The sequence below is a fragment of the Leucoraja erinacea genome, chromosome 8, assembly GCF_028641065.1.
Source record: "Leucoraja erinacea ecotype New England chromosome 8, Leri_hhj_1, whole genome shotgun sequence".
Taxonomy (NCBI): domain Eukaryota; kingdom Metazoa; phylum Chordata; class Chondrichthyes; order Rajiformes; family Rajidae; genus Leucoraja; species Leucoraja erinaceus.
The window spans coordinates 3430550-3691314 of NC_073384.1; the positions used below are offsets into that span (position 1 = coordinate 3430550).

A 260765-nucleotide genomic window follows, 5' to 3' on the forward strand; every position below is an offset into this window, starting at 1 on the left:
TGAATTCACTTAACATTCAGCGCTGTCTACAAATTAGATATATTTGTGCTATTTACTGCTAAATGGTTCGTTATTACTCTGTGACCTGTTTTCTTTCCCCATAATGCACCCATTGCAAAGATGCCAAAGTTTGTAAAAGCCCTTAAACCAGGGAAGATTTGGTATGTAAATTAAGGAACTGCAGATGCTGGTTTACAAAAAAAGACACAAAGTAACTCAGATTTTTGGTTGGGAGCCTTCAGACTGATTTCTGGGTGTAGTTCTGTTTACTTCGTGAAGGCAGTGGCAAGAATGAATGTCTCCTGGATAGCTGTCCAATTGTGTTTTAATTGGGGCACTCTATGAAGACTGGTTTTCAGTTGATGACAATAGACAATAGACAATAGGTGCAGGAGTAGGCCATTCGGCCCTTCAAGCCAGCACCGCCATTCAATGTAATCATGGCTGATCATCCCCAATCAGTACCCCGTTCCTGCCTTCTCCCCATATCTCCTGACTCCGCTATCTTTAAGAGCCCCATCTAGCTCTCTCTTGAAAGTATCGAGAACCTCCTCCACCGTCCTCTGAGGCAGAGAATTCCACAGACTCACAGACTGTGAGAAAAAGTGTTTCCTCGTCTCTGTTCTAAATGGCTTACCCCTTATTCTTAAACTGTGGCCCCTGGTTCTGGACTCCCCCATCATCGGGAACATGTTTCCTGCCTCTAGCGTGTCCAAACCCTTAACAATCTTATATGTTTCAATAAGATCCCTTCTCATCCTTCTAAACTCCAGACTGTACGAGCCCAGCCGCTCCATTCTCTCAGCATTTGACAGTCCCGCCATCCCAGGAATTAACCTTGTAAACCTACGCTGCACTCCCTCAACAGCAAGAATGTCCTTCCTCAAATTAGGGGACCAAAACTGCACACAATACTCCAGGTGTGGTCTCACTAGGGCCCTGCAGAACTGCCTCTTTGCTCCTATACTCAAAGCCTTTTGCTATGAATGTTAACATACCAGTCGCTTTCTTCACTGCCTGCTACACCTGCATGCCTACTTTCAATGACTAGTGTACCATGACACCCAGGTGTCGTTGCATCTCCCCTTTTCCTAATCAGCCACCATTCAGATAACAGATAATTTTACTTCAACCCAAATCCACCAAACACCATTTGCAGTGCCTTTTTAGTGCAACCCAAACCCCCCAAACAACCATTTGCAGTGCCTTTTTATTTTCATTTTTAAACCACATTAAGGACACTCACAGTTGAGTAGACTTGTGTTCAGTGTTATTCAGAGCTCAGAGAGACGTGATCCTCTTGCTTCCTCCATCTTGCAGAGTGAGGCACACCACTTCCCGCTTTTATAGTCCCTCCCCCCTCCAACCAGTGGAGGCAGCAGAGAGAAAGGCAGTTTCACTGCACATCTCGTATGTGTATGTGACAAATAAACTTGACGTGACTTGACTTGACTTTAAAAAAAACCATTAATATTTCTCTGATTTTTCATCGACGGGAAAAATCTTCTGGTCCAGTTCGGTGGAGGGGGGCTCTGAGCGAGGTGGCCAAAAATGACGGCCGTAAGTGGCGGCATTCTCTTGGAAATCACATCGAAGTGAGTCAAAAGCGGTCAAGATCTTACTTTTAGTAATATAGGTAAGTATATAGGTGTGGGGGTGTATATATATGTATATACATTCAAATATGTGTGTGCATATATATATATACATATACACATATATATTGTGATGTATATATATATATATATACACACACACAGATTGAAAGAAAGAGGTTCTTAAACAAATTAGAAGAAATCAGAAGAAAGAAACTAGAGAAATCTATATATATATGTGTGTGTGTGTGCATATTCATCTATATCACACATTTTTTTACATGAATTGGTCATAAAAACTAAAACTAAAACTCCGCTCTATAATCTGCACTCCAGCATGGGGGAAGGGGCGGGACCTGATTTACGTGACGTCTGGCCGGGGAGGCGGGACCTGCTCCCATTGGCTGAGGCCGCTACCCGTCAGAGGGTATGAGGAAGCGGGACGCGGTTCCATTGGCTACTGCCGCTGCCTGTCAGTGAGGGGAGGGAAGGGGGCGGGACCATGTTGCCGGTCACGTGAAGCGGTGCGCGTCACATGGGCCGGTGTGGCGCCGCTCAGCGCCGGGAGCTCAGGTGGGAACAGCCGCCGCCGCCGCCGCTCGGCTTCGCGTCCATTCCCCAAAACGTCTCCACCCTTCGCGAGGGCGATCCTGCGGCCGGCGGCCTGAGGACCCGAATCGTGCGGGGAGGGGGAGATGGAAGGAAGGAGCTCTGGGCGTCTCTGGTCCAAAGATAGTCGAGGAACAAGATGGAGCAATGGACTGACGTGAGAACGCTTCGGAACGTCACGTCCGCCATTTTAGGAATCAGACCCCGATCCCCGTTGTGCCTCTAGAGGCGCTCGTGTCCTGGTTTAATCCACGTCAGTCCATTGAATGTTGCAGTTTATCTTGGTCTATTTAAGCCTTCTATGATAGACCATTATGATCTTTGTTTATAATAAAGACGGTGCTTCTTTTAAAAATAAATGTTTTAAAGGGGGTCTGCGTATAAAATGGGCGACAATGCGCAATGAAAGGTTTCTGCACCATATTCATTCTATGCTCTTTGGTTTAATCAGTGTTCCGGGGAACGGTATGTGTGTGTTTCCGTGTGTTAGTGGCAAGATAGAGTTAATATATTTCAAAGTTTCTCATGGATCAGAAGCAACACTGATTTAAACTGATTTAAAGCAACTCATGATGTTCATGAGCCATTCTCATGATGTAAATAAGCCATAAAGGCAATTATATTTTTTTGTCTATAAGATATAAGGAACATAAGCCATAAGTCAATATATTTGCCTATATTTATTTATTAAAAACACGTATATATAATATATATAATACGCACAAATATATGTGATATTGATGTATAATTATATAACACATAAATATTTCTCTCGTTTCTTATATATATATAAGCACATATGTTCATTATATATATATGATGCGTATATATGTGTGATATATATATATAAATATATAACACACATATGTATATTTCTCTAGTTTCTTTCTTGTGATCTCTAATTTTGTTGAACTTTTTTTCTTTCATTCAACCTCTCTCTGAAATCCTAATATTGTGAATAAAATATAAATGAACACCTGCCAAGATATTTTTTCATTCTATATTAGTGGTTGGAAATATAGTGTATACATACCTATATTGATGTAAAAGTGCGAGCTTTCGACATTGCTACCATAGTTTAGTTTTTAATTTAACAAAAACTTTAGGAAAATCTAACATATATTTGAGGGAAATGAGTTACCGTATTTCCCGGCAATGAAGACGCGCCAACATTTGAGTTGCTAAATTTTTAAAAAAGGATGGCGGGACAGGATCGAGGGTTTGGTTTAGTCCAGGGGTCTGCAGCCTTTTTTGCATAGGGGCCAGGACCCTCCAGGACTAGCTGCTATTCCCAGGTCACCTGTGAGCTCCGGGTCTAGCTGCGGTTCCGCTGTCCAGTCCTGGCAGCCGCTCACAGCCATCCGAGCTACTGAGTGAGTTTTTAAATGTGAATATCTCATAACTACACATTTGTGGATTAGCAGTTATAATCCACTCAATTTTAAATAATTCTCCATCAAAATTCATAAACAAGGATAACACTTTATATTTCTGTTATTTATGGTAAGATTTACATAATTTATTGTTTTATGTTTAAGATATACAGGGTGTTCAGAACAAAGACGGCAATTCTTTGACAAGTACGTAATTTGGTGTAGGAGATCTTGTCAACAAGTATTCTGGACCCACTGTCGACATCTGAGATTACAGTAAAATATATAGAATTAACATAAGTACAAATCTGATTATAACTACATAACTGCAGAATGGATGATATGCCACTTAAATGCAATTGTTTTCAGGGGTGGGGAGAGATATATATTGAAGCATTTTCCCTCTAATAGGTCAATTTATCTTTACTGTAGAAGTGCTTACAATACCATGCATGACTTACAACAAGAACAAAACCAAAAATGTACAGCAGTGTAAGAATTGAAACATTTATTATTGTTTAAGAAGGAACTGCAGACGCTGGAAAATTGAAGGTAGACAAAAATGCTGAAGAAATTCTCCAGCAATTTTATCTACCTTTATTATTGTGGTAAGTCCAGATCTATAAAAGAAGACTTTCTAGTAACTTGCTCATGTACCAAAAAATGTCTTGTATAGGGAGGTTGCACGGCAGTCGGGTCACGACCTGTGACCCATACGGTTGCTACGCTACGCCAACTGGAGTACACGAGATGAACCACAGGTAAACAGTGACCATTGTTTCCAGCGTAGCGGGCCTGTTAAAACCCGCCAAAATGGTTAATTTATGCGCTGTAGATAATTATGGAAATCGGGATAAGCGTGAGAGACATTTATGCTTCTTCATAATTCCAAAAGTGAGTCGCCACAGATGCTGCCTGTCCTGCTGAGTTACTCCAGCACTTTGTGTCTACTCCACAGATGCTGCCTGTCCCGCTGAGTTACTCCAGCACTTTGTGTCTACTCCACAGATGCTGCCTGTCCCGCTGAGTTACTCCAGCACTTTGTGTCTATCTTCTACACAGATGCTGGCTGACCCGCTGAGTTACTCCAGCACTTTGTGTCTACTACACAGATGCTGGCTGACCCGCTGAGTTACTCCAGCACTTTGTGTCTATCTTCTACACGGATGCTGCTTGTCCAACTGAATTACTCCAGCACTTTTCGTGTCTATCTTCTCCACAGATGCTGCCTGATGTGCTGAGTTACTCCAGCACTGTCACAGATCCATAGAGTGATACACTGTTGGAAAGAGGCCCTTCGGCCCAACTAATACCCACACTCCTAGATTGCTAGGGTCCACACATTCCACCAGCACCCTGCCATTCACAGTGAAGATCCTGCTCTGGTTTGACTTCCTAAACTGCAACACCCTCCCCACCCCCAAACAACGTGACCGCCTCCCTGTGGCTCCCTGCCCCTTACCCCTGCCGCCGCCTCCTGCTCCTTACCCCACTTTGCTCTCTTCCCCCCCTCCTCCCCACCCTCAAACAATGTGAATCCACCCCCATCTGGCTCCCTACCCCCTTCCTATAGGTATGTTACAATACTTACCTTCAGCGACGCTGCAATTCTGCCACTGGCCGTGTGCGCGATTTTGGCGCGTTTGGGGGGGGGGCGGGGTTAAAACGGGTTTTTTTTCCGACCTGGTCCTGGATTATATTTGTTGGAGTGCAAGATGTTGCTAAAAAATCGTTCCGACAGCCGTTCTGTATGTTTTTTAAAAAAATTTCGCCCGACAAGTTAATCGCTGGAGTGATTTTAAAACCAGCTTCCGAAGCCGTCAATTCCGATGACGGGGTCGGATTTTATGTAGGGGACAGGTAAAAGAAAGTAGTTTATTTTTATGTATAAAAGTGTTTCTTAAGATGCATTTAAGTCACATTTTAAGTTGCGAAACGGTGATTTTTTCCCCCGAAGAACCGGCAGTGTATTTGCTGCCGATATGGGGACTAAAAATCACTGCAACCTCAACGTTCCAAATGGTCGCGTTCCAGGAAATCCCACAGGCAAGTTGATTTAAATGGCCATTAATTTACAGGTATGAAACATTAAATTCCTTCAATTTGGCCTATAAACCCCATGACAATGAGATTTAAAAATTATGTTATATTCTGAATTCTTGTGTGAATGTTATTTGGACACTTGCCTATCCTTAGCCTCCTTAGCCCCACGTCCCCCTCCCTTTTCATCTGTGCATTAATTGCCTCATATTGTGTTTTGAATTGAATTCTGTCTTTACTTTGTGTACTAGTCATGTCTCTACTATTTATTTCACTCCCCTTACATGTTTTTCCTCTACCTGCTAAATTTTTGTAAGGTGTCCTTGAGACTCTTGAAAGGCGCCCAAAAAATATTTATTTATAATTATAATTATTATTATTTAAAAATGTTAATCTATTCTTAAGAAATGGATAGAAGTAATTGAATTTTGTAATTAGCTACAAGTAGGTAACTAACTAATTATATGCTTTAATTTCAGGTCATCGAAGTAAGATTGTTTCATATTTGTTATTTGGACCCTTTGAGGTCCAAACGAAATGCCGTTTCTGCAGCTATACATTACAAAGAAATAGACCCAAGACACAACATAATTTACATAAACATCCATCACATCGCTGTGATGGAAGGCCAAAAAAACTTATCTCTCCACTGCACTCCCCCCCCCTCCCCCCCCCGCTGTCAGAGTCAAAGTCAAAGCCCCTGGCTGGCGATGGCGATTGTCCCGCGGCCATTAAAGCCACGCCGGGTGGTGCGAGGTCGCACACCGGGTCTTGGTGTTAGAGCCCCCGGCGGGCGCTCGCAGAGTCCCGCGGCCATTCCAAGCCGCGCGGGGCGGTGATGTCAGGCCCCGCTCCAGGAGCTCTTCGACCCCGCAACTCGGGCGGGAGAAGTCGCCGTTGCAGGAGCCCTGAAAAGCGGTCTCCCTCCAGGGACCTGCGGGCTCCCGGTGCCGCCGTCCGCCACAACCCGCACAGTTGCAGCCTCTGACCATCTTCCGGAGGTCGGGAAAGCGCAGCAAATTGCAATTTACAGCACTCCACCACCCACCCCCTCCGGACTCGGCCATTTCCGCTATACGGTGACGGTGAGTCGTCGGCACCATGTTTTATTGTCTTCTTTGTTGGAGGCCGCTCCTCGTTGCAGCCCCAACGACAACGGAGACCCGACAGAAAGAGGTCAGGTCTCCCGTTGCAGGGAGAATTTAAAAGTTACCCCCTCCCTCCCACCCCAATTTCACCCCATCCACACCCCCAACAAAAATATATTTGTTACACAGAAACATAGACAAAAAATACAAAAAACGCGGACGGGCTGCAGAGGCCGCTGCTGACGAGAGTCGCGCCGCCTACAGGTTGTAATAATTATAATAACTGAAAATTTCTTTCAGTTCTTTTAATTTTTAAGAAAGTTATGGCCATTTCACTGTCCTCGATCACAGCTTTTGTGTTAAGTCAATGGAAAATCAATAGGTAACAAGTTGCTAATTTCCGAGTATGAAAATGGCCATAACTTATTTAATACTGAAGATATGAAAGTGAATTAGGTGTCAAATTAATCTTATTTTTGTGCTTTATCTGACGGGATAAATTACAGACTTGATTTTTAAAATCTCAAAATTTTGTAACATTGCTACTTCCTGGGCTCACTTGACCCCTTTCTCTGCCCGCCCCCCCCCCCATTCATCCCCCTCGGCACCAAACCCTTGAATCCCTCCCTCCCCCTCCGCTACTCACTTCACCCCCTTTCCACCTCCAGCCATTCACCCCGCTCCTCCCAGCCCCCTCCTTCCCTCCACTCTCTGTCTCTCGCGCTCCAACCCAAAATCCAGCAGCTGCTCCAGGAAGGGATTTCAGCGCCAATATGGGGTCAAGGAAAGAGTCTACACGTCGCGGCCACGAGCCGAACACCGGTGGTCCTCCGGGCCGGTCCTCCAGGCGGACGGACGGACGGGCGGGGTGAGCCGAGGCTGGGCCTGAGCACGAGGGGGCGGGGTTGACGGGGCGGCCACGTGCGAGCGAGTGACGTGCGGAGATAAGCAACCGCCAGCGGGTTGGAGCAAAGATTATAGATTAGGACCGAGATGCGAAAAACATTTTTCACACAGAGAGTGGTGTATCTGTAGAATTCTCTGCCACAGAGGGTAGTTGAGGCCAGTTCATTGGCTATATTTAAGAGGGAGTTAGATGTGGCCCTTGTGGCTAAAGGGGATCAGGGGGTATGGAGAGAAGGCAGGTACGGGATACTGAGTTGGATGATCAGCCATGATCATATTGAATGCAATTTATGCATTTTGAGCAAGAGCATCCATATGTCTACAACAGTCATTACATATTCGCTCCAATTTGGGTGGTGATCCGCTGCACTGCAGGCCCGTCTGATATGTGGACAACACTCCCACCATGTGGTGATCCGCTGCACTGCAGGCCCGTCTGATATGTGGACAACACTCCCACCATGTGGTGATCCGCTGCACTGCAGGCCCGTCTGATATGTGGACAACACTCCCACCATGTGGTGATCCGCTGCACTGCAGGCCAGTCTGATACGTGGACAAAGTACTGGTTTGACTTGGCAGCAACAACAATTCTTCGCAATAAATAAATCTTGTCTGCACCCTTTCCAAGGGTCCAAGCTCTTTAGGAATTTTAATTCTTTAGGAACTTACTCCAATTAACAGTAGACAAATTGTTCCCAGTCAATGGGTTCAAGGTAAGAATCTCCCCTCGGGTCCTTTCAGCCTAATATTCTACATTATCCCTGCATCTGTCCAGTCCAAAGCACAATGAATGACCACTCTACACATCACACACAGCTTCCTGTCACCTAAAAGTCCTTCATAAAAAATCATAACTTTAAATTCCTAACAATTTATAACAATTAGTCATAAACTGAAAACCAGTTTTCATAAAGTGCCCCAAGTAAAACACACTTGGACATCTATCCAGGAGACAAATTGATTCTTACCATTGCCTTCATGAAGTAAAATGGAACCACACCAAGTAATCAATCTGAAGGCTCACAACCCAACTCTCCTATCCATGTTCTGCTGCCTGACCTGCTGTTACTCCAGCACTCTGTGTAATATCACCTATCAATGTTTTCCAGGGAAACTGCCTGACACGCTGAGTTACTCCAGCACTTTACTTTTTTTTGGGGGTAAACCAGCATCTGCAGTTCCTCGATTTTCATACTAAATCTTCCCTGGTTTCAGGGATTTTACAAACTTTGGCATCTGGGCAATGGGTGCAATTACGGGGCAAGGAAACAGGTTACAGAGCAATGAAGAACCATTTTACATTAAAGAGCACAATTATATAAAATTTGTAGACAGCAACTCCCAATGTGCAATGAATTCATTTAACAGGTCGCTCCAATTTTAGTGATGATCAGCTGCACTGCAGGGCTGGCCAATTTGTGATCAACACTCCCACCATGTGGTGATGCATTGCACTGCAGGGCTGGCCAATTTGTGATCAACACTCCCACCATGTGGTGATGCATTGCACTGCAGGACTGGCCAATTTGTGATCAACACTCCCACCATGTGGTGATGCATTGCACTGCAGGGCTGGCCAATTTGTGATCAACACTCCCACCATGTGGTGATCCGCTGCACTGCAGGTCCTGTTATGTGGACAACACTCCCACCGTGTGATGATCTGCTGCACTGCAGGCCAGACTGATACGTGGACAAAGTACTTGGCAGCAACAACAATTCTTCGCAATATCCTCATAAATCTTGTCTGCACCCTTTCCAAGGGTCTCCAAACATTTGATTCAGATCGGATCAGTTCTTTGGGGAATTTTAATACATCCTTACTCCAATCCACAGAAGACAAATTGTTCCAAGTCAATGGGTTCAAGGTAAGAATCTCCCCTTGGATTCCCTTCAGCCTAATATTCTACATTATCCCTGCATCTGTTCCACCTCCTTGTACCACATTGTGCTTCAATCATTTACAGTTATCCTTGATCAGCATTGTACTGCAGATAGACAAAGTGCCAGAGTAACTCAGCGGGTCAGGCAGCATCTATGGATAGCATGGATAGGCGGCGTTTCACAGAGTGCTGGAGTAACTCAGCAGGTCAGGCAGCATCTCTGGAGGAAAAGGACGGGTGATATTTTGTGTAAGAACCGTTCTGTCCATCCAAAGATCTCTTGTTTCTCCAGAGATGCTGTCAGACCCACTGTACACTGGAGTTTATATGGATGAGAGGGGATTTCATTGAAACATATAAGATTGTTAAGGGCTTGGACATGCTAGAGGCAGGAAACATAGAAACATAGAAATTAGGTGCAGGAGTATGCCATTCGGCCCTTCGAGCCTGCACCGCCATTCAATATGATCATGGCTGATCATCCAATTCAGTATCCCGTACCTGCCTTCTCTCCATACCCTCTGATCCCCTTAGCCACAAGGGCCACATCTAACTCCCTCTTAAATATAGCCAATGAACTGGCCTTGACTACCCTCTGTGGCAGAGAATTCCAGAGATTCGCCACTCTGTGTGGGAAAAAAAAAAAAAAAAAAATGTTCCCGATGTTGGGGGAGTCCAGAACTAGGGGCCACAGTTTAAGAATAAGGAGTAAGCCATTTAGATCGGAGCCGAGGAAACACTTTTTCTCACAGAGAGTTATTTCTAATTTTGTGTGCATAATATACAGTATGGTGAGACCAGGCGCAGGCTCTCGAAAGGTTTAGAGGGATTGACTAAATGTAGGCAAATGGGACTAGCTTAGATGGGGCATCTTGACCGGCATGGATCAGTTATGCTAGAGTATGCTTCTGTGCTGTGTGACTATCTAATTCAGTAAAGTCTTATTATTCGTTAGCACAAACATACCCAAGTACAAGAGTGTAAGAATAGTCGATTATACTGAGGCTGTATACACGTCTCCACAATTTCAAAGCCAGGTTTAGTTTAGAGGTATAATGCGGAACATGCCCTTCGGTCCACCAAGTCCACGCCGACTAGCGATACCCGCACACTATGTCCTACTGTCCTACGCACACCAGGGATAATTTTTACATTTATACCAATCCAATTAACCTACAAACCCGTACGTCTTTGGAGTGTGTAAGAGTTAATCCTGGCTAAATCTAAGAGACTAGGCCTTAAAAATGGGGTACAAGCTTCAGGGCTGCTGGGAGATTTGGCCAATTTGAAAGCTGAGCTGGGACAAGCTGCGGAGTGGTGCCAGTGTGTCTAGAGCCTAGATACAATTTGCAAGAAAGACTAAGAACATCTGCAGACCCTGTCAAGTAGGTGCAAAATGCATAGAATGGATTGTATGACTGCAAACCAGGCATACACCTTGTAAATAATGTTGCAGAGTTCCACTTTGCCGATTTTTGATTGGATGAGGTATTGAGCCTTGTCTGGATTTCCTGCAGATCGGGGTAAATGTTTGTAAGTTGGCTTCCTTGAGAAGTCCTGTTTGAATACAATGTATTGAGCTGCTGTATTATTGGGTTAGGGAAATGTCTGTTATGTATGGGGTTAATAGATATCTGTAATTGGATTATTAAGAGACCAACCTATGTGGTTCGGCCCATTGAGGTGTTGGGAGATATACAAGTCCACTGCCACGAGGTCCAACATCGATCTTCTGGGAGAGCGCTAGGGACTGCGTGACCTTCTGCAGTGTCTCTGTCTGAGCGAGGCCTAGAGGGCTTGATCGAACACGCAGTGGGATAAGTACAGAAGTTGAACTGTAATTGCGCTTTTGTTAAAATAAAGATTAGTTGATCAAGTGTTTGATTTAGTGTTTTTACTGAACCTAGACTGGGGGGAAGTTTAGATACGAGCAATTCACAGGAGGAAACTGAAGATCTTGGAAAAAACCCATGCAGGTCACGGGGAGAACGTACAAACTCTGTACAGACAGCACCCATAGACAGTAGACAATAGACAATAAGTGTAAGAGTAAGCCATTTGGCCCTTCGAGCCAGCGCTGCCATTCACTGTGATCATGGTTGATCAACAACAAACAGTATCCCGTTCCTTCCTTCTCCCCATATTCCTTGACTCCGCTATATTTAAGAGCTCTATCTAACTATCTCTTGAAAGCATCCAGCGAATTGGCCTCCACTGCCTTCTGAGGCAGAGAATTCCATAGATTCACAACTCTCTGGGTGAAAACGTTTTTCCTCATCTCCGTTCAAAATGGCCAACCCCTTATTCTTAAACTGTGGCCCCTGGTTCTGGATTCCCCCAACATCGGGAACATGTTTCCTGCCTCTAGCCTGTCCAATCCCTTAATAATCTTATATGCTAATTTGGCCCTTCGAGCCAGCACCGCCATTCAATGTGATCATGGCTGATCATCCCCAATCAGTACCCCGTTCCTGCCGTCTCCCCATATCCCCTGACTCCGCTATCTTGGTTCTTGGTTTCTTGGTCCTCCAAAATATTCCAAATGGAATTTAAACTGGAGGTGGTGGAGGGAGGGCTTAAGCCAGAAAGGGTTATTGGGAAGAAAGAGCTACTTTAAATTTAGTTGCATCTGGTTGGCTAACTATAGTTGGGTGGAGATTATTCCATGCTTTAATTGTGCGGGGGAAGAACGAATTGCTGTACACATCTGTCTTTGTAGCTGGGATCACAAATTGGATCGAATGCCCTCGTCTGCTCCTAATTGGTTTGGGTTTGGTGTAGGTCTTGTAGTCTATGTCGAGCTGACCATTTAACATTTTGTAAAAACAGGTCAAACGGTGAGCTTCACGTCTGTCTTGGAGAGGGTTCCACCCCAGAGAATTCAGAAGTTTGGTGACACTCGCTTCTCTCTCATAGGTGTTAGTAACAAATCGAGCTGCCTGTCTTTGGACACGTTCGATGGAAGAAATGTTTTTATTTGTGTATGGGTCCCATGCTGCAACTGCGTAGTCCAAATGAGGTCTAACGAGGGTGAAGTATAGCTTCTCCTTGACAGAAGTTGAACAATGATGAAAGTTGCACCTCAGAAAGTTTAGGACACCTGTTGCTTTCACCTTTGCATGATGAGTCTGACCATTCCAACGCAGATCATTCTGCAATTTGATGCCAAGATACTTGGTTTGTTTGGATTCTTCAAGGGTGTTGCCTGGATTCCTCTTTCTGGTGACACGCATGGTTTCACATTTGGAAGGGTTGAACTGCATACCCCATTGTTGTAACCACTCAACCATAGTATCGAGATCCTTTTGGAGAGCATCGTCATCATCAGCTGACTTAATTGGACGATACAGCAAACAATCATCAGCGAAAAGTCTGGTCGTACTTGCGACTTTTTCATGGATGTCATTTATGGAAAGCAAAATTAGGTGTGGGCCAAGTACTATGCCCTGTGGTGTCCCACTCAACACTGGATGCCAATTGGAGCTCTTTCCGTTCACACACACACACACGCTGAATACGTTTTGTCAGGAAACTGGAGATTCATCGTTTCGTGTTGGAACGAATACCAAGGGGCTATCTTTAAGAGCCCTATCTAGCTCTTTCTTGAAAGAATCCAGAGAACCTGCTTCCACCGTCCTCTGAGGCAGAGAATTCCACAGACTCACCATTTTATTCTTGGCCCTCTTATCAAAAACCCCACCACATTTCACCCAATACGACCATGTCTTAACTTTTCACTCCAGCTTTAGAGTTTTAGAGTCATAGAGTGATGCAGTGTGGAAACAAGTCCTTTGGCCCAACTTGCCCACATCGGCCAACATGACCCAGCTACACTAGCCCCACCAGCCCATGTTGGGCCCATATCCCTCCAAACTGTCCTATCCATGTATGTACCTGTCCAATTTGTATATACATTTCAACCAAGCCGCTAATGCATTTACTCCGCATCTGGCAGGATGCCTCAAAGCTCTCTCTACTATCAATGAAATGGCTCTCCTGAATTGCAGCCACTGTTGTTTGCAGCAAACATGTACTTAGCAACCTCTCATCAATAGCAATTGCAGGTCTTTGTCAAATCAATAGGTATGAGGGGTAAGGTGATTGCTAAACAGGTTTGGAATAGGTGCCGCAGGGAACAAAATGAAACCTTGTCACAAAAAGAACTTAATCCTCTGTCTGATTGAATTCAATTCAGTCTGGATTAACACAGACATCTACCTTACACAGACTTTATTATTTATTGTTAACCACCAGTAAGCAACACATACCATTCCCAGGTATATTCCAGTCATGTTCCCAGGGGTTGGATATTGGTACATGTTCTGCATGTTGGAATGGCGCCGTGTTTAGATGTGAACAGGCGTGCGGAGGAACGTTTTTCAGGCACGAGTCAAATGTTCTACATCCATTTTGCACACTTTCAGTTTCTTGCTCAATAAACGGTGTTCACGGATGAGGGGGAAGAGCAGGTGACTGTCAATGAAAGAGAAAATGAATATGATTTATGGAATCAATGCTATTTCTCTTTCGCTCCATAAAAGAATAAAGAAACAATATCACCATAGATTAGAGCGTGGCGTTTTAGTTTATGGCGCAGCAGGTGGACATCACTGGCAAAGCAAGCATTCGATACCCATGCCTAATTGTCCCTGAGATAACAATGATGAGACCTCGCCTCAAGTCATTCCCAACTGAATGGATTGATAAGCTATTTACAGGCAGTAGAAAGGCAAGCACCTTGAGATGTGTGTGGAGCGAGAAACAGACTCCAACACAGACAGAATCACAAATGTACTTCTCTAAAGGGATAAAAGTAAACAAGATGTTTGTTTTAAAAAAAAGGACAACCCTGCAATTGCCTCGCCATCAACATTGCTGGAAGCTTTCAGAATTTAGTTTAGTTTAGTTTACAGCTACAGCATAGAAATAGGCCCTTCAGCCCTCCGAGATCACTTCCCAGGAGCCCAGGCGCTTGAAGGGCCTGTCCCACTTGCATGATTTTTTTCGGCGAGTTGCTGGCACCCGTCATAGTCGTGGCAGGTCGCCGAAAATTTTCAACATGGTGACCAGAAAAAGGTACGATTCTTTGGGCGACTACTCACGGCTATACAGGCGCCACCCAGCGATACATGTCGCACACACAGCCTGTATCGTCGTGAGTCGTCGCCCAAAGAGTCGTACCTTGTTCTGGTCGCCGCTGGATTTTCAACGTTGAAAATTTTAGGCGACCTGCTGCGATTATGACGGACGGCAAATCTCCGAAAAAATCACGTAAGTGGGACAGGCCCTTAAGTACATCTTAGAGGAGAGCAACAACATTTTGCTTTGATACTTATACATATATTCTTTTTTTCCGATTGACAGCTTCCAATAAAAATGTTTCAGTCACCACTTTGCAACTATAAATAATGCTGTGGTGGATGTTTGTGTTCAATTCTGTTGTGTACTGTGTGTTCTTTTTAAGTGTATCGCTGCTGGCAATTTCATTTCACTGCACCTTCGGGTGCATGTGAAGAATAAAATTGACTTTGACTGTATTTTTGACAGGGATGAACAATTTCTGGAGTTCATCCATGTGGTCTTAAAATCTTCACAATTGCATCTCCACCGTCAACCCTTAAGTATAATTTGCCATTCTATCATAGAAACATAGAAAATGGGTGCAGGAGAAGGCCCTTCGAGCCAGCACTGCCATTCATTGTGATCATGGCTGATTATCCCCTATCAATAACCGGTGCCTGCCTTCTCCCTATATCCATTGATTCCATTAGCCCCTAGAGCTCTATCTAACTCTCTCTTAAATTCATCCAGTGATTTGGCCTCCACTGCCCTCTGAGGCAGGGAATTCCACAAATTCACAACTCTCTGGGTGAAAAAGTTTTTCTCACCTCAGTCTTAAATGGTCTTCCCTTTATTCTAAGATTGTGGTCCCTGGTTCTGGACTCGCCCAAGATTGGGAACATTTTTCCTGCATCTAGCTTGTCCAGTCCTTTTATAATTTTATCTGTTTCTATAAGATTCCCCCTCATCCTTCCAAACTCCAGTGAATACAAGCTTAGTCTTTTCAATCTTTCTTCATATTACAGTCCCGCCATCCCAGGGATCAATCTCATGAACCTACGCTGCACTGCCTCAATCACAAGGATGTCCTTCCTCAAATTAGGAGACCAAAACTGTATGCAATACTCCAGATGTGGTCTCACCAGAGTCCTATACAACTGCAGAAGAACCTCTTTACTCCTATACTGAAATCCTCTTGTTATGAAGGCCAACATTCCTATCCTATCCTAGCCAATTCCCGTCTCATACCTTCAAAGTCTCCTTTATTCAAGTTCAGGACCCTAGGCTCCCAATTAACCGTGTCACTCTCTATCCTAATGCAGAATTAGGTTGATGGACTAATTTGAAGGGAGTCAAGGGGGGAGGAGGACGGGTTGCAGAAGTGAACCGCAAATGCTGGTTTAAACCGAAGGCAGCCACTAAATGCTGGAGTAACTCAGCGGGTCAGGCAGCATCTCTGGAGAAAAGGTATAGGTGACATTTTGGGTCGAGACCCTTCTTCAGACTGGGCTTGGGTCTCGACCCGAAACGTCACATTACCTTTTCTCCAGGGATGCTGCCTGACCCGCTGAGTTACTCCAGCAATTTGTGTCTATCTTTAGTTCGTTTATGGGTCGGTGGGCCAAAGGGCTTCTTTCCATGCTGTATGTTTAAACTAAAGTATTTTCAAGTGATCATAAGAGGATGTTGTCTTTTAAAATTCTGAGCTGCAGATTATTTAAGTGGAAAGATTCCTCTATATTCACAGGTGTGTTTGTGCGTGAGATGAGGCAATAGACAATAGACAATAGGTGCAGGAGTAGGCCATTGGGCCCTTCGAGCCAGCACCGCCATTCAATGTGATCATGGCTGATCATTCCCAATCAGTACCCCATTTCTGCCTTCTCCCCATATCCCCTGACTCCATTATCTTCAAGAGTCCTATCTAGCTCTCTCTTGAAAGTATCCAGAGATCCGGCCTCCACCGCTCTCTGAGGCAGAGAATTCCACAGACTCACAACTCTCTGTGAGAAAAAGTGTTTCCTCGTCTCCGTTCTAAATGACTTACCCCTTATTCTTAAACTGTGGCCCCTGGTTCTGGACTCCCCCAACATTGGGAACATGTTTCCCACCTCTAGCGTGTCCAAACCCTTAATAAAGTTATATGTTTCAATGAGTCTGACCATTCCAACTTCAAGTTCAAACAAAATTTGGTTTCTGCAGTCATTCAACATGAAAAGAACCAAGACACACACCAACACAATTTACACAAACATCCATCACAGTGAATCTTCTCCTCACTGTGATGGAAGGCAAAGACTTGTCTCTCCCCTGCTCTCCATTCTTCTCCCGCTGGGCGATGGTAAGCCCCGCGGCCATTAAGGGCGCGCTGGGCGATGCATGGCCGCGCTCCGGGTCGTGATGTTGGAACCCCCAGCGGGCGCTGGCAAGTCCCCGCTCCAGGTCATTTTCAACCCTGCAATTCAGGCGGGAGAAGTTGCCGTTGCGGGAGCTCCGAAAAGCGGTCTCTCACCAGGGACCCGCGAGCTCCCTATGTCACCGTCCACTGGACCTGCGGCAGGAGCCTCCAAAGCTCCGGAGTCGGGCCACAGCTCCCCACGCTCTGAAGCCGGCCAGCGCCGCGATGGCAGGTCCGCAGGCTCCGTGACTGGAGCCCCCAGGTCGTTCCAGTTGGAGGCCGCTCCACGGTGCTAGGCCCCAACGACAACGGAGACCCGACACGGAAAAGGTTGGGTCCCCCGTACAGGGAAGAGAGTTTCCCCCACCACCCCCCACACCCCACACATACACAGTTAAAAACAATAAAAAAAACACTACAAACTACACTCAACGGGACAAAAAAGACAGACGCCCACATAAACTCACATGTGATGCAAGTTTATTACGTGCACATTGCCAACATGTGTGATACAAATGTATATAAAATGATGAGAGGCATAGATAGGACAGACACCCAGTACCTTTTTCTAAGGATGGAAATATCAAACAGTAGAGGGCACAGCTTTAAGGGCCTGTACCACTTTGGTGATTTTTTTCGGCAACTGTTGTAGTCGTAGCAAGTTGCCGAAAAACCAGCGATTGGACCCACCTACAACACCGTCTACGACAACGTACCATCTAGTCGACGTCAAGCTCCGGCAAGCTACCGACAACCGGCGACCCATTAGGACGTCCACCTACGACAACCTACGTCCACCCGCGACAAGCTACGACAAGGTTAGACAATTCAGTCGCCGGTTGACGTGGGTCGTCGCCAATGGAATTCACCGAAGTCAGCTCTGGCGGCAACCTACGGCACGTGGCGACGACCTACGACAGCGCCTGCGTCTGGAGAAGTCAAGCTACGCTCATTGGCGTCAAGCCCACAGTCGCCAAAACATTTTGAGCATTTGAAAATCCAGCGGCGACCATAAAAACGCTACGACTCTTTGGGCGACTGAGCAGACGCTCACGATCATGTGGCAACAGCCTAGTCGCCTAAAGATTAGCCTAAGTGGGACAGGCCCTTTAAGGTGAGAGGGGCAAAGTTTAAACTTAGGAACATAGAAAATAGGTGCAGGAGGAGGCCATTCGGCCCTTCGAGCCAGCACCGCCATTCATTGTGATAATCTAGCCCCTAGAGCTCTATCTAACTCTCTCTTAAATCCATCCAGTGACTTGGCCTCCACTGTCCTCTGTGGCAGGGAATTCCACAAATTCACAACTCTCTGGGTGAAAAAGATTTTTCTCACCTCAGTCTTAAATGACCTCCCCTTTATTCTAAGACTGTGTGTGGCCCCTGGTTCCAGACTCGCCCAACATTGGGAACATTTTTCCTGCATCTAGCTTGTCCAGTCCTTTTATAATTTTATATGTTTCTATAAGATCCAGGAGGTGTACGGGGCAACATATTTTAAACAGAGGGCGGTGAGTGCCTGGAGCACGCTACCGAGTGTTTTGGATAGGAATGGAGGGATATGGACCATGTGCAGCTAGATAAGTGATGGTCTTGTCATACAAGATACAAGATACAATTTTAATTGTCATTTGGACCCCTTGAGGTCCAAACGAAATGCCGTTTCTGCAGCCATACATTACATTACAAACAAATAGACCCAAGACACAACATAATTTACATAAACATCCATCACATCGCTGTGATGGAAGGCCAAAAAAACTTATCTCTCCACTGCACTCTCCCCCCCCCCCCCCCCCGATGTCAGAGTCAAAGTCAAAGCCCCCGGCTGGCGATGGCAATTGTCCCGCGGCCATTAAAGCCACGCCAGGTGGTGCGAGGTCGCACACCGGGTCTTGGTGTTAGAGCCCCCGACGTGCGCTCGCAGAGTCCCGCGGCCATTCCAAGCTGTGCGGGGCGGTGATGTCAGGCCCCGCTCCAGGAGCTCTTCGACCCCGCAACTCGGGCGGGAGAAGTCGCCGTTGCAGGAGCCCTGAAAAGCGGTCTCCCTCCAGGGACCCGCGGGCTCCCGGTGCCGCCGTCCACCAGACCCGCAGTTGAAGCCTCCGAATCTCCGGAGGTCGGGCTGCAGCAGCAGCAGCGCTCCTCCACCGCTCCACCCGCTCCGGACTCGGCCAGCTCCGCGACGGTGACGGTGAGTCGTCGGCACCAGAGTCCCCGGTCTCTTCCTGTTGGAGGCCGCTCCTCGTTGCAGCCCCAACGATAACGGAGACCCGACAAGAAAAGGTCGGGTCTCCCGTGCAGGGAGAGATTTAAAAGTTTCCCCCTCCCCTCCCACACACACACCCCAACAAAAAATAACAAAAACTACATAGAAACATAGACAAAAAATAATAAAAACGCGGACGGGCTGCAGAGGCCGCTGCTGACGAGAGTCGCGCCGCCTACCGATCTGCATCCTGTTCGACATGGACATTGTGGGCTGACAAGCCTGTTATGGTACATGTTCTATGTCTCAACAATTAGCCTCAGGTTAAAGAAAAATTGTTTCAAATGAGATGAAAAATAATTAAGAATGAAACATAGTTTGCCCAATATTTTTAAATGAACCTCGAACTTCAACTTAACTGCCACTAGGTGGTGCTCAAATAGAGCATGTAAAATGCAGCTCATTAAATTTCAATGTCATTAGAAATTGTCAGAAAATATCATGGAAAAGATATGTTTTCCATAACATGAGAAGGTAAATTAAGGAAGCAAGTAGTCGACATATGAAACACTATACTTTTGCAACCTTAACCCAGTGTCCTGCCTAACGTTGGCAGGGAAGCAAGCTGATGACAACCAAATAAAAACTGCAAATGCAGGAAACACTGCACAGGTCGGGCGGGATGCAAAATAAAGGAATTTGAGGTGGTGACAAATTCAGAGGTCCCAGACATGTCTGGCGAGAGAGGGAAAAACAGAGCCTGCAGTGAACATTGCACTTTGACCTTCTTCTCCCCGCTCCCATCGGGCAACAGGGACAGAAGCTTGCAAGCTCGCATCACCAGACTCAGGAACAGCTTCTTCCCCTTGTGTTATCAGGCTTCTGAACGGTCCTTCCATAAGCACAGGTGTAACTGTCTGATTCACCTCTACCCCACAGCGGGCATTGGACTGTCTCTGGGACTGACTGGTGCGCTACAATGTTGAGAACTATTTTCTACATTCTGTATCTTCCCCTTTGCTCTATCTATCCATCGTACACAGCCAAATCACATTTGACTTACAGGAGTTCCGATTCAGGCCTCCTCGTTACATTGTTTAAGAAGGAACTGCAGATGCTGGAAAATCGAAGGTAGACAAAAATGCTGGAGAAACTCAGCGGGTGAGGCAGCATCTATGGAGCGTAGGAATAGGTGACGTTTCGGTTCTCGACCCAAAACGACACCTATCTCTTCGCTCCATAGATGCTGCCTCACCCGCTGAGTTTCTCCAGCATTTTTGTCTACCTCCTCGTTACATTCCTTTGTTTGTATTTTCCCCTCTTCTAACAAGCCTCATCTCATAGCTTTCATTGCATTGTTTTTCTCTCCAACTATCCCCAGTAACTCGATCTGTTTATTTATTTATTTATTTATTTATTATGTTTACATATTCTGTTGTGCAGCAGCAAGCAAGCAAGAATTTCATTGTGCTATCTGGGACACAGGACATTAGACTTTCTCGACTCTTGACTTGACTAAAGTGCCTGTCCCACTTGGGCGTCTTTTGCGCGTCATTTACGCGACATCATTTACGCGTCACGATGCATGACGTGCGCGTCGTGATGTGCGCATGGTGCACATTACACGTGCATGGTGCGTGGTGACATAGAATGTCACGCACGGTCGCGCTCAGCGCACCAGGATTTTGGATGTACAAAGCCTTCGCGCGCCATCTGCGTGGCGCACAAATGACGCCCAAGTGGGACAGGCCCCAAAGGGAAGGCAGATCATTATCTGAATGGTTAGGGGGTGTAGGAAAGAACTGCAGATGCTGGTTTGAATCAAAGGTAGACACAAAATGCTGGAGTAACTCAGCGGGTCAGGCAGCATCTCTGGAGTGAAGGAATGGGTGACGTTTCAGGTCGAGACCCTTCGTCAGACTGAATGGTGTCAAATTAGGAAACTGAATGGTGTCAGATTAGGAAAAGGGGAGGTGCAACAAGACATGGGTGTGCTTGTACATCAGTCACTGAAAGTAAGTATGCAGGTACAGTAGGCTGTGAAGAAAGCTAATGGCTTGTTGGCCTTCATTGCTAGAGGATTTGAGTTTAGGAGCAAGGAGGCCCTACTGCAGTTGTACAGGGCCCTGGTGAGACTGCACCTGGAGTATTGTGTGCAATTTTGGTCTCCTAATTTGAGGAAGGACATTATTGCTATTGAGGGAGTGCAGCGTAGGTTCACCAGGTTAATTCCAGGGATGGCGGGACTGACTTAAAGAATGGGTTGATAGGGCTTGTATTCACTGGAATTTACAAGGATGAGAGGATATCTTATTGAAACATATAAAATTCTTGCAAGATTAGATGTAGGAAAAATGTTCCCGATGTTGAGGGAGTCTAGTACCAGGGGTTACTGTTTAAGAATAAGGGGTAGGCCATTTAGGACTGAGTTAAGGAAAGGGGGGGGGGGGGAGGGGGGAGGGAGAGGGGGGGGGGAGGAGGGGGGGGGGGGGGAGGGGAGGGGGAGGGGGGGGAGAGAGTGGAGGGGGTTTGAGCCATTGGATGATCGCAAGGTGTTCATAGACCATAGAGCAGTACAGCCCATTAGACGACAATAACCATGCCCAACATAATGCCTGCACCTGATCTATATCCCTCCATTCAATGCATATCTATAGGCCTATCTAAAAGCCTCTTAAACACCTGTTAACGTGCTGGGACGTGCCTGTTTTCATCTCTGGGGTGACGGACCTGAAATAAACATCACGATGTGACTACATTGCTAGGACATCTTGTTTCGAAACTCAAGAATGTTGGCTGGTGGTTCCATTTCCAAAGTACGCAAGGCTCAAGATTGAAATTAGGGTTCTATTAAGTTTTGTCTGATTTTGAATATTTTACTGAAATCCTGCGAGTGGCCAATTACACGTTCCTTTCCTTCAGGGATTCCGTCAATCCTATTCAACATAAAGCCTGTAAATCAGAGCTACCGTACCAGCTGGACTTATAAAATCTGACAAAAATAAAAGGATACAAAGTGCTGAATAAGTCAGTGGGCCAGGCAGCATCACCAAGGCGTTCGAGTTGCCCAACCAGGCCGTGACGTAAGCTGTCAATATGCTCCCCCACCGTACACCAGGAGAAGTTCAAGAGAGAATTCATCGACTTACTGAATCTCCTGCTGGAAGATCCCAATACGTGGTCATCGCTGGTGGCCTGAGGCATGATCAAAGTTGGGTCTCACTGCACAAAGCAAGTGTGCAGATGGTGCTAATTGACCATTCCAATGCAGGTTCACAATTCACGAGTTCTTGGAGCAGAATTAGGCCATGCGGCCCACCGAGTCTACTCCGCCATTCAATCATGGCTGATCTCAGCCCCTTTCTCCTGCCTTCTTCTAATAACCCCTGACACCCGTACTAATTAAGAACCTGTCGATCTCCACCTTAAAAATATTCATTGACTTGGCCTCCACAGCCGTCTGTGGAATGAAAGCCTCATTTGGTTGGATGATGCTGGACCTGAGCCTGTGCTTCACAAGGTCCTCCCTCATAATCCTCATCATCCTTCAACCTTGGTACAGTTCAGTGTTGTCAGGAGGGTGTTTTCCCCTCTGCTTCCGTATGTCCTTGATGATCAGGCCTTAAGTAAAAACAGCTGAATAATTTAATAAATTAAAAGATATTGATTAAGAAGAACAAAATATATTTAATATTTTGAATGTGTTTTAAACCAGATCCAATTTTAAGTTAAATTAAACTATTACTAATAATTTAAAATAATAATCTTATTAAAATAAAATAATTTGGGTTTGGTCTTGGGTTGAGCCAGACGCGACAACTGTGATTGGCATAATGCTTGGGGGGGGGGGGGGGAGAAAGAGAGGGGGGAGAGGGGAGGGAGAGAGGAAGAGAGGGAGGGGTGGAAGAGAGAGAGAGAGAGAGGGGGAGAGTGAAGAGGGAGAGAGAGGGAGAGGGAGAGAGAGAGGGAGGGAGAGAGGGAGAGGGAGGGAGAGAGAGGGAGGGAGGGGGAGAGAGAGAGGGAGAGGGAGAGGGAGGGAGAGAACCCCAACTCAGTATATTACATTCACACAAACTGCTGGAGTAGCAGTCTGACGGTCTCGACCCCAAATGTCACCCATTCCTATCCAGAGAAGGGTTTCGACCCGAAATGTTGCCTATTTCCTTCGCTCCATAGATGCTGCCTCACCCACTGAATTTCTCCAGCATTTTCTGTCCACCGTCGATTTTCAGGCATCTGCAGTTCCTTCTTAAACATGCTGCCTGTCCTGCTGCGTTACTCCAGCATGTTGGGTCTTTCTTTGCTGTAAACCAGCAATCTGCAGTTCCTTCATACACATTCAATATATTACATAACAGCCACCCTGGTCACGCTCTTAGTTCAATCCGGCTGTCGGAAATAAGTTACAAGAATCTTAAAAAAGTGACCATCAGCTTCAAGAATAGCTTCTTCCCAGCTACCAGCGGGTTCTTGTACACCGCACAACACGATCCTCAACTATGACGTTTTATGGACTGTCATTGGTTGCCCTGAGGACAATGGGTTTTTGCATTAGTATTGTGGTTATTAATATTTTGACTTTGTATTTTATAGTATCTGCATGTGTTGCATTTACAGACCTGTGGTGCTGCTGCAAGTAAGAATATAATCACTCTGCTGTCGGCAGAAATGACAATTAAACACTCTGTCTTTGTCCAACACTGTAACATGTATCTTGACTTCGACTGTGTTCTACACTTTTATGCTGCAGTGCATAAGCACATTAGTTTGGAACAAGATTAAATGCACACAATACCTGGCTGCTGTCTCTTCACAGAACCGTTAGCGAGCTGTTGATGTAATCTGACTTGTCCAATTCCACAGTGCATTTGCACCATTGTCATCAACTGTTTTCATTCATGTGTGCAGACTGTCAGATGTTAGCGATGGATGGAGATTAGCAACCGTTGCAGATATTGGCAGACAGCAGTCTCCCATTCCTTGTCGTTAGGAAGTTGATCCTTTCCCCTCCTGCAGAGACACACACACACACTTGTGCATACAGACGCACACACACACGTGCATACACAGACACACACATGTGCATACAGACACACACACACGTGCATACACAGACACACACGTGCATTCAGACACACACACACACTTGTGCATACAGATGCACATACACACGTGCATACACAGACACACACGTGCATTCACAGACACACACACACATACATATGTGCATACAGACACGCACACGTGCATACAGACACACACACACGTGCATACACACACACACACACGTGCATACACATACACACACATGCATACACACACACACGTGCATACACATACACACACATGCATACACACACACACACACGTGCATACACATACACGTGCATACACACACACACATGCATAAACACACACACACACACACGTGCATACACACACACACACGTGCATACACACACACGTGCATACACACACACACACACACACAAACACACGTGCATACACACACACACACACGTGCATACACACACACAAATGAATTAAGCAAATAAAATATGCTTTAATTTTGCTTGGATATATTTTGTGTTGGTTAGAGATTGCCTCTACATGACATGGTACTGCGAAATTAACCACAGAGACATGAAATAAACTGATGACATTCAGGTAGCAAGGAAACTATCAGAAAATACTTTTTTTTCATCCATTTGTTATTCCTATACAAAAATGAATGCATTAATCATATTATGTATGATTCAAATATTTGATACAAGCATTGAAATAGATGTTTTATAACCAGTGAAAATAAAAATAAAAGTGAAACAAGTAAATTAAATCACAATGACAAAAACGTTCACTTTATAATCTTTCCGCTAGACTTCAGCCTTTGGCGTTATACGTTGCTTTAAGAAGTAAGGACTTTTAGCAGCAAGAAACTGAACAGACCTTCTCAGTTAAATCGAATTTGTTCTGCATTTTTTCTTTGATTGCACAGTTTGATGAGTAGGTCATTAGCATTAGTCACAGTAGAAGTCGATAGCCTGATGGAAAGTTAAAGTAAGAATGCATCAGATTCTAAAACCAATTACAGATGACACACTTAAACATTGTCATTAGAATACATCAATCGGTGATGAAGAAAAATGCAGGATCATTATGTAATGAAAAATCAATGCATTTTCTACATGATTCTAAATAGCTTTAACATATAAGTATGTTGCCAGGAAGATTTTTTTTTTAAAGACAGCACGAAAGGAATATTATCAGCAACGTTTACATTTATATTGAATAATTTAGAAATAGTTTTACATCTAATAAAGGCCAGGCATGTTAAATATTTTTCATAATATCTAGGAGCAGAATAAAGTCTCCTCCACAATTCAATCTAAGCAGATCTATCTTTCCCTCTCAACCCCATTCACCTGCCTTCTCCCCATAACCCCTGACTAATCAAGAATCTCCACCTTGTGGCGCCGCGATGGCAGCCTCGCCAACAGTCTGTCTGTCCTTTCGTCTTCTTTTTTTGTTGTTATTTTTAGCGTGTTTTAAAAGTTGGTGGTAATGTTCTCTGGTTTATTTTATGTGGGGGCTGGGGGAAACTTTTTGTTCAATCTCTTACCTTGCAGGAGATGCGATTGTTTTCCAGTTCGTATCTCCGGTCGCTCTGCGGCCTAACATCGTGGAGCTGGAGGCCTCGCTCAGGACTGACTTTGAACCCCACCGCGAGGTGGACTTACCATCGGAACCTGCGATCCCTTGCCTGGAGTTCGCAGTCTCGGGTAAGACCGAGTCGGGAGCTCCAAAGTCACAGAAGGTTTCGACTAGCCCTGACCCGGGGTCCGATCGCCCGGCGCGGGGGAGCTGACATCGCCCCGACGAGGAAGGCCCAATGCCGGTTACGGGAGCCAAGATCATTCCGTCAACAGAGGGCTTGAGGCCCCCGACCGCGAGAGAACAAAGATGGGAAGAGATTGAACTTTTTTTCACCTTCCATCACAGTGAAGAATGTGGAGGAGTCACTGTGGTGGATGTTTATGTTAAAATGTGTTTTGTGTGTTCTGTTGCTTTTTATTAGTATGACTATGGCAAATCAAATTCCTCGTATGTTGCAAAACATGCTTGGCTAATGAAGTATGATTATGATTAAAAATATCCATCGACTTGGCCCCCACAGCCATCTGTGGCAATTAATTCCACAGATTTACCACACTCTGACTAAAGAAATTTCTCCTCATCTCCGGTCTAAAGGTATGCCCTTTATTCTGAGGCTGTGGCCTCTGTTCCTAGACTCTCCCACTAGTGGAAACATCCTCTCCACATTTATTCTATCCAGGCCTTGGACGTTTGTGTAATTATGCAAGGTCCATTTCTGATTAATAGCCCGTCTGCTCCTGATCTTGAAGCAACTACTGAAAACACATTAAATTTCAAGCATAGAAAGCAAACCTGATTGTAAACACTCAAGAGAATTTAATTCAATGTAGTATATTTTAAAAATCAACAGAACTGAAGGAATCTGTCACATTTAAACTAAGAAACATTAATAATATTTATTGCTATTGTCATAGCGTTTTTTGTTAACTAATTTTAATTAAATTTCATTTACTGAAATAAATCTAATTTACAATCCTCTCGGGTATTTGCTCAGATACTTTCACAGGCAACAAATCCACGTACATTGCATGGAATATCATTCATTTATTTCATCACCTACCCAAAGGGGGAAAGAGTGCAGAGAGTTCCGGGTGTCATGCTGTACGCCATGTAGTGGAATTCTCTGCCTCAGAGGGCGGTGGAGGCCGGTTCTCTGGATACTTTCAAGAGAGAACTAGACAGGGCTCTTAAAAATAGCGGAGTCAGGGGATATGGGGAGAAGGCAGGAACGGGGTACTGATTGGGGATACACAAAAATGCTGGAGAAACTCAGCGGGTGCAACAGCATCTATGGAGCGAAGGAAATAGGCAACGTAACGTAAACGATGCTGCTGCACCCGCTGAGTTACTCCAGCATTTTTGTGTACCTTCGAATTTCCAGCATCTGCAGTTCCTTCTTAAATACTGATTGGGGATGATCAGCCATGATCACATTGAATGGCGGTGCTGGCTCAAAGGGCCGTATGGCCTACTCCTGCACCTATTGTCTATTTGTAGCTAGTTTTCACATTTAGTAACCAAGAGGTAATTGGTATGTTGATGTTTATTAAACAAGGGATTGAAGTACATGGCAAGGGAGTCATGCTACAATTGTATAGCACTTTGGTGGCACGACGTGTGGATCACCACATACAGTGTTGGGTTCCAAAATTAAGATAAGCTTGGAGGTGGCGTAGCTCAGATTCACTAACTTAACTAAAGAGCTGAGAGTGTACGAAAGAACTGCAGGTGGTGGTTTTAACCGGAGATAAATGCTGAGGGAAGTCAGCGGGACAGGCAGGGTGGCGTTTCAGGTCGAGACCCTTCTTCAGACTGAGGGTTGAGAGGGCTGAGAGGTTGTCCAATGAGGAGAAATTTAGTAATATTGGCCCAAACTCACCGGAACTAAGAGATGATCTCATTGAAACATTCTGAAGATTCTAAAAGTGATTGATAAGATGGACACAAATGGGTTGTTGTAGAATTGTCGTTAGGGCGGCACAGCGGCGCGGCGGTTAAAGCTGCTGCCTCACAGCGCCAGAGACTTGGTTTCCATTCTGAATATGGGCGCTGTCTGTGTCGAATTTATACGTTCTACCCTGTGACATTAGCTTGGTATAAATGTAAAATTGCCCCTAGTGTGTGTCGGATAGCGCTAATGCACGGGGATCGCTGGTCGGCGCAGACTCAGTGGGCTGAATGGCCTGTTTCCGCGCTGTATCTCTAAACTAAACTAAAATTATAGAATGAAGTACTCACGGTGGTGGGAAGTTCCATCGTTGTGTTCTGGAATACTTCCTGCTCTGTGACCATCGAGCTGGGGAAATAACCGATTATACCCATTTGTTCCACATACTGATGGTCACTGTAAATCTGCAATGGAGAAGCAAAAATCACAAGGAGGCACACGGAGAGTCCTTAAGTTATCACTGAATTGTTTGCTTGTAATCCCTCAGGAAGAGTAGATGTACTTACGCTACCAGACCAGAATTCTCCACCTTGGCCTTCAGGCACCAGCTTGGAGTATACATATATAAACTGGCCTTCCTTAAGGTTTAAGAACCTGCAGTCTGGTGCAATGTAATCATCCACCACCTGGCCGATTGAGATGACATCTGAAAGACAAATCACTTGCTTTATTTGAAGATAGACACAAAATGCTGGAGTAACTCAGCGGGTCAAGCGGCATCTCTGGATCGGAGGAATGGGTGGCGTTTCGGCTGGTGACACTTCTTCAGACTGAGTGTCGGAAGGTATGACATCGTGAAGCCGCGGTCTCCAGTAGGAAGCGTCTGATCGCGGAGTGCCCGTCCGTTCCGACGTCGGAGTTTCGATCATCCCGACGAGAGGGCCTGTACATCGGGCCGCCCGTAGCGGTGACTGCGGAGGGCTCATGGCCCCGACCACGGATGAACAAAGGAGCAGGACTGACTAGACGTTATTGCCTTCCATCACAGTGAAGAATGTTGATTCCACTGTGGTGGATGCTCATGTTATATTCTACTGTGTATTGTGCTCTTTTTGATTGTGTGGCCGCATTGTAAGTCAAATTCCACTGTATTTTAATCAGAGCATGTGGCAATAAATGAGAACTTGAACTTGAATAGAGAGTCAAGAGATATAGAAGGGTGAGGTGTGAAAATGACCAAACAAAGCATATGATGATAAAGAAAAGTACAATGGTTCATTCGGGTGAGGCAGCAACCACGGAGAGAAGGAATGGGTGATATTCCTATAAACAAGTGTACGGACACTGTATGGTGTTTGAGTCAGCTATGATCATCAGTCATAATGGCACAGTACAATACGTTAGTTCCACTCTACCACTCGTCCGACTACGTAATATAGGAAGTGTGTTAATATGAAGTGTTCAATAGGGTGGAGTTAGTGGTAGTATATTACTCTGATTGCTTCACATGCAATAACCAATCTCCCATTCCTTCTCTCCATAGATGCTGCCTCAACCTCTGAGTTACTCCACATTTTAGGCAATAGACAATAGGTGCAGGAGTAGGCCATTCGGCCCTTCGAACCAGCACCGCCATTCAATGTGATCATGGCTGATCATCCCCAATCAGTACCCCGTTCCTGCCTTCTCCCCATATCCCCTGACTCCGCTAACGTTAAGAGCTCTATCGAGCTCTCTCTTGAAAGTATCCAGAGAACCTGCCTCCACCTTCCTCTGAGGCAGAGAATTCCACAAACTCACAACTCTATTGCACAGACTCACAACTCTCAGGCTATTAAACACACCATCAAACAAACTCTGAACAATAACAGCCTATTGCACTTTATCTGTTTATTTATTGTGTATATATATGGTCTATGGTATATAGACACACTGAACTTTTATCTCCTGTTCTGTATTATGTTTACAAATTCTGTTGTCCTGCAGCAAGCAAGAATTTCATTGTCCTATCTGGGACACATGACAATAAAACTCTCTTGACTTGACTGTGAGAAAAATTGTTTCTTCGTCTCCATTCTAAATGGCTTACCCATTATTCTTAAACTGTGGCCCCTGGTTCTGGAAGATTTGTGTCCATAAGATTTGTGTCTGGAAGATTGTGTCTACCTTTGATTTCATCCAGTATCTGCAGTTCTTTCTCACACATTGAATGGTTCATTGTCAGCTATGGGGAAGGTGCTGATGCAGCATACAATCAGAAATATTTAATCAGAATAGTAGAACTAGTCGGAGAACTAGGACAGGGAAGGGATGGAGAGAGAGGGAAAGCAAGGGTTACTTGAAGGTAGATAAATCAATATTCCAGAAGATGAAAAGGATGTTCTGATACTTCAGTTTTGACTGCTACATAAAATGAAGGCAATGATTGCTTGTGAAGGTTACCTGCTCCCAAAAAATAATATGCTGTTTGTCAGCTGTGTCTCAGTCGCTAGAATTGTGAATTCAAGTCCTGCCGCAGGAACGCAAGGACAGAAGAAAAAAATCTAAGCTTACTTTCAAGGACAATACTAGAGAAATACTGAACAGTCAGTAGTGTAGTCGAAAGTAGAAAGATGTTTTTTTGTTTCTTGCACATCATGCATCATATAGGAGGGACTTTATGTGTACTCATCCAAAATTCAATTCCATTGGCTTGAATAGAATTGAGTGTCAAGCAATTGCCACGGATAGCACGGTGGCACAGCGGTAGAATTGTTGCCTCACAGCGCCAGAGACCCGGGTCTGATCATAACTCCGGGTGCCGTCTGTACGGAGTTTGTACGTTCTCCCCGTGACCTGCCCGGGTTTTCTCCGAGATCTTCGGTTTCCTCCCACACTCCAAAGACGTGCTGTTTTGCAGGTTAATTGGCTTGGTGTAAATGTAAATTGTCCCGAGTGTGTGCAGGATAGTGTTAGTGTGCGAGGATTGCTGGTTGGTGCGGACTTGATGGGCCAAAGGGCCTGTTTCCGCGCTGTATCTCTAAACTAAACTAAGATCAATAACAACTACTAGTGCATCTGGAAGCAACAAATGAGAGCAAATTTCTCCACCGGCAACTTTAAAATAAGACGTTAAAACGTCCCACCTGCTTGCTGACATGGACGTAAAAGGTCCCAAGGGCTAATTTTGGTAGGAGCTAGGGAAACTATTCCCAGTCTGTCAATTAATATTTGTTTCCCACTCAATATTACTGAAGCAATTTAGCATTTTCTTGTGAGAGCTTGGTATGCACAAATTGGCTGTGGCATTACATCCCCTTTAACAGTGACAACATTTCAAGAGTATTGAAAAGTGCTCTGGGGCATCCTGAAATGGTGACGGGCCGTATAAATGCACGTCTTTCTGTCCATTATTAATACTTCAGTGGCCAAGGGGGTCACCAAGAGTTGATATTTGAGAATCGGAATTTGGCCTGCTCTGCCCTTTTCTTTCAAAATGTCACTATGGCTTTGTCAAAAAGGAAAATTGCAGCAGGAGATCAGTGAAGCCTGACTTCTCAATTTTCAAAGAGTAGTCGTGAATTGTGGACAAGCCTCACATCTGCACAGTACAAGTCTGGTTGAGCTCAGGTTTCTCTTTAAAGGGCTGAACTGCCCCTTCTTGGGTGGCGGGGAATACTAAATTAGAAATAATTTTGCATTCACCATTCAAACTTCTGTCAGGAAACATTCGTCGGTCACCTCTGGCTGGGTGTCGATCACTCTGAAGTGAAACAAATATCTGAAGCAAACCCCATTTCATGGTTTGTCGAAAATAACATCGCGGAGTCACTTGATACAGAGCGACGATTAACCTAAATGTCAGGTTCACACTGAAATACTTTGAGACTTGCCCCATTGAGTGAGTTTTGATCCATCGTGTTAATAGCAGCGGGAAAGAAAAATTGGTATGACATTTATAAGTAAGTAGCCTTATTTTGCGAAAACCCAACGTCAACAATGACTGAGATTCCACAGATTATAAACTAGTGATGAGCATTTTATATTCCAGGTAAATAAGAGCTAAACTTAAATGTGGAAAAAAATGTATAAACACATTAAGGGTATGTGTGCGTCTTTTTCATAGCTGCTGAATATAGAATGTATGTATGTAATAACAAAAAGCATAACTAAACAGAGGTTTTTAGGTTCCCAATCTCAAAAATGAAGCGAATGTACTTACAACTGCAATCCTCTTCAGCACAGATTTTCTTTTCTGCGAGTTTTTCCATGTAATCTGCTTTTATTACTTGTGCCAATCCTATTAGCAAAAGTGAGAATAGGCAGCAGGCAGCTCGTTTTTTAGCCATTTTAATTTCGCAGTTTGCAACTTTTTTTTTGCTTTCCCTTAAAGTGCTTTTAAGATCGCTCAGACTGAATCGATCCTTGCCAACAAACTTTCAGCTTTCCCCTTGGAAGCTGAAGCCAAACATCTGGATAAACATTTGCCACCAATGTCATTTCCTCCAGCGGAACAATCAGACTTGTGTCAGCACTGGGGGGAGGAACGGGACGGGACGGACGGGTTGTGGAGAGGGGAGGATGCAGACCAGCGACACAGATGCCTGGCATTGCTAATCCAAATAGCCTTCCTACCGTGCAGTAAATATGGGTGGCAGCGCTAATCGCTTGGAAAAGCACAAATGTTTCAAGGCTACCCTTCTAAAGCAAACATGTAAAGTATTTTAGATGAAACCTATTTAGAAGATGTGATCAGAGGTTTCATGGACAGTTTTGAATACAATAGCCAAATGCAAGAGAACAAACAAGCTCGCCTTACACAAGTCTGGATGCTTCGTTCAAATGTTTACCATGTATATATGGACACCTTTCTAGCTCTGCTGGTTATAGGAATAGGAATACTTTATTGTCGCATGTGACTATGCACAGTGAGATTCTTTGCTTGCATAGAATTTTGAGAATGAAGGGACAGAAGTTTAGGGGTAACATGAGGGGGAACTTCTTTACTCAGAGAGTGGTAGCTGTGTGGAATGAGCTTCCAGTGGAAGTGGTGGAGGCAGGTTTGATTTTATCATTTAAAAATAAATTGGATAGGTATATGGACGGGAAAGGAATGGAGGGTTATGGTCTGAGCGCAGGTAGATGGGGCTAGGGGAGAATAAGTGTTTGGCACGGACTAGAAGGGGCGAGATGGCCTGTTTCCGTGCTGTAATTGTTATATGGTTATGTGGTTATACACAATGTATACAGATAGCTGCCACCTACGGTGCTGACAAAGGTACAAAGCACGCCGGCTCCCCCTTTCGTCCCCCACCACGCCCACCCCAGCGGTTCCCCCATGTCCGCCCGCCCTCCATTGTCCATTGTTCTCCCCCCCACCTCCCTCATGACGGTCCCCCCGCACGCCGGGTCCTCCATTGTTCTTCCCCTGCCTCCCTTATGGCGGTCCTCCACGCTCTCATCGACCGCGGGTCGACCCGCGAGGCATCGCCGACGGCGCGCGGCTTCACCACCGGCGAGGTTCCACCGCCACCAGGCTTCACCGCTGTTGCTGTTTCACTGCTGTCAACGACCCACTTCACACCTCCATGGAGCCGAGCCGGGCCTCAGCCGCTGGCTCCGTCGGCCACTCCATCGACCCACCGACCCGGGCTTCTATGCGGCGATCCGGGAGGCATCGAGACCGCGGCGCCTCGATAAAGGCCTCTGGCCACGTTACCAGTCCACAGTCGCGGCCCGTCGGGAAGCTACTCACCAATCGTCCTGTCACTGAAAGACAACAATTCCTTGGTGGGGAACAGCCCAGGAGTAGAACACCCATCTCACACTTTGTGTGTAGGATGGAATTATCTAATTCGAAGATAGCCAAAAAAAAAAAGCTGGAGTAACTCAGCGGGTCAGGCAGCATTTCTAGAGAAAAGGAATAGGTGATGTTATAGGCTGTGGGCCGAGGAGCTTTTTCGTTCAAGTTCGTGACACAACTCACGGAACTACCTGAATTTTTAACATATTGTGTAAAAATATTATATAAATCGTACCTGAAACTCGTCCGGACTAAAACCTGCACATTTTGTTTAAATATGAGGAAAACTTCCAATTTTCCGAGTAGTAATTGCCCAATCAATGCACGTTTGACATTGAGGTTGGACGCAAATTGACCAATCCCGAACTTTGTTTTATGGTCGCTAGGCAGCGAGGACCCTAGGATAATGGCTGCCTCCTCATTACATCAAAACAATAGCAAGGTTGCCAAGGAATAAAGGTAATGCTAACCTTGCTGTAGGTATGTTGCAAAACCTATGTGAAGCGTCGTTGAAAATCTGCCCCAGCCCGCGTGTGTGATTTTGGCGCTGTTTTGAGGGGGCGGGTTTAAAACGCGATTTTTACTAGGCTGTTGCAATCGAAAATGTTCAGCCTAGTAAATCATTAACGAAAAATCGCTGAAAGACCCCGTCGCAAAAGGTAATATTAGTTTTTATGGCCTTGTATAATAGTTATAGTAGTTTAAAAATCACTCTCTAAACCCGCGACCTCTCGCAGCCCCAGGGTTTTATAAAGCAAACAATTAAAGGTATGTAGCTTATTTTTACATTAAAAAGGGCTTCTTAAGAACCCTATATACAAAGTTTACTATAGCGAGTAGCTCATTTTGGGCCCATTATATCCCGCAGTATTTTTCTGGGCATTTGAGGGCACAAATCTACCGCAATGTGAACGTTCTAAACCAGCGCGTTCACAGGATCCCACTAGAAAGCTGATTTAAATGGACTTTAATTTGCAGCAATTGAACACAAAATTCCTTCCATTTGGCCTATAAATTAATGTAAATGAGATTTCAAAATCATGTTTTATTGTGAATTATTTATGAATATTATTTGGACACTTGGGCTATTTAAAAATGTTAATCATTTATTAAGAAATGGATAGATGTTTAGATCAAGTAATTGAAGTTTGAAATTTGCTACACTTGGGTAACTAACTAATTATATGTTTTAATTTCAGGTCATCCAAGTAAGATTATTTTATATTTGTTTCAGAATGCTTCAATCTACGATAACTGAAAATTTCATTCAGTTCTCTTAATTTTTAAGAAGGTTATGGCCTTTTGACAGTACACGATCACAGCTTTTTTGTTATGTCCATAGAAAATCAATAGGGAACAAGATGCTAATTTCCGAGTATGAAAATACTTTTTAAATACTTGAGATATGAAAGTGAATTAGGTGTCAAATTAAACTTCTTTTTATGCTTTATCTGATGGGATAAATTACAGACTTGATTTTTTAAATTTCAAAATTTTGTAACATTGCTACTTGCTGATAATTTTGTTTTTCAATTGATTTATCTTTATAAAGTAATGATGTGAACTGTTAAATAAAAATGATAAATAACAAATGTAGAGCTAGGGATAGGATTAGGATTAGGATTAGGGTTAGGGTCAGTCGGTCGGTCGGGCTGCCGGTAGACCGAAGGATGCTGTGGAGGTTCGGTCGGGCCATAGGTGGGTGGTGAGAGTGCCCGGGCCGCCGGTGGGTGCTGCGAGGGGTCGGTCGGGCTGTCGGACGGCTGGGTGTTGCAGCGAGTGAGCGGGCGGTTTGACGGAGCCGGCGCTATGGTGGTGCTGAAGGCGGCCCGGGTGGCGTGCAGGGCAGTGCTGCTCACTACCATCATCACTACGATGATCCAGAAGGGCATGCTGGCCGAGGTGGACCCGCTGAACGGCCACATGTACGGAGCCCGCAGCAGGTTCCAATGCGGCTCCAGCTCAAGCCATGGGCAGCTCTGGAAGGGGGGAGAGTTAAGGTTAGGGTTAAGGTCAGGTATTTTCCTGTCAGTAGAAGATGCCTTATCCTTCCCCCAGCCTGGCACTGCTCCAGTCCCACTATGGCCGTGACCTCCACTCTGCACACTGGCAGTCAGTGGGGTTCAGTAAACGGGGGAACACACAGGATCTGTACTGACCCATTAATAAGGCTGGTTCAGGAGCCGGACGTCTGAGGCAGTCTCATTCAAAATACCCACTCACAATTATATTTATATTTTTATATAATACAATTATACATAATTATACATGATTACAGTCATATTGACAAGTCATATATATATATATATATATATATTTATATATGGCATATATATATGGTATAATAATATATAGTTTAAATAGACTGCAACACGGAAAATAGGCTCCCCATGGTGTAATATGGGCATTGGACACTAGATGGCGATTACTTTTTCTATCTCATTTTCTAATTACTTCAATTAATTAATGTGCAACTTTTGGCACTGACGATTATGACCTCAATTATATTTTATTTAAATTTCATGTAGTTCCGAGACATGGGTCACAAAAGTTGGTTTCTAGACACATTTGTGATGCTCGGCCCACAGTCTATTACTGGTCGAGACCCTTCTTCAGAGTGAGAGTCAGGGAACTTTATTGTGGCTGTTGCTATATAAATGCCTTGAAAGTGTTGGTCAGATATTGCTTCATGGCCCAACTCTCCCCTCCCTAGACATCGAGCATTGGCTGCACCATTCAGGAGCAGGAAATAAAAGTAATCAGAGTAAGGCAGGAAGGTTTGTACTTTAGAGATGCAGCATGAATCAATACAGGCCCTTCAACCCACTGAGTCCATACAGGCCATAGAAACATAGACAATAGGTGCAGGAGTAGGCCATTCGGCCCTTCGAGCCTGCACCGCCATCCAATATGATCATGGCTGATCATCCAACTCAGTATCCTGTACCTGCCTTCTCTCCATACCCCCTGATCCCTTTAGCCACAAGGGCCGCATCTAACTCCCTCTTAAATATAGCCAATGAACTGGCCTCAACTAACTTCTGCGGCAGAGAATTCCAGAGATTTACCACTTTCTGTGTGAAAAAAGTTTTCCTCATCTCGGCCATCAATCACCTGTTCACACTAATTCATTATTATCCCACTTTCGTACAAGGAAATGAACAATAAGGTAACGGTAGACACAAAATGCTGGAGTAACTCAGCGGGTCAGGCAGGATCTCTGGAGAAAAGGAATAGTCGATGTTTCAGGTCTGGAGAAGGGTTTCCACCCAAAACGTCACCTACCCCTTCTATCCAGAGGTGCTGCCTGACCCACTGAGTTACTCCAGCATTTTGGATCTTCTGCATATCTTCAGTGTAATGCCCCTGTCCCACTTAGGAAATCTGAACGGAAACCTCTGGAGACTTTGCACCCCACCCAAGGTTTCCGTGCGGTTCCCGGAGGTTTTTGTCAGTCTCCCTACCTGCTTCCACTACCTGCAACCTCCGGCAACCACCTGCAACTTCCGGGAACCGCATGGAAAAATTGGGTGGGGCGCAAAGTCTCCAGAGGTTTCCGTTCAGGTTTCCTAAGTGGGACAGGGGCATAAGCCAGCATCTGAAGTACCTTCGGACACAATGAGGTAAGGGTGTTATTCAACTGATTTTATGAAGATCTGGTTCTTTTTCACACATATGACAAAGGAAGGATTTTGAGTCAAAAGAGGTCGCAGATGCTGAAAAACAGAACACTAATAATCTGCTGAAGGAACTTAGTGGGACGTGCAGCTTTGGGCGCAGAGCAAAGGTTGATATTTAAGGTGAAGACTTGGGCTTTTATTATTCAGTTACACAGTGGGTATTTCTGGAAACACTAATGTTTGTCACCTTTTCCAAACTGGCCTTGGACCAAATGACTCGCTTCACTATTTCAATTTGCAGTTAGAGTCAAAGCTGGGGATCATATTAGGAAGACCCTTTTCCTTCCAGTACCAATGCCATACCTGGGCAGCACAGTAGTTAGTTTAGTTTATTGTCATGTGTACCGAGGTACAGTGAAAAGATTTTGTTGTGTGCTAACCAGTCAGCAGAATGGCAGCTGTAGAGCTGTTGCCTCACAACACTGGAGACCCAGGTTTGATCTGACCTCAGGTGCTGTCTATATGGAGTTTGCACATTTTCTCTGTGACTGCTTAGAGTCATAGAGTGATACAGTGTGGAAACAGGCGTTTCGGCACAATTTTCCCACACCGGCCAACATGTCACAGCTATTCTAGTCCCACCTGCCCGCGTTTGGCACATACCACTCCAATCCTGTCCTATCCATGTACCTGTCTAACTGTTTCTTAAATGATGGGATAATCCCAGCCTCAACTACCTCCTCTGGCAGCTTGTTCCATACACCCACCACCCTTTGTGTGAAAAAGTTACCCCTCGGATTCCTATTAAATCTTTTCCCCTTCACCTTAAACCTATGTCCTCTGGTCCTCGATTCCCTACATCTTCGCGATGCTTAAGATTCCTCCGGGTGCTCTGGTTTCCCCCCACATCCCAAAGATGTGCAGGTCGGTAGATCAATTGTCCTCTGTACCTTAGTGTGTTGGTGAGTGATAAAACCTGGCGGGATTTGATAACAATATCGAGAGAATGAAAGAGAGAATAAAGTTGATTATTTAGTGTAGGATTAATGTAAATGGGTGATTGATGGACAGTATGGGCTCGATGGGTCAAAGGAATTGTTTCCATACTGAATCTCTCCGTAAATTCAGGAATTTTCTCATTAATTTTTACTATCATTTTTAAGGCACTCCTAAAATCCTGCCTTTTTAACCCAGCTCTTTCTTGGTGACCTTTTCCAGTATTTTTTATGTGTCAAATTTTCTTTGGCAATGCATCTCAATGCACATTGGGTGCTTTAGTGTGTTAAAGCTGCTACAGGGATGATGTTGCTCTGAGGGTGATCATTCTGTAATGTCCTTTGTGAAGGGACATTGCCAATTAAAGCATAAAGTAGTGATTCCAAAGAATATTGCTCTACTTAGATTAGTTGAGCTAATGCTCATCACATTTGTGGCATTCTGTCTGCAGTTATGATTTGCCTTGGGAACTGGGTTTTAAAGACAAGCTGACCTTCTGACAAGTGTTACGGTTCTGTTTCTACAGACGAGTGTGAGGATTCAGACAGGGAAGCAATAACATCAAGAGCAACAGTTTGTATTAACAAAGCACCTTTAACCTAGTAAAATGCCCCAAGGTACTCAACAGGAAGGTTAAATCCCACTTCAGAGATTTGAACTGAAAAACCTAGACTGATACTTCCTTACAGTGTTGAGAGAGTGCTACAATCCAGACATCCTGTGGATAAGGCACACAATTTATATCCTATCCATCCTCTCAATTAATGTAAAATATCCCAATACACTACTTTCAAGAATTGAGGAGAGGTTTTCCTTCAGATACTGGCCATTTTATATCCATGAGTCACCAGTGGTGTGACACATCATCTGATCATTATCGCATTCATGTTTACAGAAGCTTGCTCTGAGCAAACTGGCTGATGTGTTCCCTAAATATATGTATTCCATACATTACAATATTACTGGAGGCACAAGGAATCGCAGATGTTCAAATATTGTGGAGAACACAAAGTGCTGAAGTAACTCACCGGGTCAGGCAGCATCTGTGGAGAACATGGATAGGTGACGTTTCACAGAGTGCTGGAGTAGCTCAGCGGGTCAGGCAGCATCTGTGGAGAACATGGATAGGTGACGTTTCACAGAGTGCTGGAGTAGCTCAGCGGGTCAGGCAGCATCTGTGGAGAACATGGATAGGTGACGTTTCACAGAGTGCTGGAGTAACTCAGCGGGTCAGGTAGCTTCTTTGGAGAACATGGATAGGTGACGTTTCACAGAGTGCTGGAGTAACTCAGCGGGGTCAGTCAGCATCTCTGGAGAACATGGATAGACAATGTTTCGGGTTGGGACTTTTTCCAGAGGTACTGCCTGATCGTTGAATTACTTTGGCACATCGTATGTGTTTTTGTAATCCAGCATCTGCAGTTCCTCGTGTCTAGATCGCTGGAGGACATGGACAGGTCTGGACCCTTCTTCACACCGAAGAAGGGTCCCAATCCTCCAGAGATACTGCCTGACCCGCTGAGTTACTCCAGTACTTTGTGTTCATCCAATATTACCATGTTGTTAATGGGCCAAATGCCAAATTCCCAAAACAGACTTTCTGTTCTATGAACTGTCACAGAAAAAGATTACCAGGCAACTGAAAGAGAAAAAAAAATCAAGGATGTGCACAACACCTAGCTAGAAAAATTGCAATAAACCCTCAACTCTTCGGAATCCTTGACCCATATCAGCACCAAGTGAAGAAGGAGCATCAGCAATGATATTGAGAATATCGAGTCCGGGTTTCGATGGCGCACGGCAGTCCTGAGTGTATGACAGCAGCGTACCATTAACAAAGTACCCACCTGCCCGCCCTATTATGCACCTCCTGCACCGACTACGTTGCAGTCTGCAGGTTTCATAACAGCCAGATCCATCTCCGCAGAACCCAGGAAACCCAAACGGAAACAAATTGTCCTCATTCCCCCAGGAATATCTGAGGAGAAGATGAAAAGATAACAATGCCTACATGTCAAAAATAGTTAATTGGTTGTAAAATATTTTGAGACAACCTGAAGCCACGAAAGTCGTGATATAACACAGGCCTTACTTTCCTGCCTGCATCTGTATTACTTTCACATTGCTTTCTCTCGCATCAGATTGCCCTTGGTATTTACTGCTATGCCATTTGCAGAACTATCCTTTCCTCAGGATTATAATCCTAATTGCTATTGTTACTTTGATATCCATCTAACTTTTATATTTTTTAGTCTTGACTTCACCACATATCTCTGCGTGGTAACAACTCCTAAAAATGTTTCTATGGATGTACGGAAACTTAATTATTTATTCTATGTAAAGCACTTTGGATTCAACACGAGTTGGTTTAAACGTGCTATATAAATAAAATGTACTTACTTACGATTCATTTCCACAAGTAAGTATTCCTCCACTTACTAGCATTTTCAAAAAAGTCACAAATATAAATTCAGTTCAGATTATTGTCACATGTATCGAGGTACAAGCGAAAAGCTTTTTGTTGCCTGCTGACCAATCAGCAGAAAACAATACATGGTTACAATCGATCCATTTACAGTGTAAGGGGATAACATTTGGTGCAAGGTAAAGCCAGCAAAGTCCGAACAAGGATAGTCCGAGTGTTTAAGAAGGAACTGCAGATGCTGGAAAATCGAACGTAGACAAAAATGCTGGAAAACTCAGCGGGTGAGGCTGCATCTATGGAGCGAAGGAAGTAGGCGACGTTTCTGGTCGAGACCCTTCTTCAGACGAAGAAGGGTCTCGACCCGAAACGTCGCCTATTTCTTTCACTCCATAGATGCATCCACACCCGCTGAGCTTTTCAAGGATAGTCCGAGGGTCGTCAAAGTAGATAGTAGTTCAGCACTGCTCTCTGGTTGAGGTAGGATGATTCAGTTGCCTTGATAAAGCACAGAAGTCCTGCCATCCCTGTCTTCACATTTATTTTGTCTAGTTTTGTTAGTTCTTTCCTCGGCCTGCCTGGTATTCTCTTCCTGTGACAGAGGTCAGAACAGGGAGAGTGTTTTGTATGTCTGATATTGGGCATTTGAACAATACAGTGACATTGTGAAACATAAAATGCTGGGGTAATTCAGTGGGTCAGGCAACATCTGTGGAGGGAATGGACAGATGACATTTTGCGTCGGGACCCTTCATGACTGAAGTCTTGAGTCTGAAGAGGAGTCCTGACTCGAAAGGCTGTCTCTACAATCCCTCCTGATCTGCTGAGTTAATCCAGCACTTTGTATTTTACTCAGGATTTCAGCATCTTAGTTTAGTTTAGTTTATTATCACGTCACAATGAAAAGCATTTTGGTTGCATGCTATCCAGTTAGTGGAAAGATTATACATGATTACAATCAAGCTGACCACAGTGTACAGATACAGGATAAAGGGAATAATGTTTAGTGCAAGATAAAATCCAGTAAAGTCTGATTAAAGATAGTCCAAGGGTCTCCAATGAGGTAGATGGTTGATCAGGACAGCACTGATAAGATGGTTTAATTGCCTGAATGGAACCGAATTTGGCGATATGTGTTTTGTTTGATGACATTGTGTTGAAATGAATTGAATTGATTTTATTTATCTTTTTTTTTTAAATTTGAACAAAATCTCATCACCATAGTCATAACAATAAAAAACAAACAAAACACACAATCACATAGATTTAACATAAACATCCATCTCAGTGACTCTTCTCCAGATCTCCTTCCTTACTGTGATGGAAGGTAAAAAAAGTCTTATCTCTTCCTTGCTTCTTCTCCTGAAGTCAGGCAGTCAAACTGCTACTGAGAGAATGGAGCAGCTGGGCTTGTACACTCTGGAGTTTAGAAGGATGAGAGGGCATCTCATTGAAACATATAAGATTGTTAAGGGTTTGGACACACTAGAGGCAGGAAACATGTTCCCAATGTTGGGGGAGTCCAGAACCAGGGGTCGCAGTTTAAGAATAAGGAGTAAGCCATTTAGAACAGAGACGAGGAAACACTTTTTCTCACAGAGAGTGGTGAGTCAGTGAAATTCTCTGCCTCAGAGGGTGGTGGAGACAGGTTCTCTGGATGCTTTCAAGAGAGAGCTAGATAGGGCAAGATGCTGCCTGACCCGCTGAGTTACTCCAGCACTCTGACTTATACACTTGTGGTTGAGCATTGCAACATTATATGAACGTAGTGGCCAGTGCGATATCCGTTCGATATCCTTAATAACTCTTGCGGTTACCATGGGAACTCCTGCGAACGGTAGCTGGACAGAGGGGACAGAAGGTGAGTAAAAATTGTCTTCTGTGAGATTGAATTTAAAAAATAAAGATTTGCATCCGCATATGGACATCAACTTATTCATGAGTTATGTTAAGAAAATAACTATAATCTTTAAAAGGGACTTTACTGAAAGGTCCCGCATTTTTATGGTCCGTGAGAAATTTTTCACATGTACTTCTTTGAGAGATACAGCTCGGAGTCCTCGCCGACTAGCGATCGATGCCTTTCCGAAGCAGGGTCCGGAACGCTACCAATCAATGTTCTCCAGAGACCCGTGTAAGGAGTGAACTGCACATGCTGGTTTAAACCGAAGACAGACACAAAAAGCTGGAGTAACTCAGCGAGTCAAGCAGCATCTCTGGAGAAAAATAGGTGATGTTTCGGGACGAGACACATCTTCAGACTCAATTCCGATTAGGATGTCTGAAGAAGGGTTCCAATTCGAATCGCCACCTATTCTTTTTCTCCAGAGATGCTGCCTGACCCGCTGACTTACTCCAGCTTTTTATGTTTTTCTTCCCAGATCTGACTTAGGTAACTTAGGTAACTTACACTCTCTCTCTCTCCCCCATGGTCAGGATCGAACCCCGGTCTCTGGGGCTGTGAGGCAGCAACTCTACCACTGTGCCGCATGTAGTCAGATTTAATAAATTGCTGGTGTTGCTTCCAAAGACAGAGGCATTGATACTATTAGATCAGAATTGCATCTTTCCGCTAATAGAGTCAATTATTAGTCAATTAATAATAGAATCAATTATTGTTGGTAACATTTCACCTACGAATATCAGACTATTTTCGCAGAGGTAAGGGCCAATTAGGCATAGCAAAAGGTATGAACACTTTTAAACATTTTTTTTCGACTATTTTGTCAAATGCAAATACAGGGAGTATGATCAAAGTGCTCACATGGCTCACTCTGTTAGAAGCGTTCTGAGTTTAAATGTTCCGTGTATTCCTTCTTAAAGTATAAATTTTTGTGTGGCCACGGGTATGATTGAGAACAGCTGGGAAAGGGCGGAGGGGGCATCACGAATAACAGCGTCTCCCTGGCCATATTATGGCCCATTCCCCAACCGTAACATTAATCAAGCTCTGTCTAACTCCGCCTTCACACCATCCCCCTGTGACATGGGTTAGTGATCGCTGGGCGGGCTGTGGGCCGAAAAGCCTGCCAACGGAGGTCAGAGACTGACACTGAGATCCATTGTGCAGGAAGGAACTGCGGATGCTAGTTTTTACTGAAGATAGACACAAACGCCACCTGTTCATTTTCTCCAGATATGTTGCCTGACCCATTGAGTTACTCCAACATTTTGTGTCTGTGTTCACTGTGAACATTGAATTATTTGATTTTAGGTAACTTACACTCTCTCTCTCTCCCCCGCCCACCCCCACCTGCCCCCCCCCCCCCCCCCCCATGCAGTAAATGTTGGTTAACCAGGCCAAGGTTTGCAACGATGGTCCCCTCTTGGGATCACACTATCCCTAGCCAACAATTGGCCTATCAGGGAACCAAATATAGACATAAAGTGCTGGAGTGACTCAGTGGGTCAGGCAGCATCTCTGGAGGAAAGGGTTAGGCGACATTTCGGGTCGGGACCCCTCTTCAAAATACCTTGCTGAAGTCATCTGTTGTTGGCCCTGATTTGTCCCGGTCTTTTCTTGCTTCCAGTTCCCCCCTACAATCATCCCGAAGAAGGGTCCCGACCAAAAATGGAATCTATTCCTTTTCTCCAGAGATGCTGCTTGGCCCGCTGAGTTACTCCAGCATTTTGTGTCTAACTTGCTGATTCAGACAGTTTTTGATTATCAAGGATTCTGCGCTGACTCATTACAAGTACCACAGATCCCCACCTTTATAAGTTTCTATCTGGCAGTGTTTTCTGTCTCGGGAATTTCAGCCCTTTGTCTGTAGTTACTGTCATCAAATATAGACAAAGGGCTGAAATTTCTGAGACAGAAAACACTGCCAGATAGAAATTTATAAAGGTGGGGATCTGTGGCACTTCTGAAACACACGTTGGAAATTTAAACTTGGGCGCAACTAACATCGTCTAAGTAATGTGGCATCTTCCTGCGTTGTCTCTGTACTGTACACTGTAAATGACAATTAAAATTGAATCTGAATCTGAATCTGAATCTGAATAAAGTCACGGCATTAGTACAGGCATGTCTCCAAATGAGCCAATTCAACCAAGGGAGGATATTTATAGTGTGTGAAAAAAAAAGTGACATCATTTGTGCCACGTGACACTTTTCACAATGTTCATTCAAGATTTAACGGGAAAGCTCGGGAGATGGACAAGCCACTCGCACAAATAACAGAAATGACGAGTACCGTGGGAACTCTTTATTTACCGCCCGTTATATCGTGTGATATCGTGCTAGACCACGACCACTTCACTCTGGTTACATCTTGCGTCAAGTCGCCCCGTGAGAAAGCGCTTTAATGATAGTGCAATTGATATTGTACATGTGGAGTTTTAAATAATATTCCACAAAGAAAATGTGTTAATAAAATCAAATACATAGGATTATTTGAATTATAGAAATTATTGAGGTACAGAATGCAGTAAAGTATACAGTGGCACCCACTCTCCCCACAGGCAAAATTAGGATAGAGACACAAGAGACTGTAGATGCTGTAGTCTTGAGCTTGAGGAACTCAGCGGGTCAGGCAACATCTGTGGAGGGAATGGACAGATGATATTTTGGGTCTGGACCCTTCTTTAGAACTACTTATTGAAAAAGGTGTCCTGACCGAAAAGTTCACCAGTCCAAACCCATCACAGATGCTGCCAGACCCGCTGAGTTCCTCCAGCACTTTGCCTTTTGTTCAACATCAGGATAACTCTCCTTTAGGAGATACCTGGACTATAGCGCTGGTTTTAAGAGTTCGCCGCTGGCATGTACTGTAATTTGATAAAATAGAACAAATGGCAGAGTGACCTGGGGGTGTTCATATAGATCTTCTGAGGTAGCCAGACAAATGTAGAAGGCTTTAATTATGGTTATGCAAGATCTTTTTTTATAAATTAACCCCCAAACAATATCAATACTTCAAGGGAAATATAAAGTACTATTAAAAAAGTTCAAGGAACTAGAAGTAATTAATCAGCTCTACAAAGGAATCGGCACAGACAAAGGGCGGCACGGTGGCGCAGCGGTAGAGTTGCTGCCTTACAGCGGCAGGAATCCGGGTTCAACCCTCACTATGGATGCTGTCTGTACTGAGTTTGTATAATTTCCCTGTGACCACGTGGGTTTTCTCTGGGTGCTCTGGTTTCATCCCACTCTCCGAAGACGTACAGTTTGTAGGTTAATTGGCTTCTGTAAAATTGTAAACTGCAAATAGTGTGTAGGGGAGTGCTGGTGTACAGGGTGATCGCTGGTCGGCACGGACTCAGTGGGCTAAAGGGCCTGTTTCCACGATTGTATATGTATCTCTCAAGTAAATGTTGTCAATTAACTGGATGGATTAGTGGATGTCTGAGTGAGATAAAACAGGCATTTCTATGCTCTGTGCATTTGAGGTTGATGCTACTATTTATTTTAACAGGCCAAATAGTGGAATAGTAAAGATAACTGCAAGAAGACTGAGATCTGGGGATGGGGATGAACGCTTGCATTGTTATCCTTGAAAGTTGTGGGATAACTTAAGAAAGCTATTGATAAAGCATATTGCAAACCTTAGTCTTCAAAAAGTCAGCAACTTGATCACTAAGTGTTGTTCATTTCAGTGCTATGCAATTAAAATTGACATGTTTTTCTAGGTCATGTCAGAATTTGAACTAGCCAGAGGGTACAGAAGAGATTTGTTAAATTACAATCATGAACGGTTGGGAAAGTAAACAATGAAAATTTGTACCCAGTGGCAGCAGATTTAAGGTAAATACCAAAGGAATGAAAGGCAGTCACGGTGCCGCTGCGGCAGAGTTGCTGCCCTACAGCAAATTCATTTCACTTGCACTTTATGTGCAAGTGACGAATAAAACTGATTGATTGATTGATTGATTGAATGCAGCGCCGGAGACCTGGGTTCGATCCCGATTACGGCAGCTGTCTGTACGGAGTTTGTACGTTCTCCCCGTGTGTCTTGCGTGGGTTTTCTCCGAGATCTTCGTTTTCCTCACACATTCCAAAGACGTACAGGTTTGTAGGTTAATTGGCCTGGTAAATGTAAAAATTGTCCCTAGAAATAGACAATAGACAATAGGTGCAGGAGTAGGCCATTCGGCCCTTCGAGCCAGCACCACCATTTAATGTGATCATGGCTGATCATCCCCGTTCCTGCCATCTCTCCATATCCCCTAACTCCGCTATATTTAAGAGCCCTATCTAGTTCTCTCTTGAAAGCATCCAGAGAACCGGCCTCCAACGCCCTCTGAGGCAGAGAATTCCACAGACTCACAATTCTCTATGTGAAAAGGTGTTTCATCATCTCTGTTCTAAATGGCCTACCACTTATTCTTAAACGGTGGACCCTGGTTCTGGACTCCCCCAACATCGGGAACATGTTTCCTGTCTCTAGCGTGTCCAAACTCTTAATAATCTTATATGTATCAATAAGATTCCCTCTCATCCTTCTAAATTCCAGAGTATACAAGCCCAGCTCACTCCATTCTCTCAGCATATGACAGTCCCGCCTCCCCGGGAATTAACCTGGTAAACCTACACTGCACACCCTCAATAGCAAGAATGTCCTTCCTCAAATTAGAGGACCAAAACTGCACACAATACTCCAGGTGTGGTCTTACTAGAGGCCTGTACAACTGCAGAAGGACCATTTTGCTCCTATACTCAACTCCTCTTGTTATGAAGGCCAACATGCCGTTCGATTTCTTCACTGCCTGCTGTAGCTGCATGCTTACTTTCATTGACTGATGAACAAGGATCCCCGGATCCCATTGTACTTCCCCTTTTCCCATCTTGACACCATTTAGATAATAATCTGCCTTCCTGTTTTTGCTACCAAAGTGGATAACCTCACATTTATCCACATTAAACTGCATCTGCCATGCAACTGTCCACTCACCCAACCTGTCCAAGTCACCCTGCATTCTCATAGCATCTTCTCACAGTTCACACTGCCACCCAGCTTTGTGTCATCTGCAAATTTGCTAATGTTACTTATCCCTTCATCTAAATCATCGATGTATATTGTAAATAGCTGCGGTCCCAGCACCGAGCCTTGTGATACCCAACTAGTCACTGCCTGCCATTCTGAAAGGGACCCGTTAATCCCTACTCTTTGTTTCCTGTCTGCCACTGTAGTGGGTGTAGGATAGTGTTAGTGTGCAAGGATCGCTGATCGGCGCGGACCCGGTGGGCCGAAGGTCCTATTTACGTGCTGTATCTCTAAACTAAACTAAACTGAACTAAACTAAACTAAACTAAACAAAACTAAACAAAAAAGATTACAATAATACAATACAATTTTACTTGTCATTTAGAAAAACGCAAGTTTATCTGAAGTGTACTTATTATTAATTCACTGGTTGTGTAACAAGATCAATGCTTCATTTTTCAAAAAAGAAACTGGAGGGGGAAAGAAGTTGCCGAGATATGGATGGATTTAGTGATTGGGACTAATAAGATGGGCCCTTGAAAAAGGTGGCGTTGATTGTGAGCATGGAAATCATCTGCTCATAGGGATGGGATGTAGGTGATGGGTGCTGAGGTTTGTGGAATACAGTGGCCAGTGGAGATGTGTGTTCTGGTGGAAATTATCAGAAGATCACAGGTTTAGGAGCACATTGAAGTAAATTGACTGTATTCAGATGATTGGAAGATTGCTGGAGATATTGCTAGCGGGAAGATTTGATAGTTACGGGGGTGTATCAGCTAAACAGGGGGGGGGGGGGGGGAGTCAATATTTAAGCATGTTATGAGAAAAAGCCTCAAGAAACTACTTTTATGGAAAACTAACATAACCTGCAATGACATTTTCACTGATGGTCAATATGTAGACATTGCCAGCAATGAACAGTTGATCAAAATAAATGTATAATTAAATAAATTATTGTGGTACAAAAAAACCTTGTCATTCACTGGAGCCCTTCAAGGCAGAAAATCTGGAATTTTTACCTTGCCTAGCCAATATGTGATTCAATATCTTGTGGAATCTTAAACTGCTTTCTCACTTCATTTGAAATTGGGAAAATAAATGTTGGTCTTGCCTGTGGCCTCTCGAATAAAACAATAAGCATCCCATTAGCATAGAAAATGAAAGAGAAACACATGTGTACAATAAAGAAACTATACATGAATTAGAGCACTTAAATAATCCCAAATAGTTTCTTGTTTACTTGTATGCTCAAGGAAATGATGTTGAAATCTGTTCCATTGAGTAAAACCACTCATCCATTTCAAGTCAAATGCCAAAAGAGTCAATGGTGTTTAATTATCCTATGTACGGACAACAGAACAATCAAATTCTTACTTGCAGCAGCATACCAAATCTGTAAACACAATATGAAACATAGAAAATAGGTGCAGGAGGAGGCCATTCGGCCCTTCGAACCAGCACCGCCATTCATCGTGTTCATGGCTGATCGTCCCCAATCAATAACCCATGCCTGCCTTCTCCCCATATCCCTTCATTCCACTAGTTCCTAGAGCTCTATCTAACTCTCTCTTAAATCCGTCCAGTGATTTGGCTTCCACTGCCCTCTGTGTCAGGGAATTCTACAAATTCATAACTCTCTGGGTGAAAAGATTTTTTCTTACCTCAGTCTTAAATGGCCTCCCCTTTATTCTAAGACTGTGGCCCCTGGTTCTGGATTCGCCAAACATTGGGAACATTTTTCCTGCATCTAGCTTGTCCAGTCCTTTTATAATGTTATATGTTTCTACCTGTATAAGATTCCCCCTTATCCTTATAAACTCCAGTGAATACAAGCCTAGTCTTTTCAATCTTTCCTCATATGACAGTCCCGCCATCCCAGGGATCAATCTCGTGAACCTACGCTGCACTGCCTCAATCACAAGGATGTCCTTCCTCAAATTAGGAGACCAAAACTGTGCAGTTCACATAGAGAGTGGTGAATCTGTGGAATTCTCTGCCACAGAAGGTAGTTGAGGCCAGTTCACGGGCTATATTTAAGAGGGAGTTAGATGTGGCCCTTGTGGCTAAAGGGATCAGGGGGTATGGAGAGAAGGCTGGTACAGGATACTGAGTTGGATGATCAGCCACGATCATATTGAATGGCGGTGCAGGCACGAATGGCCTACTCCTGCACCTATTTTCTATGTTTCTATGTACACAATACTCCAGATGTGGTCTTACCAGAGCCCTATACAACTGCAGAAGAACCATTCTACTTCTATACTGAAATCCTCTTGTTATGAAGGCCAACATTCCATTAGCTTTCTTCACTGCCTGCTGTACCTGTAAGCCAACTTTCAGTGACCGGTGTACAAGGACACCCATGTATCGCTGTACCTCCCCCTTACCAAACTAACCCCATTGAGATAATATTCTGCCCCTTCTTTTTGCCTCCAAAGTGAATAACCTCACATTTATAGTGGACAACCTCACATTTTTGCATAGATAATAAACAAAAAATCAAAACATTAATAACCTTAATACCAATATAAAAAACAAGTCCTTTGTGCAACTAAAGACTTCATAATTGAGGTTCATGATCCTGCAAGTAATAAAAAAGGACGACCTTAAGAAAATGGAATATGCTATTATTTAAATAGATATGGGAAAATACTCTTTGGGTGGCACAGTGGTGCAGCGGTAGAGTTGCTGCCTCACAGTGCCAGAGACCCGGGTTCGATACTGACTACGGTTACTGTCTGTACGGAGTTTGTACGTTCTCCCTGTGACCGCATGGGTTTTATATAGGTGCCCTGCTTTCCACACGCACTCAGCCTTGTAGATTAATTGGCTTCGGTAGATGCTGTAAATTGCCCGTAGCGTATAGGATAGTGCAAATGTAAGGGGTGAGCACTGGTTGGCATGGGCTCAGTGGGCCAAAGGGCCTGATTCTACGCTGGATCTCTTTAAAGACTAGGGTCTAAAGTTTAAAGGATTTTAATAGTTTTATCCCGTAGATAATATGGTTTTATATAATTACATTGTTGTATATCTTTGTGGTAAATATTTGCTAATGCATTTATTTGCCGGTATTCAACAAAATTAGGCTGCTATGCTCGCCAAATTAAAACTGCGCAAGAGATATGTTCCTCTCAATGCCACATTTTATTGCTCAAAACAAATTTTGGCAGAATTACTTCACCACATTTGCATTCAGCATAATTAAGACTCTGTTACACTATGTAATACGTATTTACCAAAGCTGCCAAGTGCAAATGTAATAAACATGCAAGAAACCCTTCTTCAACAATAATTTCTATTCATTGCTGTCAACCTTAAATTATGTTTGTATGTGATTTTTAAACACAAATACAGAGTTTTGTTTTTATAAATTTAGATGTCTAAAAAATTTCTAATAGAAGTTTAAATTGCACCTCTTAAATTACAAACATAGGTCTATATTTTCTGGATAAATTCTGGCAGCCATAAATAACAGAAACATTTCCAAATAGGACTTCCCAAAAATTCATCATAAGATGTAGGAGCAGAATTAGGCCATTCGGCCCATCAAGTCTACTTCGTCATTTAATCATGGCTGATCATTCTTTCCCTCTCAACCCCATTCTCCTTCCTCCTCCCCATAAACCTTGACACCCTTACCAATCCTATCAATCATCACCTTAAAGATATCCATTGACTCGGCCTACATAGCCTTCTGTGGCATTAAATTCTGACTTAGACATTCCCCCACATCTTCCTAAAGGACCGTCCTTTTATTCTGAAGCTGTAACAGTAGACAATAGACAATAGACAATAGGTGCAGGAGTAGGCCATTCAGCCCTTCGAGCCAGCACCACCATTCAATGTAATCATGGCTGATCATCCACAATCAGTACCCCATTCCTGCCTTCTCCCCATATCCCATGACCATGCTATTTTTAAGAGCCCTATCTAGCTCTCTCTTGAAAGCATCCAGAGAACCAGCCTCCACCGCCCTCTGAGGCAGAGAATTCCACAGACTCCACTGTGGACTCTGATCCTGGACTCTGACACTAATGGAAACATCCTCCCCACATCCACGCTCTGCAGGCCTATCACTACTATGTAAGCAATGCAAAGAAGGACACAAAGTGCTGGACTATCTCAGCGGGTCAGTATTCTCATCTGTGGTTTGCACGCTTTGCTCCAAGGTTGATTTCCAAGCGTCAGGTCGCAGAGCACATAGTTCCTCATTCCCTAGTGAGTACATGGGGACATCTGCCTGGTAAACATACCCAACATCCTGACAAAGCACAACCTTTCAATTACTCCATTCATCCCAGAAGGAAGAGAGAGACAGCAAAGTGGCACATTATTTATTACTTGTTCATTTAAGAGCCTTGGAGAATTTATAAAACCTTCATAAATGTCAGGATTCACACCAATACACAAAACTACACTTTTTTTATTTTTTGGACCTGAAACTTTTTAGGTGTGTTTATTTTTTAATGATTAGTTTTTTCAATGTCAGAGACATAAAAATAGAGAATATCTGAAATTCGGAGCAAGTCAGACAATATTTAGACAATAAAACCAGACGATGTTGGCGCACAATTAGGCCATTCAGCCCATCGAGTCTACTCTACTGTTCAACCATAGCTAATCTATATCTCCCTCTCAACCCCATTCTCCTGCCTTCTCCTGTAACCTTTGAAGCTCTTCCTAATCAAGAACCCAACAATCTCTGCGTTAAAAATACCTAATATCTTGGTCTTCATAGCCACCTGTGACAATGAATTCCACAGATTCACCACCCACTGGCTAAAGGAATTCCTCCTCATCTCAATTTGAAATATATGTCCATTTGTGCCCTCTGGTTGTAGACTCTCCCATTACTGGAAACATCCTTTAAGCATCCACGCTATATAGGCCTTTCATTATCCGGTAGGTTTCAATGAGATCCCCCCTCAACCTTCTAAATTCCAGCAAGTCCTGGAACCTTCAAGCCAGATCCAGCAAGAACCAGAACCTTCAAACACTCCTCATATGTTAACCCAATCATCCCCAAGATCATTTTCGCAAACCTCCTTTGGACCCCCGCCAAAATCAGCACTTCCTTCCTCAGATATGGGGCCCAAAATTGCTCACCATAATCCAAATGTAGTTTCACCTTCTAAAATCTCAGCATTACATCCATGCTTTTATATTCTAGTTCCCTTGAAATGAATGCTAGTGTTGCATTTGCCTTCACAACTGCCGACTCAACCTAGAAATTAACCTGTTTAAGAAGGAACTGCAGATGCTGGAAAATCGAAGGTACTGAAGAAGGGTTTTGGCCCGAAATGTTGCCTATTTCCTTCACGCCATAGATGCACTTTTGCCTGGAAATTAACCTTTTGGGAATCCTGCTCCAGCACTCTCAAGTCTCTCTGCATCTCTGATTTCTGAATTCTCTCCCCATTTAGAAAGTAGTGTAGTAGCCATTTAGCTCAGTATGTTATAATTACAACCATTTACCTTTAAATTTTATCTGCCTGTAATTATGTGGGTGGGATTTATTACGTAGTTGGAGGCGTGTTTGTGGCTGGGATTTTTCACGCAGACAAGCGAGTTCGTTTTAGTTAGTTCGGAGGAGGCCTCGGGAAGGCACAGCTTTTGACCATGCACGAGTTTATTTTATTTTCTTATTTTATTTTATTATTTATTTTGAACATAATAAAAGAATAAAAAGCAAGTGTGAAACAGCATACAAAAAACAAAACAAAAATATTTATAAAGTGTCATAAACAATATCTATAAATAAATGAAATCATATGTGTCCGAAAAGGAGCAGGAAGAAGCCAAAGCTTATTAATTCCCACCCCTTATTCAACTGCTTGTAATTATCTTATACAAATTTAGCAGCTATATGTACACCATATGTACACCAGCCACTATATGAACACCAAATTATTTACATTTGAACACTAATCAAATATTTACAAAGCCATACAAAAAATAAAAAAATAAAAAGAAAAGGAAAAAAACCCGCATATACTATACAGTATCTTAGTCATATTTACAACTCATCACTCTATAATAACCCTTCCCAACACAATCAGTATAGCAAATATCACAATTACCTATCCTCATCCCAATATCCTTTTAAACAAGTGTTTTTGTACATCTTTTTAAACTGAATTATGCTAGTGCTAAGTTTTATCATGGAATTTGACTACGAGTAAGATTAAAATGTACTTAACCAAGAAGAAGTTTGGATGAATATCTCACTGTTTTTACTACGACAATAAAGAAACTATTAATCATGTGACTGTGTTTTGAAGATTTATTTTTCGACGGCATTGAATGTCTCGTGGAGAGCTCACATGCGTAACGAGGATATCTCCTTACCCATTGCCTTCAGTCATAGTGGCTAGCGGAAGAAATTCCTTGAATTTCCTTGAATGATATAATAATCTGCCACTACAAGTAGTCTACTTTCTTCTTTCTACCAAAGTGCATGACCAAACATTTCGCTACGCCATATTCAATTTTCCATTGTGTAGGAAGGAACTCACTAGAATTTAGAAGATTGAGGGGGGATCTTATAGAAACTTACAAAATTCTTAAAGGGTTGGACAGGCTAGATGCAGGAAGATTGTTCCCGATGTTGGGGAAGTCCAGGACAAGGGGTCACAGTTTAAGGATAAAGGGGAAATCCTTTTGGACCGAGATGAGAAAAACATTTTTCATACAGAGAGTGGTGAATCTCTGGAACTCTCTGCCACAGAAGATAGTTGAGGCCAGTTCATTGGCTATATTTAAGAGGGAGTTAGATGTGGTCCTTGTGGCTAAAGGGATCAGGGGTTATGGAGAGAAGGCAGGTACAGGATACTGAGTTGGATGATCAGCCATGATCATATTGAATGGTGGTGCAGGCTCGAAGGGCCGAATGGCCTACTCCTGCATCTATTTCTATGTTTCTAACTGCAGATGCTGGTTTAAACCATAGACACAAAAAGCTGGAGCAACTCAGCGGTGCAGGCAGCATCTCTGGAGAGAAGGAATGGGTGACATTTCAGGTCGAGACCCTTTTTCAAACTTTGAATTTGCCACTTCCTTGCTCACTCTACGAATTTGTCCAAGATCTTCTCCAGCATTCCCGCTTCTTCAACAACATCTGGCCCTCCATCTATCTTCATATCATCTGCAAACTTGGCCACAAAACCACAATTTCCATCATTCAGATCATTAAGTAACAGATCTAACACTGAACCCTGCAGGACGCCACTGGTCACCAGCAGCAAACTATAAAAGTCCCCCTTTATTCGCACTCGTTGCTTTCTGCAATATGAGATGCTGCTCCTCCAGTTTGTGTGTGGACTCAATGTGGCAATGGAGGAGGCCCAGGATAGTAAGATCAGTATGGGAATGGGAAGAGGAGTTCATTGGTTGGCAATCGGGAGATCGAGCAGACCTAGTCAGACTGTGTGCAAGTGTTTGGCAAAACGGTCGCCGAGTCCAGGCTTGGTCTCACTGATGTAAAGGAAGCCATTTTGGTACTCTTGATGTGGCCTCTTTTAAAAAGCACAATGCTACAGCAAAGTCATAGAAATCTCAAAGCATTTATTCCATCTATTACAAGATCTTTCAAGAAATGTCCTAGGACATTCAAAAGCCAGATACTCAACTGTAATTTATTTAGTTGTAGAAACTCTTCATACTATTTGGAGAAGCAGAACTTGTTCATTGGTTTCTTAACCCAACAGAAAATCAATTCATCTGTTGACCCAAAGATATAAACAGACTTCACACAGCTGTAATAGATTTTTTTTTACAAGGCAGCTGCTTGCTATTTGTAGAAGGTGCCAATTCCTGATTCGGTTTTGAAAGAAACAGTTAACATTATTGCCATCCTACAAAAAAGATAAATCTGCTTCAAATGCATACAAACTTTTAGGCCACCTTTTTAATAGTAGGTATTAAACACATCAGTTGATTGAATAAATTACCTTGTATCAACCACTGCAGGGCAGTAAAATACTGCAAATGCGAACTTAAAGTTTAGCTCAATAACTGCAAAAGGTCTAATTTGAAATTTATTAAGCGGGCTGCTTTTACTGGATCTGACTGCTTTGATCTATCACAGAAGGTTTTTTTTGTATATTAAGGCACAGGACGCCAGTCTGTCCATCTAATCCATGCTGCCTCCCAGCAGAGCAATCTCAACAGTCCCGTTCTCCTTTCATCCTGTGACATGTTCACCATCTCCTTTTTGCTTCTTTTGCAACTAACCTATTATGCTTAGAGATAATTTATAGTAGTGAACAACCTGTACATCTTTGGGATCTTGAGAAAAATCAAAATAGCCATTAGAAATCCTGACCTAGTGTGCACATGGAAAGGGTGTTTCCAGTAATAGGAGAGTCTAGAACCAGAGGGTACAGCCTCAAAATAAAAGGACATACCTTTAGAATGAAGATGAGAAGAAACGTATTTAGCCACAGGCTGGTGAATCTGTGCAATTCATTGCCACAGATTGCTGTGGAGGCCAAGACATTGAGTATTTTTAAAGCAGAGATTGATAGGTTATTGATTAGTAAAGGCATGAAAGATTATGGGAAGGTAGGAGAATGGGGTTGAGAGGGAAAACTAGATCAGCCATGATTGAAAGGCGGAGAAGATTTGATGGGCCGAATGGCTAATTCTGCTCCTATGTCTTATGGCCCAGGGAGAAGGTGTAAACATCAGGATTTCAAAAGTCATGATACTGAAATAAAATGTTTTTTTCTGGGAAAGTAAAACAGCTGGTAGAGCTTCTGCCTCACAGCGTCTGAGACCTGGAATCCTGACGTCACGTGATGTCTGTGGGGAGTTTGTATCTTCTCCCTGTGACCACGTGGAATGTCTCCGGGCGCTCCGGTTTCCTACCACACCCTTAAGACGTGAGGATTTGTAGGTTAATTGATCTCGATAAAATGGGAATTATAGGGAGTGAATCCAATCGTGAGGTAACATAGAACTAGTGTGAGCAGGTGATCAATGGTCAGCATGGACTTCGCAGAGTGAAGGGCTTGTTCTATACTAAAGCGAAAATAAATAAAACTGAGTACAGAGCTGTATTCTGATTTATTTTGGTTTTATATGCAAGGAAAATGTCGAAAGCTGATGGGTATCTTAATGGGCAAATAAGCTTCTACATAAACCAAAATGTGCACTCAATGCAGTCACCAAGGGTCCTTTTGCAGCAAAAGGGAGAAGCGGTGCAGTCATGCACATCTAGGGTTGCCACTTTCTCACTCCCAAATAAGGGACAGACGGTCAAAATAAGTGACAAATTCCCGACCGCAATTCGTTGACCGACTCGGCCGTGGCTGGGTGAATGATGAGTTGGCCCGGGTGCTGGACTGCACACAAAGCCCAGCAGGCGGGCCAGCTGAGGAGTTTTGGCCCAGGCCGCGCAACGTCGTGCGTAAACCGATGATCGGCCATGAGAAGGAGGGGTGGTGGTGGTGTCGGTGGTCAGCGAAGATCCGAAGGTCGGACAGCTGGCCGGGCTGCCGATCGACGGGTCCACAGGCGAGGCGCTGCTGCTGCACTCCATGGGCTGCACTACGTCGGGATGGGTGAGGCGGGGCCGGATGCGACCCGACCCGACAGTCCCCTCGACCCGAGTAGTAACAGTCAAATACAGGACAAGAGCGGTCCCGTATGGGACAAACCAATTTAGCCTAATATACGGGATGTACCGGCTAATACGGGACAGTTGGCAACCCTATGCGCATCTTCCGTCACAATGCAGCAGCAATGCATCAGTATCACTGCAGACAATCCGTGCATTACTGTGGGGGAGGGGCATATGTTCCTTGAAAATGGGCTGCATTGCAATTTTCAGCAGTATGAAGCACTGTCACCTGTGATTGCATGAAGAAATGTTGGTTGAAAAAAATGTGTCAATTTTGCTTTTCATTCACACAAGTTCTGTGAGATCTAATTTTATTCTGCATTGTAAATTTTAAGGGTAGCGATTTGTGAATTCTGCAAGAACTAATTTCAGTCACCCGAACGATCATAACGCAGGATTCGCCGCTTTGGTTTTGCAGATTCCGTGGTTTGTGTCACCTCCTAATCAGTTATGGAATTTGAGGATTGTGTTTCTGTTTTTCAATGGCCTCAGGTTCAACTATTGAACCTGGGGAAAACCCACACGGTCACAGGGCGAACGTACAGCAGCACCTGTAGATCGAACTGGTGTCTCTAAGGCAGCAACTCTACACATGCAGCAACTCTACAGTTGGATTGATATTGTGAAAATTACAATGGCTCTGGGAATTTCAGTGCAAACTCTGGGTCACAGCAGGTAGAATGACTTGATGCACTGTAACAGCTGCACTTGTGTATAACTGAACCCTGCAGCCTGTAAGGTCTCTGGGTCGGGTAAAGATAAGATAAGATAAATGCTGAGAATAAGCTAGCAAACAATGTAAAAACCTAAGATTTTCTGTAACTCCATAAAAAGATAATACCTAAAAATACTGTTTGGCTAAATTAGACATGCCACGTTCTGTCTTTTATGTAAATTATGATAGCACAAAGCCCAATACTGAACCCAGTGGCATCCCACTAGAACTAGTCTACTAACCTGAAAAAGTTTCATTAATTTTTATTTCTGTTTTTCAGTCCTTTAACAAAACCCTCTATTCCTATTCATGTAGACCCAAATGGACATGCAGCAACTATATTTTGATGAACAACAATCTTTTTCACAAACTCTGACACAGAGTTTTGAAAATATGTTTATAATAAGATGGAGAGCAAAGGCAGTTGACATTGTGATGGAAACAATGAGTAAAAAAGAATGACAGAATGTCAATGATAAAAACTTAGAACTGCAAAAAGTTTCATCTGTCATCACCTTTATCCTCTATTCCTATTCACAGATCTAAAAACAATCTTTTTACCTCCAGTTTGACATGTGATGGAGAGTAATAAACTTCAAGCAAAATTGCTAAACTTCACAACAAATCTATTGGACCCGATTCCATTCCTGGTTGAGAGGTGACAGCTCAGATAACGGATGAATTTGTGATAAGCTTGTAGTATCTCTCAGATATTAGATCATTCTTTATAGATTAGGTAGAAAATGCAACACCATTATTGAAAGGGAGATGAAAGAAGGAACAGTAGTTCCATTAATGTGACATGTGACATCAGTTGTTGGAAAAATGCAGCTCAGCTCTTCTTAAAACTCAAAGAAATATGGAAATCGTGTTATTTATAGGTTACAAATTAGAAAACACATCAGACAATCTGCTCTGGTTCCCAGTTAGGGCCGTTCTCCGGCGGGCCGGGGACTGTCGGCTGCACCTATCACCTTGTCCACTGGCTATCGGTCGCCCCCGCTCGGTGCCGAGCACCGGTCATCGGCGGGGATGCAAACGGGGTGGTGCGGTGGCTTGGCGGTTCAGGCAACATCTCTGGAGAAGGGTCTCGACCTGAAACGTCATCCATTCCTTTTCTCCTGGGATGCTGCCAGACCCGCTGAATTGCTGCAACGTTTTGTGTGTGTCCCCGGTGATGGCTGGTGCTTGGTTTTCGCCGGCGCCGGGTAGGGCGGGGGTGCGGCTGGCGGTCCCCGGCATGTTGGGGAGCGGATTCCTCGGGAGTTGGGTTGCAGTTGTCTCGGGAGTTGGGTTGCAATGCATTTCGTTGTCTCTGTACTGTACACTGACAATGACAATTAAAATTGAATCTGAATCTGAATCTGAATCTGAGTTGGCGCTTCCTCTCCGCGCTGGCTGTGGGCCTGTGGCCACCGCTGCTCCAGGCCGGTGTCCCGTCAGTCCGGGGTCGCACCATACGTCTCCGGGCGCTCCTTGGGCGGGGATGGGACGGTCCAGTACCAGTTTGGCAGCACTAGCGGCGCTGGAGACCTGGGCTCGATCCTGGCTGCGGGTCTGAGTGTCTGCCGAGAATGTCTCTCCGCCGGTCCAATCTCTCCCCCTGTCTCCCACTCGCATCTGCCCCCTCTCTCTCGCTGTTACACCCCGCTCTCCTGCTACCTGGCACCCCCGTTCGTCATATTAAATATATTTTTACACATAAATTCTGAATAAAGATAAGAATTTATACAGTTTATACAGACAGCGCCGTTCACTTTTTCTTTATCGCGAATGACCTTTGACAAATCGCATGATTCCTAGCATTTTTCGGAATACCGAACTCGCTTATTAGCAGGGTTGAAAGGGAGGGACCATTTAATATCTTACATGGGCATTGGGGCTGGTCGGTTCCTGTGCTGTATTGTTCTATGTTCTATATCTGTATTTTCTAAAGGCATTTGATGAGAGTTTTATATAAAAGACACCTTCCTTGTTTAATGTGTTATGTATTAACAGAAATAGATGGCAATAAAGGACAGACATTAAAGATTAGGGATTAATATGCATTTGTCACATTGACAGTCAGTTTCAACGTATTCAGTATTAGGCTACCACGTATTTGCATAACAGGCTGATAAATAGACAGAAAGTAATATGCCCAGTTTTGCTGTTGGCAGAAAACAAGCAGCAAGAATAAGCTGTGAGGATAATACTGAGAGTTTACAAAGGACACAGATAGGTTACATTTTGGGAAAAGAAGATGGTAGATGAAGTATCATATGGGGAAATATGCTGTGAGATTTGATAAGAATAGTAAACCAATGTTAGATAAAGGTTGGGGAACATCAAACATTTAGAGTTTAAGAAGGAACTGCAGATGCTGGAGAATCGAAGGTTACACAAAAAAGCTGGAGAAACTCAGCGGGTGCAGCAGCATCAGGTTACACAAAAAAGCTGGAGAAACTCAGCGGACAAAAAAGCTGGAGAAACTCAGCGGACAAAAAAGCTGGAGAAACTCAGCGGACAAAAAAAGCTGGAGAAACTCAGTGGACAATAAAGCTGGAGCTCACCTTTTTCCTTTCTTGTCCCCGCCCAAGAATCAGTCTGAAGAAGGGTTTCGGCCCGAAACGTTGCCTATTTCCTTCGCTCCATAGATGCTGCTGCACCCGCTGAGTTTCTCCAGCTTTTTTGTGTAACCATCAAACATTTAGAAATGGGAATTCAAAGCTGACATTGTTATATTTTGGATGAAGGGACATATCATCAGGTGGGAAATTAGATCAGGTAACAAATCACCCATGACAATGAATAAAGGAGCAGACTCAAGCCATATGCCCTACTTTAGTTTCTCCTATCCAGCCTTCAACTGTCAATTCCGAACAAAAGCTATTTGATTTAATTCGATCAGTCCTTTTTCGGTCTCCAGGGAGGAAGTGGCCGTTCAAGACACTCCAAGCAGCTGAAGAGTGTTCTCCCGATGCTGGAACTCCATCATCCGGCGAGAAGGGCTGTAACATCGGGCTGCCGTTGCGGCGACTGCGGAGGCCTCAAATAGGCTCCGACCTCGGGTGAACACAGAGGAAGAGGACTGAACTTTTTAGTGCCTTTCCTCACAGTGGATGTTCATGTTAAATTCTATAGTGTGTTGTGTAATTTTAATTTTTTTAAATTTTTTATGGATGTATGGAAACCTAATTTCTTCTATGTAAAGCACTTTGGTTTCAACGCAAGTTGATTTAAACGTGCTATATAAATAAAAATTACTTACTTACTTACTTTCGTACTTTATAGGTTTCGATTTTGTGTTCCTTTAGGAAATGAAGTAAATGGTAATGAATCAAGTAGATGAGAAGTAAAGGTGCATGGGACGCCATCATCGGTCAGGGCATTGAGTATAAGTGTCATGAAATTATGTTGTAGCCATGGAGGATTTTGGTTAGACCACATTTGGAATATTGTGTTCAGTTCTGGTCGTCCCATTGCAGGAAGGATATGCAGGCTTTGGGGAGAATATATAGGTTTACAGAATGCTGCCTGGATTACATGGTATTACTTATAAGGAGGTCTACTTATAAGGACAGGTTGAGCAAAAAGTGGATTGTGGTATATTTTCTGGTGAATCGGGGGGCTGAGGGGAGACCTGATGGAATGATATAAAATTATGAGGCACATGGTAGACAGTCAGAACCTTTGTCCAAAGATGGAAATGTTAAAGACTGGAGGATACAAACTTGGTATACAAACTTAAAGCACAAGGCATTGGGGGTTCAGTATTGATGTGGATAGAGAACTGGCTGGCAAACAGGAAGCAAAGAGTAGGAGTAAACGGGTCCTTTTCACAATGGCAGGCAGTGACTAGTGGGGTACCGCAAGGCTCAGTGCTGGGACCCCAGCTATTTACAATATATATTAATGATCTGGATGAGGGAATTGAAGGCAATATCTCCAAGTTTGCGGATGACACTAAGCTGGGGGGCAGTGTTAGCTGTGAGGAGGATGCTAGGAGACTGCAAGGTGACTTGGATAGGCTGGGTGAGTGGGCAAATGTTTGGCAGATGCAGTATAATGTGGATAAATGTGAGGTTATCCATTTTGGTGGCAAAAACGTGAAAGCAGACTATTATCTAAATGGTGGCCGATTGGGAAAGGGGGAGATGCAGCGAGACCTGGGTGTCATGGTACACCAGTCATTGAAGGTAGGCATGCAGGTGCAGCAGGCAGTAAAGAAAGCGGATGGTATGTTAGCTTTCATTGCAAAAGGATTTGAGTATAGGAGCAGGGAGGTTCTACTGCAGTTGTACAGGGTCTTGGTGAGATCACACCTGGAGTATTGCGTACAGTTTTGGTCTCCAAATCTGAGGAAGGACATTATTGCCATAGAGGGAGTGCAGAGACGGTTCACCAGACTGATTCCTGGGATGTCAGGACTGTCTTATGAAGAAAGACTGGATAGACTTGGTTTATACTCTCTAGAATTTAGGAGATTGAGAGGGGATCTTATAGAAACTTACAAAATTCTTAAGGGGTTGGACAGGCTAGATGCAAGGAAGATTGTTCCCGATGTTAGGGAAGTCCAGGACAAGGGGTCACAGCTTAAGGATAAGAGGGAAATCCTTTAAAACCGAGATGAGAAGAACTTTTTTCACGCAGAGAGTGGTGAATCTCTGGAGGTCTCTGCCACAGAGGGTAGTTGAGGCCAGTTCATTGGCTATATTTAAGAGGGAGTTAGATGTGGCCCTTGTGGCTAAGGGGATCAGGGGGTATGGAGAGAAGGCAGGTACGGGATACTGAGTTGGATGATCAGCCATGATCATATTGAATGGCGGTGCAGGCTCGAAGGGCCGAATGGCCTACTCCTGCACCTAATTTCTATGTCTATGTTTCTATGATACAGCTTTAAGGTGAGAGGAACAAAATTTAAAGGAGATCTGCGGGACAAGTTTTTTTAATACAGAAGGTGGCGAGTGCCTGGAACGTACTGCCAGGGGTGGTGGTGGAAGCAGATAGATAATGGAGTTTAAGAAACTTTTGGATAGGCATATGGATATATGAATATATAGAGCTACATTATACCAAAGATATAGTGTAGTTTCGTTTATTGTCACGTGTACCGAGGTACAGTGAAAAGCTTTTGTTGTGCGCTAACCAGTCAGCGGAAAGACAATATATGATTACAATCAAGCTATTGACAGTGTACGTACAGATACATGATAAAGGGAATAAAGTGAATAACATTAAGTGCTATATTTAAGAGGGAATTAGATGTGGCCCTTGTGGCTAAGGGGATCAGGGGGTATGGAGAGAAGGCAGGTACGGGATACTGAGTTGGATGATCAGCCATGATCATATTGAATGGCGGTGCAGGCTCGAAGGGCCGAATGGCCTACTCCTGCACCTAATTTCTATGTTTTCTATGTTTCTAAGTGAAAGATAAAGCCAGTAAGTAATAATAATAATAATAATATCTTTTATTGTCATTACACATAAGCGCAACGAAATTTGGTATGCAGCTTCCATCCGATGTCATAACATAAATAACTAATAAATTTAGATTTATATACCCCGAGAACATGGATTGTAAAAAGAACAGTCAAATAGTCAAAACAGTTCAAATAGACTAAAGTGCAAATGTGTCTATGCGACGTGACCATCCGAGGGAGACAGTCCAGGGGGGGGGTGGGGGGCACTCAGCAGGGTCGGTTCAGAGACGCTATAGCTCTGGAAATGAAGCTGTTCCTGAGTCTGGAGGTTCGGGCGTAGAAGGCTTTGTAACGTCTGCCGGAGGGACGTAGTTCGAACAGTCCATTACAAGGGTGTGAGGAGTCTTTATGGATGCTGACGGCCTTCCTGTCTGATCATAGATAGTCCAAGAGTCTCCAATGAGGCAGATAGTAGCTCAGGACTGCTCTCCGGTTGTGGTAGGATGATTCTGTTGCCTGATACCAGCTACATAGACACAAGATACTGGAGTAACTCAGCAGGGTCAGGTAGCATCTATGGAGAACATGGATAGGTGACGTTTCTGGTGGGTATCTTTCTTCAGACTGATTGTAGGGAGTGTAGGGGAAAAAATGGAAGGATGTGGATATGTACAGGTGGAAGAATTGGGTGACGTTTCCCATTCCTTCTCTCCGCCGTTCCTTCCTGCAGGATTTTGTTTGTTGATTTTAGCTCTGCATTCAACACCATTGTGCCAGAGCTACTACACTCCAAACTCTCCAAGTTCACTGTGCCTGAACCCCTCTGTCAGTGGATCACCAACTTCCTGACAGACAGGAAGCAGCATGTGAGGCTGGGAAAGCACATCTCGTACCCACAGATCCTCAGCATAGGAGCACCGCAAGGCTGCGTACTCTTTCCTCTCCTTTACTCTCTCTACACCAATGACTGCAGCTCCACAGACTCCTCTGTCAAGCTTTTCAAGTTTGTGGACATCACAACCTTGATTAGACTGATCCAGGATGGGGAGGAATCTACCTACAGACAAGAAGTGACACAGCTGGCGTCCTGGTGCCTTTGTTCCAACCTGGAGCTCAATGCTCTTAAGACAGTGGAATTGATAGTAGACTTTAGGAGAGCTCCCCCTCCCCCCCTCCGACTTACCATCAACAACATCAGTCACATCTGTGGAGTATTTTAAGTTCCTTGGAACCATCATCTCCAAGGACCTGAAATGGGAGGCCACTATCGACTCAACAGTCAAAAAGGCCCAACAGAGGATGTACTTCCTACGGCAGCTAGAGAAACACAATCTGCCATAGGCAATGATGGTCCAATTCTATACTGCCATCGTAGAGTCTGTCCTCACCTTCTCCATCATGGTCTGGTTTGGCTCAGCCACCAAGCACGACATCCGCAGGCTGCAGCAATCGTCCGATCAGCTGAGAAGGTTGTTGGCTGCAACTCGCCCCCCATTGACGAACTGTACACTGCAAGGGCCAGGAAGCGAGCGGACAAGATCATCTCTGATCCCTCTCACCCTGGCCACAAACGCTTTGAAGCACTTCCGTCTGGAAGGCGACTCCGGACTGTCATAGCCGCCACAGCCAGACATAAAAACAGCTTTTTTTCACCAGCAGTACTACTCAATAACCAAAAGTCTGTAGCCTCCTTTTCCTCTGGTATTTTATTTCATTCACATGTTTAAACTATAATGTTTTATTATTAATGTATAATTTTTTATGCGTCATTCTTATTTGTTTCTGTATGTCGTGTTGTTACTTGCGAGCGGAGCACCAAGGCAAATTCCTTGTATGAGTACATACTTGGCCAATAAACTTATTCATAAGAGTTGATCTTGGCATCATGATCGGCACAGACATTCATAAATTATAGGGGCAGAATCAGGCCCATCAAATCTACTTCATCATTCAATCACGGCTGATCTATCTTTTCCTCTCAACCCCATTCTCGTGCCTTTTCCCTATATCCCCTGACAACCGTATTAATCAAGAATCTAACTATCCCTGCCTCAAATATATCACAGAAACATAGAAAATAGGTACAGGAGGAGGCCATTCGGCCCTTCCAGCCAGCACCTCCATTCATTGCGATCATGGCTGATCAATTACCTGTGCCTGCCTTCTCCCCATATCCCTTGATTCCACTAGCCCCTAGAGCTCTATCTAACTCTCTCTTAAATCCATCCAGTGATTTGGCCTCCACTGCCCTCTGTGGCAGGGAATTCCACAACTCTCTGGGTGAAAAAGTTTTTTCTCACCTCAGTCTTAAATGGCCTCCCCTTTATTCTAAGACTGTGCCCCCTGGTTCTGGACTCGCCCAACATTGGGAACATTTTTCCTGCATCTAGCTTGTCCAGTCCTTTTATAATATTCCCTTGTCAATTCTTCCCTTCCCTCCCGTACCACCCCCTCCCCGGGCACTTTCCCTTGCAACCGCAACTTGTCCCTTTACCTCCCCCCTCGACTCCATTCAAAGACCCAAGCTGTCGTTCCAGGTGCGACAGAGGTTTACCTACATCTCCTCCAACCTCATCTATTGCATCCGCTGCTCGAGATGTCAGCAGATCTATATCGGTGAGACCAAGCGGAGGTTGGGCGATCGTTTCGCCGAACACCTCAGCTCGGTCCGCAATAACCAACCTGCCCTCCCGGTGGCTCAGCACTTCAACTCCCCCTCCCACTCCGTATCCGACCTCTCTGTCCTGGGTCTCCTCCATGGCCAGAGCGAGCAACACCGGAAATTGGAGGAACAGCGCCTCATATTCCGTCTGCTTGGGGAGTCTGCATCCTGGGGGCATTCACATTGAATTCTCCCAATTTTGTTAGTCCTTGCTGTCCCCTCCCCTTCCTCTGCCCTCCTGCTGTCTTCTCCCATCCCCAGGGCTCCTCTTCCTTTTTCCTTTCTTCTCCTCGCCCCCCCATCAGTCTGAAGAAGGGTTTTGGCCCGAAACGTTGCCTATTTCCTTCGCTCCATAGATGCTGCTGCACCCACTGTTTCTCCAGCTTTTTTGTGTACCTTTTATAATATCCACTGACTTGGCTTCCACAGCCGTCTGTGGCAAAGAATTTCACAGATTCACCACCATCTGACTAAAGAAAATTCTCATCATCTCCTTCCTAAAGACATTGCGGGCCGAAAAGCCTATTGCTGGTGCTGTACTGTTGTATGAATACCTGGCGTTCATGGAACGATTGAGTCATCATCCTGCGAGAGGAGTGTGTGAAGTTGCAGCAACGTCGCCTGGACAAGCCACACACCTGCGGCCGCCATGATACTCGCTGCTGTCCGACTGTGCGCAGCGACGTTTGCCTCAAGGGCAATCGCCATCGCCAGCCGGGGGCTTGACTTTGACTCTGACATTGGAGAGATAAGTTATTTGGCCTTCCATCACAGCGATGTGATGGATGTTTATGTAAATTGTGTTGTGTCTTGGGTCTCTGTGTTTGTAATGTATGGCTGCAGAAACGACATTTCGTTTGGACCTCAAGGGGTCCAAATGACAATTAAATGTATCTTGTATCTTGTATCTTGTAGCCGTCTGTGGCAAAGAATTTCACAGATTCACCACCATCTGACTAAAGAAAATTCTCATCATCGGCGTTGCCGGGATTGAGTCATCATCCTGCGAGAGGAGTGTGTGAAGTTGCAGCAACGTCGCCTGGACAAGCCACACACCTGCGGCCGCCATGACACTCGCTGCTGTCCGACTGTGCGCAGCGACGGCGTTGCCGGGGCAACGGGAGGGAGGGCGGGGACGGATGGCGGAATCCCACCGCCCCCCCGGGGCAGAACGTACGCCGTGAGTGGTGGGTTGTGCCGTCAATCACCGCCCCGGGCTGGACGGCCGTCGTGAATGGTGAGCCACGCCGTCAATCACAGCCGCGGTCGGCCAATGAGGGTTGGGGAGGAGAGTGGGCGGGACGTACCGCGGTGTTTTGGGCCTCGCGGGGCGCGGTTGGCGTTTACGGCTCGATCTGGACCGGGCGCCAGTTGGCGGCCGTTGGTAACGGCAGCGCGCGGGTGATGTTGATGATGGCGGCGCCGGATCCGAGTGGTGCAGAAAGTTTTAAACGCCCCGTGATCGCTGTCCACCGCACCCAACAGTTGTAAACAAACACTTTGAGAGGCGCCGGCGTTGGAAAGGTGGAAGTGATGAATCATGGCCTCGGTGAAGGTGGCGGTGCGGCTCAGACCGATGAACCTGAGGTAAAGGTCCGGCCCTGGGGAAGCAGCGCCGCCTCAAAACTTACCCCAACCAAGACAGAGATACATAGATAGATAGATAGATAGGTTCCTGATCAGCACTGGTGTCAGGGGTTACAGGGAGAAGGCGGGAGAATGGGGTTAGGAGGGACAGATAGAGTGGCGGGCGGTGTAGACTCGATGGGCCGAATGGCCAAATTCTGCTCCAATCACCTAAAAAAACAAAAACTGATAACTGAAAACAACTCGTCGATCCTACAGACAATTGCAGAGTGGATAGGGAGTGGCTGGGCAAGTTAGGACTTGGAAGTCCGGGTCTGAAGAAGGGTCTGAATACTAAGGAGTAAGCCATTTAGAACTGAGACGAGGAAACACTTTTTTTCTCACAGAGAGTGGTGAGTCTGTGGAATTCTCTGTCTCAGAGGGCGGTGGAGGCTGGTTCTCTGGATGCTTACAAGAGAGAGCTAGATAGGGCTCTTACAAATAGCGGAGTCGGGATATGGGGAGGAGGCAAGAACGGGCTACTGATTGTAGATGATCAGCTATGATCACATTGAATGGCGGTGCTGGCTTACTCCTGCATCTATTGTCTCGACCCGAAACGTCACCCATTCCATTTCTCCAGAGATGCTGCCTGTCTGTCCCTCTGAGTTACTCCAGCATTTTGTGTCTACCTACACTAGGCGAGGACTCTATTCCTTGGAGTGCAGGAGGTTGAGGGTGAATCTTACTGAGGTGTATAAAATCATGAGTTGAATGCACTGAGCCTTTTACCCAGAGTAGGGGAATCAAGAATCAGAGGACATAGGTTTAAGGTGGTGGGGTGGGAATTTAGCAGTAACTTTTTCTACACGGGATGGCGGTTATATGGAATGAGCTGCCAGAGGAAGTAGTTGAGGCAGGTACAATAATAATATTTGAAAGTCATTTGGTCAGGTACATGGATATGAAAGGTTTGGAGGGATATGGGCTAAATATGGGCAAATGGGACTAGCTTGGATGGGTCACCTTGATCGGATGAGTTGGGCCTGTTTCTATGTCACATGACTTAATAGTTACAGTTAATGAGTTGTTGGCTTGTTTTTTACTTTATTTTTTATTGCAGCTGTGATTTCTCCTGTTAAGGCATTGCTTGTTTATTGTCTGTCGTAATATCTCCTTGCAGAAGTAGAACAAATAGGTTGTTAGGAAACATAGGAGATACTCAGCAGCAACAACAGTGTTAATATTTCAGAAATATCACTTTTCATCAGAACTTTTTACGAGTTTGTGATTTTTTTTAAATCTACTAATTTTTCTACGAAGTAATGTACACCAGCACTTTGTGTCGTAATGTTTATACTTTGTTGCTATGTTTAAAATCATTGCCTGCTCGTGCTTGTTCATCTGCCCTTTTTAGGTGCTCCTTAAAATGACAGCATTTGAGTATCTTTTAATATCTTGTCAACCAGGCTTCTGTGACTGAGGTGTAATTTTTTGTATGAGACCGAGGCCTGTGTACTGCCCCCGATTGTTTATGAAAGATTCCCCAGGCTATGTCAAAGAAGAGCAGGAGAATTATCATCAATGTCCTGGCTAACATTTTTTAAAATAATGATTGTTTGAAGAAATATCCAGAATCGAAACGTTGAGTTACTACAGCACTTTGTTTTTCAGTGTCACTGAGTATTTGCCGTGTACAAATGTAACTGTGACTGAACTTTAAAAGTATTTCCCTGCATGTAATTTGCTTTCTAGCATACTTAAAGGCATGCACAATGATCTATATCTAAATTTAGCATTTTTTAAATAAATGTTATTGGAGGAGTATGATCAAATAAAATTTGACACCGAGCTTTTAATTTTATATACCTCAATTAAATTTACCTTCTTTCACTTTTGTTCCAAAAATAACATCTCCAGTCCTGGTTTAAAGGAGAGTAAAAGTAAATTTAGAAGGACACAGCTGGTCGAGCTACTACCTCACATTGCCAGAGACCTGGGTTCAATCCTGACCTTGGGTGTTGTCATGTGTGGAGTTTTCACGTTCTCCCTCTGACCGTGTTGGTTTCTTCTGAATGTTCTAGTTTCCTCCCACATCCCAAAGACGTGTGATTTAGCAGATTATCTGTCTTTTATCAATTGCCCCTAATGTTTAGAGAGTGGATGTGAAAGTGGGATTACATAGAACTGGGATGAATAGTTGGGTGATGGTCGGCAAGGACTTAGTGGGCCGAATAAGTTGTATCTTTGAATTCAGTTCAAAGGGGTTTTTGGAGAACGTGGCCATCATTGATAAAACTGTGGAAGATTTGAGAACCCCAAGAAGCAGGAGTTAAGGCGCACTAATGACTTTGAGGGTCATTGTGCTGCAAAGGATTAGAGATTTTGATCAAGGAGAGATTAGGAAACAATTAGAATCAAATGTATGTTTAAATCCAAACCAGTGTGGGTCAGCTAGTACTGGAGGTGGGTGGATGGGACTAGCAAGATGGATCCTAAGCAGCAATTAATGCGAGTTCACGTTTAGCCTAGTTTGGAGAGACAGTGGGGAAATGGGCCCTTCAGACCACGTCACCAGTGAGCATCCATACACTAGTTCTTTCATACACACAAGGGACAATTTACACAAGCCAATTAACCTGCAAACCTTCATGTCTTTGGAATGTGGAAGAAAACCGGAGCACCCGGAGAAAACCCACACAATCACAGGGAAAATATTCAAACTCCACACAGACAGCACCGGTACTCGGGCTCAAACCTGGTTCTCCAGTGCTGTAAGGCAGCCGTTCCACCGCTGTGCCACTGTACCACCCCAAATGGTTTATGGAAAATAGAATGAGAAAGTCCTCCAGAAATGCGTCGATGTAGTTAATTGTGCAGGTAAATAAAATGCAGCAGGGGGTTTCAGCAGCGATTGTACAAAGGCAGTGTTAAACAGTTTTACAGAGGTGGGAACAGGTGTCCCAAAGTTACACTTTTACAGAAGACTAGTTCCCAGAATGCAGGAACTCCTCACGATCATGAAGGCGACTCCCTGGTAACCACCCATGACCAAGTTTCCTGCAGTCGCCTAAGTGGGACTGGCCCATAACGGACACACGCTCCGTCCTGTGCTGAGCTTGCTGCGGGCCGGATAAAATCTCTTGGCGGGCCTGATGTGCCCCACGGGCCATAGTTCGGAGACCCCTGTCCTGGACGAAGAGCTTCCTGTTGCCGTGACCCAGCAGCTCGTGAAGGCCGACCTGGACTTCGAAGGAGGGGCCTTTCCACTTGATGTACAGGTCCTTGTCGTGATCTTCCAGCGAAGGTGAGCACGTCGAGGGAGGTGAAGTCGGGCCTTTTCAAAGGGCTGGGGCGAGGGTAGCTGTGGCAGCAGCCGCTCAGCAGAGGCCACCAGCTGGGTGAACTTGGCACTCATGTCCTTGTTCACCACCGCCACAAACCCTTCAAACTCTCCTTTGGAGCCATAGGGGTCACGGTAATGAAGCCGATGTATCTCCACGATGGGCTCCTCGTCCCGAATCCAGTGCTTGTAGCCCTCCTTTTGTGCGCAGAGCCGAGCGTGCGGGCCGAATGGGTCCCAGCGGGGCCGAGCGGGGTTCGAGTACTGGAGGGGGGGTGTGAGGGGGGGGTGAGATAGAGTGGGGGGGGGGGGGGGGGGGGGAGGGGAGGATAGAGATGGAGAGGACGAGGGATCCCAGCTGGGCCAAGTGGGTTGAATGCTGGAGTGCCCCTCTCGCCCGGAGCGTGTGAATGTATTGTGATGTCAGTCGGCATTTCTTTCTTCAATATTAGAAAGTTGAAAACTTTAATATTTTGAAGCTGTTTTTAAAAGGTTAATAACTTGAGAAATATAGGTTGAAATGCGACAGGAAGACATGTATCCGGGGGAGAAAATGTGAGTAGCATTTGTGCAAATGGGAAGGCTGTGGCCAAGCGTTTGGAAGATACAAATTAAGCAGGTTAAAAGAAAGCCAACAAAACCCTGGCTCACAGACATTTAAATTATTGAGAACAAAGGGAAGAGTTTTAGTATAATAGAGATAGAGCACTTAGCTCGTCAGTATTCTGATTCAAGGGAAAAGGATATTATAATGATCAAAGATCATAGAGCGGCCCAGCTGGTAGAGCTACTGCCTCACCGCTCTATGATTTTTGGTAATGATGAAGTTTGGATTGGGGATAGGAGATGATGGGATTTAGGAACCTATTGCTTGCCTCCAGACATATATTCGGACCAAAGATACTTTGATTCGGACTGTTTGGAGAAGGTGATATTTGCAGCTAAAATGTGATTATGTTTTGTAATTGGAAACCAAGCAAATAAACTCTTATTTGAAACTAAAGTGATTGAGGCGCAACTTTACTGAAGTGGAAGTAAAATCTTTCGAATCTTGCTTATAAAATGCAGCTTATTATCTAAAATGAAATATAAACTTAACATCTTTTGAAGTACTTTTAGGTTGTAGTATATTTGATTGTTCTGTGGTTTGGGACATCTGCATCCTTTTCTCTGCGCTTTTGGTGTTTGTGATTTGCAATAACTTGTCAAGTCAAATGCTAAATTTCATAACCCTGAGTGGACCATGAAATCTGGGACTGATTCTAGTTTCTATTTCATTTGTATCACTCTCATTCTGAGTAATACATATTTAGAATATATGCTTCCTTTTGGTTTTCCTTTTACTGATTCTTTTTGTCCTAAGTGTTCTGAAAAAGAACAGTTGAAACTTACCACATAGGCTTTCTTGTTACCAGTGACTAGTGGGGCACCGCAAAGCTCCATGCTGGGACCGCAGATATTTACAAAATACATTAATGATTTAGATACATTACAATTTTTTTTAAGCTTTGGTCTCCAAATTTGAGGAAGGACATTCTTGCTATTGGGCGACTGCAGCGTGGGTTCACGAGGTTATTTCCATGGATGGCGGGCCTGTCATATGTTGCTAGAATAAAGCAACTGGGCTTGCAGACACTGGAATTTAGGATGAGAGGGGATCTTATTGGAACATATAAGATTATTAAGGGATTAGACACGCTAGAGGTAGGAAACATTTTTCCCGATGTTGGGGGAGTCCAGAACCAGGAGCCACAGTTTAAAAATAAGTGGTAGGCCATTTAGAATGTAGATGAAGCAAAATGTTTTCACCCCGAGAGTTGTGAATCTGTGGAATTCTCTGCCTCATCTCTGGATGCTTTAAAGAAAGAGTTAAATAGTTCTTAAAGATATGGGGATATGGGCAGGAACGGGGTACTAATTGTGGATTATCAGCCATGATCACTGTGAATGGTGGTGCTGGCTCGAAGGACCGAATGGCCTACTCCTGCATCTATTGTCTTTGTCAGTTAGGTTATAGGAACTCTGGAGATTCAGCAGCTTTTGGATGTTCCTAACCCTCTCTAGGAAAATTACTTAGATGCTGGATGGAGTTTGCATAGAAATGGTACAGTTGCGCGGCTAGAGGCAACATAGAAACAGTATAGTACAGCAGAGGAACAGACCCTTCAGCCCACTATGCCTGCGCTGATCATGATGCCAAGTCAAACTAATCCCACTTGTCTTCACCTGGTCTGTATCTGTTATTTACTGCCTGTTTGTTTGTCTAAATGTCTCTTAAGCATTGCTACTATATCTGTAGTACATTTCCATTGTAGTACATTCTGTGTCAGGGCTCTCGCTTAACTTTTATTCCCTGTTGCCAGCCGGGCAACCTAGGCAGCTTTTTAGGTTGCCAAATGACAGTTTAGGTGGTAATTTAAGATGGCTTGCATGATGTGCGATAATGTGCTCGGACGAAGTGCGTAGTTACCAGTAAGAATTATGGTCAATGAAGCATTCACATATTATTTCTGCTTCAAATAAAGTCACAAACTAAACATATTCACCAATCAAGACATGATATATATACCACAATGACATGCATGCAGCAAAATTACAATACAGTATCTCATCTCCTTTTACACGTTGCAAAGAATGTAATTTCTATTATTTCTTTCCACTTCCAAACAAAATTCTGGTTGGATTATTCAGCGTATGATCAACCTCAGTGAGACTAAGGCTTGGCGATCGCTTCGCACAACACCTACACTCAGTTCGCAATAACAAACCTGATCTCCCGGCGGCTCAGCACTTCAGCTCCTCCCCCTATTCTGAATCTGACCTTTCTGTCCTGGGCCTCCTCCATGGCCAGAGTGAGTCCTGCCACAAATTGGAGGAACAGTACCTCATATTTTGCTTGGGTAGTTTACACCCCATCAGTATGAACATTGACTTCTCCAATTTCAGGTAGTCCTTGCTTTCTTCCTCCTTCCCCTCCCATTCCCAGCTCTCCCACAGCCTACTGTCTCCGCCTCTTCCTTTCTTTTTCCCGACCCCCCCCCCCCCCCCGACATCAGTCTGAAGAAGGGTCTCGACCAGAAACCTCGCCCATTCCTTCGCTCCATAGATACCGCCTCACCCGCTGATTTTCTCCAGCATTGTCACCACTGGTGTGTAAACTTTGGGCAGTTTACACCCCAGCGGTATGAAAATTGACCTCTAATTTCAGAAAGTCCCTGCTTTCTACTCCACTTCCCAACTCTCCCTCAACCTACTGTCTCCACCTCTTCCTTTCTTCTTCCCACCCCCTGCACCCTCACATCAGTTTCGACAGAGATGCTGCCTCACCCGATGAGTATTTTGCATCTACCTTACTCTGAATTTCTCTAACTCCACTGTTACTGCTCCCAAGATGAGGCTTTCCATTCTAAAACATCCAAGATGCCAGAGACAACGAAATGCATCCAAGATGCCCTCTTTCATTAGTAAATGTGGTTTCCCTTCCTAATGACACAGATGGATCCCATACCTGTGTCTCCTCTGTGTCTTGTAATTCTGCTCTCACTCCCCCTTCCCGCCCCCAGATGGAACAAGGACAGAGTTCCCTGGTGCTTTACTTTTCATCCCAAAAGCCTCCACTTCCAACACATTTTCTGGCATTTCTGCTACATTCAACATTATCCCACCACCAATCACATCTTCCCATCCCCACCAATTTTCAAGTTTCTGCAAGGACCGCTCCCTCTTCATCCCCTTGATTCATTAATCTTTTGGGTGCTGCCTGCATGTGGAAATTACACATTCTCCCTGGAGACAGTGGGTGTTCTAATTTGTTCCCACATCCCAAAGACGTACAAATATAGAAAATAGGTGCGGGAGTAGGCCATTCGGCCCTTCGAGCCTGCACCGCCATTCGATATGATCATGGCTGATCATCCAACTCAGTATCCCATCCCTGCCTTCTCTCCCTACCCCCTGATCCCCTTAGCCACAAGGGCCACATCTAACTCCCTCTTAAATATAGCCAATGAACTGGCCTCAACTACCTTCTGTGGCATAGAATTCCACAGATTCACCACTCATAGAAACATAGAAATTAGGTGGAGGAGTAGGCCATTCGGCCCTTCGAGCCTGCACCGCCATTCAATATGATCATGGCTGATCATCCAACTCGGTATCCCGTACCTGCCTTCTCTCCATACCCCCTGATCCCCTAAGCCACAAGGGCCACATCTAACTTAAATATAGCCAATGAACTGGCTAAAATAGTTCCAGAGATTCACCACTCTCTGTGTGAAAAAAGTTTTTCTCTCATCTCGGTTTTAAAGGATTTCCCCCTTCCTTAAGCTGTGACCCCTTGTCCTGGACTTCCCTAACATCGGGAACAATCTTCCTGCATCTAGCCTGTCCAACCCCTTAAGAATTTTGTAAGTTTCTATAATCTCCCCCCTCAATCTCTTAAATTCTAGCGTGTACAAGCCGAGTCTATCCACTCTCTGTGTAAAAGATGATTTTCTCCATCTCGGTCCTAAAAGACTCTTATCCTTAAACTGTGACCCCTAGTTCTGGACTTCCCCAACATCGGGAATAATCTTCCTACATCTAGCCTGTCCAACCCCTTAAGAATTTTGTAAGTTTCTATCAATCTTCCCCTCAATCCTCTAAATTCTAGCGTGTACAAGCCGAGTCTATCCAGTCTTTCTTCATATGAAAGTCCTGCCATCCCAGGAATAAGTCCGGTGAACCTTCTCTGTACTCCCTCTATGGTAAGAATGTCTTTCCTCAGATTAGGAGACCAAAACTGTACGCAATACTCCAGGTGTGGTCTCACCAAGGCCCTGTACAACTGCAGTAGAACCTCCCTGCTCTTATACAAATTCTTTTGCTATGAATGCTAACATACCATTTGCTTTCTTCCCTGCCTGCTGCACCTGCATTCCTACTTTCAATGACTGGTGTACCATGACACCCAGGTCTCGTTGCATCTTCCCTTTTCCTAATTGGCCACCATTCAGATAAAAGTCTACTTTCCTGTTTTTTTCCACCAAAGTGGATAACCTCACATTTATCCACATTATACGGCATCTGCCATGCATTTGCCCACTCGCCCAACCTATCCAAGTCACCTTGCAGCCTCCTAGCATCCTCCTCACAGCTAACACTGCCCCCCAGCTTCGTGTCATCCGCAAACTTGGAGATGTTTCAGTCAATTCCCTCATCCAGATCATTAATATATATTGTAAATAGTTGGGGTCCCAGCACTGAGCCTTGCGGTACCCCACTAGTCACTGCCTGCCATTGTGAAAAGGACCCGTTTATTCCTACTCTTTGCTTCCTGTCTGCCAGCCAGTTCTCTATCCACATCAATACTGAACCCCCAATGCTTTAAGTTTGCATACTAATCTCTTATGTGGAACCTTGTCAAAAGCCTTCTGAAAGTCCAGATATAACACATCCACTGGTTCTCCCTTATCCATTCTACTAGTTACATCCTCGAAAAATTCTATAAGATTCGTCAGACATGATTTACCTTTCATAAATCCATGCTGACTTTGTCCAATGAATTCACCACTTTCCAAATGTGCTGCTATCCCATCTTTAATAACTGACTCCAGAATTTTTCCCACCACCGATGTTAGACTAACTGGTCTGTAATTCCCCGTTTTCTCTCTCCCTCCATTTTTAAAAAGTGGGGTTACATTAGCTACCCTCCAGTCCTCAGGAACTACTCCAGAATCTAAAGAGTTTTGAAAAATTATCACTAATGCATCCACTATTTCTGCGGCTACTTCCTTAAGTACTCTGGGATGCAACTTATCTGTCCCATGCACGTTGGTAAGTTAATTGATCACTGTAAATTGCCCTTGATGTGTTGGTGATTTGTAGAATCTGGAGGGAATTGATGAAAATGTAGGAGAATAAAAAGAGTTTCATGTAGGATTACTGCAAATATGTAGTTTATGGTCAGCACAGACTTGCTGGGCAGAAGGGCTTGTTTTCATGCTGAGTCCCTCTGTGACTTGATTAAAGCCGAAGATTTCACCACAATGCTTTCATGTTATCTCGTGGAGAAATAACAGCTTTAAAGTAATTTATTTTATTTTTGGTCACCAGTTCAAATCACATGGTTTGTTTCTGAGTTTGTTCCACAGTGCATCAGTGATATGGAATAAGTTATTAGATGAAGCGGAGAACAAACATTTATTGGACAATGCAATGGAATGGATGGATGCTGATATAATCAGTTTCCATAGAAACCAAAAAGTAGAGAGAAGAAGGGGTGGTTGTTTGAAATCCTGTACCAATGAACTTCAATCAAGCATAGAAGCATAAACTTAAATTCATTCAGCAGTGATAACAGATAACACATATTAGAATGTAATGTGAGGAATCTGGAATACTGCACTAAATAAAATAATTCTTGGGTTCAATCAAAAATTTCAAAAGGCAGAATATTTTTGTATGGCATTGATATTGATCATTTTGGAACCAAGGCAAATGAATGTTGTTTAAAACACAGATCAGCCATGATTGAACTGAATGGCATAACAAGCTTGAGGTTTTTAAGGCCCTATTCATGTTTCTATCTTTTTGTCATTTTCCTGCATGAGATTTACGTTCCGTTTAATGGTCCATTATCCAAAAGCTTGGAAAGAGACAAGGGTCTTCATGTGAATTAATAAATGTTCAGTCCCCAGGTAATATGATAGACACTGTGGATTTAAAAAAAACTTTCGTTTGGCAGTTTCTCTGTAGAATAGTCTTTCATGCTCCACATGAAAGAACTATTTTGATTGAAGCCTAAAAAATACAATAGGAAGCCTGATTTGTGTGTTTTTTTAATCTCTATTATCTGAAGAGTCCTACAAATTTTGCTCATCTTTAACCAGCATAAATTAATGTAAAATTATCTAGAATATTTTTTTTTTAATGTATTCATTTTAGAGGGAACTGAGCCATGTCTAGCAATAGATTTTCAGAGATATTCTCTCTGGTGTTTTCAGTTCAAACTATACAAAAGTCGGGTATTTATTGCACATTCGTAATTGCCCTCAAGAAGGTGGTGTTGTGATCCTTCAGGTGAAGGTACAGTTTGCGAGGGAGTTCCAGAGTAGATCTCTTGTTAGACTTGATGAGACTAGCTTCTCATTTTCACCCTACAAACAGCTTACAATGGCCTGTTTCCTTTATCATTGTTACTTTTTTGCATATTTTCTGTTCATTGTTCTTTATCTCTCTACATCACTGTCTATATATCTCATTTCCCATATCCCTAACCAGTCTGAAGAAGGGTCTTGACCCAAAACATCACCCATTCCTTCTCTCCAGAGATGCTGTCTGCCCCGCTAAGTTACTCCAGTTTTTTGTGTCTATCTTCGGTTTAAACCAGCATCTGCAGTTCCTTCTTACACGCATAAGATGCATCAAACCTTCTTGTTTATTGTAGAGGCTTTTAAGGCTTATTCAAGCTATAAATTGCTGGGAATTTGATATTGCTCTTTAAAGATCCTCTGTATAGGGAATCAGTTTACACAACAGAGTGAATATTATTATGCTGTTTAAAACGTGTGTAGTTATATTTTGCCGTATTTTTTGCTTCCAACAGCATCTGCGCTGTCAATATGATAGTAAACATTTGTGATGTATTATAACATATCTTGTTGTGTTGGCTACTGCGCGGGGTGTGTATTGTGGTGTTTTGCAGCTGCGATTTTGCAAACATTATCAAGAATGAGAAAAGGTCTTTCAATTCCGTGAAATTCTGAATGTATACATTACTTGTCCTGGAATTTATTTTGCACATTTCCTTTGCTTTTTCTTGTACTGAGCTCACTCACATCTAACTCGATTTACCTCCATATAAACTTGAGATGCTGCAAAACACCGCCATCAATGCTCTTAACACAAAATACTGGAGTAACTCAGTAAGTAAGTTTTTTGCCACAGATGCCACATGACCTGCTGCGTTCGTCTAGCAGTTTGTGTTTGGGTGAAACATTGTTGTACTCCCTTTGGCTAGGATAGGAAGACCACACATCTTCATTTTTCCAGGTGTGATCTCAACAGGACTCTGTATAACTGTGGTAAAACATCTTTTTGTAGATTGTCAACTTTAGCAGAGCTCCCCCTCCCCTCGCCCCACTCACCATCAACAACACCACATCACATCTGTGGAGTCTTTTAAATGCCTGGGAACAATCATCTCCAAGGACCTTAAGTGGGGGGCTACCATCGACTCCACAGTCAAAAAGGCACAACAGAGGATGTACTTCCTGCGGCAGCTGAAGGAGCACAATCTGCCACAGGCAATGATGGTCCAATTCTTCACGGCCATCATAGAGTCTGTCCTCACCTTCTCCATCATGGTCTGGTTTGGCTCAGCCACCAAGCACGACACCTGGAGGCTGCAGCGAATCGTTCGATCAGCTGAGAAGGTTATTGGCTGCAACCTTCCCTCCATTGATGAACTGTACACTGCAAGGGCCAGGAAGCGAGCGGGTAAGATCATCTCTTGACCCCTCTCACCCTGCCCACAAACTCTTTGAATCACTTCCCTCTGGAAGGCGACTCCGGACTGTCAAAGCTGCCACAGCCAGACATAAAAACAGTTTTTATCCACAAGTAGTTGCTCGACTCAACAGGCAAAATTCTATAGCCTCCCTTTGATCTGGTATTTTGTTAGTTCACATGCTTGATCAATGGTGTTTTATCATTAATGTTTTATTATTATTAATGTTTAGTGTTCGCTGAGTCATTTGTAACTGTCACTGTATGTCATGTTGCTTGTGGGTGGAGCACCAAGGAAAATTCCTTGTATGTGAATACTTGGCCAATAAACTTAGTTACTTTTGCATGCAAATTATCTTGCAATAAAAGCCACTGGCCTATATGCCTTCCTAATTGATTGACTGCTGTATCTGTAGTGATTTGTGTACAAAGACACCCAAATTCCTTTGAATGCCAACACCTTTCAATTCCTTACCACTTAAATAATCTGTTTAAAAATTTGTTTTTTTAAATCAAAATGGATGATTGCACATGTTTTCCAGCTTGTATTACACTTCTCTGGGCTCATCAGTTTACATAAACTCCCTCGAGCACCTCTGCATCTTCCTCACAATCCACATTGGCAACAGAGTTAGTATTATCAACAAACCCACATTGCACTTGGTCCTCTCATCCACATCTTTGAAATGTCATGACTAGATGCGACTCGGCTCTGATCTCTATACCGCTCACTAGTCATAGACTCTCATTCAAAATGAACCCTTTGTTTCCTACTCTTTTCTGTCAACCAATTCTCAATTCATGTCTGTATATTGCCTCCAACTCCATGCATTCAGTTTTTTTAATAACCTCCTATGTGGCAAAATATTAAGGATCCAAATATACCATATCCACTGGTTCCCCTTTATTATAGCTACAACCTCAAAATAGTATTTAACAGGTTTGTCAAGCATAATTTATAAAAAGGGAAATCCCATGTTGACTGCCCTGAACTTTTTTTTTTAAATGGTATCCTGTTACCAGTTCTTTCATAATGGATTGCAGCACTTATGTCAGGCCAACCACTGTATACTTCCTTATTTTCTCTTCTTCTTTCTTAAATTAAACCAACTGCCAAAAAAAAGTTACATAACTTAAAAGTGTGGGTAGACAAAAAGCTGGTATGGCAGCATCTATGGAGCGAATGAAATAGGTAACGTTTCGGGCCGAAACCCTTCTTCAAAGTGTGGTACCAGTATCACCTAGGGAAATGTGGATTTCTTTCAAAAATAACTTCACCTAATAATTTCTAAATGTTGGAATTGTGCGACAATTGAAAGGCTAATCACTTGCGTGGGGGAACTTTCCAAAAAACGACATTACAAATCCCTGCTTCTATAAAGGGACCGACATTTAATGCTTTGGTTAAGAAAGAACTACAGATGCTGGTAAAATCGAAGCTAGACAAAAATGCTGGAGAAAATCAGCGGGTGAGGCAGCATCTATGGAGCGAAGGAAATGTGGGTCTGAAGGTCTGATGAAGGGTCCCGACCAGAAATGTCACCTATTCTTTCGCTCCATCGATGTTGCCTCACCTGCTGCGTTTCTCTAGCATTTATGTCTACCTTTAATGCTTTGGTAATTTGTTAGTTCTTCAGTGTTTTTTATACTGCGTCAAACATAATTCTATATTTTCCAAATTCTTAAGAATGCCAGGATTTTTATATTTTAGGTTCTCGTACAATTGATACTATCATGAGCTCTTGCTGACGAACAAGGGAAATTATCAAAGGCATCTATTTAAGCTACCGTTGGAGGGTAATCGAGCAGAACTCTCATATTAAATTAGCATTACACAGTGCATTATTATTTTCCTTCCATATGCACTTGGAGTTTAACCTAGCCTCAAGGGTTTGAGGGGATAATGTATGTATGTGTTGTGCTCTGTGCTGAGTCTGTTTGCCCAAGTATGCATAATGTAAAGGTTGCTGTGATTCAGACAAATGTATCCATTTGGAAATAATTACCCATTAAAAGCTTACCTGATTTGTTCATAAACCAGTTTGAATTGCATAAGTTGCACTCAAATCAATATAAAAGTAACTGTCGAGTGCAGGCGATATAAGCTCAACCGTGAATGTAATGCGAATTTTCATACAGTTTTTGTAACTTTCATAAGAGTAGAGATCAGCTGACTTTAGTAAATCTGAAAGAAGTCCTGTTTGTGTCAGTAGTGCGAGTAAACAGGTGGTCCCAGTGGTGTTGATGGACATCAAAGAACTGTGGCTGCGCGGTTGCGCAGCGGTAGAATTGTTGCCTTGCAGCGTTGGACACCCGGGTTCAATCCTGACTACGGGTGCTGTCTGTACGGAGTTTGTATGTTCTCCCCGTGACCGCGTCGGTTTTCTCTGAGATCTTCGGTTTCCTCCCACACTCCAAAGACGTACAGATATGTAGGTAAATTGGCTTAGTATAAGTGTAAATTGTCCCCAGTGCGGGGGTCGCTGGTCGGCGCGGACTCGGTGGGCCAAAGGGCCTGTTTCCACGCTGTATATCAAAACTAAACTAAACTGATCTGACTAAAGTGGCGGCGCTGTGAAACGGCTGTGGCTCGCCTGCAGTCTGTCTGTTTTTACTTTTTTTGTGTTTTTTTTTTGTCTAGTTCAGTTAAACTTTTGGTTATTAGGTGGTGTTATGTGTGTGGGGGGGGGCTGAAACAGGGCTTTCTGTCTCTCCCTTCGGGGGAATGCGACTTTTTTGTCGTATCCCCCTTCTCTTCCCCCGCCTGAGGTGAGGCCTAATGGCGGAGCTGGTGGCCTCCAACCTGCGACCGACCTCGAGGATCCGGAGGATCCTTGCGGCCTGGGTCCCGGCTGGAAGGCGCTCCCGTGTGGGAGGCCCGGCTCTCGGCTGGAAGGCGCTCCTGTGTGGGCAGCCCGGCTACCGGCTGGAAGGCGCTCTCCCGTGTGGGCGGCCCGGCTACCGGCTACCGGCTGGAAGGCGCTCCCGTGTGGGCGGCCCGGCTCTCGGCTGGAATGCGCTCCCGTGTGGGCGGCGCTGTGCGGGGCTGAGACGCTCTCGTGTGGGCGGCCCGGTGCGGGGCGGAGACGGTGCTCCCGTGGCTGAGGCGGTGTTACGGCGGCGGCGACCTGAATCCGGGGCTCGGCCGCGGGCCAGTGGACGACATCGTCGGGAGCTCGCAGGTCACAGGCTGGTGCCTGTTTCCCGGAGCTCCCGTGGCAACAGCTGCATCCGCTGGACTGGAGGGCGGCAGCTTCGACCACCCCCGGGCCATGGAGCTTGAACCGCGGGACTAACTTACCGTGGGGTATCGCCTCAGCGCAGAGGGAGAAGAGGAGGGAAGAGACAGTAACTCTAAGACTTTTGCCTCCATCACAGTGAGGAGGTGCTTGGTGAACACACTGTGGTGGATGTTAATTTGTGTTTATTGTGTGTTGTTATTATTACATGTATGGCTGCAGGCAACAACCTTTCGTTGAGACCGAAAGGTCTGAATGACAAATAAAGGATTCAATTCAATTCAATTCACTAGTATCCATTTTTCTCTTTGACCGAGGTAGCCATTCCACCAATTGAACTTGGGAGTATATGTGTATATTTGTAGTGCAGTAGAAATCCCAGTTCTGTGGCACAAGTTTTATGAGGAGATTGGTCTGCATTTATAACTGTCAAAATATAGAGGCAAATGTAGAAAATAATGTTGAAAAGTTATAGTTTTCCATGGGGAAGTTCATCTTTAATCAATCATGGAAGATTTTGATAATGAATATTGGTAAGAGACATTAAACTGAGTGCCCAGAATGCCTTTTCTAACGTAGATCATCATGAAAACCAACCTTCTGTTCATTGATGGTACACAAAAATGCTGGAGAAACTCAGCGGGTGCAGCAGCATCTACGGAGCGAAGGAAATGGGCGACGTTTCGGGCCGAAACCATTCTTCAGACTGATGGGGGGGGAGAAGGAAGGAAAAAGGGAGGAGTAGGAGCCCGAGGGCGGGGGGATGGGAGGAGACAGCTCGAGGGTTAAGGAAGGGGAGGAGACAGCAAGCGCTAGCAAAACTGGGAGAATTCAACGTTCATGCCATCCGGACGCAAGCAACCCAGGCGGAATATGAGGTGCTGTTCCTCCAATTTCCGGTGTTGCTCACTCTGGCAATGGAGGAGACCCAGGACAGAGAGGTCGGATTGGGAATGGGAGGGGGAGTTGAAGTGCTGAGCCACTGGGAGTTCAGGTAGGTTATTGCGGACTGAGCGGAGGTGTTCGGCGAAACGATCGCCCAACCTCCGCTTAGTGTCCCCGATGTAAATTGGGGAGACTAAGCTTCTGTTCATTGATTCCATCTACACTTCACGCTGCCTCGGCAAGGCCACCAGAATAATCAAGGACTAAGTCTCACATTGGTCACATTCTCTTCTCCTCTCTCCCATTAGTACATATTGTACTTCCGGTGGTGCTGGTGCCAGCAGCCTCCACCTACAGCCCGGTATCTTTTTGTTTTTTTGTTTATTTAGTTATGTAAAAGTGTGTGTTTTTTTGGTGTTTTTATGTGGGGGAAGAGGGCACGGTGCGGGGGATACCGTCCTTCAGCCGCTTCCTGGTGAGGACGCGACTATTATTCGAGTCGCGTCCTCCCCCCCCCCCACAGCGGCCTACCTACCTGGATTGGCGCGGCCTTTCCTGCCGGGATCGACCGGAGCTCCAGCAGCGGCGGGACAGTGCTGGAACATCGCGGGGCTGGTGATGCCTTACCGGGGGTCGCCGTTTGGAGCCCGGAGTGCTGGACCTGCTGCACCAACATCACGGAGCTGCGGTTTGCAGAGCTCCCAACGCGGGCGGCGCTGACTAATCAACGCGGGGTCCTGTGACTCTGCCCAGCTCGACCTGTGGACTCAGGAGCTGCAGACTCCGGCAGCAGGAGGCGGCTGATCAGGAGGTCCGGGCCGCTGAGGAGGAGGCTGCTCACCGTCGGGGTTCGGCGTCGGCGTTCCACCAGCCCGGCGTGAGGGCCTGAACATCGGGCCACCCGGGGCGGCGACTGCGGGTGCTTGGAAGGCCCCGTCCACGGATGAACACGGAGGGGAGGCTGGCTGGACTATGGTGCCGTCCTCACCTGGGTGCCATTTATGTTATGTTGTGTCGTGGACTTCTGTATTTGTGCTTTTTTTAAATTTTAATTCAATTTCAATTTTATTTTTAATATGTTTTATTATTTATTTATTATTTATTTTTATAATTTCTTTGTGATTTTTTTTTAATGATACTGCCTGTAAGGAAAATTCATTTCGTTGTCTCAAATTGAGACAATGACAATAAATTGAATACAATACAATACAATACAATTAGGCAAGAGATACAGAAGTGTGAAAATGTATACCTCAAGATTCGGAGCCAGTTTCTTCCCAATTGTTATCAGGCAACTGAACCATCCTATCACCAACCATAGTATGGTACTAACCTCCAATCGAGCTCATTAGAGATCTTTGATCTTTAATTGGACTTCATTGGACTTCATAGCAAAAGGATTTGAGTACAAGAGCAGGGAGGTTCTACTGCAGTTGTACAGGGTCTTGGTGAGACCGCATCTGGAGTATTGCGTACAGTTTTGGTCTCCTAATCTGAGGAAAGACATTCTTGCCATAGAGGGAGTACAGAGAAGGTTCACCAGACTGATTCCTGGGATGGCAGGAGTTTCATATGAAGAAAGATTGGATAGACTCGGCTTGTACGCGCTAGAATTTAGAAGATTGAGGGGGGATCTTACAGAAACTTACAAAATTCTTAAGGGGTTGGACAGGCTAGATGCAGGAAGATTATTCCCGATGTTGGGGAAGTCCAGAACTAGGGGGTCACAGTTTAAGGATAAGAGGGATGTCTTTTAGGACCGAGATGAGAAAATCATTTTTTACACAGAGAGTGGTGAATCTTTGGAATTCTCTGCCACAGAAGGTAGTTGAGGCTAGTTCATTGGATATATTTAAGAGGGAGATAGATGTGGCCCTTGTGGCTAAAGGGATCAGGGGGTATGGAGAGAAGGCAGGGATTGATCAGCCATGATCATATTGAATGGCGGTGCAGGCTTGAAGGGCCGAATGGCCTACTCCTGCACCTATTTTCTATGTTTCTATCTTGCACTCAATGCTGTAGCATTTATTGTGCATCTGTACATTGGATGGCTTGATTGGAATCATGTTGCGTCTTTTCTTTGACTGGATCGTGCGCAATAAAAGCTTTTCACTGCCTCAATACACGTGACCATCAACTAAACTAAACTCTAAGGTGGACATTAGAGACTCTATAGTAATGTTTCAGAAAAGAACAGGATTTTCCTGTTGACTGAGCAATATTTAATGCTAATTCATCCTTTAATTAACATTAAAGCAAATGACTTTGTTATTTTATGGCTATGCTGTGCACAGATTTGTTGCTATGTTTCCTAGAATGTGACATTAATTGTACTTTAAAAAAAAAGGTAAATTGTTTGGATTGATTTGGAAAGCTACGTAAAATAATTCCATTAAAAAAAAATCCATATTATGACATGCACATTAGGGCAATTGTAAATTGTAGTATAATGTTTACTCGGTAAAAACAAAGAACTGCAGATGCTGGCTCATACCAAAGATAGGAACAAAGTGCTAGAGTAACTCAGCATCTCAGGAGAAAAAGGATGGGGTGGTGTTTCGGGTCAGAGCCCTTCTTCAGACTAAAGTAAGGTTCCAACCAGAAACGTCACCCATCCTTTTTCTCCAGTGTGTGTTTACTTCTGGGATGTTGTATAGCAGTCAATCATGTGCCAGCAGATTTTAAATGGATCTAAAATAATAATTTCATTGCAAAAACATAAGTGAAATAAGGAGGTACACAAAGAAAACTGGAGAAACTCAGTGGGTGCAGCAGCATCTATGGAGTGAAGGAAATAGGCTATGTTTCGGGCCGAAACACTTCTTCAGACTTAAGTGAAATAAGGATATTCCACTATCGATTAATTGCTGACATTCTTCAGTCGTCATGATGGTCGGTCTGAAGAAGGGTCTCAACCAGAAACGCCACCTATTCCCTTTCTCCAGAGATGCTGCCTGATCCGTTGAGTTACTCCAGCCTTTTATGTTTGTCTTTGGTCTGATTGACAGTTGATGCCATTGTCCTTAGGGAGGGTGGTTTTGTTTTGTCTGATATCCTGCATTTTAATTGCTTGCGTGCCACTGATGTGCACTTAAATGACTAATGTTAAATAATTTAATTTTGAAATTGTCCCTGTTGCTTTTAAAATGGGATTGAAAGCCTTTGTTGCGCCCAAAAGTGCTGTTACTGGTATACTAATATCAATGTTAATGTCATTTAAAGGAGTTTTCTAACAAATTATACCCATCTGTCTGCATCAGCTGACATTTACATTTAAATGCAGCATGATTTCTATTAGGTGGATACTTCCTAACTGTTTTATTCTTGATGCATTATGTATGATAAGCATAGTAAAAACACAATTAGCTAAAGCTGTAGTATTGCTGCAGTTTTTTTTGCATATTTACTTGCTTCTCGCCTCAATTCACCTACATTTTAGGTTTGAGAACAGAATCTGAGATATCACAGTCAGGATGGTTTGAAAGACTGTTAATCTTTTTGTCAATAGTTATATTGTAGCCAAATAGTTGGAGAGTTGAGGAAAAGTGATTAATGAAGTTTTGAAATGAAATTGGGAATATTGACAATGAACAAAGTTGATGTGATTTGCTGAGGAATGGGTGAAGGAGGTGTTTCCCTAATGCATCTAAACCATGCAGTAATAGTCAACTCCTTTTTTAATCTTAAAATCATAAGCGATAGGAAAAGAATTAGGCCATTCGGTCCATCAAGTCGACTCCGCCATTCAATCATGGCTGATCTATCTCTGCCTCCCAATCCCATTCTCCTGCCTTCTCCCCATAACATCTGACACCTGTACTAATCAAAAATGTATCTACCTCTGCCTTAAATATATCTACTGACAGCCTTCTGTGGCAAATTCCACAGATTCACCGCCCTCTGACTAAAGAAATTCCCCATTTCCTTCCTAAAAGAACGTCCTTTAATTCTGGAGATTCTAGTTCTAGACTCTCCCTCCAACGGAAACATTCTCTCCATATCCACGCAATCCAAGCCTTTCTTTCTGCAGTAGGTTGATTTGTTGAAGATCCTTGCCAGAAAAGCCTTTCATCACTAGTTTTAGTTTATTGTCTCGTGTTCTGAGGTACAGTGAAAAGATTTTGTTCAATGCTATCCAGTCAGTGGAAAGACAACACGATCACAATCGAGCCATTCACAGTGTACAAATATATCATAAGGGCATGACGTTTAGTGCAAGGTAAAACCAGCAAAGTCCGAACAAGGATAGTCTAGGGTCACTAATTAGGTGGAAATAGTTCTGGATACCTTTTTAAAATGTGGAGGGGCAGAAAGAAAACAAACAAATAAATAAAATAGTTGAATACAAGGAAATATAAATGTTGGTTTACAAAAAATGGACACAGTGCTGTGTAAAATAGTCACCTGGTTGATGTAAAGTTGGCATGGGGCAGAACTTTCTTGCTGTTTTGTGTCACATTCTTATGTTTAATTTTTGTGCAGGGAAAAAGAACTGGAGGCCAAATGCATCATACACATGGAAGGAAACAAGACAACAATCACAAACTTGAAGGTATTACTGTAACAGTTTTTATTCTCTCTACAGTCCGCTCCCCTTCAAAGTGCTAGTTACCAATTTGATGACTGCCCAAGATGTAATCATCCAGAACTCCATTGTCCTTTCAGCTCAGGACCATTGAGACTATGTCATTTTATCCACCTATTCCTTCGCTCCATAGATGCTGCCTCACCCGCTGAGTTTCTCCACCATTTTTGTCTACCTTCGACTTTTCCAGCATCTGCAGTTACATCTTAAACATGTCATTTCATCATGTGGCTATGCAAAAAAATTCGAGTCCCTCTCAAAGAAGTCAAACAGTTATCCTCAGCTAAATTATACTGTGACATATCCTGGGAATGGTCAACCTTAACCATTTAATTTTTTAAAAATCTCTAAGCGTGTCAAGTGTCTTTTATTGTCTTATGTCCCAGATAGAACAATGAAGTTCTTACTTGCAGCAGCACAACAATGTTCAGGCTCCTGTACCTTCTTCCCGATGGCAGGGGAGAAATGAGTGTGTGGCCAGGGTGGCGTGAGTCACTGATGATGCTCAAGTTCAAGAGAGAGTTTATTGTCATTGTCCCTGATAGGATAATGAAATTCTTGCTTTGCTTTAGCACACCAGAACATAGTAGGCACAAAGTTGCCCTTTTGAGGTGCCAGCACAACAACCTGGCTCTCAATATCAGTAAAACTAAATAACTGATTGGGGACGTTGGAAGAGGAAGGTTGAAGACCCACAATCTTGCTTATATAAATGGAACTATGGTGGAGAGAGTCAAAAACTTCAAATTCCTGGGCGTGCATATTCCCAAAGATCTTTCCTGGAGCCAGCACACTGATGCGATTAGAAGGAAAGCACATCAGCACCTCTACTTCCTGAGAAGAATTTGGAGATTTGGTATGTCAAAGAGGATTCTCTTGAACTTCTACAGGTACACAGTAGAGAGCATATTGACTGGTTGCATCATTGCCTGGTTCGGCAACTTGAATGTCCAGGAGCGGAAAAGACTGCAAAAAGTTGTGACCACTGCCCAGTCCATCACCGGCTCTGACCTCCCCACCATCGAAGGGAGTTATCGGAGTAGCTGCCTCAAACTTAAGCAAAACCCTAACCATATATGATATCCTGCAATAAGCACTTGCCATTAATGTACCAGAAGTATTCCACTCAGGTTAACTTGCACCAAACCAGTTATCTCGGTCCTAACATCTAAATCAAATACTGATCTGCATTTGCTCAATTTATTTGGATGTATGATTGGCTCTTGCATTCGTATATATATGTACACTCTGGAGTTTAGAATGATGAGAGGGGATCACATTGAAACGTGTAAGGCTATTAATGGCTTGGGCACGCTAGAGGCAGGAAACATGTTCCCGATGTTGGGGGAGTCCAGAACCAGGGGCCACAGTTTAAGAATAAGGAGTAAGCTATTTAGAACAGAGATGAGGAAACACTTTTTCTCACAAAGAGTGGTGAGTCTGTGGAATTCTCTGCCTCAGAGGGCGGTGGAGGCAGGTTCTCTGGATGCTTTCAAGAGAGAGCTAGATAGGGCTCTTAAAAATAGCGGAGTCAGTGGATATGGGGAGAAGGCAAGAACGGGGTACTGATTGGGGCTGATCAGTTATGATCACATTGAATGGCCTGAAGGGCCAAATGGCCTACTCCTGCACCTATTGTCTATTGACATTAATTTCCATTTGAAGGTATTCAGCAAATAATTTAGTGCAAAATCTTTGTTTTCTGTCATTTTTATCTTTTCCCACAAATGTTGTCATTGGCCCTGCTCTTGTGCTGGAGTTAATCCGAATGTCTAGGGTTCCTGATGCTTGATTAAATAAAAAAATGGTCTCGGAACAACTGACCTAACTTACTTCAAAACTATTATGTTAGAGCACCCGAGATCAGGATCGAACTCCTGCCTCTGGTGCTGTAAGGCAGCAGCTCTACCAGCAGGGTGACTGCGCTAAGTTCTGTATTGATGCGAGAAAGTAATGGGTACCTAAACAAGAATCCCGGTTTTAAAATCCACATGTTGGTGTGAATATATTTCTCAAATGTGTAGCTAGTTTCCACTGTACCCTGCGATGGCCTTGTTGCAAGTAAATGCAGAAACATTTTTGAACTGTGTGTAAATGTTGGCGTTACTTATAGCGAGCCTTGAATGTAAGCTGAAATAGCATGAGCCTTACATCAATTGAAACTGAAGTTTTTGTTTTAAAATTCTATATGATCTCTAAATGTTGAAACAATCAAATGAGTTATGGTTTTAAAGATTTTGATTAGGTGCTTGCTTCTTTCCTCTACATAGATTACAGAAGGAAGTTCAGGTGATTTTGGGCGAGAGCGGATTAAAACATTTACTTACGACCATTCTTACTGTTCTGTTGATTGCAGAAGTCTCAAATTTGTGTCTCAGGAAAAGGTATGTTTGCACATGATAATCAAAGGCACATTATTTTCCATCTCACTGATATAAATTCATATTTTGCTTTATCTTAAGTTTTGAAAAATTCTAATATCTGAAAGAATACTGTTCAAATAATCCTGATAAATGCAGAAGCCAATGCATGAACCTTGGTATTCATTGTATAATGTAGCCAGTTGTATAATGTTACCAAATAACTATGCAGGAATTAAAGCACACAAAACTGTAAACGCTGAAATCCTGAGGAAAACACAGTGCTGGAGGAACGTAGTGGGCCAGGCAGCATCGTTGGATGGAATGGACAGGTGACTTTTCAGGTCAAGTTAAGGAGCTTGAAGAATGGCCTCTATCCAAAATCTTGCCTGTCCATTCACTCCACAGGTGCTGCCTGGCCCTCTTTTGAGTTCTTCCAACACTTTGTGTTTTGCTGTAGGATGTTGATGATGGGAGACTCTGATGATGGTAAAGCTTTGTATTTTAAAAAGAAGCACTGCAATTAAGTATGTTTCAACAACTCAATTTTTTAAACCACATAATGCATGCAGATATTCTAGTCTCTTATAAAACATTTATTTTGTAGATATTCAAGGAGCTTGGCACAGATGTCCTTAAAGCTGCTTTTGAAGGCTACAATGCTTGTATTTTTGCTTATGGCCAGACTGGATCTGGAAAATCATATACAATGATGGGAAACCCGGTAAGACGTTTGCACTAACCGTAGTTTCAAAGGGTAGGTTTTATGTAAGATCAATGGTGCAGGAACTAATTATGTGGCAAATCCAATCTTCTAACAGCTTGTACTCTCTCTCCATGTTTTGGTTATGCCTGCAGTTGTAGCATTTTTAAGCTTTGGAATTCCCTTCCCAAAACCGTTGAGTCTTCATTTGCTTCCTTTAAGGTGCTCTTTAAAATCTCTTTGGACAAGCTTTTGATAATTGTGATATCTCCATGGTGTTGCTCTGTCAAATTTAGCCTAATGACGGTTCTTAAAAACTATACGTTTCCTAAAACATGGAGTAGTTTTCCATGTTGGAAGCTAAACGAATGGAAATTGTATTTGCCTCCTTTCTTTTGTGTCCTTTATCCTTGAGATATCTTTGTGGTTCCCAGGTGCCTTCACTTATTCTCACTATTTTGGATTGGTTTATTCCTTGGCTATAAATTGTACCGGTCCCTCCAAGCCAAGCCTTTGGAAGATCCATTTTTTGCCTGCATACAAACCTTTTAAAGATTAGTTTCTTGTGTCCAACCTGCTTGTTAACAGCTCGCCCATAATTCTATTTGCCCTAATCAGCAAGGTGGTTGGAATGGTTTGACTTTGGCACAGTTCATTCCAACTTTAATGGTCCCTTTGGCTCGAAGCTTATTCAATGTCTAGAAATGAGACATTGTTTTCCCAAACAATCTTTCATTCTCAGATTGTGTACTATTTGCTTCATAAACAAAATAAACACTGAGCTGGTTAATTTGACCAACATTTCTTTTAAATGAGTGTTAATGAGAATTATAATGTTTCATTATTTGAAATGTTAGAAGGTACATTTAGGGCTGTATATTTCCTTTGTTCTCCATGCTAAAGACATTCATTGAATATTCTATTTTAGGAAGATGTAGGCTTGATACCACGAATTTGCCAAGGGCTATACGACAGAATTGCTGGGAAGTCTAATTGGAACGAAGCTTCATTTCGTACCGAAGTAAGGTAGGAAGCTGGATTACCTTTGTTATGTTCAATTTCCTCAGGCCTTTGGCTAACATGAAAAATCACAATCGAATCATTAACATCCTGAAGTGTCACAATGACAACTGGATGGTTCAGTGTCGTTTTGCAAGATAATTTATTAAAGGAACTCGTCAAAGATGGAGTGGAATGACCCGAAATATCATGCATTCCCTTGCTCCAGAGATGCTGCCCGTCCCGGTTACTCCAGGTTTTTGTATCTATGTTCGCCAGAGATGGAGATGTAATTGTCAAAAATCTTCCCTGAAGTAGGAATTGAGACCTGTCTTTTATTGCACAATGCTGAAGTTCGTAATACAAAGATTAGGGATAAGAACTGAGTTCATGAAAAAGAACTAGTTAACAAATTTACACAGTATTCCAATAATGTATTTTAAACATTTCATATTTGTTTGTACTTTGCTATATAATAAATACAAATTTAAAGGACTTTCAAACATTTTATAGTTGGGGGAGTAAAAGCACATATTGCAATAACAAATAGTATTCCATTCTAAGGTAACTGATTTTTCAAAACACTATTTAAAAGGGACAATCTATCTTTTAAAACATGTTAAAATGACCAGGTGAAAATGGGGAACAATGAAAGGTTAGCTCTTTATTTCCTATTAAAGAAATCTTTTACATCTCCATCTTTGGCGAAGACTTGCGCATGTCTTGTGGTCTTTATAACATACTACTAATTTTCCATTGGCACAGGTTCTTTATCTTTTGGTAGACACAAAATACTGGAGGAACTCAGCGGGACAGGCAGCATCTCTGGAGAGAAGGAATAGGCAATGTTTCGGGTCGAGACCCTTCTTCAGACTTCTCCCCAGAGATGCTGCCTGTCCCACTGAGTTACTCTAGCATTTTGTGTCTACCTTCGAGTTAAACCAGCAGTTCTTTCCTACACGTTCTTTATCTTTTTGTTGGCCTTCCTTGTAGCTTCCCCCATAAAAGTCTAAATCTCTTCTGCTTATATTCTGTCCTATGTTAAGTTTTCGATCATTCCAATCTGCAAACTCCACTTGATTTCTATTCCTCAAAATATTGAAGTTAAATTTGTAAACATTATCAATAAGTCTTAGATAGACAAAATGCTGGAGTAACTCAGTGGGACACGCAGCATCTCTGGAGACTGAAGAAGGGTCTCGACCCAAACGTCACCCATTCCTTCTCTCCAGAGATGCTTCCTGTACCACTGAGTTGCTCCAGCATTTTGTGTCAATCTTTGATTTAAACCAGCATCTGCCGTTCTTTCCGACACATCTACAGTGCCCTCCATAATGTTTGGGACAAAGACCCATCATTTATTTATTTGCCTCTGTATGCCACAATTTGAGATTTGTTTTAGCTTTGAAAAACTCATTTGTTGCTTTAGCAGTATGTTTGGGATCATTGTTTTGCTGTAGAATGAACCGCCGACAATGGGTTTTGAGGCATTTGTTTGAACTTGAGCAGATAGGATGTGTCTATACACTTCAGAATTCATTATGCTACTATCATCAGCAGTTGTATCATCAATGAAGATAAGTGAGCCAGTATCTTCAGCAGCCACAGATGAGGTGATATGCTTTGGATCTTGGGCAGTTCCTTCTCTCCTCCATACTTTGTTCTTGCCATCACTCTGATATAAGTTAATCTTCATCTCATTCTGCAGCACAACAGAATATGTAAACATAATATGGAACAGGAGATAAAAGTTCAGTATGTCTATATACCATAGACCAAATACATACACAATAAATAATAGATGGAGAGCAGTAGGCTGTTATTGTGCAGAGTTTATTTGATGGCGAGTTTAATAGCCTGATGGCTGTGGGGAAGAAGCTGTTCCTGAACCTGGATGTTCCAGATTTCAAGCTCCTGTACCTTCTTCCCGATGGCAACGGAAAGATGAGTGTGTGGCCAGGATGGTGTGGGTCTTTGATGATGTTGGGGAGGTCAGAGCCGATGATGGACTGGGCAGTGGTCACAACTTTCTGCAATCTTTTCCGCTCCTGGACGTTCAAGTTACCGGCCCAAGCCACGATGCAACCAGTCGGTAGGCTCTCTACTGTGCACCTGTAGAAGTTCGAGAGAGTTCTTTTTTTCATACCGACTCGGTAATCTCAGGTAGAGGCGCTGATTGCATCATTGTGCTGGGACCAGGAAATCTTCGGAAATATGCACGCCCAGGAATTTGAAGTTCTTGACCCTTTCCACCGTCATCCCATTGGTATAAACCGGATTGTGGGTCCCTATCCTACCACTTCCAAAGTTCACAATCGGTTCCTTGGTTTTGCTGGTGTTAAGAGCCAGGTTGTTGTGCTGGCACCATTTGGTCAATCGGTCGATCTCACTTCTATACTCTGACTCATCACCATCAGTGATTTGTCCCACAACAGTGGTGTCGTCAGCAAACTTGATGATGGAGTTCGCACTATGTCCGATACGCAGACATGAGTATATAGTGAGTACATAGGGGGCTGAGCACAGAGCCTTGAGGTGCTCCCGTGCTGATTGTTAATGAGGATGACGCATTTCCACCAATGTATTTCTGTTCATTAAGTCACCTGTGCACAGTGGTCATTGACAAATCCACACCTGACTCTGAAGACTATTTCTGATCTGTCGGACAGGTGTTTGGGGATTTTTCTTTATTATAGAGAGAATTCTACTGTCATCAGCTGTTGAGGTCTTTCTTGGCCTGCCAGTCCCTTTACGATTAATAAGCTCACCAGTGCTCTCTTCTTAATGATGTTCCAAACAGTTGATTTAGGTAAGCCGAAGGTTTGGCTGATGTCACAAACTGTTTTATTCTTGTTTCTCAGTCTATAATGGCATTTGACTTTCATTGGCACAACATTGGTCCTTTTGTTGATAAACAGCAATAAAAGTTTCCAAAGGTGATGGGAAGACTGGAGGAAAGACTAAGTGCTGAGAGCTCTCTTGTCCCTGCATTAAGGAGGCAATTAAACACACCTGAGCAATTACAAACGCCTGTGAAGCCATGTGTCCCAAACATTATGGTGCCCTGAAATGGGGGGAACTATGTATAAACACAGCTGTAATTTCTACATGGTGAAACCCAAATGTATAGAAATGGCCTTTAATAAAATCTGCCAATGTGCACTTTAACTGCATGTAATTTTTTTTCTATTACAAATCTCAAATTGTGGAGTACAGAGGCAAATAAATAAATGATGGGTCTTTGCCCCAAACATTATGGAGGGCACTGTAGAAGTCTTTCTGTGTCTTTATTCCACCATATCTCTACAAGCTCTTGCAACTAAATATTTGCAATAGATATTGTGTTTCTAGCAATAGAGTCCTCTTTATCCTTCCTTTGCTGTACTATTGGCATAGTCATACAGTTTGAAAAAAGACCCTTCAGCCCAGCTTGCCTACACTGACCAACATGTCAGTTCTACACTAGTCCCACCCGCCTGCATTTGGCCCATATATCTCTAAACCTATCCTATCCATGTACCTTTCTAAATTTTTTTTCTTAATTGTTGTGATAGTATCTCCCTCAATTACCTCCTCTGGCAGCTCGTTCCATACACATACCAACAAATAAAGTCACCCCTCTGGTTCCTATCGCATCCTTCCCCCCCCCCCCCCCCCCCCCCCCCCCCCCCCCCCCCCCCTTTGTCCTTTGTTTTTCTGGTTCTTGATTCCCCTTCTCTGGGCAACAGACTCTGTGCTTTACCCGATTGATAACTTAATGTTCTACTGTCTGCAGTTCTTTCACAAAATACTCTGCCCTCATATCTTTCTTTTCATCTTTCGTAGATAATCTTGGCTCGGTGGCATACTCTCACCTCCAAATCAGATGAGAATGGCTTCTATCCACTCTCTGAAGATTTGAGCATATAAAGTGGGTTAATGTTACTGTGCAATACTGAGAGTGTACTGCACTGGTTATTTTTCTGATGTGATCTTAACTAGGGTTCCACTCTGAAGAAGGGTCTAGACCAAAAACATTATCCATTCCCGCCACAGATGTTGCCTGACTCGCTGAATTACTCTAGCACTTTGTGTTTAATGCAGGATTTCAGCTTCTGTAGTTCCTTGTGACTGCAGGTTTTCACTTTTCTTTGGATGTGAGAACATCCAAGACATTGCTGGTTTTGTATTTGCTGAACACCCTTCCAATTGGCATTACATTTCAAAAGGTGTATCGTTGGCATTAGAATGTCCAGAGTTTGCAGAACACCAATTATTTCATCCTGAAAACCAATTTCACGATTTCCTCATTTATATGTCTCATTCTTACCTTTCACTATTCATAATTGCAGACCTTGGGACCTTTGAATTACGAGCATATTTTGGATTTGAAAGTATCGGCAGTTGGTCTTCGTGATTTGTGTGGTGCGGGACTACAAAGCTGTAATTTAATACATTTAATTTAATACCTCTCCTTTTCACAAAACAGCTATCTGGAGATTTACAATGAACGGGTCAGGGATCTGCTCAGGAGAAAGTCGACCAAAAACTACAATTTAAGAGTTAGAGAGCATCCAAAGGAAGGTCCATATGTGGAAGGTAAGAACATTTTTGCAATAAAAATGTCAAACCTAGGCTACATTTATACTGTTTTGAAATGATATGGAAATGTTTGGTCAATTTTTAGAAAAATGCTGATTGAAATTAAATGCATTTTCTTTGATGTCAGAACTGTTAAACAATATACTGCAGAGTGTATTTAGCACATCTAAAATGTGAACCCTACTTCAAGCAACAGATTAATTATTACAACAATACAAGGAAGACTAAACTCATACTTACCTTTTGTTTTCAGCAGAGTTACAAGGGTGATTGAGGAAAGTGTCTTTATGACCAGAACACTTAACTGATGACGAGTGTCATTTTGCATTTTTTAAAAATACATGACTAAAACCTCCAATATTACGCCTAATACTGGCGTCTGCCCAACCATGTAGAAAATTGACCAGGATTTTTTTTTTTTTTTTTTCATGCATTAAGTTATTACTTTATAAAATAAACTGCTGGATAGGATGTTAGAAGTAAACTCAATAATAACTTTCAGGTAGATGGCCAAAAGTTGTAAGACAATGGATAAAGAGCAGTAATGCATAGCTCCCTGAAGGTGGAGTCACATGGAGAACGGGTGGTCAAAAAGGCTTTTGGCACATTGACCATCATCAGCCAGGGTATTGAGTATAGAAGTTGGGAGGTCTTGTTGCTATTGTATAAGATGTTGGTGAGGCCACATTTAAAGTATTGTGCTCAGTTCTGGGCCACCGTGTTATAGGAAATATGTTGCAAGCTGCAAAGGGTACAGAAAAGATTTATGGGGATATTGCCAGGGCTAGAGGGTCTGAGCTATAGGCAGAGGTTGAGTAGGCTGGGACTTCCTTGGAGCGCAGAAGGATGAGGGGTGATCTTATAGAGGTGTATGAGATCCTGAGAGGAATAGATCAGGTAGATGCACAAAGTCTCTTGCCCAGAGTAGGGGAATCGAGGACCAGAGGACACACATTGCCCTCCATAATGTTTGGGGCCAAGACCCATAATTTATTTATTTGCCTCTGTACTCCACAATTTGAGATTTGTAATGGAAAAAAAATCACGTGGCTAAAGTGCACATTGTCAGATTTTATTAAAGGCCATTTTTATACATTTTGGTTTCACCAGGTAGAAATTACAGCTGTGTTTATACATAGTCTCCCCATTTCAGGGCACCTTAATGTTTTGTGACACATGGCTTCACAGGTGTTTGTAATTGCTCAGGTGTGTTTAATTGCCTCCTTAATGCGGGTATAAGAGAGCTCTCAGCACCTCGTCTTTCTTCCAGCCTTTCTATCACCTTTGGAAACTTTTATTGCTGTTTATCATCATGAGGCCCAAAGTTGTGCCAATGAAAGTCAAAGAACCCATTATGAGACAAAAAAACAAGAATAAAACTGTTAGAGACATCAGCCAAACCTTAGGCTTACTAAAATCAACTGTTTGGAACATCATTAAGAAGAAGGAGAGCACTGGTGAGCTTATTAATCACAAAGGGACTGGCAGGCCAAGGAAGACCTCCACGGGTGATGGCAGAAGAATTCTCTCTATAATAAAGAAAAATCCCCAAACACCTGTGCGACAGATCAGAAACACTCTTCAGGTGTGGATTTGTCTATCCGCAGAAGACTTCATGAACAGAAATACAGAGGCTACACTGCAAGATGCAAACCACTGGTTAGCCGCAAAAATAGGATGGCCAGGTTACAGTTTACCAAGAAGTACTTAAAAGTACAACCACAGTTCTGGAAAAAAAGGTCTTGTGGACAGATGAGATGAAGATTAACGGTGGTGGGGATGTTATGGCCTGGGCTGCTGAAGGTACTGGCTCACTTATCTTCATTGACGATAAAACTGTTGATGGTCGTAGCATAATGAATTCTGAAGTGTGTCACATCCAATCTGCTCGTTCAAACAAATGCCTCAAAACTCATTGACCGGTGGTTCATTCTACAGCAAGACAATGATCCCAAACATACTGCTAAAGCAACAAAGGAGTTTTTCAAAGCTAAGAAATGGTCAATTGCAGTGGCCAAATCAATCACCTGATCTGATCCCAATTGAGCATGCCTTTTTTTTGCTGAAGAGAAAACTGGAGGGGATTAGCCCCCAAAACAAGCATAAGCTAAAGATGGCTGCAATACAGGCCTGGCAGAGCATCACCAGAGAAGACACCCAGCAACTGGTGATGTCCGTGAATCGCAGACTTCAAATTGTGGTGTACAGAGGCAAATAAATAAATTATAGGCCTTTGTCCCAAACTTTATGAAGGGCACTGTAGGTTTTCTGTGAAGTGGAAAAGATTTAATAAGAATCTGAGGGGTAACTTTTTCCCACAAAGATGTGGATGTATGGAACAAGCTGCCAGAGGAGGTAGTTGAAGCAGGGCTTATCCAAACATTTAAGAAGCAGTTAGACAAGTACATGGATAGGACAGATTTGGAGGGATATGGACCAAATGCTGGCAGGTGGGACCAGTGTAGCTGGGACATGTTGGCCGGTGTGGGCAAGTTGGGCCGAAAGGCTTGTTTTCGCACTGTATCACTCTATGACTCTCAAGTGTAGGATGAATTGGATTTATTTTTAACCAGCCACCATTTCCTTTCATAATAATTTACATTTCCTTCTGTATCTCCTGAATTTTGCATGCACTTGACTTTTGCAGCAATTTTTCTGTGATATCTTAACATGTATATTTATCCTAATTTGTGAATCTCTTCGATAGGAAACAGGGACACTAGAGAGCCAGTTTTATTATTCATCCACCATTAAACCAAAAGGAGAAAATTCTTCAGTATCCTTATTTTCTATGCTTTCAGATCTATCAAAACATTTGGTACAGAATTACAGTGATGTGGAAGAACTTATGGAAGCTGGAAATGTCAATCGAACCACTGCTGCCACAGAGATGAATGATGTCAGCAGTCGATCCCATGCCATTTTCACCATCAACTTTACTCAAGTGAGAGTCCCGAAAACAGCGTTGTTAACATTGAAGTTTTGTCAGTGGGAACGAATATCTATCAGCTGTAACTCCTAAGAGATCAGGCTTTTCATTCATAAATTAGGAAGACATAAGAACATTGCGAGTGCTCTGCAGTAGTTGTACTGCACACGTGCATGGATACAGATTACTTTATACACAACGGGGTTCAATCAAATTCCTTGTTCAGATGAAGGCCACAGAGTAAATGGTGTATATACAATAATGACAAATACAACAATAAATATGACGACGCGTGCAAAAAAACCCAGAATTTTGCAAGAGTGTAGTGAAAAATCAGAGTAGTGCAAAATATAGAATAACTGAATAGCTGAATGTGGGTTGAGTTTAAGAGTAAGAGTATGTGGCAGTACCTCCGAGAATGGATGTGAAAGAGGTGATTGCTTCAGGTCATGGATACTGGGATCGTCCTAAGAGATAAAGTCTAATATGTGTGCATTTACCACATTTTAATGAAGGACAAATTCCGCATGTAGTTAAGCTATGAAGCTGCATTTCAAAATAGTCTTTGATCTATCAATTGTATTGCCTCAATCATAGGTCCTCTAGGGTTATTCAAAATTGCATTGGGTTAAGAATTTGCTAAATTGCCATCTAAGTGGTGTATTCTTCCCCATGTTGAGAATAAGCAGAGCCGCGTCTAAAAGCTGTTTTAGTTGAATTGATGTGCAGCATTGATCTCTTTCCAAAACAAATATTCTGCGATTGTTTGCATCAGATAGATAAATCAAATTTACGAGTTGCCATAGGACTTGTCTCGTGAGGAAGTACGATATAAATGTACGTTATTGAGATCCAATCAAAAAACTGCTGCTTTCTTGGCCTCTAGAATGTGATGTTCATACTAAAGGGGAATACGGAATTACTTTTCTCCTTAAAATCTCTTCACCAAAGGCTCGTGGGATGGTTAAATGATAAATAGTATTTAATAAAAACCCTCTGATTTTTTCATTTTTAAGTATTAGCTTGGGGGCGACAGAATAGTGCAGTGGTAGAGTTACTCCCTTACCGCGCCACGGACCCGAATTAGAAAATACTAGTATGTAGTAGGATTGTGCTAGTGTACAGGGTGATCGCTGTTTGGCGTGGGCCGAAGGGCCTGATTCCACACTGAAATCTGAAAGTAAATTATAAAAGTAGAACTAAATCAATTTTTTTTATGGATTAATATTCGCTCTCAATGTTTTTTATTTGTTTTCAAACAATTTCTTATACAAAGCAAAACCATTCGTATGTGTAAGAAAGAACTGCAGATGCTGGTTTAAATTGAAGGTAGACACAAAATGCTGGAGTAACTCAGGCAGCATCTCTGGAGAGAAGAGAAGGAATGGGTGACGTTTCAGGTCGAGGCCCTTCTTCAGACTGATGTCGGGAGAGGGCGGTACAGAGATAAAATGTAGTCGGAGACGGTAAGACTGATAGGAGAACTGGGAAGGGGGAGGGGATGGAGAGAGAGGGAAAGCAAGAGCCACTTGAAGTTGGAGAAATCAATAAATAGTTGCCGTTTTTATTACAATTAGCAATGTTACAAAATTTTGAGATTTTAAAAATCAAGTCTGTAATTTATCCCATCCGATAAAGCATAATAATAAGTTTAATTTGACACCTAATTCACTTTCATATCTTCAGTATTAAAAACGTTATGGCCATTTTCATACTCGGAAATCAGCATCTTGTTCCCTATTGCTTTTTCATTGACTTAACACAAAAGCTGTGATCGCGGACAGTCAAAAGCCCATAACTTTCTTAAAAATTAAGAAAACTGAAAGAAATTTTCAGTTATTATAGATTGAAGCATTCTGAAACAAATATGAAACAATCTTACTTGGATGACTTGAAATTAAAGGATATAATTAGTTAGTTACCTAATTGTAGCTAATTACAAAATTCAATTATTGGATCTAAACATCTATCCATTTCTTAAGAACATTTTTAAATAGCCCAAGTGTCCAAATAACATTCAAACAAGAATTCACAATATAACATAATTTTTAAATCTCATTGTCATGGGTTTATAGGCCAAATGGAAGGAATTTAATGTTTAATACCTGTAAATTAATGGCCATTTAAATCAGCTTGCGAGTGGGTTTTTCTGGCGTTGACGGCTTCAGAAGCTGATTTTAAAATCACTCCAGCGAATAACTTGTCGGGCAAATTTTTTCCCATATTAAACGGCCGTCTGAACTATTCCTCAGCCAAAACCTGCACTCCCAACAAAATATAATCCAGGACCAGGAGTGAGATAGCCGCGTTTTAAACCCCCCCCCCCCAAACGCGGCAAAATCGCGCACACGGCCAGTGGCAGAATTGCAGTGCCGCTGAAGGTAAGTATTGTAACATACCTAGTTATAGAACATCGAACAGTACAGCACAGGAACAGGTCCTTCGGCTCACAATGTCTGTGCAAAACATGCTGCCAAGGCAAGCCCTTATCTGCCTGCACATAATCCATATACTTCCATTCCCTGCATATCCATGTGCCTATATAGCAGTCTCTTAAATACCACTATCGTATCAGCTTCCACCACCATCCGTGGAAACGCTTTCCAGGCACTCTCTACCCCCTGTGTAAAAATAAAACTTGTCCTTTAAACTTTTGTCCCTCACACTTTTAAAGCTGTGCCATCCAGTATGTTCTCCTGACTCTCAAATAGAAGACCAATGAATATATGTGTAGGAAAGAACTGCATTCCTTCTCTCCAAAAATGTTACCCATCGTGCTGAGTTCAGCATTTTGTGACTACCAATGATTATATATGGGAGAAGAATTCATTCATCGGCTTACAAACACCTGACTTTTGTTCAGACTGTACAAACGATGTGGGTTTGAGAGACTAGCGGGATGGATTTGCTGGCTTCCGTGGGGCTGCAGGCATGGTCTGCCATTTGGGAACTCAGTTCATGCCCACATTTCCGACGTGAACTATTCAGGTTATGAACAGTTCTCGGGAATGGAACCTTTCCATAACCTGGGGATGACTTATGCCTGCACTTACTGTAAGACCAAATTTTTAAGAAGGAACTGCAGATGCTGGAACAATCGAAGATAGACAAAAATGCTGGAGAAGCTCAGCGGGTGAGGCTGCATCTATGGAGCGAAGGAATGGGTGACGTTTCGGGTCGAGACCCTTCTTCAGACTGATGAGGGGGTGGGGCCGGTGGGAAGAAGAAAGGAAGAGGCTGTGGGAGAGCTGGGAAGGGGAGAGGAAGGAGGGAGAAAGCAAGGACTACCTGAAATTGGAAAAGTCAATGTTCAGGCCGCTGGGGTGTAAACTACCCAAGCAAAATATGAGGTGCTGCAGTTGAAGTGCTGAGACACCGGGAGATCAGGTTGGTTATTACGTACTGTGCGGAGGTTTTGGGCGAAGCGATCGCCAAGCCTACGCTTGGTTTCACCGATGTAGAGCAGCTGACACCTAGAGCTGCGAATGCAATAGATGAGGTTGGAGGAGGTGCAGGTGAACCTCTGCCGCACCTAGTAAGACCAAATGTAGGTTTTGCTGGAGAGATGTGAAGCTACATCTGAAGTACTTGTATGCTGAAGAGATGAAAACATATTAAACCATTATGACAAGTTTGATCAAAATCATGAGATCTGGATGAAGAGGTGAAATTAGACACAGCTGAATGTAAGTTTCTTAATCTGTTTGTTAAATTTGGATCTCCAACCAGGTCCATTTTGGGCCATTATCCTCCCAATTAGTAATCCAAAATTATCTGGTCACATGAGTCAATTATCCTTTCCTGAATACCAATATTGTTAGTTATGCACAAACTAAAAAAACCAACAGAGGTGTTTTTTTGGCCTTTTTATTGAGTTTAGAATATACATCATACTTAATTTTTTTTTTCTTCTTATCTACTAAATCAGAGCTTCAAGAATCTGCTCCCTCAATTCTCTTTTGACATTCAATATATTTGTACCTTTCTGAATAAATTCAGTAAATCAAATCCATGTTCATATACAGTATTTCCTCTTTTGAGGGTGGACACAAAATGCTGAAGTAACTTGGGACAGGCAGCATCTCTGGAGAGAAGGAATCGGTGACATTTCAGGTCGTGACCCTTTCTTCAGACTCTTGAGGCTATCCTGCGCGCTATTTATTAACAATTCCGTTTTGACACTTTATCCAGGACTGTTACCTGACATTATTTAGCTATACATGATCTATATTAGTACCCAGAACAAATCCTCTGTGATGTCATTAACTGGTCACATTTGGTTTGACTTTTTGGTGATTCCACTATTGCACAATATGGACAAGAGTTTTTTTAATGTTTGATTTGCCTTCACTTTTGTCGTGGAATGGCCTGTAACACTTTATTGTAATGCAGAAAGGTTTTATCAGTTTCTTTAAATTTCTTAATGTAGAAGATTTGGCAGCAGTGGCACATCTGGTAGAGCCACTGCCTCACGACGTCAGAAACCTCAGTTCGATCCTGTCCTCGGGTACTGTCTGCGTGGAGTTTGCACGTTCTCGCCGTGACCACGTGGGTTTCTTCCAAGTGTTCCGGTTTTCACCCTCATCCCAATGACCACTGGGTTTGTGGAGAATGGAGTGGTTGGGCTTGTATACTCTAGAATTTAGAAGGATGAGAGGGGATCTTGTTGAAACATAAAAGATTATTAAGGGTTTGACAACGCTAGAGGCAGGAAACATGTTCCCGATGTTGGGGGAGTCCAGAACCAGGGACCACAGTTTAAGAATAAGGGGTAAGCCGTTTAGCACGCAGTTGTGGGTTCGTGGAATTCTCTGCCTCAGAGGGCGGTGGAGGTCGGTACTTTGGAAACTTTCAAGAGAGAGCTAGATAGGGCTCTTGAAGATAGAGGATATGGGGAGAAGGTCGAAACGGGGTACTGATTGTGGATGATGAGCCATGATCACATTGGATGGCAGTGCTGGCTTGAAGGGCCATATGGCCTGCTCCAGCACCTATTGTCTAATATTTTAAGTTAATTGGCTTCTATAAATTGGCCCTAATGTGTAGGGAGTGGATGAAAATGTGGGATAACCTAGAACTAATGTGAACAGGTAATTGATGGCTGGCATGGACTCAGTGGGCCAAAGTGTATCACTTTTTTTTTTAAATTGTTAATTTAAATGCTGCAGCTGCCATCGGGTTACTTTTTTTTTCATTGACTGAACACTGTTGAGTGACGCAAGTAATGATTTTTCATTTTACATCCCAGGCCAAATTTGATGCAGAAATGCCATGCGAAACAATTAGCAAGATTCACTTGGTTGATCTTGCAGGAAGTGAAAGAGCTGACGCCACAGGTGCCACTGGCGTCAGATTGAAAGAAGGAGGGAATATAAATAAGTCTTTGGTCACATTGGGAAATGTCATTTCTGCTTTGGGTAGGTTCTCACTTCAGTTTTCAATAAGCATTAACTGATTGAGTTTGCTTTGGATTTCATGGTGTTCTTGGAAAAAATGATGAACTGAAGTGCTCTTAATTTCACAGCTGACTTATCTCAAGATGGGACAAATTATCAAACAAAGAAGAAACAAGTGTTTGTGCCTTACAGAGACTCTGTTTTAACCTGGTTATTGAAAGACAGCCTTGGTGGAAACTCCAAAACAATTATGATTGCCAGTAAGCTTTTAGCTTTTAAGATGTGTATAAATTCAAGATCCAATGTATTCAATTTATTGAGTCTATTAACTACCTCAAACCCTGAATGATTGCTTGAGAAATAATCATTGGTATACATTTCTTTGAGAAGTAAGCGAGTGGCAAAAAAGGGACTTTTGATTTAATGTAACTTTACGTTTATTCCAATTCCAGGGAATAGGAAGGTCAAATTTCACCTTCAAAATCCCCATATCCCTTCAATTGTCCACCACCATTGAGGTAGAATATATACATATATACATATCTATCTTTGATGTACATATTTGTCATATGTACTGTGCCCTTGCAAAAGTGGACAGATTTAAATTGCTCCTTAGCCACCACTAATAACTTGTGTGTGGTCAAAACTCATTATTCACATCATCGTAAGATTCTCAGAGCCACAACCTGTCAAAGTATCTATGTGTAGGAAGGAACTACAGATGCTGGTTTAAATCGAAGATAGACACAAAATGCTGGAGTAACTAATCGGGACATGCAGCATCTCTGGAGTGAAGGAATGGGTGATGTTTCGGGTCAAGACCCTTCTTTAGACCCGAAGAAGGGTCTCGATCCGAAACATGACGCATCTCCAAAGATAATAACCTGACCCGCTGAGTTACTCCAGCATTTTGTGCCTATCCCCAAGTATCTCTGCTTCTCCATTTCTGGCATCATGTAGTTTCTGAATTTTAATTGCACTGCTTACAGGAAGTATAGTTTCATTTGTATAGGATGTTGGCTCTGAAATCTCCTGCTCTTATCTTTAATTTTTTTCCTGTTGCTCCCCAAAACCTACTGGTTTATTCAATCATTTGCTCCTCCTCTCAATGTCCCATCGGGCAGCTTGATTTATAAAGGTGCAAGTCAGCAAATTTGACAGAAGTATTACATTTCATTTCCCTTGTGTTTTTCCAAGTCCAAGATTCTCCTCATTAGAAACTAAACCCTTCTTTGCTCCAATACTTTGTATTTAATTGCTTTTAGGAACATCATAATTTGTTTCTGTGTCCAAGTAACCTCCAAGCCCTTTTACTGTTTCTTCTGAATTATGAATGTGTTCATAATTGCAAGAGCAAATCCTTAAGTGAATTCCTCTTAATGGGATTTGGGACGTAATAGAATTGATAAGTCTGTTATAGTGCAAAAGTAATTTGTGTCTTGATCTGTGGCCTATTTCATATTTGGTGAACTGAACACCTCCATTGTGATCAGCAATACATAAACAGAATTAAATTTGTGCATGACCCATGCACAGTAGTAATTAACTAGTTCAGTTCAGTTTACTTCATTGTCACATGCACCGACCGGGGTACAATGAAAAGCTCTGTTACGTGCTAACCAGCCAGCGGAAAAACATGACATGATTATCGCGCTCTTCACAGTGTACAGATACAGATAAGGGAATAATGTTTCGTGCAAGGTAAAGCCAGTAAAGCCCTATAGTAGTTCAGATTATTATTGGCCAAAAACCACCTCCACATTCTTTTCTAAAGTATCAATTAATTTAATTGGATCTGGGTGTCAATGGCAAGACATTGTGTTGTCCCTGTGTTGCCACTTGCAGGGATCTATGAACGTTGACCCCAAGGTCCTTCTGTATATCAATGCAGTTGAGGGGGGCTGCCATTAATGATGTACTTTCCCCAAACATTTGACCACCCAAAGTTCAACATCTCACACTTGTCCAGATTAAACTCCATCTGCTGTTTCTCCATATCTGTAACTGATCTATCTATGCCCACCCTGCTTCTTTTGAAGGAACTCGCCAATGTCTGCAACTCCACCCAGTTTTGTATCGTGGGGTGGGTAGCCAAGAAAATCTGGTGGGAGAGATTTGCTCATTTCCCTCATCTTTCTCAACCTTCCTCTGCTCTGATGAACAATGTTTTCTTTAACTTTGGTTCCTCCAACAGGAACTGGAGAAACTGGTCAATTCCTCGGTGCTAAATATGCACACAGTGTCAGATCTTGTACATAATTCTGGTGCATTGGGGGAAATTGGTTAATTGAGCACAGTGGCACAGCTGGTAGCTTATTATCAAGGGGATATATTAGTATGACTGTTGCCTCACAACACCACCGACCTGGGATCGATCCTGGTTTTGGCTGATACATGTGTGGTTTGCACGTTTTCCATGTGATCCTGTGGGTTTCTTCCGGGTGCTCCTCCTTCCCACATCCCAAAGACGTAATAGGTTTCTCTAAATAGACCTAGTGTGTTGAGTGTGATGGAGAAGTGGGATAACCTATAAATAGTGGGAACAGCAGGATGTGGTGGGCCGAAGGGCCTGCTTCAATGCTATATCTCTAAATTAAAACCACACTTCGCTTGGATTACAATTATTGGCCATCATTTCAGATTAACAGTATATAATGTCAAATAAAGAGTGATAAGGCCAACTATTAACAAGGGGTATATTAGTTTTTGTTCACTTAAAGCCCCCAGCAGCCCCCAGCATTATCAAAGACCATTCGACCCACTAAGCCCCTGCTGACCCTTTCACACTAGTTCTTTGTTATCCCACTTTCTCATCCACTCCCTACACATTCAGGGTCAGTTTTGCAGAGGCCAACTAACCTGCAAACTTATGGGTCCTACATATTTTAATTCATAGCTGTGCGTATCAATCTTTATTAATAACATCTATATATTAACCATATAAGTTAGAAACATAGAATATAGGTGCAGGAGGCCATTTGGCCCTTCGAGCCTGCACCGTCATTCATTGTGATCATGGCTGATCATCCACAATCAGTAGCCTGCCTTCTCCCAATATCTCTTGATTCCGCTAGCCCCGAGAGCTCTATCTAACTCTCTTTTAAATTAATCCAATGAATTGGCCTCTACTGCCTTCTGTAGCAGAGAGTTCCACAAATTCACAACTCTGGGTCAAAATGTTTTTTCTTATCTCAGTGGCCTCCCCATTATTCTTAGACTGTGGCCCCTGGTTCTGGACTCCCCCAACAGTGGGACCATTTTTCCTGCATCTAGCTTTTCGAGTCCTTTTATAATTGTATACATTTCTATAAGATATCCTCTCATCCTTTTAAATTCCAGTGAATACAAGCCCAGACTTTCCAATCTTTCCTCGTATGACAGTCCCGGCATCCCAGGGATTAACCTCATGAACCTACGCTGCACTTCCTCAATAGCAAGGATGTCCTTCCTCAAATTAGGAGACCAAAACTGCACACAATAGTCCAGATGTGGTCTCACCAGGAGGTGCAACAGCAGGAGGACCTCTATACTCCTATACTCAAATCCTCTTGTTATGAAGGTCAACATGCCATTAGCTTTCTTCACTGCGTGCTGTACCTGCATGTTTACTTTCACCAAGTTGCCTGTATTTTCCAAATATGTCAGGTTCAATTCACAAGGCATATCCGTATACAGAACGGTAAATTTTTACTTCTAACATAACAATTTGTGTTTTGTCAATCCACCTTAACTTTGTATCATTAGAGTTATATTACATATTACAGCGTGGAAATAGGTCCTTCAGCCCAACTTGCCCACACCGGCCAACGTATCCCAGCTTTGCAAGTCCCACGTGACCGATTTGGTCCATATCCTTCCAAACCCATCCTATCTATGTAACAATTAGAATATCAATTCTATACCCACACCATTCTGTATATGTGCTGATTTTGTTTCAGAATGTGGTTTATTTAAAGATGCATTTAATGTTGATTGGGTAGGTCAGTGGTTCATTATTTTTCATTATCGTTTTTGATAGCCATTTCACCAGCAGATGTCAATTATGGAGAAACACTAAGCACACTTCGTTATGCAAACAGAGCCAAAAACATTATTAATAAGCCTACCATTAATGAAGATTCTAACGTCAAGCTTATACGTGAGCTGCGTGCAGAGATAGCAAGACTGAAAGCTTTACTCGCTCAGGGGAATCAGGTTAGTTTTCATCGTGAGTAGGATTGTTAATTTATTTCTGTTTTGGGGGGAAAAAGGCTTCTGATTATCAGTTATAATTACCTTGTTGGATTATGATAAGCGCCAAGAATAATAGATCTATGCAACTAATAGCAAAATCATTTATACTCGCTTGTGCTTAATTTTTACAAATTGCTATTTTCTTCTGTGAATTGTTACAGTAATAAAAGAACATATTAATGATCCTCAGACAAAAAAAAACTTGCACTAAATTTAGCTTTGTAGATTTATACACCTAATTAAGAAACTTTCTTTGGGATGTAATTCACAGTGGATTATGATTATGTATTGTCTTTTATACAAACTTTTCTTTCCATCAATGAAATGCCTGCAGATGGCAGCCAAGATTTTTTTTTCTCCTAATGCTGTTAAATTGTGGGTGAAATTTAAAATAGTGGTGTTTAAGGAGCATAACTAATGTCTGCTAGCATTATAAATCCAAATTCACAAATTAGCACATCTAATCTGCCTAAAATTATCGATTCACTGCAGGTTATCCGGGTTCAGTTTGGTTTTCTGAGTTAATGATATCATGCAGCGAACAGAAACCTTCTCCAGAGAGATGCCAATTTTCCTTCTTTCTGAGGAATGATCCCCACACTAATCCATGTCTCCAGAGATGCTGCCTGACCCACTGAGTTACTCCAGCATCTTTTGTTCTGTGTTTTATTCTGTAAACCAGCATCTGCAGTTCCTTATTTCTACCTATAACCATATAACAATTACAGCACGGAAACAGGCCATCTCGGCCCTACAAGTCCGTGCCGAACAAATTTTTTTTCCCCTTAGTCCCACCTGCCTGCACTCACCATAACCCTCCATTCCCTTCTCATCCATATGCCTATCCAATTTATTTTTAAATGATACCAATGAACCTCCACCACTTCCACTGGAAACTCATTCCACACCGCTACCACTCTCTGAGTAAAGAAGTTCCCCTCATATTACCCCTAAACTTCTGTCCCTTAATTCTGAAGTCATGTCCTCTTGCTTGAATCTTCCCTATTCTCAAAGGGAAAAGCTTGTACACATCAACTCTGTCTATCCCTCTCATCATTTTAAAGATCTCTATCAAGTCCCCCCTTACCCTTCTGCGCTCTCCAGAGAATAAAGACCTAACTTATTCAACCTATCTCTGTAACTTAGTTGTTGAAACCCAGGCAACATTCTAGTAAATCTCCTCTGTACTCTCTCTATTTTGTTGACATCCTTCCTATAATTGGGCGACCAAAATTGTACACCATACTCCAGATTTGGTCTCACCAATGCCTTGTACAATTTTAACATTACATCCCAGCTTCTATACTCAATGCTCTGATTTATAAAGGCTAGCATACCAAAAGCTTTCTTTACCACCCTACCTAATCTTACTTGTGTTGGGTAAGCGGCCTGTTTCCAAGCTGAACCACCTTTTGACTCTGCCCATTTAAATATTTTTACCTTACTGCTTTAGGCTTCTTCTTCTTGCGTATGGCATGCACAGCCTAAAGTTGCAGGACAACTTGTTCTATTTGATCTTATTTGATTGTGCACGCCAGGTTGATTGCATTCGCCAAAACACAGCGGACCACATGAAGGTTGCAATCAGCCACCCCACTAATTTAGTAAAGCTGAGCATTCTGACCAATAGAGTAACACTCATGCAATGCAGACACATGGAGCTGCAGACGCTGCTTTACAAAAAAAGACAAAAGGTGCTGACAAAACTCTAGGTTGGGCAGAATCTCTGGAGAACAAGGATAGGAGAAGTTTTTGTTTGGGACCCTTCTTCAGACTGATTGTGGTGGGGGGGTGGGTAGGTGGGGTGGTTGAAAGCAGGAAGAGAGGTGGTGGCGGGACAAAGTATGGACAGATTCCAGTGGTGAATCAGGAAACTGTTTGTAGCAATAAGGAGGAGGCTGTTGTCACAATCCCAGAAACACCAGCATAGCAGGAATGCTGATTTAATGTCCAGAAAATGTTTTCATCTGACTTTGGCTCAAATTCTTGTTTGTTTATTTTGGACCGATTAATTAAAGATCATTTAAAAAAAAATCTCTTTCATCTTTGTAATGTCGGATTATTCTGAAAGGTAAGTAGGAATAATTGCACTTTGTTAATCAAATGTAAATTCACCATGTGAGAAGCCGACATTTGGTATCAGCGGATAAAACAATAAATGTGGCAAGCACTGACTGCTGACACACAATAATTGGATTATTAATCTGGGAAGACTGGGAAAGAAAAATCACATCAAAATAGTAAATAGTACAGATCTGATAACAGGAATCGGGGAAAAGTGAGATAAAGAGTTTTAGACAATAGACAATAGTTTATGGGTTAGGCCATTTGAACCTTCGAGCCAGCACCGCCATTCAATGTGATCATGGCTGATCATCCTCAATCAGTACCCCGTCCCTGCCTTCTTCCCATATCCCATGACTCCGCTATTTTTAAGAGCCCTATCGAGCTCTCTCTTGAAAGCATCCAGAGAACCTGCCTCCACCCCCTCTGAGGCAGAGTGTTTTGCTGGCTGCTGATCAATAAATACTTGGACTATTTGAAAGGTATTCCATTTCTTTTTAGTAATAGCTTTGAAAAATACCAGCTATCTGACAACCAAGATTTGTTTTTGAACCAAGTCTCAGTGAGATTCTCTAGATTGGTTTAGGGGGTCTGGTGATGGAGTTGACTTGTGGAAGATCAATGGCTAGATCCCAAGTGATGTGGGCACAGTTTTTCCCAGCGGAGGTTGGCTTGAGAAATAGACGGGAACTCTTATTTGGGGGAAAATAAGAAAGAAGTGTCTGGAGAATTGAAAGACTGTAGGAACCAGGAATCCAGAAAACGTGAGCTGGCTCAATAGTTGGACAGTTTATGTTGAAGGAGGAACTTGGGGATGAAAGACGCTGAGATAATTTAGAGAAAAGAGGATTGTGTATAGTTAGAGAAATTTGCAGACGTGTGTGATCTTTACTACACAATTTTATTGCAATTATAACCAGTGGGAATTGTATTGTATTGTATTCAAATTTATTGTCATTGTCTCAATTTGAGACAACGAAATGAATTTCCCTTACAGGCAGTATCATAACAAAAAATCACAATAAATAAACAAATAAATAAATAATACAACATATTATAAATAAAATTGAAATTGAATTTTTAAAAAAAGGACAAACACAGAAAGTCCACGACACAACATAACATAAATGGCACCAAGGTGAGGATGGCACCATAGTCCAGCCAGCCTCCCCTCCGTGTTCATCCGTGGTCGGGGCCTTCCGAGCACCCGCAGTCGCCGCTCCGGGTGGCCCGATGTTCAGGCTCTCACGCCGGGCTGGTGGAACGCCGATGCCAAACCCCGACGGTGAGCATCCTCCTCCTCAGCGGCCCGGACCCCCAGATCAGCCGTCTCCCGCTGCCGGAGTCTGCAGCTCCTGAGTCCACAGGCCGAGCCGGGCAGAGTCACAGGACCCCGCGCTGTCCATCAGCGCCGCCCGCGTGGGAGCTCCGCAAACCGCAGCTCCAGGATGTCAGTGCAGCAGGTCCAGCACTCCGGGCTCCAGATGGCGACCCCCGGTAAGGCATCGCCAGCCCCGCGATGTTCCAGCGCTGTCCCGCCGCTGCTGGAGCTCCGGTCGATCCCGGCAGGAAAGGCCGCGCCAATCCGGGTAGGTAAGCCGCTGTGGGGGGAGGGGGGGGCGAGGACGCGACTCGAATAATAGTCGCGTCCTCACCAGGAAGCGGCTGAAGGACGGTATCCCCCGCACCGTGCCCTCTTCCCCCACATAAAAACACCAAAAAAACCCACACTTTTTCATAACTAAATAAACAAAAAAACAAAAAGATACCGGGCTGTAGGTGGAGGCTGCTGACACCAGCGCCACCGGAAGTACAATACTGAATGGAAAAGGGACTGACAACATTCGCCTCCAGTGAATAAGTGTATTTGGCAGGAGGTTTTATCGAGATGGGACAAAGTGGTGACTCCAATTGTTGTAGACTGCTTTAGTTATTGTTATAGTATTGAATTGATCTTTGGAAAATGCTGAAAATAAACCCATAAAGAGCAGCAGTAAACTTGAGGATTCAATACAGCAACAAAGCAGGAAGGCAGTAAGTGTTTATTGATTGGTAATATTTTGATGCAAGATATGGAAGTGCCGTTTCCAAAGCACTCAAAGTAGAACAGATAATTTTGGAAACTGTCTGTATTTGGTTTGTGTTTGATTTTTCAATGACTGCTGTTTGCATCTGTGTTGAATATCAAATACTTTTCTTGATTCTATGGTATCAGCTAGTTTTAATAGAATACCCAATTTGAAAATACCAGACCACTTATATTGAACATAAGAATACAAATATCACAGGTAAAGAATGTCTCCTTCAATATGAACTGTCCAACTATTGAGCCATTTTTATCTTTTCTGGATTTCTGATCCCAGCAGTCTCTTTCAATGGGGTAAAATAAACGCATTCATTAAATGTGATTATTTTCTCCATATTGCTTGACCTGTTTGTCAATAGAAACAATATTTTTTTTTCTTCTCAGTTGGAATTTTGTTTTTTTGTCACGTGTACCGAGGCACAGTGAAAAGCTTTTGTGGCGTGATATCCAGTCAGCGGAAAGACAATACACGGTTACAATCGAGCCATTTACCGTGTATAGATACATAATAAGGGAATAACGTTTAGTGCAAGATAAAGCCAGCAAAGTCCAATCAGGGTGGTCCAAGGGTCACCAAGGAGGTAGATAGTAGTTCAGCACTGCTCTAAAGCATATGTAAGAGTTAGTTTTGGTCAAGGAAAGAGGGATCAATGAAAGTTATGATGCAGCGTTTAAATTGCAGAACTTGACTCTATACACAAATTGCATTTTAAATACTTGAAGTGAAAAGATTGCAAATGTGGCTTCAACATGGAAAATTGAGAGGTAATCATAATTTGTCCATGCAGTCAGATACTTCACTCTGTCCCATGGTCTCTTTTCTTATTTAAAGCATGTTTTAACAGACCGGCCATTTAATGAACTAGTAAAGAACCATTGTACGTCTTTCTTTCAGATTGCATTACTGGATTCTCCGACGGCTTTAAGTATGGAGGAAAAGCTGCATCAGAATGAAGCTAGAGTAAGAAACATTACAATTATTGTGTTCCTTTTTATATAGCTGTATAAGTTAGAGAGAAATCACAGAATAGAAATTTAGTTCAATGGTATGCAAGTGCATTGCTTCTTATATTTAAAAATTCAACAAAGCAAGTACCGTCTGTAATTTACATTGTATGAATGTGAATGGAATCATTTAACGAGGGGAATCTGTTAAAATTATGTTAAAGGTTGAATATTGTACTTGGATAGTTTTCAACTTTTTACTTAATGTTACATTGTTAATTTTATATCATAAAACATAATGTGCCTTCCCATTTGTTCTGTCACTTTCTCATACACAGATATTTTCAGTATTGTCTATAGTTTTATGAAATTTGGAAAATTTTCTTGAAGTAATCACATGTTAATTTTACCACAAACTGAAAAGTTATTTTTGTTGGCCAACTAATGTTGAATGATGATCCTTGGTGGACACAAAATGCTGGAGTAACTCAGCGGGACAGGCAGCATTTCTGGATAGAAGGAATGGATGACGTCTCTGGATAGAAGGAAAGAAGGACGAGGCCCTTCTTTAGTCTGAAGAAGTCTTGACCCGAAACGTCACCCATTCCTTCTATCCAGAGATACTGCCTGTCGCGCTGAGTTACTACAGTGCTTTGTGTCTGTCTTTGGTGTAAACCTGCATCTGCAGTTCCTTCCTACACAGATGATGTGTAGGAATATGGGAAGTAAGCAGGAACAGGGTACTGCCTTAATTATATTGAATGGTGGTGCTGGCTCGAAGAGTAAAATGGCAGACTTCTGCACCTATTTTCTATGTTTCTCTGATCCTTGGTAATTGTGTTCTATTTTCACTTAATAATCATAAGCTTGTCAAAAGTATCACTCCAAATTCTGACTGTTGGAGAGATTGAATTATCCAAGTATTTTTATAAATCAAAGACATAAGAAGACACAATATGTCATTCAGTATGTTTAAAATCATGTCGTTAGAGGCATAGAGTGATACAGTGTGGAAACAGGCCCTTCGTCCATCTTGCCCACACCAGCCAACAATGTCCCAGCTACACTAGTTCCACTTGACTGCGCTGTCCACATCCCTCCAAACCTGTCCTATCCATGTACCTGTCTAACTGTTTCTTAAACAATGGGATAGTCCCAGCTGCAACTACCTCCTCCGGCAGCTTGTTCCATACACCCACACCCTTTGTGCGTCAAAGTTATCCCTCGGATTCCTATTAAATCTTTTCCTCTTCACCTTGAACCTATGTCTTCTGGTCCTCGATTCCCATACTCTGGGCAAGAGACTCAGTGCATCTACCCGATCTGTTCTTCTCATGATTTTGTACACCTCTATAAGATCTCCCCTCATCCTTTTGTGCTCCATGGAATAGAGACCCAGCCTACTCAAGCTCTCCCTATAGCTCATGCCCTCTAGTCCTGGCAACATCCTCGTAAATCTTTTCTGACCCCTTTCAAGCTTGGCAAATTCTTTCCTTTTACATGATGCCCAGAACTGAACACAATATTCTGAATGCGGTCTCACTGATGTCTTGTACAACTGCAACATGACCTCCCAACTTCTATATCCAATACTCTGACTGATGAAGGCCAAAGTGCCAAAAGCCTTTTTGACAAAGAGCCTTAAATAACATTTCAGCGTGGCAAAGAAACAGCTCTGTTATTCCTAAATTGCCAACATCAACCCATTTCTAAACCGATCATAAAGAAGTCATCAATGAAGGGCAGGGAAAGGATCAATACCAAATGAAAAATAATTTGAGATCGACAGCCAACAATGAATCACCTAAATGTGAAACAAAAATTACCCACAGAGAGTAGCAAAGAAGTTATAAACTAAGGTAGTGAGGGGCATTAAGGAGATATATTTTGACATTCCCTAGAAATTCTCTACACAGAAGGGTTTTGAAAGACTTTGCGGGTGTCTTGCGATTGTATTTAAAAATAAAATCAGCAGCAAGTTTGTAACAAAACAAAATTGAAATAACTTCTATGTCACTTAGTTGAGTCCCGAAGCGGAAAGGTTGTTATTACAAAAGTAACAGGATATGTAGATATGTAGAATATGTAGACCTGAACTCAAAATAAGCCCTTAAACAACACAGAGAACAGCAAAGCACAGAAGGGCAGAACTTTGAGTGGGCCTTCAACTAGAAGTTCTTACTATTCCTAAAAACAATTGAGGAAGATTATCAAGCCAGCCATCTTTCACTTTTATTGTTTTTGTTACGAGCGTTTCAATGTTAATAAATTCTATTATTAGCTTTGATTTTTAGCTTTCCCAGCTAAGTCACATAAAAAGTAGCTTGGAATGAACGGGATTGCGATGCAAGGTCAGGTGATAACTTTTACTGCTGCAGTTTAAAATATTTCTCTCTGACTGATCATCACAATCTATTCTATCTGCCGTGATTAAGGGCTTGTGCTAAAGACGTGTTAAAGTTTTATTTACTGGGACTGAAATTCTTGCTTGATTGCTGTGTGGCAGGTCGAAGAATTGACTAAAGAATGGACAAATAAATGGAATGAAACACAAAATATCCTTAAGGTATGAAATTATTTTATTGTCCTTTATTAAATTGAGTATTTACTATCTGAGTAATAATCCTACATGTAGCCATCAAAAATGTAACAAAAGTATATGATTGATTAAAATTCTCAGCTAACCAATCGTTACATAGTAAAAATGTTTAAATGTTAAGTTATGAACTTTAAAGAATGGACCCAACAAAGGGTGAAAATACATCTTATTTTGGTCTGGTACTTTCCTGAAATCCAGTTATATCAAAGTTATTCTGTCACTTAATTTTCTCTCGTGTTAAGCTACCTACGTCTACCAGTTTCATAAGTATACATGCATGCTAATATCGTGCATGAAAATGTGACATGATGTAGGCTCGTCTTTTTAAATACTTTTTTGAGAGAAATTAGTAAAACAGCAGCTATATAATATTTTGCAAGTAATGCATGGAGAAGTGTGTTGATTGACAATGCTTGGCAGATGGTGTTACAGAATGAAGAGTTTTTGCTTTATGAGTATCGAGAGGTTGGACGCAGTAATTGCACTGTCCTCGGAGAGGGAATATGTTTGGTCATTGGCTTTGGGGAAGTTAGCTTGTGCTCATTTGATGCAACTAATTATTCCCCTGCTAAATCTGATAAATCTGATTTTCCATATCACGTGCAATATGTTGACAGTTTTGAATAATTTATTTTGAATAAAGATGAAGACATTTTTGTTTTTTGCAGTTTTAATTGCGAGTATTTTTGAGATAATGTGTGCCCTTACCAGTGTCATAGAGCTACACAGCACAGAAACGGGCCCTTCGGCACATCTTCTCCATGCTGACCATGTTGACATACTGAGCTAGTCTAATTTTCCTGCATTCGGCCCATAAACTGCTCTAAATTCTTCTTATCTACATATTTGTCCAAATCTATATCTATATAATATTAAAACTCTGTGGCTGGCTGGCTGTGTTTCTGCTTGACTTGTGGCTGCCAGCCAACGTCAGACCCAGAAACGCTGAGTTTTTTCCATTTCGGTAGTGATTTCACTTTTCATTCCAAGTATCCACTCCTCATAAAATTTTGTTGTGTTTATGTACACATTTTAAATACAATCCTTCTCCTGCACCCCCCCCCCCCCCCCCCCCCCCACTCACTCATTTTGTCGCCCCCTGCTGGCCAGCGACCATAACGGCTGCTGGCGCCCGCATCTCGCCTCAAAGACGCCATTTAAAAAATAGCCGCACTGCTGATTCCTGAGCCGCTTGAGTTGGAGGACCACGTTTCCCGTGGGGGCTACGGGTAGGGAACGGCTGCGTTGGGGGAGCAGACCCAACGGGTCTGCACTTGGTCTAGTATACTATTAAAAGTCTCATCTTGCATGTGTGTGAGTGTGTGTCTGTATGTGTGTCTATGTTTTTCTACCTTTGTCAAAATGCTACGCGGTAGCACTTAAATTTTTACATATTTTTCCCCTCCACGCAGTAATCAGGTTCACTTAAGATTTCTTCCTATATTTCACAAGTTATTGACGATTCAAGTTTATTTATTTTAAAAAAAAGGCAAAAAACGGTTCTTACACACAGCTTTTTTCCGGGACTTTCCAATGATGATGTCACAATGCCACTCAGTGCACCAATCACAATGGGCTCTCAAGCTGCCGGGTTCCACAATGACATCACAATGAGACGTTGCCAACGGTAACCACTGCTTCTCACAGCAGCCTTTTTACCAGGAGCTTCCAGTGATGATAATCACAATGGGCTCTCAAGCTGCCAAGTGCCACACCCTATCTCCCCCCCCCCCCCCCCCCCCCTTTCCCAGTTCCCCCCTTTTTTTCACCAATCCCTCACGGGTTATTCATGATTAAAGTTTAAAAAAAAAAAAAAAAAAAACACCTTTTAAAACACCAGTTTCCAGTGACGTCACAATGCTAACTTTCACCGAATACTCCTCAATAGTCGCTACCCAAGCATGCAGAAGTCCTGCTGGTTTGGCATCTAGTAAACCAGACAATGTTCCCTGCACCCCTTTCCCACCCACTGGAGCCCTGGTTGCTGTGCTCTCGTTGAACAGATCGGGTTCACTGGCAAATGTATTATATAGTACCACGTAACATCAAAACAATGTAAATTAAATGTATGCTGGATATTTGCTGCAAATTATCCCGCAACCTGGAAAATTTGCTAAACAAGCATCACCCATGTCTGTGCATGGCAGATTATCAGAGCTTTACTGTGCATGTATAATAATTTCTTGATCAATAAATTTGAAAGTAGCATTAGTGTATTTTAATTACTGTACCTGTAAAAACGTAATGGCACGTCTGCTACAATGATATTAGTCAATAAAATTATTTGATGAAGTTGTGTAAAATTTATTGCCAACAAGTAAGTATTCTCATGGGCCCATTAAATCATATCAGAGCTATTCAGCATCATTCCCTTTTTGCCTCTGGGTTATGATAGAGAGTGCTCTCTCTCTTTCCCAGTGTTTCACTGCATAGCTCTTCCCCAACCGGGAGATGTATTGGTAAGTGTAGGAAGGAACTGCCGATGCTGGTTTACACCAAGGTAGACACAAGGTAGACGCAAAATGCTGGAGTAACTCAGCAGGTGAGGCAGCATCTCCGGAGAGAAGGAATGGGCGATGTTCTGGGTCAAGACCAAGACAATGATCCCAAACATACTGCAAAAGCAACACAGGAGTTTTTTAAAGCTAAAAAATTATCGACTCTTGAGTGGCCAAGTCAATCACCCGATCTGAACCCAATTGAGCATGCCTTTTATATGCTGAAGAGAAAACTGAAGGGGACTAGCCCCCAAAACAAGCATAAGCTAAAGATGGCTGCAATACAGGCCTGGCAGAGCATCACCAGAGAAGACACCCGGCAACTGGCGATGTCCATGAATCACGGACTTCAAGCAGTCATTGCATGCAAAGGATATGTAAGAAAATACCAAACATGACTACTTTCATGTACATGACATTGCTGTGTCCCAAACATTATGGTGCCCAGAAATGGGGGACTATGTATAATCACTGCTGTAATTTCTACATGGTGAAACCCAAATGTATAAAAATGGCCTCTATTAAAATCTGACAATGTGCACTTTAAACACGTGATTTTTTTTTTCTATTACATATCTCAAATTGTGAACTACAGAGGCAAATATATAAATGATGGGTCCCCAAACATTATGGAGGGCGCTGTATGTATTCCTTTTCTCCAGAGATGCTGCCTGACCCACTGAGTTACTCCAGCCGTTTGTGTCTGTGTGAGGTAACTGATGGAGAGGGAGAGACCCAAGAATTCATCTTTCCGGACTCAAACATTAGCCAGCACTTGCTGTGCCTAGCCTTGTATCACAATGTTCCGCAAAAGGCAATTCCTTGTTGGATCCACGGTATGTTCCTTGTCCCCATTTTCTTGCCTTGGCATTGGGGAGGGCAGACATCTACACCATGTTCCCACCAATGCCGTCAGTAATGCATCTTGTTCTAAATATTAGTTTAGTTTATTGTCACGTGCACTGAGGTAGAGTGAAAAGCTTTTTGTTGCCTGCTATCCAGTCAGTGAAAAGACGATACATGATTACTATCAAACCGTCTACAGTGTACAGATGCAGGATAAAGGGTATAATGTTTAGTGCAAGATAAAGTCTGATTAAAGAATGCTGGTGTTGAAATAAAGATTTAAAGAGTGGAGCAATTGTAATGATAGCAGATCCACTTATGGGACCAGCACGCAAAGAATCGCCTGACTTTGGCGCTATCTTGCTTCAATGTTGCATTGACCCTTCTTAACATAGAATCATAGAAAATAGGGGCAGGAGTAGGCCATTTGGCCCTTCGAGCCTGCACCGCCATTCAATATGATCATGGCTGATCATCCAACTCAGTATCCTGTACCTGCCTTCTCTCCATACCCCCTGATCCCTTTAGCCACAAGGGCCACATCTAACTCCCTCTTAAATATAGCCAATGAACTGGCCTCAACCACCTTCTGTGGCAGAGAATTCCAATTGATAATTAGCGCTGGCCTCCTGGCAGCACTACTCAAGGTACCATTGTAAAACATTATCCCACCCCCAAGGCAGTACTGCTGATTTATTTACAAATAGCTTTCCCATTGATTTGTTTTTGTGGTCTCCACCCTCTCCTGGGCTTCTGAAAAAAGATGTTGTTTGATCAGATCATGGCACTGTCATTTGTATAATAGTGGTTCTGTTCATGGGGTAGCAATTCCGAGCCCATGCCCAAGACGTTCTCTACTGACCCTCGCCACCTTACTTCCTCTTCAATTAGAAGTCTGATTATTTTAATATGCTTACAGCATGATATTTATGCAATAGTACGCTTTGATAACACACTGAAACTAATGTATTCCAGCTGCATTAACATGTTCATTAATAGAGTCTTATCTAATGGTCCATGGAGTCAGCTGCTTGATGGTGACCTCATATTCTTCTAATTTACGCCTTGATGTTTGTGAACTTTCTGTGGCAGTGTCAATTAACATGGGCTAAAACCTTGACTTGTCAATTTGTTTCTCATTACCAATGCTGTCACCTCCAATAAAGAACATCAGTGACAATTAATGATGAGAACGCAACTTGAATTTGGTTCATTTCTGTTGCGTCCATTCTGTTACATTCTGTTAATGTAAAATAAGATATTTTAATAAAAGACAACCATTTTAATTTGCTCAAGTATTGCATGAATGTAAAGGGTTTATGTATGTATTGTTAGGTCTGTGCACCATTGTATGCAGCACATTAGTACCTGAACTGATGTACAGCACTTTGGTCAACGCGAGTTGTTTTTAAATGTGCTATACAAATAAAATTCATTGATTGATTTGCACCTCATGACTCCGTTTGGGCAGAACACTGGTATCCGAGGGTGTTTATGAAAAAATCGATCGAAAACTTCTATCCATTGATATTTTAAGTAGATTTAAGTCCGCTGTCTCCTCCCCTAGATTTTTCAGCCCCGGTGCTGTCTCCTGGAGAAAAGGCCCCAGAATTCGGGCTAGATCAGTCCTTTTCCCTGGTTAGACTTGTCCCCCGAATGGCCACCCCCTTCCCCTATCAGTCTGAAGAAGGGTTTTTTTTTTCGAAACGTTGCCTATTTCCTTCGCTCCATAGATGCTGCTGCACCCGCTGAGTTTCTCCAGCTTTTTGTGTAACCTTCGATTCTCCAGCATCTGCAGTTCCCTCTTAAACAAAATTAATTTGATTGATTGATTGATGAAACATGGATGACTGTGGTGGCAGAACACAGGTATTTCGAGGTGTGTGTTTAAAAAAAATCGACTCAATTAGAAAACTTTAATATCCATTGATATTTTAAGGTAGATTTAAGTGATTTTTAAGGCAGAGATAGATAGATTTTTGATTAGTACGGTGTCAGAGGTTATGGAGAAAAGGCAGGAGAATGGGGTTAGGAGGGAGAGATAGATCAGTCATAATTGAATGGTGGAGTAGACTTGATGGGCCGAATGGCCTAATTCTCCTCCTATTCCTTATGGCAATGCTTTTTTTTTCGAAAACCAACACATTAATATTTTACATTACTAAAAAAACAGAATTTGTTTTGTAACCCGTAGCTTTCTTGTTATATTACTTCATTATTTGTGATTTTTGGAAGCTCCATAGCTTGACATATTCCTGCGACAACTACTATAATCAAGCCAGGAATGGACTCTGGAGCCGTGAAATTGCAGAATGAATTGCTGGGAGCAGCACCACTAAAAATATAGGATTTCAGCATTTTAATGCTGCAATACAGGACTATTTGTGTGCTAAACAACAAAACCAGCATGCATTAGATCAAGCTAATCAAAACCTTATCAGATCAAGAGGCCCAGCATCTAGCCAAATCTGTCAAGAACAGTGCTGGACAAGTAAAGCCACTAAATGATGCAAAGGAGGATGATCACCATAGAAACCCATTTTCTCGGGAACCAGTTTTTTATCCAAGACCGCAATAAATGCAGCGGGCACAGGATGCAGTCCAAGACCATTACACAAAACCAACATCTCCCTACTATACGATTCTGTCATTTGTACTAGCTGAACGCCTCGGCAATCCATTTCAACATAATCGAGGACAGGCATTCGCAATGATGGCCACTCCTTCTTGGTCCCATCTCCCAAAAGAAGTGTGAAAAGTTTACGCCTCCAGATTGAGGGGCAGTTTCTTCCCGGCTGTTATTAGGCAACTGAATTATCCCAGGACAACCAGAGAGAGGTGCTGAACTAGTATTCTACCTCATTGGTAAGCTGTACAAGACTAATGCTGGGATCAGTAAATTGCTGGCTTTACCTATTGCACTAAACTTGATTTACACTTATCATATATCTATACGATAAATGCCTGCTCGATTGTAATCATGTATTGTCTTTCTGCTGACTGGTTTTCACGCAACAAAAGCATTTTGTACACGTGTACCTCGGTAAACGTTAGTAATCAGTGGTTTGAGTCAGAGTTTGACTTGTTTACAGCCCAGCACAGAATGTACTCAAGATCTAAAATCAAGGATACAAGATACAATTGATTATTTCCTTTGAAAGTATATGATTAATTAACACTTCTGTTTGACGTCGATCAGCTGTCAGCAGAAAGAGCCATAATGAATTAGAATTTGCGTTTATTTTGACATTCAGTGATTTCAAATTGATGCACCGCGCAGTCATTCACAGATAATAATGTTTGATTGCGCTGCTAATTCCAAGTTGGCTGCTGTACATGTTCAGTATTTAGCTGAGAATAGAGAATAATTGCTATTATTATGTAAACAATTAAATATCTTGGAGGTGTGTTAAATTTATAACGATTTGTGTAGTAACTATATGCCTACATAGTTTTTGAATTGTGTTCTGGTTTGGAATATTAATTTTCATAAACCCTCTTGCCTTTAATCAAAGATAAAACATTTGACCCTGAAAGAGGTCACACTATCTGTTTGAGCCATTTTCACTTGCATTGACTAAGCTAATGTAGATATCTTTCCACTCTTTTTTCTGAAAGGTCTTGTCCATATGCACCCTTAGTGGTATGGTGGCACAGTGGTAGAGTTGCTACCTTAAAGTGCCATAGACCCAGATTCGGTCCTGACTGCGGGTGCTGTCTGTAGGGAGTTTGTACGTTCTCCCCGTGACCACGTGGGTTTTCCCCGGGTGCGCCAGTTTCCTCCAACATTTCCAAGACGTACAGGTTTATAGGTTAATTGGCTTCGGTAAAAATTGTAAATCGTCCCTAGTGTGTAGGATAGTGCTAGTGTACGGGGATCGCTGATCGGCGCGGACTCGGTGGGCTGCACTGTTTCCCCGCGCTGTATCTCTAAACTAAACGCACACCCACTCGTGCGTGCGTGATGCATTCATATTTAATGTCTGCATCTTTACAACATTTTGCAAGTGGAAGATATCCCAATAACATGGTTCAAGTTATTATTCACAGTTATGGAGCTAATGTTGAATTGATTTACAAGATAATGCGTGGGCAAGATGAAGCAGATGCCGTGACCTTGAGCCTTGCAGGAGGAGAATCTTAATACCCACAGCCATCTTCAATGTTCTTTTAAAGAGTTTTTCTGAGTTGCGATAGTACACTGATTTGCCCAGTTATATCCTTAATTCAGCATTTCTCCAACTGCTCAACATTAAAATGTCCTTATTTTTATTTCAAATGTGTGTATCTTTATTGATTGTTTCGATCATTAATTCTTTGATTACTGATTTGAAGGAGAAAGAGTTGTCACGTTTTTTGTGCTTCTTATTATCAGATGTTGCAGGAAGTATAAGATTGTGTAAAAGTAATCATAATCAGTTGCTGCATGTATCCTGTTGATTATAGAATGATACCGGGTGAATATTCATTATAACGGCATTTGCACCAATCAATCAAACTACTTGCTGAAAGAGTGGTGACACTTTTCTTAATGTTTCTGGCCCACTTCCTTTGGCAAAATCATCTTTATGTTTTGTCTGAAACATCAACGTGTTGCTGTGCTAATGACAGAACGTTAGCAAAAGAAGCAGGAAGAGGCCAAATTGCCCTGAAACCCCATTCCCCATTAAGTAAGATCATGGCTGACATTGTGCCCCAAGTCTGCCTTCTTTCCAATTGTCATATAATTTATCTGTTAAGTTCGAACAAGTCTGAAAAAAGGTCCTGACCCAAAACATTGCTTGACCATTCTCTCCCCAGATGCTGAGTGACCCACTGACTTCCTCCAGCGTGTTGTGTTATGTTTTGCTCAAGATTCCAACATCTGCAGTTCCTTGTTTCTCTAAGTTCTTGCCCAATTTGTTTTATCAATGTGAAATATGAGCCGCAACTTAAAAGATTTTGCTGTTAATCAGATATAATACAAATGGAACACCTTAACTGGGTAATGCAACTTTTTGTAATGTATTAAGGTTTGATGCAGTTGTTTCTCCTGGCCAAGGAGAAAATGGGCAGAGGTTCTTAATGTGGGAACTTTAGAACGGAGATGAGTTCAAATTCCTCACATCAGAAGGTGATGAATCTTTGGAATTCTCTATCTCGGGTCCGTGGTGGTGGCATGGTCATTGTGTTCTTTCACTGATTTCTGTGGATGTTAAAGAAATCAAGGGAAAGGGTAGAAGTAAAAAGTTGAAGTCGAGCATGATGATTATGGAAAGCAAGTTTGAAAGGCCCAATGGCTCACCCTGCTACTATTTATCATGTTCCTGCATTCTCTTGTTTGTGACAAATATATTTCTATTAAATAAATGTTTTAAAGGTGATAATTGTCTGCTATCTGTTCTTGTTTTAGGAAGAAACTTTAGCTCTTCGAAAAGAAGGAATTGGTGTAGTTTTGGATTCCGAATTACCTCATTTGATCGGTATTGACGATGACTTACTTAGTACAGGCATTATTTTGTATCATCTCAAGGTAATGATGACTTTTGTAACCCAGAAAATCCTATTTGGAACTTGTCTGAAAATTATAAATCACTTTTCTTTGCTGTAATATAAATTTAAATTGTTGCACAGAGAAATGTCACCAGATTTCTGTGAGGTTGGCACCCCAAAACTCTTAGAACAAATGACTTTTTCAAAAACTGAGATTTAATCAAGAAAGTAGTTTCATACTGAAAAGCAATAAGGATTCATCAATTTCTGGTGGCAAAATGTGTGAACATAAGTTTCAATGATTTGAAGTGCAGAGCCAGAAAAGAATTTCATGTGCAGTCAGCGCTCAATTATCCAAGGAAATGGAAGGGACAACTGGCATGAATAATACAAAATGCATCTAATGTCATTAAATATTGTACAGTATTTATTTATCTGTTCGTTGAAACATACAGCATTTCCTTCACCTGCACAAAGGCTTCTTAAGTTGTTGATAACACATTTTCATTTTATAGTTGTCAACATTTATTATAAAGTATGACTAGGATTGAGTAACATAGCCAGTTAAATTAGTAATTTGATGGTTCAAAGTAAGTGTCTATTGTAAATGTTTCCGCTAAGTTTGATGTTGTTATATTTTAAATGAAAGATAACACCAAATCGCGCAATTTGGAATGATAGTCACTTCGGCCATTTACTTTGATATAGTTTCTTTCTCAGCTGTTGTCTTTCCATTTTGCTTCCACCTTGTAAACACGTATTATTTTCCTTAACAGGAGGGCAAGACATATGTTGGACGAGAAGATGCTGCTACCGAGCAAGATATTGGTTAGTTAATCTATTCCTCTTTGATACCTGGCATTCCAACATAACTCAGAGATCACTAAGAATTCATCCTCTACGACCTAATCTTCATCGTTATTCCCCTCTCCTTGAATGCCTGTATGCAGCATCTCAAAGCCCAGATGACACCATCCACCCCCCCCCCCCCTCCTTTTTCTCCTCCGTGCCTCACCTTGACGTGCCCCCATTTCTCTCCTCTTCCTCCCTTTCCACCTGTATTCCTTCTCCTGGCTTCACAATTTGCATTTCTTCTATCCTTATCTCACACATAGAAACATAGAAAATAGGTGCAGGAGTAGGCCATTCGGCCCTTTGAGCCTGCACCGCCATTCAATATGATCATGGCTGATCATCCAACTCTGTATCCTGTACGTTCTCTCCATACCACCTGATCCCTTTAGCCACAAGGGCCACATCCAACTCCCTCTTAAATATAGCACGTTCTGTCTTTTCATCTCTGGCCTTTATCCAACCATCTGCCCATCAAAACAACCCCTCGCTTTTGTCCACCTACAATTTTTGTTGTTAGTGGATACAAGTACGCCTGCATTTGTCTTCCAGTTTCTCCCACCTCCCACCATCACAATCGACCTGAAATGGGGTCCCGACCCAAAATGTCACATATCCCTGTTCTCCAGAGATGATGCCGGACACACTGAGTTACTCCTGCACTTTCTGTCATTCTCTGTATTTCCATTTGCCAGTCTTGTTTGAAGAAGCACTATATTAGGATGATTAAAAAATATGATCTTCGGTCTTGCTAATTTATGACCTCCTTTAAAATATCTCAAAAGATTTGCCACCTGACTTAACCAAAACCCTTCTGTCATCTACAAACCACAAGTCAGTTGCATTCCTGATTTGGGAGCAGATCTAACAACACACAAGGAAGTCAACATCATCTAGGTGAAAGTATCTTGCATTGTTTGCCATCCTTTTCTCCACACTAAATGGTCCTTTCAAGATTTTACTGTAGTTACTCACCAAGGCAATTCCCAACAGCAATGCTGGGCTTGTACACTCTGGAATTTAGAAAGACGAGAGGGGATCTTTTTGAAACATATAAGATTGTTAAGGGATTGGACAACCTGGAGACATGTTCCCGATGTTGGGGGAGTCCAGAACCAGGGCCCACACTTTAAGAATAAGGGGTCGGCCATTTATAACGGAGACGAGGAAAAACTTTTTCTCCCAGAGAGTTGTGAGTGTGGAATTCTCTGCCTCGGAAGGCAGTGGAGGTCAATTCTCTGGATACTTTCAAGAGAGAATTAGATACAGCACTTAAAGATAGCGGAGTCAGGAGATATGTTGAGAAGGCAGGAACAGGGTAATGAATGTGGATGATCAGCCACGATCACAGTGAATAGTGTTGCTGGGTTGAAGGGCTGAAATGGCCTACTCCTGCACCCGTTGCCTAATGTCTATTGTCGATGGTACATGGGAACAATCTCCAAGATTCCTGTTCGGATTTCTAACCTGATTAGGAAACTACTACTGTCCTTTTGTCTGACTCCAGTGGGAATATCTTTAACAGGATTGAAATAAAATAGTTCCACAAGGAGATGATCAACACCTCCAGCCATTTAAGAATCATGAATATTTAATTGTCTTTTGCACTGGGAACAATGGAATTTTTGCTTTACAGGGATGGGCATCCTTTCGTTATCCCCTCTTCCACAGCCAACAATCGACCATTGTGGGCTCCACCTTTCCTGGATCATCGGTGCCGGCTCTGATTTGTTCCTTACCTTTTTATACCTCTAGTTTTCCTCTCCCCGGACTCTCAGTCTGAAGAAGGGTCTCGACCCGAAACGTCACCCATTCCTTCTCTCCAGAGATGCTGCCTGACCCGCTGAGTTACTCCAGCATTTTGTGTCTACTGGGCAATAGAATCCTTGCCTTGCCACTGATATGCATTGCCTGAAAATGAATAATGAAAAAACAAGCCTCTCGTTACCCCTCGTTTTTCATTTTGTTTGCCATTTACATTTTCCCTGTAAAAACACTAGGATACAACTAGTAGCTTTATTAAAATTGCCATGATAATATAAATTATTGTTATTCAGCATATTTCCGTCACATTTTCTATGTGTTGAAGCCTAATTGCATGTTTAAATATTGCTGCCAAGAAATCGCATGAAAGGCTTACTCCTATTATGCAGCCACGTTTCAGCTTTTGAAATTGTACCTTTGGGATTGGCTTTCCTTAAAGTCTGCGTCATTTACGGTCATTTTATTAAGGATCATGCTTGTAGTTGGAGAACATTTTTAAATGGTTTTCAGAAATAATCACATCTTGGCTAGCTATATATTCAGAGTTAAGTGGTCTGAGAGTGACTTGAGATGTATGCTGAAAAAGCAGATTGTTATTCACTCGTAATCATGGTTGTGTTTACCAATTTGTCTTGCAGTTCTCCATGGCCTTGATTTAGAAAGTGAACACTGCATCTTTGAAAACCTGAATAACAGAGTGACTGTAATACCACTGAACGATGCACAGTGCTCTGTCAATGGGAATCCTATTAAAGAACCTACTAAATTAAACCAAGGTAACAGGACTTTAAGGAATGTTTACTTTAATGACTAAATTAATGACTATCAATGATACTTTACCTAGGTACGTGAAATGTTTTGTTTTGCATACAATACACAAAGTACACAGAGTTGCCACGTCTATGGTGCTAACAAGAATTGCAAAAGTACTCAGTCATGTCTAGGAAGGGACTCCAGATGCTGGTTTAAACCGAAGATGGACACAAAGCTGGACTAACTCAGCGGGACAGGCAGCATCTCTGGAGAGAAGGAATGGTTGACATTTTGGTCAACGCCCTTCTTCAGACTGAGGACTGAAGTCTGAAGAAGTGTCTCCCGCTGAACCCGCTGAGTTACTCCAGCTTTTCCAGTGTTTGGATGATTTTTGGCATTTAAAAAAAAATGTTTATGCACACAATTGGTGTAGTAAATATCGCAAACTTATAATCATTTTCAGCACAAGCCAAATATTTAATCAATGTTTGCCCTCAATTTTTACTTTTAAATGCTATCGTTGCCTTTTATTAAATCCTGCTCTGAACTAGCATTTATACACTAACAAATAAAAAGCAATTTGGATGCATGCAAATTCATTTGTTATCTTTTGTTTAATTTCAGTTTTGTAGTAAGGTGTGAGGGCCAAGTGGACAAGGTCAAGTGTTTTTTGCCTTTTAAGAACCGTTGGGGTCTTTTCATTACACCCAGGAGCAATATGTTATTCAGAGGATTCATAATTCTCTATATTATCTACCTGCTTTTCAAATATTAACAAAATTGATGAGATTTTCTTTCTACCTCAGCATAGCCACAATGCCCCAGATAAAATCAAAACTCTACGCTTTAATTATCAAGTGATGTAAATTAGATGGAAAACACGGGATGAAATTTTATTAGATTTATAGGATTGTCGACCCAGTTTAAACACTAATGAGGAAATGCTTGTACCAGTATTCTGAAATATTTTTATGCTACTTGAGGAGTTGAAAAGTACTTCTGTAATTTAATACGTGCAATTAACAGACATATTTAGTTTCAACAATTTTACGGTCATATAATTCATCTGAGCTTTAGTGCTTGCCATTGTAATAGATGGGGAATTTAAGGAGCAGCGGGTTGATATTTAATATAAATAGTATCTTGCTGAAATGTGTAATCGACCTTAAAACTCAGCCTCTCATTGCACAACTTGATGAAATTTGTTATTCAATCATACCTTTCTGTGGCACATTCTGTTTTTGTGAATGAGCATCAAGTAGTTTTGTTGGGGCATTGTTGTGATCCCGGTAACAGTGCTTAACCAGCACTTGGTGAAGTCCGATTTCGATCCTGCCTATGGGAGCTGTCTAGTGCGGAGTTTTGTCTGTTCCCTGTGACCGCGGTGGGGTTTGCTCGGCCGGAGCGCCCGTGCAGTTTGTCGGTTAATTGTGCTTATTTAAATGGCCCTGGTGTGTGTAGGATGTGACACGTCGTATAATGCCTCCGCCTGTGTCTAGTGGCCCAGGCGAGGTCTTATGTGCGTGTGATTGTGTGCGCTGCGCTCCCCACTTGTGCCCTACCCTACACTACTCCTGTTGTAGGGGTGTAATGTATCTGGCCTTTAAAGCTCGCAGCCTTGTGAATGCACTCTTTAATCTTCTAATTACGATTTTTCTTTCATCTTATAGGATGACTGTCAAACTGCTGGGGAGAACTATCTGGTTCTGGTTTATATGTCCCAAGGTTGAATGCTGTTTAATCTTTGTGGACGCCCGCATAGGACACGGAAGTGTTACTCAGGTTTAGGAAACCCCCTTTCTAAAACAAGAGCAACCTCATCCCCTAAACAGACCAATATAGGCGTGCGAAGTGCTAAGCATCCTCTATATTGTTCCTGCTTAACATGGTTTTAATTTGTACTGCTTTTCTTGTGATGGAGTAATCACCGAAGCTACTGGACAACTTGTTGCAGTGCCGCAGCATGCCCTTCCTTGTCTTTGAGCACCTCGAAACCTTGAGGGCGGGTCAACAGTAAGAGGGCGCGGGGAGGGGGGGGGGTATATGGGTGGGGGGGAAGCGCATGTGATTTTGGCAGATTACAACGACGCAGATAAGAAAACAAATGGAACAAAATATGAGTGGGGGGATATGAAGATGGTGGGTAATGGAAGGAAAGTATAAGGAGGAAAGAAGAGTGAGTGGACGGGGGTGGGGTATATAATGAGATCGGTTTGAGAAACAACTGGTGAGGGCAAGGTAGACGTTTGCAGTGTAAGGCTATGGTTCAGGTCTACTCGTTGACCTCAGGTATAATGATTCGTATGGAATTTATCAAGCCACTGATGTGGCTAAGTTATCGTGTGTGGGCAATTTGAGCTCGTCACTGGTTATAAAAAAAGTGCAACTCTGGGTTTGTACCACATTCGAACAGATTATCGGGGGGGTGGGCAAGCTTCAATTATACGGGGTGCAGCTTGGGGAAAGTATGGGTGTTCCACACTGCGGTTGGTTTGGACGGACTTTTACGCATATTTGTGGGGTCCGTGTCTGAAGTTGGAAGTAGAGCGAAGACACGCTCTAGGAAATGTACAGAGCAGAGGTGGTTGCAGGTTTGGAGGCGGCAGAGTGCGGAGGAGGGTGATGGGGGAAGGGACAGGAGCAGATGAGTGGATCAGTCCAGGCATCGGATTAAGGCCAGAACATTGTAGGGGGAGTAGCTTGAGCAAAAATGCCGAGCGCTTGGTTGCATAAAAAGTAGGGGATGTCGGTTCCCGCTGGAAACTGCGGATTCATATTAGGTATGTGATCTTGCAAGTGATTCGTGGTTACGTTGGCTTCTGTTAATCCGGAATTTGCAGTGTTCTTATTCTGCTGTTGTTTCTTCACATTAGTGTTAGGAAAGCCGGGAATCACTTTCGTTCTGGGTTAATCAAATGTCGGTGTATTTAATAGTAAGGCAATCACGTAGAACAAAATTCCAGTAAACCCACAAAACCTTTTGGTCGGGTCCCACGTGTTCATCGTATTCTGTGGTGTGGTTGGTTTGAAACTTTCCCCCTGGCCTCTTCCACCTATGTCTCGTTTCCAAATTTAACCCAACGGGTGTGCCCTGCCATTGTGTTCAGAACAATCAATGCTGGTTTGTCGGGGCGATGACGAGATAATTCCTCAGTTTGGAACAGAGACCAAAGTGGGGGCCCCCCCCCCCTATAAGGGTGGTTAGGAAGGAATTTGGCAGAATTCCTGGGTTACCAATCAAAGACAGACCAAACAATGCTTTTTGGAGTGTACTTAAGTCGGGCAAAAGCCAAAGCCAATCTCCTGGAATCAGAAACAAGGGAAAATGGGGCGATGTTTGGGTTCCGGGGCCGGTACCCTTCCCTGAGACCCTTGCAGAAAGGGTTTGCTGTTACTTCCCAGCAAAATTTTTTGTTTCTGATCTGCGCTGTAAGGGACCGTTAAGACTGAAAATGCAGATGTACTCATCCTCCTGCATAATATTCCAAAAGTGGGTTATGATATGGCCCTGTGTGGAAAATGCCCCAAGCTTTTTAAAAATAAAGGTTTTCCAGCCATTCTGCAGTCCGTCCCCTTTCCCAACTGTGTGAAAATTGTAATACAGGGGACCATTTTGCCAACCCCTTTTGTAATTTTAGATATCATGTTGGATGTTGTGTGGTTGTGTATCTCCCCATCCGCTAATAAAGTAAATTGTTATCACTATAAACCTTTATGTAGACTTTTGACAGAGTGGATTTGCTTTTGTCCCGACCTTTTAGTGTTTTGTGGTTCCCTTAGACAGACCTTTCTAAAAATCGTTGTTTGGAAAGTCCTTTTCCAACTGTTCTACCCCCCGTCCCCCATGCCGGTTTTACAACCCAGGTAAATGTAAAGAAATATGTTCCTTTATGCATCTTTGCGGTGATTGGTAACTGTTTTATCTTGCTGGTTTGCGTTAACGCACGTCCAACCCGTGGTAACTTTTTTTTCCCCAAATGTTATCTTTGTGGTTTGACAAAAACTGGGGTTATGGCGAATCCCACTTAGTTTTACCTGCAAATAGGGCAGCACGGTGGCCACAGCGTGTAAAGAGTTGCACCTACCTTGCCCCACGCCCAGAGAACTCCTCTCTCCCATCCCGTCCTGTTACAGTATGCTTGCGCTGTTGTCCTGTACGGGTGTTTGTGCAGTTCTCCCCTTGACCGCGTGCCCCTGCTCTGGGGGGTTACAACTCCCGGGCTTGCTCCCACAGTCCAACTCACGTACATGTTAACCCAAAGAAACCACCGGTTAGCGCTGTTAATTGGCTTGGGGTAATAATGTTCAATTACAATACAAATGCCGTTTTATTGTGTCCCCATTTGGTAACCCTGTCAAATGAAAGTTCACAAACGAAATTGGGGTTTGTCCCTAGGACTTTGGTCCCTAGTGTGTGTTGTGAAAATTGTGTCCCCAATGTGGGGTTGTGTAGGGTTCAGGGTTTACTTGGCGGGGATCGCTGGTTTTTTTGCTTGCTAACTTGGTGGTGCTGGAGGGTCATGTTTTCCCACGGCTGGTAATCTCTAACAAGTCAATTTTAAAAAACCCTGGTCCCATTGGGCCGAATCACATGCCCTATTTGACAAAAAAAATGCTGAACTCATTCTACTTTTTTTTTTTTGAATTAATTGGGGCTCAGTCGTTTTAAATTTGACCTTTACAAGTAAAGGAGATCCCACATCAGTTGGTAATAATGCGGCACGTTGGTTGCAACCCAAACATGTAGGAATTTAATGAAAAATAAACTTAGACTAAATGGCACTGCTCATTAAATTGGGATTCATGTTTTTAAAAGTGTAGGCTTACTAGTTCTTGGATGCATCTGTTGAATTTTTGTAAAAAAAGCCCATCTCACTCTAAAACTCGGGGCAGGAGTAGTCACCCCATTTATTCCCCTCAATCCTTAGCTCAGTCACAATAAGATACAAACCATAACTTCCCAGATGTTCGGTTTCACTCAAATCACCACTGATTTTTTTTTCCCCTCTCTGGTCCAGCCAATACAACTCTAGCTTTCCTCATAACACAACTTGTTTATCCTGGCAATATTCTAGTTTATAAACCTCCGTTGTCCCACTTCCACTATATTAACACCCTTTCATCAATACAATACAATTTATTTGTTGTCATTTGAACCCAGAGGTTCAAACGAAATTTGGTTTCTGCAGTCATACAAACAAGAAGAAGAACCAAGACACAACACAATTTACACGAACATCCATCACAGTGAATCTCCTCCTCACTGTGATGGAAGGCAAAGTCTTATCTCTCCCCTGCACTACTCGTTCTCCTCCCGATGTCAGAGTCAAAGCCCCCGGCGGGCGATGGTAAATAAGTCCTGCGGCCATTAAAGCCGCGCCGGGCGATGCAAGGCCGCTCTCCGGGTCTTGGTGTTGGAGCCCCGGCGTGCGCTAACAAGTCCCGCAGCCATTTAAAGCCGCGCCGGGCGATGTAAGGCCCCGCTCCAGGTCATCCTCAACCCCGCAACTCGGGCGGGAGAAGTCGCCGTTGCGGAAGCCCCGAAAAGCGGTCTCCCAGCAGGGACCCGCGGGCTCCCGGTGTCACCAATAAAGAGATCAATACTTGCACAATACTCCTGATATGGTTGTGCCAATGCCGCATGTGACATATATACACCTCCGTATTTTTATACACAATTCCACATCAATGAACAATTATTAGATCTATTTACTATATTTTAACTACATATTATTATCTAATGCAAAACTTGCATCATTAGATAATAACTCCTTATCTTGCCTTATTAATTGTTTAGTTTGTAGGTACAGCACAGAAACAGGTCTTTTGGCACACCGAGTCCGCGCTGACCTACAATCACCCCATACACACTAGCACTGTCCTGCACACCCAGGGACAATTTACAACCTTTACGGCAGCCAATTAACTTACAAACCTGTACGTCTTTCTAGCGTGGGAGGAAACCAGAGATCCTGGGAAAAACCCACGCAGTCACGGGAAGAACGTACAAACTCCATACAGGCAGCACCCGGATCGGACCCTACCGATCTGGGTACTGCGACTCTACAGCTGCGCCACCATGCCAGCCTATCCAGACTCATTTTCTGTTGGTTCAACTCGCTTTTATATTTTACAATTACGGGCTGCTTATTATAACATTTCTGACCAGCTTTTCCTTGCATTCTATTTTCTCCCTCCTTGTTAATCTTTTGGTTACACTTTGCTGTTTCCTATTATGCCCGATTTTCTGACCAGCTCCCATCTTCCATTTCAATTCAGTCCATCTTTAACTTCTGCAGTAGTTTTGATTAGAATGTATCTGCTCTGAAAGATTCCCTTAAACATCTGCCACTGCATCCCAATCAGTCAGTTCCTTAAATAATCGCTATTTGAGCCATTTAGTTTTCTTCTCTGCAATTCCATTCACAGTAAATGATTTTGAAAATAAATAACCCGTGCACCAATGCTAAAAATTGAATATGGGCACATCAAATAAATACCAACAAATAATGAATTCAATGGATTGATTCTAAAATGATCAAAATAAGTAATATAACAACTAAATTAGAATAGTGATTGTATTGTCGTTGTATGTTTATTCATCTTTATTACAACATAATGCGTACATTCATCTTTATTACAATTTGTTGTGAAAAGGGGCACAAAAATTAATTGGAAAATAATTGTTGAAAGAGATTTGTGTGTTTTGTACATTATTATGCATTGAAGTTATTATATCTTAATTAAAATCACCTTTGTTTTTTTTAATCTTACTTATTTCTGCTTACATAAAAAGCCCTGTTAAAGAGCTAGCAATGTTTAATTTTCCTTACTACAGCTTTCTTAAAATAGGCTGCATTATTTATTATTACATTTTTGACTAGCTTGTCGTGTTTTCTTGGAATTTGATTGCCTTCACTCACAATAAGTGCACATTTCAATCATTAAACCACAGGCTAAATCCCCAGGTAAAATAGAGATGTTTATTAACTCTTATTTAGGAAAACTAAATGTGGAGAATATTTTGATTTTGTTTTTCTGCTTTGATCCGAACCCATAAAATATTTGAGTTTTCAGCTTTGGAGGATGAGGTGCAGTATGCATCCGGAGATCATCTTTACTCGTGTTTTAAAGTTGCTAAGTAAAGATATCTTCCAGATTATTTTCTTGTTATTTATTTGCACCAAATTAGATTGACAGAATGCATTTCGCATTGTGTAATATCTGCAGGAACATAATGTTCCCAAGGAAAATTTGACACCAAACAAAATAGAAGTATTAGCACACATGATATTTGGTTAGATGTGCATTCAGGAAATAACAGTACAGCATGTGAACTGGTCCTTCAGCCCACAATGTCCATGCCAAACGTAATGCTAAATTAAACTAATCTCTTTTGCCTGCACATGATCCATTTCCCCCTGCCAATCCCTGTATGTTCATGTGTATATCGAAAAGCCTTTTAAATGTCACTAGGAGAGGCAGGTGGAATGTGGAGTTGGGTTTATAGGACTTGACTAGACTAAGTGGGACCCGTCGGGTCCCAGCATCATACGGGAGGGCTGGTCCCCCAACGCAATATTGCTGGAGAGCTAGTATGGGTGTTGTGGGCTGAAGGGACTGGTTTCCAGAGGGCTAGTATGGACATTGTGATCCGAATGGATTATTAGGCTAACGGCTCAGTCACTCAAGCCTGTTGTGCATGCAGCTCGCTCACGGCTGCTGGGCTGGCAGTTGACTCACGGCTATTCCTTGAAATTCCATTTCAAGCAGGGTGCAAGGCCACCAAATTCAAGTGCAGTTTCATACCATTTCAAGACAGCAAGCCATAACCTCTCTCTCCTTCATCTTGCAGGGACTAAACACTTCTGGGTTTTATAGTCCCTCCCGCCAGAAGGGGCGTGGCCTTCATGGTGTGATTGACAGGAGGGAGAATCTCAACATTGTTAAAATAAAATCAATATAAAGCACAAACAGGAAGTGGTCAAGATTAGACTTTTAATTATATAGAAGGCAAGGTAACTTTAATTAGGCGAGGCAACTTTAATTAGGCGAGGCAACTTTAATTAGGCAAGGCAACTTTAATTAGACGAGGCAACTTTAATTGAGCATGGCAACTTTAATTAGGCAAGACAACTTTAATTGGGCAACACAGCTTTAGCACTTCTAAACCAAGGGCAGCACAGCTTTAGCATTTACAAACCAAAGGCAACACAGCTTTAGCATTTCCAAACTATATTTTCAAACCACATTAAGGGTACTGACAGGTCAATAAAACCACTCACAGTTTAGTAGACATGTGTTCAGTGTTATTCACAGCTCAGACTGAGAATTACGACCTCTCGCTTCCCCATCTTGCAGAGACTAATTGAGGCACCTCCACACTTCCGGGTTTTATAGTCCCTCTGAAAGAGGCGTGGCCTTCAGGAGAGAGAATCTCAACATTTTTTAAACACTAATAACTTTTATTTTTCATCGATGGGAAAAATCCTCTTGCCCTGCGCAGCAGAGGGGGACTCTGAGTAAGATGGCCAAAAATCACAGCCATAAGTGGCAGCGTTTTTTCTAAAATCAATATACAGAACAACAGGAAGTGGTCAAGATCAGAATTTTAGTAATATAGATATTACAATCCCTACTATTCTTACTATCTTGAGTGGCGGTAGGGGTAAAAACTTAATTGGGGTCATCAGGTGGGCACCCTCCTTCCTTGGTGTTTCGTTGATGGGCCCACAACACCACCAGAGGGCTCAACAGCAACATGTGGCGTCCCAGGTGCGCCCCCCTCCGTTTGACCCCTCTTGCTGGTCATTTTGCAGCCCAGTTGGAGTCCTTTCTCTTAAGCCACAGCCAGTTGCTGCTTCGCTCGGCAGCCTCTGACAGCTTGCCGGAAGGCCTGTCCTCGAACTCCCATTCCCTTCAGGAGTCTGGTTGTTGACATGGCTACAAACCCTCTACAACCTCTACAGTGAGCACCTGAGTACGCTAGCCGCGTTGTTCTGCCTCGGCTGCTAAGTTTGAATGCGTCTGAATACATTTGCGTTCATGCGCTTTACCAACTGCAGCCTCCCCAGGCACAGTTAACTCCACGATGTTCAGGGACTTCTGTCAGGTTGACCACAAGATCAGATCTGGCCTGAGATTAGTTGTGATGATCTCTGTAATTGTAATTGTAATTGTAATTCAAATTTATTGTCATTGTCTCAATTTGAGACAACGAAATGAATTTCCCTTACAGGCAGTATCATTAAAAAAAATCACAAAGAAATAATAAAAATAAATAATAAATAAATACTAAAACATATTAAAAATAAATTTGAAATTGAATTAAAATTTTAAAAAAAGCACAAACACAGAAAGTCCACGACACAACATAACATATATGGCACCAAGGTGAGGAAGGCACCATAGTCCAGCCAGCCTCCCCTTCGTGTTCATCCGTGGTTGGGGCCTTCCGAGCACCCGCAGTCGCCGCCCCGGGTGGCCCGATGTTCAGGCCCTCACGCCGGGCTGGTGGAACGACGACGCTGAACCCCGACGGTGAGCATCTTCCTCCTCAGCGGCCCGGACCTCCTGATCAGCCGCCTCCCGCTGCCGGAGTCTGCAGCTCCTGAGTCCGCAGGCCGAGCCGGGCAGAGTCACAGGACCCCGCGTTGTTAGTCAGCGCCGCCCGCGTTGGGAGCTCCGCAAACCGCAGCTCCATGATGTTGGTGCAGCAGGTCCAGCACTCCGGGCTCCAGACGGCGACCCCCGGTAAGGCATCGCCAGCCCCGCGATGTTTCAGCGCTGTCCCGCCGCTGCTGGAGCTCCGGTCGATCCCGGCAGGAAAGGCCGCGCCAATCCAGGTAGGTAGGCCGCTGTGGGGGGAGGGGGGGGGGGGCGAGGACGCGACTCGAATAATAGTCGCGTCCTCACCAGGAAGCGGCTGAAGTACAGTATCCCCCGCACCGTGCCCTCTTCCCCCACATAAAAACACCAAAAAAACACAAAAAAATACACTTTTACATAACTAAATGGTGGAAAGATGAGCTTCTGAGAGGTTACAAAGAAGGAATTCCTCGGTCTAAAGCCCAGGTAACATGAAAAGCATTGCTGCCAGTGTGAAGCAAAGGCAGTCATGAAGCATGAGAGGGGTTGTGGGCATACATATAACTGTGGGAGATAGTTATAGATGAAGGACTTTTGAAGCATGTTTGAAACTTGAATAATGCCTATCAAAGAGTCCGAGTCATTGCTGTATAAAGGAAATACGTTTTTAGGAATTCTTAAAGCAGCATTTTGTAAATTGGCAAGGCTGGATGAAACGCAAGGTGGGGATTTTGGTTTAATGTATTACTCGGCATGGATAGTGGCGTGTTATTCATTGTGGTGGCAAATAGCTATGCAAATCCTAGATACTTACCCCTGTCTCAATGACATTGGCAAAATGTTCATAAATCAAGCACTATCAGTTGATAAAAAATCTGATGACATGGTCGGGTTTCAATAACGATGATAAAAATAGGCCATTTTGGTGATGGATAATATATGGGTTTGAGACTCACCTACAGCAAACAGCTTGATTTGGCCTGAGTAATGGAATGGATTTAATGGCTAATGCACAGCCTTTGTGACCGAGAGTAAATATAGTGATCCAACATTTTCTGGAAAAAAAATATAGGGGTAAAATGGTTGGAGGTAAAAATAATGGGCTATTGTCTGTATGACAGATGACATTGGGTGGCACTGTGGTGCAATTGTAGAGTTGCTGCCTTACAGCTCCAGAGACCCATGTTCGATCCTGATCATGGGTGCTGTCTGTACGGAGTTTGTACATTCTCCCCGTGAACTGTGTGTGGTTTTACCGAGTGCTCCAGTTTCCACCCACACTCCAAAGACGTACAGAGGTTTGTAGGTTAATTGGCTTCGGTAATATGGTAAATTGTCCCTAGTGTGCGTAGGATAGTGTTGGTGTGCAGGGATCGCTGGTCAGCGCGAACTCGGTGGGCAGCCTGTTTCCGCGCCGCATTTTTAAACCAAACTAAACTGAAAAGACATGATTAAGGGCCTGTCCCACTGTACGAGGCAATTCAAGATTTCTCCCGAGTTCTCCCCTGATTCGAGCTTGTGTAACGTACGTAGCGGGTACGTAGGAGCTTGTGAATGTCACGTAACGGCTCGTACGAGTAACGGTAGGTACTCGGGAAATCCGGTAAACTCGTGACGTTTTTTCAACACTGTGAAAAATGTCCACGAGTAAAAAAAATACTCGTGATGAAAAAAATTGTTACTTTTTACTCGTACGAGCCCCTACGTACCCGCTACGTACATTACACAAGCTCGAATCGGGAGAACTCTTGAATTACCTCGTACAGTGAGACAGGCCCTTATACAGGTACTCATGGAACTAACATATATCTGGGCTATAGATTGGGGATGTAACCACAATAGAGGTTTAAAAGAGGATGTCTTGGTTCCTGCAGATGGCACAATGCAATCATGGATCAGTTTTGGTTCTGCTTTTCTAATAACTTATTTTTCAATTTAGCTCACAAATGTACCTTTCATTTTTGACTTTTTCCATTTTAGACTTGCAATCAATAATAGTGACAGGATTTAGTTTCATTGTATGTTATTTTTCAGTTGACTTTCGGATTTGTTTATTTTAATCAACTGAACAGATAAAATGTGTCTTTTCTTAATTGATCTTTTTTGCTTTCACTGCACTTGCCATGACAGTTTTTTCACTATAAAGGGACCCATTTGTCTAAGGTAGTAAAAATTCTGCTTCTATTTATTGATTGTGATGTCTGCATGAAATTACTTTTCTAAAAAATATATGCCAGGCTTGTTTTGCAAAATGCCTTTCTTTACGTGATAAGTGCACTAATTTGGATGTGAAATGTGCCTGGGATTATGCCAACACCACAGCGGTCTCAGTTGGCGTGCACTGCTTGTCAGAGCTTGGATTTGTCTTACAAATAAACTTTCCAAGGTGTTTTACAAGAATAGGGTAGATACCGGGTAGAAAGTGAATGAATGAGGAAAATTAAACTTGTAATAGAAAAAAAGAGGTTTGAGTAATGAGGAAGAAAGCTCATTACGTCTGAAGAAGGGTTTCGGCCCAAAACGTTGCCTATTTCCTTCGCTCCATAGATGCTGCTCACCCGCTGAGTTTCTCCAGCATTTTTGTCTACCTTGGAAGAAAGCTAAAGCAGGTTTGAGGAATCATACTGGAGGTTAGGGTGTAGTTGCCTCCAGAGAGTGGAAATGGTGTGGAGGGGCCCAGTATAAGTTAAAGGTGTAGAAAGGAACTGCAGATGCCGGTTTATACCAAAGATGGACACAAACTGCTGGAGTCACTCAGCGCATCAAGCAACATCTCTGGAGAAAAAGGATGGATGATGGGCGGGTTAGAAGTTAATGGTACCTTCTGTTTGCAGGTGATAGGTAAAATAACTAGGGCAAGGTAGTAGAGGGATTCTAAAATTAAAACAAGAACATTGAAGTTGAGCTGTAAATGCTCTGGGAACTAATTGAGCTTGATGAGAATGGGTAGGAAGGAACTGCAGATGCTGATTTAAACCGAAGATAGACAAAACAAAAGATGGAGTAACTCAGCGGGACAGGCAGCATCTCTGGAGAGAAGGAATGGGTGACGTTTCGGGTCGAGTTAAGAAAGGCATGAATCAGAGCTTCAGTCAATGACTTGCCAAGCTTTGCCCCACCCCACCTCTCTTTTCCAGCTTTTTCCTCTCATTCCAATCAAGACCTGCAACTCCATCAATCCACTCCCTCCTCAGGTTTTGCGCAAACCCCTCTTGCCTTTTATGTTTTTGTTTGCTCAAGATTCTAGCATCTGCAGTTTCTATGTCTCTAATAACTTCATTTTGGTCGGTGGTAGATTAAAAGGATGTAAAAATGAAAAGAAACAGATGCTGGTTTACACCGAAGAAAGACACAATGCTGGAGTAACTCAGTGGGTCAGGCAGCATTTCTGGAGAGAAGGAATGGGTGACATTCTGTGACGAAACCCTTTGTCAGACTGAGCTTTTATATTGACCTTATTATTTCATATATGGTTATAATTTGTACTGAGCTTATATTGTAGTTGGTTGCTAAGAAGAAGGGGTCTGAAGAAGGTTCTCGACCCGAAAGGTCGCCTTTTCCTTCTCTCCATAGATGCTGCCTCACCCGCTGAGTTCCTCCAGCACTTTTGTCTACCTTATGTTGTAGTTGTGTGTTGTTTGTATGATGCATTTTGCTTCATTTGAATAAAATATTTTATTTTTGCCAATCCTTTTATGTGGATATTAATGTATGTTAAAAGTTGAAGAATGCATAATGTATGTGATTTTTCTTTTACTAGGCTTGAGTTTGAGAGACAGCAACGAGAGGAACTGGAAAAACTGGAAAGCAAAAGGTAAGAATGGACCCAATTTGTAATAAAAACAAGGAACTGCAGACTGGCACACTTAGTAATTAAACCATTATCCATCATATTTTGGTTTCTCAATCATCAGTTCTTTCAAATCCCCACAAATATTTTATAATTTGCTTGACAGCTATCTTTTGATTTGTATTTACTAGGTATTATTAAAATCGGAAACCAAGGAGTGGTGTTTCCATTTTTGCCAAATAGTAATCACTTAAATTGCATTAAAAAAATAAGTGTATCAAGTACTTGAAAGCGCATTTTAATTGGACATTTTTTCTAAATCCATTTTTATATGAATGCATAATTCATATTTATGTTCAATGAATGTAAAGATGTCAGAATATTAAGCTACTTTGTTTTAAATTAAATTATCTGTACATTAATGGAGACCAGAATTTATGCTGTTTTTTTTTCACGACAAGGCTAATTAACAACAATCACCTCATGATTATGAGTTGCGAAAGAGCTTCAAAGCCGCTCGTCTTGTTCACGACTAGTTTCATGTGTCGAAACAGAGTCCCAACCCAAAACATCACCTATCCAAAGATAGACACAAAATGCTGGAGTAACTCAGTGGGACAGGCAGCATCTCCAGAGAGAAGGAATGGGTGACATGTCAGGTCAAGACCCATTTCAGACCATTTTGTGTCTATCTTCAGTTTAGACAATAGGGTGATTTCACCAAAGGTCAAATGAGCGTAGATCCCCCCTCATGTGACCGAAAATTTTAACTGGAGGACATCTCTCAGTTTGGTACATGTTAGTGAATGGGGAAACACGCACTTTCCCACCCGTTAAAAAACATGGAAAACGGCCGATTTTTTAGCTGAAATTTTCTGTGCTAGTCGGGGCGACCGTGAATTATCGCGTTTGCTCGCTGAATTTCATCAAAAGTAAGGAATTATTAACTTACTTTTGATGAAATTCAGCGAGCAAACGCGATAATTCCCGATATTTTGGACCAGTAAATCACCACGGCAAATGTCGGCTGTTCACTTCCGCTGTTTTCTACCTTCAGTTCCCTCTTGTAATTACCTTACTTTCTATCTTTTTTTTTGCCTGAACATTTAGGTCGCTGTGCTTCACGGTCACCCCGACTAGCACAGAAATTTTCAGCTCAAAAATCGGCCGTTTTCCATGCTTTTAACGGGTGGGAAAGTGCGTGTTTCCCCATTCACTAACATGTACCGAACTGAGATATGTCCTCCAGTTAAAATTTTCGGTCACGTGAGGGGGGATCTACGCTCATTTGACCTTTGGTGAAATCACCCTATAGGTGCAGGAGTAGGCCATTTGGCCCTTTGAGCCTGCACTGCCATTCAATGTGATCATGGCTGATTCCCGTTCCTGTCTTCCCATATCCCCTGACCGCTATCTTTAAGAGTCCTATCTAGCTCTCTTGAAAGTATCCAGAGAACCGGCCTCCACTGCCCTCTGAGGCAAAGAATTCCACAGACTCACAGCTCTCTATGTTAAAAAGAAAACTGCGTTTAAACCAGCATCTGCAGTTCCTTCCTGCACATCACCTATCCATGTTCTCCGGTGATGCTGCCTGACCAGCTGAGTTACTCCAGCACGCTGTGTCTCTTTTACTGTAATATGTCATCTATTTTGTGGCCTCACTTGAGTATTTTTTAGGCATGATATGTTCCTTATTGTTTGCTCATTCAGAATCTTGGCAATTTCTCTGCTTTTATTTTTTGGAGACATGCTATATACATTTTCAGTGAAGCGTTTGATTTGAAATTATAGCATAATACATACAGCACAGGAACAGGTCCTACGGCTCTTGATGTCCGTGCTGAATATGATCCCAAATTTGGGCAAGAAAATGAAATTGCATGTACAATGGGAGAAACCCCGTGTACCATATTGGATATTTATACAAATGCCCAGGGGATGCGGCCTGCCCCGCTGAGTTACTCCAGCATCTTGTGCCTATCATCGGTGTGAACCAGCTTCTGCTGTTCCTTCCAACACAAAAGATATTGGACCTACTCGACAGGTCACGTAGAATCGACCTGACTTTTTGTCTGAAACTAAAATTTAGGCTTTGAGTTTACGATGGAGTTGTTTTAAATATGTGCTCTTCGTTTATGCATTTAGGAGACTAATCGAGGAAATGGAAGAAAAGCAGCAAACGGAGAAATCGGAACTGGAGAAATTGCAGCTGGAGGTGGAGTCACAACGCAAAGAGACTGAAATTGTGAAGCTGCGCATCAGGAAACAAGAGGAAAGTCTGAAGCGCAGGAATTTAGACATTGAGAGCAGGCTTAAAGATTTGATTGCTGAAAAGGAAAAATTTGAGGAGGAACGGCAGAGAGAACAACTGGAAATCGAGCTGCAAAAGAGAAAGCAGGAAGAGGAAATTTACACGCGGGTCCAAAATGAACTGCAGAAGTTGCAGGAACTCCATGAGCAAGACAAAGCCGGTAAACTGGAGATTCTCCGAGAACTGGAGAAGCTTAAGAAGGAAAAGGATGAACATAGCCAGAAAGTAGAACTGGCAAAGAGAAGGCTTGAAGAAGAAGCAAAAGATCAACAGTCGCTGGTTACCCGACTGGGTGAACTGCTCCAAGACAAGCAGGAGACCATCCAACTGCTCAAGCGAGACGACGTGCAAAGCATCGATGAAGAGAAAAACATCCTGGAAGAAATGAGGGAAATTTTTCTCAAAGCTAAAGAAGCTCGACCTAACGGAGATGAAGAGCCAGAAGACGTTCAAAGAGCAAAGCAAAGGTACGTGGACCTGAAAAGAGCGCAGCTGGAAAAATTCACCGCTTTGCAAGACGATGCCTTTTGCCAAAAAGAGCTCCTGGAACAAGAAATCCTGACTGAGCGTGAAGTCCTTGACCAGCTAAGGCATTTGCATCAAGATTCTGTGACGGTTCTTCATCAGGATGGTGAGAGTGGTACTTCAGATTCGAGCGAGTTGGTCGAAGCTGCGGAGAAAGACAAAGAGGTCGAGCAGCGGTTGCTGGACAAGGAACGGCAGCTGGAATATTTGACGCAAAACCATTTGCCTGCACTGATGGAAGAAAAGCAAAGAGCTGCAGATATCCTTGACCAAGGCCTCCCCAGTTTGGACGTTGTACTCTTCCAGACTGAGAAGGAGATTGAAGAAAAGGGGGAGCAATTAGCGCAATACAGAGCGAGTATTGATCAGCTCCAGCAACTCCAACAAACGTATGAGTTTACCGCTAATATAGCTCGGCAAGAGGAGAAAGTTCGAATGAAGGAGAAGGAGATTATTGAACTGCGAGAAAAGCAACAGAGAGAGGCACTTGAGCAAGCTGTCGCCAAAATAGAGAGGAGACATGCCGCTCTTCAGCGCCATTCAGCCATTGACCTAGAGATCGAGGAACAGAAGCAAAAGCTAGCGACGTTAAATGGCTGTGAAGAAGCAGATCTTCGAGATAGTCTGGAGGCAGAACAGAAAGCTCTGGAACAAGACAGAGAAAGGTAAAAAGCTTTTAAAGAATAAACCTGAAAACTCTGTTTTCATATAATCCAGCTGTATAATTGTTAGTTCATTACTTTTAGAAGTGCCATCAACAGCAACGTACACTGTACTGGACAATAAGCAAGTCCACAACCTGACAGCTACTAAAAGATGTCTGATTCTGACCACAGATGAAGGGAAGCATTGTGTTCCACTTCTGGCTAATAGTCTACTGACTCTTTGTCAGAGCCCATAAGTGGAATTGTCATATTGAGATCCAGATAGGGAGAATATTACAAACCTTTGATACGCGCTGACAACATCCATGTTCACAAACAGAGTAACTCAGCGGGTCAGACAGCATATCTGGAGGACGTGAATAGATGGCGTTTCAGGTCAGGACCCTTCAGACTGATTGTAGTTGGGGGGAGAAAGCTGGAGGGGGCGAGACAGACTGCCAAGTGATGTGTGGGAGGAGGGGGTGGTGGGTTGTCAAGGTGATCAGTCTGAAGAGGACCCTGACACAACAGATCACCTGTTCATAGTGTAGAAACCAGGAACTGCAGATGCTGGTTTACACACAAGAACATCTTGTGCTGGAACAGTCCGAAGAAGGGTCCCGACCTGAAACGTCACCTATCCATGTTTTCCAGAGATGCTGCCTAACCTGCTGAGTTACTCCAACATTTTATGTCCCTTTGCCTATTCATGTTCTCCAGAGATGCTGAGTTGAGTTAGCCAGAACTTTGTCTTATTTTTCAAATAATATTTTTCTTTAAGTTTACTAATTTAACTGTGCTGGCAAAGGCGGTACTAAACTGACATTTTGTTTTGGGGGGGGGGGGGGGGGCTTGCTCATTCCCTAGTGACGTACTAAAAGATGTCTGTCTCTGACACAGGATGAAGGGAAGAATTGTGTTCCACTTCAGATTAATAGACTGCCGACACTTTGCCAGGGCCCAGAGATAGGATTGGCATGTTGCGATCCAGAGAGGTGGATTTGCCTGTGTGGGAAGATATGCAAGTCCTCGATACATGATGGCATTCAAGAAACTTTTGGATAGGCACATGGACGTAGAGAGATATGGATTATGTGCAGGCAAACAAGAGTTGGTCATGTTCATAAGTGATAGGAGCAGGAATTAGTCCATTCGGCCTACTCCTCCATTCAATCATGGCTGATCTATCTCTCCCTCCTAACCCCATTCTCCTGCCTTCTCCCCGTAACCCCTGACACCCGTACTAATCAAGAATCTATCTTTGCTTTTAAAAATATCCATTGACTTGACCTCTACAGCTTTCTGTGGCAATGAATTCCACAGATTCGTCCTATCCCAGCCCTCCCATTCCACCCTCTGACTAACTAAATTCCTCCTCATCTCCTTCATAAAGGAACGTCCTGGCATTCTGTTCAGCACAGACATTGTGGGCTGAAGGGCCTCTTCCTGTGCTTTGTTCCATGATACCCGGTGGCAATATGGTTTAAATGAAGAAAGAAACCATTCAAGGGGGCCAAAGATACTTTCAATGCAAACATGTATTTAGTTCCAGATTTTTGACTGACATTTGTCGCAATTTTGATCATTTTAACTTTTAAAAACATGTCACCTGTATAGAATAGAATAGAATAGAATAGAATTGGAATAGTATAGCTTGGAAAATGCTGCAACCACGCTATTAAAATGGAAATAGCATTGGCAGATTTAAAAAAGGAAAGCACAGGAATTAGCTTTTGTTTTCAACATTGTTATTGAACTCAGTTACAGTAGTTAGAGCAACGAGTAAATGTAGATCTCAGCATTGTAGCCCACCAGTTCCAGAGAAAAAGCCCAATGTCCTCAATGGGGTAGAGGTGAATCAAACAATATCCTGGCTTATGGAAGGAGCATTCAGAAGCAAGGTAGCGCCCTCGATATCCTCCTAAATCTGAACATACCAGTGCATTGTACAAACATGTACACTGCCCTGTTTATTCCTCTTGTTTGCCAGGTCAAATTTGCTTTTGTACAAACAATATTGTTGATATCATTGTGAGCTGTTTCTATGCAGTTCTTTTTTTTTAATGCTTTTAAACATGAAAATGGCCGTGGCCTGTCTGTGCAGTTAATGATCTCCTTTAACAACAGGCTAGAGCAAGAAATTCAGCAGCTGAAGCAGAAACTATGTGAAAACGATGTGACGCTAAGGGTCTGTGGAACTGTGGAAGATAAATTGTCCTACCCCAGCTCTGCTAGCCCTAGCATATCTCCGTCAGTAACAAGTCCAATAGTTGATGACAGGTTTGCTTTCAAATATATATTTTTTGCTTCTTGTTTTAACACTGCATGTACTGAGTAAACATTGGTTAATCGTGTCATTTATGGTTCTTTGCAATCCTGAGGTCCATTTTTGGTTAAAATGGGTCGGAAAGAACATGAGATAAGGGGAGTGTTTGAGAAGGAACTGCAGATGCTGGAAAATTCGAAGGTAGATAAAAATGCTGGAGAAACTCAGCGGGTGAAGCAGCATCTATGGAGCAAAGGAATAGGTGACTTTTCGGGTCAAGACTCTTCTTCAGATGGGTCTCGACCCGAAACGTCGCCTATTCCTTCGCTCCATAGATGCTGCCTCACCCGCTGAGTTTCTCCAGCAGTTTTACCTACCTCTGAGATAAGGTATTATAAGTTCATTGTGTCCCTGAACCTATGCTGCCATTCAGTGAGAACGTGACTGTTCTTATTTTGGCCTCCGTTCCATTCCCTGCCTGTTCCCCATAACCCTTTAGAAACTGTGTAGGAAGGAACTGCAGGTGCTGGTTTAAATCGAAGATGGACACAAAATGCGGAAGTAACTCAGCAGGACAGGCAGCATTTCTGGAGAGAAGGAAAGGGTGACGTTTTGGTCTGAAGAAGGGTCTCAACCCGAAACGTCACTCATTCCTTCCCTCCAGAGATGCTGCCTGTCCCGCTAAGTTACTCCAGCAATTTGTGTCTACCCATTCAAAACTATCTACCTTGGCCTTCAATGATTTGGACATTATGGTTCTCTGGGAGAGAGATCTCTGAAGATTTACAGCCCTCAATGAAATCTCTTCTCGTGTGTCTTAAATGGGTGAGCTTTTATTTTTTAATTAAAATGAGCTTGAGAGTACCCCACCTTGTGAAACGTCCTCTCGGCCTATAAGATGTTGAGTCTCCTCTGAATTTTATTGTTTAATTAAGATCGCATTTCATTCAACTAAACTTCCATAAATATAGGCCGATTCTTCTTGTGAGGAAATCAGATTGGGTGCGTTTATGTGGTCTAGCCAATGTCCAAAACGTCTGTGAAGTTGACTCTTTTCTTCGCAAGCAGACATAGAAACATAGAAATTAGGTGCAGGAGTAGGCCATTCGGCCCTTCGAGCCTGCACCGCTATTCAATATGATCATGGCTGATCATCCAACTCAGTATCCCGTACCTGCCTTCTCTCCATACCCCCTGATCCCCTTAGCCACAAGGGCCACATCTAACTCCCTCTTAAATATAGCCAATGAACTGGCCTCAATTACCCTCTGTGGCAGAGAGTTCCAGAGATTCACCACTCTCTGTGTGAAAAAGGTTCTTCTCATCTCGTTTTTAAAGGATTTCCCCCTTATCCTTAAGCTGTGACCCCTTGTCCTGGACTTCCCCAACATCGGGAACAATCTTCCTGCATCTATCCTGTCCAACCCCTTAAGAATTTTGTAAGTTTCTATAAGATCCCCTCTCAATCTCCTAAATTCTAGAGAGTATAAATCAAGTCTATCCAGTCTTTCTTCATAATCCCAGGACATCCCAGGAATCAGTCTGGTGAACCTTCTCTGCACTCCCTCTATGGCAATAATGTCCTTCCTCAGATTTGGAGACCAAAACTGTACGCAATACTCCAGGTGTGGTCTCACCAAGACCCTGTACAACTGCAGTAGAACCTCCCTGCTCCTATACTCAAATCCTTTTGCAATGAAAGCTAACATACCATTCGCTTTCTTTACTGCCTGCTGCACCTGCATGCAAGACAAGAGTCAAGAGTCAATTTAATTGTCATTTGGACCCCTGGAGGTCCAAACGAAATGCCGTTTCTGCAGCCATACATTACACACAAATAGACCCCAGACACAACATAATTACATTTTACATAAACATCCATCACATAGCTGTGATGGAAGGCCAAAAAAACTTATCTCTCCACTGCACTCTCCCCCCCCGATGTCAGAGTCAAAGTCAAAGCCCCCGGCTGGCGATGGCGATTGTCCCGCAGCCATTAAAGCCACGCCGGGTGGTGCGAGGTCGCACACCGGGTCTTGGTGTTGGAGCCCCCGGTGTGCGCTCGCAAAGTCCCGCGGCCATTCCAGCCGCGCGGGGCAGTGGTGTCAGGCCCCGCTCCAGGAGCTCTTCAACCCCGCAACACGGGCGGGAGAATTCGCCATTGCAGGAGCCCCGAAAAGCGGTCTCCCTCCAGGGATCCGTGGGCTCCCGGTGCCGCCGTCCGCAGACCCGCAGTAGCAGCCTTCGCATCAGCAGCAGCAGCGGCATCGGCAGCAGCAGCAGCAGCAGCGGCAGCAGCAGCAGCAGCGCTCCTCCACCGCTCCACCCGCTCTGGTCTCGGCCAGCTCCGCGACGGTGAGGTGAGCTTACCAACTGTAAGGACAGTTAAAGTCTGGTCAGAGGAAGCGGACTTCACACTTCAGCAGTGTTTTGGAAACACTGACTGGAAGGCGTTTGCAGCCCAGGCCACCCTTGACTCTCACACGGACATTGATTCCTATACATCCTCTGTTCTGGACTTTATAAACTCCACCATCAATAGTGTCACCTTCCTCAAACAGGTGACCATATACCCGAATCAGAAGCCATGGATGAACAGCGAGGTCAGGCTACTGCTGAAAGCACGGGACACCGCTTTCAGGTCAGGCGATGCTCGAGCCTACAGTTCATCCAGGGCTAACCTGAAGAGGGGCATCAGGAAGGCCAAGCACTGCCATAAGCTCAGGATTGAGGAGCACTTCAACAACAACTCCGACCCCCGACGCATGTGGCAAGGCATCCAGGCCATCACGGACTACAGACCCTCCAACATCACCCCCACATTCAGCGACGCCTCCTTCCTTGAGGAGCTGAATCACTTCTATGGCCGCTTCGACAGGGACAATCTAGAGACAGCCATCAAGGCTGTGCTACCTGCCGATCACCAACCCCTCACACTCACCCCTACGACGTGTACGTGGCACTGAGTAGGACTAATGCACGTAAGGCTGCTGGCCCTGACGGCATCCCCGGGCGCGTGCTCAGTGCCTGTGCTGCGCAGCTGACAGACGTCTGGACTGACATCTTCAACCTGTCACTTGCCCAAGCAGTTGTCCCCACTTGCCTTAAAGCCACCTCCATCGTGCCAGTGCCAAAACACTCCACTGCGGCAAGCCTCAACGACTTCCGCCCAGTTGCACTTACCCCCATCATCACCAAGTGCTTCGAGAGGCTGGTCCTGGCACACCTCAAAAGCTGCCTACCCCCCACACTGGATCCCTATCAGTTTGCCTACCGCAAGAACAGGAGTACGGAGGATGCCATCTCAACGGCACTTCACTCCGCCCTCTCCCACCTTGACAACAGAGACACTTATGTAAGAATGCTGTTCATCGATTACAGCTCAGCATTCAACACCATTATTCCATCAAAACTGATCACCAAACTCGGTAACCTGGGCATCGACCCCTCCCTCTGCAACTGGATACTGGACTTTCTAACCAACAGACCCCAGTCTGTGAGGTTAGACAAGCACACCTCTTCAACCCTCACCCTGAACACCGGCGTTCCTCAGGGCTGTGTGCTGAGCCCCCTCCTCTACTCCCTCTTCACCTATGACTGCACACCTGTACATGGTACTAACACCATCATCAAGTATGCAGATGATACAACGGTGATTGGCCTCATCAGCAACAACGATGAGCTGGCCTACAGGGAGGAGGTCCAGCACTTAGCAGCATGGTGCGCTGACAACAACCTGGCCCTTAACTCCAAGAAGACCAAGGAGCTCATTGTAGACTTCAGGAAGTCCAGAGGCGGCACGCACACCCCCATCCACATTAACGGGACGGAGGTGGAACGTGTTTCTAGCTTCAGGTTCCTGGGAGTCAACATCTCCGATGACCCCTCTTGGACCCACAATACCTCTACTCTGATCAAGAAGGCTCATCAGCGTCTCTTCTTCCTGAGGAGACTGAAGAAGGTCCATCTGTCTCCTCAGATCCTGGTGAACTTCTACCGCTGCACCATCGAGAGCATCCTTACCAACTGCATCACAGTATGGTATGGCAACTGCTCTGTCTCCGACCGGAAGGCATTGCAGAGGGTGGTGAAAATTGCCCAACGCATCACCGGTTCCACGCTCCCCTCCATTGAGTCTGTCCAAAGCAAGCGCTGTCTGCGGAGGGCGCTCAGCATCGCCAAGGACTGCTCTCACCCCAACCATGGACTGTTTACCCTCCTACCATCCGGGAGGCGCTACAGGTCTCTCCGTTGCCGAACCAGCAGGTCGAGGAACAGTTTCTTTCCGGCGGCTGTCACTCTACTAAACAACGTACCTCGGTGACTGCCAATCACCCCCCCCCCCCCCCCCCCCGGACACTTATTATTTTTTTTTTTTATTCAAATCGTTTGCTATGTCGCTCTTCAAGGGAGATGCTAAATGCATTTCGTTGTCTCTGTACTGTACACTGACAATGACAATTAAAATTGAATCTGAATCTGAATCTGAATCTGAGTCGGCACCAGAGTCCCTGGCTTCTTCCCGTTGGAGGCCGCTCCTCGTTGCGGCCTCAACGACACCTGAGACCCGACGAGAAAAGGTCGGGTCTCCAGTGCAGGGAGAGATTCAAAAGTTTCCCCCCCCCCCTCCCACCCCCACCCCCATCCCCCCACACACACACCCCAACATAAAATAACAAAAACTACATAAAAACAGACAAAAAATAATAAAACGCGGACAGGCTGCAGAGGCCGCTGCTGGCCAGAGCCGCGCCGCCTACCGGATTATTGCCTACCTTCAATGACTGGTGTACCATGTCACCCAGGTCTCTCTGCATCTCCCCCTTTCCCAATCGGCCACCGTTGACTACATCAATGGCCACATCAATGACTACAGCTTTTTGTCCATGTGTTTTTCTACAAACATTATCTTGGCTCTATAAATGTGCTCTCTCATCCACGTAGCTGTATGAATAAGTCGTTTAATGATTCTAACCCTGCAAGTGTATTGCCTTCATAATGGATCAATTGTCCATTGTTGTCAAAAGTACAGTGAAATTCCTTCTTTGCATACCGTTCAGCCAAAAATCCTACAATACATAAGCACAAACATACTTACGAATTGTAATAAAATATTAATCGGAATATAGTAATGTTAAGTGTGTATGAATAGCAGATTACACCGAGGCAGTGCACAAGAATGGCCACATTTCTGGCACCATCTTGTATCCTTCGAGTTTCAAAGTAGTTAAAAGTAGTTAACTTGGCCATAAGATCTGTTGTTCTGAAGGCAGCAATGGGTCAGTACTTAATAATCTTTCCCCTTCACTGTGGGTGCTTTGAAATTGACATTACTTTCTAGTGATTTTTTTTTTAATGACCAAAATCAATGCGATTTTCTACTTTCATGACAAACATTTCCATAACAAAAGTTGATCTCTTGCCCAATTGCAATTGTAGTCCTTTCAATTTTATTCCATTGTACGGACAGTTTAATTCATGTAGCTATTATCCTGTTTTTTGTCTTTCTCAGGCTAAATGCATTCATTGAAGAAGAGGTTCAACGACGACTGGCAGAAAAGGCAAAATTACAAAAATCTCATGAAATAAATGATGCAGCTAGCCTCTCCCTTTCCATAGAGCAGGTGTGTATGCTAACGTCAATTCAGAGCAAGTTTTAATTTAGACATGCACCGTGGAAACGGGTCCTTCAGCCCACTGAGTCCGTGCCCACCAATGATCCCTGCACATTAACTTATCCTACACACACTAGGGACAATTTATATTCACACCTAGCCAATTAACTTACAAACCTATACGTCAGTGGTCGGCAACTTATGGCCCCCGCGCCGAATGCGGTCCGTAACCTGAAATCATCAGGCCCGCAGGCGTATTTTTTTTTCCATAATCCTCCGGTCCGCAGACTTCCTTCATCTCCAGTACATCCCGGACCCGAGGCCGCGGCGCCCAGGCGCGGTGACGCAAGGAGGCCTGCGCTGGCGGCTGCAATTGCAGAGACGGCGAGCACGGCCGAGTACCGAGCTCTGGCTGTACCGCATCCTGCGCAAAGCCCCGGCACGGCCGCACACATTCTGTGTCTGGGCTACGCTGTCGGGATCGGGGTTGTCAATGGGCCGGGGACGAGTGTGTGTGAGTATTTGAGCCACCGCCTTCAGGACAGAGCCAAGGCAATGGTCCGTAGGTTCGCCATGTTGGTGAGCGCCCGTAACTAGGGACCAGTGCTCTGGGTGGCGTCCTCGAAGGAGCAGGATCTATGTGAACGCGTGATTTGATGCCTGCCATCCAGGGAGGGATGGAGGCGGGATCCATGTGTACACGTGATAGATATGGCCCGCCATCCGCTCACAGACATGCGTCCCAGCCCCAATGCAGAACAAGGTTGCCAACCCCTGCTATACGTCTTTGGAGTGTGGAAGGAAAACAAAAATCTTGGAGAATGCCCAAGTGGCCACGGGGGAGAGTACAAACTCCGCACAGACAGCGCCCGTAGTCGGGATCGAACCAGGTCTCTGGCGCTATAAGGCAGCTGAAGTGTTTGCATGTTCACCGTGTCTGTTTTAATATACTGTCTCCTTTAATGTCAACGAGACGTTTGTTCAAACAAGACTTGCAACTCAACTAAACTATCGTGGCACCATTTTAAACTTTCCCATTTACCATGTGAGGCAATTTAGGATCTCCTTCAACAGAAATTGCAGTGTAGAATCAAAACCATTTGTAGTATTGATACTAAACACAAACTTACTTTGAATAGCATCCATGCTGCGAGGATACTCCCGCACGCGCAGCTCCCCGGGAGCTTGTTGTGTTAGCTAAGTTGTGCCCTAGGTTTGATTTTTAAATGAAACCACAGATGATAGATAATAGCTTCTGAGCTGAAAGATTAATAGGGATCAAAGTTAGCAGCAGATGCAAGTAATATATAGTAATCTGCAGAATTTGAAAAAAAAATACAATGCTTGTGCAGCTAATTGTTTCAATACAAACAGTTTGCTGAAGAACATGCAACTGAGAAATGGAAATCTATCATCAACCTTAAGCATAAATGGTCTGCCATCAATTATACAGGATTAAAATGAAATTAATAATATATTTGGCTCTTTTTTTTTCAGGAAAATGGGAATCTTCAGAATAACATGAACCAGCGCAAGCTGAAATACGAGGTATTGATTTTTATTGTAAATTTGTTTTCTAACAATGTGGCAATTGGGTGCAAAGAAGCCCATCAACCTTTTATTAATTGAAGTCAAGTAGTTCAATTTACATTATGATTTGCAGCTAATGGGGGTTAGGCAATTGACTGTGAAGAAGTCCAGTATAAATGGTAAAGCTATTTCCTAGTTTTTTGCTGCTGCAGTGTTTTGTAGTGATTTTGGAGATTCAGAAACAGTTGCATAAAGTGTACTTGAGGCCAGATTTAATAATGATAAATAACAAAATACCTTCTAACATTAACTACCTTTTTAAGATTGCAGCATTAAAACTGGTTTCATTTAATCCAACAGTGGACCTTCATTTTCCATGCTTACTTTAATACTACTGGTTGAGATCTATAATTTTATACGTTTAATTCCATGATAAGGCAGCTGACAGAATCCTTTCATGTGCTTGAAGGGTTGAATTCAAATCACATAACGTGTCACTCTGCTAATGGTAACTTATTTTTCCTGTGGAAATTTAGACAGCACTGCAGATATGGTTTGGCTTGTACATTGTACGTGTACATTGTTATTAAATGTCTGGCCGCACTTATCTACATTACTCTCCATTTCTCAACTCGCATTTTTCAGACGTATGCAGTGGTGCATAGTCCATGTCCAATGCCAATGTCCTCAGCTTGTTTATTAGTGTTGTGCTTTGTTAGTCAATTAATTGGGAAAATAAATCCAGGAGTAGTCATTGTCAATTGAATTAAAATTTCATTTTAATTGTGATTAAAGTATTTAACAATGGTTTAGTTTAGGCTATAAGGTATAAGTATGTAAAAAAAAAACAACATTTTATTAGAGTAATAAATGTTTTCTTTGTCTTGGGCTATATAAATATGCCAGGTTTTGAATTCTATATACACCGCCCTCCATAATGTCTGGGACAAAGACCCATCATTTATTTATTTGCCTCTGTACTCCACAATTTGAGATTTGTAATAGGAAATAAATCACATGTGGTTAAAGTGCACATTGTCAGATTTTATTAAAGGGTATTTTTATATATTTGGTTTCACCATGTAGAAATTGCAGCCTTTAATAAAATCTGACAATGTGCACTTTAACCACATGTGATTTTTTTCCTATTACAAATCTCAAATTGTGAACTACAGAGGCAAATAAATAAATCATGGGTCTTTGTCCCAAACATTATGGAGGGCGTTGTAATAAACAGGCCCACCGAGTCTGCACTGACCAGCGATCCCCACACACCAGCACTATCTTATACACACAAGGGACATTTTTTGCATTTATACCAAGCCAATTAACCTACAAACCTGTACGTCTTTGGAGTGTGGGAGGAAACTGAAGACCTTGGCGAAAACCCACGCAGGTCACAGGGAGAATGTACAAACTGCATACAGCCAGCACCAGTAGTCGGGATGGAATCGGGGTCCCTGGCGCTGTGAGGCAGCAACTCTACCGCTGTGCCACCGTGCTGGTGGGAGTGCTGGTAACAGGGACCCAGTCAGTTTAATGGGAGCACAATATCCGAGTCCCAGGAGCATGAAAGGAGCACTGAAATTGGTATCCTGTGAACCTTAGTCTGAAGAAGGATCCAGCCAGAAAAGTCCCTATGACCCTTTTCGTCTGTGCATATCCCTCCACAGATGCTGCCTGTGCTGCCGAGTTCGATCAGCACTTTGTGTTTTGTTCAGGATTTCTGAATAGACAGATTGCAAATGAACAGTTTTAATGTATGCAAATTGTGTGAACTGGTAAACTATATCATCAGTAGTCTATTTGCACGCTTTTTTCATAACTGTTTTTATCGTACGCTCTCCAAGAAAATGCAATAAAAAATATGTGTTTCTCATCTTATGGTATAATCTTTTGTCTAACAAAGCAGGAACAGTGAACCAAGGTCGTCTTTGAAATCTATTCAGCTGGTCAAGTACTTTTGCTATTAGTTTAGATGATGGAAATCTGTACTTAAATTGCATTTACCGACCATTGTGCCATTTCCCTTGATATCCTTGTCAAACAAGAAGGTACCTTTACGGTCTAAAATGTTTTAAGCTGCAGTGTTTTGAGAGTGAGTGATACAGATTTTGACTAATCCACATTTCACTCTTTATTTCAATCGTTTTTTTTTAAATCCCACTTGTTTCACTGGAGGAAATGGTTTCTCACCAGCTACCCCATAGAATTTGTTAATGATTTTGAAGGCTTGCTTTTAAACTTTCCTGAGCCTCTCACGGTAAGGAAGTGAAAGTAAGCCCTGGAATCATTCTGATTAGCATGCACCCGATCTCCTCGAAGATCTGCAATCTCGTTCAGCAAAGTTAATGCATCTGATGTTATCGGGGCAAGGCTCGGAACAACTGGAGCATTACATAAACCTCTGATGTTGGCCATTTCTGATATAAAGGGAATGTTTTGTGTACAATTTTTTAGTTACTTTTGTTTTTGCCTACGCATTAGCTGCTAGTAATTTTGAACATAGCACAGTGGCGCAGCGCTAGAGCTGCTGCCTTCCAGCACCAGAGACCCGGATTCGATCCTGACTACAGGTGCTTGTCTGTGCGGAGTTTGTACGTTCTCCCTGTTACTGGTGGGTTTTCTCCGGGATCTCTGGTTTCCTCCCACACCCCAAAGACGTACATGTTTGTAAGCTAATTGGCTTGGTATAATTGTACATTGTCCCTAGTAAGATAGTGTTCGTGTGCGGGGATCACTGGTCAGCTCGGACTCTGTGGGCCGAAGGGCCTGTTTCCGTGCTGTATCTCTATACTAAACTAAATGTAGAAAAGTACACCACAGGTCCTTTGGCCGCCAATGTCTGCCAAACATGATGCTAAGCTAATCTCCTCTGCCTACACATGTTCCATAACAATAGTTCCTTTATTATCATGTGTACCAAGGTAGAGTGAATTTTTTTTTTTTGCATACAGATCAGAAGATTAGTGCTGTACAATAAGTACATAATGTGTAGAAACAGCCTAGTGAGTCTATATGCAGTAATCACCAAGTTTTCACCATTTCAAAATCTCAGCTGCTGATGGCCATAAAGGCGCTTTGCAGCTGCTGCTTCCATCCGCTCATGCCACGAACCGTCGCCCCTCTCCTCGGCTGGCCATTTTCAACCTTCATGTTGTGCCTCCCGCAGCCGGCCTTGAGGGTGTGGATGGCAAGACCCCTCCGGTCCCTCTTACCAGCCCTTTGTCCAGTGTCCGCCGTCATTACTGGCTCCCTCCACCTCCTCTCCGGTACCCGGTCTTTGGGGGCGAGCATAGTTATCCCGCCATTCCTCCATGCAGAGTTCCTCCATGCAGAGGTCCTTCTGCAGTTGTACAGAGCCCTAGTGAGACCACACCTGGAGTATTGTGTACAGTTTTGGTCCCCTCATTTGAGGAAGAACATTCTTGCTATTGAGGGAGTGCAGCGTAGGTTTACAAGGTTAATTTCCGGGATGGCGGGACTGTCATATGCTGAGAGAATGGAGCAGATGGGCTTGTACACTCTGGGGTTTAGAAGGATGAGAGGGAATCTCATTGAAACATATAAGATTGTTAAGGGTTTGGACACGCTAGAGGCAGGAAACATGTTCCCGATGTTGGGGGAGTCCAGAACCAGGGGCCACAGTTTAAGAATAAGGAGTAAGCCATTTAGAACAGAGACTAGGAAACACTTTTTCTCACAGAGAGTGGTGAATCTGGAATTCTCTGCCTCAGAGGGCGGTGGAACGGGTTCTCTGGATGCTTTCAAGAGAGAGCTAGATAAGGCTCTTAAAAATAACGGAGTCAAGGGATATGGGGAGAAGGCAGGAACGGGGTACTGATTGGGGATGATCAGCCATAATCACATTGAATGGCGGTGTTGGCTCGAAGGGCTGAATAGCCTACTCCTGCACCTATTGTCTATTGTCATTACCTGCATATCTATGCGCCTATCTAAAAGCCTCTTAAACGTCACTATCATGTCTGCCTCCACCATCACACGGAGAAGCACGTTCTAGGCACCCACCACCCTCTGTGTAATCCACCCCCACCCCACATCTCCTTTAAATGTTGTCTCTTTCAACTTAAGCTATGCCGCCTAGTCTTTGACATTTCTACCCTGGGGAAAAAAGGTTCTGATGGTCTACCATTTCTATGCCTCACGTAATTGTACATATTTCAATCCGGTCTCTCGTCCACTGATGCTCCAAAAAAATAATTTTAATACATAGATACGCAGGTTGTCCTTCCTCCTCCACAGCTTTTCATTTCATGTCAATTTGTTCCTCCTAAACAAATGAGTTCAGATATCTGAGCTAATGTATAAAATATTGGAGAGACTGGGGCTAGCTGGATTGCTTTCATATGGAGCTGGCACAGAGTCAAAGACCCTTCCTTCTGTAATATTTTTCAACATGCTCACAGAAGCAATCAGTTCAAAGATAAATCTGTGAAAAGTGGCCATTATTGGCTGCAATTTAGACTGGGCCCAAATTGGTAATAGATAATAAGGGTGTAACAATTTGGAAGAGGCAAGGGAGGGAAAGAAAGAAAGACAGACAGACAGACGCGTCAGTGGCAGAAAATGGAGAGCATCACTATTTAAACAGAACGTAGACAAAAATGCTGGAGGAACTCAGCAGGTGAGGCAGCATCTATGGATAGAAGGAATAGGCGAAGTTCTCTATAGATGCTGCCTCACCAGCTGAGTTCCTCCAGCATTTTTGTCTACCCTCGATTTTTCCAACATCTGCAGTTCTTTCTTAAACAGAGATTGATTCATATCATTCTTTTGGATTGAACTGTGGAAACATCGCCTATCCAAGTTCTCCAGAGATGGTGCCTAACCGATTGAGTTACTCCAGCACTCTGTGTCTTTTTTTGTAAACCAGCAACTGCAGTTCCCTGTTTCTACAGCCACATAAATAGCTTGGCCACAAGAGTAAATCAAAGACTGGGTGCCCTGTGTTATGTGGTTCATTTCCTGATCCCATAGGGCCTTCCCACCATCCACAAGGTACAGGTCGGAAGTGCGATGGGACGCTCTGCCCTGGGCTGGATAAAGCAGATACAAGCTAAGCTGGAGGCTCAGGTCATTCAAGGCATCTATATTGCTTTTGGTTTATTATTGTTGCGTGTACTGAGATATAATGAAAAATTGTGTTTTGTTTGTTATCCATGCTGTTCGTGAGTACATTAGGTAGTGTAAAACAGAAGAGAAACTGTGCAGAATATAATGCTACAGCTACAGGAAAATGCAGATTTCTGTTGAAAAGGGCATATGCTGCCACGAGGTAGATTAGAAGATCGAGAATTCATCCTTGGCATACGGGAGTTCTGTTCCCCTCCAACACCTCACAATCCCACAACTACCACCAAGAACAAAGGCAGCTAGTGAAGGGGAATAACATCGCTTGCAGGTTCACCACCAAGTGGCACAGCTTCCTAATTGAGAAATACATCATAGCCCTTCATTGTCACTGGGTCTTAAGCCTGGGATTCTCTCTCCAATAGCACCATGAAGGAGTTCAGTGGACCAAGATGGCAGCTCATCACCATCTTCTCAGTTGCTAGGAATGGGTGATAAATTAGGCTTATTATTATCAGTACTGAAATGCAGTGAAAAGCTTTGTTTGCTGTCCAAACACATCAGATATATCAGACATAAATACAACTGTCAAACTTAAGTGTAACAGATAGAAAGGAGATTTAAAAGAGTATCGTGTGACAGAGTAGCACAGCGGTAGAGTTGCTGCCTTACAGCGCCAGAGACATGGGTTCGATCCTGACTACGGGTGCTGTTTGTAAGGAGTTTATACGTTCTCCCTGTGGGTCTTCTCCGGGTGCTCCAGTTTCCTCCCACACTCCAAAGACATACAGGTTTGTAGGTCAATTGGCTTCTGTAAATTGTCCCTAATGTGTAGGATAAAACAAGTAAGTGTATTATCACTGGTCGGCACAGACTCGGTGGGCCGAAGGGCCTGTTTCCACGCTGTGCCTCTAACTAAGACAGTATAGATCCCTCTCTGGGCAGAGCACGCAAAGAGTCGCCACAGTCTTGCAACCATGCTGGCTTTGTCAATGGTTCTAAAGAATTACAAAAAGCCCGTTTTTTTTTTTCTCCCTCGTGTCTACCTCGCTTGATGCATTTTAAATTAACCGATGCAGGCTTGGAACTCGGAAGAACCTCTAGATATTTGCTGAATTATCGGAACCTCTAGATGTTTGCTAATGTTCTGCGGCTCCGAGTGCCATGCTCAAATGCAATTAGGCTGCCAGGAGCTGCTGGCATTTGAGAAAGCAATCAATCACTGAGAACCTGGGGATGGAACACTGCTTCAGCTCTTAAATTAAAAGGAATTTGAAATAAATTACATATGCCATACATCAGTTGTACTGGTGTAGTTTGTCTGTCAGTTTGCTCAGATTGGTGAGCATTGTAAGAAAATGCATCTATTTTAAAACCTCTTGACAACCATCCTGTTTCCTTTTCTGTTACGTTTTATCGGCTTGAATGGTGCATACAGAAACATTCTGCACGCTAACCTCCTTTAAACACATCCTTTTTATTTCCTTCACTTGAATCTCAATGGTTTAGAGACACGGTGATAAGATTTTATTAAGCAGTGAGAAGTTAACGTTTCTTTTGATAAGTCTGTAATGTGTATGTGTATATATACACACACTGAACTTTTTTCTCTCTCGTTTATCATATGGTTTACAGTGTACTATGTTTACATATTCTGTTGTGCTGTAGCAAGTAAGAATTTCATTGTTCTGTCTGGGACATATGACAATAAAATGCTCTTGACTTGACATTTTGTATTAACGAACTGTATTTACTCTCCCTTTCGAAATATGTTCTCAGTATGCTTTAATATTTCATGCTTCAATATTTCATTATATGCTTTAATTGTTCGTGCAATCACAGTTTCTCTTTGATAATTTAAGATTTTCTGTGATTTGTTTTTGCTTTGGCAGCGCTTGTTCAATCGATCACTGGAGATTGGTCCAAACAACCTCAAGGATCCGATTAAAATTAGTATACCCCGTTACGTCTTGCGTGGACAAGGGAAGGATGAGCACTATGAGTTTGAGGTGAAGGTGAGTGTTGCCCTTATTTCACAAGTTCACAAGTGATGGGAGTAGAATCAAGCCATTTGTCCCATCGAGTCTACTACATCATTCGATCGTGGCTGATCTCGGCCTCCCTAATCCCATTCTCCTGCCTTCTCCCCATAACTCTTGACACCCGTTCTAATCAAGAATTTGTCTATCTCCGCCTTAAAAATATCCACTGATTTGGCCTCCACAGCCTCCTGTGGCAATGAGTTCCATAGATTAACTACCCCTTGACTAAAGAAGTTCCTCCTCGCCTCCTTTTAAAAGAGCGCCCTTTAATTCTGAGGCTACGACCTCTGCTCTTAGACTCTCCCATCAGTGGAAACGTGTGTTCCACATCCACTCTATCTATGCCTTCCATTATTCTGTAAGTTAATTTCCTTTCCTAAAGTACATTCTTTTCCCCAGGGTAGAGAATTCTAAAAGGGCATAGGGTTAAGGTGAGGGGGGTGAGATTTAGGATGGACATCAGCGGCAACCTTTTTCACTCTGCATAGTCCTGAGATATAATGAACAATATAATGTGTAGGATAATCGGGGGAAAGGGAAACAAGAGATATAGACCGTGATGTAGAGAGATATAGATCAAATGAATGAAAGATATGCAAAAAAGTAATGATGATAAAGGAAACGGGCCATTGTTAGCTGTGTGCCAGGTGAGAACGAGTTACAGACTAGGACTCAACAAGACGACTTTGAAGCTGAACGACTTGGGTGGGTGAACGATGGAGCGAGAGGGAATGCAATGATTACTTGAAGTTAAAATGAACCCTAAAAAAAATAATTCTTATGATTTTTAAAATACATTTAGACATGTATGTGGTTAGGAAGGATTTAGAGGGCTATGGGCTAAATGGAAACAAATGGGGACTAGCTCCACATGCCAAGCTGACCGGCATGGATCAGGTGGGCCGAAGGGCCTGTTTTCATTCTGTACGTTCTTGACTTTCTGACTCCATGGAAATATTGAAGCATTCAGAATCAATCGTTCTGAATCATAAAGCTTTAAGAAAAAAAAATATTTCCACACAGGAATTGTAATTTCATCAGCCCAGACTAAATATTCAGCATTACAATAAGTTATGCAAATCATTAAGGACTGGCGTATCCATTAAGATGAGTAGTCTTTTATTGAACTGCAAATTATATTAATACAACCAAAACTCACATATTCTGAAGGTGATTTTAAATTGATAGAGAGCCGTGGATGACAGATATGGAATATCATTACAAAGGAAGGCATATTTTAATATAAAGGATATTATCTCCAAAGATTGTAATTTTCATGTAAATCCAGTGAAACTGAAAATATGGGAGTGTATTTCCTTTGATTAGGAAAAGTTAGAGATTCTAATCTGATTAGAATTGATGGCAGGAAGGAAAGAAAATGGGTGGCACGGTGGTGCTGCGTTAGAGTTGCTGCCTCACAGCGCAGGAGACCCAGATCTGATCCTGATTACGGGTGCTTGTCTGTATGGAGTTTGTAATTCTCCCCGTGACCTGTGCAGATTCTCTCCGGATTCCTCCCACTCTCCAAAGACATACAGGTTTGTAGGTTAATTGGCTTGGCATAATTGTCATAGAATGATGCAGTGTGGAAACAGGCCCTTCGGCCCAACTTGCCCACACCGGCCAACATGTCCCAGCTACACTGGTCCCACCTGCCTGCGTTTGGTCCATATCCCTCCGAGCCTGTCCTATCCATGTCCCTGTCCAACTGTTTCTTAAATGTTGGGATAATCCCCGTCTCAACTGCCTCCTCTGGCAGGTTGTTCCATACACCCACCACCCTTTGTGAGAAAAAGTTACCCCTCAGATTCATATTAAATCTTTTCCCCTTCACCTTAAACCTATGCCCTCTGGTCCTCAATTCACCTACTCTGGGCAAGAGACTCCACCTTCAAGAAACCATCCGTCTGCTCTACAACACTCCCCAGACCCCTATACGTTCACTGTGTTAGTCCTGCCCATGTTAGACTTCCCAAAATCCAACACCTCACATTTCTCTGTATTACATTCCATCAACCATTCCTCAGCCCACCTGGCCAATCGATCCAGATCCTGCTGCAATCGTTCACAACCTTCATTATCTGCAAGCCCATCCACTTTTTTATCATCTGGAAACTTGCTAATCTTGTCCTGTATGTTCTCATCCAAATCATTGATATAGATGACAAATCGTAACGAGCCCCCAGCACCGAACCCTGAGGCACACCACTAGTCACAGGCCTCCAGCCCGAGAAGCAACCTTCCACCATCACCCTCTGCTTCCTTCCATGAAGCCAATTTTCTATCCATTCAGCTATCTCCTTGGATCCCATGCAATCTAACCTTCTCGAGCAGCCTACCTTGTCGAATGCTTTGTTGGTCCATATGTACAACATCTACAACTCTGCCCTCGTCAACATTTTTGGTCACGTCTTCTAAAAACTCAAATCAGATTTATGAGACACGACCTCCCACGGACAAACTCATGCTGATTATCTCTAATCAGCCCATGTGTATATCCTATCCCTCAGAATACCTTCTAGTAACTTTCCAACTGCTGTTAAACTCACTGGCCTATAGTTCCCAGCATTTTCCCTGCAGCCCTTCTTGAATAGAGGTACAACATTTGCTACTTTTCTTCCGGCACCTCTCCTGTATTTAATGACGACTCGTAAATTTCAACCAGGGGCTCCAACAATTTCCCCTGGTTTCCAACAATGTCCTCGGATATATCTGATCAGGCCCTGGAGATTGATCTACTTTCATACACGATTGGAAATTGTCCCTAAAGTGTGTAGCATAGCGTTAATGTGCAGGAATTGCTGGTCGGCGTGGACTGGGTGGGCCGGACTGTTTCCGTGCAGTATCTTTAAACTAAACTAAACTAAAAACACAGCTGATCAGATGATTCGGCGGCCTCCAGAAATACCTTTTTTATAATGAGGAAATACCACTGGCACTGGCTAATGCAGATGCATATGGAGCTTGTAAGAAAAGTCAGAACAGATTATCAGTCGGCTTCCAAGAGACTTGTTGAACGTAAAAAAAACTATGATGTGAGGCCATCTTTATTGCATCGCTGACAGAATGCATTGCTAGCAATTCCTCTTAAAGAATTTGAGTCTTCAACCCCTTGATGCACTTTCATCCAGTGTATATGTGTGTGTGTACGTTATTTTTGTGCCTCACAGATTGCAATATTCTGGTTGGGGGATTTCAGGTCAACACTTGAGGCTGGTAAAATATAAACTTTAGGATCAATGTGGAAATAGAAATTAGCTGATGTAGTCGGGCTGGGAAAGCTTTATGCACAGTGACTATTTTGTCAATAGCTTTGAGTCTCACGGACTATCTTTGATCAGATTTTACTGGCTTTATCTTGCACTAAACATTATTCACGTTATTCCCTTCATCGTGTATCTGTACACTGTGTACTGCTCAATTGTAATCACGTATTGTCTTTCCACAGACTGGGTTAGCACACAACAAAGGCTTTTCACTGTACCTCAGTACACCTGACAGTAAACTAGCTGTTTATTCCATATTTATTTACGGTGTTTTCATTCCACTGTTGCCATGGTGTAATTTAAGGTCTCTGGCTTTGTCTCTGCAGCTTATCCAATAACTTAACCATTAAGCCATCGTAGCTGGACATTGACCAGTGTGAATAGACAAAAGGTGCAGGAGTAGGCCATTCGGCCCTTCGAGCCAGCACTGCCATTCAATTTGATCATGGCTGATCATCCCCAATCAGTACCCCATTCCTGCCTTCTCGCCATATCCCCTGACTCCGCTATTTTTAAGAGCCCTATCTAGCTCTCTCTTGAAAGCATCCAGAGAACCTGCCTCCACCGCCCTCTGAGGCAGAGAATTCCACAGACTCACCACTCTCTGGTGAGAAAAAGTGTTTCCTTGACTCCGTTCTAAATGGCTTACTCCTTATTCTTAAACTGTGGCCTCTGGTTCTGGACTCCCCCAACATCGGGAACATGTTTCCTGCCACCAGTGTGTCCAAGTCCTTAACAATCTTATATGTTTCAATGAGATATCCCTCTCATCCTTCTAAACTCCCGAGTGTACAAGCCCAGCTGCTCAATTCTCTCAGAAGAGTTGCTTCTGGACCCAACTGAAGAGTTGCTTTGCTTTACCCACGACTTGGTAGTTCTCACACAATTATTCATGCCATACCAGGAGTGATGGGACCGCTGTGAGGGATGGTAGGAGAACAAAGGGGACCCGGTGTGGTGGGGGGGGGACGGTGGTAGAACCCTCATCCCAGGGGATAAGTCTGTGTTGGTTTGTTCCGGTGAAGGTGCTGTGCGCATGGCAGCCAGCCAACAGTCGCTTGTCTTTTTCTTTTTGTTTTCACTTTTAACTTCAAGTTTTTGTGTAGCTTGCATGTTGTGACTGTCGGCAGAACACTTTCCCTCCGGGGATGACTAAAGTTTTATCGTATCCTATATTCTCGGCCATTAGAAAATTCAGCTCTGTTTTATATATTTTATATATACACCAGATTTTGGCAGAATATCTGAAAATCATTTTGCATTTATTTGGGCCATGCAGTCAAATAATTTTATTCTGCATGAATAAATAATTCCCGGCTGGTGGGGAGGGCTGCAAGAACGAATGGAGGGGACAAGCAGGAGGGGACAAGCGGGAGGGGGGAATGTTGCTGTCAGGTGCGGTGTCAGGCAGTAGATGGGATTGTTTGTTGAACTTTTGTATCTTTGTCAGAAATGTGGTGACCCTTGTGTACTGCCCAGGTGAAGTCTGCTATTTGGTTTTGCAAGCAAAGCATTTCACTGTGCCTAGGGACATGTGACAATTAAGTATCATTGAATCACTGAATCATTTGTGTTCTGCTAGATAACCATTTTGGACGAGACTTGGACAGTGTTTAGACGCTACAGTCGTTTCCGAGAACTGCACAGAACGATGAAGATCAAATATCCAGAAGTAAGGCGGAATTTTAAACTTCAAGACTATCCAATTAATGTTCTCGTGGTGTACAAATTTCACAATTTTGATAATACCGTGGAACAATAGTGGATGCTGGGGACAGAGACGGAAGCAGGCCGGGCCTCAAGATCAGTGCAGCGGGTGGGGTGAGGGGGAGGAGACCAAAGGCAACTACGTGACCAAAAGAAAAGACACAAAGTGCTGGAGTAACCCAACGGGTCAATCAGCATCTGTGGAGAACTTGGATAGGTGATGCTTCAGGTCGGGACCCGAAACCTGACTCGAATTGGCACCTATTCATGTTCTCCAGAGAAGCTGCCTGACCCGCTCAGTTACTACAGCAGTGTTTAGTTTAGAGACGCAGCACGGAAACGGGCCCTTCAGCCCACCGAGTTCACGCCAACCGGTGATCCACGTACACTAACACCATCCTACATACTAGGGACAATTTACAATCTCTACCAAAGCCAATTAACCTACACACCTGTAAGTATCAAGTGTAGGATGAAACTGGAGCACCCGGGGAAAACTCAAGCGGCCACAGGTAGAACGTACAAACTTTTCATTGCCGTACAATGAACTTAACATTCATTGCGGCATAATGAAAAGGTTTGAATATTTGAATGTTAATCGTGGTATATAAATAAGGCATACAATGAAAATGTTAGTACATGACCATGGTAAAGGATCATCAAGCACTGTAAAGATTAAATCAGAAATACAGATACTTAATTGGCCCAGGTAGACACACTGTGACGGCACGGTGGCTCAGCGGTAGAATTGCTGCCTTACAGCGCCAGAGATCCTAGGTTCGATCCTGACTACGGGTGCTGGCTGTACGGTGTTTGTACATTCTCCCTGTGACCGCATGAGTTTTCGGGTGCTCCGGTTTCCTCCTACACTCCAAAGACGTACAGGTTTGCAGGCTAATTGGCTGTAAAATTGTCCCTAGAGTGTGTGCAGGATAATGTGCAGGAATCATTAGGGCGCAGACTCGGTGGGCCGAAGGTGTTTGTACTCGCCGTTCTCCCTATCGACCGCATGAGTTTAGGGTGCTCCGGTTTCCTTACCACACTCCAAAGATGTACAGGTTTGCAGTGTTGATTGGCTGTAAAATTGTCCCTAGAGTGTGTGCAGGATAATGTGCAGGAATCATTAGGTCTGCGCAGACTCGGTGGGCCGAAGGGCCTGTTTCCTCGCCGTATCTCTAAACAAAACTATCGGAGAGATACGGGAACTGCAGATGCTGGAATCTTGAGAAAAACGCAAAGTGCTGGAGGAAATGGGTGGGTCAGGCAGCATCTGTTGAGGGAATGGATAATTTCTCCACAGATGTCTATTCCCTCTGCACACGCTGACTGGCCCACTGATGTTCCCCCAGTAATTAGCTGTCAGAATTTATAGCAATTGTGATTTTCATCGGTTGCTTGAATATTTGTTCTTGATATATAGCACATAAAATTATAATGGAATAGATGGAGAGAAATCTCAATTTATTCAAATAACCTAGATAGAAAGTTGCGATGAAGGAAGAACATGAATAATTTTATTACACATTAATAGTGAGAGACACCAAATCTGTGCTCAGAACGCAGATTTCAGCAGTAATATGTTTGAACAGCCATCAAATAATATCAGTTCAACTCCAACATTTTCAGGATGTTTCAAGGCATTGGTGATTTACCACAAACATCAGCCTATTTTAATCTCTACATCATATCCATTGCTTCAAAACAAAAGGAGGCCACAGCTTAAAAACACTCTTTAATAACAAATCTTGATATATTTTCAATGCGTAGTTTTCATTCCATGAAGAGGAGGGGGGGGGGGGGGGGGATGACAAATGCTATTTTGTGTCTGCATGTACACTTCTAGGTCCCGTTGCGGTCTATCTAGCTGTAACCAGGTGAACAATCCTACTCGGATTTCACACTAAATCATTGAAGGTTGATTTTGCTCACTGAAGATATTAACGGTTGAATGTGACTTTTTAACCTCAAGTTAATGTCCCACATCTTTCGTCCTTTGGGAACAGCTCTGCCCAAGACTAGGCAATTGCAGAGAGTAGTGGATGTAGCCCAGTCCATCACACCGACCCGTGCTGCCCAGCATTGACTCCATCGACACTTCAGGCTGCCTTGGGAAAGCAGCCAATATAATCAAAGACTTGTCCCACCCCAGTAATTCCTCCTTCTCCCCTCTAGTGTCGGGTAGAAGATGCAGAAGTTTGAAAGCACAGACCACCAGGCTCGGGAACAATTTCTTCCCCTCTGTTATCAGGCCTCCATAAGCTAGGGTACTGTTCGATTCACCTCTACCTCACTGCAGACATTGGACTTTGTCTCTGGAACTGATGCGCTACAATGCTGAGAACTATATTCTATACTCTGTATCTTCCCCTTTGCTCTACCTATTGTACTTGATTATATTTATGTATACTATTATCTGCTTTTGATTGGATTGCACGCAAAACAAAGCTTTTCACTGTTCATTGGTACACGTGACAATAATGAACCTAAACCATTCATCTGTAACTTGAGAGGTTATTGGTAGTTTTGCAACCGCAATTCCCTCCGCTCCATATTGTTGGTGATGTGGAACCATTGTCTCTGCTCTTTACATTTAAATTAATCCTTTAAAATGTTAACATTCCTCGGATGACTGATCAGTGTGGGTACACAGTGCAAGATTCGCACGGAAAGCACTAATTAACTCGCTGAATTGTATTCATTAATTAATGTAAATGAGTTGGCAACATTTTATAATGTTAATAGTGTGTCCTCTGTTGATCTAACTATTCTGGAGGATGAGCAAAATTCACGCTATGAAAATTTAGGTGACCTGAGCTGACACATTGAAATGTCTGGGCCCGTTTAGCAGAGGTTGGATGATGAGAATTATTAGCATAGACCACAGGCACGGATTTGACCTTGCAATGGCCCAACTTTAATGAGGAGATATTACATGTTCTGATGAGCTAGTAGTTAAAGGGATATGCACAATTAATGAAAAGTGGTGTCAGAAGTCACATTTATTATTATAGATTACAAGTTTATGTGCCCATAATGCTGCCACAAGCCAGATTTTTCATTGTAGCTGAACCTCCCTCTACTCGTGCGTGCGACAATATACTTGAATTATTGTTTCAGCTTAACCAGGAAGTCAGAAAAGCAAAACCGAAAGCAACCCCCATCTAAGGTCATAAAAGCAAAATCATTGGGCAACTCCTGATCTTGCCCCCATGAATGATTTTAGATGCTGTAGGTGTGGTGCTTTATGAGATTAATGATCCACTTCTTGATCTTCTAAAGGGCCTGTCCCACTTAGGCGATTTCTTTGGTGACTTGCCGGCACCCGTCAGAGTCGCAGCAGGTTGCCGCCGGATTTTCAACATGTTGAAAATTTTCGACGACCTGCTGCGACTATGACGGGTGCTGGCAAGTCGCAGAAAAAATCGCTTAAGTGGGACAGGCCTTTTAGCACAAGAAAGCACTGGGCCATGTCAGGGAGACGGAGCAGTCAATTTATAGATCACAAGAAATAGGAGCAGTATTAGGCCATTCGGCCCATCAAGTCTACTCTGCCATTCAATCATGGCTGATGTATCTCGCCCTCCTAACCCCATTCTCCTACCTTCTCTCCATAACCCCTGACACCTGTACTAATCAAGAATCTGTCTATCTCTGCCTTAACTATATCCACTGACTTGGCCTCGACATCCTTCTGTGGCAAAGCATTCCACAGATTCACCACCCTCTGACATAGCACCCATACCCCTCCAAGCCTTTCCTAGCCAAGCCTTTTGAATGTTATTGTTGTACCTACCTAAACCACTTCCTCTGGCAGCTCGCCCTATATACCAAAAAAAATGCCCCTCTGGTTCCTATTAAATCTTCCCCCTCTCACCTTAAACCTATGTCCTCCGGTTCTTGATTTCCTCAACTCTGGATAAAAGACTCTGTGTGTTGACACTGTCTATTCACCTCGTGATCTTATACACCGCTAAAGATCATCCCTCAACCATCTGCGCTGCAAGGAATAGTCTGCCCAACCTCCCCCTATAGCTCGGGTCTCTTGGGCCATAGCGACAACCCATCACAATTCAGATCATTAATTTAAATAACTTAGTTTAACTTGTGGAGGGGCCGCTGCTATTACATGCACAGTGAATGCTTAATAATGAGTACATTGTGCTTGCATCAAAGGCCTTTTGTCTTGCATTCTCCACTGATGCCGCATTGCCCTTTTTCAAATATCTAAATTGGAAACTAGAAACAGGTGCACATCCCAAAGCAATATTGATGTGGATCCCTTAAATTGCCTGCCCATCAGTGAGGTGCCCTGGATAATTACTATGAATCATAGGGGCCATTAATGGAATGGTGTGCATTAGAATATAAGGCCATTGTTGCAGTTGCAATTAATTCACATTTCATAAAATTGAAACATCGGAGCAAGATAGCCACAGAATTCTGGAGTAGCTTAGCGGGACAGGCAGCATCTGTGGAGAGAAGGAATGGGTGACATTTCGGGTTGAGACCCTTCTTCAGACAATGCTGAGGTTGTTTATTCTGTACAGTATAGCTTTGTGCTTGCTCACCACTGGTTAATCTGAAAGATACATCCTGCTGTACCTACAGGTGTCTACATTTCTTTAAAAAAAACATAGGGCAAAGCTGACTGGGTCAATTATACAAGTTGGCAAAGTTATGTTGATTTAAATCCAGAGTTTTCATTAGCACATCTACAGGTGCGCCTTCTGTTTAGACTCCTTAAAAATAGAACCTCGACTTAGCGACGGTGGGAACTGCAGATGCTGGAATCTTGAACAAAAACACAGTGTTGGGGGAGATCAGTGGGTCAGGCAGCATTTGTGGAGGGAATGGACAGGCATTGTTTCTGATTGGAACTTCCTTCAGATTGACAGGACTCTGGGAGGGAGAAGTGGGATTTGGGACAAAGCCTAGTAAGTGATAAACAAGGATTTTGTTTTACAGTTCAGATTGATATCAAATTAGGGCAACACAGTGCTGCAGCGGTAGAGTTGCTGCCTCACAGCACAAGAGACCCGGGTTTGATCCTGACCACGTGTGCTGTCTGTATGGAGTTTGCAAGTTCTCCCCGTGACCGTGTGACTTTCCTCTGAGTGCTTCGGTTTCCTCCCTCATTCCAAAGATGTGTAGGTTATTGGATCAGTAAATTGTCCCGAGTTTGTAGGATAGAACTAGTGCACGGGTGATCTTTGGTCGGTCTGGACTCGGTGGGCCAAAGAACTGTTTCCAGGCTGTATTTCTAAAACTAAAACTAAAAAACATGCTTTGTTGCAATAGGCACAGACCTTTCCATTACATCCTTAGGTCAGGCTGGTGTAACACAGCCAAATTATCACTGGTTGGGCCAGTGGGTCAGGCAGCATCTGTGGAGAACATGGATAGGTGACGTTTCACAGAGTGCTGGAGTAACTCAGCAGGTCAGGCAGCATCTGTGGAGAACATGGATAGGTGACGTTTCACAGAGTGCTGGAGTAACTCAGCAGGTCAGGCAGCATCTGTGGAGAACATGGATAGGTGATGTTTCACAGAGTGCTGGAGTAACTCAGCAGGTCAGGCAGCATCTGTGGAGAACATGGATAGGTGACGTTTCACAGAGTGCTGGAGTAACTCAGCAGGTCAGGCAGCATCTGTGGAGAACATGGATAGGTGACGTTTCACAGAGTGCTGGAGTAACTCAGCAGGTCAGGCAGCATCTGTGGAGAACATGGATAGGTGATGTTTCACAGAGTGCTGGAGTAACTCAGCAGGTCAGGCAGCATCTGTGGAGAACATGGATAGGTGACGTTTCACAGAGTGCTGGAGTAACTCAGCGGCTCAGGCAGCATATCTGGAGAACACGGATAGGTGACGTTTTGGGTCGGGACAATTATTCGGACTGGTGTCAATTTATACAAAGTTATCAGTAAAGTCGAAGAAAACTTATATTTAAAACTGGCAATCGATATGATCAGTGACGTCGCTCCTCTCCCATCTTCCCCGCAGTCTAACCACCTTATTTTGTCTCCGGCCCCGGTTCTGATGATAGGTCTTCAACTTAAAACCTTAACTCTGTTACTCCGTCCACAATGAAGGCCTGTCTTGCCGGGTATTTCCAACATATTTTGTTTCCCTTTTAAGATATTTAAGGGATAGTGACAATAAAAAACTCCTGACTCAAATGTTGTGCAAAGATGCATAACAGCATCTCATATTTCGCTTGGGCAGTTTACAACCCAGTGCCAAAGCCGTCTTGTTGATCTCATGTTACACAAAAAAGCTGGAGAAACTCAGCGGGTGCAGCAGCATCTATGGAGCGAAGGAAATAGGCAACGTTTCGGGCCGAAACCCTTCTTCAGACTGATCGGGGGCGGGGGGTGGGTGGGGACGAGAAAGGGAAAAGGAGGAGTAGCCAGAAGGCTGCAACGTTTCGGGCCGAAACCCTTCTTCAGACTGATCGGGGGCGGGGGTGGGTGGGGACAAGAAAGGGAAAAGGAGGAGTAGCCAGAAGGCTGATCTCATTGTCTGCTCTTTTTCACCTAGTCCACCGTTAACAATGGCCTGTTTCCTTTATCATTTTTGTGCATATCTTTCCTTCATTTATTCTAAATCTCTCCACATCACCGTCTCTGTCTCTCGTTTCCCTTTCCCATGACTCTCGGTGTGAAGAAAGGTCTCGATCCGAAACTTCACTTATTCCTTTTCTCCAGGGACGCTGTCAGACCCGCTGAGTTGCTCCAGCTTTTTGTGTCTACTGCATAATTAGATCATAAGTGATAGGAGTAGAATTAGGCCATTCGGCCCATCAAGTCTACTCCACCATTCAATCATGGCTGATAAATCTCTCCCTCATAACCCCACCTAATTATCTTCTGAAGATAGACAACGAAATGCTGGAGAATCGGGTCGAGACTCTTGTTCTGTCTTCTTCTTTGTCTGATGAACGGTCTCGACCCGAAACGTCACCCATTCCTTCAATCTAGAGATGCTGCCTGTCCCGCTGAGTTAGTCCAGCATTTTGGGTCTATTTTTGGTTTAAACAAGCATCTGCAATTCCTTCCCATGACAACTCATTATCTCCTGACTTTAGTTTGAGTTCTACTCGATCAAATTACAACATTGATTCTGTCATGTCTGTGAGAGTTACGTCTAGAAAGATCTGAGGGTACATTCTGCTTGATGTCTGCTGTTGTGTGATTGACTTTGCAAAATTAAACTTACTTGGAGTTCAAAGAGAAATCTCTCCAGTGGTCGGGATCAATGCTGACAACGAGAAGATCCTTGTGGTGTTGAATGTCCGCAGCTGAACACTTAGAAAGCAGTAGTTTAGAGATACAGCGCCGAAACCGGCCCACGGAGTCCGCAGACATTAACACTATCCGACACACACATAGACCAATTTACACAAACACCAAGCCAATTAAACTACAAACTTGTACGTCTTGGGAGTGTGGGAGGAAACCGAAGATCTCGGAGAAAACCCACGCAGGTCACGGGGAGAACGTACAAACACCGTACAGACAGCTCCTGTAGTTGGGATCAAACCCTGGCCCCCGGTGCTGCAAGGCAGCAACTCTACCGCTGCGCTACTGTGCAAGAATGTAATTTATTTTTACCGAACATCTTCACTCAGTAAAATGCAAAGCTATTGCCAATGTCATAATATTGACTTTTGCTCAGAACTTGCTTATTTATGAAGCAAAACACGCAGTCTAAGTGATAAATTATCCATTATTTGCTTCCAAATTACTCCCGATCTCCAGAAAACATGTTCCCCAATGTTGGGGGAGTCCAGAACCAGGGGCCACATTTTAAGAATAAGGGGTAAGCCATTTAGAACTGAGACAAGGAAATACTTTTTCTCACAGAGAGTTGTGAGTCTGGAATTCTCTGCTTCAGAGGGCAGGTTCTCTGGATACTTTCAAGAGAGAGCTAGATAGGGCTCTTAAAGTTAACGGAGTCAGGGGATATGGGGAGAAGGCAGGAACGGGGTACTGATTGTGGATAATAAGCCATGATCACATTGAATGGCAGTGCTGGCTCGAAGGGCCGAATGGCCTACTCTTGCACCTATTGTCTGATGTCATTGCATCAAACGTTGAAACTTGGTGCCTCGCCTAGTTTTCTGTAGAATCTGAGTTATTGCTATTTAGTTGGAGGTGTCTCACAATCGGTTGCCTTGTGCTCACTGTTATTATCCCATTAGATTGGCACACAATTACGAGGATGTTGTCAGGACTTGAGGGCCTGAGCTATAGGGAGAGGATGGGCAGGCTAGGATGTTGTTCCTTGGAGCACTGGATGATGAAGGGTAATGGTGAAGAGATGTACAAGATAAAAAGGGCAATAGGCAGGGTAGATGCACAATTTATTTTACCCAGAGAAGGAAAATTAACATTTTTGAGACATTTGGAAAGGTTCATGGATAAGGAAAGGTTTAGAGGGATATATGATGTATGGACAAGTTGGGCCGAAGGGCCTATTTCCATGCTGTATGACTCAATATTTGAAATATTCCTTGCATACACCATGCAGCCATGATTGCTGCAAAGATGCACACCTCCAGGTTCGGGGATAGTTTCTACCCAGCTGTAATCAGGCAACTTAATCATCCTACCACAACCCAAGAACAGTCCTGAACTACCTACCGCTTTGGTGACCCCTGAACTATCTTTGATCGGACTTTGCTGGATTACCTTGCACTAAATGGTATTCCCTTATCATGTATCTATGGCTCGATTGTAATTACGCATTGTCTTTCTGCTGATTGGTTAGCACGCAACAAAAGCTTTTCACTGTACCTCGATACACGTGACAATAAACTAAACTCAAGACTGCAATGATTTACAGTTGCAAATCCGGAGAGAGCATTAATATCCCACATTTTCAAGCATAAAAAGATGACATGCTGCAGCCTGCTGCTTTCCTCCAGCAGATTGTCTGTTGCTGCAAAATTGTGTAAGGTTGTCTGAATTACGCTTTCTCCTCATCTCCATATTTTTTTATCATAGCAATGGTTGGAATTTAGTTGCTTGTTTTTATGACCCATATATTTTGTAGGGATAGATAAAGTAAAATGTACAGAATTTATTGATGCTTCATTTTTGGTTCGGCCAGTGAATTGCAAGATGTCTTTTCCATCAGTGAGGCAAAGCAATTTGCTGTCAACGATATAAATTGTCTTATCTTTGCAATCGGATCGCGGAGTACGAGTTGAGAAACTTGCCAGAAGTTATTCTTACAAAGGAACATTGAAGGGCGTTTTGGTGGGAACTACAGTATTGCTGAGCAGCCCCAAGGAATTCAGTATCTTAACGTGTTTGTGTACTTTAAATAGGGTGTCCAAGGGGATGGTGTATCGATATTTGCAATGGTTATTGTGCATTTGTGATGAATGAGATAGTGATGTGTCTCTTCCCTTAACATTACTCCCAAGAACTAATATTTCCATTCAGCAGCCTAAGGGGTTGAGTACTGGCATTTACATAGAAACATAGAAACATAGAAATTAGGTGCAGGAGTAGGCCATTCGGCCCTTCGAGCCTGCACCGCCATTTAATATGATCATGGCTGATCATCCAACTCAGTATCCCGTACCTGCCTTTTCTCCATACCCTCTGATCCCCTTGGCCACAAGGGCCACATCTAACTCCCTCTTAAATATAGCCAATGAACTGGCCTCAACTACCCTCTGTGGCAGAGAGTTCCAGAGATTCACCACTCTCTGTGTGAAAAAAGTTCTCCTCATCTCAGTTTTAAAGGATTTCCCCCTTATCCTTAAGCTGTGACCCCTTGTCCTGGACTTCCCCAACATCGGAAACAATCTTCCTGCATCTAGCCTGTCCAACCCCTTAAGAATTTTGTAAGTTTCTATAAGATCCCCTCTCAATCTCCTAAACTCTAGAGAGTATAAACCAAGTCTATCCAGTCTTTCTTCATAAGACAGTCCTGACATCCCAGGAATCAGTCTGGTGAACCTTCTCTGCACTCCCTCTATGGCAATAATGTCCTTCCTCAGATTTGGAGACCAAAACTGCACGCAATACTCCAGGTGTGGTCTCACCAAGACCCTATACAACTGCAGTAGAACCTCCCTGCTCCTATACTCAAATCCTCTTGCTATGAAAGCCAACATGCCATTCGCTTTCTTTACTGCCTGCTGCACCTGCATGCCTACCTTCAATGACTGGTGTACCATGACACCCAGGTCTCGCTGCATCTCCCCCTTTCCCAATCGGCCACCGTTTAGATAATAATCTGCTTTCCCGTTTTTGCCACCAAAATGGATAACCTCACATTTATCCACATTAAACTGCATCTGCCAAACATTTGCCCACTCACCCAGCCTATCCAAGTCACCTTGCAGTCTCCTAGCATCCTCCTCACACCTAACACTGCCCCCCAGCTTAGTGTCATCCGCAAACTTGGAGATATTGCCTTCAATTCCCTCATCCAGATCATTAATATATATTGTAAATAGCTGGGGTCCCAGTACTGAGCCTTGCGGTACCCCACTAGTCACTGCCTGCCATTCTGAAAAGGACCCGTTTACTCCTACTCTTTGCTTCCTGTTTGCCAGCCAGTTCTCTATCCACATCAATACTGAACCCCCAATGCCATGTGCTTTAAGTTTGTATCCTAATCTCTTATGTGGGACCTTGTCGAAAGCCTTCTGGAAGTCCAGATACACCACATCCACTGGTTCTCCCCTATCCACTCTACTAGTTACATCCTCGAAAAATTCTATAAGATTCGTCAGACATGATTTACCTTTCGTAAATCCATGCTGACTTTGTCCAATGATTTCACCACTTTCTAAATGTGCTGCTATCCCATCTTTAATAACTGACTCTAGCAGTTTCCCCACTACCGATGTTAGGCTAACTGGTCTGTAATTCCCCGTTTTCTCTCTCCCTCCCTTCTTAAAAAGTGGGGTTACGTTTGCTACCCGCCAATCCTCTGGAACTACTCCAGAATCTAAGGAGTTTTGAAAGATTATTACTAATGCATCCACTATTTCTGGAGCTACTTCCTTAAGTACTCTGGGATGCAGCCTATCTGGCCCTGGGGATTTATCGGCCTTTAATCCATTCAATTTACCCAACACCACTTCCCGACTAACCTGGATTTCACTCAATTCCTCCACCTCCTTTGACCCGCGGGCCCCTGCTATTTCCGGCAGATCATTTATGTCTTCCTTAGTGAAGACGGAACCAAAGTAGTTATTCAATTGGTCCGCCATATCCTGGTTCCCCATGATCAACTCACCTGTTTCTGACTGCAAGGGACCTACATTTGTTTTAACTAATCTCTTTCTTTTCACATATCTATAAAAACTTTTGCAGTCAGATTTTATGTTCACTGCCAGTTTTCTTTCATAATCCATTTTTCCTTTTCTAATTAAGCCCTTCGTCCTCCTCTGCTGGTCTCTGAATTTCTCCCAGTCCTCCGGTATGCTGCTTTTTTTGGCTAGTTTGTACGCATCATCCTTTGCTTTGATACTATCCCTGATTTCCCTTGTTATCCATGGATGCACTACCTTCCCTGATTTATTCTTTTGCCAAACTGGGATGAACAATTTTTGTAGTTCATCCATGCAGTCTTTAAATGCCTTCCATTGCATATCCACCGTCAACCCTTTTAGAATTAATTGCCAGTCAATCTTGGCCAATTCACGTCTCATACCCTCAAAGTTACCTTTCTTTAAGTTCAAAACCATTGTTTCTGAATTAACAATGTCACTCTCCATCCTAATGAAGAAACTCAACCATATTATGGTCACTCTTGCCCAAGGGGCCACGCACAACAAGACTACTAACTAACCCTTCCTCATTACTCAATACCCAGTCTAAAATAGCCAGCTCTCTCGTTGGTTCCTCTACATGTTGGTTTAGATAACTATCCCGTATACATTCCAAGAAATCCTCTTCCTCAGCACCCCTGCCAGTTTGATTCACCCAATCTATATGTAGATTGAAGTCACCCATTATAACTGCTTTGCCTTTGTCGCAAGCATTTCTAATTTCCTGTTTGATGCCATCCCCAACTTCACTACTACTGTTAGGTGGCCTGTACACAACACCCACCAGCGTTTTCTGCCCCTTATTGTTTTCGCAGCTCTACCCATACCGATTCCACATCCTCCAAACTAATGTCCTTCCTTTCCATTGCGTTAATCTCCTCTCTAACCAGCAACACTACCCCACCTCCTTTTCCTTTCTCTCTATCCCTCCTGAATATTGAATATCCCGGGATGTTCAGCTCCCAGCCTTGGTCACCCTGGAGCCATGTCTCCGTGATCCCAACTATATCATAATCATTAATGGCTATCTGCACGTTCAACTCATCCACCTTATTACGAATACTCCCTGCATTGAGACACAAAGCCTTCAGGCTTGTTTTTACAACGCTCTTACCCCTTATACAATTATGTTGAAAAGTGGCCCTTTTTGATTTTTGCCCTGGTTTTGTCTGCCTGCCACTTTTACTTTTCACCTTGCTACCTATTGCTTCTACCTTCATTTTACACCCCCCTGCCCCTCTGCTCTTGTACCCATCCCCCTGCCACATTAGTTTAAATCCTCCCCGACAGCAGTAGCAAACACCCCCCCAAGGACATTGGTTCCATTCCAGTCCAGGTGCAGACCGTCCTGTTTGTACTGGTCCCACCTCCCCCAGAACTGGTTCCAATGCCCTAAAAATTTGAATCCCTCCCCCTTGCACCATTTTTCAAGCCACGTATTCATCTGCAATATCCTCCTATTTCTGCTCTGACTGGCCCGTGGTACTGGTAGTAATCCAGAGATTATTACCTTTGAGGTCCTACTTTTAAGCTTATCTCCTAGCTCCCTAAATTCATCCTTTAGGACCTCATCCCTTTTTTTACCTATATCGTTGGTGCCAATATGCACCACGACAACTGGCTGTTCACCCTCCCCCTCCAGAATGTTCTGCAGCCGTTCAGTGACATCCCTGACCCTTGCACCAGGGAGGCAACATACCATCCTGGAGTCTCTTTTGCGGCCGCAGAAACGCCTATCTATTCCCCTGACAATTGAATCCCCTATTACTATTGCCCTTCCACTCTTTTTCCCCCCCTCATTTCCGTAAGATGAGTTGACACACTTGGGCGGTCACGGTCAAAGATCAAAATAGATTCCTCACACACTCCAAAGACGTACATGTTGCTGCTCCCGGCACATGTACCAAACCCAGAAAGGTTACGACCTTTTGCGGCCAGTTCTCTGCTGGCTCTTGTTTTCACATGCCCCTTTCCTGACACTTTTCTTGCCTTCTCGATACATCTCTCGAGATCAGCCAGCAAACAGTTCCACACTAAGAGCACAGATACTGTGGAGCAAATCCTGAGCAAAACACACAGTGCTGGAGACAGGACTGGACAGTGCAGGAGTTCTTCAGACTGGAGAAGAGTCCCGACTCAAAATTCCCTCCACAAAGCCTCCAGCACTTTGTTTTACACAAATAACCACAGCTTCCTTGACTGCATCTTTTTTCCAATTTCTTTAGTTTATTGTCACGTGTACCAAGGTACAGTGGAAAGCTTTTTGTTGCGTGCTATCCAGTCAGTGCAAAGACTAGACATGATTACAGTTCACAGTGTACAGCTACAGGATAAAGAGTATAAGGCATAGTACATGGTAAAGTCTGATTAAAGATACTCCAAGGGTCTTTAGTGAGGTAGATAGTAGACCGGGACCGCTCTCCAGTTCTTGGTAGGATAGTTCAGTTGCCTGATAACAGCTGGGAAGAAACTGCCTCTGGAGAGGTATGCTTTTTCACACTTCTGCATCTCTTGCCTGACGGGAGAAGAGGGAGTGACTGGGATGACACTGGTCCTTGATTATGCTGGTGGCCTTGTCGAAGCAGCGTGAAGTGTAGATGGAATTAATGGAAGGGAGATTGGTTTGTGTGATGGTCTGGGCTGCGTCCACAATTCTCTGCTACCTCTTGTGGTGTTGGTTGGAGCTGTTCCCAAACCATGCTGTGATGCATCCCGATAAAATGCTTTCTACAGCACATCTGCAGAGGCTGGTGAGAGTTGTTGGGGACGTGCCAAGCTAGAGGTGTTGATGTGCTTTCTTGGCCACTGCTTCGATAGGGCTACTCCTGTTGTGATAATGAGATTTTCTACACCAATTCTGATGAAGGATTGTGGAAATCTCTGCCACAGAAGACAGTGTAGGCCAATTCACTGGATGTATTCAAGAGAGAGTTGGATAAAGCTCTTGGGGCTAATGGAATCAAGGGATGTGGGGAAAAGCAGGAACAGGGTACTGATTCCGGATGATCAGCCACGATCATATTGAATGGTGGTGCTGGCTCGAAAGGCCAAATGGCCTCTCCTGCACCTACATTGTATGCTTCTACGGATTGGAAACATTATCTCTGGTTCTCTTTCATAGATGGTTCTTTCACGTGCTGAGTGTTTCCAGCTTTTGTTGGTAGTTTTCAGATTTTTATTATTTTGTGCAGTTTATTTTTTATTTTAATGAAATTCAATTTAATTTTGGCTGACCAGAAAAGAGGGTTTATTAGAAGAGAAAGTAAACATTTTCACTTGTGCAAAGTACATAACTCCCACCCTCATCGCAAACTTACATTTCAAATCGGTACTCTGCATTGCAGTGAGAGGTGTCTCAATAATCTTCAGAACAATGATGGCATGTTTCTGAACAATGCAATATAATTCAGATCAAAATATGTTCTGATGGTTTGGAGTGACGTAAGTGAAGCAAATGCTTTTATTCAGCGCATGCTAATCAATCATGTTATTCGGGAAATTTTTACGGCAGAGATAGATTCTTGATTAGTACGGGTGTCCGGTTATGGGGAGAAGGCAGGAGAATGGGATTGAGAGGGAAAGATAGATCAACCATGATTGAATGGCGGAGAATACTTGATGGGTCGAATGGCCTAATTCAGCTCCTATCACTTATGTATATTGTTCTTTATTGCTATTCTTGCTATTGAGGGAGTGCAGCGTAGGTTTACAAGGTTAATACCGGGATGGCGGGACTGTCATATGCTGAGAGAATGGAGCGACTGGGCTTGTACACTCTGGAGTTTAGAAGGATGAGCGGGAATCTTATTGAAACATATAAGATTGTTAAGGGTTTGGACACGCTGGAGGCAGGAAACATGTTGGGGGAATCAAGAACCAGGGGCCACAGTTTAAGAATTTAACTGTGCCATTTAGTGCCATTAAGAATTTAACTGTGCCACTGTAAGCCATTTAGAACGGAGACAAGGAAACACTTTTTCTCACAGAGAGTGTGAGTGTGTGGAATTCTCTGCTTCAGAGGGCGGTGGAGGCAGGTTCTCTGGATGCTTCCAAGAGAGAGCTCGATAGGGCTCTTAAAAATAGCGGAGTCCGGGGATATGGGGGAAAAGGCAGAAACGGGGTACAGATTGGGGATGATCAGCCATAGTCACATTGAATGGCAGTGCTGGCTCGAAGGGCCGAATAGCCTACTCCTGCCCCTATTGTCTATTGTCTATTGCCTATTTACCAATCTAACATTAATACTCTAGAGTTGGGAGGTTGAGGGAGGAAATAAGAAATGAAAAGCAAGTAACTGCAGGTGCTGAAAATGGTAAACAGCAACAGACAAATCTGAGATTATTCTGCAGATCAGGCAGCATAAGAGGGAGGACAATTATGTTACATTTCCAGATTAATTTGACGGTGTATGGTCTTTGAAATGAAACATTAAATATTTCCTCTTCAGAGATGCAGCCTAACCTGTTGTGTAACCCAGCATTTCTTTTTGATATTAGAAATAAACATCTGTTTGAGGTGAGGGATATTTTCTTTGAAAGTGAGAATAATTCGGGGTGCTTGTTCTTGGTTTGTTTTGTGCATTATATTTACATTTTTGTTCCTTGGATCTATTAGAGAGCTTGCACTGAACATTATACACCTTCGGGTCTAATTTTCCATTTGAAGGAATGAACAGTTTTTCTGCAGAATTTTACCCAGGGCAATAATCTAATATTAATTGCATTGATATTCTTCCCTTTATTTTGGCTTTGTTCTCAAAGGCAGGAAATACAATTATAATTTGCATACATTACTTGTGTGCAAGGTTTCAAGATTTTTGTATGAATTACTAATAAACTTTATTTAACCCAGGTGACTATCGATATATCTGGTACAGACATTTATGTATTAGGGCGGCACATTAGCACATTGGGAGGAGCTGTTGCCTCCGCGCCAGAGACCCGGGTTCGATCCTGCCCCCGGGTGCTCTCTGTGTGGAGTTTGCACATTTTTCCTGTGACTGCTTGGGTTTCTTACGGGTGCTCCGGTTTCCTCTCACATTCCAAAGACGTGCGGGTTTGCAGATTAATTGGCCTCTGTAAAATTTGCCATAGTGTGTTGGAATTAGATGAGAAAGTGGGATAACGTTGAATCTGCTCTCGGTGGTCGGCATGGACTAGGTGGGCCGAAGGGCTTGTTCCATGCTATATCTCGAAATTAAATTAATCTTGAAGGCATTGAAATTGATGAAAAATGCCCAAAGAATATTTTATTCCCTTCTCAAGTGGAAATATATACAGCACCAGGTGATTACTGAGTGTGAATAATAAAACTGGGTTATTTTAATCCACTCAGTCTATCAATCTATTGACAAATTTTTCAGAATGAGTTTGTGACATGATGATGTGCTAAATAAATTTTCAGTTGTTCACCATTGCTACAATGATCAATGACCACGAGGAACAGTGGAGGAAGAGACTGACTTTGGTGCCTTCCCACACAGTGGGAAACTTTGATTCTGCTGTGTGGGGATGTTTTATGTCAAATTCTATAGTGTGTTGTGTTCTTTATTTTTATTGTATGGCTGTATGGGAATTTCATTTCACTGTGCCATTTGGCACATGTGACAATTAAATGTATCTTGTATCTTGAAACTCAGGATTGCATTGTTCCCCATTTCCAGATCGCCAGTCTAGAATTTCCTCCCAAAAAACTATTTGGTAATCGGGATGAAAGAGTCATTGCTGAGAGACAATCCCATTTAGAGGTAAGCTTTGCTTGGTCTTTATTCAGGTTATCCTATCATAATATTACTGGAACTTTAGCTGTGAATATAAATGCCTATAACACAACACTGACGGCATTATTTTTTAAATCTGCCTTCATTCATCTCCCTCTATTTACACACCTTCAGCTAAATCAGCTAAACTAACCGGTGTTCATCCCGTCTCTTAAACAAAGACAACATTAATTGTCCCACCTGGATAATCTTGGTCTCTACTGGATCACAGATATTCCGTTCATCCTCTACGTTCTACCTGCTCACTCTCTTACTTTTCCAGTTGTGACACCAAATAAAATTAATCTGAAACACCTCTACTAGTGGTGTAGTTGGCAGAGCTGCCGTCTCACATCATTAGAGATCCAGGTGACCCGCAGACTATCCTTGATCGGACATTTCTGGCTTTACCTTGCACTAAACTTTATTCCCTTATGTTTACATTGCATTCAGAAACTATTCAAGACCCCTTCACTTTTTCCAAATTTTGTTACATTACAGCCTTATTCAAAAATGGATTAATTTTTTTTTTATCATCAATCTACACACAATACCCCATAATTTAAAAAAAAAGCGAAAACATGTGTTTAGAAATGTTTGCAAAGTAATTAAAAAAAACTGAAATATCACATTTACATAGGTATTCAGACCCTTTGCTATGACACTCAAAATTGAGCTTAGGTTCATCCTGTTTCCATTGATTATCCTTGAGACGTTTATACAACTTGATTGGAGTCCACCAGTGGTAAATTAATTTGATTGGACAATATTTGGATAGGCACACCCCTGTCTATATAAGGTCCCACAGTTGACAGTGCATGTCAGAGCAAAAACCAAGCCATGAAGACGAAGGAATTGTCCGTAGACCTTCGAGACAAGATTGTGTCGAGACACAGATCTGGGGCAGGGTATAAAACAATTTCTGCAGCATTGCAAGTCCCGAAGAGCACAGTGGCCTCCGTCATTCTTAAATGGAAGAACTTTGGGACCACCAGGACTCTTCATAGAGCTGGCCGCCCGGCCAAACTGAGGGAGGTGACCAAGAACCCGATGGTCACTCTGACAGAGGTCCAGAGCTCCTCTGTTGGGATGGGAGAATCTTCCAGAAGAACAACTGTATCACTCCACCAATCAGGCCTTTATGGTAGAGTGGCCAGACAGAAGCCACTCCTCAGTAAAAGGCACATGACAGCCCGCTTGGAGTTTGCAAAAGGGACCTAAAGGACTCTGGTCTGATGAAACCAAGATTGAACTCTTTGGCCTGAATGCCAAGCGTCACGTCTGGAGGAAACCAGGCACCGCACATCGCCTGGCCAATACCATACCTACGGCGAAACATGGTGCTGGCAGCATCATGCTGTGGGTATGCATTTCAGCGGCAGGAACTGGGAAACTAGTCAGGATTGAGGGAAAGATGAACGGAGCAAAGTGCAGAGAGATCCTTGATGAAAACCTGCTCCAGAGCTTTCTGGACCTCAGACTGGGACAAAAAAAACCCCAAAACCTTCCAACAGGACAACAACCCTAAGCACACAGCCAAGACAGCGCAGGAGTGGCTTTGTGACAAGTCTGTGAATCTCCTTGAGTGGCCCAGCCAGAGCCCGGACTTGAAACCGACCGAACATCTCTGGAGGGACCTGAAAATAGCTGTGCATCGATGCTCCCCATCCAACCTGACAGCGCTTGAGAGGATCTGCAGAAAAGAATGGGAGAAATTACCCAAATACAGGTATGCCAAGCTTGTAGCGTCATATCCAAGAAGACATGAGGCTGTAATTGCTGCCAAGGGTGCTTCAACAGTACTGAGTAAAGGGTCTGAATACTTATGTAAAGGTGATATTTCAGTTATTTCTTTTTAATTACTTTGCAAAAATTTCTAAACACCTGTTTTCACTATTTTATTATGGGTTTTGTGTGTAGATTGATGATTTAAAAAAAAAAAAAGAATTTAATTTATTTTAGAATAATGTGGAAAAAGTGAAGGAGTCGGAATACTTTCTGAATGCACTGTATGTACACTGTAAATTGCTTGATTGTAATCATGTATTTTCTTTCTGCTGACTGGATATCATGCAAAAAAGGTTTTCACTGTACCTCTGTACACGTGGCAATAAACTGAACTGGAGGTTCAATCTTGATCTCAGGTGCTGTCTGTGTGGAGTTTGCACGATCTCCCTGTCACCCCACAAAATTCCTCTTGGTGCCCTGGTTTTCTCCCACATTCCAAATATGCGTGGGTTTATAGGTTAATTGGCCTCTGTAAATTGCCCCTAGTGTGTAGGGAGTGGATGGAAAGGGGAGATAAACTAGAACTAGAGTGAACAGGCGATTTAATGTGGACTAGGTAGGCTGAAAAGCCCATTTCCATGCTGTATCTTTAATCTAAACTCCATTTGCTCATCTAACGGTATCATTGCTGTACCTTAACTAGTTCCTCCTTCAAACCATCCACTGCTCCTTCAACATTTGTATATTTGAGATTGGTGTCAAGATCTGTTTCTTTTCTGATTTCTCATTTCATTGTTTTTGAACTAATGTACAGGAATAAATCCAATCATTGTTGCTTACTAAGTGTTTATTGGTGCTACATTGTAAATCAGATTGTTAAAAAAAAAATATTATGTAAATCTGATTAGTAAAATTAGTATCCATAACATTTTAAAGGACGGTAAAATATCAGTGAATTAAAAAAATCTCTGGATGCATGCTGTTATGTTTGTAATAATCCTTCAGGCTTATCACCACCTGCTAGCTGTGGTCCTCCAATCCCCATTATGGGGAGACCTGTAAATTTAATACCATGGATAGTGAAGGACCTGGATCGAGTGGATGTGGAAAAGGATGTTCCCACTAGTGGGAGAGTCTAAGATGTCAGCACCCTTCAAAAGGCAAAAGTACCATTGTATATTCAAGCCACCTCCAGTTACATGATCTTAAATGATTAAAGTTGAGCGTTGAATTTATAGAATTCTCTGAAACAGTAGGTCATAAGGCAGGCACAAAATGCTGGAGTAACTCAGCGGGACAGGCAGCATCTCTGGAGCTGGCGTTCGGGTCAAAGACCCTTCTTCAGACCAGGACATACTGCCGCAGTGTGTAGGAAGGAACCACAGATGCTGGCTTAAACCGAAGATAGGCACTAAAAGCTGGAGTAACTCACGGGTCAGGCTCTCTGGAGAGAAGGAATAGGTGACGTTTCGGTTCTCTTCGGACATGTATACCCTCCCTAAGTTAACAATTTGGACGACCCACTCATTTCTGCTCTTTCCCCATAGCTCAACAAATATTTCCCTTTAGATATGTCCAATTCCTTACAAAATATTGTTGATGACTCTCTTTCCATCACACCTTCAGGCAGTGCATTACTAATCTTAAAAGTGGTCTCCAATGTTACCTTTGAAAACTGTACAAAGAGGATTTTGCACGTGCAAAGTGCACAGCCCATGTGAGTTTTCACCATCACACACACACACCACTCTTCCCACCGTTGACTCCATCTACATTTCTTGCTGCCTCCGAAAAGCAGCCAACATAATCAAAGACTTGTCCCTCTCCTGTCCAGCAGAAGGTGCACAAGCTGGAAAGCGCACACCACCAGACTCAGGAACAGCTTTTTCCCCTCTGTTATCAGCTTTCAGAATGGTCCTTCCATAAGCTAGGGTGCAGTCCATTTTACCTCTACCTCAGTTCTCGGGGTATCTAAATTAAATTTTATTAGTTATTTATGTTATGACATCAGATGGAAGCTGCATACGAAATCACGTTGTGCTTATGTGCAATTACAATAAAAGATATTATTTCTGACAATTAGACTTTGTCTCTGAAACTAGTGCACTACAATGCAGAGAACTGTTTCCTGAACTCTGTATCTTTCCCTTTGCTCTACCTATCGTACTTGAGTCCGACTTGATATATAGTATTGAACAATCTGTTTGGATAGAAATGGAATGGAAAGAATGGGTCGACTGGGCTTATATTCACTGGAATTTAGAAGGATGAGAGGGGATCTTATAGAAACATATAACATTCTTAAGGGATTGGACAGGCTGGATGCAGGAAAAATGTTCCCGATGTTTGGGAAGTCCAGAACCAGGGGTCACAGTTTAAGAATAAGGGATAAGCCATTTAGGACTGAGATGAGGAAATACTTTTTCACCCAGAGAGTTGTGAATCTGTGGAATTCTCTGCCACAGAAGACAGTGGAGGCCAATTCACTGGATGTATTCAAGAGAGAGTTAGATATAACTCTTGGGGCTAACGGAATCAAGGGATATGGGGAGAATAATAATAATAATAATAATAACTTTATTTATAAAGCGCTTTTAGACAACATCAGTTACCACAAAGTGCTGTACATGGGAAGTCAACAAAAAGTTATTACAAACTACTAAAACCATTAAGACGACAGGACTATAAAAACAGTAAAAATTAAAAGACATTAAAAACAGGAACGGGGTACTGATTTTGGATGATCATATTGAATAGTTGGTGCTGGCTCGAAGGTGTCGAATGGCCTTCTCCTGCACCTATTTTCAATGTTTCTCTTGATAGTATGCAAACCAAAACTTTACATTGTACCTCGGTGCACATGACAGCAAACCTAAACCTTAAGGCCGGTGTGAGCAAGTTGGTCCGAAGGGCCAGTTTCTACACTGTATCTCTCTATGATTCTAAGGAAGGGAATTTTTAATTGCATGAACAAATTCCCAATACACTCTCTTGTGATTATTTTGCCAATGACTCAATCTGCCATTACCGATGAAGCAATTGCGTATTTAAGGCAGAGTTTGACAGATTTTTTTATCAGTATGGGATATCAGGGGTTTTGGAGTGAAAGCAGGAGAATGGGGTTGAGAGGGAAAGATGGATAGGTCAGCCATGATTGAATGACGAAATATACTTGATGGGCCGAGTGGCCTAATTCTGCTCCTAGAACTTATGAACGTATGAATTACAATATGTTCTCTACTCTCGTTTTTTGCAGAGATACCTCAGGAACTTTTTCGAGTTGATTTTGAAGTCTCCAACCTCACCACTGAACCTATACAAAGAAGATTTTACATTGTCGAAGCATACCCTCTGTGAGTTTACGCCATTCTTCAGGAAAGGAGTTTTCGACTTCAGCAGTCACGGAACTGGATAATTAAATGAGGAAACAAACGGGTAGCAATCAGGACCAAAAGCAGTGCCTTTTCACTTTCCATCCAAATCTTCTAAATATGCAGGCAGATTATCTCACAATGAGCATGTTCTGTTTCATATTTTTTTAAATATTTAAAAAAAAACACCTCCATAAAGTTTAAAGTATTCTACATGTAATATCTTTAGGCTTTTTGTTTACTGTTTTGCTTCCACAGGCCATTATAATAGATCTCTCCAGCAACTAAATGTGGATTCTTGCGGTGTAAATATTTCACCACACCAGTTGAAAATGATCTATTCTTTCACCCTCTGTTTATCTAGATAAGACAAAAAATATATATTTATCTCATCGTAATTATGACTTAATCTACCACTTAATTCTATTCACTTTATTAAAACGACAGAGATCGACTTTGAAGAGAAATAAGTTTGTTTAGAAATAGGTTTACAGGTCCCTTATGGTTCCATGGTGATATTTCTGGGGGGGGAAAAAACAAAATAAATGAATCAAACATTTATTATGTGTCCCACTAGTTTAAGACAATTGTTCTAAATATTTGCAGCAATCTTTAGTCTTATGTGTCTCTGGGTGTGGACAGAGGCCTGAGTACAAGAAAATATCGATCTTCCATTTCTGCTCTTTTCTATTCAATCCTCTGGAACATGTGGTAAATTTAATTGATGGAAGTTAGTGGCTCACTTGGATCTAGAACAATGGGTAGTTATAACTCCTCAAAACCCAAGTCAAAAGCAATGCAGCAGCCAGCTTCCATGGCTCACCCATAGCTATAGCCAAGCTTTTATTGTATAGCATTTGGACTAAATTTTAGACAAATGTAGAACATTTTAGACAATATTTCCCGTTACAGTAAATTTATATTTAGTGTAGTACAATTATAAGATGTTATTCTCTAATTATTGCAAGAGTTACATGGGTAATTGCTTTGTCTAAATGTCGATGCAGGGAATTAAAAATAAAAACAAAGCTGAAAATAATCAAGTCAGGTAGCCGCACGAGAGAGAGAGAGAGACAGACAGACAGACAGACAGACGGTCAATGTTTGGAGTAGATTAAATGCTGATGGTTGTAACAGAGGAGTTTTTCCTCCTGATTCTCCTGTATAATTTCAAGCTTTGAGTTCAAGATGGGCTCCAGGACACAGTTTTAAAACTTTTGCAGAAATAAATAAACCGGTACCTTTACAAGGAGCATTATTTCCAGAAACAATTGGCTCCACTTGATTAAATTAGCAAATTGTTGCAGTCTGAGGCAGGGTCTCGGCCCGAAACATCACCCACTCCTACCCAGGAATGCTGCCGACTCCGCTGAGTTACACCAGCATTTTGTGTCTACCTTTGGTTTAAACTAGCATCTGCGGCCCCATCCTACATAAAGGGATTAAAGTCTAACTAATATTAAAATTTGCATTCAACTAAACTTAGTTTAGTCATCTCTAATCTCTATCAGGAGAAAGTCAATGCAATCATATCACATAGGAAATAGTCGCAAGATATAATTTATTTTTTAATAAATCTTATAATCAGATTTGAACTTGTTAGTCAAAACTGAACAGAAATAAACAGAAAATGCTGGGAATAGTTGGACCAGACAGCTTCTGTGGTGGACAAAACAAAAGTTGACATTTTGGATTAAATCACCCTTTCATGGATCTAAAATATTTATAGGCTGTTATGTCAGCAATTAGTCCTCACCTATTCTCCAGTCTATATAAACAATGTCAAAACATTTGTTTTCACTTTTAATTTTAATGTTATTGTGATTGTGGGGTTATCAATGATAATTTCAAACAACATAAGTATAGTGCCCCCTTTGGAACAAAGACCCATCATTTGTTTATTTGCCTCTGTATTCCACAATTTGAGATTTGTAATAGAGAAAATCACATGTGGTCAGATTTGAATAAAGGACATTTTTTTATACATTTTGGTTTCACCATGTAGAAATTACAGCAGTGTTTATACATAGGTCCCCCCCCCCCCCCCCCCCCCCCCCCCCCCCTCCCATTTCAGGGCACCATAATGCTTGTGTCACAGCAATGTCATGTACATGAAAGTAGTTATGTTTAGTATTTTGTTGCATATCCTTTGCATGTAATGACTGCTTGAAGTCTGTGATTCATGGACATCACCAGTTGCCGGGTGTCTTCTCTGGTGATGCTCTGCCAGGCCTGTATTGCAGCCATCTTCAGCTTATGCTTGTTTTGGGGGCTAGTCCCCTTCAGTTTTCTCTTCAGCATATAAAAGGCGTGCTCAATTGGGTTCAGATCGGGTGATTGACTTGGCCACTCAAGAATTGACCATTTTTTAAAATCTTTGAAAAGCTCCTTTGTTGCTTTAGCAGTTTGTTTGGGATCATTGTCTTGCTGTAGAATGAACCGCCGGCCAATGAGTTTTGAGGCATTTGTTTGAACTTGAGCAGATTGCTGAAATGGGGGGACTATGTATAAACACTGCTGCAATTTCTACATGGTGAAACCGAAATGTATAAAAATGGCCTTTATTAAAATCTCACAATGTGCACTTTAATCACATGTGATTTTTTTCTATTACAAATCTCAAATTGTGGAGTACAGAGGCAAATAAATAAATGATGGGTCATTGTCCCAAACATTATGGAAGGCACTGAATTGACTTCAAATATTGCCTTTTAAAGTGGTAACATGGTGAAGGTACTTGACCTGCAGACACTTGCTGAGATTTCTCACATTAGTGAGTTGCAACTCTCCATGCGTTGACCCAGAGAACCCGAGGCATAAGCTAAACAGGTTAGAATGGAGTGGATACACAAGAGAATGCAGATGCTGAATCTTGTACAAAGTGCAGGAAAAACTCAGCTGGCCAGACATCATCTCTGGAGGATGTGGATAGGTAATGTTTTGGGTCGAAGGTCGTCTTCAGTCTGAAGAATGGCCTCGACCCGAAATGTTAACGATCCATGTTCTCCAGCGATGCTGCCTGACCCGCTGAGTTACTCCAGCACTTTATGTCCTTCTGTGTATTCGCCGGCATCTGCAGTTCTTTGTTTCTACAAATCCCATCCACTGCACATCCTGGAATCCAGCTTTCTCAGCTCAGGAACAACTGGACTCACCCCCTAAAATATCCCTGACATCGTCTCAGGGCCAACAGAGCTGCAACTGTTTCTTTCAATGACTTCCGTACCATTCAAATTGAAATACATTTTTAAATACTTACCTTTTTTAAGAAAGTAATTTCATCTTTCACCTCAAATCTCTGCCCTGTAATCCAGATGGAAATGAGAGGTTGTGGATATTCAGGCAGGTTCAGGCACCAGACCAGACCAGACATCAATTTCTCCATCCCAACATGTTATAAATGATGTGGTTAAATAAATGGTTGTCCCCCTCCCTGTACAGTATTCAATTTAGCTCAGAAATTGGTTACTGGTGGATCTCCTGCACCTTGGTTTCTTTGAATCGTAGATCGTAGATCGTAGATCAATGTAGGACCCATCTTGCCAGTCTCTATTTGAAACACTAATTAATCCCTAACTAATTGGCTATTTCCACAGCTTTTCTTTTGTGAGATTTTTTTTTTTTAGTTTTGTTTCTTAATTATTTGCTGGGGATGTTTAGTTAGTGGAACCGAGGCCACAATCTGTGTGGGTTTAACTGAGACAGAACACCAGTGCTCAAAATAAATTGGCTCCAAGTATGATTTGCATTGTAGCAGTCTTCCATTTGGATAAAGAAGAATGTTGTTGCAATCAGCACTTTTCCCCTCGCCACTTAAAACCCCCAAAACATGCACAAATATTTCTGTAGGCAATTGTTGCTTCCTTGGCTTTCCTTAATGGGCTTATGCTGTATAGTCATTCAGATACTTACAGATGGTTGATTCAATAAAAATCGTTCCCTTGTGCATGCTCGAGAGGGCAGTATGTTGCCTGATGGAATACTACGAGTATGTGTTAGAATACCAGAAGATCCAGGATGAGATGCCAAGCTGAAAATTATTATAATTATTATACAGTAGATGAGCAGATAGAAGCAACTCCATTTTATTGCAGCTTTGACTGTGGTAAAATGCTCCAGGTATTTCATAGGATCGCAGCTGCTAAAGTAACACGTTAAATGGTCCGCAAAGCGTCATTTCATGTGAAAAATCGACTCTTGTCCGCGATGGATTCTGTGCTGAAATCTAATCCACGTATGGAGTGCAATAAAAGGAAAATAATGGCTCTGTAAAATAGAAATAATTTCCTGAGACTTGTTAACTTTTCAAATATCCCGATTGCAAAGATGATGATCCAAAGTGGTGATGCACATTGTTGTTTTCACTGCGTCGAGGACAAGTGGATATTGTGGTTTTTAGTTTTGCTTGGCGCAACCTATCAATAAGCAACTGCTATTGCCACCTACACTTTTTACATGGACAGAACTACACTGAACACAACTTGTTATTCTACAGCGCATGGAGGTGTGGGGACAATCATGATGTTCCTGAAACCAGTTCAGCTTTGGGTGTACATTGGTTTTATTATTTGTACTTGGCTGCGGGGCTGACTTCATTAGCAAGGAAACACTACTCATTTTTTCCCAAGTTCAATATGTATAAAGTTTTGTAAGCTCTTTTTTAGTTGACTGGGAATTCAAAGCTCCCGTGATGTCATTTGTATACCGTGTAAATAAGCATAAATAATGCAAATTTCAGCCTGATTCTGCACCTAATTGTGTAATCATTTATAATTTATAACTGCATTGAAAGCACTTTGTGCATGTTTTTATAGTGTTTTAAAAACGGCTATTTGTAAAGTAAACTCACTGACCTCAAATAAAATCTTAAGGCGAACAGCTGTGTGGCATCGTTGCTTCTTGAATGCATGGAGCTGAAAGATTCATTTATGATGAAACAACATTTCAGATGTTTGGAGGTAAGGATTCATTGTCCTCGTGGGATGAATAGAACATCGCTGCATGGATTTTTGGTGTCAGCACCATATGTACCTAGTGATTACAGAGCCAGGGCACGGAGGTACAGGCGCTGTCATCTCGTGTACAGTCTTGAGATATGGGCATAAATGCCGCCGTCATCGTTACTGCTGCATCAGCTCACCGTCGTCCTGCCACTTGCCACTTTATTGGCCACTAAACCAGCCATCTGCCAACTCCAGCGGGAATGTTGTAATTAATCCAGGGAATGTATATTCCCACATTTCATCAACCTAATATTGGGATGATCAGTTGTTTATGGAAGGACCAGAGGACATAGGTTCAAGGTGAAGGGGGAAAGACTTAATAGGAATCGGAGGGGTAACTTTTTCACACAAAAAGGTGCAACTGTATCTCAAAAACTAAAACTAAACTAAAAATAAAAGCAAATAAGAAATATTGTGCAGAATGTATAAAATCATATGTAAAATCATGAGGAACAGATCAGGGAGATGTACAGAGTTCCTTGTCCAGAGTATGTGAGTAGAGGATTAAAAAACAGGGTTAAGGTGAAGGGAAAAAGATTTAATAGGAATCTGTGGGGTGGCATTTTTATACAAAGGGTGGTGGGTGTATGGAACAAGCTGCCAGAGGAGGTAGTTGAGGCTGGGACTATCCCATCGTATAAGTTAGACAGGTACATGGATAGGACAGGTTTGGAGGGATATGGGCCAAATGCAGGCAGGTGGGACTAGTGTAGCCTGGACATGTTGACCAGTCTGGGAAAGTTGGGCCAAAGGGTCTGTTTCCACACTGTATCACTCTAGGAGTACAAGCTAGAATACTATCCGATTCACCTCTTCCCCATTGTGCACATTGGACTTTGTCTCTAAAACTGGCGCTACAATGCTGAGAACTATGTTCTACACTCTGTAATTTCCCCTTTAGTTTATTGTCACGTCACAAAAGTACAATGAAAAACTTTTTTTGCAAGTTAACCAGTCAACGGAAAGGCAATACGTGATTACAATCGAACCATCCACAGTGTATAGATGCATGATAAAGGTGTTACTATGAACAACGTAACGCCAGTGAACTCGAGTCAATGATAGTCAAAGGGTCTCCAATGAGGTAGATAGTAGCTCAGGAATCCTTGTGACTAGATAGAAACATGCATTGTGTTGGTTGGAGGATCAATATTGTCAGAATCGCCTGGAAATTTCCCCTGCTTTCTCAATAGCGAACTTCCAAGAGCTCCTCAGAAAGCAGGCAAGGAAACAGACATAGTCATCGAATGATACAGCGTGGAAACAGGCCATTTGGCCCATGTTACCCACACCAGCCAACATGTCCCATCTGCACTAGTCCCACTGGCCTGCATTTGGCCCATTTCCCTCTAAACCTGTCCTGTCCATGTACCTGTCTAATTGTTTCTCAAACTTTGCAATAGCCCCTGCCTCCGCGACCTCCTCTGGGAGCCCGTTCCATACACCCAACACCCTCTGTTTGAAAAGGTTACCTCCTCATAAGGAACTGCAGATGCTGGTTTAGAAGAAAAAAGACACAAGTGCTGGAGTAACCTGGCAGGTCAGGCGTCATCTCTGAAGAACATGGACAGGCGATGTTTTGGGTTGGGACCCTTCTTCCGATCTGAAGAAGGATCCTAACCCGAAATGTTCAAGGAGGCAGGCTCTCAGTTTAAGAGAGTCTCATTAGAAAAGGTAGTATGACTAACCTTCCATGAATAGTCCATGAATAAAGTATCAGCACTACTCAAATCTCCAGCATGGAGCTTCTCTGTACCACCACCAGGCGATGGGTCTCGACCCAAAACGTCACCTATTCCTTTTCTCCAGCGATGTTACCTAACCCGCAGAGTTACTCCAGCTTCAGTCATAGCCCCAATACTGACGACGTTTCATTGTAAGCAATGATAAATCTGAGAGCTGGAAACACCACCAAAAATAGATGAAAACCATTGCAAATCATAGAAACATAGAAAATAGGTGCAGGAGTAGGCCATTCGGCCCTTCGAGCCTGCACTGCCATTCAATATGATCATGGCTGATTATCCAACTCAGTATCCTGTACCTGCCTTCTCTCCATACCCCCTGATCCCTTTAGCCACAAGGGCCACATCTAACTCCCTCTTAAATATAGCCAATGAACTGGCCTCAACTACCTTCTGTGGCACAGAATTCCACAGATTCACCACTCTCTGTGTGAAAAATGTTTTCCTCATCTCGGTCGGAAAAGATTTCCCCCTTATCCTTAAACTGTGACCCCGTGTTCTGGACTTCCCCAACATCGGGAACAATCTTCCTGCATCTAGCCTGTCCAACCCCTTAAGAATTTTGTAAGTTTCTATAAGATCCCCCATCAATCTTCTAAATTCTAGCGAGTACAAGCCGAGTCTATCCAGTCTTTCTTCATCTGAAAGTCCTGACATCCCAGGAATCAGTCTGGTGAACCTTCTGATAATTCTGAGAGCTGAAAACACTGTAAAACATAGAAACATAGGAAAATAGGTGCAGGAGTAGGCCATCGGTCTTGTGTTCGAGCCTGCACCGCCATACTCCCTCAGCGAGATTTTACGGACGGCAAGAATGTATTTCCTCAGATTTGGAGACCAAAACTGTACGCAATACTCCAGGTGTGGTCTCACTAAGACCCTGTACAACAAATCAATATCATAATTATCATAATCGCATTTTGCAACATACGAGAAGTTTGATTTGCCATACAGTCATACCAATAAAAAGAAACAGAACACACAAAATACATTTTAACATGAACATCCGCCACAGTGACTCCTCCACATTCCTCACTGATGGATAAAGTTAAATCTCTTCCCTTCTTTGTCCTCCAACGGTCGGGGACCTCTAACCTTCTGTTGACGGGATGATCTTACTCCCGTAGCCGGTGGCGGGCCTCCTCGTCGGGGCAATTGAGCTCCTGCATCGGGGGGTATCTCAGCTCCCCCACGCCAGGCGATCTGACCCCGGGTCGGGGCTTGTCAAACGTCATGCGGCTTTTGGAGCTTCCCGACGTCGGTCTCTTACCCGAGACTGCAAGCTCCTGATGTTAAAGCAACATGCAGCTGAACCAAATATTGAAAGAAAAGGAATGCTGCACTGGCAGATGAAGTATCCTTGAATTGTTCATTGTGATAACATCAAATGCCTTTCAATGGAAATTCTATTTGAAAAGACTTTCATGTAGCACAGATCATGAATTTCACTTGTAGATCTTGCAGCATAAACCGTCACCAGCCAAGAGAACCCCAATAGAGCACATTTATCATCTTTGTACAGAGATATTTATAAATAGATATTTTGATCATCTCTGATTTCTAATATTTTAGTTCATGGTAAAATAAATATGCTCTTCAGTTTGCATTGGAAAAATAAGTATAGAAAAAAATGGAGGGACATTGCACATTACAGTACAGCAACAGGTCCTCCGACCCACAACGTCTGTGGCAAACAAAGATGCCAAGTTAAAGTAATCGCAGCTGCCTACACAGGATGCATAATCCATGTGCCTATCTAATAGCTTTTTAAATGCCCCTATTGTATCCGCCTCCACCATCAACCTGGGCAGTGCATTCCACGCACCCACTTCCCTCTGTATAAAATAAGCTTGCTCCGCACATCTCCTTTATACTTGTCCCTCTCACCTTAAAGCTGTGCCCTCTGGTCTGACACTGGGAATAACGTTCTAAGTACAAAATCACACCTAAGAAACATTTGGGCAGGGTACATGGATAGGGCAGGTTTAGAGGGATGTGGGCCAAACGTGGGCAGTTGGGACAGGTGTAGGTGGGATATGTTGGTCGGTGTTGGGAAGTTGGGCCGAAGGGCCTGTTTCTACACTGTATGATTGGTAAATGGCTGAATCCGAATTAAAGCTTAAACTTTATATAAAGGGTAGGTGCAACTAAATTACATGAAAATTTAAGGGTTCAAATAAATTGTGACTATATCTCGCTTATTAAAAGAATGTCCAGTACTGAGTAGGAGTTCTAAAACAGCACATCCCTCATGCTTAAATATTCTTCCTATGGTGGAGTGAACCATATAATGGGCCGGCAAACCCTCCCTTAACTTTGCAGGCGCGGCTGATGGGCGCGGCAAGTGGGAGCCCACTGTGCAGGTGCGACTACCATTCATATATGTATATATATATACTGTATTTATATACACACACATATATATATATATAATAGTGGGGACTCGCAGGAGTCCAGCCAAGAATCAGACAGGACATGAAGTTGCGTGAAGGAACACTATTTATTGTTAACAGTGCTGCTCCGTACTCCTTGTGTTGGCTGACATTAAATACCCCCAAGGATCAACCCCGTGACCTTCACCTCCCACACCGAGACACTTAACTCCTTCCCTCCAGAGCCGAGGGTTCACTCTGCCCGTGGCCTATCACCAGGTGCCGCCACAATATATATATATATACACACACACACACCATGAAGCTGAACAGCCTTACTGTATTCCATTGGGGCCCATTGGTTTTAAATGATGGCCATTACATATAGTGGGGACGAAGGATTAACATCAGCAAGGCAGTGACTTAAATCTTGTCTGTTATACATCACATAAATTAGTCAGTAGATACCATTAAACAAAAGATAGCATATATGCCAGAGTGAATTAAAAGATTATCTTCAGGTTTAGAAAACAGCTTCGGTTTTGCAACATTATTTAAAGCCCTATTTGCAATTACTATCAGCAATTGCTCCCAAGAATACATTATTGTCTACATAACCTTTTGCAATGCTATTATTTTTCCATAGTTCCGTCCCGCTACAAGCACGAGGATAGTCCGTTGTGTGTACGGGAAGGTAAGTGACAAATACCCGATTATAATTATGGTGATTCCAGTCATAAATGTCTGTGCCGTATTCCTTACCCATACATTTTTTAAATGCTAACGACATCACCAGTATAATCTATGGATTAGTTATCCTGGAATGCGGATTTGATTAGCTATAAACTTTCCCAGTAATTAAGTCTCAACATAAACAGGCTAAACTGTCAGTTGACACAGCGCTTAAATCAATTGCCATGGAAAGGTTATACAACAATCACTTCACATGCTTCGGTTCATCTCTCTCATTTCTAAACCTCTCCTGATAGTTCATAAGCTGGTTAAGTTAGAGTCATAAAGTCATACAGTGTAGAAACAACCCCCTCTGCTCAACTTGCCCACATCGAACAACTTGCCCACACCTGCCTGCATTTGGCCCATAACCCAACTAAACCTGTCCTATCCATGAACCTGTCTAAATGTTTCCTAAACGTTGCGATAGTTCCGACCTCACAACCTGCTCAGTCAGCTCGTTCCATACACCCATCACCCTGCAATGTAATCTCCACACTTTTATACTGAATCCTCTGACTGGTGAAGGCCAATGTGCCCAAAGCCTTCTTGACCACCCTATCTACCTGTAACACCACTTTCAAGGAACTATGGACCTGCAGACCTAGATCGGTCTGCTCTCCAACACTCGCCAGAGTCCTGCCAGCCGGTCGAGTTGGTGCATGTAAAGGGCAGATAAACGAGCTAGAACTCAGTTGGGCTCGTCTATGCTGAGTTAGTTGATCTCAACTTAGCCAGAAACCTCTGTGTCCAGTTAATCCCCAACTAGTGCTTCTGTTCCTGGACAGTAATGCATAGGGATAGACCCTGTCGGGAGACTTAACAATTATAATAGATAGAGAAAGGATCAAGAAAGAAATGGTTTAAGAAGGAACTGCAGATGCTGGACAATCGAAGGTACACAAAAATGCTGGAGAAACTCAGCGGGTGCGGCAGCATCTATGGAGCGAAGGAAAAAGGCGACATTTCGGTTGAGGGGAGACATGATTTAAGGGGGAGAAGTATGGACAATGCTGAGCGCATCTATGGAGCGAAAAAATAGGTGACGTTTCGGGTCGAGACCCTTCTTCAGACCCTTCTTCAGACACACTTGGATTGTTTTCTGTGGAACGCTGGAGGTTTTCGAAGGGATCTGACAGAAGTACATAAAGTTATCAGAGGCAGAGTTAGGGTTGACAGCCAGAACTGTTTTCTCAGGATGGAAAAAAAATCAAATACTAGAGGACATAGTTTGAGGTGAGAGGAGCAAAGATTAAAGATGATGCGCGGTGGAAAGCTTTCAAAAAAAAAGTGGTGGGTGCCTGGAACGTGCTGCCAGGGGTGGTGGTGGAGGCGGATAGAACTGTGGCGTTTAAGAGATGCTTGGGTCGGCACATGGATAGGCAGGGACTGGAGGGATATGGGTCATGTGTGGGCAGTCATGAGTCTGAAGAAGGGCCTCACACAAGTTATAGGAGTAGAAATAGGCCATTCGGCCCATCGAGTCTACTACCCCATTCGATCATGGCTGATCTCTGCCTCCCATTTCCTACGCTTCTCCCCATAACTCTTGACACCCGTTCTAATCAAAAATGTGTCTATCTCTGCCGTAAAAAATATCCACTGACTGGGCCTCCACAGGCCTCTGTGGATATGAATAACTAACCTCTGACTAAACAAGTTCCCCCTCACCTCCTTTCTACAAGAGCGCCCTTTAATTCTGAGGCTGTGACCTCTGGTTCTAGACTCTCCCACCAGTGGAAACATCCTCTCCACATCCACTCTGTCTATGCCTTTTATTATTCTGTAAGTTTCAATGAGGTCCCCCCTCAACCTTCTAAACTCCAGCGAGTGCAGGCCCAGCGCTGTCAAACGCTCATCATATTCGGTCTCGACCCGAAACATCACCTATTCCTTTTCTCCAGAGATGCTGCTGCCTCTCCCAGCATTTTGTGTCTATCTTCGGTGTAAACCAGCATCTGCAGCTCCTTCCTACAGCTGAGAGTTGGTCATGGCAACATGTTCGGCACAGGGATTGTGGGCCGAATGGCCTGTCCCTGTGCTGTACTGTTCTATGTTCTAATAGAGTGGATCGACCAAGGGGTCGGGGTTCATTTTATGATACAATAGACAATAGGTGCAGGAGTAGGCCATTCGGCCCTTCGAGTCAGCACCGCCATTCAATGTGATCATGGCTGATCATCCCCAATCAGTACCCCGTTCCTGCCTTCTCCCCATATCCCCTGACTCCGCTATTCTTAAGAGCCCTATCGAGTTCTCTCTTGAAAGCATCCAGAGAACCGGCCTCCACCGCTCTCTGAGGCAGAGAATTCCACAGACTAACCACTCTCTGTGAGAAAAAGTGTTTCCTCGTCTCCGTTCTAAATGGCTTACTCCTTATTCTTAAACTGTGGTTCCTGGTTCTGGGCTCCCCCAACATCGGGAACATGTTTCCTGCCTCTAGCGTGTCTTAAGCCCTTAACAATCTTAACAATCAGCCATGATCAATGTTAACGTGGGCAAGGAAATAATGACTGGAGATGATTTGGCTTGAGATATGGTGGAGGCATTGCGTTCGGCAGCGTGTGATAAAGGCAGCTCAGACCCATAGCCACTGTCAAGGGCGTTTAGAGATGGGCAATAAATCCTGGCCTGGCTGTTGCTGTCCCATAAAGGTGAGGTCTAGAAGTTAATGACTGGAATCTGTTAAAGGCAGAGGGAAAGAACAGCACGTATACCGTGCCAACGAGCGAGGGGACAGCGCGGCAGGCGAAGACGGAGGAGGACGTTGAATTAAAGGTGAGAAGCACTCGTGAGGTCAACATAAAGCCACTACATCAACAGGACTCATTTTCGTCATGGCCACAAGGGCAGGAATGACTTTGGAACTGGTTTCAGGGAAGCGAGAAGCACTTCGACAGAGTTCAGAAAATAAATCATATTTTCAAAATGAGTACAAAGATACAACTCTCAGTCTGAAGAAAGTGTCTCGACCCGAAACGTCACCCATTCCTTCTCTCTAGAGGTGCTGCCTGTCCTGACGAGTTACTCCAGCTTTTTGGGTCTATCCGCAGTTCCTTCCTACACAAATATACAACTTATTTATGCTGTGGAGCAATAAAGGGAAGCAGGAACAATAGTTCATAAGATTATTCATAAATCATAGATGATAAGAGCCGTTCGGCTTATCAAGTCTACTCCGCCATTCAATCACAGCTGATCTATCTTTCCCTCTCAACCCCAATCTTTAGATTTGACTTCTGACTTCAGAGAGATACAGTGCGGAAACAGGCCCTTCGGCCCACCGAGTTTGTGTCGACCGGAGATCGCCCCACACACTAGTGCTATTCTACACACCAGGGGACAATTTACAATGTTTACTGAGACCAATCCACTTACAAATCTACGTGTTTGGAGTGTGGGAGGAGACCAGAGCACCCGGAGAAAAACCCACACGGTCACTGGGTGAACGTACAAACTCCGTACAGACAGCACCCGTGGTCAGGATTGAACCGGGGGTTTCTGGTGTTGTGAGGCAGCGACTCTACCCGCTGTGCCATCCCCTAAGGGCGAGGGAGTTGCCTCCTTACAGCACTTGCAGCGCCAGAGAAGGTGGTTGGATCCCGACCACGGGTGCTTGTCTGTACGGTGTTTGTACATTCTCCCCGTGACCTGCGCGGGTTTTCTCCGAGATCTTACCACACTCCAAAGTCGTGCAGGTTTGTAGGTTAATTGGCTTGGGTTTATATACTTGGTATAAATGTAACATGTAAAATGTAGGACAGGGTTAATGTGCGGGGATCGCTGGTCGATGCGGGCTCGGTGGGCCGGGGGGCTTAGTTCCGCGCTGTATCTCTAAACTAAACCAGCACTTTTGTGCCTTTTATTGTCACCAGGAGGCGCTGTGGGTGATATTTGATTTTACATAGAGGGTGGTGAGTGTCTGGGACATGTTGACAAGGATGTAAACTACAGGGGGATTTAAGAGACATTTAGACAGGCACATGGATATGCAGGGGATAGAGAGATATGTAGGGATCAGAAGAGGCCAGACTTGAAACATCACCTTCCCACTTCCCTCCACAGATGCTGCCTGACCCGCTGAGTTCCTCCAGCACTTTGTTCTTTTGGCAGCGATGGAAAACAAGCGGACTCCACTGCAGGTGTCATTCAAGTACGCGCCATCGAGAGTAATCAAGGTACAGAACGCAACAGGTAAATCATCCTTCACACCTCCAGATTCAGGGGCAGTTTCTTCCCAGCTGTTATCAGGCAACTGAACCATCCTACCACAACCAGAGAGCAGTCCTGAACTACTATCTACCTCATTGATGACCCTCGGACTATCCTTGATCGGACTTTGCTGGTTTTTACCTTGTATTAAATGTTATTCCCCTTATCACAGTAAATAGCTCAATTGTAATGTTCAGATGCTGGAAAATCGAAGGTAGACAAAAGTGCTGGAGAAATCAGCAGGTGCGGCAGCATCTATGGAGCGAAGGAAATAGGCAACGTTTCGGGCCCGAAACGTTGCCTATTTCCTTCGCTCCATAGATGCTGCCGCACCCGCTGAGTTTCTCCAGCATTTCTTCTCGCACAATTGTAATCATGTGTTGTCTTTCTGCTGACTGGTTAGCACGCAACAAAAGCTTTTCGCTCTACCTCGATACACGTGACAATAAACTCAGCCAATCATCCACCTTGTTATAAACGAGATCTTTCATCGTTTTGATTAATATTAAATGGACTGTAATGCTACATTAGATCAAACCTTCTTCAATTTAATTTCTTTTTGACCCTGACAACACAGACTTATATAGGGTGATAAATTCCTTAAGACTTGTCCTCAAATATACCACAAATTGAATGTTTATCACACACTGTATAACCTTTGGTTTCAAGTAGGACGGCGCGTAGGCGCAGCGGTAGAGTTGCTGCCTCACAGCGCTTCCAGCGTCATAGACCCGGGTTCGATCCTGACCACGGGTGCCGTCTGTACTGAGTATGTACGCTCTCCCCGTGACTGCGTGGGTTTTCTCCGAGATCTTCGGTTTCCTCCCACTCTCCAAAGACGCACAGGTTAGTAGGTTAATTGGTTTGGTGTAAATGTAAAATTGTCCCCAGTGTGTGTAGAGTACAGTGTAAAGGGCCTGTCCCACCTGCCGATTGTTTCGGCAACTGCCGGCGTCATATCGGTGTCGCCAAAACATTTTGCACATTTTAAAATCCAGCGGCAACGTTGCGACACTTGGAAAAAACACAGCGCGCCAATACCTTCTGAACCGTGTGAATTTTGTAGTCAGCAGGGCAGTACTCTGCATATCGCCAGCTTGGACAATTGTACATTTTGATCAAGCCATTTAACCGACAAACCTGCACGTCTTTGGAGTGTTGGGAGGAAACCGAAGATCTTGGAGAAAACCCACGCAGGTCACGGGGAGAACGGACAAACTCCGTACAGACAGCACCCGTAGTCGGGATCGAACCCGGGTCTCCGGGCGCTGTATTTTGCTGTAAGGCAGCAACTCTACCGCTACACCACCGTGAATGCCGCGCCAACGCCGCACGTTTTTCAGAGGCCTGATACGTCCGTCAATGATGCCGGCAGTCGCCGAAAGAAATCGGCAAGTGGGACAGGCCCTTTAGTGTGCGGGGATCGCTGGTCGGCACGGACTCGCTGGGCAGAAGGGTCTGTTTCCGTGCTGTATCTCTCTAAACTGAACTAAACTGTGACTGACTGACGCACTGATATCATTGCAAAGCTTGGCCTTGCTCTTCCCAATCATTTATAAACACAACTCTGCTGATGAGGGTGATAGAAAGGCAGAGAGTGTTATTACACCAGGGAAGGTTGCAGCGAATGTGTGTCTTGGCGTATGGAAGGTCAAGTCAAGTCCACTTTATTTGTCACATACACATACACAATGTACAGTGAAATGAAAGTGGCAATGACTGCGGGATTGTGTAAAACAACAGAACAGAACAGAACCAGTATTTACATTAAAAAAAAAGACACTACAGTATTTATGCCCTGGTGAGATCAGAGTCTACAGCCCTGACGGCCTGTGGGAAGAAACTCCGTCTCATCCTCTCTGTTTTCGCAGCGTGACAGCGGAGGCGTTTGCCTGACCGTAGCAGCTGGAACAGTCCGTTGCCGGGGTGGTAGGGGTCCTTCATGATCTTGTTGGCACCTCCTCGTGTATAGGTCCAGCGGGGGGGGGGGGGGGGAGTTGAGGTTAATATGGCAATTGAAGGTTTACTTTAATTTAGTTTAGTTTAGAGATACAGCGCGGAAACAGGCCCTTCGGCCCACCGAGTCCGAACCGACCAGCGATCCCCGCACGCTAACACTGCCCTACACACACTAGGGACAATTTTACATTTATACCAAGCCAATTAACCTACAAACCTGCACGTCTTTGGAGTGTGGGAGGAAACGGAAGATCTCGGAGAAAACCCACGCAGGTCACGGGGAGAACGTGCAAACTCCAGTTTTCAAGGTTAAAGAGAAACAATTGGGATTGATGCTGGAATGGAATGTCGGCAGGACTCGAGGGGCCTGAGCTATAGGGAGAGGTTGGGCAGACTAGGACTTTATTCTTTTGCGTGCAGGAGGCTGAGGGGTGGTTTTACAGAGCTGTATAAGATCATGAAAGGAATAGATCGGGTGAATGCCTAGATCTAGAGTTGGGGAATTCAAGAACCAGAATACACAGGTTTAAGGTGAGAGGAGAATTATTTAATTGGAGTTATAGGGGCAACTTTTCATTCAGACTATGATGGGTATGTGGGACGAGTTGCCAAAAGAAGTAATTGAGGCAGGGCTATAACAACATTTAAAAACCAGTACATAGATAGGGAGGTTTTGGAGGGATACTAGACCAAGTGGGACACGTTGGGTCCCTGTCACACCAGAGGCCTGGTCTCCCCAACGCAACCTGTTCCCTCAACGCAATGTTCCACCACTCACCCATTCCCCCAACGCAATATTCCACCACTCACCCATAGCCCCCACGGGAGGCCTGGTCTCCCAACGCAACCCGTTCCCCGACGCAATATTCCACCACTCACCCATTCCCCCAACGCAACATTCCACCACTCACCCATTCCCCAACGCAACATTCCACCACTCACCCATTCCCCAACACGGGAGGCCTGGTCCCCCAATGCAACCCGTTCCCCAACCCAAACACAGGCAGGTAGTACTAGTGTAAATGGGGCATCTTGGTCGGCATGGGCAAGTTGGGCCGAATGGCCTGTTTCTGTGCTCTGTGACTCCATGACTGAATAGGCTTGGGTTTATTTTTCTCCATAAGACAGAAGTGAATAACTGACCTGTTAGGAAGTCTTCACGGATATGAAGTGGTGTCACAGCACGAAGCAGAGAAAATGTTTCCATGTGAACCGGAGCTGTAAGTGTTGGGGATGAATCATTAAAACATCAGGGAATGCAGGAGAATCTGTCTTGCCCACGGGAACATGTTTCCTGCCTCTAGCATGTCCAAGCCCTTAATAATCTTATATGTTTCAATAAGATGCCCTCTCATCCTTCTAAACTCCAGAGTGTACAAGCCCAGCTGCTCCATTCTCTCAGCATATGACAGTCCCGCCATCCCGGGAATTAACCTGGTAAACCTACGCTGCACTCCCTCAATAGCAAGAATGTCCTTCCTCAAATTAGGGGACCAAAACTGTACACAATACTCCAGGTGTGGTCTCACTAGGGCCCCGTACAACTGCAGGAGGACCCCTTTGCTCGTATACTCAACTCCTCTTGTTATAAAGGCCAACAATTCACTTTCTTCACTGCCTGCTGTACCGGCATGGTTACTGTCATTGACTGATGAACAAGGACCCCCAGATCCTGTTGTACTGCACCTTTTCCCAACTTGACACCATTTAGATATTAATCTGCCTTCCTGTTTTTGCCACCAAAGTGGTAGCTTTTTTGCTACCTCACATTTATCCACATAATCCTGGTGTAACCTTAGGGATTTACTAAACTGTTCACTAAACCACTCATTTTGGTGTAATCTACTAACATACTAACCCCTCCATCTATATTGTCATTCATGTTTATCCATCTTTCATACGGCCTAAGTGGCCAAGTATCGTTAGCTGAACTATAGTATAGTATAGTATATCTTTATTGTCATTTTCCTGAGTACTCACATACCCAGAGGAAACAAAAAAACGTTGCTCAACCAGTGTCCATTCAGTGTGCAGTAAAAAATAAATAGAAATAAAAATACATATATCATGAACAAATTAAACACTCTACTCTCTACTAAACATCAACAGGCGTTCCGATCGGCAGCGGCACGACAGTGGCTCTGCTGCAGTGTGTCCAGGTTTGAAACAAGTGTATTCATGGATAACCCCTTGAGATGGGCAGTCATTTCGTTTTCGAGGGGGTCCAACATAGAACATACAGCACAAGACATAACATACATAGAGGCTCTCATTGACCCACCTTCCCACACACCAATCCCAAAACCCCTCCATCCCCACTTGTTATAGTTTATAACAATTGTTAATTGGCTTTACATATCCAATAATAACAATAGTTATGTGTTACAGCATAATGTTGATGCATAATACCATATACCACCTATCATACATCGTACGTTAATACATACTATCAACATTATTACATGATATATTATTTCATGATATTGTGACATAATACAATATAAGACCTTGTTACACTATGCAATACAATAATACATAAGTGTAATGGCCATGCATATACAATAGTTATGCCAAATGATCACACACAGAGCAAGCTAGATAAAGGAGCTCGAAGACTCTAATACTAGAAACAGGTACATGGTTTTATAAGGAAGGGTAAAAGTGTATTTTTAAATAGACGAAATGAGCTAATAGTTCTTATGGTACTAGGCAGAGTGTTCCAGTCAGAAGGAGCTTTGAATTTAAATGCACGTCTCCCAATTTCTTTGTTAGTTCTTGGAATGAAAAAGAAGGGTTGCTGAATATGTCTTAGTGAATATGAGGGTGTGTATGGTAATATGTCTTGTTTTAAATAAGAAGGGTAATTGAGGTGGATGCATTTAAAGATGAACTGGAACCAGTGGTAGCATCTTCGAGCGTGGGGGGATAACCAGTTTAGAGTTCTCTACTACTAAACATCAACAGGCGTTCCGATCGGCAGCGGCACGACAGTGGCTCTGCTGCAGTGTGTCCAGGTTGGTGGTTGGTGCACGATACTTTGGCAGGGGGCAAAGTCCGTTTATCAGTCTTATAGCCTGCGGGAACTAATCCTGCTTCCTACTCTGAGGTGTAACAAACCAAGAAGGATTTTGGCACTTTAGTCTTCATCAGTCAGTATTGAGTATAGAAGTTGGGAGGTTGACACAAAAAGCTGGTGTAACTCAGTGGGACAGGCAGCATCTCTGGAGAGAAGGAATGAGTGACGTTTCGGGTCAAGACCCTTCTTCAGACTGGTTAGGTAAACAAGAGGCAAACAAGAGATATAGACGGTGATGTAGAGAGATAGAGAACGATGAATGAAAGATATGTAAAAAAGTAACGATGATGAAGGAAACGGGCTATTGTTAGCTGTTTGTTGAGTGGAAATTGAGAAACTGGTGCGACTTGGATGGGGGAGGGACAGAGAGAGAGGGAATGCCGGGGCTACATGAAGTTTGAGAAATCAAGATCATACCACTGGGCTGTAAGCTGCCCAAGTGAAATATGAGGTGCTGTCCAATTTGATTTGGGCCTCACTCTGACAATGGAGGAGACTGAGGGCAGAAAGGTCTGTGTGGGAATGGGAAAGTGAATTAAAGTGTTCAAGAAGGAACTGCAGAAGGAACTGCAGATGCTGGAAGATTGAAGGTACACAAAATTGCTGGAGAAACTCAGCAGGTGCAGCAGCATCTATGGAGCGAAGGAAATAGGCGACGTTTCGGGGCGAAACCCTTCTTCAGACTGATGGGGGGGGAGAAGGAAGGAAAAAGGGAGGAGGAGGAGCCCGAGGGCGGGGGGATGGGAGGAGACAGCTCGAGGGTTAAGGAAGGGGAGGAGACAGCAAGGGCTAGCAAAACTGGGAGAATTCAACATTAATGCCATCAGGATGCAAACTGCCCAGGCGGAATATGAGGTGAATTAAAGTGTTTAGCAACCGCGAGATCAGGTTGGCTCAGTTGGAAGGTTATGTTGTAGTTATATAGTATGTTGGAGAGTATTGTGTTCAGTTTTGGGCACCATGTTATAGAAAATATGTCGTCAAGCTGGAAAGGGCCCAGAGAAGATTTACGAGGATGTTGCCAGGACTCGAGGGCCTGAGCTACAGGGAGAGGTTGAGAAGGCTGGAACTCTATTCCTTGGAGGGCAGGAGGATGAGGGGTGATCTTATAGAAATGTACAAAATCGTGAGAGGAATAGATCGGGTAGACGCACAAAGACTCTTGCCCAGAGTAGGTGAATAGAGAACCAGAGGACGTAGGTTTAAGGTGAGAGGAGAAAAAATTAATAGGCTGGTGGGTGTATAGAATGAACTGCCAGAGGAGGTAGTTGAGGCAGGTACTATTGCAATGTTTAAAAAAAATGGAGACAAGTGAATGGATGGGACAGGTTTAGAGGGATATGGGCCAAACGCAGGCAGGTGGGGCTAGTGTAAGAGACAATAGACAATAGGTGCAGGATAAGGCCATTCGGCCCTTCGAGTCAGCACCGCCATTCAATGTGATCATGGCTGATCATCCCCAATCAGTACCCCGTTCCTGCCTGCTCCCCATATCCACTGACTCCGCTATTTTTAAGAGCCCTATCCAGCTCTCTCTTGAAAGCATCCAGAGAACCGGCCTCCACCGCCCTCTGAGGCAGAGAATTCCATAGACTCACCACTCTCTGTGAGAAAAAGTGTTTCCTCGTCTCTGTTCTAAATGGCTTACCCCTTATTCTTAAACTGTGGCCCCTGGTTCTGGACTCCCCCAACATCGGGAACATGTTTCCTGCCTCTAGCGTGTCCAAGCCCTTAACAATCTTATATGTTTCAATGAGAATGTGTAGATGGGACATGTTGGTCGGTGAGGGCAAGTTGGGCCGAAGGGCCTGTTTCCACGCTGTATCACTCTATGAATATATTAAATTAATGTACGATATCAGTTTGAGATTTCCAGTTGATGCGAGGGCATGTACAGTCGGCTGATTGTCACAATAAAAAATAGCTGCAAATGACATTTTCTTACTCTTCCAATCAATTTCAAGATGAAACTAAATCACAGTTTATTTACTGACGGAATAACAAACCTTGTTGAAGATGTCTTTTCATTGGAATGAGTTCCTGCCATCCAAATAAATTATCATTTACTTACAAAATAGTCTCTGATTTATTTGTTGACCCACGCCTAATTCGGTTTGATGGAATTTTTTTTGACAGACTTTTCAAACCTTGTTGTGTTAGAATCACCAGGGATGCAGCGCATTGATTTCTGCAGCCAGCGCTGAAGATGCTCTGAGTTTAGTTTAGTTGTCACATGTACCGAGGTACAGTGAAACATTTTCAAGTTGCCTCCCACCAATCTCAATGGAGACCCTCGGACTATCTTTAATCGGACTTCATCTTGTACATAAACGTTATTCCCTCTTATGTGGATAAATGTGAGGTTATCCATTTTGGTGGCAAAAACGGGAAGGCAGACTATTATCTAAATGGTGGCCGATTGGGAGAGGGGGAGATGCAGCGAGACCTGGTTGTCATGGTACACCAGTCATTGAAGGTAGGCATGCAGGTGCAGCAGGCAGTGAAGAAAGCGAATGGTATGTTGGCTTTCATTTGAGTATAGGAGCCGGGAGGTTCTACTGCAGTTGTACAGGGTCTTGGTGAGACCACACCTGGAGTATTGCGTACAGTTTTGGTCTCCAAATCTGAGGAAGGACATTATTGCCATAGAGGGAGTACAGAGAAGGTTCACCAGGCTGATTCCTGGGATGTCAGGACTGTCTTATGAAGAAAGACTGGATAGACTTGGTTTATACTCTCTAGAATTTAGGAGATTGAGAGGGGATGTTATAGAAACTTACAAAATTCTTAAGGGGTTGGACAGGCTAGATGCAGGAAGATTGTTCCCGATGTTGGGGAAGTCCAGGACAAGGGGTAACAGCTTAAGGATAAGGGGGAAATCCTTTAAAACCGAGATAAGAACTTTTTTCACACAGAGAGTGGTGAATCTCTGGAACTCTCTGCCACAGAGGGTAATTGAGGCCAGTTCATTGGCTATATTTAAGAGGGAGTTAGATGTGGCCCTTGTGGCTAAGGGGATCAGAGGGTATGGAGAGAAGGCAGGTACGGGATACTGAGTTGGATGATCAGCCATGATCATATTGAATGGCGGTGCAGGCTCGAAGGGCCGAATGGCCTACTCCTGCACCTAATTTCTATGTTTCTATGTTTCTATCCTTTATCTGTGCAGGAAGTCAAGTCAAGTCAAGTTTATTCGTCACATACACATACGAGATGTGCAGTGAAATGAAAAGTGGCAATGCTCGCGGACTTTTGTGCAAAAAGACAAACAACCAAACAACCAAACAAACTATAAACAAAATGGAACAGAATCACATATTATTTTACATATTAACTATTGTGGGCGGAAGGAAAAAGGGAAAAAAAAAGCAATTTAAAAAAAAGCAGTAGAGTGGTTCAGTAAAAGTTAGTCCCTGGTGAGATAGGAGTTTACAGTCCTAATGGCCTCCGGGAAGAAACTCCTTCTCATCCTCTCCGTTCTCACAGCATGGCAACGGAGGCGTTTTGTATTGTATTGTATTGTATTCAAATTTATTGTCATTGTCTCAATTTGAGACAACGAAATGAATTTCCCTTACAGGCAGTATCATAAAATCATAAAAAAGAATAAATAAATAATAATAAATAAATAATAAAACATATTAAAAATAAAATTGAAATTAAATTACAAAAAAAGCACAAACACAGAAAGTCCACGACACAACATAACATAAATGGCACCCAGGTGAGGATGGCACCATAGTCCAGCCCAGCCTCCCCTCCGTGTTCATCCGTGGTCGGGGCCTCCGAGCACCCGCAGTCGCCGCCCCGGGTGGCCCGATGTTCAGGCCCTCACGCCGGGCTGGTGGAACGCCAACGCCGATCCCCGACGGTGAGCATCCTCCTCCTCAGCGGCCCGGACCCCCTGAACAGCCGCCTCCCGCTCCCGGAGTCCGCAGCTCCTGAGTCCGCAGGCTGAGCCGGGCAGAGTCGCAGGACCCCGCGTTGTCCATCAGCGCCGCCCGCGTTGGGAGCTCCGCAAACCGCAGCTCCAGAATGTCGGTGCAGCAGGTCCAGCACTCCGGGCTCCAGACGGCGACCCCCGGTAAGGCATCGCCAGCCCCGCGATGTTTCAGCGCTGTCCCGCCGCTGCTGGAGCTCCGGTCGATCCCGGCAGGAAAGGCCGCGCCAATCCAGGTAGGTAGGCCGCTGTGGGGGGAGGGGGGGGGGGGCGAGGACGCGACTCGAATAATAGTCGCGTCCTCACCAGGAAGCGGCTGAAGGACGGTATCCCCCGCACCGTGCCCTCTTCCCCCACATAAAGACACCAAAAAATTAAAAAAAAAAACACACTTTAACATAACTAAATAAACAAAAAAACAAAAAGATACCGGGCTGTAGGTGGAGGCTGCTGACACCAGCGCCACCGGAAGTACAATACCGGTGTTTGCCTGACCGTAGCAGCTGGAACAGTCCGTTGCAGGGGTGTAAGGGGTCTTCCATGATTTTATTGGCTCTGGAGTTGCACCTCCTGATGTATAGTTCCTGCAGAGGGGCGAGTGAATTTCCCATAGTGCGTTCGGCCGAACGCACTACTCTCTGCAGAGCCTTCTTGTCCTGGGCAGAGCAATTCCCAAACCAGATTGTGATATTTCTGGACAAGATGCTATGCTGGTTTAAACTGAAGATAGACACACAAAAAGCTGCGTCGGTTTGTATCTCTGGAGAGAAGGAATAAGTGACGTTTCGGATCGGAAGAAGGGTCTCGACCCGAAACGTCACCTATTCAAGAGTCAAGAGTGTTTTATTGTCATGTGTCCCAGATAGAACAATGACATTCTTACTTGCTGCAGCACAACAGTAAATGTAAACATAATAAATAATATAACAAAAACTCAGAACAAAACAAAACAAAAAAATTTAGAACGGAGACGAGGAAACACTTTTTCTCACAGAGAGTTGTGAGTCTGTGGAATTCTCTGCCTCAGAGGGCGGTGGAGGCCAGTTCTCTGGATACTTTCAAAAGAGCTAGATAGGGCTCTTAAATATAGCGGAGTCAGGGGATATGGGGAGAAGGCAGGAACGGGGTACTGATTAGGGATGATCAGCCATGATCACACTGAATGGCGGTGCTGGCTCGAAGGGCCGAATGGCCTACTCCTGCACCTATTGTCTATTGTCTATAACAGTGCAATAATAATAATAATAATAATAATAATAATAATAATAATAATAGTCTATTGTAGTTCATAACTTATATGAGGTTGTAGTGTTTAATAGTGTGATGACTGTTGGGAAGAAGCTGTTTCTGAACCTGGATGTTACAGTTCTCAGGCTCCTGTACCTTCCTCCCTGATTCGATTTCTCCAGTGACGCTGTCTGGCCCGTTGAGTTACTCCAGCTTTTTGTGATAATAGACAATAGACAATAGGTGCAGGAGTAGGCCATTCGGCCCTTCGAGCCAGCACCGCCATTCAATGTGATCATGGCTGATCATCCACAATCAGTACCCCCCGTTCCTGCTTCTCCCCATATCCACTGACTCCGCTATTTTTAAGAGCCCTATCTAGTTCTCTATTGAAAGCATCCAGAGAACCTGTCTCCACTGAGGCAGAGAAATTCACAGACTCACCACTCTCTGTGAGAAAAAGTGTTTCCTCGTCTCCGTTCTAAATGGCTTACTCCTTATTCTTAAACTGTGTGGCCCCTGGTTCTGGACTCCCCCAACATCGGGAACATGTTTCCTGCCTCTGGTGTGTCCAAACCCTTAATAATCTTATATGTTTCAATGAGATGTCCTCTCATCCTTCTAAACTCCAGAGTGTACAAGCCCAAGCGCTCCATTCTCTCAGCATATGACTGTCCTGCCATCCCGGGAATTAACCTTGTAAACCTACGCTGCACTCCCTCAATAGCAAGAATGTCCTCCCTCAAATCAACGGGACCAAAACTGTACACAATGCTCCAGGTGTGTAATGTAGTCCGTAATGTAATGGCATGTAAATGTAATTTGTAATAATAACGCTCTCAGCCTTTCTATCACCCTCATCAGCAGGAATTAGTAGCGTTGAAAGTGTGCTCCTAATTGATGGGGCAGAGCAAGGTGAAGATTAACAATGATGTCAGTGTGTCTGTCAGTCACAGTATTTAAAATCGAAGGTGATAAACACTCAGTTTGTGGCATATTTGAGGGCAAGTCTTTAGGAATTTATAACCCTGTATAATTCTCTGGTGTCAGGGTCAAAAAGAAAGTTAATTGAAGAAGGTTTGATCTAATGTAGCATTGCAGTCCATTTAATATTAATCAAAATAATGGAAGATCTCGTTTATAACAAGGTGGATGATTTACCTTTGCCTGTTACGTTCTGTACTTTGATTACCCTCGATGGCGTGTACTTTAATGGCACCTGGTGATGAACCTGTTTGTTTTGCATCTAATTAATTCACATGCTTTATAATAATAATAATCTTATTTATATAGCACATTTTCAGTCAACTTGCATTGACCCCAAAGTGCTTCACATAATTACATTACATTTACACACAGGCAAAGGTGGGTGAAGTGTCTTGCCCCAAGGACACAACGACAGTATGCACTCCAAGCGGGATTCGAACCGGCTACCTTCCGGTCGCCAGCCGAACACTTAGCCCATTGCGCCATCTGTCGTTAACATTATCTGTCGTTAACATTATCAATAATGTTTTATTATTAATGTTTAATGTTTTATGTGTCATTCCTAGCTGTCACTGTATGTCATGTTGTCACTTGCGGGCGGAGCACCAAGGCAAATTCCTTGTATGTGATTACTTGGCCAATAAACTTATTCATTCATTCATCCATCTATGCCAAGGGGTGTCAAACCCGCGGCCCGCAAAGGGTCCGATACGACCCGCGGGATGACTTCCCCGATGCCAGAACGGGCTGCAGCTGTTATTGGTGTTGGATCGGAACGCGTTCACGTGTGCACGCTTGATCCGGCGAGCAAGAAGTCGCATATCGCCAGTGACCTAATATGAGTTAAAATGAGTTTGACGCCCGTGTTCTGTGCCAACGAAACAAAGTGCTGGAAGATCTTCAGCATTTTGTGTCTATCATCTGTACAGATGTGCTAGCATTTATTTCAAGAGGGCTTGTATACAAAAGCAGGGATGTAACGCTGAGGCTCTATAAGGCGCTGGTCAGGCCGCATGTGGAATATTGTGAGCAATTGTGGGCCCCGTATCTGAGGAAGGATGTGCTGGCTCTGGAGAGGGTCCAGAGGAGGTTTACAAGAATGATCCCAGGAATGACAGCACTGGGCAAAGTATCCAGAGAACCGGTCTCCACTGAGGCAGAGAATTCCACAGACTCACAACTCTCTGTGAGAAAAAGTATTTCCTCGTCTCCCTTCTAAATGGCTTAACCTTTATAAGACTATGGATTTGTTGGTTAATTGGCTTGGCTTAATTGTAAATTGTCCCGAATGTGTGTAGGATAGTTTTGTTTAGTTCAGAGATACAGCACAGACACAGGCCCTTCGGCCCACAGATAGTGCTGGTGTGCGTGGACCGCTGGTCGGCACAGACTCGGTGGGCCGAAGGGCCTGTTTCCATGCTGTATCTCTAAACTAAACTAAACTAAACTAAACTCAGCGGTTTGGGCAGTGCCTGTGGGGGTAACGGGGAGGTGAAGTTTCAGGTCAAGTCAAGACAAGTGAGTTTATTGTCATGTGTCCCTGATAGGACAATGACATTCTTGCTTTGCTTCAGCACACAGAACATAGTAGGCATCAATACAGAACAGATCAGTGTGTCCATATACCATTATATAAATATATACACACATGGATAAATAAACTGATAAAGTACAAATAACAGATAATGGGTTATTAATAATCAAAGTTTTGTCCGAGCCAGGTTTAATAGCCTGATGGCTGTGGGGAAGTAGCTATTCCTGAACCTGGTTGTTGCAGTCTTCAGGCTCCTGTACCTTCTACCTGAAGGTAGCAGGGAGATGAGTGTGTGGCCAGGATGTTGTGGGTCTTTGATGATACTTCCAGCCTTTTTGAGGCAGCGACTGCGATAAATCCCCTCGATGGAAGGGAGGTCTGAGCCGATGATGGACTGGGCAGTTGTCTGGGGCCCTTCTCCAGGGTAAAGGGTGTTTTTGTTTCAGCGCGCTTCCTGGTGGAAGTTTTTCATTCAAGCAGTGAGAGTTATTGATCAAAAATAAATAACTTCTTGTGCTTTTAATTAAATGAACGTTCCAGGTGAATTATCTGTAGGCCTTTTAGCCTCGCTAAATTTCTTTGACCTTGCTATATTTATTTACATGCCACTGAATTAGTGGTGTATAACGAAAAGATTGGAAACAATTTGTGGCAAATCTATTTAGCAAAGAATTTCAACGATCAATAAAATGATTAAATAGAAACCACCGCATCAAAAAAAATGCCTTTTGAAATTACCTAAACGTTATTTCCATAAAAAGGCAGATTTATTTGTATAGTGTCGTTTAGTTTACAGATACAGCGTGGAAACAGGCCCTTCAGTCCACGGAGCCCGCACCGACCAGTGATGCCCGCACTTTAACACATTACGGACAATTTACTCTTTATACCAAGTCAATTAACCTACAAACATGTACATCAAGGGCGGTCACGGTGGCGCAGCGGTAGATTTGCTGCCTTACAGCGAATGCAGCGCCGGAGACCCGGGTTCGATCCCGACTACGGATGCTGTCTGTACGGAGTTTGTGCATTCTGCCCGGGACCTGCGTGGGTTTTCTCCGAAATAGAAACATAGAAAATAGGTGCAGGAGTAGGCCATTCGGCCCTTCGAGCCAGCACCGCCATTCAATATGATCATGGCTGATCATCCAACTCAGTATCCCGTACCTGCCTTCTCTCCATACCCCCTGATCCCTTTAGCCACAAGGGCCACATCTAACTCCCTCTTAAATATAGCCAACAAACTGGCCTCAACTACCTTCTGTGGTAGAGAATTCCACAAGATTCACCACTCTCTGTGTGAAAAATGTTTTCCTCATCTCGGTTTTAAAGGATTTCCCCCTTATCCTTAAGCTGTGACCCCTTGTCCTGGACTTGCCTAACATTGGGAACAATCTTCCTGCATCTAGCCTGTCCAACCCCTTAAGAGATCTTCGGTTTCCTCCCACAATCCAAAGACGTACAGGTTTGTAGGTTAATTGGCTTGGTATAAAGTGTAAAAATTGTCCCTAGTGTGTGTAGGATGGTGTTAGTGTGCGGGGATCGCTGGTCAGCGCGGACCCGGTGGGCCGAAGGGCCTGTTTCCGTGCTGTATCTATAAACTAAACTAAACTAAACTTATCTTTGGAGTGTGGGAGGAAACCGAAGATCTCGGAGAAAACTCACGGGGAGAACGTACAAACTCCGTATAGACTAGCACCCGTAGTCAGGATCGAACTCTGGTCTCTGGCGCTGTAAGCGCTGTAAGGCAGCAACACTACCGCTGCGCCACTGTGGCCGTGCCCTGCCTACAGACAGAGACAGCAATCCAGTACTGTGTGTTTTAAATGGTTCATAATAGCCTGGAATGGGAAACTGCATTAATCTTCCACCTATTTTAAACGGCCTATTGTTGAGATTAATAGTTCAGCTGGGGGGGGGGGGGGGGGGGGGGGGGGCAATTTGTAAAAGGTGGACATCCTGTTGGTTTTGTGTTAATCGGCTGTTTTTCCTTAATAGGGAAATGTAATTAAAGTTCTCGTTGAAACGCTCATTAAATTTATTCAACCCTTCAATTGATTAGAAGATGGACACACAATGCTGGAGTAACTCAGTAACCACGTTTCGGGCCGAGACCCTTCTTCACACAGATTCAGGGGAGAGGAAAACTAGACATGTGAAGAGGTACAAAGAACAAATGAATGAAAGGTAAGAAAAAGGACAAATCAGAGTCAGCAACGATGATCAAGGAAAGGTTGAGCCCACAATGGTCCATTGTTGGCTGTGGAGAAGGTGAAACAGTGAAAGTGAGCAGGGCGTCAATGAAACTAGTCCGATGACTAGACAATAAACAATAGACAATAGACAGTAGACAATAGGTGCAGGAGTAGGTATTTTGGCCCTTTGAGCCAGCACCACCATTCAATGTGATCATGGCTGATCATCCACAATCAGTACCCCGTTCCTGCCTTCTCCCCATATCCCCTGACTCCGCTATCTTTAAGAACCCTATCTAGCTCTTGCTTGAAAGTATCCAGAAAACCTGCCTCCACCGCCCCGGCAGAGAAATCCACAGACTTATCACTCTCTGTGTGAAAAGGTGTTTCCTCTTGTCTGTTCTAAATGGCGGGGGGTGGGGGAGGGGCAGAGAGAGGGGGAAGATCAGATTTTTCTTAAATGATTTCTATTTGTGTTACACCTTTCGCATCTCTTTCAGTTCAGCACAGAGTGCTGTGTTGCCGATGATGGAGGGGGGGTTGGGGGGGGGGTGGAGGGGGGTGGAGGGGGGGGGGGGGGGGGGGGGAAGATGAACAACAGGTGATGAGAAAAAGACCAGGAAAAGACCAGTACCATCAAGTCCGGCAACAATGAGCTCTGGCAGCATCGGTGCCTGGTAGGTCCATGTGAAGGTGTGATCTCAAGAGAAACAATGTTGAGAACGTTAGAACTGATAAAGCGACTGGACTTTAGGCTAGAGATACAGCGGGGAAACAGGCCCTTCGGCCCACCGAGTCCGCGCCGACCAGCGATCACCCCGTACACTAGCACAATCCTACACACACCAGGGACAGTTTACAAACTTACCAAAAGTTAATTAACCTGCAAACCTGCAAAGTCTTTGGAGTGTGGGAGGAAACCGGAGCGCCCGGAGAAAACCCACGCGGGTCACGTGGGGAGAACGTACAAACTCCGTACGGACAGCACCCGTAGTCGGGATCGAACCAGGGTCTCTGGCGCCGTGAGGCAGCAACTCTACCGCTGCACCACCGTGTCGCTCCACAGTGGTAGGGGGCAAGGAACAGTGGAAGGGGGCAAGGAACTAGGGTAGGGCAAGGAGGGAGGGGCAAGGAACTAGGGTGGGGCAAGGAGGGAGGGAGGGGGTAGTGTTTAGATGAAGTTACTGAAAATTAGAGCATTAAAGAGAGGAAAAAATAGTGAGAAATTGGTCTTCAAAAAGTAGTGATTTTGAGGGCAGAGAAACTAGGCCTCGATTTATAAACCCATTTATGAAACGATTCCTCCGGGAGTCTAGGATTCTCTCAGTATTGTACTGAAGCATCAGGATAGAGTCTGTTCTTAAAATCTCTGGAGTGTTAGTTGAACCAAAAAAGTTGTGTGCCAGAGGAAGGAGTGATCGCAGCTGACATCTTAATAGCAAGCACTTGTTCTGAGTTAATACGTCTGCGTTAGTGGAATAAAATGTGCAATCATGCTGATATCTTATAAAGAGTCCGCTGTGATCTCCACAAAGATAACATGGGCAAGGCTTTTAAACCATGTGTGCAGGCTTGCATTCGTTTTTCATCTTGCCTTCTGCGATTCAAAAATAGATAGATACTGGAGTAACTCAGCGGGACAGACAGCATCTCTGGAGAGAAGGAAGGGGTGACGTTTCGGGTCGAGACCCTTCTGCATAAGGGCCAGCTCTGATAGACGGAGGAGGGTGTTAGTTGAGGTAAATTGGCTGGTTCTGCAATCAATAGACAATAGACAATAGGTGCAGGAGGAGCCATTCGGCCCTTCGAATCAGCACCGCCATGCAATGTGATCATGGCTGATCATCCACAATCAGTACCCTGTTCCTGCCTTCTACCCGTATCCTCTGACTCCGCTATTTTTAAGAGCCCTATCTAGCTCTCCCTTGAAAGCATCCAGAGAACCTGCCTCCACCGCCCTCTGAGGCAGAGAATTCCACAGACTCACCATTCTCTGTGAGAAAAAGTGTTTCCTCGTGTACGTTCTAAATGGCTTACTCCTTATTCTTAAACTGTGGCCCCTGGTTCTGGACTCCCCCAACATAGGGAACATGTTTCCTGCCTCTAACGTGTCCAAGCCCTCAACAGTCGTTATTCCAACATAGGTATTCCATGAGAGGAATCGATCGGGTAGATACACAGAGTCTCTTGCCCAGAGCAGGGGACTCGAGGACCAGAGGACATCCGTTCAAGGTAAAAGGGGAAAAGATTTGATGGGAATCTGAGGGGTAACTTTTTCACACATAGGTTGGTGGGTGTATGGAACGAGCTGCCAGAGGAGGTAGTTGAGGCTGGGATCACCCCAATGTTTCAGAAGCAGTTAGACATGGATAGAACAGGTTTGGAGGGATGTGGGACTAGTGTAGCTGGGACATGTTGGCTGGTGTGGGCTAGTTGGGCCGAAGGGCCTGTGTCCATGCTGTATCACTCTATTCATTCTCTAGGTCATTTCAAATAGGATTTAACCCAAAATGTGTTATTCTTGGTATGACTCATTGTTTCGAAGCAGAAACAGAGGGAAGGGTTTTGTGTGGGAGAGAACACGGTGACAGGAGAGTCTAGGACCAGAGGGCGCAGCCTCAGAATTAAAGGATGTTCCTTTCGGAAGAGAATGAGGAGACATTTGTTTAGTCAGAGGGTGGTGAATCTGTGGAATTCATTGCCACAGAAGGCTGTGGAGGCCAAGTCATTGGATATATCTGTAAGGCAGATATAGATAGATTCTTGTTGAGTCCACACACAAGATTAGAAGTTGTTCTGCTGGAGCTGAAAACACGTCTCTCTAGATTCTTGATTAATATGGATGTCAGGGGTTACGGGGAGAAGGCAGGAGAATGGGGTTAGGAGGGAGAGATAGATCAACCACGATTGAATGGTGGAGTGGACTTGCTGGGCCTTTATTCTGTTCTGAAATCTTATGAACTTATGAAGATAGCAGATAGCACGAGGCAAAATGGTACAAATGCAGCTGAAATAAAGAGAAAGCAATTGCTGGGGGACAGCTGTAGGTCAGGTGAGAAAATGGTGCAGCGGGTAGAGCTGCTGTCTCCCAGTGCCGGAGAGCCGGGTTCAATACTGACCTCAGGTGCTGTCTGTGTGGTGTTTGCACGTTCTCCCTGTGACCCGCGTGGGTTTCCTGCGGGTGCTCCAGTTTCGTCCCACACCCCAAAGACGTGCTAGTCTGTAGGTTAATTGGCCCTCTGTGTATTGCCCCCTAGTGTGTAGGGAGCGGATGAGAAAGTGGGATAACATAGAACTAGTGTAAAGGGCCGGTCCCACGAGCATGCGACTGCATGCGGCAAGCGCGACCAAACCGGAAGCGGGGGCCGCGCGGAGGTCGAGTGATCCCGTACGAGTTGACGTGAAGTTCGAGCGAAGTCCGCGGGAAGTTCGCGCTAGGCCTATCCCGTCAAGACGCTGCGTACGGCGTTGAGACGCTGCGTACGGCCTCAATGTGGCTGCGGGCCGGCAGGCCGTTGCACGCGGAATTGTTGGACAATGACAGATGTCGGGACCAGCTCCGCACAACTCCATACGGCTCCGGCGATCGAAGTGGGACCGGCCCCGCGAGGCCGTACGGCTCAAGCGACCACGTTAGGTCGCGCTTGCCGCATAGAGTCGCATGCTCGTGGGACAGGCCCTTAAAGTTGCTATGGGAGAGTTGCCAGAGGAGGTGGTTGAGGCTAATACAATATCAACGTTTAAAAGACATTTGGACATATACATGGATAGGCAAGGTCCGGAGAGAATGAGACAAATGTGGGCAAATGGGACTATCATAGATGGGGCGTGGATGAGTTAGGCCGAAGGGCCTGTTTCTGTGCAGTGTGACTCTATTTGCCATTGTTCAGGAAGTGGATATGTTACCCGAGTGGAGGGTAGGTGCCCGTCAAACTGAGCAGGGACCTTCCACAAGGCCACCACACATCAATGTTTAATTATTCCCAGTGAGGAGCAGTTGGTGAGGGCCTGGAATGCCCTGCCAGGGGTGGTGGTGAAGGCACAAATGATAGTGGTGTTTAACAGGCTTTCAGATCGGCACATGGATATGCAGGGAATAGAGGGATGTGGATCACATGCAGGCAAATTAGATTACTTTAACATGGATTCATGTTCGTTGTAGGCCGAAGGGCCCATTGTAGGCCAAAGGGCCCAGACATTGTAGGCCCAAGGGCCCAGACATTGTAGGCATTGTAGGCCAAAGGGCCCATTCCTGTGCTGTACTGTTCTATGTTAGGGTAGTTTATCTGTGGAACTCGTTGCCACAGAGGGCAGTGGAGGCCGTCAGTCAATATTTTTAAGGCAGAGACAGACAAATTCTTGATTAGGACGGTTGTCAAGGGTTATGGGGAGAAGGCAGGATAATGGGAGCAGGAGGCAGAGATCAGCCATGGTTGAATGGCGGAGTGGATTGGATGGGCCGAATGGCCTAATTCTACTCCTATAACTTGTGTGAACTATGGAAGCCAAGGGAGACTGGGGACTAATAAAACACTACTAATACAGTTGCTTACTCAGAGTAAGCAAATTACTATGCCAAAACATCTCATGGAGGAAACGGTTAAACTGTATGTCTTTGCAAAGCAATGCCCACGTAATCTCTAACTGCATGTTTAGTTTAGTTTAGTTTATTGTCACGTGTACCGAGGTACAGTGAAAAGCTTTTGCTGCGTGCTAACCAGTCAGCGGAAAGACAATACATGATTGCAGTTCATTGTACAGATACATGATAAGAGAATAACGTTTAGTGCAAGGTAAAGCCAGCAAAATCCGATCAAAGATAGTACAAGGGTCACCAATGAGGTAGATAGTAGTTCAGGACTACTTTCTGGTTGTGGTAGGATAATTCAGTTGCCTGATAACAGCTGGGACGAAACTGCCCCTGAATCTGGAGGTGTGTGTTTTCACACTTCTGTACATTTTGCCCAATTTGGAGAGGGGAGAAGAGGGAGTGGACAGGGTGCGACACGTCATTGATTGTGCTGCTGGCCTTGCCGAGGCAGCGTGAGGTGTAGATGGGGTCAATGGAGAGGAGGTTGGTTTGTGTGATGGTCTGGGCTGCGTCCACAATTCCCTGCAATTTCTTGCGGTCTTGGATGGAGTTGTTCCCAAATGGAACGGAACAGTGAAATCCTTACTTGCAGCAGCATAACAGATATATAAACATAGTACTCTGTAAAACTCATAATAAACACCAAAGGGAAGTTCAGTATATAATAAAAGAAACAGACAAATAAATAGATAGTTGTACAAAGTCAAAATTAATGTCCCCAAGTCGATATAGTTCAGAGCTTATTTTAAGGTTGCGGTGTTTAATAGCCTGATACTCGTCACATCTAAGTAAACAGAGTTAGATTTACAAAAGCAACATGTGAGATTATTACTGCTTACCGTTCATTCGGGCAAGAAAACAAAAAGGAAAATGGTTGGTGTCCTCATCCAACTCGGCAAAAGCAGGCGGTTTTCCTTTTGCAAATCTTTCTCTGCCGGCTCCCAATTACGGTAAGAAGCTTAGAGCTGCTTTGGATTCCCGGCAACTGCACAAAGCAGTGAATGAGCAGACGCTGCATCTTATTCATGGAGCGTTGCGATGAAAGAGAGCCTGGCTTTGCACAACTTACACACGGGGGCAGACAAACATGCCCTCAGACCCAGCTCTGAATAGCTTCTTCACCAGTCTTTGTTTACCAAGCTAATTGTAAAGTATAAAGCCAGCTTCCATTCACGATTAAAAACATAATTGCTTGCTAAAAAATTTGCTTAAGGCTTTCAATGGGATAGTGGGCTGGAGGTCATTTAGGCCTTTAAATCAGGTTCATCATTCAATGACATCACCACTGACCGGGGCCTTAACTCCACAAGTTGCTTGTCATATATCCCTTTCAACTTTGGCTAAGGCAGGTTTCTTTACACAGAGTAGTTGTGGTGGGTGCCTGGAACGCGCTGCCATGGGTGGTGGTGGAGGCAGATACAACAGTGGCATTCAAGAGGTTTTTGGATAGGCACATGGACATGCAGGGAACGGAGGGATTTTTATCACTTGCTAATTCGCAGGATGGCAGGACTGTCATCTATCAATTCTATCAACATATGCTGATAGAATGGAGCGGCTGGCCGTGTACTCTGTAGTTTAGAAGGATGAGAGGATATCTTATTGAAACATATAAGATTATTAAGGCTTTGGACACGCTAGAAGCAGGAAACATGTTCCCGATGTTGAGGGAGTCCAGAACAAGACGAGGAAACACTTTTTCTCACAGAGAGTGGTGAGTCTGTGGAATTCTTTGCCTCAGAGGGCGGTGGAGGCCAGTTCTCTGGTGCTTTTCTGGTGGCACAATGGGTAGAGTTGCTGCCTCACAGCGCCAGAGACCCCGGTTCAATCCTGACTACGGGTGCTGTCTGTACAGAGTTTGCACGTTCTCCCTGTGACCACGTGGGTTTTCTCCGGGAGCTCCGGTTTCCTCCCACACTCCAAAGACGTACAGATTTACGGGTTAATGGACTTTGATAAACTTGTACATTTTCCCTAGTGTGTGCAGCAGAGTGCTAGTGATCGCTGGTCGGCCGGACTTGGTGGGAAGTCTAAATAATAATAATAATAATAATAATAAATTTTATTTTCGGGCGCCTTTCAAATCTCAAGGACACCTTACAGAGATTAACAGAAGAGAAAAAAAACATATAGTCGGAGAAAAATAAATAATAAGGACATCATCAATATACAAATTAAAGATAGAAATCGCTCCAAAGATACAAAATCAAAAACACAATGTGAAGAGAGAGCAGCGGCAGCTAAAGCACGCCAGCGTCCACTCTCCCTTCCGACAGCCATCTTGGACACAGACTAACATAGTAACTACATACAAAAAAAATCATCCCCCCACAGTTATTGAGGCCACCGCTATTGCCTCTACGGAGGCCCGATGTTCCTGGCCGTTCTGGCCGGTTGGAGTTGCCCCGGCGTCGGGAGAGTCCTCACAGCGGCTGGGCCACCTGGAACGGCCGCTTCCTAGCAGGGGATTGTCGGCTTCCGAAGCCGACAGGGACGCACCGGGTTGGAGCTCCCAGGCGCCCGATGTTAAAGTCGGCGCCGCCCGCTCCGCTCCGCAGACCCTAAAGTATAGGAAGTGTATATGGATGTACTACAGGCTGTGATGTTGCTCTGTTATCAGTTTAGTGTATTGTTGATTATTATATGTTTATCTGTGTACAATTGCATTTTTGACGATACCATATTAATGAGCCTGTCAAGCTGCTACAAGTAAGAATTTCATTGTTCCATTGTAGGGACATATGACATATAAAATTCTTAAAGGTTTGGACAGGCTTGATACAGGAAAAATGTTCCCAATGTTGGGGGAGTCCAGAACCAGAGGTCACACAGTTTAAGGGGTATTTAGGACTCAGATGGGGGAAAACGTTTTCACCCAGAGAGTTGTGAATCTGTGGAATTCTCTGTCACAGAAGGCAGTGGAGGCCGCATCTCTGGATGCTTTCAAGAGAGAGTTAGGTAGAGCTCTTAGGACTAACAGAATCAAGGGATATGGGGAGAAGGCAGGAACTGGGTACTGATTTTGATTGATCAGCCATGATCACATTGAATGGCGGTGCTGGCTCGATGGGCTGAATAGCCTCCTCCTGCAACTATTGTCTATGTTTCTATGTTAAACACTCTTGACTTTGGGGGATTTTCCCAGATACTAAGGCCAGTAACCCAGTAAACCTTTCCCTGAAACTCTTTATTTTTAAGCAATCTTGTCAAATTTGTTTTGGATAGGAGATGTTTCAGGCCTGGACTGAAGGTGTGTTCCAGGCCATAAATGAGCATCCATGATGGTCATGAGATTTGGACAGGGTTACAAGAAGCAAGATGCAGAAAACAAGTTTGGATCATCCCGACGAGAGGACCTGATCATCGGGCGGTCCATAGCGGCGACTACGGAGGGTTTAGTGGCCCCGACCACGGGTGAACAAAGGAGGAGGACTGGCTGAACTTTGTTGCCTTCCACCACCGTGAAGAATGCTGTGGTGGATGTTTGTGTTGAATTCTATTGTGTATTGTGTGTTATTTTTTAAATTGTATCGCTGCTGGCAAATTCATTTCACTGCGCCTTAGTTGGTGCATGTGACGAATAAATTTGCATTGTATCGTTTCTTGTCGCATAATAGATTATATAAAGGTGACTATATCAAGGTAGAATTGTCAATGCTTTCAGATCATCAGCTAACAGGGTCTTCCTGAATTATCCACTTGCTTGCATCTTTTGCCCAGAGTTGGGGAATGAAGGGCCAGAGGAAATAGGTTCAAGGTGAAGCAGAAAATATGAAATAGGGATCTAAGCAGAGGCTACTCAACAGCCAAAAGTCTGTAGCCTCCTTTTGCTCTGGTATTTGATTTCATTCGTCACATGTTTCAATTATAATGCAGTTGTATAGGGCTCCGGTGAGACCACATCTGGAGTATTGTGTACAGTTTTGGTCTCCTAATTTGAGGAAGGACATCCTTGTGATTGAGGCAGTGCAGCGTAGGTTCACGAGATTGATCCCTGGGATGGCGGGGCTGTCATATGAGGAAAGATTGAAAAGACTAGACTTGTTTTCACTGGAGTTTAGAAGGATGAGGGGGAATCTTAGATAGATAGCCTTTTATTGTCATTCAGACCGAAGTCTGAACAAAATTGCAGCAGTGATACATATAATACAATAAAACAACAATAAACACATATTAACATCCACCACAGTGAGCCCACCCAGCATCTCCTCACTGTGATGGAGGCAAAAGTCTTAGGTCTGCAGTCTCTTCCCTCCTCTTCTCCCTCTGCGCTGGGGCGATCTTATAGAAACATATAAAATTATAAAAGGACTGGACAAGCTAGATGCAGGAAAAATGTTCCCAATGTTGGGCGAGTCCAGAACCAGGGGCCACAGTCTTAGAATAAAGGGGAGACCATTTAAGACTGATGTGAGAATAAACGTTTTCACCCAGAGAGTTGTGAATTTGTGGAATTCCCTGCCACAGAGGGCAGTGGAGGCCAAGTCACTGGATGGAATTAAGAGAGAGTTAGATAGAGCTCTAGGGGCTAGTGGAGTCAAGGGATATGGGGAGAAGGCAGGCACGGGTTATTGATGGGGGACGATCAGCCATGATCACAATGAATGGCAGTGCTGTCTCGAAGGGCCGAATGGCCTCCTCCTGCACATATTTTCTATGTTTCTATGTTGCTATAACATTATATTTTTAATTGTCTACTGAATATCGTGTTGTTACTTGCGAACAAAGCAAAGGATAATTCCTTGTATGTGTACATACTTGGCCAATAAATTTTATTCAATTCAATTCAACGTTTTGAATCGCTTTCCTCATGGAAGGCGACTCCGGACTGTCAAAGCTGCCACAGCCAGACATAAAAACAGTTATTTTTCCACGAGTAGTAGCTCTACTCAATAACTAAAAATCTGTAGCCTCCATTTGCTCTGGTATTTTATTTAATTCACATGTTTTTAATCAATAATGTTTTATTATTAATGTTTAATGTTTTATGTGTCATTCCTAACCGTCACTGTATGTCATGTTGTCACTTGCGGGCGGAGCACCAAGGCAAATTCCTTGTATGTGAATACTTGGCCAATAAACTTATTCATTCATTCATTCATTCAAAATGCAGGAGTAACTCAGCGGGTCAGAGAGCATCTCCGGGAAAAAGGAATAGGTGATGTATTGGGTCTGAAGAAGGGTCACCTATTCCTTCTCTCCAGAGATGCTGCCTGTCCCGCTGAGTTACTCCAGCATTTTGTGTCCATCTTTAAATAAGTCAAACCGAGAAAATAATTGAGGAGGCGTGTCTTTCCAAATGCTATGACAGTTCATTTTATTTCACAGACATAATGTGAAGGCATCGTTTTCTATTGATTACATCCCAAAATTCATGGCACATAGAGAATAAGAGAGAGAGAAACAAAAAAACGTTTGTTCAATAAGTAATGTTGACTAGTTAATGAGTTAACACACAGCAGTAAGTCAGCAAGGTTGTGTCCAATTTGATCAATTTAGTTCCAGTTTCATAAGCAACAACCGGCAGTTACTAGATCACATAACCATCAGATAAGGCAATGTCTGAAAGCATAAGAGGAAGGAGAGATGTCTAACAAAAGTAAGACAGCTATCTAAACGTGGTCTGGAGCAAAGGCAAGCATGCACTGCCATGGGTAGTGTTAGAAGATGCATAAAGTCAAGAAAGAGTGTGTTCTAAACATTTCCGTCGCAGATTCAACAGAGTCTAGAGTTTTGAACAGTAGGTTTTGGAAACCAGGTTCCAGATGAGATTAGACACAAGGAACTGCAGATGCTGGTTTACAAAAAAGACACAAAGTACTGGAGTAAATCAGCGGGTCAGGCAGCAACAATAGACTTTAGACTTGACTTTGGAAATAGAGCGCAGAAACGTGCCCTTCAGCCCAGCGTATCCGAACAAAAAGCTTTTCACTGTACCTCGGTACACGTGACAATTAACTAAACTAAGCTACATATATTAAAACACTGTACACCAACACTATCCTACACACACGAGGGGCAATTTACAATTAAACCAAAGCCAATTAACCGATGAACTTATGCATCTTTGGAATGTGGGAGGAAACCGGAGCACCAGGAGAAAACCCACGGGGTCACGGAGAGAACGTACAAACTCCGTACAGACAGCACCTGTGGTCAGGATCGAACCTGGGTCTCTGGCGCTGTGAGGCAGCACCCATGATCGGGGAACACGGCTCCCGAACAAGGTGACGTTTCAGTTCGGGAGCCTTCTTCAGACCCCGAAGGGTCTCATTCCAAAACGTCACCTATCCAATGTTCTCTAGAGGTGCTGCCTTACCCAGCTGAGTTACTCCAGCACTGTGTGCTTATTTTCACACAGATAAGATGAGTTGTTTTCCTGGGTAAACTCTAGCTTAGTGTCTAGACGTTTTATATCAGCGATGTAAAGTGGCGTACAAATTTGCTACACGCTTTGCATATGATTTATCATTCGAGTTTCACACCTTACACCAGGTATCCAGGTGTGTATCACAAGGAATCGACCCAGGTAACCACTGTGAAGGTTCTTTCTGGGTTTGCTTTCTCCATTGATATTCACTCTGGCCCAACTAATGCTTTATTTAAAAAAGGAACTGCAGATGCTGGTTTAAATCGAAGATAGACACAAACTGCTGGAGTAACTCAGCGGGACAGGCAGCATCTCTGGAGAGAAGGAACGGGTGACGTTTCGGGTCGAGACCCTTCTTCAGACTTCTTCAGTTTCCGAAGAAGGGTCTCGACCCCGAAACATCGCCTATTCCTTCTCTCCAGAGATGCTGCCTGTCTGTTCCCGCTGAGTTACTCCAGCATTTTGCGTCTATCTTCATGCCAAATTCTTTACTTCTCGTCAATTTGGGAAAATAATTGGGAAAAATGATTGGGAAGAAATTTGGAAAACAATCAAACTTCATGAACGGTAGAGTTGCCGCTTCACGGCGCCGGAGACCCAGGTTCGATCCCGACTACGGGTGCTGTCTGTATGGCGTTTGTACGTTCTCCCCGTGACCTGCGTGGATTTTCTCCGGGCGCTCCGGTTTCCTCCCACACTACGAAGACGTGCAGGTTTGTAGGCTAATCGGCTTGGTATAAATGTAAATTGTCCCTAGTGTGCATAGGATAGTGCCAGTGTGCGGGGATCGCTGGTTGGTGTGGACTCGGTGGGCCGAAAGGCTTGTGTCTGCGCTGCATCTCTAAACTAAACTAAACTAAACAGGTGCAGGCTTGGAGTACTCCTTGTCAAATTGGGGAAAATACTTGTAGGCCGTGAGAAAAGTCATTGTAGTTATTGAAGGGAAACTATCAAAATTCATGGTATCATTTAAAAATAAATTGGATAGGCATATGGATGAGAAGGGAATGGGGGGTTATGGTACGAGTGCAGGCAGGTGGGACTAAGGGGAAAAAAATGTGTTCGGCATGGACTTGTAGGGCCGAGGTGGCCTGTTTCCGTGCTGTAATTGTTATATGGTTATATGGTTATGAGGCACAGGAGTAGAGGTTGTTCTGAGAGTGGCCACAGCGGACAAGATATTGTGGATTATTCAAGCCTCAGTCTATAGAAGCGAGCACTGAAATCTGGTGGATCCCAGCAGCAAAACCTGCAACATTACTGAACTGCCCAACGACTGGTTTGTAGTGAGCCAGGGTGTGGAGATTTGCCCAATCTGCTCACAGATCATCGTTCGACACATTGATTGATTGGATCGCCCCGAGTCCACGCCGATCAACGATCGCCAGCTCGCTCTGGTTCTGTGTTACCGCACCTCCCCCACCCCCTCATCCCCGGCACACAAGTGGCAATTTTACAGAGGACTAATTAACCTACAAACACGTTGTGGGAGGAAACCACAGCTGGACAAAACCCTAATGCGAACACCACACTGACAATAGACAATAGACAATATGTGCAACAGTAGGCCATTCGGCCCTTAGAGCCAGCACCGCCATTCAATGTGATCATGGCTGATCATCCCCAATCAGTACCCCGTTCCTGCCTTCTCCCCATATCCCCTGACTCCGCTATATTTAAGAGCCCTATCTAGCTCTCTCTTGAAAGTACCCAGAGAACCAGCCTCCACCACCCTCTGAGGCAGAGAATTCCACAGACTCACAACTCTGTGTGAAAAAGCGTTTCCTCGTCTCCGTTCTAAATGGTTTACCTCTTATTCTTAAACTGTGTGGCCCCTGGTTCTGGACTCCCCCAACATCGGGAACATGTTTCCTGCCTCTAGCCTTAATAATCTTATATGTTTCAATGAGATCCTCACTCATCGAGTGACAGCACTCGAGGTCAGGACTGAACCTGGATCTCTTGCGCTGTGAGGCAGCATCTCTACCAACTGCGCCACTGTGGCACCTTCACAGTAAATAGAACTGCTACCAACTCTCATCATGGCCGGAAAATTGCAGCTCCGTCTAGTATCTTTATTTGACTCCAGCCCCATCCCAGGACATTCACAGCAAGAACCTCTCCTCCCTCTGGACCGAGTATCTAATACACTAAGTCTGAGTTCAGAATTAAAGGGCGCTCTTTTCCGAAAGGAGGTGAGAAGGAACTTCTTTAGTCGGAGGGTAAGTTAATCTGTGGATCTCATTGCCACAGAGGGCAGTGGAGGCCAAGTCAGTGGATATTTTTAAGGCAGAGATAGACAAGTTCTTGATTAGAACGGGTGTCAAGGGTTATGGGGAGAAGGCAGGAGAATGGGGTTAGGAGGCAGAGATCAGCCATGATTGAATGGTGGAGTGGATTCTATCCACTGCACCACTGAGCTGCTTTTCTCCGGTCTTTTTGAAATTGCTTCTTTCCCCTGTGAAAAATGATGATTTTCAAACAATGTTTATTCATATATTTTGTTAACATTTCCCGCTAATAGCAGTGGCTAATGTCAATGCGTGCAGCCTGAATTATTTTTAGTTTACCACCAGCAGTATGTTATCCTCCAGTACAGTCTTGTGAGATAAGGAAAAGAAAAATCACACAATAGAGGAAGTCATAGACGAAACAAAATGCTGAAAATATTCAGCTGGCTGGCCAATATCATGCAGGCAAAATAAATACTGACTGTCCTTTTCAAAGGCTGAGTTGTGCGTTCTTCACACCAGAGCTTAATTTAACAAAGATTTAAACATTAGCAACAAAAGCTTGGCTGTAGTGTCGAGAAATGTCATCAGATGCCACACTGGAATAATTTTGAGGCCTACTTGCCGCTTTAGTATAGTTTAGTTTGGAGATACAGCACGGAAACAGGCCCTTCGGCCCACCGGGTCCGCGCCGACCAGCGATCCCCGCACACAAACACTATCCTACACACACTAGGGACAATTTTTTACATTTACCAAGCCAATTAACCTACAAACCTGTACGTCTTTGGAGTGTGGGAGAAAACCGAAGATCTCGGTGAAAAAACCCACGCAGGTCACGGGGAGAACGTGCAAACTCCGTACAGGCGGCACCCGTGGTCGGGATTGAACCCGGGTCTCCGGCGCTGCATTCGATGTAAGGCAGCAACTCTACCGCTGCGCCACCGTGACCGCCCACTTAGGATGGATGAACTAAACATTAACGTGAGGTTAGACTTACAGGAGCCTTAAACAAGGAGGGAAGAAAGTGACTTGGGGAAGTTTGTATTTGGGAATGCCAAGGTTTGTGGTGAGGCAGCTGAATTAATTCGAAATTGTTCGTACACCGTTGTTCTAAAGAGATAGGAGCAGAATCAGGCCATTCGGCCCATCAAGTCTATTCCACCATTCAATCATGGCTGATCTATCTTCCCCTCTCAACCCTATTCTCCTGCCTTCTCCCCATAACCCCATACAATAGACAATAGATAATAGACAATAGATGCAGGGAGTAGGCCATTCAGCCCTTCGAGCCAGCACCGCCATTCAATGTGATCATGGCAGATCATCCCCAATCAGTACCCCGTTCCTGCCTTCTCCCCATATCCCCTGACACCGCTATCTTCAAGAGCCCTAGCTAGCTTTGTCTTGAAAGTATCCAAAGAAAGTGCTAATCAAGAATCTATCTATCTCTGCCTTAAAAATATCTATTGACTTGGCCTCCACAACAAGAGCTTTTCACTGTACCTCGGTACACGTGACAATAAACTAAACTGAGCTGAAACAGCGTTCTGCGGCAATGAGTTCATCAGCAGATGGGGAAGGCGATGAAAATTGGACCAGTGTGGCGATCTGTGTCAGTTGGAAGCAAAAGGTTGAATGAGCTAAAGGAGTTCAAGTAAAAGAGCGGCAGGGAGAAAATATGAGTGTTGTCATTGACTGCTATATGTCAGTAGTGGAGTGAAAAATGTCCCTCTGGGATTAACGACACGTTTGAACCATTGCTACGCTTTTTCTATTTGTTCGTTTCAGGCTGAGAATCTGAGACACAGGATGCTGTGGGACTCAGTGGGACAGGCAGCATCTCTGGAGGAAAAGAATGAGATGACGTTTCGGGTCGAGACCCTGGACCCTGTTAGCCTGGAGGAGGTGACAACAAATGTAAACGAGGACAGTCCGACTGGTCGGAGAACTGGGAAGGGGGAGGATAGACACAAAATGCTGGAGTAACTCAGCGGGACAGGCAGCATCTCTGGAGAGAAGGAATGGGCGACCTTTCGGGTCGAGGCCCTTCCAGACTCAGTGTGAAGGAGGGTCTCGACCCGAAACGTCACCTGTTCCTTCTCTCCAGAGGTGCTGCCTGTCCTGCTGAGTTACTCCAGCATTGGGGTGGGAGATTGCAACCTTCACGTGGTCCGCCCTGTTTCGACGAATGCAATCAACCCGGCGTGCTTAGGCTGTGCACACCACACATCAGAAGAAGACTCCAGCTTTTTGTGCCTAAGGTCAGTACAGGAATGGAAATGGGAAGGGGAAGGGTAGTGATAATGGTTGGTCTGGGAGTTCCAGCAGGCCTTGGTGGATCGAGAGCAGGTTTTCAGCGTTCTGCACTTGGTCTCGTCGATGCAGAGCAGGCCAAACCACTGGAACGTCAAGGAATTGGCAAAGAAAAGAGATCAAAAAAAAGATTTGAATTGCCTCAAAGATTGTGATATTCCTATCATCCACACTCAGGTCAGTGTTGGTAGCAGAACATCGATAGATTGATACTGTGTCAACATTTACAAAGTCATTGCAAGCTCCAATCCCATTCGCGAACTTGCGATGTTGGTCGTGTCGTTGTCGGAGGCTTTAGTGTCCGTTCTTTATTTTGTGAATAGTCAGAAGCGTAATATTCCCGGTGTGACAAAGGTGAACACGTCTCACTCATCTGGTGTGAAGATCAAAGCTCTATTGACCCATAAAACAACAGCTCCAGCCAGTCAAAATATGATTTAGAAGCACGTCCTCAGGCCAAAATATTCCCTTCAATAACACAATTACAAAACAGAATGCAACTCAGAATTTTGTACACAAAACTGAATTAAGTGGCTATCTAAACTCCAGCACAAAATTGTACCATTTGCCTTCTTGGAGGTCTAAAGTGGTACAGCTTGTCTTCAAAGACACCAATGGGTCTTCCCTTAGTCACACATAGTCTTCATTGTCCACTTTCTGTTGAAGACAAGAAACAAATTAGATTTAGCGTCACGTGTCCCGAGGTACAGTAGAAAGCTTTTGTTGCACGCTAACCAGTCAATGGTTTAGACAATACACGATTACAATCGAGCCACTTACAGCGTACAGATACATGATATGGGAATAACGTTTAATGCAAGGTTAAACCAACAAAGTCCGATCAAGGATAGTCCGAGGTAGACAAAAATGCTGGAGAACTGAAGACAGAAGAAGGGTCTCGACCTGAAACGTTACCTATTCCTTCGCTCCATAGATGCTTCCTTGCCCACTGAGTTTCTGGAGTATTGCGTACAGTTTTGGTCTCCAAATCTGGGGAAGGACATTATTGCCATAGAGGGAGTGCAGAGACGGTTCACCAGACTGATTCCTGGGATGTCAGGACTGTCTTATGAAGAAAGACTGGATAGACTCGGCTTGTACTCTCTAGAATTTAGGAGAATTTAGGGGATCTTATAGAAACTTACAAAATTCTTAAGGGGTTGGACAGGCTAGATGCAGGAAGATTGCTCCCGATGTTGGGGAAGTCCAGGACAAGGGGTCACAGCTTAAGGATAAGGGGGAAATCCTTTAAAACCAAGATGAGAAGAACTTTTTTCACACAGAGAGTGGTGAATCTCTGAAACTCTCTGCCACAGAGGGTAGTCGAGGCCAGTTCATTGGCTATATTTAAGAGGTAGTTAGATGTGGCCCTTGTGGCCAAGGGGATCAGAGGGTATGGAGAGAAGGCAGGTACGGGATACTGAGTTGAATGATCAGCCATGATCATATTGAATGGCGGGGCAGGCTCGAAGGGCCGAATGGCCTACTCCTGCACCTAATTTCTATTTTCTATGTTTCTATGTTTCTCCAGCATTTTTGTCTACCTTCGATTTCTCCAGTATCGGCAGTTCTTTCTTAAAGGATAGTCCGAGGGTCACCAATAAGATAGATGGTTTTTCAGCACTGCTCTCTGGTTGTGGCAGGATGTCCCTGAATCTGGAGGTGGGCATTTTCACACTTCTAGACCTTTTGCCTGATGGGAGAGGGGAGAAGAGGGAGTGGCCGGGGTGAGGCACATCATTGATGATGCTGCTGGCCTTGCCGAGGCAGCGTGAGGTGTAGATGGAGTCAATGGAAGTGAGGTTGGCTCGTGTGCGACGGTCTGGGCTGCGTCCACAATCCGCTGCAATTTCTGGCGGCCTTGGATGGAGCTGTTCCCAATCCGAGCTGTGATGCATCCCGATAACATTCTCTCTAAGGTGCATCTTATTTAATATATACAAAGGTGCTCCCTGAAGAGCATTGATTTAAAGTGTAACTTTGCCTTACACCATAGTTGAGATGTCTGATGATTTGGTGGGTAAATGGACAATTTGGTCCCGTGTTTACAAGCTGAGGTTTCAGGGTGAATAGCTGAAACGTATACCAGAGTAGAACTCGGCTGAACACAGTGGTAGCAAATGCCTCATCAATCTTGTGTGATTGAGGGCCGTTTCAACCGCAAGTCCAGGAAAAGCGCAAAGAATGGAGTCTTTGGGATTTAACGTTAGACGTCCACTCCTCAGAACCAATCTGATAAAGTATCTGATAAAAGTATCAAGTTCCAGTTCAAGTTCCATTTATTGTCACATCAGTCCCTACTGTGAAGATGTGGATTACAAACATGTCCGAGACCCTACAAGTGGAAAATATTAGGCTTGTCTTGGCCGAAAAACCAGATCAATTTTTCAAGACATGGGCACCCTTCACCGAATTCTTACAAGGATAATATGGCATAACACAAATTTAAATTTAAATCCGATTCTTTGTTGGGTGAGGTGGGTGGTGGGGGATATGGGGCAGGTATATCTCCACTTTCATTTTTTCTTTTTTCCTCTCTTATACCTTCATTCACTTTTTGGCCACACTACTTTGGTGGTCTAGGGGTCTTCTCTATGTGCTTTTTCGAGCTATCTTTTCACGTCCCACCTTTTCCCCTCTCTTCTTTCTCTCTTCTTTTCTCTTATTTTCAGGTTAAAAGGTTAAACTTGAAGCTGTACAATAATTGTATCATTTTAGATGCCGAATGTTTTATCCCTGTACAATTGCTTCGAATAAAAATAATTAAAAAAATTTTTTTTTTTATTGTCACATGCACCAATTTGTACAGTGAGATTTGAATTACTATTGAATTAGCCATACGAATAAAAAATAACACAACACACGATAAGAGTTCAACATAAACATCCCCACACAGCGGAATCAACTGTGTTCCCACTGTGATCCATTCATCCATTCGTTCATCCGCTCATCCACAAGGGTGGTGAATCTGTGGAATTCTTTGCCACAGAAGGCAGCTGTGGAGGCCACGTCAGTGGATGTTTTTAAGGTGAGGATGGATGGATTCTTGGTGTCAGAGGTTAAGGGGAGGAGGCAGGAGAATGGGGTTGAGAGGGAAAGATAGATCAGCCATGATTGAATGGCGGAGTGGACTTGATGGGCCGAATGGCCTAATTCTGCTCCTATCACTTATGAACATGAATTCATACACTCATTCATTTATCCATTCATTCTGCAGACCAAACGGGATCAAAATGGCGGTGCACCAGTAGAATGTTTTTTTCAATGGATAACATCTTAAGCATCCGTTCTCTGCTTTAGAGGGCATTGGTCAGGCTGCATTCGGAGCACTGAGTGCATGCCTAGTCACCTTGTTATAGGAAGGATGTGGAGGCTTTGGACAAGGTGCAGAGGTGGTTTACCAGAGCGATGCCTGGATCAGGGGGTTGTCTTGGTTCTTGGTTTCCTGGTCCTCCAAAAATATTCCAAATGGAATTTAAACTGGAGGTGGCGGAGGGTGGAGTTAAGCAAAAAAGGGTTCTTGGAGAAAGAGAGCTACCTTAAATTTAGTTGCGTCTGGTTGGGTAACTATGGTAGGGTGAAGACTGTTCCATGCTTTAATTGTGCGGGGGAAGAATGAATTGCTGCACACATCTGTCGGGAGCCGGTATCTCAAATTGGATCAAATGTTCCTAATAGGTTTGGGTTTGTTGTAGGTTTGGTAATCTATGTCGAGCTGGCTATTTAACATTTTGTAAAAACAGGTCAAACAGTGAGCTTCACGTCTGTCTTGGAGAGGGTTCCACCCCAACCAGTGAATTCAGAAGTTTGGTAACACTCGCTTCTCTCTCATAGGTGTTAGTAACACATCGAACCGCCTGTCTTTAGACACGTTCGATGGAAGAAATGATTAAAGACAGCTTAGAACCACAGGGTGTGAGCTCCAGGGAGAGGTTGGCCAAGACTTGGATTGTTTTCTCTGGAATGCCAGAGGTTGAGAGGGGAACCTGGTTGAAGTACGTACAATTATGAGAGGTGTAGATAGGGTAAACAGTCAGAGTCTTTTGCCCAGAATGGAAAAAAATAAATACAAGAGGGCATCGCTTTAAGGTGAGAGGGGGAGCCACAAGGGATGATGATTGAGGCAGATAGGAAAAAGCATTTAAGAGACTGGCGGATATGCATATGAATATGTAGGGAATGGAAGGATAATGGGCAAATCAGAGTTAGTCTCTTCATCATGTTCAGCACATACATTGTGGGCCAAAGGGCCTGTTCTTGTGCTGTTCTGTCCAATGTTCTATGCTGTCTTTTTAACAAATCCTACGTATGAAATAGTTGAACAATTAAAATAACATTAGGACTTCAGATTAGTTTTGATGCAAAGCTAGTCTGTAAGTATGTTGAAAACCGGCAAACTGAATTCTTAGATAGACAAAAGTGCTGGAGAAACTCAGCGGGTGCAGCAGCATCTATGGAGCGCTGGAAATAGGCAACGTTTCAGGCCGAAACAAAACTGAATTCTTGTCGAGTGTACACAATCCTTTTTTGTATTCCAATTTTATATTTTTAAATTCCCCTTTTAACATTTCCTCCAAAAAAAAAACAAGAGTCTCCATACCTTCTTCACATTCATCGATATAGGGTATACGGTCAGTATTATCCTTGTCTTCTTCTGTAAAACATTGTACAATATTCAGTCACATTAGACTTCTTCAATAACTGGCATGTCATTCACAGTGTGTATAATTTAAAAATAAAATGTATCTGCTCCTTTTTCCAGCGTTCCATTGGAACCATTCCCACTGTGACACCCTGGTTTATTGTGGATGATCAGCCATGATCCCAGTTAATGGTGGTGCTGGCTGGAAGGGCCGAATGGCCTACTACTGCACCTATTGTCCATTGTCAATTGTCTATTGTTAATTCATTGTGCCTTCATTAGAGCACAAACTTAGTCCTGAGCTGTAGATACAAGGAACTGCTGATGTTTAGTTTAGTTTAGTTTAGTTTAGAAACACAGCGCGGAAATGGGCCCTTCGGCCCAACGAGTCCATGCCGACCAGCAGTCCCCGCACACACTATCCTACACACACTAGGGACATTTTGCAATTTTACCAAAGCCAATTAACCTACAAACCTGTACGTGTTTGGAGTGTGGGAGGAAACCAGAGCACCAGGAGAAAACCCACACGGTCAAAGGGAGAACGTACAAATTCCATACAGACAGCACCCATAGTCAGGATCGAACCCGGGTCTCTGGCGCTGTGAGGCAGCAACTCTACCGCTGTGCCACTCAGCCATCGAACTAGATCATTTTTCATTAATTAAGGCACAAACTTGGTCCTGAGCTGCAGATACAGTGAACCGCAGATGTCGGTTTACAATAAAACAGAAACCAATGCTGGAGTAACTCAGCGGGTCAGGCAGCATCTCTGGAAAACATGCACAGGTGGCATATCGAGTTGGGACCCTTCTTCAGACTGATTGTAGATGGGACTAGCTTAGATGGGGTATCTTTGTTGGTATGGGCAAGATGGGCCGAATGGTCTGTTTCCATTCATCTACGACTCTAAGAGTGGACAGACACAGAATGCTGGAGTAACTCAGCGGGACAGGCAGCATATCTCCAGAGAGAAGGAATGGGAGATGTTTCAGGTCGAGACCCTTCATCAGTCTGAACCCGAAACACCACCCATTCCTTCTCTCCAGAGATGCTGCCTGGCCCCGCTGAGTTACTCCAGCATTCTGTGCCCATCTTCGATGCAAACCAGCATCTGCAGTTCCTTCCTAAATTCTAAGAGTGGGGCGATGGGTATCAATTTGAATCGAGGAAGAGATCAGGCCAGCGTTAATAATTATATTTGAAACCTTCATGGCATTTTAAGTTTGATCAGATGTTGCCACTCAGTAATTAAGCTCGTGGCTGGGAGCAGCAAAAGGCGCAAGAACCACTTATCATAGCTGGGCAAAATGAAACAAAAAAAACACATCTTTCTGATCTCTCGTTTCATTAGAACAGAAGGATGGAAGAAATCTGTTGGCTGCCTTACATCAAACACCAGGCACTTGGTAAGAAGTTTAAAGAGAAATTGCTTCTGACAAAGACTTACCATCGGCCTCTCGGGAGAATAAATGGGACCTAAATCCACCAGAGGCTCTTCCGTCATTCACATCCTATTAATGACCCCATTAAAGCAGAGGGACTTCTTTCAAGTTCAGCGTACAAATTGGCAAACGTTTTCTCTTCTACTGAACTGGACGGACTGAGCATTACGATTGTGCTTTGACTCCTCTGCTAATTAAACAGCTCGAGAGAAACTATGTCACTTTGTGCAGAAGCTGACGAAACAATGAAAGGTGAATCTAAAAAAAGGGAAATGTGTTCCTGGTTTTCCCGTTCGCAATGAGAGTGGCGGATCCTTTTGCAGATCCACTCAATCGTTGCGGGAACACCAGCTTTCTACTCCGGCATGGATTTTCTCACTAGAGGAGACGGAGACGTCTTCAAAGACGACTTAAATCCACTCAACGGCCAAAGCATAAGTTTAAATAATAAGACGTTTGCACATATTTGGATCAATAGACAATAGACAATAGACAATAGGTGCAGGAGTAGGCCATTCGGCCCTTCGAGCCAGCACCGCCATTCAATGTGATCATGGCTGATCATCCACAATCAGTACCCCGTTCCTGCCTTCTCCCCATAGCCCCTGACTCCACTATTTTTAAGAGCCCTATCTAGCTCTCTCTTGAAAGATTAACATAGAAACATAGAAACATAGAAATTAGGTGCAGGAGTAGGCCATTCGGCCCTTCGAGCCTGCACCGCCATTCAATATGATCGTGGCTGATCATCCAACTCAGTATCCCGTACCTGCCTTCTCTCCATACCCTCTGATCCCCTTAGCCACAAGGGCCACATCTAACTCCCTCTTAAATATAGCCAATGAACTGGCCTCGACTACCCTCTGCGGCAGAGAGTTCCAGAGATTCACCACTCTCTGTGTGAAAGATTAGATTGCATCCTTCCCATTCATTTTATGATGTTTAGTTTAGTTTAAAGATACAGCATGGAAAGAGGCCCTTCAGCCCAAAGTGTCCACACCAACCAACCATCACCCATACACGCGTTCTATCCTACACACTACAGAAGCCAATTAACATGGTGAATCTGTGGGATTCTTTGCCACAGAAGGCTGTGGAGGCCACGTCAGTGGATATTTTTAAGGCAGAGATAGATAGATTCTTGATTAGTACGGGTGTCAGAGGTTATCGGGAGAAGGCAGGAGAATGGGGTTAGGAGGGAGAGCTAGATCAGCCATGATTGACTTGTGGAGTAGACTTGATGGGCCGAATGGCCTAATTCTACCATTCCTTATGCCCTTATGACCTGCACATCTTTGGAGTGTGGGAGGAAACCGGAGGACCCAGAGAAAACCCATATGCAGTAGGCCATTCGACCCTTCGAGCCAGCACCGCCATTCAATGTGATCATGGCTGATCATCCCCAATCAGTACCCCGTTCCTGCCTTCTCCCCATATCCCCTGACTCCGCTATCTTTAAGAGCCCTATCTAGCTCTCTCTTGAAAGCATCCAGAGAACCGGCCTCCACCGCCCTCTGAGGCAGAGAATTCCACAGACTCACAACTCTCTGTGTGAAAAAGTGTTTCCTCATCTCCGTTCTGAATGCCTTTCCCCTTATTCTTAAACCGTAAAAAGGTGGCCCGTGAAGAACATGCAAACCCCGCACAGACAGCACAGAATTGAACCCGGGTCTCTGGCGCCGTAAGGTAGCACCTCTACCGCTGCGCCAACCTGCCGCTTTATAAGAGCTCGTGATGTGTGACGATTGTCGTAATGTGGAGAAAGTTGTCACGGTCAGAGGGGAATGTTACTGACATTATTATTTAGATTTATGGGGGTGAAAAGGTAGGACCCGATGTTCTACATCTTCCAGTTGAACCATGAAGGTTGTGAGGTGACCTTATGAATGCCTTGCAGATTAAGATACGTTGCAATGAAATAAATAGCGATGTGCTGCCACAGTCAGTCGGTGAGTGATAGCACAATGAGATGCCTTTAATTGTAAAAGGGTCTGTGAGTGGAGGCTTCAAAATAAATCCACCGATTTGAAAAAGAGACAATCGATGTCATATAAAGATGTCGGGGTGGGAGATTGCAACCTTCATGTGGTCCACCCTGTTTCGACGAATGCAATCAACCTAGCGTGCACAAGCAGAAGATCAAACAGAACTTACAATATTAGGCTGAGCACGCCATACGCAAGATATAAAGATGATAAAATATTTATAACATTACATGGGCATTGGAGATACTGAACAATCTCAAGCACATTCTAAATAATCTGACCCAAATGAAACCAGACTAGAATCCCCATTATCAATCTAATGATATTTATGCAAATCGCAGAACTTCTAAAATGCCTTTAGTTCCAATCAATTTTTACACACTCACTTTGCAACAACCACGACTAATTGTGAGAAATTGTGAGAGGTGCCTTCAGAAGTTCATTAGTGACAGAAGCAGAATGAGGCCATTCGGCCCATCAAATCTGCAATCACGGCTGATGTATCTCTCCGTCCTAACCCCATTCTCCTGACGTCTCCCCATAACCTCTGACACCCGTACTAATCTAGAGTCTATCTATCTCTGCCTTTAAAATATCCATTGACTTGGCCTCCACTGCCTTCTGTGGAAAACAAATCCACAGATTCATCAACCTCTGAGTAAAGAAATTCCTCCTCATCTCCTTCATAAAGGAACGTCCTTTAATTCTGAGGCTGTGACCTTTAGTCCTAGACTCTCCCACCAGTGGAAACATCCTCTCCACATTCAATCTATCCAGGCTTGTCACTATTTGGCAAGCTTCAATGAGGTCTCCCCTCATCCTCCTAAACTCCAGCGAGTACAGGCCCAGTGCCCAGTGCTCATCATACATTAATGTAATCGTCCCTGGGGTCATTCTTATAAACCTCCTCTGGACCCTCTCCTCAGATACAGGGCCCAAAACTGCTCACAATACTACAAATGCAGTCTGACCAGAGGGCTTATAAAGCCTCAACATTACATCCCTGTTTTTATACTCTAGTCCTCACGAAAAAAATACTAATACTGCATGTCTTTTCCTTACTATTTTCTTACGAGGGCACTTTGATATGGTTAGATTTAAAGGAATCGGGGGTGGTTCATAGAATATAGAACAGTGTGGTCTGGAGAAGGGTCTCGACGTGAAACACCACCCATTCCTTCTCTCCAGTGATGCTGCCTGGCCCGCTGAGTTGCTCCAGCTTTTTGTGTCGACCTATAGAACAGTACGGTACAGGAACAGGCCCTTCAGCCCACAATATCTGTGCCGACCATGATGCCATCTCCTCTGCCTGCACGTGATCCATATCCCTCCAATCTCTGCACATCCACATCTATATATTACTACAACTCTCATCGTGTCTGCGTGCGTGTCCCTCATGCCCCGAACTCCGTCAAAACGGTACATGATAGCGCTACAATTATTGGACCACCTTACTCACAATTGTCCTATGATGTAGAGTATCAAGTTTGGTTCAGGTTGATGTTATATTTTACAAGTTATTCACATTTTTAACTTTACAAAATCCCGCTTTGAGAAACATTTCTTCCATCTGCATTGGCAGTTACAGCTATGATGTCACAATGGGATTGAAGCCCTGCTCGTTACAATGTTGCAAACCCAGGACACTGAGACCTGGCAGCCCTAGCAAGTGCAATTACATTTTTTTAAAGTTTAAAATGAGGGATGGTGAATAAGGGGAAATGAGCAGGCCCTGGCACAGTTGGGAGCTGTGGGTGAGTGGTGGAATATTGCGTTGGGGGAAAGGGTTGCGTTGGGGAAACGGGGTGAGTGGTGGAATATTGCGTTGTGGAACGGATTGCGATGGGGACCAGGCCTCCCGTGGGGGCTATGGGTGAGTGGTGGAATATTTTGTTGGGGGAACGGGATGCAGTGGGGGACCAGGCCTCTCGTGAGACAGGGACCCAACGGTTCCCACTTGGTCTAGTGCCTCTTAAACACCACTGTCGTATCAGCCTCCACCACCACCCCTGGCAGCGTGTTCCAGGCACCAACCACCCTCTGTGTAAAATGACCAATATCCGCACTTCTCACCTTAAAGCCATGCTCTCAGGTATTTGACATTTCCACCCGGAGAAAATTGTTTAGTTTAGTTTACATCTCTAAGTTTGCAGATGACACAAAGCCGGGTGGCAGTTTGAGCTGCGAGGCGGATGCTATGAGGCTGCAGGGTGACTTGGATAGGTTGGGTGAGTGGGCAGATGCATGGCAGATGCAGTATAATGTGGATAAATGTGAGGTTACCACTTTAGTGGCAAGAACAGGAAGACAGATTATTATCTGAATGGTGTCAGATTAGGAGAAGGGGAGGTGCAACAAGACCTGGGTGTGCTTGTACATCAGTCACTGAAAGTAAGCATGCAGGTACAGCAGGCAGTGAAGAAAGCCAATGGCATGTTGGCCTTCATTGCGAAAGTATTTAAGTTTAGAAGCAAGGAGGCCCTACTGCAGTTGTATAGAGCCCTGTTGCAACCGCACCTGGAGTATTGTGTGACATTATTGCTATTGAGAGAGTGCAGCGTGGGTTCACCAGGTTAATTCCCGGGATGGCAGGACTGACATATGATGAAAGAATGGGTCGACGGCTTGTATTTACCGGAATTTAGAAGGATGAGAGGGAATCTTGTAAAAACATATAAAATTCTTAAAGGATTGCACAGGCTCGATGCAGGAAAAATGTTGCCGATGTTGGGGGAGTACAAAACCAGGGGGTCACAGTTTAAGAATAAGGGGTCGGCCATTGAGGACAGAGATGAAGAAAAATGTTTTCACTCAGAGAGTTGTGAATCTGTGGAATTCTCTGCCACTGAAGGCAGTGGAGGCCAATTCACTGATTGTTTTCATGAGAGAGTTAGATTTAGCTCTTAGGTCTAAAGGAATCAAGGGATATGGGGAAAAAGCAGGAAGGGGGTACTGATTTTGGATGATCAGCCACGATCATATTGAATGGCGGTGCTGGCTTGAAGGGCCGAATGGCCTTCTCCTGCACCTATTGACTATTGTCTATTGACCCTGGTTCTGGACTCCCCCAACCCACTCTGTTTCTTATATTTTTCAGTATTACCACGTGTATTCATGTATATTATAATTTGCCTCGATGGCATAGAGAAGAAAGTTTGTTATTGCAGCTCAGTACACTTGACAAGAATAAACCAATACCACAATGTTATTAAATTACACCTCTTTACCGCTGCCATTCTTTTCTATGTCCAGAATTTTTCTACGGTAAATTACTTTCCGACAATTTTAAATTTAGATTCATAATCCCACAAAATCCTACTCTGTGAATCGGTCCATTAATTACATAAATGACTGTTTCATAATCAAAAGGTGCTAGGAGCAGTTCTTTCACCCTCAATCAATAATCCCATGGCCTGTGACTTGCCAGGAGGCAGACGGCTCAAAGTGAAAAAAATCCCTCTCTCATTCGCACACGTAGGTGCATAGGCGCACACACGGACCGCACACACACGCGCACACGCACACACACACATGCACAGACACACACCCACCCATACACACAGAAACACACACTCACACACGCAGACGGACAAATGCACACACATACACGTGCACATGCACGGACACACACATGCACACACACACACACATGCACACGACAGACACATGCACATGTGCACCCACACATGCACAGACACACGCACACATGTACACACACACATGCACGGACACACACACACACCCATACATACAGAAAGACACATTCACACATGCAGGCGGACAGATGCGCACACACGCAGACACACACGCACACGTACAGACACATGCACATGCACACACACACACACATACATGGACAGACACCCAAACCCTCACACACCGACAGACACGCACAGACAGACACACATACACACACACGCACACGACACACACACATGCACACGCACATACACTCACACACATGCACAGATGCACACACCTGCAGACACACACACAGACACACAAACATACACACACACGCTCAGACAGATTGACACACACACATACACAAGCACAAACAGACACACAAAAGCACACAAGCAAACTTGTGCATGGAATTAATTACCAATATTGCTCAGATTAAACCTTTGCCTCACTGGCGATGTTCTCCCACATGGAGAACTACAGCTTTGACCACCAACACACAATTTCCTTCACAAACCTTCATTGAAATCACTCAGTCACTGCCCGCGGAATGTGAAAGCCTGAATCTAATTGCAGAAGCCTGAGGCATGCTCAATGCGATGGGAACGGCCTGAAGCTTTGAACGACTGACATGTCTGACCAAGTGCTTCTCATGCCAACGAGCCAACGACGGTGTCAATAGAGAAGAGATGAGAAATGGCGCTGGGCACCATTTAATCACTAGTTTTGTGAAGGGCATGTTAAAGCAAGTATGTGGAGTCAGTTCCCAGAGTGACTGTATGAAATACATACAAAGTGCACATCAGTCATGTTTGTGTTTAATTATCTTAAAGCTTATTAATCAAAGGTGGAATCCTGTGATATGCACTCGGTCATGAAAGAAATCACGAGGAGATGACTGAATGGTTGTAATCTGTATTACACAATGTTAGACATGAACTGAAAATAGACACACAAAGCTGGAGTAACTCAGCAGGACCAGGCGGTAATTCTGGAGTGAAGGAATGGGTGACGTTTCGGGTCTTCACCAGTCTGAAGAAGGGTCTCGACCTGAAACGTCACCCATTCCTTGTACACTCTGGAATTTAGAAGGATGAGAGGATCTTATTGAAACGTATAAGAATTTAGAAGAATAAGAAGGATCTTATTGAAACGTATAAGATTATTAAGGGTTTGGACGCGCTAGTGGCAGGAAACATGTTCCCGATGTTGGGGGAGTCCAGAAACAGGGGCCGCAGTTTAAGAATAGGCGGTAAGCCATTTACAACGGAGACGAGGAAACACTTATTCCACACAGAGAGTTGTGAGTCTGTGGAATTCTCATGCCACAGAGGGTGGTGGAGGCCGGTTCTCTGGATACTTTCAAGAGAGAGCTCTTGATGATAGCGGAGTCAGGGGATACGGGGAGAAGGCAGGAACGGGGGACTGATTGCGGATGATCAGCCATGATCACATTGAATGAGACAGCAGACCTAAGACTTTTGCCTCCATCACAGTGAGGAGGTGCTAGGTGGACTCACTGTGGTGGATGTTAATATGTGTTTATTGTTGTTTTTTATTGTATTGTATGTATGACTGCAGGCACAAAATTTTGTTCAGACTTCGGTCTGAATGACAATAAAGGCTATCTGTATCTGTATCTGTATCTGAATGACGGTGCTGGCTTGAAGGGCCAAATGGCCTACTCTTGCACCTAATGTCTATTGTCCTCCTCTCCAGAGATGCTGCCTGTCCCGCTGAGTGACTCCAGGACGTTATGTCTATCGTCAGTACACATCACTAGAATTCGACCCTCTCTCGCTGCTCCCCCTCTGTGGTTCCTCCTGCTCTCCAGCTCCACCGCCACCTTTCAACCCAGACTCGCTACCACAGCCAGGTGTGTTTTCACCTGGTGCCCACGGCCAACAATAGCCTGTTTCCTTGATCATTGTTACTTTTGTGCATATCTTTCTTTCATTTGTTCTATATCTCTCTACATCACCGTCTATATCTCTTGTTTCCCTTTCCCCCGACTCTCATCCTGAGACCCGAAACGTCGCCCATTCCTTCTCTCCAGAGATGCTGCCTGTCCCGCTGAGCTACGCCAGCATTCTATGTCTGCATTAGATTTCTGCACCGTCTTTTGCAGAGCAGAGGGCTGGTTAGTTGTTCTCTTTCTTATGAGATGGGTCTGAGCTCATTTGCCAAAGACATTCACTAACAATTCCAAATTAACCATATAACAATTACAGCACGGAAACAGGCCATCTCGGCCCTACAAGTCCGTGCCGAACAAATTTATTTTCCCCTTAGTCCCACCTGCCTGCACTCATACCATAACCCTCCATTCCCTTCTCATCCATATGCCTATCCAATTTATTTTTAAATGATACCAATGAACCTGCCTCCACCACTTCCACTGGAAGCTCATTCCACACCGCTACCACTCTCTGAGTAAAGACGTTCCCCCTCATATTACCCCTAAACTTCTGTCCCTTAATTCTGAAGTCATGTCCTCTTGTTTGAATCTTCCCTATTCTCAAAGGGAAAAGCTTGTCCACATCAACTCTGTCTATCCCTCTCATCATTTTAAAGACCTCTCAGGTCCCCCCTTAACCTTCTGCGCTCCAGAGAATAAAGACCTAACTTATTCAACCTTTCTCTGTAACTTAGTTGTTGAAACCCAGGCAACATTCTAGTAAATCTCCTCTGTACTCTCTCTATTTTGTTGACAAATTAACTGCACTCACTTGTGACACATTGCGGCTGAGAATTTACACAGGTGAGACTTATAATCCTGAAATTTTGCTGTTGCAAAGAATTATCTGCTTTATATAGTTTAGTTTAGTTTGGAGATACACCATTGAAACAGGCCCTTCGGCCCACCGAGTCCGCACTGCCCACGACAAAACCATACATTGAAGGACCTTTTTTTGGCGACTGCCGGCGTCATTGACTGACTTATCAGGGTCGCACAAAGATTTTGAACATTTCAAAATCCAGCGGCGACTAAAAAAAATGTTGTGACGCTTGAGGAAGCACCGCACGTCAATACGCCGTCAGGCAGCATCGTGCCGCGTCGGGACTTTTTCGGTGACCAGATACGTCAGTCAATGATGCCGGCAGTTGCCGAAAAAAATCGCCAAGTGGGACAGACCCTTGGCGCTATCCTACAACCACTAGGGCCCATTTACAATTTCCCCAAGCCAAGTCTTTGGAGTGTGGGAGGAAACCGGAGCACCCGAAGAAAACCCACGCAGGTCACCCAGAGTACGTATAAACTCCGTACAGACAGCACCCGTAGTCAGGATCGAACCTGGGTCTCTGGCGCTGTGAGGCAGCAACTCTACCGCTGCGCCATCGTGCTGCCCAAGATAATAACATAAAATCTGGTTCTCAACAATGTGGAACTACTTTAATTAAGTTTAGTTTATTGATTCAGCGTGGAAACAGGCTCTTCGGCCCACTGAGTCTGCACCAACAAGAATCTCTGCATATTAATACTATCCTACACACACACTGGGGACAAGATTTACGTTTATATCAAGCCGTTTAACCTACAAACCTGTACGTCTTTGGAATGCGGGAGGAAACCGAAGATCTCCGAGAAAACCCACGCAGGTCACGGGGCGAACATACAAAGTCTGTACAGACAGCACCCGTGGTCAGGATTAGATCCGCGTCTCTGGCGCTGTGAGGTAGCAACTCGACCGCTATCGTGAGCGAACTGGTGATCGATGGTCGGCGTGGACTTGGTGGGCCGAAGGGTTTGTTTCTACACTGTATCTCAAAGCCTATTTCCACGCTGTATCTTAAACGTCAACTAAACCAAACGAAATATTTGTAGACGTGATTGCAGCACAAATGAACAAAAAGTAATAAATAGTGAAATGTGAAAATAAGAACCTTTCCCGTCGCATCATAAATTGCTTATTAATGCTGTTGATAATGGAGATACTGTCTATCAATCGGAGCCAATTAGTTTGACTTTATGTTAGAACATTTTTTCACGATATTCGACTGTCATTCAAAAGTATTTTTTGACTGCGAGAGGCTGCATCTTTGATGTTCTGAGCCAATTTGGGAATAGCTTTCAAATTTTCTGAAGGATTTTTTTTTTGTGCATTTATGTTGAGTGGTGGTACATGAGAAGCGCAGGAAAATGGAGAAGAGGAAGGGACCCTCGTGGGTGGGCTCATTAACTCACAAAATGCTGGAGTAACTCAGCAGGACAGGCAGCATCTCTGGAGAGAAAGAATGGGAGTCGTTTCCGGTCGAGACCCTTCTTGTTGTAAAATGTTGTCAGTTGTGAATCTGTGGAATTCTCTGCCACAGAAGGCAGTGGAGGCCAATTCACTGGATGTTTTCAAATGAGAGTTCGATTTAGCTCTCAGGGAAAAATTTGCCCATCAATAGACAATAGACAATAGGTGCATGAGTTGGCCATTCGGCCCTTCGAGCCAGCCTGTTGGGTTACTGTTAAATCCATCGCATCTCCTCTCACTGATTTAGGATGTTAAGGGCTGTCCCACCTAGGCAATTTTTTCGGTGACTGTCACAGTCGTAGCAGGTCGCCGATACAAACGGTGACTGGACCCCCCCCCAAGGCAATGTCTACGACAACCTCCCACCTAGTCGACGTTAAGCTGCGTCAAGCTACCGACAACCGCCGACCCATTCGGACGTCCACCTACGACCACACGGGCCACAACCTTCGACAACCCGGTCAACCCACGTCCACCCGCGACAAGTAACGACCCTGTCGGCGACAACTGAAGACAATTCAGTCGCCGGTACCTGTTGCTGGTTGACGTGGGTAGTTGCCAATGGCGGCAACCTACGTCACCTGCCGCCAACCTGCGTCATCCTGGTGACAACGTACGACAGGTGAAGACAAGCTACGTCAAGCCCACAGTCGTCGAAACGTTTTGAACAGCGGCAACAAGAAAAAAGTTACGACTCTTTCGGCGGCTTGAGGAGACGACTCACGACCATACAGGCATCACCTCGCGACCATGTGGTGACAGCCTAGTCGCCTGTAGTCGCCGGAAAAAGTTGCCGAAGTGGGACAGGCCCTTTAACCGTGAAGGAGCGTGCTAAATCCGAAGCACACAGAAATGCCCCACAGTTGAATTAATTGGAGGACTGGAGTATTAGACATCTCGTAAGGAGCTAACCTTGATGTGCAACGGTGGCACGAATAAAGAAAAATAGGCCAGACGCCGTTTTGTGCTGGAGCCGCATCCCTAGAGACGTGGGATTAGACTGGAATGTGTCTTGCAAGTGCATTTTAAAGTTGTTTAGAAAGACTAGTTCACATTTACTAGAACCAGACCCAGTGTGAATGCAGCCTCTCATGGCGTTGAGTTTTGTGGTTGAGTTGAGTTTGGTTTATTGTCACGTGTACCATGGTACAGTGAAAAGCTTTTGTTGCTTGCTAACCGTACATGATTACAATCGAGCCGTCCACAGTGTACAAATACAGGATAATGGGAATAACATCAATAACATTTGGTGCAAGGTAAAGCCAATAAAGTCAGATCAAAGATGGGACGAGGGCCTCCAATGAGGTAGATAGTTCAGGACCACTCTCTAGTTGTTGGTACTTAGGATGGTTCAGTTGCCTGATAACAGCGGGGAAAAAACTGTCCCTGAATCTGGAGGTGTGCGTTCGTTTTCACACTTCTGTACCTCTTGCCCGATGGGAGAGGGGAGATGAGGGAGTGGCCAGGGTGAGACTGGTCTTTGATTATGCTGCTGGCCTTGCCAAGGTAGCCTGAGGTGTCGATGGAAGGGAGGCTGGTTTCCATGATGAATCTTTAAAGGGGACGGCGTTTAGTGCAAGGTAAAGTCCAGTAAAGTAGAATTAAAGATAGATGCAAAATGCTGGGAGTAACTCCGCAGGACAGGCAGCATCTCTGGATAGAAGGAATGGGTGACGTTTCTGGTCGAGACCCTTCTTCAGACTCGATAGTTCGAAGGTCTCCAATGTTAGTCGGGTCGCCAACGGTCCCGTATTAGCTGGGACATCCCGTATTGTGGGCTAAGTTGGTTTGTCCCGTACGGGACCACCCTTGTCCCGTATTTCACTGCTGCTACTCAGGTCGAGGGGACTGTTGGGTCGGAGCAACTTGTCCGGCCTGGCCTCACCCGTCCCGACGTAGTGCAGCCCGTGGAGTGCAGCAGCAGCAGCAGCGCCTCGCCCGTGGCCCCGTCGGTCGGTCGGCAGCCCGGCCAGTTGTCCGAGCTTCGGACCTTCGCTTACCGCCGACACCACCACCTTCTCACGGCCGATCATCGATTCATGAGTTGGATGGGGCGCTGGACTTTGCGCGACGTGTCACGTGGCCCCCGGGCCAAAACTCCTCAGTTCGTACACCCAGGGCAAACTCATCGTTCACCCACCCACAGCCGAGTCCGTCAAAGAATTGCCGTCGGGAATTTGTCCCATATTTTGACCGTTTGTCCCTTATTTGGGAGTGAGAGAGTTGGTGACCCTAAATGTTAGCGACTGACCTTTGACATTGCACTTTCCTGGCACTGCACAGATTTTTTGAGATCAGATGTTAAGTCCTCAACCTACTGGTGTAAAGGGAGAGGGTTATGCACAGAGTAATACTTGAGACCACCCAGGTGAGGAGTTAAAGTGAGTTGTTCTCACAGTAATCCTTAGTTGGGTCAGAGTGCATGTTCGTCACAGTTTTTTCTTTGCTGCAAATAACAGCAGCTGCAATTTGTGGATAAAGCCCTTAAAAGTAAAACTGAAAACTCCCCCAATACTTCCAAAACATAAAGTTACAAAATATATATTTTTTAATGTATGTGAATCTTCAAAAACGAGCCATGTTCAGTAAATACGCATGAGAAGGTAATGTTTAAAATGGGGTGACTTTATAGTCATTATTTTGATTAATACTATTGTGGTCTTCCTTGGGAACTATACTCTCTACATGTATTTGTTGATTGCAATGGAAGAAGTGAATGCACACAATGCTGGCATTGCAGACTGAATCACTCTCAGCTTCGAACTCCGTGTGTCCGAGACACCTGGTGGTGTCTGTTATAGATCCCTTCATCAGTCTAGTTTACTTTAGAGATACAGCGCGGAGACAGGCCCTTCGGCCCACCTGGTCCGCACCGACCAGTGATCCCCGCACACTAACGCCATCCTACACATACCCAGGGACGATTTACACTTACACCAAGCCAGTTAACCTACAAACCCTGTACGTCTTTGGAGTGTGGAAGGAAACCGAAGATCTCGGATAAAACCCACGCAGGTCACGGGGGGAACGTACAAACTCCGTACAGACAGCACCCGTAGTCGGGATCGAACCCTGGTCTCCGGTGCTGCAAGCGCTGTAAGGCAGCAACTCTAGCGCTGCGCCTCCGTGCCGCCCCTGAAGAAGGGTCCCGACCCAAAATGTATCCTTGTTACCCAGAGATACGGCCTGACCTGCTGAGTTACTCCGGCAATTTGTGTATTTTACGAAATATGTCATCTTGTAGGTCGTATTGATACGTTCTGCTTATTCAACCCGCACGGCTGCCAACAAAACGTACTTACACACCGTTTAAAATGATCTAATCTCCGTTCCCTTGTTAATCCATGCAGCCACTGATTAACCAGGGGTTTACTGATAGAATGGCTCGGTTTAAATTAGTTTTAAGCGGATTTTTTTTCCCCCTGCTAAGAGGCTTGTGAACCAGAGACAAACTTCTCCCGGCTTACTGTCAAACAATAGCCTCTAAACTGATCCCTATGTCAGACAAGGGAAAGTTGAATGGAGTGAAAATTAATCTTGTACATCTTGAACGGTTCAGTTGTGCAAAGCAGTGGATGTTGCAATAAATAGCTGTGGCTGCGCAAATCGAGGGAGACTGACTTTAATTTCTCATGGGGCTTCTAGTTTCCACTCTGAATGCAACCGGGTAAGTGGCTGGCAACTGTGTCCGAGATTAGGCTGCTTCGCCGGAGTTATACCAGACTGATTCCTGGGATGTCAGGACTTTCCATATGAAGAAAGACTGGATAGACTCGGCTTGTACTCGCTAGATTTTAGGAGATTGAGAGGGGATCTCATAGAAACTTACAAAATTCTTAAGGGGTTGGACAGGCTAGATGCAGGAAGATTGTTCCCGATGTTGGGGAAGTCCAGGACAAGGGGTCACAGTTTAAGGATAAAGGGGAAATCCTTTAGGACCGAGATGAGAAAAACATTTTTCACACAGAGAGTGGTGAATCTCTGGAACTCTCTGCCACAGAAGGTAGTTGAGGCCACAGTTCATTGGCTATATTTAATAGGGAGTTAGATGTGGCCCGTGTGGCTAAAGGGATCAGGGGGTATGGAGAGAAGGCAGGTATGGGATACTGAGTTGGATGATCAGCCATGACCATAACGTTGCCTATTTCCTTCGCTCCATAGATGCTGCCGCACCCGCTGAGTTTCTCCAGCATGGAGTATTGTGTGCAGTTTTGGTCCTCTAATTTGAGGAAGGACATTCTCGCTATTGAGGGAGTGCAGCGTAGGTTTACAAGGTTAATTCCCGGGATGGCGGGACTGTCATATGCTGAGAGAATGGAGCAGCTGGGCTTGTATACTCTAGAGTTTAGAAGAATGAGAGGGGATCTTATTGAAACATAAGATTATTAAGGGTTTGGACACGCTAGAGGCAGGAAACATGTTCCCGAATTTGGGAGAGTCCAGAACCAGGGGCCACAGTTTAAGAATAAAGGGTAAGCCATTTAGAACGGAGACGAGGAAACATTTTTTCTCACAGAGAGTTGTGAATCCGTGGAACTCTCTGCCTCAGAGGGCGATGGAGGCCGGTTCTCTGGATACTTTCAAGAAAGAGCTAGATAGGGCTCTTAAAGATAGAGGAGTCAGAGGGATATGGGGAGAAGGCAGGAACGGGGTACTGATTGGGGATGATCAGCCATGATCACATTGAATGGCGGTGCTGGCTCGAAGGGCTGAATGGTCTCTTCCTGCACCTATTGTCTATTGTTTATTGTCTATTGTTTATTGTCTATGGCTCGAATCTCTGCCCAACCTCACTGGGACAATCACAAACGCACGATCTTCAATAAACCAATGGAACCCAATAATTTTACAATTTTACTTAGATAATCATACACGGCAATAGATCGCAAGTTATTCTGGATGTTTTGAAAGGTGCCGAATAGTGCAAGGCCTGGAGAGAATGGATGTGGAGAGGATGTTTCCACTAGTGGGAGAGTCTAGGACTCGAGGTCACAGCCTCAGAATTAAAGGACGTTCCTTTTAGGAGGAGATGAGGAGGAATTTATTTCGTCACAGGGTGGTGATACGGTGAAATTCTTTGCAACAGACGTCTGTGGAGGCCAAGTCAGTGGATAGTATTGGTGTCAGAGGTTATGGGGAGAAGGCAGGAGAATAGGGTTAGGAGGGAGAGATAGATCAGCCAATGGTGGAGTAGACTTGATGGGCCGAATGGCCTAATTCTACCATATGGTCGTGAGAGGTCTCCAAAGAGTCGCAGCGTCTTTCTGGTCACCGCCGAATTTTCAACATGTTGAAAATGTTGGCGACCTATGACGGGTGCCGGAAGTTGCCTGTAACGGTCGCGTAAGTGAGACAGGCCCTTGATGATCTTATGATCTGACACGGACCCACTACCACACCCACAGGTATCAGTCTGAACAAGGATCCCAACTCGAAAACGCGCCCGGTTCTCCAGAGATGCTGAGTTACTCCAACACTTTTTTGGTAAACCCGCACCTGCGGTTCCTTGTATCCTCAGTGTTCTGCACCCTCTCCTGCAGCTCCATGCGTTTGCATAATATAATTACCAGATTTGGCCAGCGTCCAGGCATGAACGAGACAAAGATTCCTTATAACTCACTTAATTTCCCAGCAAGTCAATAAGAACAGCATTTTGGACGTTGAGCCTCGAGTTATTGATGGCATGGATTAAGTTTCTAAGTGGGTAGCGTACACGACAACACGAATAAATAGCATTTAAAAGGCAATCGGACAGGTAGATGGATGGGAATGGTTCAGAAGGGTATGGGCCCAACACAGGAAAAGAAAACTCGCTCAGATGGGGCATTTTGGTCGGCACGGATCAGTTGGGCCGAAGGGCATGTTTCTCTATGAGTTTGAGTTGGACCAGGCCTTAGGCCTCAGGCTTCAGGCCTCAGGCCTCAGGCCTCAGGCTTCAGGCCTCAGGCCTAGCCTTGCCATTCAATATGACCATGACTGATCGGCACGGACTTGTAGGGCTGAGATGGCCTGTTTCCGTGCTGTAATTGTTATATGGTTATATGGTTATATGATCACGGATGGAGCAGTCACAAAGTCTGAATATGGCACGGAAACAGGCCCTTCGGCCCAGCTCGCCCCTGCCTAACCACATGCCCCATGTAAGCTAGTTTCATTTGCCCGCATGTAGCCCATATCCCTCCAAACCTTTCCTATCCATTTACCTGCCCAGGTGTCTTTTCACTGAACACCTTTGCTCAGTCCACCTGAACTGATCTCCCGGTTGCTGGGCACTTTAATTCTCCTTCCCGTTCCCACACTGACCTTTCTGTCCTGGGTCTCCTCCATTGTCAGAGTGAGGCTAAACGCAAATTGGAGGAGCAGCATCTCATATTTTGCTTGGGCAGTGGTATGAATATTGATTTCTCTCACTTCAGGTAGCCCCGGCATTCCTTCTCCCACCCAAGTTGCACCAGCTTCTCGTTTTCACCCAACAAACAACTAACAATGGCCTGTTTCATTTATCATCGTTACTTTTTTGCGTATCTTTCATTCATTGTTCTTTATCTCTCCACATCACCGTCTAGATCTCTCGTTTCCCTTTTCCCCAACTAGTCTGAAGACGGGTGTCGATCCGAAAAGTCGCCCATTCCTTCTCTCCAGAGATGCTGCCTGTCCCGCTGAGTTACTCCAGCATTTTGTGTCTACCTTCAGGTGTCTTTTAAATGTTGTTATAGTACCTGCCTGTACTACATTTTCTGGCAGCTTGTTCCGTATACCCAGCCCCCTCTGTGAGTAAAAGCTGCTCCTCAGGTTCCGATTAAATCTTGCCCTTCTCACCTTCAACATATGTCCTCTGATTCTTGACTCCCCATACCATCGGTGAAAGGTTGTGTGCATTCAGCCTATCTATTCCCCTCAAGATTTTATGCACCTTCATAAGATCATCCCTCATCGTAGCTGTGCTCCAAAGAATATAGTCCCAGCCTGCCCAACCTCCCCTTTATATCTCAGGCCCTCGAGTCCTGGCAATGTCCTCGTTAATCCTCTCTGCACCCTTTCCAGATTTATGACACCGTGCCTGCGGCTCTCCAGTACCAATTCCCCATAGTCCTCAACTCCCCCATCTCTGAGCATTTGAAAGATACGCAGAAATAATATAAATTGGAATGGTACGGTACTTTATCTGTTACATGTTACGAGGTATAGTGAAATTCATTTTTGTCTGCTGTTGAATGAATGAATAAGTTTATTGGCCGAGTATTCACATACAAGGAATTTGCCTTGGTGCTCCGCCCGCAAGTGACAACATGGCATACAGTGATAGTTAGGAACGACACATAAAACATTAAACATTAATAATAAAACATCTTTGATTAAACATGTGAATTCAATAAAATACCAGAGCAAAAGGAGGCCTAAGATTTTTGGTGACAGTAGGTGCAGGAGTAGGCCATTTGGCCCTTCGAGCCAGCACTGCCATTCAATGTGATCATGGCTGATCATCCACAATCAGTACCCCATTCCTGCCTTCTCCCCATATCCCCTGACTCTGCTATTTTTAAGAGCCCTATCTAGCTCTCTCTTGAAAGCATCCAGAGAACCTCCATCCACTGCCCTCTGAGGCAGAGAAATCCACACTCACCACTCTCTGTGAGAAAAAGTGTTTCCTCGTCCCCGTTCTAAATGGCTTACTCCTTATTCTTAATTAAGTTATTGAGTAGAGCTACTACTCGTGGAAAAAAAGCTGGCAGTAGCAATTCAGTACAAGTAACACTATGCATAGGCACTTAAGATAATTGTACGTGGAAATAGACCGCTAGTTATTCTGGATGTTTTTGAAACTTACCAAATAGTGACAGGCCTGGATAGAGTGGATGTGAGAGGATTTGTTTACTAATGGGGGTTCCAGGGCCAGGGGTCACAGCCCCAGTATTAAAGGACGTTCCTTTTGGAAGGAGATGAGCAGGAATTTCTTCAGTTAGAGGGTGACGAATCTGTGGAATTCAACAGAAGGTTGTGGAGGCCAATGGATATTTTTTTAAGGCAGAGGTAGATAGATCCTAGATTAGTACGGGTATCAGGGGTTATGGGGAGAAGGCAGGAGAATGGGGTTGAGAGGGAAAGGTAGATCTGCCATGGTTGAACGGCAGATTAGACTTGATGGGCCGAATGGTCTAATTCTACTCCTAGAACATATGAACTTATGATGTGTAAATAGGTTCTTACCCTCTGTCTGTTCTTGGGAGTTTCCCATCTCGATTTCTTCTATCTGGGTGCAAGGTTGGCTAAGCATTACATTGTCTTCTTGTTGTTTATCTAAAAATAAACAATTTTTAAAAATGTGAAAAAAGGGCACTTTTCAAAAACACGCTAATACGATCTCCAGCTTTCAAGATGTCAAGGTGATACTTAGACAGCAAAAAAATCATTTTCAGGATGCTGGTTTCCTAGGTTACATGAGAGATGTAAAATCCAAAAGTGCTTTCCCTTCCATTTTCTCCTGTAGGACAGCTGCAAATTTTGGCCACGATCCAGAACATTTAAGCAGGACGTCTAAAATGCAATCTTTGCAAATTAATTTAAAAAAAGAAACACACCTTTTACGAGTTGCATCTTATCGCAGTTTGATTAATACAACAAGCACACAAACAAGTTTAATCGAAGTGTAAATCCCTGATCTTATGTTTAAAATTATTGCAAATTATTTTTATAAGCTCATTTGATTTGATTTGATTGATTTGATTCAACTTTATTGTCATTGCACAAATACGAGTACAGGGACAACAAAATGCAGTTTAGCGTCTGGTCATAGTGCAAGATAGTAGAAATAAAAATACTGGTTAAACAATATGTGCACTGTGGATGAATTAAACTGGTACATAGGCAAATAAATGTATACAGATGGGAGAGTATAAAAGATAGCTAGCGTCGGGACTGTGAGTTCAGCAGTGTACTGGTGTTATTGTAAAAGCTGTTCCTCAGCCTGCTTGTGCGAGACCTGAGGCTCCTGTACTGCCTCCCTGATGGGAGGAGGACAAACAGTTCATGGTTAGGGTCCTTGATGATTTTCCCGGCCCGTCTCAGACACCGTTTGCGGTGGAGGGCATCCATGGCAGGGAGCGGGGCACCGATCATATACATACATAAGCAGTTAGATTCTTAATTTAGACTTTAGAGATACAGTTTGGAAACAGGCCCTTCAGCCCACCGAATCCGTGCTGACCAGCGATCACCCTGTATTCTCGCTCGCTTCTGTGTGGGAAGGAACTGCAGATGCTGGTTTAAACCGAAGACAGGCACAAAATGCTGGAGTAACTCAGCGGGGGCAGGCAGCATCTCTGGAGAGAAGGAATGGGTGACGTTTTGGGTCGAGTCGCTTCTTCAGACTCTAAATTAGCACGATTTAACTCACTTGGGATCATTTACTATTTTACCGAAGCCAATTCACCGACAAGAATATGTGTCTTTCGAGTGTTGGAGGAAACCAAAGCACCCGGAGAAAACCCACATGGTCATGGGAAGAACGTTCAAACTCCGTACCGACAGCACCCTTGGTCAGGATCGAACCCGGGTCTCTGGCGCTGTAAGGCAGCAACTCTACCGCTGCGCCACCGTGCAGCCTTTGAAAATGCGGCCTCATGATAAAATAATACTCTAGAGCTGTTAAAGGGTGCATGTTCAAGAAGAAACTGCAGATGCTGGAAAATCAAAGGTAGGCAAAAGTGCTGGAGAAACTCAGCGGGTGCGGCAGCATTTATGGAGCGAAAGAATAGGCAACGTTTTGGGCCGAAACCCCCCTCTCCCCTGAATGAAACTTGTCAAGTCATCATGAAGGCTCTCAAATGAGCACAATTTGCAAAAACATTCCATGGTGATTAATTCATGTGGGATCTGGGGCTGATCTTGTGGGTGCAGCCACACACCTGCATACACAGATTCGCCAGTAACATAAAAAGTTCTGTAACCTTTTGCGATATTGTGAACAAAATTCCCCATAAGCAAGCAAAAGCTCCCTGAATCTAACTCAACGTTCACTACTTCAGAGGAAGAACTTTGTGAAATTATGCTAACGATAGTTTTATGTTCAAGAAATAACTGCAGATGCTGGAAAAATCGAAGGTAGACAAAAATGCTGGAGAAACTCTGTGTTTAATGTGGCCTCATTATAAAAATAATACTCTAGAGTTGGGAAAGGGTGCATGTTTAAGAAGGAACTGCAGATGCTGGAAAATCGAAGGTAGGCAAAAGTGCTGGAGAAACTCAGCGGGTGCAGCAGCATCTATAGAGCGAAGGAAATAGGCAACGTTTCGGGCCGAAACCCTTCTTCAGACATTTCGGGTCGAGACCCCGAAGGTCATGTTAAATGTAGGCACCAGGAACTGCAGGTGCTGTTTTCCAAAAAACACACACAGTGCTGGAGTAACTCAGCGGGTCAGGCAGCATCTGTGGAGAACATGGATAGGTGACGCTTTGGGTCAGGATCTTTTTCAGGAGAGAAGAAGGGACTGGACGTGAAACGTCACATGTCCATGTTCTCCAGAGATGCTGCCTGAATTGGAACAGCACCTCATATTACGCTTGCGCAGCTTACATCCCAGCGGTATGAATATTGACTTCTCTAACTTCAAGTAACCCTTGCTTTCCCTCTTTCCATCCCCCTCCCTCTCCCCAGTCCGACTGTCTCCGACTACATTTTATCTCTGTTTGCTTTGTTGTCACCTTCTCC

The 260765-nt window shown here is 43.8% G+C and overlaps 3 protein-coding genes across 3 annotated transcripts in view; 1 reads left to right on the forward strand and 2 right to left on the reverse strand.

Annotated features, from left to right (window-relative positions):
- Positions 1-24705: 24705 nt before the first annotated feature.
- Positions 24706-32206, reverse strand: LOC129699262 (otoraplin-like). Its single transcript, XM_055638891.1, has 4 exons — positions 31906-32206; positions 28271-28410; positions 28055-28168; positions 24706-25203 (listed from the first exon to the last, which is right to left on the reverse strand). Exons 1-4 carry the CDS (start codon positions 32030-32032, stop codon positions 25180-25182), a joined length of 405 nt encoding a protein of 134 aa, XP_055494866.1. The 5' UTR covers positions 32033-32206; the 3' UTR covers positions 24706-25179.
- Positions 32207-67146: 34940 nt separating this feature from the next.
- Positions 67147-190818, forward strand: kif16ba (kinesin family member 16Ba). The gene is made up of 26 exons (XM_055638839.1): positions 67147-67438; positions 87854-87923; positions 90227-90340; positions 90924-91040; positions 91948-92045; positions 96487-96596; positions 99401-99543; positions 104777-104945; positions 105053-105184; positions 108943-109118; positions 114203-114268; positions 116759-116818; positions 125588-125707; positions 126444-126495; positions 128922-129079; positions 130707-130761; positions 137856-137961; positions 142352-142438; positions 144560-145915; positions 148022-148174; positions 153673-153784; positions 155273-155323; positions 162289-162411; positions 167287-167376; positions 184373-184456; positions 189453-190818. The coding sequence occupies exons 1-26, from the start codon at positions 67392-67394 to the stop codon at positions 189609-189611; spliced, it is 4008 nt and encodes a 1335-aa protein (XP_055494814.1). The 5' UTR covers positions 67147-67391; the 3' UTR covers positions 189612-190818.
- A 39088-nt stretch (positions 190819-229906) lies between these two features.
- The window catches only part of macrod2 (mono-ADP ribosylhydrolase 2), a 1271393-nt gene continuing 1240534 nt past the window's right edge, over positions 229907-260765 (reverse strand). The window contains exons 14-16 of the mRNA XM_055638840.1: positions 258266-258355; positions 238658-238711; positions 229907-234714 (exon numbers count right to left, since the gene is read on the reverse strand). Coding sequence (XP_055494815.1) covers positions 234701-234714; positions 238658-238711; positions 258266-258355 — 158 coding nt within the window. The 3' untranslated portion in view covers positions 229907-234700. The remainder of the gene's footprint in view (positions 234715-238657; positions 238712-258265; positions 258356-260765) is intronic.

Bases quoted from the DNA above. Each gene is read 5' to 3' on its own strand.
- LOC129699262 (XM_055638891.1), bottom strand. From the start codon at position 32,032: ATGGCTAAAAAACGAGCTGCCTGCTGCCTATTCTCACTTTTGCTAATA. The intron at 28,169-28,270 runs GTAAGTACATCT...TCTCCATTGCAG, and splicing joins GAGAATTCTGGTCTGGTAGC to ATTTACAGTGACCATCAGTA. The intron at 25,204-28,054 runs GTGAGTACTTCA...ACTTTCCATCAG, and splicing joins CGATGGAACTTCCCACCACC to GCTATCGACTTCTACTGTGA.
- kif16ba (XM_055638839.1), top strand. From the start codon at position 67,392: ATGGCCTCGGTGAAGGTGGCGGTGCGGCTCAGACCGATGAACCTGAG. The intron at 91,041-91,947 runs GTAAGACGTTTG...ATTCTATTTTAG, and splicing joins ATACAATGATGGGAAACCCG to GAAGATGTAGGCTTGATACC. The intron at 153,785-155,272 runs GTGTGTATGCTA...TTTTTTTTTCAG, and splicing joins TCTCCCTTTCCATAGAGCAG to GAAAATGGGAATCTTCAGAA.